We start from the raw sequence: 249,833 nt of genomic DNA on the forward strand, positions 1-249,833 counted from the left end.
TAAAGCAGGTGATTATTTTTTCTTCTGCTCCAGAGCCTTGATTCACTTCCTGCAGGTGTCCTGCTGCTTCTTGGGGGGGATTTCACTAATGCAGGAAGACATTTGCCAGAAAACATCTGTTGGAGAAGGATATTGAACACCGAAGCTGCAGTCAGAGGGTTATTTTGGATAACAGGAGGATGTTGTTCACACAGCACAGGATGTCTAAGGGCTTATGAAGTGTCTCAGCACACAATGATGTGACTCCAGCAAAATGCTCAGGAATCTGTGTGTATTTTACAGGATAACACCAGGACTGTGTCCCTTACTGCACACACAGCTGGAGCAGTAAACTCCAGCTTTCCACCAGATTCATTTCATCAGGTTGTATTTTCTGGTTTGCACTCATTATTCCCCTCCTAATTTTCTAAAAATTATCCCCGCTCTGAAATAAAAATAATCCTTCAGAGTGCCCTTTGCATCATGCCCTGAAGAGGAAATCTCATCTAAGGACAATAATACACTAAAAATCCAAGTCTTTTGTGGTTTCTTCACTCAGGATTCAGGATTAAAGATTTATTTTCAGAGGAAGTATCACAGCTGAAATATTTATGAATTATTCTGGACATTTATCTCAGCATATCTGAAAGTGCTTTTTGAAAATGCTCTAAAATGAAACATAAGTAAGAATTTAAACACTCCACCTCCACAAGCAAGGAGTGAAGACAGGTCTCTAAAACTGTAATTTCAAATTTCAAACATAGGAAAAGTCTATGCAAAAAGAAACCACAGAGTTCCTTTAGGAAATAAAAAAATAAAGTTTTGGTAAAGGAGCAAAAACATTTTTTTTTAATTGTTCAGTCAGACAAAACACAGAGATAAAGCTGACTTTAAATGCTCACATTCTGTGACCATAAACTGGGGGAAATGAACCCTCTGGTGACTCAGCAGGAATCTGGGAGGACATTACAGATCCTGAGGAGGTCACAAACCAGAACTTTGTTAACCAGAACTGAAACACGTGAAGAAATTGGCTGAACTATTTTTACACACTATCACCAGAGGAAAGCAGTGCACAAAGGCTGCTCTGTGCTGCAGGTTCTCCTCACAGCCTGGAAATGAAGCAGAATCGTGGGCAATTTGCAGTTTCTAATAAAAGGGAAGTGCATTTGGAAACCCAAGGCTCGGTTTTCAAATCTCAACAGTTTAATGACCCCCAATTTAAAGCTGGGGTTGGTTTGGTTTCTTTGACTGTCCCAGCTGCAATTGCCTCTCTGGGGAAATGGAGTGTTATTATGATATTTCTAAAGGGAGCATCGTGTTGCATTCCCCAGCTGGGAAGCAACCTATTCCAGGATTTCCTTCCCCTCGGGGAGGGACAGTTAATGCCAGGCCATTATCTGCTGTGAGCAGGAAATTATGCTACAAGGCTTCAGCTACTTAAGCCTCCTCCTTTAAAGCCCCATTAAGGCAGCCAGGCTGAGGTTCAGCACTGAAGCAAAAGACTCCCAGGCACTCAGGTTTCTGCAAGATGCTCAGGCAGGACAGCTCAGGGTCTGAGGAGAGCAAAGGTGTGCAAGGGAGGGTCTGAGGAGAGCAAAGGTGTGCAAGGGTGTCACTTCTTCAGGAACCTGGCAGCAATTTCAAACTGCACAATTCAGACAAATGGCTCGTTCTGGGACAAAAGCCAAAGGCCCTCTGACAACGTTTTGTGACCTCTCCTCGGGTTTGGGACACACCACGTGTTTCAGGCGTGTGATTTGTTCTCAAAGACACATTTGCCAAATTCTCAGCAGTACCAAGGGGCAGGGGGTTTGTTCTCACAGTATCTAGTCAGGGAATCAAATGAATGTACAATTCATCACAACAAAAACTCAGGGAGGGATGTCCAGTGTTCCTCTGCCTCCCATCAGGTCAGTCTGGGCTCTGCAGGCTCAGGAGATGGGTAGGGGGTACCAAGAAACAATCTCCCTGCTTCCTTGAGTTCTAAAAATATTCAAGCAATGGGAAGTGTAGCCTAGAAAAGTCACTAAATAGAGTTAAAATCAAAGCAGAACAAACTCAGGAAAGCAGAAAATTTACCTTCAGTAAATAAAGAGAACTCTGGTTCTGGGAAGAGTGGAAAACGTATCTGGCATCTTCCTAACCTTTGCATAATTAATAAATCCTCGGAGAAACAGCAGAAAACCTGCAGGGGAGAGAGACATTTGTCCAGTTAACACAGGTGTTGTTTCTTCAAGGAGAGGGAGCAGCTGAACTCTGCCACCACTACAGAGGGATCTCATCACTGGGATGCACAGCAGCTGATCACACACAGGAATTATTTCTGGGAGCAATAACACCTCATCTTTCCATTTCAGGTAACTTCAAAAACAAACTTTCCTTGGGCAATCACAAAACTTTTGACTCCAAACAAGATCCAGTCACTCCCAAAGCAGGAAAAAGAAAATAAAATGACGAAGGGAACAAACCACTCCTCCATTTAAGATGCAAGAGCAGACACTACATCAGTTACTAACATTATTCTCTTCTTAACTTCTGGATGATGTCAGGATGCTGCCACCAAGAACTGGCAGGACAGTGTTTACATGTGCCTTTAAAACCTGCATGTGCTCAGTCACAGGAGTATGAGGGTCACATTTCATCTGGACATGTACACATACATATTTACCAGCCATGAATGCTCACAAAATCCTAACTGACTTTACAGTTTTTAAGCATCTTTTCCCCCACAGACACTCACCTAGTACAAGGAAGACCCACCAAAGCCAGTACTGGCCATCAAAGTAACCAGGAAAATAGGTGGAAAACTGAAAAACAGCAAAAAAAAATACAGTTTAGGGCACATGGAAGTTTGTGAACTGAAGTCTATCCCCACCAATTTTAGCAGTAACCAGATCAGGGCTGCACACAAGAGATCTCATGGGATGCTGCATTTCACCAGCTGCAGGGATGAGTTACCTCCACAAACTCATATTTATAGTTTTTCTGCACCAGCTCCAACAAGGGGAATGGGACAGACTCAACACCCAGCTATGAATTCTGGCAATCAGTGGGGCACAAGGACACTGCTGGGCAAATATTCCTGTTTTAAATTGTGTCCTGGATGCAGCCCAGCTGCAGTTTCTGAGAGGGCAGAGCAGGCTTGCAGCAGTGCAGCACATCCATTACTCTGTCAGGCTGGATGGTGTAAGAGCTGGAAAAGAAATCCCACATCTGTGGAGCCCACTGACAAGATTCCCAGTTAGGCAAATTACTGCTATTAAATGAAAGGCACCAACACTATGAGAGCACTGAAGTTCACAGTTTCAGTATAAACACAGTACCATTCTTCTGGGTTTGTTCTATTCAAACTTCAAACCTAACCAAAGATAAACTTGTTACTGATGTTTAAATCAAATCCACAGAAAATGTCACCTCCTACTGTCACGCCTCTTAATCCAGCAAACAGTCCTTAACACCTCTGAACCAAGATGACCACAACAACTGTCTACAGAAAAGTGAAGAGATGTTGTATTTCCAAATTAGGATTCCCAGAAGACAGGGTAGGAAGTAACAGCTCTGACATGAATGCTCTCAACTTCTACTTACAGCCAGTGAGCTGCTTTGCTTCAAATTCAACTTTCAGCCTGGAACGCCATCACTTCACAGGCTCCAAATAAAGATTTCCTGATGGAAATATTTTCTCCCAATCCCTCAAAAAAAAATATAAGAGCTAAAGATGCTAGAGCAGGATGGCAGCCTGCTCCTGGTCCTGCTCCTGTGCCGCAGGGAGGCTGCACCAGAGGGCAGCCACGGCCTTCTCCCACTGCTGTGCAAACCTCACTCCTCCCACAGCCGTTTCCCTCTCCTCATCAGCCATCCTGCATTTTAGAGAGTTTCCTCATTTCCAGAGGAGAGCCCAGGGCACAGCAGGCTGCAGAGGCTGAAGCAGGGTTTCTTTGACTGGGTGAATGTTTTCCCAGGATCAGAGTTGCTGCTGCTCAGCACAAAACCACACTCTGATCAGGCCAGTGCCTCTGGCAGACACACAGAATGAACCCCAGAATGCCAGAGTGGGTTGGGCTGGGAAGGATCCTATAGCAGCTCCTCTCTTTTGCCACAGACAGGGACACCTTCCACTCCCCCAGGAATCCCTGTCCAGCTTAAACTTGGATACTTCCAGAGATGGAGCATCCCCAAAGAACATCTGGGTGTGCAATCTTTCTTTTCTTTTACTACAGTTGTAATTCCAGCATATAAACAGGATACAATTATGAAAAAGCCCTGTTCTTAGTGAGTAAGTAGCTCAAAAATTATTTCATTATTAAAAAAATCCCCTAAATTTATCACTAACTCCAGTATGAGATAAAAACCTGCTGGGGAAAAAGAGCATCAGTGTCTGTGTACATGGATTTGCACCACACAACTCACCCTGACAATAAGGATCCACTTAATAAGAGACAGACCAAAGCCAGAAATGGCCCCATATCGTCCTGCAGCTGAAGTAGTCAGACAGAAAGACAGGAAAAATCCAATCCAGTTGAAGAGGAATGCCACTGAGAAAGCAGGAGAAAAGCAGCAGGTCAAGACACCTTTATATTCCAAGGAAAAAAACCATACACCCCTTGCACACAGGTTTTTCCTGGTGCTACATAAACATAAATGTGACCCAAACTATTTTGGGTCACTGCTTGGAAAAAAGTTCATTCCATCAGGTACTTACTGAAGAAAGTCAGCATGAAAATGCCATCATTTCCTATCCTCAGCTGGTCAGTGTCATCAAAGTCATCCCGTGTCACAAAGTCATCATCCTGCAATGCAGAGGGAGGCAGCACATGGGGGATTTAGGTCAGTCCAGTCCACACAGCAGCCCCACTTCTGGGTGTGACTCTTCAAAAAAAGGGCTGGAATCCTAAATCTCAAAAGGCTACAAATGCAAGCACGACAAAATTCCTGATTCTCATCCTGAAATGGTGCAGGGCATGAAATGTTATCTATATAATAGGAAATGTATCTTTATTTTTAACATAGTCAAGATCCAGCATGTTCTTGTTCTCACTGTGAAGAATTCTTCAACTCATCAAAAAATTATCATCTCAGCAAGGAATTTGGCTTCTGTGAAGAAGTGTAATGAGCAGTGGACTTCTAATGCTAGCAGGGGTGGAGGGAATGGCTGAACAAGAGATAATGCTGAAAAAACCAAAAATATATCATTCTGACAGAATGGTTTTATCGTCCTTGTATCAGCTACACTGACCTTCAGAAAATTCAACTAAGTAAGCAGCAGGAGTATCAAGGGTAGATATGCCAGACAGCTGAAGAATTAATCTTAAATCTTTTTTAAAAATGAAAAAAAAACAACAAAAACCCCAGTGTCAGTGCACAGGGATACAGCACAGTCCCTCTGTCAGCCTGCCAAGCTAATCTGGCTAGCACATGCTGGCATTACTGAGATGTCTGACATCATCACAGTGCTCAGAGGAAAACTAAAAAAAAAAAAAAATAGCCACAGGACTCAGAAGTGTGGAATATCACCAGCCCAGAAAGCTTCAGAAACACAAAAAGCCCGTCCCAAATGTGAAGAGTCACGAGGGGCAGGAGCTCAAGCTGAAATGGCAGGCAGCAGGGCAGGGACAGGGACACTCACCCTGCCAGGAACCAGGGGAATGGTGGCCTCAGCCTTGGTCCTCTCGGCCTCGTCGTAGCTGGGCAGAGTGGTGGCCACGTTGTAGGACGGCGGCTTCGGGAACCCTGACTCATCCTTGTAGTCAAAGTAAGCTGCACAAAAGCAGTGACACAGGAGGGAGCTCAGCACTTCCCCAGGAACACCACGCTGTGCTCCAGGTGACTTCAACGAGCCCCATGCCTGTTAAAGCCTGTCCCCTCCCCACCCTTCCCTCCATCCCAGCCTCCTGCCATCCCAAAGCAGAGAGGGAAAGGCACAGGAGCACCTTGTCTGATAGCCAGCAACCAGCAGAACACTCACTGAACACGTCTGGCTGTACTTCTGCTTAAAACAACACCACATGCTGTGCCTCTGCTGACTTGGATACTCAGAAATAGTCACGTTTCCAGATCCAAGTGGTTATTAAAGTGATTAGTGACAGGACAGGAGGATGAGTCAAAGTCCCATCCTTATGACCAAGTGCTTAGTTATTGGAAAGTGCAGGAAAAGTGAATTCTTTAAACCCTTTTAAGTAACAAATCATTTAAGGAAGGGGCACAGCATCATCCAAATGCCAGATAATGAGAGGGGAACCACAAATCCTCCCAGCTTTGATTTTTTAACCGTCTCCAATTTACTGAGAACACTGTGAACTGTAACCTGAACACCCCTTGATGGGATGACATCAGACGAGCGCAGCCAAATTGCATCTCCTAAACCACAAGGCTGTGTGGACCAGTCCTGATCCTTGCAGCTTGGGAAGGTGCTGCAGAGCCAGCCGTGGATGAGGAGAGCAGCCAGTGGCAGCAGGGCAATGCCAGCCCTGTCCCCAGGTGACAGTACCTGTGTTCTCTGCAGAAATGCTGCTGTAGGGCGGAGGGGCGTCGTTCACCGCCGGCACGGCCTCGCCCGGCTCCTCTTCATTCTGCAGCTGAACAGAACCAACACCAGGGCTCAGGGGGGTCCTCAGTGCTCTGACAGCACCCCTGCAGCCTTAACTGCACACAACGGACTCTTCTGGAAGGAGAGTGCTCTGCAGCACCACGGGACACAGAGCAGCTGCTCAGCCTCCCTCCGAAGCGCTCCCACTTGAAATGATCAATCTTCCATCTCGGTTTTAATGTTTTCAAATCCTCTCCTCGCACACCTGGACTCCAGCAAAGCACAGCACACAGCTTTCCAGTACCTTTCCATTTCCCTGGCACTTCCTCAGCTCACGCTGCTTAGAAGCTGCAGTTGCATCTGTTTTAGTCAAAGAAATACAGTGAGACACCCAACAAAAGGCTCCATTGCTGCCTGTGGCTTTGCTAAGGAAGGGTTTTTTCCATGGATACATTACATAATGATGCACAGAAGTACAAATGTTGCCATTTCCCTTCAACCTTTCACACTGCATGACTGAAAAGGAGCCGGTTTATTTTGTGCACTGTGCTTCCCACAGCTCTGTATAAATAACCAGGAGCTATCACAGATCCAGCATCACCCGCACGAGGCAGGTGTGCCGTGGCAGCTTTGATCAGGGAAGCAGCAGTACCAGGCCACAAAGGAGGTTACAGCTGCCATCTCATGTTTCCCTTCCATTTCTCACCACCTCAGCAGCAAAAGCACTGAGGTTTTCTGCAGAATAACTCACCTCAAACAAGCACCTCCAGACTGAAGCACTGGGCTGAGCAGGAGGCACTGCCCTCGTTTGAACCACCGCTAAACAATGTCTCCTCCAGCTCTCCCTCCACACATTTGCTCCTGAAGCCATCCAGGATATTTTGCTTTATTTTCTTTGGAGAGACACACTGCCATTCTCCATGAGCATTTAACACAGGGGTGGGGGCGTAGGGGGATGTTCTTATCTTATTTGTATCAGGGGAAAATAAATCAGCTTGCACTCCTAAATACGGATCTTGGATATCCAAGTGTTCTGTGCTTTGGAGTTTTATTCATTTTGCTGCTTAACATAACAGATCACAGAATGGTTTGGGTTGGGCCATTCGTTAAAGCCCATCCAGTGCCACCCCTGCCATGGCAGGAACACCTTCCACTATCCCAGGCTGCTCCAAGCCCAGTGTCTAACCTGGCCTTGGGCACTGCCAGGGATCCAGGGACAGCCAGAGCTGCTCTGTGCCAGGGGAAGTCTATGATCTATAGTCTGCTCCAGGTCACAATACATCCACACCCTCTGTGAAAGCCTTGACTGTGCTTAGCAGATGACAACAAGGGTTCTGCTGGCAGGTCCGAGAGATCAGCTGAGAGGGGGAAAAGGGAGGAAATTACACTGGAAAGCACCAGAACAAAATCAGGAGCACTGTCTGCCAGTCCAGGTGCAGCGAAACAGCAGAGCACCACAGTCCTGCACTCCAGTTCCACGCCAGCTGAAGCTCACTCTGCTCCCCAGCAACATTTCCTAAACAGAACAGGTGGGGAAGAAAAAAAGGGTGCTTGGGTCAGCCCCAAGCTTTGTGGACAAGCAGTCCTCACACGACAACGCCGAACCATTTCCTTGAAGAAGGAGGAATCAGCGATCCGGATGAAAATTTAATCCGTGCTCCAGGGAGCGGCTCCCAGCACAGCTGTCAGCAGGACACAGCCCCAGATGTGAGGCACAGCAAACCAGCCCAGCTGTGAGGCCCTGGGGCTGGAGGTGGCAGGACCTGCCTCACCTGCAGCTTTACGGAGCCCCAGGGCAGGGAGCAGGGACAGGAGGAGCTGCAGCAGCTCCCAGCACAGCGAGGCACCTTCCCAAAGCCTTTCCAAGGAACAAAAACGCCTCATTTATAAACCCCACGGAGCTCAGCACTAGAAATAAATGCAAACTAACTTGAGAAGTATTTGCCTGTTAGAATATGCTTTAATTTTTTTTATAAAAAACAGCATTACTCCAGAAATCCCAAACCACTCTGCACAGAGCACGAGGGGCAATGGAAGGGATGGGAAAACACTGAGTCAAACTCTGCCCAGAGAGGCTGCCCCTGGATCCCTGGACATGGCAGGGGTAAAAAAATATTAAAAATATGATCTTTAAGGTCATCCCAAACAAACCATTCTGTGATTCCATGATTCCCCCAGCTCTGTAGTTTATGAATTCTCAGAAAATGCTCCACCATGCTTATTATCAGTCTATCCATGGAAATTCAGCACTTCTTTTCTCCCTCTGCCTGTGCAGGACCTGGTCTATTAACAGGAGGAAAGGCTCTGTCACAGCTGGGACACTCTGGATTCCATGTGCCCTTTGTTACCTGCTCTCCAGGTGAGGGGGTGGCAGAAATTCAACCCCCCATGTAAGAAAGAAGGCAGGTACAGCCTGAGAGCACAGTCACCAAGGAGGGGGGAGGAAAGCACCACATGTGACAAGACTGGAAGAAATAAAACAAAAGAGGACACAGATATTGAGTGGAATATTAACTCCTACCACTGGTGGTTCTTTCAATAGTAAAAAGAAATACATGTTCTTCCACCAATGTCAGGTGGGAGAAAGCAGCTGAATTCACTGCTGCCTTCAAACATCCCAATTCAGGTAATGGATAATGACACAAAAAATGCAGCTCCTTTGTGAAGTTGAGCTTGAGGCTGTAGGAGGTTGCAGTTATAGAAAACATATTTTTCTTCTAATGGACAAGGTACACAAATGCCTTCCAGCCTTTTTAATGATTCCAGGCATCTAAAATTCAACTAAGTGCCTATTAGCAGAGCAGGGAGGGTTCATGTGACAGGAAGAATGACTCATCAGGCCTCGCTGCCCTGGCCTGGCCCCGCTCCCCCCTGCCCTGCACAGCCCCAGGTATGGACCCCCAGAGAATCCCCCCGAGGCCTCCGAGCCCAGAGAGCCTGCCTAAAAGCAGGGTCTGACTTCAGTCTGTCCTGCTGAGGCTGTGGGATAATTCTTTCCTAGATTCACTGATGGATTTTAGCTTTTCAGGCAAGGTTCTGGTATTCGTGGCATAAAAAAACAAGACAGTCCTTACAGCCACATGTGTAGTTATTGAAACAACAGCTTGGCTGGGATTTTCTCACCAGACTGCTAAACCAACAGAAAGTTAACTGACAGAACACCTAGGGATAATAATTTTTTTTTAAAAAACCCCATCATCAGAAGCCTGGCACTGAGCAGGACATCACCTCTGGCTGCCACCTGCCCTGACTGAGACCCATCCCATGTAAATACACAGCACAGCAACATAAAAGTTGAAATCTGCCAAGCTGTTTGGAAATATTTTCATGTAAACTTGGGGAAAAAAAGCGTTTCCAATAAATATATTGGTTAATTCTTCCAAATTTCTTAAACTCAGCATATGGGCTGCTCACATAGTTTTGAATCTTTATTTTTTAACTCCCCTTTGCCAATTTCTGAGGCTGCATGTAAATACTCTTTACACCAACTGAGCATCACTACACTAAACCAGCATTCCTACAAGCTTGGCCTCAGCAATAGATCACATATCATTACATATCTTCAGCCTTTTGGAAGTAAATTGAAGTCACTGCCAACTCTAAAAAGGAGAGTCATTTTTACTGACTTTTGCTTTACTTAATTAAACACACCCTGATTTAAAATCCTGACTTTTTCCTCGATGTTGTTGCAAATTTCTGTAACTTAATATCAGCTTATTAATCAGCAGGAATAATGATAAGCTACCAGACAAGCCAACCCACACCCTTCAGCCCTCTCCATGATGAGCAAATAACTGTTTTCTCCTGTAGGCTCCTCCAGCCCATTTCCCTGGAGCAGTGACAGCCCCGAGTGTCTGGCCCAGCCCCTGCACTGGCACAGGTGTGCTGAGCACCTCTCAGGTGGCACATGTGGCACCTGTGCCAGGCAAACCCTCCCTGGAGAGATGCTGATGCTCCAGCCCCGAGCAGATCCCAGCCTTGGGAGTGACCTCCCTACACGTGCCAACCCCAGAATTCTCCATGGAAAGGGGGCTCAGGCCTTGGCAGGGGCTGCCCAGGCGGGTCTGGAGTGCCCATCCCTGGAGGTGTCACCTGGAGGTGGCACTCAGTGCTCTGGGCTGGGGATAAGGTGGGGATGGGGCAGAGCTTGGACTCGGTTTTTCCAAACTGAGCGACTTTGAGATTCTGAGATACTCGTGTGACTTTGAGATTCTGAGATACTTGAGTGACTTTGAGATTTAACACAGGCCTGGAAACTGTGCCCCCACTGCCCAAAGCCACTTGTTTCTCCCCAGCTGGAGCAGCTCCCTGGCACCCAGTGGGCACACACGGAGCAGGAGCCAGCAGCAGCATCCACCGAGGGGGGCGACGGCAACGACCCCGCGAGCCACCAAAAGGCAAAAACACCAATCAAAACCCATTTGATGTCCATAAAATACAACCTGTGCTCATGAGGGTGCTGTCCTCTGACTCACTGCAGCCGAGGGCCTGACACCACAGAAGTGCTCCCCAGTCCTGGGAAACAAGCTGGTCTAATTCCCTCGTTTCTGCTCAAACAGGGAGTCAGACTGGTCTGGACAGACTGGAAACAAGCACTTAGGCCAGCACAAACCTGTGCCACACACACTGGCCTCAGACTTGAGAGATCAAGGTCTTAATATGGAAAAATTAGGTTTTAATCTTGGACAGATGTAATTAAATTTCCCACAGTTTAAGCATAAGGCCTTCTCACGATATTTAGAATCCGATTCATATTTTTCTGGACATCAGGGTATTTCAGTAAGATTTCTAAACATTTTAAAATATCACAGTTCTTAAATGGTCATATGAGGAAGGTTAAGTATCTTCCATGGAGAAAAATCCCATTGTACCACCACAGATCAAATTTGGATATTTCACAACAGGCAGGAACAGAATGATTGGACAGCCCTTGATACTGAATTTTGCTCACTCGTCCCCATGACAAAGGATCAGAATTCAGACACATACAGACCTTCTGACCCTTGCATTCTGTATGGTTACTTCTAAGTTATGATGCCAAACCCACAGAAAAAGGTTGCTCATCTCCTGGGACCACTTAACAACCCAAAGCCCTCAGGGATTGTTCCTACAGCTGCTTCCCAATGGGGTTACTGAGCCCCACTGAAATTTAGTTATGAGAGAAAAGTTCCTAAAAAAGCCCAGCTCAGAGCTCAACACCATCCTGATGCCTGAGATAATATTGTATTTTAAAGTTTGTATGCAAAGCTATTTTCTCCTGCTACACAAGCTGTGAGATGACACTGGACTGCTGCTGATTCCCTGCCTTTCCCACATCCTTTGATGTTTAGGGACAGAATGTACTTAAATTCTATAATAACTTTTGCACACAGAATCACTAAACCCTTGCCAACTCACCTGACAGGTACTGTTGCCTGCAGAGGTGGATGTTTCAGAGGAAAATAACCAGATTTTAGTCACCTGAGCACAGCTGAGGCTGGACATGGGGCAGCTTCAGCACAACCTCAGAGCAGAGGCTGCACAAACAATTATACTCTGCAATTTTTCTAATTTTAGTCGGTTTATGTCAATGGCATCTCCTATTCTGTTTACAAATAAAATAAAAAAATACCTACCCTACAACTTTTCTTAGCATTCTTATCCTTAGCCAGCACCTCTTGCACACTGAAAGGACCTCACTGAGGAAACAGTCACTGACATTTCTGATTCTAATGCTGACGTGAAAAGATTTGGGATGTTCTCATTTTTTAGTTTCAAGCTGTGTGCCCATTTCAGCTGCAAAATTAAACACAAGCTCAAGGTACACACAAGGTAGCAACTGATATCTGCCTCCCTGTTCCACTCCAGCCTCCCCAGATATTAAAGAAGCATTGTAGTCCTTCATGGATTTAAGCTCTATTCCCATTCTATTTCCAGCAATGTATTTCTTCTACAGTTTTCACAGAACAAAAAACAAACAAATGGAAAGATCTTTCTTCCTTATTTTCCCCACTGACACCTCCCTCCATGGAATGATTCATGATCCATGTAAACCTTCAACAAGTGGAACAGGAAGACACAGCACTTAAAAAGGAATACATCTTCATTATTTAACACTCCCACCATTTCCTAGGTGGGTTTACATTACTCATACACCTCACATGTATTTTCGAACGCTCCAAGTGCAAAGCATGCCTGGAAAACACAGAGTGTAAATAAACTTGTTAAAGCTGGGCTATTTTTCCCAGAATGGAGGGTAATTTCTATTCCAAGGACGAAATACCGTTCTGCCAACTGAACTCTCAATCCAGGGTTATGCTGGAAAGGCTTTAAACCCACTAATCCCAACAACATCCCTGTATAACTTTCCCAAAGGCAGACTGAAATGACAGCAGCCTCTCAGTGTCCCTTTTTGGGGACACAGCAGTGCCCGGAATAACAGTAGCAGGGCGGGCTGCAGCTCTCTCTCCTTCTTCCCGAACTTCTCCATTCCCACCTCCACAAGCACAGCCCCAGCACCTGGCCTGCAGAGGAGGATCCAAATCCAGCCTGAGCCTGTCCCAGCCCTGCTCCCCGTGGAAGGGCTGGGGGAGGCTGAAAGCCCTTCTCCAGAGTTTCAGTTTTATCTTACACAAAGCTGCACCTCCTCAGTACTGAGCTCAGGCTCACATCGCCCAAAGGCATCACTGCAGGCTACTTTTTATCAGACTATTTAATGCCTGAACAAAGCCATGGGCTGGGAAGTTGGCTTTGGAAATTAAATCAGTGCATGGCCCTCGCACAATGCCCACGATGATGCACAGACCTGGGCTGGGAGTCTGCAGGGAAGGAAGAGGTTGCTGATGGAGCACAGCCCACATTCCCACATCCCACATCCCACCTGCACGGCTGAGGAAGGGCTGGCAGAGGAGAGGGAACACACAGGTCTCAAACTCGGCTATCCGGTTCTCTTGTGCTCAGATCATGGTCACTAACTCTCACCTTTTTTTCCTGAAAATACACACACTTGAGGAGTCCTACAAATATGGTACAGGGTGCCCACACCTCAGTGCTGCTCCCACACACACACGGATACATCAGGAACCCATCCCAGAGTGAAGGCCACACGTCCCTGGCACGCTTGGACAGTCAATCACATTTACCAGCACAGGAACCACCTGCCTGCATAACCAACTCCATTAATGCATCACCCCACCACCCAAAAACATCGAGCTTTTAAAATTCATCCACCCACTCATAATCCAGTAATTTGAAGGATTAAATGAGCTTGTTATGATCTTCTCCAGGCTACCTCCACTGACTGGGTCCTGTATTCACTCTAGCCCTTGCAGTTATCACTTCACTATCACTCTCTCTTCCTTGGCACATGGTGCATTCATTATTGTACATTCCCACACACATTAAGTTTCAAAATATGAGAGAATTGACACATTCAATGCTACAGAGACTCTCCCACTCTCTCATCCTCTCTTTCTCTAAATCCCAACTGCATCTCCACAGCTTGCAGGGTTTTGAAGCAACACAAGCTTTGGGAGCCAGTTCAGTGATAACACAACACCTGGGTTCCGGCAGAGGGCAAGGAAAAGAAGCAATTTCTAAACAGCTACTCAAAAGTAAATACATTTACATGTGAGAATCTGCCTCTAACTCCAGTTAAACCAGTGGCTCCACAGGCCTCCATTACATATTTGTCTTTAGCAGTGCAAATCCTCTGGCACAGCCTGGCTCCCTAATCTCCGCAGGGCTCGCAGATGAGTCTGCCCTGGCTCTGCCCGAGGTGTGAGCAGACACAGCACCGAGCAGGGAAACACCAGCTTCACACACCCCTCCTGGGGGAAACCAGGAGTGTGTGCACAGCCGGGTAACACCACAGCAGGCAGCGGAGTCCTTCAGAGATTGTGTCACCCATCCCCACTGCTCCGGGTGATGGCACACCTGCACGTCCCTTGGGAAGTGGCATTTGGGAAAATACTCATCCCTTGGGAAGAGACATTTGTGAAGACACTCATTAGGGTCAACACCACCAGCAGGACTCTGCCAGGAAAGGCGATTATTGCAGAGACCTGGTTATCTGTCCCTAGCACGTCCCAGAACAACACAAAGAGGTTTGTCATTGTAAGTCAGCGCATCTGTTTAGCACTGAACAGAAAAAGAAAAAAAAAAAAAAAAGCCTAAGTTTTACTTAACTTCTACATTTCCAGTATGTAAAAACACGGAGACCTGCAGCTGTCAGACGAGACAAGTGCTCCATCCCATGGGAGGGTGTATCTCGAACTCTGCCGAGCGCCAGCCTACCCACGCTGGGAATGCTACCCAGGAAAAGTCACAACACAGCGATTTCTTGGGAGAGCCTCGGTTCAGCAGGAGCGAGCTGTCTGCTGCTTTGAGGGATTTCTCCATTACTCTTAAGTAAAGAATTCTCCATGTCTGGTGTCAGAAAGGCGCCTGCCAGAAGTGGGTCACACCGGGGAGCCCTTGCCGTGGGGCCGCTACTGCAGACAAACGGGAGGCAGGAAGAGAAGAACGACCCGAATTCCCCAGGGAGCTCTTTAAGGCCAGCCCCTGGCCTAGAGGGAGTCCACACGTAAAAGATGGAAGAAAACTAACGGTGACCTCGGGACGATGCGGAACGAGACCGTTCCCCGGCCCGTGGGGGGAAATGACCGGCGGGGTCAGCGCCCTGCGCCAAGGTCGCCCCGGGACTGGGCAAACACCGGCCCCGGACACACCCGGCCCCAGCGCTGGGCAAACACCCGGCCCCAGGACAGAGCAAACACCAGCCCCAGGCCTGGGCAAACACCGGCCGCGGGCACACCCAGCCCCGAGCCGGCGGGGAGCGGCTCCGCGGCCGAGCCCGGCCCGCTCCCGCCCTCCCCGTCACGCTCGGCCGCGCCGCCTCCCGCCCCGCCCGCCGCCGGAGCCGCCCCGGGCCGCGAGCAGCGCTCCTGGAACGGCTGCGGAATGACAGAACCACCGAGGCTGGGGGAGAGCTGCAACACCGGCGGGTCCAGGCTGTGACTGATCCCCACCCTGTCCCCAGAGCCCCGAGTGCCACCTCCAGCCCTTCCTGGGACACTCCAGGGATGGGCACTCCAAAGCTCCCTGGGCAGTTCCAGTGCCTGAGCACCCTTTCCATGGGGAAATTCCTGCTGTGCCCACCCTGAGCCAGGGACATTCCCTGCCCTGCTCCTGCTGCCACACTATTGCTGAGACAGCCCAGGTGCCTCTTGCCCACCTGGGCTCATGTTCAGCTGCTATCAACCAGCAGCCCCAGGTCCTTCTCTGGGCTGGTTCCCAGCTCCAGTGGGGCTGGAGGGTGACCGAGCCAGCCCGGCTGTGTGTGGGGACCCGGTGTGCCGCTGCCTGAGGGAATGCCAAGAGCCAGCAGCATGTCCCCGGCGCCGCCACAGCTGCAGGAGTGACCCCACAAGCTCGGTGCACTACATATAACGTACATTGTGGAACTCAGGTATAATTTTCAGCGTGGAAGCTGCCACAGGAGGTGTTAGTGAAACCTTGGGAGTCAGGAAATTGATGTAAAGCCACGCTGCCTCAGCAGGGACACAGCAGGGCCAGCACCGAGGAAGGAGCCCTGTGTGAGCCACAGTGACAAGCCTGGGTCACAGCTGAGCCCAGCCATCCCTGTCCCACCACGCGGGCAGGGAGCAGGGCAGCTGCACCAAACACGAGGTGTTGGCCGTCAGCTCCTCCACATCCACAGGGAGCAGATGGTGTTGAGCTCCTTCCTTCCAAAAGGAGCACGTGTAGGAAACCACGCAGCGAGAGAAGTTGGTTTATTCTGAGTTCTTCAGTGTTACATTGGCCAAAACACTTCTCAGCTTGTGTAACATTTGTTTTCTGCAGGAGCGGTTCAGCTCTAGTCAGGCTTGCACAAAATTACCCACATCAATCCCTAAGGTGGATGAGATTTAAATATATCAGCTTTAGGATGAGGAAGGCTGAATCAGCCCCGCTGGGATTCCAAACTGCAAATTCAGAGAGTTGCAAGCATTGAAGCCCTAGGACATGGTTTTGAACTGCACACTCAGTCATAAATACAGGCCTCAGTGCTCATTATTCCCTACCATAATCAGCCTGGACTCTTTTCTGCCTGTATTTTGCCTTTGAGGGGTAGGGAGTTCATCGATGCCTTAGTGAGATGAATGAACATCCCAGTTCTCATGCTGAAGGAGAGGCAGGAACCGTGAAGGATTTTAGCTGTGAATAACCTCAAAGAGTGACTCCTGAGAAATGCTGGAGACACAAGGACGAGGCAGGCTTCTTGCAACACAGGTGCCTTTGAAGGAGCTGGAACAAGAGCTGCAGGCACTGACAGACTCTGGTTTCACCTTTCCACGAGACTCTCGGTTTGCACTGAGAATTTCCCTGCAGTGAGGAGCTGTCCTGATGACATGCACGGATTTACTCGCTGCTGAGGTGGGATTACACGCCTAAGTAAGGCTGTAGCAGCAGTGGTAATTAGCTGCACAGTGATTGACTTGGACAACACTGAGATAAAAATAAGATGCAACCTGTGCATGCCCTCAGAGAAGATGCTGGAACGTATCCTGGAGAAATGGTGAAACCATTTGTGTCAAAGCCATTTTGGGGCCAGTGGAGGCAAATCACAGCCTAATTAGTCCATCTAGTCTGAGCATGACTGACTCCGGAGAGGTAAGGGCAATTTCTTCCAGTTTCTCTCCCTGTATTTATTTTTATTTTCTAAGGTGGGGAAGCTCAGTAGAAAGATGATGCTGTGGTTACAGCACATGACTGGTTCTGCTTTCATTTCCCAAGTGGTTTGAGGCAAATCACTTCATGCCTCTGTGTTTTTGGTCTTTTTCTCCAGTACAAAATGTCTTTTCTCCCAAGAGACACTTGAAGCTTGAAGTCATTGATTTTAGTGACTTCCGTACGGGATGTGCTGTGAAAGTATTTGAAAGCAATTGGAAGTATGACAAGGAGTGGAGTGAGTCCTCTGAAATCTTGGAGCTGTACATGTGTTCCTTTAATTATTGTGTACAACTGAGCAATAAAGAGAACACTTTTAACCTGCACTTTGTAATAAATATTGAGCACTAAAAGCTAAATAATAAACCTCAAAAGCAGGGCGTGTAAACTAAACTAGTAACAACTGAGCAGGACATTAGAGCTAGATCTTTCTTCTAACCTTTTAGTGCTAAATTACCCAATTAAAAAAAAATCAAAATGTTCACATGACAAAAACCTTTTTGTCATCAATTCCAAAGTACTCCTGTGTCCCTGGAGGCAGAAACACTCCATGTGCAAGAATTGGACCCACAGGATTTGAATATCCATAGATGTCATTCCCCACTGTGGAATAACATCCTGAATTAGAGCTGTATAATTAAGCTGGAGAGATTTGTTAAGGATTAGTAAATGCTGTCTAACAGATGCTCCTCCCCAAAATATCACTTGGCCACAAAGACATTTTGTGCTTGGGATGTTCTTGTATTTGAATCATCTTTGATCTCTTTGCCCAAAAAAACCAAACTGTGGCTGGCCCATCCCTGGAAGTGTCTAAGGCCAGGTTGGATCAGGCTTGGAGCCACCAGGGATGGTGGAATGCTCTTGGCAGGGGGTGAAACTGGACCATCTTAAAGTCCCTTCCCACCAAACCATCGTGTGGCTCTGCGACAGCCCCTGCCCAGGGCAGCTGCCCACTGCCTCAGGAGCAGCAGGTTCTGCAGATGTGGGCTCCCTGCGGGGTTTTGGACACTCAGGCAGCTGCAATTTTAGCGTTTGTTGCAACAACAAAAGCCACTGGGTCGCATGGGGTCTGCTGGAAGGAGGAGAGCCCCGGCGAGCACAGCCACACGTCCCACAGCCGGGCGCAAGCAGTGCCTTGTTCACTGCTGGGGAAAATTGTGAGGAGGAGGAAGGAAAACAACGGTGGCATTGAATTGGAAGAATTTCCCAATGGGAGTTCTCTTCCTCTGAAAGCCAGCAGCAGAACCGAGGGGCAGATATGGAGGGATGCAGTGAGTTGTGCTGGATGGTGCAGGGGCAAGCAGAGCTGAGCTCCAAATCGCCTCCACGCAGCGCGGCCAGCTCAGCCCAGCCTGACTTCAGGGGCCCCAGCTCACTGATTTCACCAATGCCCTTTGTCGCTCTGTTATTTCTTCATCCTACTGCAGAAATCACGATTAACCAATGGTTAATTTAACCTTGCTGTCCAGATTAAATCCCTTACTGCTTAGGCTGGCAGTTTTGAACCTGGTGAGGAGTGAGGTCCTGACAGCTTTGTCATGGGAACATCGCCTGCAAAATGGGAAGGGACTGGCAGGGGTGCTCTCCAGAGCTGCCTGTTCATGCACTGCTCTACCCACAGGCTTGTTTTGACCTCAAAAATATCCTAACTAGGATTTGGGTGCTGCTGGGAGAGCTAAGATGTGAGCGGGGCTTGCAGGAAAGAGCAGCTCCCCTCCAGATCTGTTATTTCTCCTTTTCTTATAAATTGGGGTCAGAAGGTAAATGGAACATGCTGGAGCAGGAAGAGGTGACTGATGGTGGGTATTAAAAAGACTTTAATTACAGGATTTGGAGAGAGGATTCTTCATGGAGATAATTTTTTAATTGTTGCTGTTTCAGGAAAAGAACCCCAGTGCTCCCAAGCAGGTCCCAATAGCAAAATGCTTGTCTCTGAGCACTGCTGACTCTGATCCCTTCAAGATGGGGCAAAAGAAAACGCTGCGTTTGTTAGAGCTCCCCCATTAAACATCAACTCCTCCCGTGGAGAAGTGTTTGTTTCCTTCCATCTGCTGCTTTTGCAAGGAAGGAAAATCAGCCTGTTCAGACACCAGGAAGTTCTTCAGCATGGGAACAGCTCGCTGTAAATGCAGGAACAATAACGGGCAGAAATTATCATACCTAAAAATACCCATGATGCGAGTGACACGCACAGCCCGGCCCCGGAGCAGCTCGGGGGGGAAGGAGCGTGAGGCTGCCCAGGATGTGCTGGGTGTGGGCAGCGCGGGGGCTCCTGCCTGCCTCCGCTGCGCTTCTTGCTTTCACCAACACATGTTTTGCTGTCGGCTCCTCCCGCATCTTTGTGCCAAGCCACTGGCAGGGGAGGTGAAAGGCGCGCCTGTGCAGTCAGAGCCCTGCAGCGCTTGGATTTCACCGACCCCATCCCCACCAGGGCGCTGTGTGAGCAGCTGGGGGCTGCAGGGCCGGCCCAAGGGCAGCAGCTCTACACTCGCCCCAGGAGAGTCGGGCCAGGTGAGGCGGAGGCAGGGGATGAGGTGACGCTGTCCAAGGCCGCTCCGAGGGCAGGCAAAGCCCAGAACCCACAGCTCACCCCGGCTGTCACCGCCGAGGGAAGTCCGTGGTGTCCCTGCCGTCAATTCCTATGCGGGCTGTGCCTCCAGTATTCGCTTTTTCGGAAATTTCCGAGCGCTGGCCGCGTTTCCAGGGTAACGCCGAGCGTTGTGCTCAGGGATCTTTGGGGATCCTCGGTGCTCCCTCCCTGCCGAGCCCCGCTGCAGTTTTGGCTTTGCACGCCAGAAGCTGCAGTTGTGCCACAAGAGGGGTGATGTGGGAGCTCCCGGGTGTGTGTGCAGCTCGGGTGTGCGCTCACCAGGTGTCCTTGGTGCCGGCACATCCTGGAGAAAGGACTGCAGCAGCTCCGGGATGGGAAGGGTCAGACCTCAGCCGGCTCCCCGTCCCCTCCGACCCAGCGGGGCACAGCCCCCGGCCAGCCCAGCACCTCGGTCCTGTGCCTCTGAACCCTCCGCTGCCGAGATTCCTGCCGGTGTCCGGGCAAGCCGTGGGTCTGTCGCACCGAAATGGCCCCGATGGCACAAGTGAAGAGCCGTGTCCCCCCGAGCCAGAGCGCAGGCTGCCCTGCCCTGCGGGAGAGCCGGGAATGCCGCTGCTGCCAGCTCCTCACCCCGCACCGGCCACCGGGAGACCTGCCCGTGGGCTGACGGTCATGCAAACACACGGCCATGGAATTTATTTAGCTCTGTGGCCTAAAACTCTTCCCGTGTGTGCCCAGAGCCCGCCACACCCATCATTCCCACGGGCAACCCAAGGGCTCTCCAGGATGAGACAGTACCGGGAGCACTGGTTCTAGCCAGGTCATTTAAATTATTAAAATGAAGAGTAACTGCATGGGCTGGATCCCAGCAGAGCAATTTGTAGCTCATTCTTCCTTCTGATGAAATTGAATATCGGTCTAACTTTGAAGTAAGAGCTTTGTATTCCAACAATGAACCAAGCCTCTGCAAGGGGAGGTCGGGCACATTTTCATGAGAGTTTGAACTCTGGAGCAAGAGCAGGAAGGTGTTTTGGGGATACCACTGTGCCAGGAGCTAGGACAGACAGAGATCGTGGTCTCTCCATCTCCCAGAACGACCCCAACATGCCCCAAAGTGAGTCCCTACAGAGCAGCTCAACCGTGAGAGCAGCTCACACCGTGAGGTTTGGTGGGACAAGGCTGGGAGCTTCGCTTTAGGGCTGCAAAGCTGAAGGACAGAGTCGGGTGGATCCCTGCTGGGATGGTGACACTCCAGCAGAACCACATCGAGATATTTAGGGCCGTTTTAACGTATCTGGAGGAAGCATTGCTTCCCGCAGCTTCGCCTGGACGACAGGACTTGCAGCGCGGTGACATTGACGGAGCGGCTGCTCGGCAGCCGCAGCGCCGCGCTCCCTCCCGGCGCGTTCAGCCGCTCCGCTCCGCTCCAGCCGCTCCGCTCCAGCTGCTCCGCCCTGCTCCAGCCCCGCGCTCCGCTCCAGCTGCTCCGCTCTGCTCCAGCCCCGCGCTCCGCTCCAGCTGCTCCGCTCCAACCCCACGCTCCGCTCCAGCCCCACGCCCCGTTCCAGCCCCGCGCTCCGCTCCAGCCCCGCGCTCCGCTCCAGCCGCTCCGCTCCAGCCGCTCCGCTCCGCTCCAACCCCACGCTCCGTTCCAGCCCCACGCTCCGCTCCAGCCCCACGCTCCAGCCCCGCGCCCTGCTCCAGCCCCACGCTCCAGCCCCACGCTCCGCTCCAGCCCCACGCTCCAGCCCCGCGCCCTGCTCCAGCCCCACGCTCCAGCCCCACGCTCCGCTCCAGCCCCACGCCCTGCTCCAGCCCCACGCTCCAGCCCCACGCCCTGCTCCAGCCCCGCGCTCCAGCCCCACGCCCCGTCCGCGGGGCCGGGCCCGCCGCTCCCCGCCCACCCTCGGGGCGGCCCGGGCGGCGCCTCCCGGCCCGCGGAAGTGATCCCGGGCAGGGCGAGCCGGGAGGAAGCGGAGGTTCCGGACAGGGGTGATCCGCGGAGGCGGCGGCGATCGCGGGCACAGGCGATCTGGGAGGCGGCGGCGGCGATCCCCGGCGGCCCCACCATGAAGCTCATCATCCTGGAGAATTACTCGCAGGCCAGCGAGTGGGCGGCCAAGTACATCCGCAACCGCATCGTGCAGTTCGGGCCGGGCCCCGGGCGCTTCTTCACGCTGGGGCTGCCCACAGGTGGGTGCCGGGGGGCGGCCGGGCCGGGGCCGAGCGCGGGCCCTGCCCCGGCTGAGGCGGCCGCTCCCCGCAGGCAGCACCCCGCTGGGCTGCTACAGCAAGCTGGTGGAGTATTACCGCAACGGGGACCTCTCCTTCAAGTACGTGAAGACCTTCAACATGGACGAGTACGTGGGTGAGTGCCGCAGCCACCTGTCCTGTCGCCTTTGGCCCTGCCCGGGAGCTGCTGGGCTCTTATCCCGGCAGAGCCTGGCGGTGCCCGAAATCCACCTGTGCAGGTAAGAGGGACAGCAGTCACAGAGTTACAGCATCAATATTCACAGAGTTACAGCACCAACATTTCACAGAGTTACAGCATCAATATTCACAGAGTTACAGCATCAATATTCACAGAGTTACAGCATCAACAGTCACAGAGTTAGAGCAGCAATATTCACAGAGTTAGAGCATCAATACTCACAGAGTTACAGCATCAACAGTCACAGAGTTACAGCATCAATATTCACAGAATTACAGCATCAGTATTCACAGAGTTACAGCACCAACATTTCACGGAGTTACAGCATCAGTTAGAATGGAAAAAACCTCTGAGATTGTGGCGTCCTGTGACCCCACACCACGGTGTCAGCTGAACCATGGCTCTGGGTGCCACGTCCAGTCTTTCCTTAAACACCTCCAGGGAATTAGCAAAGGGGGACAATTTGAAAACCTCTGGAAGAAATTTGAAATTTTTCATAGGTTTGAAAACGTATGGACAAAGCTGGATGCTGGGTGGTGCCCAGTATTGCACACACTGTTACAGACACTGCTGTGGCTGCACTCAGGCACTGAGCAGGCAAGAACAGCTTATCACTGCAGGCTCAGCGTGCAGCTTTACTTCCACCTTTGCTCTGGGGTTATAAAGGTCCCTTACAAAGACCACTGTGTCCCCTGAGTGCCCTCTGGTATCTTCTGCTGAGTTAGCAAAGCACTGCCATTGCTGAAGTCACGGTGAAACAGTCTCCTCAGAAGAAATAGATCCAAAGGTGAAAAACATACAAGCTAAATATTTGCTAATGCTAATTTTATCCTGGTCAAGAGGGGTTTTTATTCAGTGAATAATCCCAATCAAGAAGCATCAGGGAATAAGCAGTCCAGTGTGGGTTTACAGCATTCAAGGGAGGTAAATATGCAATAATTATACAATAATTATTATTTCCCAGGCTTCTGCAAAGCTTTTTAATAATTCTTACTAACATGAAATAGAAAAAGGGTTGAAAAGGTACTGACAGATGAGGCACGGCACACACCTGCTTTTTGAACATCTGTTGTGTATTAATATGGGCATGTGTCTTACAGGAGCTGATTTTATTTCTGGTATTTAGGGAAATAGAAACAACTCTGAAAGCTGAGGGCATGACAAAGCACAGCAGTGCTCTGTCACCAAAGCCACTGCAGGGCTGTGGAAGTGCTCTGTTATGGGTGATGCTGTTCCAGCTGGCCTCAGTGCTGTGTGTTCTGTTTGTTACCAGGTCTCCCGAGGGATCACCCAGAAAGTTACCATTCCTTCATGTGGAATAACTTCTTCAAGCACATTGACATCTCACCAGAGAACGTCCACATCTTGGATGGAAACGCCCCTGATCTCCAGGCAGAGTGTGATGCATTTGAGGAGAAAATCAAAGCAGCTGGAGGCATCGAGCTCTTTGTTGGAGGTGAGAACCCAAGAGCAGCAGCCTCTAAACCCTGTCCCAAAGCTGTGCCCGTCCTCCCCAGCTCTCATTTATTGCCAAAATTGCTCACTTTCAGTGCATGTGCAGTGAAATCCGCCCCACAGTCCGTGGCCCTGGGCACTGCAGTGTCCTGGCAGCCTTGTCTCCCCACCTCCCACTCCCAGCTTTAGGTCCTTCAGTGCTGTCAGTGACCTGTTCAGGAAGTGTTGGCAGGAGAAATGGGAAGGGCTAGAGCTGTAAAAATATGAGGTATTTATCAATTGTCAGTGGCAACAGGAAACTGCTGGGAGTAGCTTTTCCCATCCATTTGTCATATGATTCTGCCACCGACTTTGTCATTGTCCCAGCGCAATCAGGGCATTGCCTGGTGGCTCCTGAGGGGGCTTTGCTGTTGTTCCTAGCAGACACAAATCTGAGCTGGAGCAGAGGAACTGCAGGGGTTTTCCTCAGCTCTGTTCCCAGGAGCACTGCTTCTCCTGGGAGAGCTGCTGGCTCTGCTGTCACAGCTGACCCTGTGCTGCCACTGTCCCTGTGCAGGTATCGGCCCCGACGGCCACATCGCCTTCAACGAGCCGGGATCCAGTTTGGTGTCCAGGACACGAGTCAAGACCTTGGCCATGGACACCATCCTGGCCAATGCCAGATTCTTTGACGGTGACCTCTCCAAAGTGCCCACCATGGCTTTGACAGTTGGAGTAGGCACTGTCATGGATGCCAGAGAGGTGAGGAAATAAGAAATGGCTTCCTGCAGTTCCTCTGGAGCAGCCAAAGGTTATCCTGTTACGGAGCAGCCATGTGTCCTCTGGTGTAGGGTATTCCTGCCACAGAATGCCTGACCCTCCTGTCCTCTGGCATCCTGCAACACCACAGAGAGGCTCTTGCTCCATCTCTGCTGGCACTTGTGTTTGTGTAACCCTGCAGCAGCTGTTCCCCCCAGGGAGCCAGGAAGGTTTGGGAGGGTGTCTTTGGTTAGCAATCTCACCTGGAAAGTAACTGCAGAAATCAGGCTGAGTTGATGTCACACCAGCAGGTCATGAAAACTGTGGGACCACTTTTACTGCAGTCTGTTCTTGATCTACGCTTGTCAAATCTCAGCGTACAGGTGCCCAAAGGATCATGGCAGTGACCCACCAGGCTGTGGTTTCGCTGGGAGCTGAAGCAGCCAGAGCAGCAGCAGCAGCACAGAGAAGTGGCTGTGGGGAGGGTGACAGGGGTGTCCCCATTCTCAGCTTGGCAGGGTGTGCTTGGGCTCTCCCTGGCCCCGCTGCCAGGCCCTGACTGCCCTCTCTGTCTGGGGGTGCAGGTGATGATCCTGATCACGGGAGCCCACAAAGCCTTTGCTCTGTACAAAGCCATCGAGGACGGTGTCAACCACATGTGGACGGTGTCGGCCTTCCAGCAGCACCCCAACACCGTGTTCGTGTGCGACGAGGACGCCACGCTGGAGCTCAAAGTCAAAACAGTGAAATACTTCAAAGGTGAGTGTTTGACCAGGCCAGGCAGCTGCTCTGTTACATTTTTAGGAGCCACGAGCCACGCTTTGCAGAGGTGTTGCTGAATAAGTAACTGCCAAAGGAGTATATTCCTTAAATATACCACAGCAGTATGTGTGGAGGTAAACGCTTAATGCTTGGTGTGGGAGCAAAGGCACAAGGACAACAGTAATGTCTAATTGCATTAGCATCCAATGAAGGAGAACTTGCCTTTATTATGTCTACTTAAATTGCCTTTTGACTCTCTCCATCAGGTTTAATGCTGGTTCACAACAAGCTTGTGGAGCCCTTGTACAGCATGAAGGAGATGGGAGCAGAGAGGAGCCAGTCCAAGAAGCCATACAGTGATTAATGTGCTGGGGCAGTGCTGAACCAGCTGCTGAAAACAGCTGGGACAAAAGGGAATTGCTGCAGAAACTGATCTCATGTTTGTTTTTAAATTAGCAGAATGATCTTGTGGTTCCTTTTATCCATTAAAGAGACAGATGCCAAACACCTGCCTTAATTAACCAAAGGAGGATGGGATCCAGTGTTCTGTGTTCCACAAACTTCTGCCACCAACTCATTCTCTGAAGGAAGTGAAGAATGAATTGTTTGATCTGTGAACTGGCTGTAATCACAGACTGAAGGCTGCAGAACTGAAATGTGAGGATAAAAAGAAAGCACAATGTTTCAGAAACAAGTGGGTGATAACTCTGGGGTGTATTCCTTGCAATTAGCACAAGTATCTCCTGTTATTGCTTCGTCCTCCATGAGACATTCTTACATTAGAATCCTGGAAAAGAGGATTGTCCAGCTGGAGAAGGGAAAGCTCAGAGCTGCACCCACAGCCAGGAGAGGGCAGCAAGAAGATTATGGAGCCAGGGGGAAAAGAAGGGACAGTGGGGTGGGAATGGAGACACAATGCCCACGTTGCAGAGGACAAAACCCCACTGTGGGAGCAGCCAGGCAGTGGGACAGGGTCCCCACGGGGCAGGTTCCCTCCTGAGGAGGCTGCCACGACCTGACTGCACAAAGCCCTGGCTGAGCCCTGCTTTGAGCCACATGTTGGACTTGAGACCCCTGAGCAGAAGAGGCTCCAGCAGCATCCCCCACTGGGGTCCAGGGTGCAGCTCAGGCACCCGAGGCTGTCACTGTTCTCAGGCCCAGGTATGATTTGCTGTGCCTGGTGCTCTCTCTTCTCCAGAATTTTCCATTTCTCTGAGGAAAAGCCAAACCAGCCCCAAAGGAAACACTCTTGTTCCCACTGGCTTCAGCCTCTGTTTAATTACAGACACCCCACACAGGTGGACAACAGCCAAGACCCCACCAATTCTTAAATGTGACTCCTGGGACTTCTGTCCAATGCTCTCACACAAGGGGCAAGAAAACTGGGCAACATTTATTTTCTTTATACAGAAGTTTTGTAAGTTGTTGATCTGTACTGTAACTTTCTTCAGTAAATGTTTAATTTTTTAAAGGGTGACATTTGACTGTATCTGGTGCTCGGTCTCAGTGTGCTCATGGTAGCAAAGCTGTGCTGGAGGCAGTTTGCTGGGAAGAGCTCCTGCTGCTCCCCCCTTCCTTGCCCAGTGTTTGCTGGCAGGTTTTCCTCAGAGGGAAAAGCAGGGCCCTTGGGGTGGCAGGGCACTCTGCACGCATTAAATGGCACGAGAGAACACGTCCCTGCCAGCTCCAGGTGGGAGCTCTGGGCTGTCCCATTCCCAGGAGCACCTGGGGACACTGTGCTGCCAAATCCATGCCACAAGGAAGACAAACAGGGACACTGTTTACCATCTTAAAGTGAATTTAGTGCATGTGAAAGGTGCAAGAAAACAACTCAGACCATACACAATGTACACTTCTCCTAGACACTGACCTAGAGATTCAGCTGAGGTGAGACCTGCTCTTCCATCTTTTTAATCTCTGTGCCAGTTCCTCCTGTGCACAGGGAACTGCAGCACCACTCCTTTTGGCCACACATCCCAGGATAAATTCAATCTCTGTGCCAGTTCCAACAGTGCAGGCTCCTCCTGTGCACAGGGAACTGCAGCACCACTCCTTTTGGCCACACATCCCAGGATAAATTTATTAACTCTCAGTCAGAACTGAGTGAGCTGTGATCACCTCGAGTTCCTGAGGAGGCTCAGCTCCAGAGCTTTCCATCCAGGCCCAACTGCTCTTGAGCACAGCACATGCAGCTTTAACTTCCAAATAAACTTTTAGACTGTTCTGCAAGTGGAAAAACTTGTAAAAAATCGGTGTTTGCCTCCAGTAATCACCTTCATACTCTCCAAACCACTTGCTGAGATTTTAGGGGGAAAAATTTGGTTTCTGAAATAATTTGAAGTGCAAAACCAGTGGAAATAAAGGATCTAGTCCAGAAGGAAAAGTATCAACCATCAAATTTCTTATATGAAGAGTTAATAAAGAATAAATTACTTCATCAACTGAGAACACAAGGTAATTGTCAGTGTCTTGAAGAATTCAAGTTCATCTCTTCCTGATACTTTTCACCCTCTCACTGGTCACATCCTCAGCTCACTGCCTTGGCACTCATCCCTGCCAAAACAAGGACAGGCAACGTGAGGGGATCCAGCAGCAGCACAGGGAGTCACCAAGCTCACAGAGATCCCTGGGAATGGCTGTTGGTCATTCTCTGCCCAAGCTCTCAGGGATGCAAAGGCTCAGGCACAGCAGCCAACGAGAAGGGTTGGGGATAATCAGCTTTAATGTCATTAGAAAGTAGCAGGGACAGAGCCAGGAGCTGCTTTTCAGAGAAGCACATCAGGAAATTCATAAAAGCAACAAACTTTGTTGCTGAATACAGAAGAAATTTTCTGTATTGTATCAGAAAACTCCCCCAGTCCAAGCAGCTCCACCAAACCACCCCAAACCCCACAATATTCACGATCCAAGGGTCACTGTCCCTACAGGAAACCCCCAAAATACTTCCAGGATTTGAGGCTTCAGTTTTGTCTGTTGGCTTTTAAAAAATGGGCACCTCTTGGTATATATTTTTTCCAATGGTTTTCCAATTTCTGACTTTAATAATGGACATGTTTGTGTGGGCATTCCATGATGATCCTGATCCCAGGATGGGGAAAGGTCTCCTTTGGTTTTGGCAACAGGCTCTGAGGTGTGAATGTCCTGCAGTGCAGTTACCACTCTTCTGTCACACAGTGGAAGTGAAAAGCAAACACAGGACACACAAAAAGCATCTGTTTCTGGTTTATCACCTTTTGGTGCTGGAGGAAGTTACTAATCATCATCTTCCTCTTCCCAGAACTCCCCACTGTCGATGTTAACGTCTTGAAACAATCTGCAAGACAGAAAATCAGTGATACCAGGGCATAAAAAAGTCAAATATGTTTAAAAAAGTATCACCCTAAATGCAACAACGGTACAGCAAGTTCCCCTGGTTTTTTCAGTATCACCATCTGTGCCCCATGGAAGGGACAAGAGAGGCTGCCACTGTCCCCCTGGTGTGACCTGCCTGTCACCTGTCCCCAGCAGCACTTCTGACCCTTGGCTCTTCCCCAAGGGAATGTCAGGCAATCCTGCAGCTCCTTAAAGCAGCTCTTCCCCAGTCCTCGAGCTGCTCCTGAGCATTGCCAGGGAAACCCTCAGGGAAACTCAGCACAGAAAGGGTGAGGTCATGACCTGACCAACAAAAATCAGGAATAGGCTCAGAAAACTCCTCCAGAATTAAACTAATAAAACCAAAGTTCTCAAAAAAGCAAAACCAATCCTGAATCACTCCTGACTTTTACTGTTAGTGCCAATTATTTGAGAGGAGAAACCGTGCCTTTAGCTGTATCTACACATTTCAGGTAAGAATCTGGGAGAGACTGTGAGGAGAAGCAGCAAGCTGCAGCAGTGCAGGGGTCCCTGAAGCACCGACCTGTTGAAGCAGGGCAAGGAGCGGTTCTCAAAGTGCTGGTAGGGGCTGTCCTGGGACAGGGAGCCCATGCAGAGCCAGCAGAAGTACTGCATGCACACTGTGCACGTCATCTTGTTACAGCCATCCAGTTTCTGGGGGGAAAAAAACCAAGAAATGGTGGTGACAGAAACCCACTGTGGCAGCCCTGAGTCCCTCTCTGCCAACAGCCCCCAGCAGCAGAGCAGTCAGTGAGCACATCCCCCACACACTGACATTTCCACTGGGAGCTGGGATCCCAGCACTGGAAAATGGTTAGAACACTAAAAATACCAGAAATCAGTATCTTTCTGAAGCTGGATCGATTTCCTAGCTCTAGGGTAAACCAGAGGTGGCCTGAAACACCAGGAAAACAAAAGAAATGCAGGATCTGTTCAGTGGGGGAGCCTGACCACCAGTCACTGTTTGCACTCCAGTCCTTGGGATCCACGAGTATCACCTCACCTCCTTTTCCATGCCACACAAAAATGGAACTTCTCTTAGTATTTCCTAGAGATTTCCTCTCCCTAGAGGCTCCAACACACCCAGAACTGCCTCCTTGTGGGTTATTTTCTGTTCCATGACTCCCAGCCTTTCCCTCCTCACTCACCTGAATGGGGGTCCCACAGCAAGGACAAGCCTTGGAGTTCTTTTTCAGCCATTTCTTACTCTGCATCTCCTCCAGGGCTCTCTGAATCACTCTCTTGCCATAGCGTTGTTCCAAAAATCTTTTAGTTGCCTCATCTGCTTTTAAATATTCATTCCTCACATCGATTAATTTCTCTGGGGGGCAAAATCAAACAAAACCAGACAGCTTTTGTAAGATACTAGATTTAAAAGTCCTGCTAATTGCAGCACAAAGATTCTCAAAGAACAATAATGTCATGAATTAAAAAGCAAGAAAACTATTAAAATACATGATAATATTAAAACTACTCTGCCCCAACATTCAGCAGTTTTACACTGTTTTATTATAAAAGAGGTCTATTGATGGAATTAGAACAATGTAAAATAAACTGAAAAAGATGATAATATTAAAACCACTCTGCCCCAACATTCAGCAGTTTTACACTGTTTTATTATAAAAGAGGTCTATTGATGGAATTAGAACAATGTAAAATAAACTGAAAATAGATTTTTTTTTTTTTCAGACTACATATTTAATGAAATTCTGTCACAGGATTTAAAGGCCAGAGAGGGAAGCCTCCATCTGATTCCAGTATTAACTCTGACAATACAAAGCAGTGAAAATATGAAGGAATTCTTCCCCTGCTACAGCCTCTCAGCATCTTGACAACCAGCAGCTTAGGGAGCTCCTGAGCTGAGGAGTCTCACCAAAGGAATATTTAATTGCCAGCAGCAGCCCTCCTCCAAACGACTGCACCTTCCACAAAGCTCAGGGCGAGGAGCTGCCTCGCCCAACCCCGGACTTTGCCAGGCAGGATCCAGCTGGGTGTGGAGCCCAGGGGGAGGTGACTGACCTGCAGTGACCTTGCAGGGGGACACCCCGTGGTAAGTCATCTTGCAGAAGGTGCAGAAGGCGTAGTTGCAGCAGGAGCAGATGCCCATGGTGCAGCCTGGCTCCTGCATCACGGGGGTCTGGCAGCCAGGCCGGGGGCAATACACCACGTCAGCCATCAGGTCCAGGCTGGACTGCAGCAGCAGGCGGTCGTAGCGGGCAAACAGCTCCTCCCCAACCAGCTCCTTCACCTGCCAACACAGCCCAGGCAGGCAGCACGTCACCAACACAGCCAGGCCCTGGCACAGCCTGCCCAGAGCAGCTCTGGCTGCCCCTGGATCCCTGGCAGTGCCCAAGGCCAGGCTGGACAGGGCTGGGAGCAGCCTGGGACAGCGGGAGGTGTCCCTGGGACAGTGGAAGGTGTCCCTGGGACAGGGGGAGGTGTCCCTGCCCTGGCACTGGATGGGCTTTAAGGTCCCTTCCAACCCAAACCAGTCTGGGATTCCCTGATTCCTTGCAACTGTAATTCTGAGCCTGTCAGTCTGAATTACAGTCAGTGAAAAGGTACCAAGAGCTGGGATGAATCCACTTTAGATTCTCCAACAGGTCACAGGGGGTCAAGGATCTGCTCCCAGGGAGAACAGGGACAGGACAAGAGGGAACAGCCTCAGGCTGGGCCAGGGCAGGCTCAGATTGAACATCAGCAGGAATTTCCCCATGGAAAGGGTGCTCAGGCACTGGAACTGCCCAGGGAGCTTTGGAGAGCCCATCCCTGGAGTGCCCAAGGATGTGGCACTTCATGACACAGTTTAGTGGCATGGTGGGACTGGGTCAAAGGTGATCTTGGGAGGACTTTTCTGACCCAAATGACTCTGTGACTGACAGTGTAGAGCATACAGAGCCACGCCCTGCACTCGGGCTGAGTTCCAGAGCTGCACAGAATTACCTGGACAGGAATTACCTGGTCTGGAGTGGCGACAGAAGAACACTTGGGCTCGGGGCAGTTGAGGCAGTGCACCTGCCCATCCCTGATCTGGATCTCAAAGTAGTCCTTGAGGCAGGCCTTGCAGTACACGTGGCTGCACCCCACGAAGCGCATGCACTCGCTGCCCAGCTTCTCACAGAAGCAGATCCCGCACGAGTACATCTTACTGTTAAAGCACTTCCTCCTCTGCGCCTGGTCGAAGTCCAAGATCTCCCTGATCAGACTGGACAAGGACTCCACATCCTGCACAGCCCTGGCATCCATGATTTCCTCCTCAGCTGTGGCAGAGCATGTGGCACCCCCACAGTCCTCCCCAGCCTCGAGGGGTCCCGCTGGTGTCCGGCCCTGCCCCTTCCCCTGAGGGCACACTTGCAGCTCATAGGGTGATGAAATATTCAGGTAATTCAGTGTTTCCTCCTTCAGAAACTGCATCCAGGCAAACAGCACCACGCAGCCTCTGTTCTCTTCCCACATACCGTCCAAGTGCTTGCAAAGAGCGCTGAGCTGGGAAAGACAAAGAATTCCTGATTTCAGGAAGTTTGTAACTCCTCCCTGGGCTCCTCCCCTCACGCAGTCGTTAGTGCAAACTTGCTTTCAGATTCAGCAGTTTTTATGCTGAACAAAATACTTCTCACAGATGCAACTTTTCATTCCTCAGAACAGTAATCAAACGAAAACCAGCAAGAGACAAAAGAAGAGCCAACTGAGGAGCAATGTCATTGTTTTTTTTCACTTTGCTTAGCTGTTAATTATTAACTTACTCAGCAGCCAAAATGTAAAAAATCCCCTGCAAACCTGGGCCCGGGAGAGCCATTTCCCACTGAGGGTGAACACGGGCGGGGAGGTCGATGGGTAGTCAGGTGGGAGCTCAAAATTCAGCACCAGGGGAGGCAGGAAGCACACGGAGTACTCGAAGCCACTGCTCTGGAGGCTCTCTGTGGAACTGCCTGAGCCAGGCCACCGAGGCACAGGGAGAAATAACAGAAAAATTAAAATGAACCAACTGCTGCTGCTTCTGACAGCACCCAGTGTCTGTTAATTTGATGTGTTGCTGGGGTTAAAACTATTTGTTCCGCCCTAAATAACAAAACTCTCAGTGCGGTAAAATGTCAAGGGTTGAAGGTCAAGGTTGTGATTAAAGCAGTTAAACAGCAGCACTGTGAAATGTCAGATTCTGCACAAACCAGGAGCCTGGAAGCACACATCCTCGGGGGAATAAAAACCCAGTAAATGAACTTGATTATTCTGAAGAAGAGCTATTACTCATCTGTGATTTTAGTGTTTACCGAGGGCGTTCTGTGGATCAGGATTAAACTTGTCAAGCACAATCCCCAACAAGCAGAGCAGAGGGTGAGCCACAGCCTTGTCCATTCACTGTTCCCTCAAGTCACTCCCCAACAACCACCTGAGCCTGGCAAAGCCTCCCTTGGGATAAACACAAAACATCTCAACTCACCCCTCACAAAAACTTTAAAGTCTTGAGGCAACTCCACACAAATCCTTGTTTCTCCTCCTTGGGCAGACTCTCCTCTCTTAAACTCATCCTCATCGTAGATGCTGGCCAGAGCCAGCAGCTCGTCCTCCTGAGCCTCCTTGTCCTCTGAAGACATTTAACTTTTCTGTAGAGTTGCCACCACCCTGCAACATCAACCAAGTTAATGCATCCAATTCAAATGATCAATTCGAGGCAGCTGTTTTATAGCATACTAAGCTTTAGAAAAACCCAGGTAACCAACCTAAAACAATGTGAAATATAATTAAGGTATTTTACAGGTTGAAAATAATATTGGTAGCTTTATAAAATTGTTAAAAATCCCCAAGAGAATATTGAAAAGTCAGAAAGCAAACTGTGTGTTATTAGGTAAAGACAGCTTTAAAGCAGGAAATAATGAAATACGGAGACAGGGGACACAGGGACATTTCACTGGTATTTGGAAGAAAACAGATCCCCAAAAAACACAGCAGAAATGAATCAGTAACAATAGCTCTTGTGCAGTGCTCTAACGCAAACAGGGAAACAGTCGCATTTGTGATTGAAAATATCAGAGAAAGCTTCAAACCCCGCACAGACATCTTGTAGATGCACTCGTGGAGCATCTCGGCTCCACATCTGGGGAAATAAAGCCAGTTTGAGGCTCTCTATAATTGCAGCCAGTTTGCTGAGTTACCTTTCGAGCGAGAGCAGCGCGGAGGCAGAGCCGAGGAGCCGCTCCCTGCGCATCCCTCCAGGGCCGGACGCTTCTCCTCCCTCACGGCAGGGGCACGGCGCTGCTGAGGGACACACCCGCCTGGGGCTGCTGCGGACAAACAAACACCACCGGCACCGTCAGCACGGGCCCGGGGCAGAGTCCCCTCGCTGCCCCGTGCCCGACGGCTCGCCCAGGGCTTGGGGTTCGTTTCCAGCCGGGACCGAGCCGCGGGGCCCAGGCCCAGCTCCGGGGCTATGGCGGCTCCGGCCGCTGCCACCGCCGCGCCCCGGCCTGGCCCCGCGGGGACAGCCCGGCCGGGCCCGCCTCACCCGCTCCTCACCCGCTCCTCACCCGCTCCTCACCGGGGCAGCCGCGGCCGGGCCGGGGACAGCGAGGGGGGCCCGGCGCTGCCCCTCGCGGAGCGGCGGCGGGGAGGGAAGGGAAGGAACGGGAAGGGACGGGAAGGGACGGGAAGCGGCGGCGGGCGGAGGCGGTGCCGGCCCGGCCCCGCAGCTCCCCCGGCGGCTGGGAGGGCCCGGCCGGCCCAGCCCGCGGTGCTCGGGGCCGCTCCGGGCCCCGCCGGCCGCCCCTTCCCCGGCAGGCACGGAGCGGGCACCGAGCGGCCGCCTCCAGAGCGGTGCCCGGGCACGGGATGGGCTGCCCGGGAAGGGGCACGGTGGGAGCGCTGGGTGCAGGAGCAGGAGCTGGACTCACTGAGCTCTGAGTCGCTTCTAACGCGGCGCATTCCATGGCCGTGATTCATTACAGGGAGCTTAAACACACCCACCGCCCCACCCCACGAAGCCGCAAAGCCCCGGAGCAGCCCGGCAGAGCTCCTTGCACACCCCAAGAACCAGGGACACAGCCCTTCCCTCCACCCCGCTCTCCCTGCATTGCAATCAACAGCTGCAGCAGGAGGTCCAGTAGAATCCAGTGCATTTATTTCTTGCAATAACTGAACGGGTGTTTTTCAGCTTTGGATTTTAACACATACAAATTAAATTTGCAAGTTTAATGACAATCGGTACTAGAAGCAATTCATTGTATAAAGCTCATAGAAAAAAAAAACAAAACAAAACAAAACAAACCAACCAGCCCGTCAGTTCTTGGTTTTCCTGGAAAAAAAGAAACCAAAACAAAAAACCAAGCATTCCAAATGAAGGCCTCGTGGAAGCAAGCATACCCCTGCCAGAAAAAGTTAGGAACAAGTCAGAATCAACTATCAGCATAGGCAGCTGAAATACAAGTATTCACTCTTTCTACAAGCAGCTAATTTAACTAAAGACAAGGAGTTTACAGGGCCTAATTAGCTGGGGAGTTCGTGAGAAACCCACTCCCCTGTCCAGGAGCACATTCTGAGTCTGATCTGCAGTCTGGGCTAAGGAATAAAGGTGCTGATGCGCCACCCCCTGCTCTGCAAACCTCCTGTAACCATCAACTGTTCCAGTGCAAATCAGAGTGAGTCCAGAGCAGGCATTCACACTAAACCAAGAGCAATGGAAGACTCTGCCTCGGCTGTCCCCTGCCCTCCCTGGAGTGCCAGTGCTGCAATCCACAGGGAAAGGGAAGAGCAGGGTGCACATCAGACTTAGATGTTGCTGTCTCCCTCCTTCAAGGGAGAACTGACTCAGCCTGGACATTAAAAATGGAGAAGCAGCTTATGGCTGTTCCTAGAGGTCTAGTTAGACTACCAAAACTTCTAAATACAATCAATAAAGGCAAACACTGCTGAGCTGAGTGAGTCCTTCGCCACCTCCCCGTTCTGACCTGCTGCCCTGCCCAAACCTCTCCAAGAGTTACCAAGAGTGCTGCGGGATTCACTTGCTTCAGTTTGTATTCAGAACGTACAAAGTCGACAACTTAAAGCTTTATTGTAGTTTGCAATAATATAAACAAGTGCTGAAACTCAGTCAATGTCCATTTCTGGAAGCTTCTTGTCGGCGGCTGTGGGGGCAGAGCCCTGCTCGGGGGGCTGGGTCCCGCTCCCGGCGTCCCCCTGCCCGTCCAATGGTCCGTTGGCTTCCGTCGCCTTCTGCTCCTCCTTGGGCAGCTCCACCTTGGGTTTGGGTTTGTTCACGATGGGATTACACATACTTGCCAATTCCTAAAGGACACAGAAATGACACATGCTTAGAAATGGTTTTATCTCCCGCAGCTGAACTTCAGCTTTTGAAACCACCCTTGGGAATACTCCAGTTGAGGGCTGACGTTCCCTGGTGCTTTTGGGATTTCTCACCTCAGAGTTTTCTGATGGAGTAATAAACACAAAAACTCATGGAAATACAGTGAGTTATGTAGAAAAACTTACTTTTGCTTTAGACTGTATGTCTTTTGCTTTTATAACTGGGTCCAAAGTAAGACTCCTCTTGTTCTGAAGGTTGAGGTTGTTGTTCATCCACTCCATGGCTTCATTGGTGCTCTTCTCCACCTTTGCCACGTCTGCTTCATCAAGATGATCATACAGTTCATCCTGCCACACACAAACAGGAGCAGCTGTGTCAGTGTTTGAGCACAAACTGCATCCTGATTTCCTCAAAACTTAGCTTCAAAAAGACCATTTAGCCAAGAGCTGTTGTGGTTAGCAAATCAACAGAACTGATCACCTACACACAGCTCAGTAACCAGAGACTGAAGATCTCCTGCTGCTGGCATTTTGCCTCCATGAGGAAATCAACACCTGATTAAAAAGGGACTGAGATGTGCAAGGCCCAAAAGCCACTTCTGAAAATCTATTAAACATCAAGAACTCCTAAGCTCACTGGAAGGTTGCAAGGTTTTTGTCTGAAGCGGGTTACCTAAAATTCAGAAAATATTTGTACAATTTGCTTGCGTTTTTCAGAAATTATGTGTGAAAATACCTTTGCTTTGAATGCATGAACAGCTTTCATGTACTGCTGGATTTGCTTCCCCAAGTCCTCAAATGCTTTTGGTCTTTCCTCTGATTCTTGGAATCTTGCCTGAATAGGCTGACCCAGGGTCTGAAAGAAAACACAACAGGTATCAAAACTCATGGAGCATCACTGAGGGATCCCCAAGGTTTCACAGGATACATCAACTTTCCTGAACTCCTGGGAACTCTGACTCTTCCCTCAACTTACAGGAAAGACTGAGCCTCCCTCAGCCCTTTGTTACAGGTCTGTTGGAGACCTACTCCCCACACACAATCCAAAGCAGGCTGTTGTTACCTCAGAATCAGCAAACCCCAGACAGCTCCTCGCTGGAACAAAGTTCTCCAGCTTTGGTAAATTCCCATGGGAATGTAAAAACCACTCACCTTCAGCTCTGCCAGTTTATCAATGTATATTTGTTTGGGCTGGTCTTCACCATCCTCATAAAGCCAATTTTCTGTATCTTCTAGCTTCAGTGTGAAGCTATTGCGATCCTGCGGCAACACACACAAAACAGGCAGGTGACATCATTTATTGGGTGACAAATGGCATTAAATGGTACCTGGAACCTTTCTGGAAGGGTTGTATTTTTAGAATATAAGGAAGTCTGTCTGGAACTCTTTATCCTATTTTAGTGAAAAATAAGAAATAAAATATTCTTCTGTAGAGCTCTGTGGTGGATTCCGGGCCCAAGGAAGAACCATGTGTGACAGCCACATTTCAGATCAAATACTGTCACATCAAAGGCCTTTTTGTCCCCTGCAAGTTTTCACTGTCACTACATGAGCAAGCCTGAGAACAGAGGGAAACTTTTCTTTAGCAAAGGTGCCATAAATGTCACCTGGCACGTCCCAGTTTGGGCTCTGCAGACACCTGGCTGGCAAAGCTCCATTGCAGTCAATGGAGATGCAGTCAGGTGCTCAAAGATTCATCCCTAGAAGCAGAGTTAAATTCATTACACAGCAAGCTCCTTCAGTACAACAGGGAAAGCTGATTAATAATGCCAAGAGATTTTTAGGCAACCAGTTCAGATACAGGTGCCCACATTTAGTAAATTATCATCAGAGCCAGAAAAGTTACAATTATTTCTTCAAATTTCAAGTCTGAATATGTAACTTATATAAATACAGTATGTGATACAAGTCAAGAGTTATAAACCCAAGTGCTGATTGTACCACAGTGTATCAGGACAGTCAAGCAGCAATACTCACATCCTCACTGACGAATTTCTCATAAACACCGCAGAGTTTGTCTCTCATTTCATACACGTACTCCTCCACTGCATTCTTGGCATCATTCCTCTCCTTCTCCAGCTTATCCTGCATTATCATCTTACCCTGTGAATACAGTGTCAAATTAATTGGCTAAAAAGCTTATTATTTAACATTTATTTCCAGGACACCTTGCTAGCAAAGGCTCAAACCAGATCAAGATTTGGCAAAACTGTGATTTACAGAACTGTTCTAACACAGCACGCGACTGAAAACTGATTTCAGTTTTGGTGTGATGTCCAATACAGCACAGAACAATCCTCCTCCAGCTGAGGGTCACCTTCACCTTGTACCTGCAGGTGATTGTGGAGCTTTTCTGCAGCACAGCCCTTTGAGAGGACAGCTGCCCTGACCAGGAGCAATGAATGCATTCTGCCTCCACGGGGCACTGTAGTTCACCTCAGACTTTTAACTGCTTGTTTTATTCCTTTTAATCCTTTCCTTGACCTTCCTTAACCATTTTAATGAAAAACAGCATTTCTGGAGACCAACAGGTGACATTTTTAGCTCGGGCAGGAAGAGTTTACCTCGTTCTCAATGAACAAGTTGAGCATGTCCTTGCCTATCTGCCACACCAGCTGGTTCTCAATGGGAAGGTCCACTGTGGTTGTCTTCACTTTGGCCTTCTTGGCCTGAGGTGGCTGATCCACTTTCTTGTCCTTTGAGTCAGCCTGAGAAGTCTGCATTAAAATATAATTACATTCACAGTAAAAACAGCATCACCACTCAATTCAAGGGGAGCAGTCAAGGTTTACATCAGAAAAACTGAGTTAGCACCTCAACAACAGAATCAAGCACTCCCATCAAGCCATTCTGACAGTTGCTGAAGCCTGAGACAATCAATGCAGCCACTGACCTTTTCTGGGCACTTCACATTCATGGGGGAGGGTGCTCATGGCAGAACACTGTTCTAGTATTCAAGTTATTGAAAACTAGATGATTATTTCTTCCCTGAGCAGGAGAGTTCCCCCATTTTGTCAGTACCAGGTCACCTGACAGGTCTGCAGTTATCAGTGCCATTTGTGTCCTTTCTAAAGCTCTAATCACAATAGACCACCAGTGCACTGAAATAAAAGTTCAGCTTCCAGAACTATGACAAAGGCAGCAGATATGCTCACACTCCTCATATTCTCACGAATCTCATGAAAATAAAGTCTCAAATGCTCCTCTTACCTCCATTTCTTCAGACTCTGCCTTATTTTCAGGCTGGGTTTGCTGTTGCTCTTCAGTCTTTTGTTGCTCCTCGTCTACTTGCATCTTCTGAAATTCAGAGAGATCCAATTTCACACATTAAACAAATGCAGATCACTGCTTCAGTTCCTAGGCTGATCCCTTAACACTCCTAATGCTCTTTAGGCAAAACAAACAGAATGCAAGCTGCAGGAATAAATTATGAGCTCCCAGTCTTTGCTCCAGCAATCCACGGCTCCATTAGTAAGAATTTGATCTACACCTCAAGTCCTGGTTTCAAGACATCTAGCACTGGTGTAACATACTACACTGAGTACTCAGTCTCATATTTCAGTTGTGGGCATGTCTAGTAAATCCTTACACAAGCCTGAGCCCCTGGGCAGCTGTGCTCCAGTGATTCTGAGCAGCTGGGAGCAGTGAGTCTGTTACCTCTTCCTCCTTCGCGTGCTGATCCGTCTCCATTGGCTCCTCGTTCTCATCAGATTTATGAACCTCCACCAGAGATGCACTTGAAACACTGAAGATGCCATGGATATTTATTCTGACTTTGACTTTCACTTTGGAACTGGATCCATCTGTTTGAGGAGTGACCTTCTGAACCAAGAAGTGAGCTAAACAGAGAGAAAAAACCCAAACACTTTTGATTAAACTCAGGTCTGAATGCAAAGCAAACCCCAACTGCTGCTGACACAGCTCACTGCAATGTGCTCAGGGAATGTTAAAACTACTCAAGTTGGACAACTCAGATTTTTTACTCAGCAATGCTGGGGCACAGCTATTGGGAATTCTTAATGTCAAACCTCGTGTCACTTTTATCAGAGCAAAAGACTGCACAACTCTCAGTGTGGCTCTTCCACATTTGCTCCAGTATTAGGATGCTCTTTTTGCCCATAAACTTCATGCTACTTCAACTATTTTACTGAAAATTAATTTGAAATGTTGTCCTGAGAGCATTTGCAGTAGGCTGCATGTCCAGACTACATAATGAGACAGAAAAGGCTTGAAACACAGAAAGGATTCTTAGTTAAAGGTACAAAATGGTGCTAACCTATAGCAGGGTCTGGGTAAGGCAGCTCCTTGGGGGCACTGTAGTAGGCCTCCAGAGTGAAGGGCTCCTTCCTGTAGAAAGTGAGGACCTTGGAAAAGGGAGCAGGGTGGTTCTTGGGGAAGACCTCACAGTCACTGCAAAAGAAAACACAGCCTGTGTTCAGTGTTAACACAGCTGGTAAGGTAACAAAACATTTCTAGATACTCTTAGGGAAAAAGCTTCCTTAAGAAGTGATAAGACTGTCCTGATCTTTCAGGTTAAGTAACACAACAGCCACGCAGGAAGTGCCAAACCGCCGCTCAACCTTGGTTTTGTTTTCTGCCATCATTAACTTCAGAAGTATCAAAACTGGAAGTGTTAAATGGGCATTTAACCCTGGAAATACCTGTTCTAAGGGTATTTACTGATGCTTGTTATTTACTCTAACCACCACCAGCCATTTTAAGCTGTAACATGCAAGAAGACTGTACTGGTTTTACCTCAGGTCTTCCCCTGCTGGTGAATTCCATCGCAAAGAGATGGGGTATGGTATCAAATCGGTGATAGAAAACTCTCTCACTTTGAAAGCCGGGGACAAAATTGCACACTGCAAGAGCACAAAAGCCACATTACAAGTGTTCAGACTTTAGGTAACAAGCATTTCATTCAGCAAGCAGCTACTGATGCTGATTAATATTCTCACAGCAAGAGCTAACAGCAGTTTTTACCTGCAGTGCACAGCCTCGTGCCACAGCCTCATCTGCATTCAGGGTCGTACTGACTTCTTTGCCAAAAAATTTACTGATCTTCTCTTTGACAGCAGGGATTCTTGTGGTACCACCAACTATCTCTACTGCATAAATATCCTCCTTCTTCAACCCTAGAAAGGAGTCAGACAATAGATGAAATGTTTCTCTCTCACATTAATACACCGACATCATAAACCAGAAGTTTTAATAGACCAACTTTAGGCTAAGTTTCTAAGCAGTAAAAATTTCAGCTCCTAGCTTGAGTGAGAAAGTTTTTTAATCTTACAGCTCCTAAGCAAGAGACTGTTGTTTGTGATAAACCCTTGTGTCCAACATACAAAGGCAGCCTGCACTCTGGCTGGCTCCTGTCTGCATGCAGAGCACCCCCCCCACATCCCCACTTACTGGCTTGCTCCAGCACGCTGCGAAGGGGCGGCTCCACTCTTGCCAGGAGTCCTTCACACATCTCTAAAAACTTGCCTCTGTTGGAAGAATCCAAAAACAAAGATCTAGCACACCATAATCAACACTGCAAACAGGATGCCCAAACTGAAGGAACGCCACTTTCACTATGTTCTGCAGGGTCTTCTCTCCCCCAGTCCTTGCTTTATACTTTCTTATGTTCTCCCAGACAAAACCTGGTTCCAGTAACCTTGGCATCCTTTCAACATTCCCAGCCCTCCCTCCTAACTCAAGGCCACTGACCAGGCTCTAAACATTTTCATTTCCAGCAGCATTCCTGCACGTGTTGTTCTTTGATTTCTCACCTCCCTGCAGCCCTAAGAGCTGACACTTCATACCAAGTTTTTAACTGCCTGAAGGGCACTCTGAAGTTTTCCCCTTGCAGAGCAGCCAAGGTTACCTGTTCATGGTTCCAGACACATCTATGTCATTCATGAAGCACTCTATGTTCATGGGCAGGTCAGAGGCATTGGCACTCATCAGCTTCTTCAGCCTCTCACACTCCTGGTACAGCCTCAGCAGCGCTCGGATCTTGGACTTGATGTCAAGTTTGTATTTCTTCCCAAACTCCTCACAAAAGTATTCCACCAACACCTCATCAAACTTCCTGCCTCCAAGGGTTGTGTCAAACGCTGTAGCAAGAACCTTAAAGGAAGGGCACCCTTCAGTAACAGTACAATGTGCCATTACCCAATGAAAGCAATCAGCAGTTCACATCAAAGCAGTGCTTTGTTTCAAATATAGTTCAACTCTAAGTGAAAGAAATCGACCTTCCAGGAATGAGGTGACAACTGCTTTAAAAGGAATTTAGGGAGATTGGGCAGGACTTAGCAACACAATCTGTTCCACAGCTTTTGCTGGGAGCAGATCTCTGTTCCAAATTCTGCTTAGCCACTGTCAGTTTGAGTCATACCCCAGTTTAATATTTGATGCCTCCTAAGGGTGGAACATGCTTACATAAGCTAAAAACAAAACAGGAAGAAAATAAATGATATTAACTCTTAAAACAGGTGCTCCTTTTTGATGAAGGAATTATTGCAAAGAACACCTGTAGCCCACCCACCTCTGCTCACTCTGCTCTGTAAACACACCAGGAATTAATTTTTTTAGGAACAGAAATCATTACCCTCAATACCCCATCAGATGGCTTTGGCCTCTACACTGGCTAACAGCCCTGCACTCTGGACCCCAAAGCATCCTTTCCACACTGCCATGGCTTCCAAGTTTAAAAAACAAATCCAAGAGAAACACAAAGATTACATTTCCTCACATAAATAAAACTATGAGAAAACAAATGGTGACAGAACATTTTTCTGCATTTCACTGCCTCATGCTTTAAATTCTGCATCTGTTTCTCCAGCCAATCATGAGAACTATTGTATTGTATTGTAACTACAAAGTCCAGATTGTAATCATTAATAATAATAATAAAATGTCAGTAAGAAATGTTAGTGTTTGCTGCAAAACAGCAATGCCTTGGCAGTGTACACTCACAAATACACTGTCATCTGCTGAGCTTCCACTGGCAGCTTAAAGCAATCAGGAATGTTTCTTCATTGCACATGAGCACCACAGTGAGGGTTCAGAAACAATGTCTGTCACTTACACCACTGCAGGAATTCCTGCTTCAACACCAGATCTCATGATTGAACTGGAGTATTTTAATGAAGGCAGCACAGTCAGATAGGATAATTTCTGAATAAACCACTTAATCCAGGTTTTTTATTCTTTGGCAGAGTCTGTTGATTAAGGCATGTTTGCTTCCTCCACACACTGCTCAAAAGCTCTCTAGTCCCCTGCCCTACTTTTTGCTCCAGACAAAGTGCAATTTTAAGAACAAGAACTGAGCTGTGTGGATGCCCCTCTGTGAAGCCAGGCAGGCTTGCCTGCCACAGTCCATGGGTGTGCTGATGAATGCTCTACAGATAATCAAAATGGATGTGTAACAGCTTGTTTACTTTCAGTTTGCCTTTGTTGAATGCACAAACAGAAACTTGATATGCAGAATGCCCCATGTCCACAAAAACAACGTTCCGTGGCTTTTCTTCCAAGGCAGGCAGGTCTGGCTTATAGATCCCATATGCCAGTGCAACTACAGAAATAAAAGTATAGTTAGCACATAGAGGTTTGCAATTATCAAGAAATAAGTGGTAATCAGGAATCAGCATTAGCATTTCATTGTGCTCCTCAAGCTACAGACATTGAATAAACAGAATTCTCAGTGCTAAAGAAACACAGAAGAACAGTGAACAGTACCACCCTCCCACAGCTGCATTAAAACAGATATTCACCAAATGTTGTTATGTCTTTGTAAAGTAGACCCAAATTTAAGAAACTTTCTGATCAAATCATCTATCCCAAGTGTGTAAAACCAGCTGTAATTCCAGAAAGCAAAGCTCAATGGCAGAATGAAAGCCTTTTCATGTAGTAAAACTGCAGCACTGAGTGAGGGACAGGAAGGAATTACCTGCAGTTGTTTCATTGATTAGTCTCAGACAGTTGAGACCAGCAATCTGGGTAGCATCCATCACAGATCTCCTTTCTGCATCTGTGTAGAAACAAGGAACCTGCAAGGAGGTCAGAGAGCCAACATTAACATTTCCAGGAGCCACCTTCAGGAAACACTTACAAGGGTGGACAGGACAGTGAGCTCGTGGAACACAAGCCTCCTTCAAAAGCAGTGCTCATTTCAGTTGCAATAGAAGAAAAGCAAAAAAAAAAAAAAAAAAAAGACATAAAGACAAAGTTCCTTTTTCTATTCCATATCACAAACCACTAATTTCTGGAGCACGTAATCAGAAAATAGGAATAAAATATTATTTATGCTGCTAATTAGCAGCATTTTAAGACCATTAATGACATAAGTCTAGTTTCCAAGAGGTGTAAGATTCAGTTTAAACAGAAAAGAAAGATACCTTGACATTCAAGTTTACTGGCCAATTTAATCAGATTTAATTTAATGCTGCAGCCATTTCAGGTCAGACAGTAACTAAGTTCTGTGTGTTTTGCTGGATTCTGTACTTACAGAAATAACACAGTCAACCACAGGCTTCTTAAGAGCATTCTCAGCAGTCTCCTTTAATTTGGTCAGAAGCATTCCTGTCACCTGCTCAATTGTAAAGTTTCTTTCTTCTTCCATATACATGGCCTTCAAATAAAAATTGTGCACAGTCATTACACTGCAGTGGTCCCCATGCACCATCCCCATTATCAGCCTTTTATTCCCTTCCCTATTAAGGCTTTCCATTCAAAAGAGAACACAAACTACAGTGAGCAGATTCAAAACAGAGAAATAAAAGGAAACTTTATCAGTTTCCTCCTCTGGCTCCTCAAACATGCCAGACTTACCCTGATGCCAGTTGAGCCTGTTGGCAGCTGGACAAGTTCATAGGCAAGGCTTGCTTTTTCAGCTTGAACAAAGGGATCTGAGAATGCACGACCATGAAATCTTTTAAAACTTTGTACTGTATTCTTTGCATTTGAAATAACCTAGAGGAAAAGAAATCTTTAATACAACGTGGCAGGGGAACATCTGAATTTCAAACAGAAGACAGAGTTTTGTTCTCATGCTTCTCCCACCGGATCATTTTTGTCATTTGTATCTTAACAGCATCTGGGCAGGTGCTGGGAGGCAACTTCCCTCTGGTTGCTCAGGGAACCTACAGCAATTTGAGATGGAAAATAAAATGTACACTAAAAACCGAGCCAAGTCTGTAAAATATTGATTACAACCACACTCAAATTTCATAGTGCACGTGTAGGAAACTCTTTAGAACTGTTAGCAAAAATCTCTTTCCCACTTACCTGTTCTCTACCCCCTACCTTTCTACAATCAGTGATTGCCCAAACATAACAAGCACATGGATGTAAACTCCAGCTCAGGTTCATCACATGCACATGACACTCAACACAGATATTCTCACAAAAGAGCTCAAGGACCTGCTCATGAAGCTTTAGGAGGTCAGGAGGTCCCCTAAAATGATGCTGTCACCTTGATTTAACTGACAAAAGGTAGACTGACTTTCATTAGCAGCAGAGATCAGCACAGAGAAGTGAAAGCCCAGGGCTCAGCCAGGTGTCTGCTTCCTAAGTAACTTGGGCTGGATGCTCTCTAAGTTTAGTCTGTGCAGGACATACTCATCTCTACAGGGCTCTGCACCAAGAGCTCTGCACCAAGCTAAGCAGACTCAACTCCAGAAAAAACAGCTGTGTTTGGTTCTAGTACAGTTGTGCTGTTCTTGAATAACATGGCTGTGTCCAGGGATTTTTGTATTTTAGGTAAAAAAATCTTCACACATCTCTAGGCTTTTTAGGCTAAGGAAAAACAACTGTTTGACTAGTCACTTGCTGTAGAAGACTTGAAAAAAATAAATCATCTTTTATAGGAGTTACTTACACAGCAACATAAAATCTGATACAGCAAGACCCAAATACCACAAGTAGGACAAATCACCTGAACTTCTTCCCAGTCCTTAAATCACATTTACCTGCCTACAGCAACAGAAACTCAAGACTATGGGCAAGAACACCCAAGAGAGATATTTAGGTTGCAATTCAGCCACAAAGGGTCAAGAAAGCTCTATCTATTTACACTCAAACATGCCTTCTTTCTGCAAAATCATGCACTTAATGGAATTCTATAGAACAGAGTCACATAATTAAAAGTCATCATAAAGCACAGGGACTGGAACAAACTAGGGCAGGGCGAAGCACCACTTGAGAATTTAGGTTCACAATTTGAAAACAAACAATTAGTAGTTCTCAGAATTTCTTAAGAGGCACAGCTTTATTCTGTACACTTCATCATGTGCAAGGATCGACCCTGAGATTTCTCTGCCAGATGACAAAGCAGCAGCCCATGGTGCACAGCTGAGAGCAGCTCAGCTGTGCCTTGGTTAGGGAGGCAGCAGGAGCAGCTCAGGGACATCTGTTATCTGCAGTGACAAACCCCACACTGCTGCTCTGAAGTTGTTCAGCCAAACCCCACTCACCTGGCTTTTGGCTGCAGCACCAATGGAGCGATTCTTGGGCCCAAAGGATATACAGGCTCTGCAAGGAAGAGTGAGTTCAGTCAGTGACTCTACAGCTGCACTGCACTTCTCCTGGGTAAGAAGTACTGATACTGTCTAGAGGACCACCTTAATTAATATGATTTACTCCATTAAAAGCGTTGGTCACTCGCTGCAATCTGTGCATGGAATGTTCTGGGGATTCTGGGAAAAACAGGCACTATAATTGCATTTAAAACAGCAACAGTGCTCCCTGCAGAACAGACTGACCCCAGACTCAGCCATGCTCCTCCAAGCTTCCCACCCAAGGCCTGACTGGGCAGAGCCTTATCTCAGTCAGGGCCCGTGTATGTGATGCACTCAAGGACAAGCTGGCAGTTAACAACAGGAAACGTTCGACTGTTCAGCAGACAAACACGAGGTCAATCAGGCAGGCAGGACATCCACGTCTGCAGCAGATGCTAACTAAGCTTTCCAGGTTTAAGGCAAACCCTTCGGAAACGTTCGACTGTTCAGGTCAATCAGGCAGTCAGGACATCGTTCCTACACGTCTGCAGCAGATGCTAACTAAGCTTTCCAGGTTTAAGGCAAACCCTTCAAGGGCAGAAAGAAACCACCTGCAGAGAAAGATTGCTCTTTCAGGGTTTCCTCGTGGAGCACTAAAAGAGAAATTACATTTTACTCTCCCTGCTTTGTGACAGCCTGCAGTTCTGAACAGAGAAATCCTCCTTTTAGGAGAAATTCCTCGGCAGATTAAGACTCTTGATTTACATATTTAACAAACTGTAGGAGCCCTAACAAAACAAAATCCAGCCCTCTAATCCAAGTTGTTCATACCAACGAGGTAAACTTGGTGGGGGGAACCCTGCCATTAGGTAAGCAGATCTTTGCTGCTCACACAACATGCCAACTAAGTCTAATTAAGCTGCTCTCCGTGCAGCAGGTTAAGAATCTGCTTTACAGCAGGGTGATGCCACAGGGCTGCTACAGAAAACATTCCAGCTCAGCCTGAGGTTTGGAATTGGGAGTTCCGAGCAGAGACTGACCAAAACCAACCCAAAGGCTGGGGTGACAGAATTGCATTGGGTTTGTATCTTCTTCCAATTTATTAACAATCTCACAAATGTAACAAGGCCTACCCTAAAGTATGTGCTGCAACAGAATTAACATTCCTGAATAAATCTGCAGTTGTTTGAAACAACTATTCATGACATTAGTTAAAAAAAACCAACTCAGTTTGTGCTCTGCAGACCCTCAGGCCCACACCAATGGAACAAGAGGTAAAAACCTAATGAGCCCAGGGCAAGGAGCTGGTTATTAATTTACTCTGGTCTCCTGAAAGGAATTAAGACATGAATTGTGCCCTTCTCTTGGAAAAAAAAAAAAATAAAGCTACTTCACTGCTGAATTCACAAATCAAGATCCCCTCACCAACACAAAATGCACAAATTCAGATGAGAGCCCTGGCAGGGACCCAGCATAGAGTGCAACTAGGAAGGAGGGAGAGAAGGAAGAATTTTCAACCAGTCTCATTCCCCAAATCAGTTCACAAGAACCAGTAACTCATGAAATACAAATTACACTATTACACAATTTCTGGGAGCTGAAAAACCAACCAGTGCACTTTAAGTAGAAACATTCACAGCGAAGGTCATCAGAGGTCTAATGAAACAACTGCAGAAAGTTAAAATCTCTGCTTCACATCCCTAGAGGCACCTCCTCACCCTCCCACCCACTGCCAGTCCTGGGAAGATCCCCTGTCCCCTGCCAGCTCATGTCCTCTGCACTGACCGTCAGCACCAGCTCCAGAACATCAGTCACAATGATTTCATTTAATCAAGGCCCTTCATCCCTACAGACATACTTAAACTGTCTTATTTTTATCTCTCAGTTTCCAGTACCTTTCTCTCTAGCACTTTTCCACGTCCAAGGCAAACACAGTTTGCACAGCTTTGGGATGTACAAGTTCACATTTTACAGCGCCCCAGAAGGATCCGAGTACCAGAGCTGAAGGCAGATTTTGGGAGTGTCATCTGTGCCACTGAACTCAGTCCAATGCACTCAGTGGGGTTTATTTTAATGATAGAAATTACTACAATAACACACACAAAGCACAGTGTTTAACCCTGAGCCTGAGGAAACCTGTCACTACACCTTGCACGACTTCCCCACTGTAACAAGTGCTCAGCACCAGGCTTCTGATCCCAGCTCACTTAAAAACCACGCAGAAGTTCTTTTAATAGAAGGGTCTGCTTGCAGAATGCTTTTCTGCATTCCCTCAGAACAGCACCTGGAGATTAAGCCCTGCTAAAACCCTCTCATTTGCATTATGCTCATTTTTTCCAATTTCACTTCAGGCTCCCATAACTGAGTTATTTCCCAAGAGATTCACAATGTCAGATATTTTATTTAGCTCATCTCCTTCAACGAGGGAGATTTGTGTTCACATCTCAAATATACAAATATATTTATCAGCAGAACTTCAACTCCCTGAGGGCCAAATACCTACAGCTATTAGAACCCAGCTCTGATCCTCTCTAAATTCAGTATTTTCCCAGTACATCTAACCTTTACATTTCCACGTTATTGAGAACACTTGAGAGATCTCCAGATACTTGGGCACACACGCTGAATTCAAAATTTCCTTCTCCATTTATTCACTGCTCAGAGACAGGAAAAGCAAACAGTGATGTATTGTCTAATGAGAAGCAAGGTCACTCTGGGCTTTCTGGATCTAAAGCAGCCCAAACACTGAAGATGATCCAACTGTCTCACCAAGACAGCCACTTCAGGATCTGCTTAGATAAAGCCATACTGCAACAGAGGGGAAGCTCCAGAAACACTTTTAGCACAGCTTTCCCCACAGCTCCTCTCCAGGTCTGATGCTCAATTCTTGATGCAAATTTTTCTTCCACTTTCATTTTGCAAGTCATTCATAGAGTTTTATAGCAGTTCTTTCCTTAATGAACGGAGGGAATGCACACTCCTGTAGAGAATGTGGTAGGAGGGATGATTACACAAGCAGGGCTAGAATATACTGACCACATTGTATCATGGAACCACGGAGGGACCTCAAAGCTCACCCAGTCCCCCTGCCATGGCAGGGACACCCCCCACTATCTGGTTGTTCCAGGCTTCATGCATGGCCTTGGACACTCCCAGGGATCCAGGGGCAGCCACAGCTTCTCTGGGCACCCTGTGCCAGGGCCTCCCCCTCCTCACAAGGAACAATTTCTCCCCAATATCCAATCCAGACCTCCCCTCTGTCAGTTTTGAAGTCATTCCCCTTGTCCTGGCACTGCAGGCTGCTCAGCAGCTTTCCAAACTCTGATCCCAGGACAAGGCACGGCTCACACCAAGCCCGGCACCAGCCCAGCTCAGCCCTCCCCTGCTGTGCTGGGACGGCAGGGGAATGACAGCCGTGCTACCAGAACACACAGGGAATTAAGGTCTGCCACTTCCAGCAGCCAGGGATGCTTTTCTCTCCACTCACAGCTCCCGTCCTTGTGATCCCAAGGGCACAGCCCAGCCTCGGGGGGGACAAACCGGCCGTACTGCCCCGAAAGGCCGGGGAGCTGGGGCTGCTCAGCCTGGAAATGAGAAGGGTGTGCGGACGCCTCGGAGCGTCCTGCAGCGTCTCAAGGAAGCCGGAGAGGGACTGCATCAGGAACTGGACTGACAGCACAAGGGGCTTCAGACTGAAAGAAGGGAAATTTAAATTAGATGTAGGGTAAAAATTCTTTCTTGTGAGGATGAAGAGCCACAGGCACAGATTGCCCACAGAAACTGTATCTGCTCCATCCCTGGAAGTGTTCCAGGCCAGGCTGGAGCAACCTGGTGGAAGCTGTTCCTACCCATTGCGGCTACAAGGAAGCCGGAGAGGCATCAGGAACTGGACTGACAGCACAAGGGGCTTCAGACTGAAAGAAGGGAAATTTAAATTAGATGTAGGGTAAAAATTCTTTCTTGTGAGGATGAAGAGCCACAGGCACAGATTGCCCACAGAAACTGTATCTGCTCCATCCCTGGAAGTGTTCCAGGCCAGGCTGGAGCAACCTGGTGGAAGCTGTTCCTACCCATTGCAGAGGGGTAGAACTGGATGAGCTTTAAGGTCCCTTCCAACCCCTTAGCATCCTATAACTCTGTGATTCTACGAAAGGCAGCTGAGCGGGTCTCCAGAAGCCCCCTCCGCGTCTGCCGGGAAGCTGTTCCTGCCCATTGCAGAGGGGTAGAACTGGATGAGCTTTAAGGTCCCTTCCAACCCCTTAGCATCCTATAACTCTGTGATTCTACGAAAGGCAGCTGAGCGGGTCTCCCGAAGCCCCCTCCGCGTCTGCCGCGCTTTACCGCATCTCTGTAAGCACTTTATAACACCGCTCCTCCCGGCCCCGCCGCTTCCCTCCCTCCCCGGCCCCGCCACGCCGGGCCCCGCGGGCGCCTCGCCGCCGCCTCAGCGCGGCTCCCCGGTTCACTCACGGCGTGCTGCGGTCGCTGTACTCGTTGGCGACAGTCTCGATGCCGCCGGCGCGGGCCACAGCCACGTAGCAGCTCTGGAAGCCCAGGTCGATGCCCACCACGGACATGGCGGCGGCGCTGAGGGGGGAGCGCGGTACCGGCAATTCTCGAAAGATCCCGTCGGGCCGCGGCCGCGCCGGCGCTGAGGGCGGCCGAGATCTCGCGAGAGCGCGGGGCTGAGGGCGGGCGCTCCGGGCGGGCTCTGAGGGCGCTCGGCGCCTTCTCCCTTTGCCAAAGTTCTTTCCTTGCGTTAGGAATGGCAGAAAAAGGCGATAAAGGCACAGCTTGGCAGCACTGCAGAGGTCGCCGAGTTGTTGCCCTCAGTGCGAAGCGGTCGGTGCCACAGAAAAGTTGTTTAGTGAAACTTTTTCCTTGCCCGTGATGTAAGGACCTGAGGGTGACAGGTGTGGTGGATGGGAACAGCGCGCACCATGAGATGTGATGATAATACAAGTACAGTCTCTGGAAACACGGTTTTTTCAGAAAAGGACTTAAACGCCTCCTTAAAATTTTTCTTTTGAGATTCAGACATTCCTGGAGATGTCCAAGGCCAGGCTGGACAGGACTTGGAGCACCCTGGGATGGCAGAAGGAGTCTGCCTATGGCAGGGGTGCCGTGAGGTGAGCTTTAGGGTCCTTCCAACCCAAACCATTCTGGAATTCAGTGTTGTGATTATTGCTGAATTACAGCAGAAAGTGCGAGGCTGGTTTTGATGATCCCAGGTTGAAAATCCAAGGTGTCATAATTTGAAATTGTGTTAAAAGATAATTTGATACCAACCGTGCTCCCAATAAAATTCAGCATTTGACTGCTCTATGCCCAGTAGGATTTACAGTACACTTGGTCTATAATCATCACAGAATATTTTAATATTATTATATCTCACTGGAGCCCTGTGCTGCAGTTTGGATGAGTACAGATACATTGTGTTTTCCAGGGCAGTGTTTGGCCACCAAGTGCTTTGTGGGCGTGTGGGAGAAAAGTCCTTTAAAGGATCAGGAATCCCTAAAGAGCTAAACAACTTACTTTATTTTTTAAATCCCTAGGAGTTCCTGGGACATTCCATGGTCCCAGCAGTGGAGGGGGCAGTGGGCATGGAGCTGCTCCCCTGGGCAGTGTGAAAGGTTCCATTTTGGGATTCATCCTAACACAAACCCAACCTTGATACTTACATCTGTGAGTTTCGTGAAACTGAATGTTTACAAATACTTTTAATTCCAGGATGAAACATGATGAAAACTTTGTGGCGGTGCAGCGTGCCACAAACAGAGCGTTACCAAGGGCCCAGGGCTGTATTTGCACGGCTGCTCCTTGTTGTAGTGACACAGAAAATACACCCAGAGACACTCACTAGTGCAGGCAGGAGGGACTCCTGCCCCAGAGCCATTGCCTGGCTCAGCCATTCTGCTCTGGCAGCTGCAGGGGACTGGGAATTGCCTCGGGAATTGCATCACCGTGCTAATGACGTGATCTTAATGAAGTGTTTGACCTCGAGCATCCTTGTGATGCCTTCAGTTGGAGCTTTGATATTTCCCAGACTCTGCACTGCCCTGGTGCAGAACTCTGAACTCCACATCAAGTGTCAGCAGCTCTCCTCACAGCTCAGGCACACAGAACAATCCTTTTCCAGCCCAGAACCAAGGACACCGCTGCAGCTTCAGCCCAGAAAGTGCCACCAACAGGGAATGGAGGAGAGCAATCTGGGAGGATGGGACTGCATCAGCTGGAGCTGGAATGGGACACTGAACCCCAGTATGGAATGGACCAAAACTGATCAAAGAGTGAGAAAAACCAAAACTGATCAAAGAGTGAGAAAAACCAAAACTGATCAAAGAGTGAGAAAAACCAAAACTGATCAAAGAGTGAGAAAAACCAAAACTGATCAAAGAGTGAGAACTCGTGGCCAGGAGTCCACCTGGGGTGGAGCCACGGCCGGGCTCCTGCACTGCCCCAGGTGTGTCCTGGGAAGGTTTTTAATAAATCCCTGCTTTATTCCTGAACTCTGCCCAGCCTCTGTGCCCTGCAGCCCCTCAGGCATCCCCTGAGCGCAGCACAGGCTGCCAAGGTCCTGCCCTGGCTGCTGCCCCGCCTGGGGAATGTGCAGCCCAGCTCCCTGTTGGGTTTTTCACCCGGCTTTTCCAGAGGGAGCCAGGGAGCAGAGCCCGGTGCCAGAGGGGATCTGGGTGCCCCGGGGTGACCCTGGGCTGGCAGGGAGCTGGGGGAGAGGGCCGCTCTGCGTTCCTCAGAGATCCAGCCCGGGCTTCACTCAGGGCAGGGGGCTCTCCTGACCCCAGCCTGCAGCCCCCAGATATTAAGTTGTTTGTCCTAGAGCAGTCCCAGCTCAGTCTGGGAATCCATTAACGCCGGCCAAACACCACCGCGAATGTGGGCTTGAAATAACCCCCGGCTGCTGCCTGTCACCGGCTCTTCCTCGGGCTGCTGGGAATAGCCCTCACACGTCAGCCCACCTGAGGTTCACCAGACTATTCTGGGATAGCCAAACACGAGAGGGGTTGTGATCCGCTGAGGGACCTGCAGCCAAGCTCTGAACCACAGCTCTCCAAAATCCCACCTCCCTGTGCTGCCAGCAGTTCCCAGCAGCCGTTTCCATCGCTTCCCTCAGGTCAGCAATTTGCAGGGAAATCAACATTAAAATGACACATTTCCTTTTCTTCTGGTTTCATAGCATTCCATCAAACCTGAGAGAGAATTAGATAACACGGCTTTCCAAATTAAACCATCAGAGCTGGATGACTGCCCACTGAACAAACCTCAAAGTATCCGGGACGGGACAGGGACAGGGACACGAAAAGGGACCGGGACAGGGCGCTGCAATGACATTGTGGGAGCGGCAGGGGCGAGAGAGAGTGTGCAGGCCGGCGGGCGCTGCCGCTCTGGCCGCCGGAGGACTCTCTCTATGGTCCAGGAGGTCTTACTCTCTATGTCCCTGGAGGTCTAATTCTCTATGACCCCGGAGGACTCTCTCTATGGCGGCCGTGCTCTGCCCACAGGGCCGCATGTCCCGGCATGCCCCGCGGCAGACTCACTTCCGGCCAGGCCGTTAAGATGGCGACGCCCATGCACCGGCTGATTGCCCGCCGACAAGCGTGAGTGGGACCGGGGGCGCCGCGCGGGGCGGGCTCGGGCTGAGGAGCGGCGGGCGCTGCTGGGGCCGCGGCGCCAGGCGTTTTCCCGGCGCTCTGCGGCCTCCGCGCCGTGTCCCGGGAGGGGGCGCAGCTCGGCCGCGGGGAAACCGCCCCAAAACACGGCGGGGGCGAAACGGTGGCGGCCTCGGGTGTCCTGCACCGCCGGGGCTCGTCCCGCGAGAGCGGCGTGTAGAGGCTGAGGGAGCTGTTGGCCGGGGGAGCGTTGGGAGCGGCGCCCGGGGTCATTTCCCTGCTCTCACCGCAGACCCAGCGGTACAGACGTGGAACAGAAACCTCCAGGTTGATGCTGTCGTGAGGAGTTTGCGGAGCTGTCGGGAAGGCAGGGAAAAGCCGAGCGCTCTTGCTCAGCCGGGGGTGTTGCAGTCCAGGAATTCCCTCAGCGCCGGGGGGATCCGATTGCAGAGCCCTGGAGCGAGGAAACCACGCTTTTGGGGGTTTTTTTGTGCAGGAAATGTGTGTCCCAGCCCCCTGGGGTGCTGGCATTGGTTTTTCAGCTCTTTGTTGGTTTGGGTGTTGTTTTTTTTCCTTAAATTAGTTTATTTGTTTCAGTTTTTGGGCTGTGGGGTTTTTGAAAACCACGTTTTTGGTTTTTTTTTTTGTGCAGGAAATGTGTGTCCCAGCCCCCTGGGGTGCTGGCATTGGTTTTTCAGCTCTTTGTTGGTTTGGGTGTTGGTTTTTTTTTCCTTAAATTAGTTTATTTGTTTCAGTTTTTGGGCTGTGGGTGTTTTGCCCAACCACAGTGTGCAGAATGTGGTCGATTTCTTTGTGATCTAGCAATAATTTCTTTTCTATTTTCCAGTGAAAAGTAACTCGGGGTTCCAAAGTGCTCCTGGAACACTTGTTCTTTTTGCTGTTTTATTGGAGTTGAGGACTCGTTTTTAGCTTTGATGTCTTTGTGCTTGCTGGGTCTGTGCTGAGCTGTCCCTCTGCTCCAGGCCTGGGGTCGCTGACCCCTGCCCAGAGTTTCCTCCAGTTCTGTGCCCTTCATTAGTGCCAGGCTCGTCAGTGCTCTGTGCTTTTGTGATGTGCAGCTGCTGAGCAGGGCTGCTGTTCCCCTCTCAGCTCTCTTGGCTTTGGGGTTTTCTCCTGACCCCTTTATCTCCACGGAGCTGCCTGCTGGGGGGCGCAGTTCTGCAGCCCCAGCTCTGGGGCTGCTCCTGGGGAGGGGCTGAGGGGACAAACACGGCTTTGTGTTTGTGCTGAGGAGGAGGAGGGGGAGCCATCACTGCTGATTTACCTGCTGAGGCCAGGGGGCAGAGGCAGAGCCTTTCCTGCTCATTCCCAGATGTTCTGGTTCCTGCCCAAGGCCAGGTTCATTGTGCTCTGCAGGTGGGAGTTTAATCAGGTTTTTGTGCTGCTTTAGCTGAGTCTAAGGCCTGAGGATGGAGCCCAGTGCTCTGCATTGAGACAGGGAGGAATGCTCAGCACAAGGCTCCCTGCAGGAACTGGCACAGAGTGGTGGCTCAAGCTGAGGGAGAAGCAATTCCCAGCCTGGCTGGCAGAGGGGAAATGCTCCCTGCTGGACTGTCACCTCGTCCTCACATGGGCCTGGGGGCTTCCTAGAGCAGCCCCCTGCACTTTCAGAGAGTTCAGATGGGCTGGCCTTGAAAAATTCATGTTTTAGTGCTTGGAGCAAGAACTGCAGGTGGCAGGAAGGGACAGCAGTGGCAGGGAGCCCTGAGCTCAGGACTAATTTTGGCTGTGACCTTGGGCAGCTCCTGGGCTGGGTGAGTTCCCTCCTTTGTGAAGGAGGAGAGCAGCTGGGACAGGAGGCAGAACAGCTTTGCAGAGCTTCAGCATGAAACATTCCAGGAGTTTTTCCCTTCCCTGATGTCTAAAAACGCCCGTGGGATTTTAGCAGAGCCCTGGAATGGAGGGTGAAGTGTCCCTGCTGCTGCAGGTGTTTGGGATGGGGCAGCCAGGGAGGTCTGCCTGGAGTCACTCTGCACAGGAGGAGCAGGAATCTGATTGTCCCAAAGATAAACTTTGTGCCAGGCTTTACCAGCTCCCAGTGGAGCTTTTTGGGGAGCCTGGGAGCCTCTCAGAGAGTCCTGGGCTCTGGGTGAGAGTTGGGCAGTTTGGGACTTGGGTGTTACATTTCAGGAACTGCAGGAACTGGAAATGCTCTGTGTTCTAAACCAGAACTTCAGTGATTTCTCTGAAGCCAGAACCACCTGCAGCTGTTGGATAGCACAAAGTGAGCAGTGTGATAGTGTTTTAATTAATGAAGATCTGTGTGCCTGAATTCTGTGTTTACTTGGGGTTACTGCCCATGTCCTGATGCAAAAGAAAACCTGTGAACATCTGGTTTAATCATAGCTTGATTAAAGCTGCATGATAAAAAACTAACTGTTTTTTAGTAGAGGGTAGAGCAGACCTGGAATGAGTTACTTAAGCAATTCTGCATTTTTCTAGGGAGGCAAACAAGCAGCATGTGAGGTGTCAGAAGTGTTTAGAGTTTGGCCACTGGACCTATGAATGTAAAGGGAAGAGAAAATACCTGCACAGGCCTTCAAGGACAGCTCAGCTGGCCAAAATCCTTAAGGAGAAAGAAAAGCAGCTCCTGCTGCAACAGAGGTAAGACTGGCAAGATGAAATGTCTGGTTTGTGATTGAAATAAAAGATGTTGTCCCAGAACATCTTCTGTGATCTTTCCCTCCAGACTGTGGAATGTGTGCTTGATTTAATGTTAGAGCTGATCTGTGTGTTGGGTGAAATATGTCCACTCAGGTCCAGAGAATTCAAATCAATGTTTTAATTTCATCAACACCTGCTCATCTGAAATACATTTAAAACTCTTTTGGCCTGTCTGAAACAAAAGCTGTGCACTGACCCAAAGTTCAGTCAGTTGGAGCCCTTTTGGTAGTGGAGCAGTTTCCTGAATTCCTTGGTTGCTTGGTTTGTTGTTTCTGTGCTGCCCAGGCAGTGAGAGCTGTGGATTTATTTCCAGCAAAGCAGCAATTCTTCCCTGTGTCCAGATCTGCTGCTCAGAGCTGCAGTTAAACCTGGCCCAGCTGCTCCTGCTGCCCCTGGGAGCTGCAGGGCTCAGACAGCTGAGGGAGAGCTGGGTTATCAGCTTAAACTCAAGCATCAAGTGAAAACAGCTCCCTGAATTGCACAATTATTTCCTCTTGTGACAGCCCAGAAGGGGGAAGGAGCAGAGAAACCTGAACAGAGCTTGCCTGTGGCACCTGATTTCCTTTCCCCTTTGCCCTGGGAGTACTTTACTGCTTCCCCCCAGGTTAATAATTGCTTTAACAAGCAAAAGTAATGCAGCACCTCAGTTTCCATGCAGTTCCATGAGCCAGGGTCTTTTCTGCCACTCCAGTTGGGTTTTGGGAGCTGCAGAGGGACAGGGTCACTCCCAGTGCCACTCCTTGCACCTGGAATCCCTGAGGCTCTGGCCCCGTGTCCTCAGGCACTGCCCCTGCCGGGATGGGAGGTGGGGACAGCATTCCCAGCTTTTGTCCCTGCTGGTGGCACAGGCAGGGCTCCTTGGGCTCCAGCCCTGCAGCAGTTCTGAGTCACAGCTGAAACCCTGCCTGCAGTGGAGACTCATCAGATTGAGTGATGTAAAGTGATTGATTTTGAAATTAATTCTCATCCAGTGAGTAATTGTGAAGTAATTAGAGTCACCCAGTGTTGTAGATAGAGCAGCAGTGCTTGGACTCTGACACTTGGCTCCATTTGGAGGCAGTCTCTTCAGAGACTCAAGATTTTTAGGCTAAGTTTGAGGCTCAGATTATTTCCTTGTTGCTTTTCTGCCCCTTTTCTTGGGGGTTCTGCAGGTTACCACTGGAGGATGGTGAATTGAAGGTGAAATTCCTTGTCCTGTCCTTGGGCTTGAGCCTAAGTGTGGGATCACTGTGTGGGAGTTACAGGACTGGCCAGTCTGGCACACAAGGAGGTTTGGGGCAGGTGCTGGGAAAAATCCTCTTGAGAAAGGAAGGCTGAGCCATCCCCAGGTGGGAGCAGTGTTTAATCTGCACTTAAACCTGGGGCTGCATTCCCAGGGCTTCTGGCACCAGGAGCTCCTCAGCTGTGCCAGGAGGATCCTGTCCCTCAGCTGCCAGGGCTGCACTTCCAAGGATGAAGCTTTTCCTTCATGGAAAAACAACTTCCTGAGTCACACTTGTGCTTTTTGTGGCACTTGCTTTGGGAGGTTCTCCTTGCTGTTGGAGAAGTTGGGTCTCCCAGAGTTCTGCTTTGGACAGCCTGTGTCACCACCTTTAAAAAGCCACACAGGAATCATTAACCAGAAGGCAAAACCCAGCCTAAAAAGGTCAATATTTACCTCTGATAACTTCATCCAGGCTTTTCCAGCATGAATGCCTTTTCCAGTTGTTCCAGCTCCCTGTGCTTGCCTGGTGTTGGCCCCACGATTCTGGTGGTCCCTCTGGAGGTGTCAGTGAGCCCCCAGTGCCTGCCAGCCTCGAGCAGGGAGCTGAGGGAATGCTCATTCCTGGGGGTGTTGGAGCTCTGAGCCCAGCCCTGAGCTGGGTTTATGCCTCAGTTTAGGGAGGGAGTGTCCAGAGCAGGTCTGGCCTGAGCACAGTAGGAGCTCCTGGATAACTGTTGAGTAACCCTCACCTCACACATGAGGGGGAGGCACTCCCTGAGCTAGGTCCTGTCTCCTCAGAGGTGATTTGGGGTTGAATTCTGTTCTCACAGTGACTCCTCCTACCTGGGAACCCCCTGCTTACCTGCAGAGGGTCTGAGGCCTTAGGAATGTAAATATGGATGGCAGGGGTTGGAATCTGAATGTCAGAGTCTTCCCCTTGCCCACAGGAGAGCGTGGGGAGTGGGGAGAACCCCTGTGTGCTGATAATGTTTGCATGCCTTGTGTGTGAAAATAAAAAATTGCAGAAATCTCATTTTTCTGGTGGCACACAAAGAACTTTCTTGTGTGGCACCACTAAAACTGTGTGAGGGGATGAACACTTGGGAATCTGACAGACACACAGCTGGAAAGCATCAATATAAATGGACTTTTCTGTTTCTTTTTGTACTTGAAAGAAATGTGAAAGCTGCAGGCTAAGTCAAGCTTTTACCCTTGATTTCAATCAATTCACTTATTGCTAAGTAGAGTTACACACAACTTCTTTGTATCCTTTTCTCCTGTGCCTTTCACATCCCAGCTCCTGCTGTCCATACAGAATGATCCAAAGGGGAGAGCAGAGCACAAATAGCACAGAAAATTAGGGGTGAACTGCTGGGTTTTCCTCCCCTGGCTGTGGGTTTTGCTCTGCTTTGCAAAGGACTGAGCTGCCCAGTGCCCTTTGAACATTAAACTCAGCCTCAGTGTGCTGCTATTTATTTCATTTTCCTATTGCATTAATCAAAGCCATTATTTTTCCTCCCTTAATTAGCACTGCAGAAAGTGCTGCAGAAAAGAAGACCAAGAAAAAAAGGTATGTGGGGACTGGTGGGGCTGGCCCTGCCCTGGCTGTTCAGCAGGACTTTGGGAAGGGGCTTTGCAATAAGTTTTGGTTGTACTGCTTTGAGGCTGTTACAGCTTTTGTCTGACAGGCATCTGGAGAATTTCTACTCCTCCCTGTCCAAAATATCTCAATTTTATTCTCTGTTTTTCTCCCTGCTGGTTTTCCTCCCCCTGCATGATCTTGCTGTAGGAATAAAATTCTTCCCATTTCTGCCTCAGAGTCCCTCAGGAGTCTCTGAAACAAGACTGGCACAGGGGGTTCTGGTCTCTCATTGCTTCTGCTCTTTTCATTCCCTTCTCCTGCCAGTTCTCTCTCTCAAGCTTTGTCTAGAGGATGAAATAAAACATCTTAAAAAACTCAACCCCAAAACCAAACAAAACCCCCTTGATCCCCAGCTGAAGCAAAATCCAGGCAATGACCCTGGCCCTCTCCACGTCCTGGCTGGAGCCAGGAACTCTTTTGACTTTGTTTGTACTTTACCTTGCATTAATGTTTACCTGGGAATTTGCTTTCTTAGCAGATGGAAAGGAGGAACAGCCAGAACTGTGGCTGTAACACTCCTGGAATGGGTGTTTTACACCAGGGAATGTCTGTGCAGTACCAGCCCAGCTTCTCTTCCCCTTTAGTGTCACTCCTGTGTCCCTCAGTGTGACCTAAGCCAGTTTTCAGGAGGTGTTTAAAGGCCAGGCCTTTGCTGTGTGTGGCAGGCAGTAAATAAGGCAGAGCAGATCTTTAAAGTGTTCTTTATTCCAGGCTGTCCTGTGGAATGGGCTTTATTGCAATGCTGGGCTGCCTCAGTGTGTTCTAGCAAAGGCTGCTTTCCCAGAAGTGCCAATTTATTGCTGGACTTGCTCAGGACTGGTGAGATCATGAATTTACTGGTTTTGAGCTGGGCAGCTCAGGCCTCTTCCTGCCTCAGCTTCCTCAGACACTGCAGCCTTTGCTGGCATAATTATTTACAGAGTGTTTGAGCTCCAAACCAGTGCAAGAATGGACAGAGCTAAAGGGTTCATGGGGAAGGGGGTGGTTTGGGCACTTTTTCCTTGAGATTTTAAAAGTCTTGTAGATTTGAGTTATTCTCCTGCTTCTATGCAAGCCCAGAATAATCCATCAATATAAATTCCTTTCCAGTCAGTTTGCTATTTAGATTTTTATTATAACATGGGAAGAATTAAATGTGGACAGTGCAGCATATTTATAAGTTCAGATTTAAAATAAAGCTGTAAAAATTTGGGTTCTGGCAGAAGGAGCACGAACCTTTTCCACAGAGTGTGTTTGTTTTGATATAAACACTAATAAGGGAGCTCAGGCCTAACCAGAAAAACAGGCTGAGGCAGAGCAGCTGCTGCAGAGCCCTGTGACCTCAGGTGACAGAGCCACCTTCCAGGTGCTCCTTGGCCTGTGTCCCACCCAGAATGCCTGAATTCCCTGCTCCTTCCTTCCCTGCTCCTTCCCTGCTCTCCTCAGGCCCCAGCTGTGCCCACAGTTGTGGCTTTTGGATGTCAGTGGCACTGGAAAGCCCTGGGGTGTCAGAGCAGGGTGCCAGCCTGGGGGCACAGCCTGGGCTCCAACAGCACTTGGCCCTCACAGGGGCACAGAACCAGAGATGAGCTCTTGGAAACTTGTCCTGAGGAGGATGAATGGTACCTGCTTTTAAAATTCTGTGCTTTCCAGAGGTGTGATAGACCCCACAATCTGAGACCACCAGCCTGCAGGCTCTGCACTGTCACTCTCCCAGATGGTATTTTGAGTTTTACCTGTCCCCATCTCCATCCTCCTGCTGTCAGCACCAGCAGCCCACGTGTTGCCTCCCCTCAGAACAAGTTCCTGCCTGTTTCCCCTGGGAGAGGCAGCTTTAAGTGCAATATCCTGATGTTTCTGGGAGTGGGTTTTGGAATAAACCTAAACACTGGATGTCCATGGGTTGCTGCTATGGATTCTGTGAAAGGTGATCAGGAAAAGCAAGTTCAGAGTCAGTCAGGAGATCCTCTCATTCCTGCCCATCTCATGGAACTGCTCAGATTGAAAGTGCTACTCCCATATTTTGTATTTTGCTCATCTTAGTGCTGTTTTATTCCCCAGACAAGTCAGTGTTTGAGCAGCCCTTATGGATTTATCAGTAGTGAACAGTCGTTGTGTCTGCACACAGAGACTGCAGATTACAGATGTATTATAAAAACTTCAGTGCTTTGTGGCTTAATCCACACCCACATTTGTCAGCTGACAGGGCTGATATGATGAAAAAGCCTCACACTCTTCAATAACCTTAACACAGGCACTTCCTGAGCTGTTACATTGCACCAAACCCTCTGATAAAAAATACTGCATTCATTTTCTAATGGAAACAAGATTCTGCATTATCATAATTTATATTTTTGGATGCTCTTTGATTGACTTTGGTGGGAAGGAGGTGAATCAGTGTCTTGTACTTCAGGAAAAGATCTCTGGGAGAATTGAATTGTACTTTCTTGGAATTTATATCACCCCCTTAAATCAGAGACATTGGTCTTGAGAACAATGGCCCCAGGAAGGGCTGAGCATGAAAAAAAAGTGCAGAGCATACAGAAATCCTCTGCTGTGTTCATCATTCTGTCTTAACCTTGGATTGTTTCCACCCTTCTCCTCCACCTGGAAAACACGAGCATCCTGTAGTGGCAGGTACTTTGGGTTCCTCTGCCAAGAGTAATCTAAGAACAGTTTTTGCTGGGAACAGCTCTGGCCTCGGTGAAATCTCTGCTGGAACCTCCCCTGGCTCTTGCAGTGGCAGAATTTCCCCGTTGCAGTGGTGAGGCAGGGACTGAGCCTGGCTCATTTTCCCCAGGGCTTGGCTGCTTCAGGGCAGCCAGGCCAGCAAAGCCCCTGCTCAGGGCCAGGAATCCTGGGCAGCTTTCCCTCCCTGCTGTCCTGTGGGCTGTGTCACACCCTGGGGCCACTCTGCCGTGGCTCAAATGGCCAAAATCCACTGACCCAGGGGAGGGCACAGGGATTCATCCTAGGTGGTGAGGCCTGGAAATTTCCGTGGTGAGGTGTGGAAATTTTCAAGGCAAATAATTGATCTTTGGATTATTGCGACAGAGCAGAGGGAGCACTCTGTGTGTGAGGGGCTTGGCAGGGCTGTGCTCAGCTCTTTGTTCTCTCTCAGGTCCAAGAGTGTGACCAGTTCCAGCAGCAGCAGCAGTGACAGCTCAGCCAGCGACTCCTCCTCCGACAGCGAGGACTCCTCTTCCTCCTCCTCCTCCTCCTCGGACAGTGACAGTGAGGACAGCAACTCCTCCTCCTCCTCCCCCTCCTCCAGCAGCTCTTCCTCCTCCTCCGACTTCGAGTCGGATTCCAGCTCCTCCAGCAGCAGCAGCAGCAGCAGCACAGACAGCAGCTCTGAGGATGAGCCCCCAAAGAAGAAGAAGAAGAAATAGCTGGGGAGGTGCAGGACTGGTGTGGAGTGAGTGACACTGCCCTGCCAGGGCTGGAGCACACGGCTGCCAAGCACTCAGTGGTCAACATTTCTCCTGCTCCCATTTCTTAGTGTTCTGCATAGTTGTTCATAGGACATGGAAGGGATTAAATGGCACGTGAGACTTAATGAGAGAGTATTTTTGTGGTTTATCCTTTTACGGAAGATTTTACTTTTTTAGCTCCCAAAAAAAAAAAAATTCTATCATCAGATTTGTTTATAAGAGCTAAAGTCCTGTAGCAGCTAAACCTGGATGTTCACATGCTGGAAAGCAAAAGCTTTTTTTTTTTTTTTTTGTTGCAGATTATGCTGTGCATCATGTACTGTTCCTCTGTTAATGACAGCTTCACTTCCATTGAGAAAAATCCTCTAAACTGTTAAAAGCAGAAGTTTTTCAGTGCTGCTGTGGAGCTGTGGCATTGTTGAACCTGAATGCACAACGTGTCCCACCCAGATCCTCCCACCTCGCTGGTGACAATCGGGTTCTGTGCTGCTGAGCTTGTGTTCCAGTGGCTTTTCCTGATGCTTCCAGGTGCAGTCCTCACTGCAGCACCCAGCTGAGCTGTGTTGGTTTGTCCCTGTGCTTGTGCTGCCCCGTGTGCTTGGCTGTGTGTTGGAGGTGTTTGCTGAGACACAGGGCTGGTTTGGAGGGCAGCAGCTCGGGGAATCGGGGCTGCTGCTGCTTCAGGAGTTTCATCTTTGTGCCTTTTTTTTGTAAATTCAGTGTACCCCAGAGACAAGGGCTGGAGTGGGTGTTCTGCAGGGCTCCAGCAGAATATTCCCATCTGTTAAATGGGCAGCAAAACCAGAGAATTAATTACAAACACAACTGGGCACTGCTCTCTCTGGATGCTCAGTAAAACAGAGACTCCCTGAAGTGAAGGTCTCAAAGGAAAGTGTTCCCCTCTGGATGTGTTTCCCAAGGAATGTGTGAATGCAGGATGGCCAGGCTGTGCTGAGTGGCAATCTGCAGGAATCCAGTCATTCTTTGACTCCAGTCTGCAGGAATCCAGTCATTCTTTGACTCCAATCTGCAGGAATCCAGTCATTTTTTGACTCCAGTCTGAAGGAATCCAGTCCTTCTTTGACTCCAATCTGCAGGAATCCAGTCATTTTTTGACTCCAATCTGCAGGAATCCAGTCATTCTTTGACTCCAATCTGCAGGAATCCAGTCATTCTTTGATTGTGGGAATGGTCCTGGAGAAGCAAGTGAGTGCAAACCCCACAAAAGCAGATCCAAACTCGCTGCAGAACAGGGATTGCTGGATGCAGAGTGGGAATTGTTTGGTTTTCTGGTGGATTGAAGCAGTTGCTGTTAGTGTTCTATTTGGTGATGCATTCTCCTGAATTTCTTATTGTTGGAGTGCCCTTTTGGGGAGGGGGCATCACTTGTGGAAGAATTCTCAAGTATCTTGGTTTAGGTTAAATACAGTTACTAAACTATTTTTTATATTTTTTATGGAAAGAGTAGTGTGTAGACTTACTTTGGAATAAACTGTACTTATTTAAATGTTTGAAAATCCCCATGATGTGTGTCTGTCTGACCACTCCTGTGTTTTACAGAACACGCTGCAGGCTGTAAATAAAACTACCAGAAAGGTGTTCAAGTCTTGTGGAGTGAATGTGCCATTCAACGGGAAAGTGAATCGATTATTAAACACTAGTTGCTACCTTGAGGCTTACTGCAAATATCTGAAATATTTGTGGTGTTTGTGAGCAGGTTTCAGCCGGAGCTGCCCTGGCATTCCCTCACAGAGGGGCAGGACTGCTCCCCAGGAAGTTCTCCGGCCGGAAGGCCTTCTGTATCAAGATTTTTTTGTTTAATTTAGTTTCAAATACAATGTTTGTACTGGTTTTTTTTTTTTTTCCCTTCCTGCCTTTTCTGGCTACTTTGTCTCTGTGTTGGCATTTTACAGAGTATTCCCCGAGCCTGGCCGGAGCTGTCCATCTGCCGGTGCCTCCCACGAGCCGTGCTGGCGGATGAGGAGTGTTTGGTTTTGTAAAAGCCCCGTTAACCGTGCCGCTTCCCGGGCTGCCCTCGTTAACCCCTTCGGCTCCGGGCCCGGGGCTCCGCGTCCCGCTCGCCGCCGCCAGGGGGCGCCGCGCGACTCTCCCGCCGCCGCCGCGCGAGGGAGGCGGGGCCGGGCCCTGGCCACGCCCCCTGCGCGCTCGCGCTCCGCCGGGGTCACGTGGTTTTCTCCCCGCGCGTCACGTGATCGGGGCGGCGGCGGCGCGCGGGGGGCGCCGGGAAGCGCCAGGCAGCACCGGGGCCGCGCCGCCCCCGCCCCGGGACATCCCGGGACATCCCGGGACATCCCGGCCCCCCCGCGGGCGGCATCGGCCGCTGCGGGCGCATCTCCCGGCGGGAAGCGCGGGTTCGGCCGCGTCGCGCCCCGCGGTGACAGCGTGCGGAGGGCGGGGGTCGCTCCCGGGGGCACGGCCCGGGCTCGCACCGGCACCGGCACCGGGCTCGGGGCCGGCGGGGCCGCTGCGCTGCCCGGCCCGGGGATGGATTTAATCCTGGTCCGGTAATTGACGTCAGGGCTTTGTTCCTTCCCCTTCGCTCTCCGCACGGGCTCGGGGCCGGAGCCGCTCCGGGACGGGCCGGGGGGCTCGGGGGGCCCGGGCGGGGCTCGCCGGCGGAACCGGCTTCGGGCAGGTGCTGCCCAAGGGCCGGGGAGGCAGAGCCGGCCTTCGGACACAGCCCGGCCCAGAGGCGGCTGTTATGTAAAGGCTCCTGGCCGGTGCCGTGGAGAAGGAGCCCTCGCTCAGCAGTCCCGCGCGGAGCTTTTCCCTTTTTTCCTTTTGCAATGAGCGAAACAAAGCGAGCGAGCGTTGCGGTGTGTAGCCCGGTACCTGCGCTCCCTGCCGGGTCCGTGCTTCTGTTCTGGACTCGGGCGGGTGTTGCGCTGGATTTTGGGGGGAGCTGCGTGCCAAAGCTCGCTCGCAGCCTGGGAGGTGCTGCGCTGTGCAGAAGGAGCCCGAGAAGGGGCGGCCGTGGGGCCTGCTGTGCCCCCGGCTCACCTCTCACCTCATCACAGCCTTGTTTGATCATTTTCTCAGCAATGCCGGTGGTTTTAAACGTCCCCGTGTTCACAGCCGTGCCCCTGTGTCCCTGAGCTGCTTCTGCTCAGCTCGGTGTGTTTGTTTGTCACCTGGGCTCCCTTCCAGCTGCTGAACTCTCAGGTGTATTTCTGGTTCCTGGCGTTCCTTTAGAACTGCTGAATTCTTCTCTCGGGTCCCTGGCGAATGGGGATTTGCAGCCTGGGGGGGTCATTGCAAAACAGGGTCTGGGGGAGTGCTTTGCAGGAGTGGTTGTGCACCTGATGGGTCATTTCATGGCTCCTCTAATGAGGGGAACGTGATTAAACTGCCAGCCTCCAGGTGTGGGACAGTCCCAGTGTCACACTGGAGTTACTCAGTGGTTGGACTGGGACTGGGGCAGGTCTTGTTGGTCAGGAGCAAAAGGGAAAATTTATCTTTTGGCAGTATTAATACCTTGGCTTTATTAACGTGTCAATGTTGATTTTTGGCATTTGCTGCCTCCTGCACGGGGTGTTTGCAGCTCTGTGTGAGAGCAGACTCTCCTGTGTTCAGGAATGAGACAAGCCTGGAATATCCTGAGCTGGAAGGGACCCACAGGATCATCCAGCTCAGCTGCTGGCCCTGCACAGCCCCAAAATCCCACCCTGGGATCCCTGGAGCTCTGCCCAAACCCTCCTGGAGCTCTGGCAGCCTCAGGCTGTGCCCATCCCTGGGGAGCCTGGGCAGTGCCCAGCACCTCTGGGGGAAGAACCTTTCCCAAAATCCACCCTGACCCTGCCCTGGCCCAGCTCCAGCCCTTCCCTGGGCCCTGTTCCTGCCACAGGAGCAGAGATTGGAGCTGTAGCCTCAATGAGCTCTAACCTCGGGCTCCTCTTCTCCAGCAGAGCAATCCCAGTGCCCTCAGCAGCTCCTTCTTGGTCCTTCCACACCCTTCCCCATCCCTGTGTCCCTTCTTTGGATCAGCTTTTTATTTTTTTGTATTGTGGCACCCAAAAGTGCCCCCAGGACTCCAGTACACTTTAACAGCAATGAGGGAAAAGAGTAGGTTTCAACTCTGCTCAAAATCTGTCTCAGGTCCCTGATATTTCCTCTAAACATCTCTGCAGTTCTTGTTTTATGACTTTTCTCCTTGTCTCAAACATTGAGCGAGTGAGGCTGAGCCCCTGGGTCAGCTTTTGTGTGAGAAGCCACACAGCAACCCAGAAAAATAATTCATATTTATGTGTTTAGCATTCTTGCCAGTTCTAGTGACCTGGGCTTGATAATCCACGATAAAACCCCAGTGAAATATGGCTTGCATGTCTGGGATGTTTTTTTAGGAAGCTGGAATGTGCAGATGCTTTTGCACGCTTACGACCCAGTTCTTTAATGAGAAGATGCCACGTTTCTGTCTGCACAAACCATGGAGTTTGCTTCTTGGGGGCCTTGTGGATAAAGAGCTGCAGCAGAAATGTGTCCTGAGGCTGCAGCTGGCCCATGACAGGGTGGCATTTGCCACCACTCGCTCCTGTGGCTGCTGGCAGGTGCGTGCTGCCCCGGTGTTTTCCAGCGTGGGTGCTCCCGTGTCGGATGTGACTAAGGACATGCGTGACCTTACTGCCTGAGACAGCCCTGGCATCTTCTGCCTGGCAGCAGGGACTCTGTGACCAGGTGATGGTGGAACTGCTGTCATCGTGTCCCTCGCTGCGTTTCCAGCGCTTGGCACAGGTGCCAAAGCTGCTGGTGACTGCTCTGATGCCTCCCTCCCTTCCCTTCCTGCTCATCCTCTCGGTCTGGGGCTGCTGTCATCATCGCTGCTCTTACTCTTTGCTCCAGATCATCAGAAATTTGCAGTGTTGAGGGAGGAAGTACTGAGAGTTGAGTCTTGAGGGCTGAGCCAGGAAAGCAGCACCTCTGCCATGGGCAGATTTGGGCACGTGGAGAGAGCTCGAGCAGCTTCCAAGAGGCCACAGCAACGTGTGTGCTGAGCTGGGAGGAGTATGAGTTGCAGAGTCGTGTTTGGAGTCCCCCTGTGTGAGGATGTAGGAATAGTCTGGAGTTTTTGGTGACTGAGGTTTCTTTTCTGTGGCAATAATTGTTCTTGGCCACATAATTTCAGTTTGTTACTCACCTGTGGTTTGCTGTACAGGCCTATTTCCTTTCTCTCGTTACTATGTCACAGTTATCTTCAGCAGAGGCTCAGAAATAACTGAGTTTGAGATTAGATACCTGAACTTCAGTTTGGATTAGATCCACAGGAGGAATCCCTCCTTGTGAAGGTGGGCAGGCCCTGGCACAGCTGTGGCTGCCCCTGGATCCCTGGCAGTGCCCAAGGCCAGGCTGGACAGGGCTGGGAGCAGCCTGGCAAATGTGGGAGGTGTCCCTGCCCTGGCAGGGGTGGCACTTGGTGGGCTTTGAGGTCTCCTCCCACCAAGACCCCCTGTGTCCTCCTTCACCTTCAATCTCTACCTCAGAGTACGTGCCAAAACCAAAATGAGGTTGGTGTCACCTCTGAACTGGGAGAACAGAACACCCCGAGCTGTGGAGAGATGGAGAGGCTGTAGGATGAAGAGGGAGTGTCTGGAAACGAGTCAAGAAACTTTAACAGATTACATTTAGCTAGAGCAGGGTTAGATGTCTGTAAAATATCTTGCTAACTGTGTTAAACTAAGAAAATAAGCAATCAAGTTCATAGAATTGCAAAAGTCAAGACGAAAGAACTTGTGTGGCAGTTACTCTTCTGTGGCAGGATGGTCCCTTCTCTGCAGTCACTAATGACTAAGGAGATGCTCTGCAGCTTGTGAAATGACAGGGCTGCTGTCACTGCTTGGGAAATCCAGTGCTCCTTCCTGTCACCGAGTCACCCTGAGCGCAGCCAGCCCCGAGCGCTGCAGCTGGGCTGCTCTCCCTGTGCCTCTCTCCTGCAGGAATCCGCTTGATTCTCTTTGGAGCTGCTTGCACTAGGTGCCAGCTGGGTGAACCCTTTGCAGCGTGGAGCAGGGCTGGTGCTCTCTGGGGTGAGCTGTGCTCAGAGCTCGGCGTGGCACGGCTCCCTGGGGCTGGGCCAGCCACAATTCCCTGTTCCCTGGAGCTGGGAGCTGTCTCCTCTGGGGTCTGCCACCTCCCCAGGCTCTCAGCCTTTTGCTGCTTCCTGAGTTGCTTTCTTCAGCTCTGTGTTTCATACCCCCTTTTCCCTCACTCTGTCTTTTCTCCACGGTGCTTGGAGTTTTCCTCGGGTTGTCTTGTCTCTTGTCCTTTCTTGGGTCATTAATTCCTGCTGATGATTGTAAAACCTGGGTTATGAACTGCCAGTAGCACCAGGTACCAGCAGGAAGAAAAATCTCCTTATACTCCATGCTGTACAAACCTGGAATAAGGAAGTTCTTGCCCTGAAGTCTTGAACTAATTTTCTTCTGTTAACAGCTCATTAAGAGAAATCTTCCTGCTCATCTTTTTATGGAAAACAACACCTCATGAGGCAGCTCACAGCCCCCTTTTACTGCCCTTTTTTTTTTTTTTACAGTTCATCTTAGTTTTTATTCATGTCACATTTATTGATAAATGACTTGAACGTGCTGCTTTCATGTTTTATAATTAAACAAGTAGAGTGTACATTTACTAATGTGTAGTCCTGTAGTGATGATGTTTTCCAGGAGAGGCTGTTCTATCATTCCATGTCTCTCCCTGTGGCTAGGTGTGCTCCCCTGCAGCCCCACAGCAGTTTCTCACTGTTCCCAGTACTACACTGGGAACACGAAGAGCTAGCAGAGCAGAGGCAGGATGATGGTGTGCTCCCCTTCCATTTCTGAAGGGTTGATATTCCCACATGATGCAGCTTTAAGCTGTTTGTCCTTTGGGTTAGAAACTTCCCTTCAGCTCGGTGTGTTCCTCGAGGAGGGGCAGAAACCAGCCCTGGGGTGGTTGTGCTCCTCCTGCAGCTTCCTGAGGGTTGGGAATGCCAGAAAAGCTCCCAAAGCAAAGCAGATCCCAAACCTTCGAGCTTTTCTGGCTCTGTAACCTTTGGTGGTAAAATGAGAGGGCAGCCAGGTTTTGGTGTCACTTTGTCATCTCCTGGAAGTGGGGGCAGGCCTTGGTGCCTCGCTGCAGTTGGGTCATACTTCACTTGAATGACAGGCATTTTCCAGTTTAAAAAGAAAAATAAAGGATGTTTAATTTGCAGAACCAGACACTGGGAAAACAGTGTTTGTGATCAGTGACAAGTTAAACTCCTGAGACAGAGGGAACTGTTTCCACTTGTCCTTAGCTGGGATTCTAAGATTTCACAGAGGTAAATTGTTCCAGAGTAGATATTTCCCTCAACAGTTGGTTCCTGTGGAAATTTCATGCCATTGAACAGTCATTCAGTTTTTCACTTCATTTTCCTTTGAAATTCCTAATGTTCACTTTCCTTGCTGTGATCCTGTTGAAGGTGTCTGATTTTAAATGAGTACTGGATATTTATATTGGTTGTCTGCTATATTTTTATATAAATTAGGTTTCCAAAACTGTGTACTCCCATGTGTTTCCCCATTCCTGCTGACATGGCTATAAAAGCTCAAACCTGACCATAATTGTCCAGCTTCGTGCATTCAAAGAGATTTTTTGTTTCTGCTTTTAATTTAATTTCCAAAAGACGTTAAAGAGATTTCAGTGATGGAAGTGCTTAAATGGTTTTAATCAGGCTTTGATGTGCACAAATCATTAAAGCGAGGAGGATGAAGAGATCAGAGTCCCCAGCTCCCTTTGTGTGCCTGGGCTGCAGAGGAACTCGGGGAGGAGGAAATGTTCAGGAAATCCCAAAGGCACAGGACAGGGGAAAACAGCCTCAAGCTGTGCCAGGAGAGCTTCAGCCTGGATCTTGGGAAAATTCCTCCATGGAAAGGGCTGTCCAGCCTCCCAGAGGCTGCCCAGGGCAGGGCTGGGTCCCACCCCTGGTGGCTTTAAATCTGCAGGTGGCACTTGGGGGACAGCGGGAATGGTTGGACTCGAGGAACCTGGAGGGCTTTTCCAGCCTAAACAATTCTATAATTCTGTTTTTCCCGTAGGGAAGGGGAACAGCAAACCAAAAAAAAAGCTACATCAAAATGGGAATTCGGTTTGTGTGGTGTCGTGCATTTCGTGGGCAGAGGAATAACCAGAGTTTCTGTGGAAAAAAACGATAATTTGAGAGATCTGCCAGTGTAACTTTCCAGTGTTGTGTTACAATTAACATAAGCATTTCCTTGTTTAAAGATAATTTTAAAATTGTTTGGTCAAAATCCAGACTTGAAAACATTAGGATGGAAATTTCAGAAAATTGAATATGGGAAACAGGTTGAAGAACTTAAAGGAACATGTTGTAACTTCAGCAAGTTGTCCTGTGCTTTGGCATAAATAAAATGAACCTAATGGGAATTGCTGCGTGAAAAATGCTTGGTTTTACAAAGATCTCCTAATATTACCGTATTTTTGTAACTTCAGGAGGCCTTGAAGCACAAAGATTGGCCAAGAGGAGGTTAAATGGATTCCTGTACCGATATTTTTCCTTTCTCATGGGTTTTTTTTTTATGTTCTGAGTTGTCCTCTGCGGAACAGAGCTTCCTGAGAGTTTGTTTGTGTGTTTTGAGGAGGTTTTTATGTTTTGGAGTGAGGTGCTGTGTTTGTTTGACATTTCCCATTGAGCCTTCCAGTTCACCTCTGACTCTTACTGGTGTGGAGCTGCTGGAATCCCCCTGGCTGGGGCTGAAAAGCACTGTGGCCACATGGAATATTGGTTTAAATTGCCTGCTGAAGTTTGGGATTTCTAGTTAATTAATTTCTTTTAAAAACAATTCATTTAGATTTAATTTAGCCTTCTGATGCTGATAGGTTAAATTAGCATCATATTGTAGCATTGATTTGCCATGGTGGAAAGTGGTGTTTGGTGTAAAGCAGCCTCTAAAAGATAAAGGGTGAAAAGGTTTTTCCTGGAGCAATTGCTCTTGCTGAAAGAGTGCCACTAATTATATTTAATGAGCAAAAAACACAAGTAAGGACTTTGCACTGTGACACATTCTTAGCCAATAATTACCAGAAATATGTTTTAATAGGAGTGTTTTAACAAGTAGTCTTCAGCTTAAATTTGTTAATCACTAATAACCTCCTAAAAATCTACTTTCTTCAGGTTTTTTCTTCCGTTTTTTTTCTTCAGCTTTCTCTTTTTTTTTAGTGGAAAAAGTTGCATTATCTCCTGGCCACGTGAAGCTAGGTCCATGTTGAATTGGCATTCAGAAATGTTTTTGTTTGTTTTTTCTTCTTTATTCAGAGGAAGGTTTAAATCCATCCAGTCATGGTTTGCTGACAGACTTGAAGCTCAGAAATGGGTGTGGTTTAATCTTCATTGCTATTTACAGTATGAGATTTGGATCTCATTAGCTGCTCTAATGGGCTGATTCCTTGCTATACAATTTATTCCAATGCATTATTCAATTTTTTAAAAATTATTTGTGACTCTCACTATGAATAGTGAATCATACCTTAAAAAAAATGTAATTTGAACTTGTGCTTAGAAGAATTCCATTAATTGAGCCCCTGGCTGGGGGTTCCATCAGTGCTGGTGCCTGCTGAGCTGCAGCTGGTTTGCCCAGCACAGCCTGGAGCTGCAGCAGTTCCCACCATGGAATTTCTGTGGCACTTGAGGCAGTTTTGGCTCTTCCAGAGACATTTCCAGGCTCCATCTCTGACCCAGCTCAGTGTGAAGTGGCCTCTTGCATGAAGGGTTTTGAAACCCAACTGAATTTTGACTCAGCTTTTGCAGTGGTTCTTGTGTTTGTCTTTAACTTGGTGCCACAAAAAGCTGAATTTCTCTTTCTGGTGGCAAAACTCACCGAGTCTCCCTGGCTGGAAGTGAAATGTGTTGGTAGAATTCTGTATTTTGTAGTTTATTGTCTTTTGGTTCAGGACCACATCCAGAAAAGTGCAAAAAGTTGTAAGAACTTTGGGGGAAAAAAACCCAAACATCATTATTTTGGGAAAATAATATGTCATCATTCGGGAAAATATGATGTCATTTATATTAAAAGAGTTTGTACAGCTAAATTAACATTTATCAGTTGTTTTCTTGAGGTAAAATATACCTCACTAAATGCCCTGTTACTCAGTGGGGGCAGAAATGTGAATGTTTTTCTGAATCTGCTCAGGGGGATTATAAAGTACAGGTGGCATTTAGTAGGCAGGATGAAAAGTGAAAACTTTCCAACGTTTTAAGCAGTGTTTGTTTGGAAGCACAGCACATCAAAGCTGTGGCTTTCCTGCTGCATTTCAGCTTCCCTCTGTAGATACTTCTGGGCCCTTCCAAATTTTTTTGCTCTGCCTGCAAATTTTAAGTGCTCCTCTTCCTTAGGTTTTTCCAGAGTTTTAACTACTCGTTAAAACTGTGTGCTCTCACATTTAAACTACTGTGCTCTCATCTTCAGCATGTTGAAATTTAAAAAGAAAGTTTGAAGGCAGCAGGAAGCATCCCAGGTCTCAAAGCACTCGTGTTCTGACAGCAGATTTTAGACAAGTAGGAAATGATGCTGAGTTTGGTGAACCCTTTGGATACGAGTTAGGGCTGGAAACTGGGAGGGAAAACTTGTGTTCTCTCTTCTCTGGCACTCAGAACTGTGGATTCTGTGAAATCTGTAAAGCAATCCTCGAGCTGCTGCCCGTGGGGAGCACTGCCCTGTGAGAGTTCAAGCCACCACTTTTGGGAAGGTACTGGTAATAATGAGTTGATGATAATGCAGCAAATGCATTGCTGCTGACCTGGATGCACCCCGGTGGTTGTGGGCCTTCCCCTGCAGTTGTGCTGGGAGCAGCCTGGACACACATTTCCCTCTCAGTTGTTCTGGGCTCACCCCGAGTGGTTTCCCATGGTTCTGGGGACAGTTAAATCATGGAACAATGCAGATTTTAATTCTGGTTGCCCTGCTGAGCTGCTCCCCAGCATCCTCCTGCTCTTCCTCCATCCCTCACAAGCACGTTGCAGAATTATTATCTCAAACCCTGGTGTTCAGCTGAGTGGGGGATGCAGCACAGTGGGTGAACCTTGGTCACCATGGGAAGTCCAAGATAAATGTCTTGTGAGACAGTGCAGACATGATCTTACAGCAAGGCTGGAGGAAGTGACAGTTAAACCAGGGTAAAGTGTCTGATAAAATTCTCTCTCCTTTCTTTTTCTCTGGTTGAGGTGGGAGAAGGATGTGAACCTTGAATATGATTTTTCCCTTTTGCCTTTTCACTCCTGGTTTAGATGGCACCTCATTAAATTCTTGTCTGCTGTTTCAAATCTTACACAGAGCAGATTTATCTGAGAATTTCTGTCAAGTGAATACTTTCCTAATTCTACTGCCACAGAGTTCATAGCACTCAAATGTAATGATGTCTTTTATGAAAGTAAATTATTGGGAGGAAGTCAGAATGATAATAGCCAGATTAATGTTAGATGTCTGAATAACTATTGCTTAATAAAATCTAAATGCCAATTGTCTTGGCTTCAAAGTTTAAGCAGATGAGCATGTAGGCACAGGAATTGGGTTATTAAGTTTCTGCCCAATTAAAGGGCAGAAATTTGTTGGGAAACTGTGTTAGAATATGCTTTGGTTAGCCTGTGTGGACATGAAAGGATTGCATGTAAAAATGCTGAATTTGTGATGGTCCATCTTTGCACTGGGGGAATTAAAGACTCTCCCAGCGATGGAGAGTGGAAAAGATGGGGAGGATGTCCTTGGTTGAGTGGGAGGTGGAATTGGGCTGAAGTTGGCTGGGGAGAGATTTAACTGAGAAAGAAAAGAGTGCTCCTGGTGGATGGCTGAGCTGGAGGTCAGTGTGCACTGCTGGTGAGGTGATCTCCTCAGCTGTGGCACCTCAGGGTAAGGAATTCCACTGCCTGCTTAGGAAAGCCCCCTGTTCCTCAGAGCAGATATTGCAGGATGAGCAGACAGAGGTGCAGAGGCTCAGGAAGGCAAAGTTGAAATTCAGCTTTGCTGAGCAGCAGCTTCACTTCCCTCTCCTGGCTGGGGCTGGTTCTTGTGGCTGCAGTTCATTGAGGTTCCCCTGCCTTTTCTGACCTGCAATCCTGACCTGGCCTTGGGCTGGGGGCAGAAAATGACAATTTTAGTGGCTTTGTGGTCTCAGGGTGTCAGTCCCCGAGGTTCCTCTCTGAGTCAGGGTGGCCTGTGGGATCTGGGGTGTCTCCCAGGATGGAGCCTGGGGACAAGGGACAGTGGCTGGGGCAGTGACCCTCCCTCTGCTCCTGGCCATGCAGAGAGGGGGAGGCAGCAGGGCTCTGTGCTCTCACTTGCTGGGCTTTCCTGTTCCTCTCCCCTTCCTGAAGAGACAGGACAGAAAGGAGGCACTGATGTCCTTTGAGCAGCTCTGCTCCCTGTGAAGGAAAAGAGTTGGGAATTAATTTCTGTGTTCATCAGGGAGGGGGGACCAGACGTGTTCCCTCCTGGGTAGTACTTCTGCACAAAAATGAGACATTAAGATGTGTGGTTGTGCATTTTTAAGGTCCCTTGAGTGAATTACATCAAACCAGTCTTGCAAATTCTCGGATATAAACAATTTTAAGGTGTTTTAGTAGTATGATTTTAAAATGGACTTAAAAATTGTTTTAAATGAGCTGCACTGCAAGTGCTGAATTTAGAAATGTCCTCTGTGACTTGGCTTATAAAATCCAGTTGCTGGGGGCTCACTTTTGCCTTAGTTCTTTTACCTTACCTTGGCTGGAGGTGTGGACCTGGATGATTTTTAAAGTCTCTTCCAACCCAAACTCCATTTCTCCCTTGCTTCCGTGTGCTGAATCTCATGTATGATGAATGATGCACCCAGTTCTCATCTGGACTTGTTAAATGAAATATTACACTTACAGAGCCTCTTTCTAAAGGATCCCCAAGTCCTTTTCCAGTGGTTAGTGTTGAGTTACAAATGATCACTGTAATTCTTTTATCCACCATCGCTGTGTGTTGGCTTCTCAGGTGGAAGATGCTGACTGATCCTCAGGTAACCTGATATTTGGGGGATGAAGGGGACTCTGGCAGCTAAAACTCAAAAGCAGGATGTAATTACTTGCACCATCACTTGTCTGAGGCGCTGGAATGAAGGCAGTGCTCCCACAGAAGGTGCTGTGGAATTCTCTCAGCTAACGGTGGTGAAGGATTTGTGCTGCTTTGTCTGGGGAGCAGCACAAGTCCAGGCACATCGTGCTTGGTGGGGATTTCTGGGTGCTCCAGAGCTGAGTGGGAAGGAGAAGTGCCTGCAGCAAACTGCTGGCTCTGCCCTCCCTGGGAGTTCTTGTCAAACATTAACCAGACCTGGGCCAACTCACTTTTTTGTTATTTTTATTTAAAGCTCTTCCATCCTCAGTATGCACAAAGGTGTTCCCAGACAGCTCTTGGGGCACTTTATGTTCTCCCTGTTGAATGTGCAGCAGGAACTCCTGATGTGAAGGGTGGGAGAGAAGGTTTGTGTTTGTATTGTAGGAATGAGAAACGTTTTGTTTCAGTTAGTGGTGAATCTGATTTATATTTGTATCATATTACCAGTGCAATTGTATTTGAACTGTAATCCCAAGAGCTCAAATGAAACCTTGGAAAGAGGGAAGTGGAGCTGTGGAAAAGTTCATTCTCATCAAAATAGCTGAGCAGGATGGTGGCTGTGGTTTCCTGCATTCACCTGTGCAGTCAGCCCCTGTGATCCCGAGCTCCTGGGATAGAATTTTGGGGTCCTGGAGGTATCACAGCCTTTCCTTTGGCAGAGCAAGTCCCAAGTGCACCAGGAGCCATCCCAAAGCAAATCCCCTCCCTTGGCATGGAGCCTTTGTGTCAGAAGGTGAGGGGCAGAAACAGAAAACTTCATGCTTTTGGGTTTTTCTCTGGACACATTCAAAAACTGCTCGAATTCTGTGTAAACTCTTGTTTTTAATTGCATTCCTTATTTCAGTTATAAAACTCTGAAGGTGACTCTGCTGCTTCTGTATTTGCACCATCACAGTTATCCTCTAAACCTGTCCTGGATGATCATCCTGTTTGTGCTTTTTTGGGCAAAGCTGTATTGTTTTACTGGGAAATGTTATAATTTTTTCTGTGTTTTTCTTCTTCACCATCACATAGAACGTGGAAGTTAAGATTTTATGTACACTTCTATAAGTAGCTCTTGGTGACACCAAGGCATGTTCCTCTTCGTGTGTCAGTGTTTTCGTGTTAATTTTGTTGTTGCAGGACAGTTATTTTTCAATATCTCCCTTTTTAAACAGCTCCTCTGGGAGTGTGTTTTATTAAAAGCTGACAGAGCAGCGTTTTAGGCTGATGGACATGATTTCAGGGCAGGATTTGTGGTGATGCCCTACTTGATACACGAGCTGGGAGAAGTGTCCTGTGCCAGCTCCTGAGATGCCCTTTGCCCGTGGTAAAAAGAATATTTAAAATAATCAACAGACATCTTTGGATGCACCATTAAGGCAGCTTCAGGTATTCTGAAATGCCTTCTGAAAACATCATTCCTTGTTACAGGCAGGCTCTCCAGCTCTTTTTCCCCTTCCTTTTAAGAAAAAAGGATGAAATCATGGGAGCTGGGTGTGCCCCCGCAGCTGGGTGTGCCCCACACGGAGCTGGGATCCTGCACGTTCCCTCTCAGCCTGTTTATCCTTCACATCCTTCGCCAAAAGTTGTCAAACAAAATTGGGGTTTCATCGCAGCCAATTAACCAATTAACTGTTTGATTCCTCTTGCTCACGAAGCCAATTGAGACTGAGGAAGCTGGAGTTAAACGAGGGTGTCTTGCAGGAAGCGGAGGTGTCGCGGCAGGCTTCGGAGGTGTGCTGCTGGCTGGCTGGGGCGTGCTGGGGTCGGGTCCCCTTGCCTGGGCTGCCTGTGCAGCGTTCCCTGGGCAGCCCTGCCTTTGATGGTTTTGCCTCACGGAGTCTGGGAGGATGAGGAGATGCTGCTGGTGCTGAGCTGGAGCTGAGGACTTGGGTGCCTGGTGTGGTTCAGGGGGGTGAGAAGGGTTTGGCCAAGGTCTTCTTTCCTTTAACAGCTCTGCCAGGAAATCTCAGGCAGCGTGGGAGTGCTGGTTGGGGTTTATCTTTAGGCTGGAGTTGTGCTCCAAAAGCCCCAGAGCTGGGATGTGCCCCCTGCCCCGAGCTGAGGGAGGGGAGGAGAAGGCAGCACCAACACTGCCATTGCATTGCGCAGGTTACACACCCGAGGTGATGGTCTCTCAAGCCAAAGGCATGCCCTTGTTGGGTTAGGGATGAGCAGAAATACCAGATGGGATTTAGGAAGAGGCTGGAAGGAGAAAGGAAAGCTGTGTCTGGTCTGGGGGTGTGGTGGGGCTGGTGTTGATGTGCTCGGTGTGCCTGGAGCAGCCTGGAATGGTGCTCCAGGAATACACGCAGGGGAGGCTGGGTCAGGAGTTTCTGGGAATTCCCTGCTGGGTTTCCTGCTCGCTTTCAGCTCTTCCTGTTGAGCTGGAGCAGAGGCATGAGATGTGAAGGGTTGGTTGTGCAGGGATGTCTCAGACACAGGGACTGTTCCAAGTACAGTGGGACACACTGCAGGAGGAGTGACTCAAACCATGTGGAGTTCAACTTCCTAAAAATGGAAATACTCTGCTGTGCTTGAGGGCTGTTCTCTGATTTTTTTCAAAAATTCTGAACTTCTCTTTTCCCAGATGTGGAAACTAAGATGACTTTGGCCCTTGCTGCAGGGACATTGTTCTGGCTCTCTCATCCTGGCTCTGCTCCTCCTTCACTGTTTAGCTCAGGCCACCTGGGAAAGGGGAATTTTAGCAAGATTATCTTGGTAGCACCGGGTACAAGGCAGCAAGTTCTTCATCTTCCACTTCCAGGCCCATGCAGGGAGGAGCAGAGGTGCTGTCCTTGTTCCCAGAGGATGGGGTAGGAGTGGTGAGAGCAGTGCATTTTAGTGGATATTAAAGGTTTGTTACGACTTCAGGTGGTCTGAAAACTGAACTGCAGTTTCCTGCCTGCTGGAGCTAAATGCCAGCAGTGCTGATCAGCAGACAGGCTTGGTCATCTGCCTTTCAAAACACCTCTCCTTGCTTTTCCTGAGCATGGGAACATTTCCCTTCTGCGGGCTCGTGGCTGTGGAAATGTGGGTTTGAGTGGGAAGCTGTCTGAAGTACAGAGCTAAGGAAGCCCCACGAACTTCCTCTATTTCCACATTTCATGCTGGTGTGATTTTAATGGCCTGGTACACATTATAGGCACTTAAAATAGCTCTGTGTGGAGATTGGATGATTAGATACCAACAAGTCTAACTTGTATCACAGTCAAACTATTTGCTCTAATAAAAAATGTAAAAGAGTTAAAGAAAGCTAACTAAATCCCCATACAGTCAAGGTGACTCCCCATGAGGGTGTTTATCCTTTACTTGTTACAAAAGGCTGGGGAGGGGTGGTTAGAAGTGTCATTAACTGGTGTCTTTCTGATGACTAATTTTACATTGACCTGGGCAGGTACAGCCAGATCAGCTCTGGGTTTGCACCAGCTCACACCTCGAGTGAATCTTTGTTGTAATGTTGCTTTTGGTGACAGTGTTGGTACAAATTGATGGGTTTTTCTTCAGCTCTGAGAGTTACAGGAAATGTTGATGCAGTTTTAAAAGGTGATGCTTATCTCTGTAAAAAATAATGAAGGTCTTTGTAAATATTTAACCCTCTATTTGGAAAACAGATATAAAATTCTTTGTTAAGATTATAATATTCTGGATATATGGCTGTATGTAATTCCTGATCTTAGTGTATTGGTGGGAATGAACCACCCAGAGCCAGAGCATTCCTATTCCCTGCCTCAAAATTTGCCTTTAATACTAAATGCCATGGACTCAAACTGTTCCAGTTGGCTTTAACTGATCAGTGTCTATAATTAAATCTGATATTTATCTGTGTTGAAATCCTACATATGTAACAAATTGGGCTACAGTCTCAAGAATGAGCTTTTCAAGCCTCAGACTTCTAAAACAAGTTTGTCATCAGTGCCAGAGTGACCCCAGGAGTTTGCTGGCCACATTCCAGTGCCAGGTCCCTCTCTCAGCCCTGGTGGCCACCTGTGGTTGCATGAGTTCAGCAGGTTACAGGAGAACTGGAGAAAAAAGTGATTTTTCATGTAAAATGTAAGTTGTATTCATGGGTTTGGTATCAGAGTTGGGCGATGCCAGTGCTTGTACCTTGTGTGCAAGGCAGGGAAATAAAACAAACCTGGTGCCTTAGAAAGCATCAAAGATCTCAGCTTACAGCCTGGGTTTGGTCTGCTTTGGGCAGCCTCTGAGATTTCACTGCTTTCAGAGTAACGTGAAGCCAAATGGGGAAGAAATGTAAGAGGCAAAAATGTTACTGAGGTGAGAAGACTGATGTTTTAAAAGCTGACTGATGGGTTGAAGTTTTCTTGTTGAGAATGCAATAGCTGGGTTTGCACAGTTTCAGAGACATGCTCTAGCAAGTCATTTATTATTTTTAATAATCAGCTGTCCAAAGACATGAAATAATGATTTTCTAAGCAGCCAACATTTTCATTTTAGACTGCAAATTATGTGATGGAACATCGCTTTCTTTTCCAGATGCACCTACTGTACTTTGTGCAGATCAGGAAAGAACATTTCTAAATCCCTTGATGCAGAGTGCAGCAGATATTGTGGCTGTCCCTGATCCCTGGCAGTGCCAAGGCCAGGCTGGACAGGGCTGGGAGCACCTGGGACAGTGGAAGGTGTCCCTGGGACAGTGGGAGGTGTCCCTGCCATGGCAGGGGTGGCACTGGGTGGGCTTTGAGGTCCCTCCCAACCCAAACCATTCTGGGCTTTGATGTTAAAGGAGTTACTGGAACTTATCATCTCGTTTTGTTTACTCCTTTATGTCCCAATGCTGTGTCAAACTCAGAGGGAATCTTTTCCAGCTTTTGTGTGTGTTTTGCAAGAATTTGATGTGTTTCTGTTAACACAAGGAGCAAGACCAAACTGCAAAGGAAAGTTTGTTGAGAAGGGGGATTGGCAGGTTTTTAATCTGCATTTTTGCAGTAGGAGGATATGGTCCAAGGCAAAAGGTGCATTATTGCCAGAACTTCCCTGCAATTACTGCTTTGAGTTGAAGTGCCTTTGGGAATCAGGGAGGGAGAGAGACCTGGAAACCACATCAAAGCTTGAGGTTAGAATATGTTGGAGAATGGGTGCCAAAAAAAGGTATGTCAGCACCAAAAATAACCCTAATCTACCGGAGAAGTCAGGCACTGATTCGTGGGGGGGCTGGCAGAACATCTGGGGGATGTGGGGGAGAAAAGGTATTTTAGAAATGAATGGGAGATGTTTGGCGTGGGCTGGAGCCGAGATGATTCGAGCGGGTGAAGTGGTTTGAAATAGCTACTTGGCTGAGGACCTGGTAGGATTTTTTTTTCCATTTTATTTTTTTTATTGCTGCATAAAGTTTCCCTGTTAGAAACCAGCTGTGGGTTGGGGGTTACAGCCCTTAGGAGGGGGCTGAAATTGGGCAGTTCTGAGGAATTGTGGCCCTCAGTGGCTTCTTAACAGAGATCATTCCGTGGCCAAGGCTGCTTGGGGACACTTAGATCCCTCCTTTGGGCACTCTCATCCCTCCCCTGGGCCCTCACATCCCTCCTGCTTCCCTGTGTGATCAGCTCTGATGTTTTTGCTCGTAGCAACATGAACCGTGAAGACCGGAATGTGCTGCGAATGAAAGAAAGGGAAAGGCGAAATCAAGAAATTCAGCAGGGTGACGAAGCCTTCCCACCCAACTCTCCTCTCTTTGCTGAACCCTACAAAGTGGTGAGTTCCTGCACCTCAGAAGAATGCAGGCTTTGTGACAGAAATCCTGTTATTCATATTTGATTTTTGTCTGCATTCTTGTTAGATTGAAAGCTCTTTGGGCAGCCAGGTGTTTAAGCAGGGCTTTGAAGTAAAGCTGGACAGTCACAGCTCCTCTGGCAGATTTATAATGCTTGGGAAGGGGAGGAGCCATTATAGGGAGTGAGAAAAAGGAAAATAAAACCATCACAATTTTTATTTCCTTCACTTTCTATACAGTGACTCAAAACAATTAAACTGTCCATTGTGTGATGCCAAATTGCCATTTTTGGGGTGCTCTACCTGTTGCTAAACTTTCTAACCTTTCATCAACGTAATCCAGACCTGGATAAGTTCAGGAAGAGAATGTTTAAATAGGAGCTTTAAAATGTTAATTTAAATATTTGATATGACTATGTTTGATATGAATTATCAGCTTTAATTAGTGCTCCAGTAGTTTGTATCTGATGTTTTAGTTTGTTTTGAAGAAGCTGATTCTATCTGTGGTCCTACACAGCTTTCAGCCTGTGCTGGGTTTCCTTCCAGGTTGCTTTGCTGAACAGTACTGGAAAAAATAACCTAATTCTGGAATAACTAATAAAATATTATTTAATAGGTTAATTACGTAGTTCAAGACTCACTTTGAAAGCAAACCCTTCCCTTGCTGCAATTTCAGCTGGTTTGCTAGAAGTAAAACATGACTGAAAACTCTCTTCCTGCAGGAGGAAAGTTGAGAAATATCTGATGGTTTTTTTGTTCCTGTGCTTGATAACCAAATTCCACATGTGTGAAGTTAACTGGAGCTGGTTGGGATGCATGGGGGAATGATCCAGGATCCCAGATTTGGAAAACAAAATGGTTATAGAACAAAGAACCCTTTTAACTGTGTGCAACAAACATCGTGCCAATATAAATACCAATTAAAAATGACTTACGGGGGTGAGGTTAAGTTGATTTTATTTTACTGTTAATTAAAACCTTTTAGGACTGATGCATTCTGTATTACAGGAATTACAGTCTGTAAGGTGACAGGAGGCATCTGCAGCTTTGGACCTGGCATCCAGCTCAGCAGTGCACTATTTGATTATTGCTGGTTCAGCTCTCCCCGCTGCTGAATTTTTAGTACGTTTTAGGGAGTTAAACATGTATTGTTACATACTTTTAATACGTTTTAAGGAGTCAAATTGCTGTTTTAAGAACTAAAATTCAGAACAGGAAACTGGCAAAGAAAGAGGTGTACTCTAGCTGAAGTTCAGGTCGAGTGCTGTAGCCGTCAGATCGTTTCACCTCCTGTGAGGTCGCGATCGGTTCTAAATCCCGATTTTGGTGCCTTGTCGTCCCAGACCAGCAAGGAGGACAAGCTGTCGAGCCGCATCCAGAGCATGCTCGGTAACTATGATGAGATGACGGATCTCATCGGGGACCGGCCGCTCCAGAAGATCGTCGCCATCCCCAAGCCCTCGGTTCCCGCGGCGCCCGATGACAAACCCGCGCCCGGCTTCTTCGGCGAGCAGCGGCACGGCGCGGGCTCTCACCAGAGCAGCAAATGGACCCCGGTGGGGCCGGCCCCCAGCACCTCGGCCCAGTCCCAGAAACGCTCCCAGGGGCTGGGGGGCCACGGGCAGCGCTCGGGGGGCGGCGCGGCCGGCGCGGGGAGCCGGCACGAGCGCGACTCGTACGGCGGAGCCGGCCGCAAGAAGGGCCAGCACGGCTCGGAGCACTCCAAGGGCCGCTCCGGCAGCCCCGGGAAGCCGCCGGCCGTGTCCTCGCTGACCTCCGGCCACTCCAGAGCCCACGGCAGCGAGCACCACGGCAAGGACCATCAGCGCTCCAAGTCGCCCCGGGACCCCGAGCCCAGCTGGGACTCTCCCTCCCGCGTGCCCTCGTTCGCCAGCGGGCAGCACTCGAACCAGTCCTTCCCCCCCTCGCTGATGTCCAAGTCCAGTTCGATGTTACAGAAACCCACTGCCTACGTCAGGCCGATGGATGGGCAGGAGTCCATGGAACCAAAGCTATCCTCGGAACACTACGGCGGCCAGAGCCACGGCAGCGGCGTCAACGAGCTGAAGCCCAGCAGCAAGGCGCACCTGACCAAGCTGAAGATTCCTTCTCAGCCGCTGGATGTAAGTTGCTGGCTGTGTCCTGCCTTCTGAAATGTAAATCCACCTGGGCTGGGATTTTCCAGCGTCTCCAAAATCCCAATTTGCCTAACCCGAATGGAGTTTTTAGTAAACATTGTGTTTTTGTTACTCAAAGCACTTTCACCTAAGCTGTGTTTTCAGTGGGGGAGCGTTTTGTCTTCTGCTTCTTCAGCGTGGATAGTGGGTTTTTTATTAAATAAAGGCTGAGACATTCAGAAAGGCTTACTTAACCCCAAGAGGCCAATTTTCACAGAGTATTTCTCTAGTCTGGAGTTAGAGAAATTGTAGGATATCCACAAATATTTTGACAAGCTGGGTAAATACATTGTTGTTCCTGGGAGCTGAATTGACTTAGAGTTGTTGATACAATACACCTGTATCAGATTTTCTTTTGAAGTGAGTAGCAATTACTAGATGTGATTATTATACCTTCACACAAAATTGAACAGGGTGCAGAACTTTTATCAGTTGTGCTGGATATAAAACGCTATTGAGTTAACAACTTGGAGGAGTTTGGTAATTCCCAAATCATTAGGACACAGACTCTGACTCCAGCTCACTTACTGGGAGAGTGCCTTTGCTAGTGATAAAGTCTCATTTCATCTCCTGTCTAACTGCTGGAATCATGGTAGCCAGAGAAAAGCCCTTGTTCCTGGGATTGCAACAGATAGCAAAGTAAGATCCAGCACCCAGGTAAGGAAATGAGAAATTACTTTGTTTGTGAAGACCTGCCACATCAGTGCTGATGCAGTGAATCCTTAAATAGCTTTGCTTCTTTCTGCTTGTGGCAGCCAGGGATGCAGAGGATTCATAGTTTGGTAATTATTGCTGTTTCTGGGATCTCTGTGTGATGAGTGTTTTAGTTGGGAATGCAGTTTGTCATTCCTGTGCATTCACAGTCCTGCACTTGAATTCAGATATTATCCTGGGGCTGCTTCCAGGAAATTACTGAAAGCTGTGATTCTCTTTCCCCTCTCTACAAGTTTTTAATATCACTGCCTGCCTGTGATCACTTCAACTGTCAAGTGAAAAGTGAGAGATTATTATCACAGTTTTATGGATGTCATGTATTTGCTTTTCATAACTGTGACTCATGCCATAAAAACATGGATCTATCTGATGTTAAAATTGATGAAAAGAGTTAGCAAGGGCTGTTTGTGTCTATGTAGAGTCCATATGAGTCACAATAAGGATTGAAGTTTGTTTTTAACTGTTTCTAGTCCCTGGAAAATTTGAGAGATGTTAATTTTGAGTTTTGATTTGTAGGCATCAGCTTCTGGTGAGGTGAGCTGCGTGGATGAAATCCTCAAAGTAAGTTCTTGGTGTTCTTGTTCCCTGCTTTGTTGAAAGTACAGCCATTCCCAAGGAGGGGAAGGACTCTGCAGTGTCACAGCCTGTCCTGGTACAGCTTGGCACAGGAGGGCTCTCGTGGTACAGCTTGGCACAGGAGAGCTCTCCTGGTACAGCTTGGCACAGGAGGGCTCTCCTGGTGCTCCTCCAGCTCAGGGGCACTGGGCCAAACTGGGAGCAGAGCTGGCCACTGGCTGTTGTGGTGTGCACATCATCTCCTGGAGATCCTCACTGCATTCCTCCTCCCTGACAACCAGAACTGCATTTCTTCCACCCGATTACAGGTTTTAATCCTGGTATTTTAGATGAAATGCTTTTCTGCCCCATGGCAGCACTTTCCCTCTCTCATACCTGGGTTATTTTCCTGAGTCCTTTTTCCCCTCCTGTGGTGCCCTGTCCCATGGCTGCTCTCACAAAAGGATCATCAGGTGCCTCTGGAGCATTTCCATGGCTTATTATTTCCTGTGACCTTCAGTCCTCCAGGGGCCTTGGGGATGCTGTGGGAGAACAGGAGGCACTTTCCAGCTGCAGGCATTTGATTCCCCCCATTTCCTCAAACTCTCCAGGCTTCCCTTTCCTAGGATTCTTCTTCCCTCACACTCTGACTTGCACTGCAGTTTATCTTCAGGCCAGCCCAGCTGATTGATTTATGCCTTGCTGCTTGCTATTATGTCATAACTCTCTCTTCTCCTGGGTAGCAATTTAACATTCAGGTTTACATGCAAAATCTTTGTTGCACATTTGGGAAATTAAGGTTTGAATATAAAGCTTAGTGAAGGGTGAACAGTGAACTGAAAATTGAGAGAATCCAGATTGCAAGTTGAAATCTGATTTATTTTGTTAATAACTTTTGTTTATGTTGTTTTTTAGGAGATGACCCACTCCTGGCCTCCTCCACTGACTGCCATCCACACCCCCTGCAAAACTGAACCCTCCAAATTCCCCTTTCCAACAAAGGTCAGTGCTGAATCCAACAGTGGATGCTGTTGAAAAAGTAACTCCAGTTAAAGATCAGGGTTTTGGAGCTCCTGCATTCAGCTCTGTGTAATCTGGGTTTGTTTCAGTGCTTTGGCTCTCTTTATTTATCTTCACCTTACCTGTCAGCAGTGGCCTTATGAAAAATGTCCTTGGTTTTCCTCTGCTTTGCACAGACAGTCTGCAAAGTGTGATGCAACTTATCTTTTTAATTTTTGTTGGATAAATTCAAACTTTCAAACTTCTGAAGCTTGGAAATGCCTTTGAGCCCTTTCCCTAACAGGGAAATGCTCTTCACCATTTTGTGTTTCCCTCCATGTAGAAAAACAGAGGCTGAATGGTAAATGCTGAGAAATTTAAATGGACTTCTCTGCATAAACTGAATTTTCTTCTTAGTTTGAAGTCCACTAATAGTCGTGTGAGATTTTTTTGCCTTTTCAATTACAAAACATTAAGACAGTTTAAGAATCACATGTTTTGCTGAAGAAATCAGTTGTTCCAAGAGGATCCTCTTCCCACCCTCCTGTGTTCTTAAGAAGTTCTGAAGGGCTTAAGCAGTTAATTCCAGAGAGAAATCCACCTCTGCTCCTGCTGAGAGCACAGGGCACGTGTCCAGGGGAGCTGCTGGAGCTGACACCTCTGAGGAAGGAATTCTGCTGCTGCCTCCCCTGGGGCTGGGGCTGGCAGCTCCAGGGCACACGCAGGGCACTGGGAGTTGTTTGCCTGGAAGAGCAGCTCTGCAGGATCCTGGAAGCCCAGGGCAGGCAGCTGTGGGTAAAACCCAGCATGGGGAGCTGACTCACCCAGGAATTCATGGTCTGCTTCCTGGGTCTGCTGAATACCAGTGAAAGATTCAACTCCACAACGTGATTTTTCTCCAGACTCAACATCTCTCTGGGATGAATTGGGGTGCTCCACCCCTAACTTGGCAGAGCTTCAGAGTGAAAAAATTGCTGTTTGTCTTTTAAAAGTTACCTATGTAATAGTTCAGACCATGCTCTCTCTGACCAGCTGCTGTTCTAGGCACCACTTAATTGCTCTTAATTTCCTGTTTGATCCAAATTGCACCCCAAAACAGAACATCTGAGGGAATAATTTTGAGAGGACTTTCTCACTGAGGGTTCTAGTGTCATGTCTCTAATCCCATCCTTTTATGTGAGTGCTTTGACATGGCCTTCCTTCAGCCAAAGGTTCCAGTCCCTGTTGGAAGGGCACATCCACAAACCTCCCCCAGACTGGTCCAGGTTCAGGTTCTCATCCTTGCTGGGTGTCCCAGACCAGGGGCAGTCCTGCTGTCACCACCTCTGTGTGACCTGTCCCTGGTCACTGCATTTTGCTTCTCTTCAGTATCAAAAAAATGCAGAATTTACCATTCAGTTCTCAGCTTTACTTTGGAAGGCATACCTAGAAATAAATCCTCTTTTCTGTTTTCCTAGCATTAGATCAATATTAATCTTGCAAATATTGCTTTTAGTCAGGGTTTATTTGTGTGCTATGTAAAACTGTCAGCCTGGAAATAATTCATACCTTTTCTTACAAGGAAATTCCACACCTTTCCTCATCAACAAAGGTCCTTATTCCTCTGCTTTGAGTACTCACTCCTGAACCTTTGGGGAGATATTTTCCCTTTGCATTTTGGGCACCCTTGGCTCTGGGGCTGCTTGGTTTTAGTTTCCCTGGCATTTGACTGAGTTTGGGAAGGGGAAGGTGTGCAGAAATCCCTGTGGCTGTGACACAGAGGCCATGTAACACTGCACAGCTCTGGCAGTGCCTGAACAAAAAGGAGCCTTTTTGAACCTCTCAACCTGGATTGTGTCTCTTCACCCAGTTTGCAAAAAATTCCATTTATGGCAGCTCTGAGTCTTTTTGACTTTTTGCCAGCTTTTTTATTTTGTGGCTGCACATCTTAGCCATGGAACTCTGTCAAATTCTCTCTCTGCATCCAAAGCCTATAATTTCCTCTGCCTTCTCCCCTCTGTCATTCTTGGCAGCAGCAGCTCTGCAGAATTCCAGGGAGTTAGTGAGCCATGGGCCTGTGCAGTCTGGGCCCAGAGCAGAATCCACCAAACAAAACACAACAGTGGTTTGCTTTAATCAAGCAGTTCTGTTGGAGGAAGGCTCCTTCTCTTTAATACTGTGCTCCATTTATTGCTGGAGTGTTTCACAGCATTGCCCCTGTGGGCAGAGCCTGGTGTGTTCTTCCTGCTCACATCAAATGGAGCTGCCCTTGGTGGACCACTTGATTTTATTTGCCAGGCTCTTGGGATGGGATCACTTTCCCTGTGTGTAGGGAGTGAGTAACTCGAAGGAACCCAACCTCCTGACTGGGGCCTCTCTGATTACTGTAAATATAGCTAATAGTTCCCAGGAAGTCTTGGATCAGAAGAGAAAACTCCGTGAAAATAGGTCAGGGAAAGTTTTATGGATGCTATGGAAAAATGCACATTGCTGTGTCTTGATAAAAAATGTTCTCCTGTGACCTAACACTCTATAATTTTATCCATGGGCTCACAGTCAGACACTCCAGAAATGCTGGCAGTGTTTATGAAATGCATTGAGCAGCCCAGCTGCTGGCTGGGAGGGAGGCTTGGCTCCCAGGGGGATGGCTGTGCCTGTCCCTCTGCAGAGCAGGAGCCCTCCTGCCATCCCTTCCTCCTGGGAAGCAGAAAGGAGATGTGAGCTGAGCTGTCAGGTGTCACTGGGAATGTTCCCCTCAGCCAGGGCTGTGGGATGGGAGCCCAGCCCTGCTGCCTCCTGTCCAGCTGCAGAATTCCTCTCTCCAGGTGTTTTTGTCAGAGTTTTTGTTTCCTGCTCCAGTGCCTTCCCTGTGTAACCTCAGTGCATTCTACTTTGCTTTAAAGGGTTTCCTTCCTTTCAGTTGCAATTTCTTTCTGAAGCAGGCTTTTAGAAGCTGCTGCTCTCAATAACTGGGAGTTGAAAGTACAGCTTTTTTTTTAGTCTCTGTGTTTCTTGAAGAAGTATGTATCCAGTAGATGGCAAGGGAGTTGGAAAAAGTTGCACATTGAACCATAACACCTCATTAAAGTGCACTTAGCTGAGAGCCAGTGCTTTGCCTCTGAAATAGGAAGTTGACTCAAGTGGGGAATTAGGCAGGTGTGTTCTGCAGAATTCCCAGTCCGTGTGCTGCTGGAAGGGGTGCCAGTTCCCCATCCCATGCTCTCCCAGTGCTGTGGCTTTGGAAATGCAGAGTTTGAGGTCTTTATTTCTTTTTTTTACTCTATTTGTTGGCTTGGCTGAGCTGACAGTGGCAAAAGAGAACCAGGGATTCCCACCTGCCTCCTCCTACCTGTGCAAATGATAAGAAATGGATTTATTTTGAAGGGAGTGTGGCTGTTCACAAGGCTTCTCTCCATCTTCGCTTTGCTCTTGAATTCTTTCTTAATTTATTATTGTTTTTATTGTCCCTTCCTTTCAGTTAGTAAAGATCAGAGGTATTTGAAACACTTCCCAAGGAAAGCTCCTTAGGAACTTCTCCAGCCACAAAATCCTTGTTCAATGCATTGTTCTATTTTTGAAATACAAAGCAGAGGGAAATTGAAAACATCTCAAGGGTGCTTTGCTGTGTAAAGCTTTTGTGTGTTTAAAAACTTCATTCTGTAAATTGCCTCTGGAACCACTGCCTGGCACTGGCTTGGTGTGAGGGAAAACCAGGTCACAGGTGGACCAGGAAAAATGGAATTCATTGTTGAATTGTAGTTCTGGTTTGCCATTGCCAGGGCATGTAAGTAAAATGTGTGTATACAACTAGAAATTGCAAATATTGGACTCAATTTATTTTTCTGGGGCCATCAGTTGTCCTCATTTTGAAATGAGGTCAGGAAGGTCCTATTTTAAAAAGGCACTCGAGCCTGGGAGGGAGTTTGCAGTGGCTCAGTAGCCTCTGTGTATTTGTTAAAACAAGGGTTTGGGATTTCAAAAAAGTTCATAATCAGCTGTGTCTTGGGAGTCAGAATTGGGGTTTCTGAAATGGGAATACTGAGGATGATAAAAGTGCTGAAATCTGCAAGGCTCCTGTTTCCTGGCTGGTTTTATAGGACATTGGGCAGGAATTGTTCCCTGGCAGGGTGGGCAGGCCCTGGCACAGGTGCCCAGAGCAGCTGGGGCCGCCCCTGATCCCTGGCAGTGCCCAAGGCCAGGCTGGACACTGGGTTTGGGACAGGGGAAGGTGTCCCTGCCACTCAGGGTGGCACTGGGTGGGCTGTGAGATCCCTTCCAGCCCATCCTGTGAATCTGAAATACATTTCAGTGGCTTTTCTCCCTGACCTGCTGTTCTGTGCTGCCCACCCAGGCTGGGTTTGCCAGGGACCCACGTGGAGCCTTTGGGGCAGAGTGTGCACAGCTGGTCCCATGTGAAACCTCACCTTGTACCTAAGGCTCCTTTGTGGCTGAGGAATGGTTTTTTCTTGAGATATTTTGTTCCAATTGCTGTGTGTGCCTGGAGAAGGAAAATGAGGAGGAAAGGGTTGGAAGGAAAGCACTTCAAACAGCAGCAAAGTTTGTGTGTGTGTCAGGAGCATAAACAAACATCCTGAGCAGTTCCTCTCCATCCTAAACACAGAGGAGGAGGGGATTTGGGAAGTTCAGCCCTGATGTGCCCTTGGGAACAGCAGGAATTGAGTGAGGAAGAGGAGTGTGAAGGTCTCACCTGTGGTGCCCCAGGGCCTAGCGAAAGAATCCCTTTTTTTGCTTGCTGTTGTTTCCCCTTTTCCAGAGGCTGTCATCCACTAGGTAGAAAGAATATCTTCCTTAGAGCCTGGCTTTTAGCACCTTGAATTCCCACTGCAAAAAAACCCACTTGTGATGTTTTATTCCCCCAGGAGTCTCAGCAGTCCAGTTTTGGCACTGGAGAACAGAGTGAGTACATGAAACTTCCTGGAATGTGTTGAATGTTTTTGTTGTCTTTGTGCTCTCAGCATCTCCCAAGATCTCAGGGCTTTTAGGAAATGAGGTTTTCCAGACTGCTCACAGGATGGAGGCTGACTTCAGATTTTCTCTGCTTTCTCAAGTTTTAAGCTGTTAAACAGTTGCTTGATTTTCTTCTGCATTTCTTGTTCAGATCTTGGAGGTTATCACTGAGTGGAAGGGTGGTGTGTTTGAGGGAAAAGATGTATTTTAATTGATCCAGTTCTTTACAAAATGCCTCTGTGGTTGATTGATTTGAAAATAACTGAGTACTAAACCAAAACACCTTAAAAAACCCAACCCCCTGCTTAGGGACATATGAGAAACTGGAAGAGTGCTTTTGCTCTTATTTCAGTAGAAAAAGCATGTGGCAGTTTCACCATTTATTTTTTCTTTGGCATTTTAAAGTCAAGAGAGAGAACTGGTCAAGAACTTAAATCACATGCTGTTGTCCTTGAGTTTCTTGCACTTTTGGACTTTGGAAAAAAGTAGCTTTTATTTCTTTAAACTGTCATTATTTTGAATATTACTGAAATGAACATAAAACTCCATAAATATTGGGTAAAATTGAATTAAATTAGTGCTGTTACCTTCCAAAAGTCCTTCCACTCCCTCTTGAAGTGATTAAACAGCTTAAATAGTAAAAGAAGAATGGTTTATTCTTAGATATTCACAAGCAGCTTATCTGAACATCTGATACAGTGGGGACTTAAGGAAACAAATTCAACTTAATTCCATAATGCTGAACCCTGGGCCCACGTTATGGGAGCAGCTGATCTTCAGGTGTGGAAAAGAAGAGCCAAGGTTAATTAAACACAGAGCCAGTTTCCTGGGCCTGTGTGGATTTTCTGGAAAGCTTTTAACAGCCTCAGTTCTTGTTTTTTGTTGAGCTGCACCCAGTTATTTACCAGAATGAAAGAATAGGGAAGGAAAGAAGCCCCAAATGAAGAAGCAGATTTTTTCAGGGTGTATTCCTGCTGCCAGGATTAGTGTGTGATTTGGATTTTGGGGTGTGGGGTTCTCATCCATCAGAGGCTGTGTGGGGATGCTGGAGCAGTCAGAGCTCAGCAGGTGGATCTGTGTCCCAGATCCTGCCTGTGTAAGGCAAGAATTCCATCTTGCTAGGAGCAGAACAGTTTTCCACACCATTAATAACAAATTGTTGTGGATTGGTTTCCACAGCAATGATTTACATGATTTTCTTCATTTCCTTGGTTAAATCATTTGCTGTATTTGGTGTTTTGCCTCTGCACTGCTCCCTCCCTCAGCCTGGGGCAGGTGGTACCTGGTGTCACCTGGGTGCTGCTCCCTCCTGTCCCCTCACATGGCCTTGCTTTATCCATCCTTGTGGCAGCTTTTTGGGGGGACTTCTTCTGCTGTGCCTGATTTTTCAGCTGTGCTTTTCTTCTTTTCTTCTCCTAGAACGATACAATCCCTCATCCAAAACATCCAATGGTCATCAATCCAAATCGTAAGTGCCTGCTGAGAAAACATTTCACAAATTAAAGTTGTGTTTTAAGAGATTTAGGAAAAGGTGTGTAGTGACACTCGAGCATCCTTCTCCTTGGCTGGCAGGAAAAAGGTTTTTTGGGACAATAAACCAAGTATTGCTCACTGGAGTGAGCAAAAATACCCTGAGCTGCCTTTCTGCTCCTTTGCTTTCCTGTCAGCTGCCAGGAGAGGAGCAGGAGTTTGGACCTTGGAATTGGCTTGGGAATCAGAAAAGGCATCAGCATGGGATGGGACCTAACAGAGCTGGCAGCTGGAGGTTGCACAAATTCGGGGTGAGGAAAGATTTTGGATTGGAGGAGACAGAAAACTGGGTCTGGGATCCTGTGAGGTTTGTTCTGCTCTCCCTTTAAGTCCCTGACAAATGTTTTGATCACAGAAAAACTCAGAGGCAAGTGTTCTGCATGGCTGTAGTCCACCTTTCTCAGACTTAAAAATCTGTGATATGCAGTTAAAAGATGGTTTCCAAATAAATCTGCCCATAGAAATAAATATTTACCAGCTGATTGTGTGTTAATGAAGACTCTGAAAGGTGACTCTGGGTTAGTGACATTCCCCAGTTAACTTTTGTTGGGATGCACTCCCAGGATGCAGGCAGAAGCCTGCTGCTTCTGCCACAGAATTGGTAAGATGGACAAAGCACCTGACCTATGGGAAAGAAATAAAAGAAAAGAAACCCCCTTCAATTCATCCAAACCTGGAGTCAGTGTCCCAAAATCAGGCAGTTCAGGAAGGGGCTGAGAGGGAACTGTGCCATTGCCAAGGCTGGGAATGGGAGAACCCCTGAGAGCAAGAGGCAGCATTGGACATTGCTGAGCTGGGATGCAGAAGGAAGTTTAAATGATGTTTACTGTGACAAAACTAAATATATATTTTTAAGTGGTTATGATCTGGTAAAGAAAACCCTTGAAAAGGAGATAAATGCATCGTTTGTAAAATGGTAGCAATGAGGAGTAGTTCAGGAGTGAGCTCCTAGAGGTTGATGTTGCTGTTCAGATCAGCAGAGCAGCTCACTGGGAAACTGAGGAGAGTCAGGCTTTTAATTCTTTCTCATTTTCCCTCCACAGATGTGAATCGAACCAGACAGAGTAAGATGTTTTATTTTTATAATCAAATGTTTCCAATAATCACGGAGGCCCTGCTGTGTGTTTTCATTGTGCTCATGCATTCTCACTTTGTGTGACTACCAGCAGTAATTATGGCTTTGGATAACAGTAATTAATGATGGTTTAGGACAGTTGCACCGTGCCACGAGACAGGAAGCAGCCACTGGGGCTGGCTTGCTTTCCTCCTTTCCAAACACAATTCTTGCCCATTGTGTGTGAGAAGTTGAACATAGCACAAGTTACCTCCTCCCACACCAGTAAATTGTGTCAGATTTCCTTTCTAAGTTTAACAGAATGGACTCAGGAGCCAGAGTACCTGAATCCTCATTCTTCTCTAAGAATGACTCAACTCACCATTCTTAACCATGAAGTGTGTGAGTGCAGTCTGGTGCCTCTCACCCACGCAGCCTCTGCAGGATAAACAGTGCCATGTTGAAATCTGGCTTTGCAAGCAATTAAAGTACTTGGAAAAACTTGTCTCACTTTCTCCCTTTTCCCCTTAGTATGTTGAAAGATGACTTAAAACTCAGCAGTAGTGAAGACAGCGATGGAGAGCAGGTATGTTCCTCAGATGGCTTCCCAAAAAGCACTGCACTCATCCATGGGGCAGCCCTGGCAGGGAGCAGTGGCCCAGCAGCAACCTGGGCAGCTCAGCAGGAGATCTGTGGCACTAAAGCCTCATGGAAAGTTTTTAGACAAACCTCAGGCATTCCTAAATGTAATTCTGAGGGAAATTTAGTGCAAACAAATTGAAATGTTGTGGTTTTGTGGAAACGGTTTGCTTTTATCTAGAAATTCTTATTAACTTATTTCACATGGGCCTTCTCTGAACATCAAATTGCAGTAGTGCACTTTAAAACTGATATCATGGCTCCTTAATTAAAGATAAACTCCTTTGTGTTCTGCCATCCCAGCTACAGAGCTCATGGTGGGAACATCTGTGTGCATTGGTGCCCTGGGGTGTTTGGGGTGACAGGGAGTCCCTGGGAGTACAGCTGCACCTAAATATTTATCAAAAAGTCTCTTTTTACTCGTTTCAGGATTAACTTTGTGCAGCTTCTGCCAGACTGGCACTTAACGTGCTAAATAAAAATAAAATATGTGTCTGTGCTGCCCAAAACCCCCACTGCTCTGGGGTTTCTTCTCAGTTCTGGTACTTGATTTTCTTCAAGTGGAAAACTTGGAGTTGGTGAACTCCACTTACCCTGGGCATCTCAGGAAAATCACTGTGAAATGCTGAATCATCTGATTCAAAAAGGTGGAAATGGGATGGTAATTAGTGGTAGAAATGGGAGCTATCACAAATGGAGTCAGAACATAGATTTGTGCTGAAAACTTGGAGAAAATAACGCTGCTTCTCCTTTCTATATAAGGAAAATGTAAATAAATTTAAACTACTGCAAATAATGTATTTTTAAAAAATTAAAGGCTATAAACCAGTGTTTTCCAACTTAATTGTGTATACAAGCCTAAAATAGCTTCTAGAAGCTTCATGCTCTTTTTTTGAATTGCAGGACTGCGATAAGACCGTGCCAAGGAGCACACCTGGAAGGTAGGAATTCCTGGGGGATTGCAGCCCAGGCAGCACCGTGGGGAAGCTCAGCCCAGTCAGCACTCCTGGCTTGGTCTCGTTTCCAGAAATTCATCTTTGGCTTGTAATAAAGCAAAAGTGATGAGAATTTAATCACTGATTAAATAGTTATAAATATAATATTAAATATTTCCACTTTGAGAGGGGCAGCACCTTCAGGTGTTGCCTGAGCTGTGAACAGGCTGAAGTGGGTTCTCTTGGGCTGAATTTTCTCCTGACCATTGATTAAAATGTTACGTTTTGTTACTTGTAACGGCAGGATTTGAAGGACGTACCTGTGCCTCGGGTAACTGTTGCTGTCCCTCCTTTCTGTTGCAGTAATTCTGAGCCTTCCCAGCACAACAGTGAAGGAGCAGATAACTCCAGGGATGACTCGAGCAGCCACAGCGGCTCCGAGAGCAGCTCCGGCTCCGACTCGGAGAGCGAGAGCAGCTCCAGTGACAGCGAGGCCAACGAGCCCTCCCAGAGTGCATCCCCCGAGGTAGGGCAGCCATGGGCCTGCCTTCAGCAGCTGGGCTCCAGTGCTGGCACTTAACAGCACAAAAGTTCAGTCAATTCCCACTGCTGGAGACAAAACTCCCAGCAACGTGGGCTCGCTGTCAGGCTGGGCTGCTCTGCTGCAGGTCCTGTGCTGCGTGTGACAGTTCTCTAGACAAGTCCACACTTATGTTTGATTTGAGGTGGTTTTTACCACCAGTTGTCTGTTGGAGAGCAGAGTTAGATGTGGTGTCAGAACCCTAAAAAACCGTGGCATCAAATATTGCCTGTTGGTAGCAGACAAAGGGAAAATTTGTGTTATTTGGGCCTGGTTTAAATTTATTTGTTTCAGGTTTTGGGTGTACCTCGTGCTTTGGTGTGCAGCTGCCACGTGGAAAAGATGGAAGAAATGGGAAATATTTTATCTAACTCTGTTTTTCACTTTGTTTTTAGCCAGAGCCACCACCCACAAACAAGTGGCAGCTGGATAACTGGTTGAACAAAGTTAATTCCCATAAAGTGTCACCAGCTTCTTCCGTGGACAGCAATATCCCTTCTTCCCAAGGCTACAAGAAAGAGGGACGGGATCAGGGTACAGGGAGTGGGTACACTGATCAAGGTGGATCCAAGGACTCCATTTCTTCTACACCAGGGAGAGATTCCAAACCCACCCAGAAGGGCTCGGAGAGCAGTCGTGGCAGGCAGAAATCACCTGCCCAGAGCGACAGCTCGACTCAGAGGAGGACTGTAGGGAAAAAACAGCCCAAGAAAGCAGAAAAGACATCTGTGGAAGAGCCCAGAGGAGGTCTTAAAATAGAAAGCGAAACCCCAGTAGACATGGCAACAAATATCCCTTCAAACAGGCACAAGGCAGCCACCAAAGGCTCCAGGAAACCCAATATAAAGAAGGAGCCCAAGTCTTCCCCTCGACCTACAACAGAGAAAAAGAAATACAAGGCTTCAAGCAAATCTGCCCAGAAATCCAGGGAATTCATCGAAACAGATACCTCATCCTCTGATTCAGATGAAAATGAGAGTCTGCCTCCTTCCTCACAAACACCCAAATACTCTGAGAGCAATAGGACTCCTGTTAAATCTTCCATGGAGGAGGATGACAGCTTTTTCCGGCAAAGAATGTTCTCTCCTATGGAAGAGAAAGAGCTTCTGTCCCCACTGAGTGATCCTGATGAAAGGTACCCACTCATTGTGAAGATTGACCTGAGCCTCTTATCCAGGATACCAGGGAAGCCTTACAAGGACGCCGAGGGAGCCAAGGCGGAGAAGAAGAGCGCTCCGGAGAAACACGCCCGCGAGGCCCAGAAGCTGCCCTCGGACAAGAGCTCCACCAAAGGCAAGAGGAAACACAAACAGGTGAGCCCTGTGGGCACATCCCCCTGTTCTGTCAGCCCTCAGAGCCCAGAATGCAGGTGACACCTCAGAGCTGTGCTCTGAGGAGGGGCTTTGCTGTGTAGAACCCCTGGATCATCCCTGTGCTGGTGCAGGAGGCTGTTGGGATTTTCATGCAGAAACACCTGTGGGAGTGTCAGCCCTGCAGCCAGAGCTCAGGGAGATCCTGTGCCTCTGAGCTCTGCAATGCAGCCCTCTCCTGCCTCCCTGGAGCCAGCCCCTGGTGCTCTGCAGGCCAGCTCAGGCAGCTGATCTAATGGGAAATCCACCTGGGAAAAAAACCCCAAAAGTCAGTTTGCATCAGCTCCCTGAGCCATGGAAATACCCATTGCCAGGATAAGGGATGGGGCAGGACTGGGCCTGGGGCATGGCAGCAGCATCAAACATCTCAGGTGCTGCTCTACTGGGAGCAGGGTCGTCTCTCTGTAATAATACTGAGTATTTCCCAAAAGCATTCCATTTTTTCAGCTAGAAGTAAGAAACAGGAATGGCTGGGGGACAGTAAAATGGGCAGGAGTCAGTGGACAACTGACCAGAAGGGATACTCCTGGAGGGGGGAATGTGAGAAGTCAATGCTGGTGTAATTTTAAACTGCTTTTTGAAAGCTCAGCACTGGGACCCTGTATAAAGGGCAAAGCTGGGGCAGTCAGCTGGGCTCAGTGATCCAGGGAGTCTGGTTTCCAAGAGTGTAGGGCTATGAGGCCCTGGGGCAGGGATTCAGGAATCCCTGTGCTGCTCTGGGTGTCCCTCTGAAAATTTCATTTTACCACGTCCAAGGGATCTGACAGGGGCTGGAGGCTTTGTTGACATCTGCAGTCCCAGGATTGTGGCAGATCATTCCCAGAGTCACCTGAGGAGATGGATCATTCCAGTTACACCAGTTTGCTACTGAGCAACCAAAGTAAACTGGATCACTGGCTGAAGTCAGAGTCGTGCAGGAGCCCTGACATGCAACTGCAAACAGATTTAGCCTGTTCCTAACTGAGATTCCTGTTCTCTCTGGCATGAGAAAATGAAGTGAGAAATGAACTTCTGTAAAAAGGGAATAACTCTGCCCACTACAGTGAGCAATTACTTTTGCAGGTGTTGCTGTATAAGTCCTGATGTTCCTGGGAGTGCACTCACACATGACTTCTCTCTCTTTGGCCAGTTTTGCCTTTAAGCACACATTTGGAATTACAGTATTAAAGATCTGTTCTCTCAAATCCCAACCACAAAGCTTTGGTTAAGTTAAGTTTGGACCAGTTAAATTCAGACTTTATCCCAGGAAACAGTGGTGGTTCAATGTTGTGAAGCCTCAGATCCCTCTGCTGCTTCCTGAGAGGATGGAAACCTGGGTGATGCAAGGACAGGACCCCTTTCCCCACCCCTGCAGTTTTAAGTTTGTGCTCCAAACACAAGTGGCACCATTTGATTTCCTGGATTTTCTTGATCACAGTTCTCAGCTTGCAGCATCAGTAACAGAACTGGGGTTTGTTACCAGAAGATTTGTTCTGTAAGCCCCCTTTTCCCTCTTATTCACTGGATTGATCCCTCCAGTGCTCAGTGAAGACATCTTAGAAATTTACCTTCAAGACCCTGTGACCTGAGGGTTAAATTCATACCAATACTTAGTCTTCAGCATCTCTGAGCTGACTAATAGATTAATTAGAGTTTTACCCTTTCCTGGCATTCATCAGACACCTCTTTAGACCCCACAACATCAAATCTGTCTCCCAGTCTTGCCAAAACCTTTGGCAGATTTTCCTGAGATTTCATGGTTGTAATGTATCTGTGCTGAAATGAGCAGCTTGGCTGTTGCTGCTTTTATCAGGCTGTGATTTAGCAGCCAGGCTGGGCTTTCATTTTGTTCCAGTACCAGGGTCTGGTGGGGATTTGTGAGGATGAGGACAGGCCATGGTTTTTTTGGGGTCTGTAGTAACTGTGAAACACCTGCTCAGAGCTGTCTGTGTGAAATGCTCCACTCTCAGTGATGTTTTTCTCATTTGCTTTGCTCAGAACGAGGATGAAAACAGAGCCAGTGAAAGCAAGAAAACGAAACTGGAAGAAAAAGCTCCCTCAGGACACAAGAATTCCAGCAGCAGGGAGTGAGTATCTCTGCTCTTCCTGCTCTGAGGGTCAGGGTGGCCCTGGAGAGAATGGTGCTCATCTTCCCCCTCTTCTGCTCTCTCCCACCCCAAGATTTCCTCAAATAATTGGTAATATTTCATTTTTTCTTGCCCTTCAAACAAATTTACTTCAAAGCTTCTACCAGCAATTGGAGGAAATGAATTTCCATCCCCAAAAGCACTTGCCAAGGACAATTGTGCTCCTTAACAAAATGAGGTGACCCCTCCTGTGAAGGGAATATTTCCTTCCTGGCTTTCTGTGATACCCAGTGGGGCTTGGGTTTGGTCTAGAAATCCAAATCTGTGCTTTTAAATTAACTCCATCTGGTAATTCTCTGTTTAGTAAGTTTTAAACTGAGAATAAGCTCCTGAACTGGCATTCTTTGGGAAGCTTTGGATCCATGGATTTACCTCCCATCTCCTTGGTTTGTTAGTGCAAGAAAAGTGTGAGTGGTACCAAAGCAAGGCAGTACAGAATGAGCAGATCAGTCCCATTGTTTAATGTGTTCTTTCTGGATTCCCCACGCTTTTTGCAACACCTGTTATGCCTTTCTTTGGTTGATTTCTTTGTCAGTATTAACCCACAGGGAGAGATGAAGTTTTTGCCATTAGATTTTGAAACTTCTGTTTCATTTCAAGCAATGAAAACTGGTATAATTGTGTCATGGAAAATATTCCTGTCCAGTAAGCAGTTGCCAAATCACAAAGGTGTGAGAAACTGCAGCAGTTTGGATGCTACAACTTTTGTTTGCCCCTTCTGAATTAAACAATGTCTTCCTGTTTGTAAGGAAACAGCTGTAGAATTAATGGATAGTTTGGTTTTTACCTGATATTTGATTTTTTCTGTTGTTTGCCTGATTGCTGGCACAGTTCTCTGAAGGACATTTAATTAAACAAAATACGATTTTTCCAGAAATAATGTAGAAAAATATTAATGGTGGGAGGGCAGGAAGAGCCAACAGCATCCCTCAGCAGCCAAGGGAGAGTGTCCTGAAAGGCTGTGCTGGGGAACTTTCCCATTCCCTGGGTTCCAGAGCTTTATCTGGAGCATCTCTCCCTGGAGCTGTTGGCTGGCTGGTGCACAGACAGCCTGGCGCTGGCATTGGCTCCCACTGCTGAAATTGGGAGGCTTTGGGCTGCTTTTTGTACAGAACTGGTGCAGGGGTGTGGTTTTATGGTTAGAACTTGTCTGGCTTTGCCCGTGCTTTCAGGTCAGAACAAATAAAATGGTGAAAACAAGTTCAGTCTGGCTTTGGAGAAACCTACTCACTGAGAGGATTATTCTGCTTTTCTCCAAAGCTGGGTCTGACAGTAAAAATCTTGGGGGGAAAAAAGATGTTCAGTTAGAGATTTAAAAATCAGACTTCTGTGCATTGTTTTTTTGGGGTTGTTTTTGGGTTTGGTTTGGTTTGGTTTGGTTTGGTTTGGTTTGGTTTGATTTGCTTTGTTAAGGAAGAAACCCAAACCCTGAATTTGTTCCTCTTTTCCAGGTCTTCAAAGCCAAGTGCTGTTAAAGAGAAGGATTTGCTGCCCTCCCCTGCTGCCCCAGCCCTGCAGAAGGATGCCAAGCAGGAGCACAGCTCCAGGAAGAGAACAGTCAGTCAGTCCTCATCCCTAAAATCCAGCAGCAACCCAGGCAAGGAGAGCAGCAGTGGCAGCAAGAGCAGCTCCTCTTCCAAGCAGAAGAAGACAGAGGGGAAGGGGTCCAGCAGTGCCAAGGAAGCCAAGGTAAAGGTCCCTGCCTCCTGTATTTTATTTAGGTGGATCTAAACAGCCATTTCCAGTTCAGTTTAAAACATCATCAATTTGGGATGTGCATTGTCTGCTGTCATAGAGCTCAAGTGCCTTGGAAGGCCATAAATGAGAAGACACCTTGGAGAGGTCATGGAATACAAATGCTTATCCTGCCAAATCCCTCTGTTAGTAGAGGAGTGGGTTTAGTCAGCCCTGGTGACTGGTGCTGCCTGTTCATTGTTTAGGTGGTCAACAAGAACATCACTAGAAAGCTGGAAATGGAACTGTGAGGCTGCTCTTGGCTCCTCAGAGCAGATACAGAACTTGTCCTGGTGTCAGAGGACAGCAGGAGCCCAGTCCATGCTCAGTGCTGGGATGGGAAGCTCTGGCTCTCATTTTATGACATTGTAGAAAGATTATTTCAACTCCAGCTCAGCAATTTACAGAGCTCTCCATGCTTGGAGGGGAGAAAACACAGTTCTGGAGATGGTGCAGAAAATGGTTTGTAAGAGATTTAGGTTGGGAAGAGCTATGTGATAGATTTAAAAATATAAATGTCCCCCAGCCAGCTGTTAATTTGTGATGTGTTTGTTGTTTTATACTTCAGGTGTGCTTTTACTCATGTCTTTCTCAGAGGAGTAGCTACTCTGTGTGAGTTTTTCAAGGCAAAGGCAGTCAGAGAGAGAGTTGTTGATAGAAGTCCTCCAAATCCTCCTCATCTCTGTTAGAGTAGACAAACAGGATTTAGAAACAGTGACAGGTGAGAGGGAGGGAGGGATTTCCTGACCCTGGTGTACCTGGAAAGCCTTGGCTGCACCCTGTGGGAGCATCCTGGGAGCTGAGTTGTTCCCAGAGCTCCTGCAGGCTGTCCTTCTGGTGGAATGGGGGAAGCCATGGGGGAATTTATACAACAAATGCTCTCCTTGTAATCATGGCATGGATTTCCCTTCCAGGAAAAGATCCTGAACAATTCCTCCAGCTGCCCTCCTGCCTCTGCTCAGGCCACAGAAAGTGTGAAGTCGAGGAGAGCAAAGCTTGTTTTTGATGATAGGTAAGGACAGAATATTCCTTTTCCCTCTGGGGGCTCTGGATCTTGAGCACAGGCAGCTCCCACGGAGCAGAGCTGGCATTTTGCTCCACAGAAGATGTTACACACAAGCTCTTTGTCAAAGCAAATACCTTGAAAAGAAAGTAAAACAAATATTTCACCATCTTGTGCAGACTTGAGGTTTTGGTTGGGCCAATTCAGGTGGCAGCTTGCTCTGAAAGCACTTCTTTAAATTCACTTTACAGACAAAATTATGTTTGCACCAAATGTAAAATAACTTTCTGCTTAAGAACTTGCTTGAAATACTGTTGGAATTACCTGAAACCACAGGATTAACTTGAAACTACTTTTAACAATTTTTAGTTAAGTAAATTAACAGATCCCTTTCAACAGTTTTAGTGCAGTGCAGTTTGAGTTAGGGCAGAAAAAGCCCTGAAATGTGGCAGTATTCAGGAGCTGCAGTCACAGAAGGCAGTGGCAGTGGGTGGCTCCTGTCCCTCAGTCCGTGTCCTCTCTTGCAGGACTTACTCAGCTGATCACTACCTGCAGGAGGCAAAGAAGCTGAAACACAATGCAGATGCTTTGGTGAGTGGCTCTCCCGTGCCCCCCCAGTGCATGCCCCTGATCCTGGGGTTGCTGTGCCTTTGCCATTCCCCTGGGCTGGCATTCCCTGGCCCCTGCCTGCTCTGTGTTGTGAGCTGTTCTCCCTCTGCAGTCGGACAGGTTCGAGAAGGCCGTGTACTACCTGGATGCTGTCGTGTCCTTCATTGAGTGTGGGAATGCATTGGAGAAAAATGCTCAGGAATCCAAGTCCCCGTTCCCTATGTATTCAGAAACTGTGGAATTAATCAAGTAAGCTTTGCAGAGCTCCTGCTGGGGCGGGTGGGTGGGGGGAGCTCTGGGAATCAGAGCTTTGAGGTGTGCAGAGGTTTTGCCCCCAGTTTTTGAGATCTGTTGTCATTCCCAGTAACGCTGGAGCAGTGACCAGTTCATTCCAGTTGCTGGGGTTTAAAGCATTTCCAGGAAGGGTGAGGTGATTTCTGCTGAGGCTTTAAGTGACCCACAGGAGCAGAATTATTCTGGTTACTGCTGAGTCGCTGCTTTATTTGGGGCTGAGAGATGTTCCTAAAACAGTGGGGACAGCTGAAACTGGAAATTCATGAGAACATGAGTGTTTTGTGAATGATAACTGAAGGTGGGTTTTGCTTTGGGGCTGGTCTGCCTTTCTCTGCAGGTACACTATGAAACTGAAGAATTACTTGGCCCCGGATGCGACGGCTGCAGACAAAAGGCTGGCAGTGCTTTGGTGAGTGTGCTGCCACTTCCTGCAGTGCATTTCACACCTGTAACCTACACAAAATGCTGGTTTGCACTGAGCTCTTGGCTGTTCCTGAGCCAGACACAGGAGATTTCCACTTGGCTGTGCACAAGCATGAATCTGTGTCTGATGCTGCCAGCGAGGGCCAAGGCTTTGCAGCATGGAAGGGTGAGAGCAGGAGGTGCCTCCTGAGCTCTGAGCCAGGATAAATCACACTTGGGCTGGCTGTGGGGGCTGCCAGGAGCCCTGAGGCCGAGGGAGTGGCTGCAGAAGGAGCAGAGGACCAGAGGTTCAGGGGAGAGCAGGGGGCAGGCCCTGGCAGGGGCTCAGGTGAGCAATAACTGAACCCCTTGCCTAGGAACTCACTGGGTGGTGTCCCCCAAGCCCAGCAGCAGCACTCAGAGTTCCAGTTCCAGCTGGAGGAACACAGAGCTGTTCCAGTTCTGAATTCCCCTCAGAATTTCAAGGTGGTTGTGGATTTTCTGGTTGAGTTACAACTTGAGAGCTGAGTTGGCAGAGAGGACATCAAGACCACAGCTATTAGATTTTTGAAGTTCACTGAGTTGAGATAAACCTGACTTTAATTGTGACTGATTTGTCCTGTCTTTGGGCAGCCTTCGGTGCCAAGCTCTGCTGTACCTGAGGCTTTTCAAACTGAAAAAGGAAAGTGCATTGAAATATTCAAAAACTCTGACTGAACATCTGAAGGTAATTGCATCTGTATTTTCTGAACATTAAAACCTAATGGTTTGGAAGCTCTGCATCACTTCAAGTTCCCAAACCCAATTTCAGAGTGCTGCATGTGAACACTTGTTTAGAACTGGACTTGAAGGTGTATTAAAGCTGGGCAGAGCTCTGATCACCATAACCCTGCTGGTCCTGGCATGGCAACTCTGTTAATTTGATCTTCTTTAATAAATGCAGTAGGCTTCAAGGAGAAGGTTGTTTGCAGTGGGATGTTGGCTGGGTTTAGGGAAATTACCCATGAATTGATCTAAATTTCTGTGCAGCTGATTCTGAAGTTTCCAGCTCTCAATATTGGGAGCAGACAGGCTCATCACATACCCAGTTTCTCAGATTTGGGATTTCTTTAATTGTTCACTGCCAGTGATAACAGATTCTGTTAAAGGGCTGAAAAAATCTCAAATATTCCCGTAATGGACAATGGAATAATATTTGTTTGTTTTGCTAAAATAACCCCTTAATTTGTGTCTTGGCCATCAGAAAAAAAAAAAGAATATTTTCCTAAATTACAGTTTACTGTGATATTATTGAGAACATAACTTGAAAGTACAACTATGAAAAAAATCTTGGTTAAAAGAACCAATTAAACAAGCAGATAAAATGTAACTAGTGAAAGTATAAGGACAAATCAGGTGAAATGTGTCTTTTTCCCCACACAGAATTGCTACAATAATTCTCAAGCACCATCACCTGGTATGGGAAGGTGAGTGGTAAAAGCTATTGCTTCTATTTCTCAACTTCAAGGACATTTTCTCCATTTCCTGTGTGCCAGGGGGCTCGGGGAGCAGCTTTTGGGGTGATGATTTGAAGGGTGTGGATTTTGATCCATTTTTTGTGTAATTGTCGTGGTGGAGGGAGGTGCTGCAGCTCTGCAGGGTTTGTCAGGCTAAAAAAGGAGCAGTGTGCCACTAACCCACAAACCATTGATTTAATTTAATGCTTCTCCCCCCAAACAAAAACTTTGTTAGTGCTGCAAGGCCAGAGGTTACAAGCACTGGCAGGATTCTCTGTTCCATAGTTTAGCAATTACTTCTGCTCTTTTAAACCCAATAATGGACCTTTGATAAACCATTCCATGAGTTTAAGGGTGGGGGCACTTCAGCTTTCCATTGTGTTATCTGCAGTAATGTTAGACAATGCAATATTCTGGCAGTGGAGTTACCAGGTAGCTGCAGGTTTTTCATTTTTACTCTTTACAATTCATTTAAACGACGAATTTAAGAATTCATTGAATTCTGAGATGCTGAGGTTTGGTGATGAGGTTTTGTATGCTATAAATAATTATTGGAGGATCCTCAGAAGTTCCCAGCTTGAGATTTCCATTTGTTGTAGGGCAAATCCTGATTTTTGGTGTGTAAAGTGGGAGTGTTCTCCCATCCCACTCCCCGAGTGCGGGCAGAGGGATCTTAGGGGACATCTCGGAGCATGGTGTGTCTAAAGCTGGTGCATTTCTGCCTTTCCAATTCCATCTTCCCCTCTGTGTGAGCAGCAAACCTGTTGGGATGCCATCTCCAGTCTCTCCAAAGCTGTCTCCAGGGAATTCAGGAAATTACTCTTCCGGGGCAGCCAACCCTTCAGGGAGCGGGTCCTCGGTGACGATCCCGCAGCGCATCCACCAGATGGCTGCCAGCTACGTCCAGGTCACCTCCAACTTCCTCTATGCCACTGAAATCTGGGAACAAGCAGAACAGCTCTCGAGAGAGCAGAAAGGTAAGGGCTGCCTCGGGGGGATGGAAACCTCCAGAGGGGGCTGGGACACTCCCAGGCTTTGATTCTGTTGATGGTGCCCTGGGTGCTGAACTTGTGCAAAGTCAGGGGGAAAGTGACAGCTTGGGTTGCAGGGATAGCCCAGGCTGGGTGTTGTGGTTGTCAAGGTGGTGTTGGAGCTGTGACAGAAAATTCTTTGTTGTGTTTCCTGTAAAATGTTCAGTGTAGGAAGAGGAACTTGGTGCATTTCCCTTTCTGAAATTCTTTAGCGAAGAAACTTCTTAAGGAAGTTTGGCAGTAGTTTTAATTATTTTCAACTAGTGAAATGTAACTTTTAGGGGAAAACCAAGAAGTTTGTTTAGTTGTTTCCAAGCAGTCTTGTGCAGAAGAGTGAGGACGTGGGTTAGGAGTGACCTTCCTCCTTGACTCCCCCACCTCTCCTCATTCCCTTTCTCTCCACCCCAGCTCCTGGGAGCTGGCCTTGGCTGTGCTTTCCAAACGTGCTCCTTTAACGTGTGTTTGTGCTGTTGCAGAGTTCTTTGCAGAACTGGACAAGGTGATGGGGCCCCTGGTGTTCAACACGAGCATCATGACGGAGCTGGTGCGCTACACGCGGCAGGGCCTGCACTGGCTGCGCCTGGACGCCAAGTGAGGAGCCAGCCCAGCCCAGCCCAGCCCCTCCTTCAGCTGCCTCTGATTCCTCTCCACAACACTGTGTCATGTCAATAAGGAAGACTGCCATAACACATTGCTTAGTTGACACTAAGAGCAAGGAATGCTTTCCCGTGTCTCCCATCGTCGTTTGTGTTTTGTGTTTAACCCCAAATCAGCTGGTTCACGGACTTCTCCAGTGTTCCCGGTTTAAGTTATTTAAATATTTGAAAATTTGCTACGTAAAAATGGTAGTTTTGCTGATCTGTCGTGGATAGATCATTGGGATTCCAGTCACAATACATGAATAGTCAGTTGAAATCCTATTTATTTTAATTTTTTTAATTTTAATTTTGAAAAGCCCCCTTTGGGGCTGGTTTTAGCTATTTCTTCTTCCCTACATTTCCCCTTTTGAGTACTTAGAAATTAAACCTAGACACTTTATTTAAGTACTTTGTGAGCTTTGTTACTCTGTAATGTCTTGTGGTGGTAGAGCCTGTAAAAGGAACTAGGGTTGATAGGTTCTAACGAGTAGGGACACCGTACTTCTCATGCCTAATGCCTATGAGTCGACTAATAAATGACAACTACAGATTTATTATTGCAGAATTTGTACTAAATAGAAAAGTTCCAGATATTCTTCTACGTATTGAGATACTTCATTTAAATGAATTATAAAGAAATTTATATGGAAAAATATTTAGCTGGATCTGCCTTGGATTGTTTCCAAGGCAGCTTCAAGCCATCGATTAACACTATAACAATCACAAAACATTACAGTAATTTGCATTTGATGTAACGTCCAGGCAATGGTGTAGGAATGACCTTCAGTCCGATGGGTGCGATGCAAACAGGAAAGGCTTTGGAAAAGGACAATCTCGTGCTTTTTTGCATCTCTTCATTTCAAGTACCTTTTGTTTCCGTGCTTGTCACTTTTTGACAGTTAGGAAATTGGGGAACTTTGTGGTTCCAAACCCAAGAGTAGCTCAGTTCCTACCAGAACGGTCATTTGCATCTTTTCCATTGACTGAGAAACCAGGAATCTTTAGTAGAACTCTAGGTCCATTTTGTCCTCTTAGGGTCTGCTGGGTGATGGACACTACAGGCTGGCAGTGCAGCAGCCGCCGTGGGGTGGGAGCAGAGCTGCTCCTGCAGGAAGCACTGTCCTGTGCAGGATGGATGGCAAACTTGGCTTGACCCCGTGCTAATGAAGGTCCCGTTCATGTCACGTAACGTCCGCTCCCGAGGGGGCTGCTGGGTGCCACGGAGGGGTGCTGGAGCTGCAGGTGGCCCCTCTCTGAGTGCAAACCAAAGTACCTTTCTACGTGAGGTGCTTGTCTGAGTTAAAGGTTTCAAATGCTACTGCTTTCAGTATTGCTTAGTGCCCCCAACATGTCTGGTGTGCCTTATGCCTTACTTTTAGATGAAGATTTTATGAACTGTTTACAAGATGTTTTACAGCAGGACCAGGTATACTGTATGCAGTGGTCTTCTGCAGTACTTGGGTAAAATTCCATTTCCTTTTTCAAAGTCCCGGTGTCTGTCACACAAACTGACTCATCGTGGTGGTCTCCTTCCCCAGAGTCCAACTCTGAATCCTTTGGAGTGAGATTGTGGAATGCTGCTTTGTTTTCTCTCCCATTGAACCCTTTATTCTGTACCAGATATGAACGTGCATGTTCAGGAAAATTATTGCACTAAATTTTTTGTGTAGGTGTAGTTAAGTGCCAAAATCACGGCAACCTCGAGAGAAGGAATAGAATTCTACGCTCCTTAGTACTGCAGTATGTCCTATGGGCTTTAAGAGTTTAGAAGTTTTGCAAATTAGTAACCTACTACAAGGTAGCTGCATCTTCGTAGAGCTTCCTTTGCGTCCCAGCGTGTTTTGTACTTCCAGAAAAGCTTTGCTACGTCCGGATTGATAAACGGGGAACGGACCTGGGGCTCTCCCTGACTCGACTCTTCAGGTCTGTCGGAGCATCCTTTTTATGGAATCACTGTGCAAGGTCACCTTTCTGTTAGTCTTTGCTGTTGGAGACAGAACTCTGTACCCTCAAACTCCCCGCCGTGGGCATGGGACACTGTCAGCTGTGTTTCCTTTCCTCCTCTGAAGTGCCTCGCACACCTCTGACGCTGAGAAATCCCTTGGTAGAAGTTGCATTGTGGGTGGGTTTGTGTGTAGTGCTGCACTAGCCAGCGTGGCTGTTCTTGGCTTGCTCCTTTTTGTGCACAGTCACCATTGCTGTCAGCAGGAATGGTGTCATCTCGGGGAATTTTTTTTCCTTAACTAGAGTCCCACAAATACCTTTTGGTGTCACGCGAAATCGGCCCCTTGAAAACGCATCGCTTATCCCTAGAGCAGTGGATCTCAGAAATTGGCTTCAAACAACCAGAAGGCTTTTTTAGCATCGTGTCAAAATGTGGACCTGAGCTGGTTGGAAGTGTCCCAGCTGAAGGGTGAGCTCCATGGTGGCACATCCTCTGGAGTGCTGTCCCAGGCGTTGTGTCCGTGCGGGGGATCCGCAGGGGGCTTGGGCATGGGTGGGAAATGCCTTGTGCAGCTGGGGCTGGTGCAAACAGATCAGTTCAAACCTCACAATTCCAAAAGCGTGTCTTAATTTGGGATTGACTCTTGTTTCCAAGAGGAGAGTTCTGGACTTGATCAGATTTTATAGCCAAAAAAAAAAAAAAGCAAATAAGTCCTAGGCTTCCATCCCTCTGCCAAAGCAGGAGGGCTCTGTCCCTGTCCTGGGCAGCTCCCAGCACCACAGGGGGAGTGCAGGTCACAGGAGTGACTAAGGAGAGACTCCCCAATCCTGGCTTCCCAAATGATTCCCTGGACAGGGAATATGGATCAATACATATCAATGCTGTAATTTAATTCCCTTGCTGATCATGGCCCCAGTTGGTGAATCTTAAAAATGGCTCAATCAGACTAGGCTTGCTCAGCTATCTGTGCTGTTTGACTTTGCTCTCAGACTTGCAGGTTCCAGGTGATAAAGGTGCAAACCATTTGTAATTCCAAACAAATCTTCAGGACCCCAGAGTAAACCAGCCCAAGAGTTTTGTTTTGATTTGAATCTCAGCCATAAAGCAGAGCAGACGGATGGCTCTCCTTGGCTTCGATGGCAGTATGCAATTTGTATTGTATGTGTCTTTTAATATATATGTATATATATATGACTCAGTCTGTCCAAAGTATATGTTATACTTGTTTTTAGATTATGGTGCAACTGACTATATTGATATATTATTTATTGAGTGCTGAGTCACCATCTTATTGGTGATAAATATTGCATATTATCCAGGAGTGCAATGTATATTCCTTTAGATTGCTGAGGCTTGATTGCTGTGGTAACAAAAAATGCCCTGAAATGTATTTATGAATGGCCCCAAGACACAGAGAGTCAGAATTTATGGGAATGATGTAGCACTTGCCTGGGGCAAGTAAAATAAAGCCGTAGGCAGAGAATTATGGAGTTTGCCCAAAAGGCAAACTGCTGGAGAGAGAGAGAAACTACCTTTGCTGTATTTAATGTCATTTTCTGAACAGATCTTTGCTGTCACTGCAGTGTTTCCATTGAGGCAGATCCACAAGGGCCTGAGCAAGTCAAGTTTGAATTACCCATTGGGGAGTAAACAACTTCCAAATTCTTACCTTCACGACAAATCCTTGGGTCAGGGTTGAACCTTCTCCCTGCGCTGTGTCAGTGTTCTGGAAAACTCCTGTTCCCGAGCAGTGAGGTCAGTGCTGGGCATCCTGAGGGACAGAGAGGAGCCAGAGCTTTGCTCACCAACTCACCCAGCTGCAGAGCTGTTCAGAGGGGCCTTCCCGAGCAGGGGGTGCCAGTGGCTCCTGCTGTGTCCGAGGCTCTGGGGCTGGGCTGCCCCTGGGGAGGGAAGGGGTCCCGGGCTGGGCTCCCCTGGCTGCAGGGGAGCAGCTCCAGCTGCCGAGGCAGCTCGCAGGGAGCTGGGCTCTGCTGTGGCCCTGGTTCATCCCACCTGGAGCTGAATTCCTGGGGCTGTGTGAGCTGGGCTCTGCTGTGGCCCTGGCTTCATCCCACCTGGAGCTGAATTCCTGGGCTGTGTGAGCTGGGCTCTGCTGTGGCCATGCTTCCCCTGGTTCATCCCACTGGGAGCTGAGTTCCTGGGGCTGTGTGAGCTGGGATCTGCTGTGGCCCTGGCTTCATCCCCCCTGGAGCTGAATTCCTGGGGCTGTGTGAGCTGGGCTCTGCTGTGGCCCTGGCTTCATCCCACCTGGAGCTGAATTCCTGGGGCTGTGTGAGCTGGGCTCTGCTGTGGCCCTGGCTTCATCCCACCTGGAGCTGAATTCCTGGGGCTGTGTGATCTGGGCTCTGCTGTGGCCATGCTTCCCCTGGTCTCCCCCCACCTGGAGCTGAATTCCTGGGCTGTGTGCCCCTTCCTGGGGCAGCCTGGCTCCAGTCCCCAGCCCTGTCCCAGCACCGGCTCCTGGCACTGCCTTGGCATTCCACATCCCAAACTCTACTCCAAGGACCAGGCATGACTTTCCAAGCACAGTTCCTGACATTTGTATCTGGTCCCCCTTTTAAATTGTTTTAAAAAAATTTTGTATATGGAGGATAAAGTGCTTATATATTTATTAAAAATCCTTTATCTTATTTGAAATTATTATTTGGTGAAGAAGGGGTTTTTCTTTTGGGGGAGGGCTGGGGAGGGGAGGTAACTTTTAACCTGTCACTTATAAATGAAGCCCTGATTAATCCTACAGAAAGGTACTATTAGTAACTAATGGGATGTCTCTGTTTTATGCTTTGTACATGACAAGTCCATGTGTTACATTTTGTTTTCTATCAAAAGATTTGGGCATCTGTCTTCAACCAAAACCAGAAAAAATAGAAACAAACTGTGATTTTATTTGTTGCAATACATTTGAAATTTCAAAGGGTACTTTGGGGCTCAAAATTAGGATTTCTAAGTCAGTATGTGCATTTCACGTAATAAAGCTGTTAATGGTGAGCAAAGTATTATATACTAACTAGATTTTTTCCACATCTGTATAGTATATTCTATGTATTTTGTGGTATTGAGATTATAGAAAGTTTAGTGTCTGAAACATGCGTTTAATGTGTATTTTTAAACAAATTTATGGCAATTAAAATATTTGGAGAAAAGGGTATCACATTTCAATTTGTAAAGATCTTTTTAACTACTGTGTCATTAAAATGCTTTGTACAATGCAAAACTGTAACTGGAGAAACTAAGTTTAATAAATATCAAATAGATTTTCTGTATTAAACTTCCAACCCCCTGTGCTTGTATCTGTTTTGTGGGGCCTTTTCCTCCCTGGAAGTGCATTTTTAGGCAGAATTTTCTTTCCTTGTTCCTATTGCTCTGTGAGACAAAAGAAAAGTAGCATCCAGTGTGTGTGTCCAGACTTGTTGATATTTTTTTTTGTCTTTCAGCCTCCAAGTCGACATCCAACACATCAAAACAGCGTTTTGATCAATTCATTTTAAGACAGGAGGGAAGGTCAGTGTCAAAAGTCAGTCTAGGACATGTATTTAAGTAAATTTGATTAGAAATAATTAAAAGTAAATAGCTCTCATTCCACTTATTGCTGGATATATTTGGGATATTGGAATTGCTATCAGGATTATCAGTTTGGCTCTCTCTTTCCAACAGGCCTTTATCAGAGGGCTGATAAGAGCTAGATTGGGAGGGGATGGGGCCTGATCTACTTTGTGCTCTTGCCAGGGGGAAGGATAAATGTCCAAAGTCTGGCTGGAACTGAGCCCCAGCCCTGTGCTCACCATCCACTTTGCTCAAGATACAAGGAAAACCAAGCTGCTTTGCAGAATACATATTTTAATTCACACCTTCAAATAAATAATAGGAAACATTACAAAAAAACCAAACGAGGAGGAGATGCAGAGCCCTTTTATTGAGCTTGGCCAGAGCCTCCAGAGGCGTGGCTGGGGAGGAGATGCTCTGGAGCTCCTTGAAGTCCTTTCATCAGCACATGTGACAGAAATATTAAATACTCCGCTCGCTGGAGGCCCTTGCAGCTCCCGAGCAGTCAATAAATACATCCCAAGCGTGTGGAGCATGGGCAGCAGTAACAGTGCAGGCTGTGCTTGGTGCCGCTCACGCTGAGGCAGTGGAGAGGAGGCAGCGGTTCTTCCTGGGGAGCAAAACCCATGGTGAGGCACTGAGGGCTGGGGCTGCCCTGCCAGGCTCAGCCAGGGCTGCCAGGTACATCTCTGTGCCAGCACTGCTGCCTTCAGGCACTCTGTGCTCCCCTCTCAGGCACTCTGTGCTCCCCTCAGCTACTCAGTCTTAATTCATTTTGTGGTCTTTGCTTTCCATCAGAATTCCAAACACAGCATAGTACCCCTCCCTGTCCTATTTACTTACTTATCCTGATAATTTATAATACAAAATAAGCTTATTTGTAATAATATTTGTTGATAATGGGATATACATCTAGTATATTATCTCTATTATTATATATACTATACTATGTATAGTAGATAATATTCATTAACAATAGGATGTACTTATCTGTTACTGCTGTTTACCTATAGTAGAAAATGACTATTTTCTATCTTGTCTCTGAGTCTGGTGTGTGTGTACAGCAGGTGCCATACAAAATCACCTTTCAGTCATTAAGTAATAATTTTACTAATCAATTTATATGTAATTGGACAATTTGCTCATGCCTAATGAGAACAAAATAGCTTTTGATGTTGTAGTTACTTTTTAAACTATGAGCTTAAGTAATCACCTTAAAGTGGTTAATTTAGGGTAAGATATCAATACAGGCTTTTTCACTTTTCCTTAGTACATGCTTTAGAAGGGAGGATTAAAGGGAAGGTCTATAAATTGCCTAAAAGGTCTATAAATTGCCTAAAAGCTGTCTGGAGCCCTCTGTTCTCTTTGCCCAGCCAGGTTATTTGGGGTTGCAGTGAAAGGACTGGGGCTGGCGCTCGGGAGACCTGGACTCTGCTCTGTTTGTTCTGCTTACTAAAGAGTCTGACTCTGTTTCCCCATCCCTGTTCCTGGTATCTTTTTTTATGCAGAGTGACCTCTGGATCCCACGTGGAGGAGCCCAGGTGGGAAGTTCCAGCGTGCTTACCTGCAGAGCATGGTGAGGCACTCGCTGTTGTCCCTGCACGAGGCTCCGATGGGTCTCAGGGACACTCCTCTCCAGAAGGGCGTCATCCGCCGCTGCCGGGGGCTGCGGGGCTGGGCCTGGGGCTGCCGCGGGGACAGGGACACGCCGCGGCTCTGAAACAGAGCAGGGGGACCGTCAGCACACGTGGCAGCTGCAGCGCTCCCTCGTTCTGCTGCTGAGCTCCACGGGCTTCATTTTAAGTGAAGCGCTTGAAATCTTTCTGGTTTTCAGATCGCAGACCCTCTGGGTAAAGCACGGTTTGCAGCCTGAGCCCAGAGAAATATCTACCCAAATTAATGATGGTTTTCATCTTCTTGGGAGTGAAGGCAGAATCACTGGCCGAGCTGTGGCTCAGAGCAGCCCAGTATTCACTAGGCAGTAACTACATTTCTATGATGTTGAATCCTCTAAAAAGCCCTGCTGTCACGTCTTAGCTCCTGCCAGTTTTCCATCCAAATCATAACAGCTTTTGTGGACTGCCTGTCCTTTGAATTAGCCCTTTAAATAGTTTATTTCAGTACGGTCTCAGTTTACCTGGCTGAGCAGCAGTGAGCAGAGCAGAAGGGCTGCCATCACTTTCCACCAGTGCATCTTCCTAGCGGGAGCTGTCCCTTGGAGCAGCCGTGGGCAGAGGAGGCACAAAGAGCTCCAGTCAGGACTCCCCAGGCTGTCAGCTACATTTTTATAGACTTCATTCTCTTATCGTTGCATCAGCTGCCCGTTATTACAGGAGCAAAGTTCGCTTTGGAGCAAGAGGGAATTGCTAAGTCTACATCTGCTGCACTGATCTGGTTCAAGGCCTGACTCGAGCTAATGATTTACTCCCCTTCCACTTGTACTTTGTCTGGTCAGTTGTGCTGACCCCTTGTGCCAGCTGTTCCTTTTTTTAAAACCCTCCTAAGATGTTACCAGAACTCCATGGTCTATTTGTAAGCAAAAGGGGGGGTGGCCCAAATTATTGTGGTCAAAATCAAAAGCCTAATTTAACTTCTGTAGCTCTGAGTTGGCCAACCAGGGGTAAGGGTTGTCTTGCCAAGCTGATTTGGAGCAGAGAAGTGTGCATTTGTTTCTCACTGTTGGTACATGAAAGAACCATAAGGAAGTTGCTTGACCTTTATTTCCAGGCACACAGTGCTCAAAAAGCAGGTGTAACATTTTCCAGTTGGGCTTGGGAATGCAAAATGTGTGATAACTCACAGAGCTCTTCCCCCAGGAATCCCAAGGTGTCAGAGATAATCATCTCTGGGTAGATAATGGAAGAGGCTGCTCAGGGCTTGTCTGGAGCTGAGGAGCTCCCTGTGCAGACTGTGGTTTCATGGATGAGCCATCTCTGCCCCGAGCTGTGTCACTCACCATCAGGCTTCCAAAAGTGCCAGCAGCTCCCATGGGGGTGGAGGGGCTCATTGGCATGGAGAGGAAAAGTCAGTTTTTCCATTGTGGAGTGAGGTTGCAGCAGCAGACTCAGGTGTGAGCACAGCTGGTACCTCTCATCTCCTCTCCCCTCTGCCTACACACTTGTGCTTGTCCCAGTGTCTCGTGGCTCCTCACCTGTGGGATCTTGTGGATCTTGCTGGATGGGGCTTGGTGAGGGTGGGGAAACTGCAAGAGCTTTAACCCAAAGCACGCTCTGGTTCTGTCTGGCACCCACGTCTGTCAGGTCAAGACATCTGAGGTTGCAGAGTGATGTAGAGAATTCCAGCCTGTGTCACTGTGTGCAGGTTTTGGAACGCACTGTTTGAGTTCAAGTAAATATGATTACTTTATTAAATTACTATATAATTACTAAATTACTTTATAAAGTAGTGAGTGTATAATGAACTGTTTTAGCTAAATTGTAAATACAGATCTGGATGTCACAGGCTCTGTTTCTCTGATTGCTTAATGTGAAGGCACAAGTGCCAGCGTGGAGGGCAAGTGACTTAGATTAAGATAATGCAGCGATGTCAGATGATTTCCCCTTAGCCCAAATTTCCCTGGGATGAAAAGAAAAACCTTCCCAGCACAGTGTACAACACTATTTCATCATTCCCATCATAGGATGGTTCTTACACACCTTCCTCTGCCCTACTTGTTTTGCTTCTCTGGGAGAAGGAAGCAAAATTTTCCTTATTTCACTTTCTTGGATCTTAAGAAGGGAAGGAAATGGGACAGTAAATCATGGCAGACAAGTAGCTGAATGTAAAAAGTTTATTTTATATTTGGGTGGGAATTTCTCAGTTGTTTTTCCCATGGAGTCCTTCCTTTTCATGTAACTGAGTTCTAATTTCTGCTGTTTCCATCAGGCACGAGTGTAGAACACAAAGGAGGACAAGCAGCAGGAGCAGGAGCCCTGATTACTTCCATGAAGCACAGGGACTGGAAGAGCAGCAGAGCTCTCTGTAAGTCATCATCTCTCAGCTTTTTTGGCTGGGGAAGGCTGGTACTTTGTGATGATGATAGATCAGAATTGTTGTCTGTCCCTCTGGGTCACTAATAGCATCAGACTGTCCCTGTCAGGCAGCAAACTGCTCTGTGCAAGAAACTGGGGGGAAAAAAGAGTATAACTGAGCTGGTCCTTTCCATGCCCTCAATTCCCACAGGCCAGCAAGACACCACAGCAGAGATGTGAGAAAAGAAACATTAAAGTGTTGCTCTGTTGCCACTTCTAATAATTGCCCAAAGGAGAACAGAAATAAATGAGCGAAAACTTCTCAAGCGCCTCGTTCAGACTCTGAAATGCCCACGGGCAGAGTCACAGGGTGGCTGGGAAAGTTTGGGATGGCTGGGCAAGGTCAGGATGGGGCAGGGGAGGCTGGGCAGGGTAGCAAGGGGCTGGAGCAGCTCGGTGCTGACCCCGTCCCTCGGCGCTGACCGTGGCCGCGGTGCCGCTGCCCCTCTGTTTGCGTTAGTCTGGCCCCTGGGCCAGGCGCGGTCTGCGAGCAGGGGCCTCGTGAGAGCCCCGGGCAGCGGCTGGGACAGCGCTCGGTGACAGAGCTGCTGAACGGGGGCTGCCACTGAGGACACCGCCTTCTGAATGAAGCCTCTCAGGGACGGGGACTGTTACACCGGCACACAGCGACATTCAAACTGCCAGGGGCAGGGTGAGATGGGATGTTGGGAATGGTTCCCTCTGAGGCCCTGACACACATTCCCAGAGGAGCTGTGGCTGCCCCTGGATCCCTGGCAGTGTCCAAGGCCAGGCTGGACAGGGCTTGGAGCAGCCTGGGACAGTGGAAGGTGTCCCTGCCATGGCAGGGGTGGCACTGGATGGGCTTTGAGGTCTCTTCTGAGATGAATCTGCCTCTGTACATCTCTGCCAGCTCACAGCCACAGCAGCCACTTTGTTGTCCCCCGCTTGCTTAAGCTGCCTAGAAAATACCAGTGACCCAAAATGCAGCTAAGCACGGAATATTTTGGGGACAACTTGGGAGCACTGGCTGATTGATTTTATTGCTACTTTTGCCAGCCTCAGGCAGTGCTTGGAGGAAACACGAGGCTGAGCTCAGTCTCACGTGCTCTGATCCCCAAAATACTCCAGCACTGAGCTATAAAAATTGCATCGCCCCAGCTTCCTGAAGTGAGAGCCTGAGCATCATTGTCTTCCTGACAGCTCAGCCCTGAGCACACAGGGAAACGTCATTCCTGCCCTGCAGATAAGATAAACTCCCAGGACAGCTCCAGGAATAGCACGGCAGGAACACCAACGTGTTGCTGTGCATGGGGTGGGAGCTTGAGGCAAGTCAGAGGAACATTGGGAGGGAAAAATTAGGATAAAGGAACCAGCCAGGTGTTCTGAGCTTCCAACAGTGAAGGTGTTTCTATACTCAGAGACACAAGGTGAATTTGTCACCCTGTGTCAACTTTATTACCAGCAGCTGATTTTTTTAATCATCTTCAGGCACTAAACAGTCTTGCTTCTCCTGGCAGTTTTCAAGAAGGTTCTGATGCAGCCTCTTACCACTGATCAGATATAGGTGTAGTTAATTACCCAATTAACATTAGCATAACTAGGTAATTAGAATCACAGGATCAGAGAACAGCCCAGGTTGGAAGGGACCTTGGCAGATCAGCTGGTACAGGCATTTGTGGGAAGGGAGCCCAGAGGAGGTTACCTGGCACCCCGTCCAGTCACCTCCTGAAACCCCCAGGCTGTTCCAGGGACAGATTGTTCTCACTGGAAAAAATTCCTTTGTAACACAGAGATGAAACCTCTCCTGGTGCAGCCTGTACCTGTTCCCCTTCATCTTTTGCCCGGGGCTCCCGTGAAGAGCGAGCCTCCAGCCAGAGGTCAGGGTCCATCCCAAATCCCAAGCCACCAGCCAGCCCATCCAGCTTTAATCAATACCAAACCAGGGAGTGTTTGTTTTTCACAGATCTCAAGGCTGAAGGAAAAGCAGCAGCCAGCCAGTGATGGGAAAAATAAAGGGGACAAGGAACAATTCCAAACCAGCCCTCGCTGCACTTTATACTGAGGAATATTTCAAAGAAACGGGAATTACGAAGGCTGGAAGTGCTCTAAGATAAAACATCCGAGCACATGGAACTTCAGCCTGATTATCTGCCTGTACAGAGAGAACCAGACAAGGGATTTGATGCTCCTCACCTCAAACAGCTCAAGACACGGATTTCACACAGAGTCATGGGGCAAAGTTACAGTTTATTAGCCAAGGCTTATCTCTGTTAATCCCCTCCGGCCATGGGAACAAGCACAGCAGGTCCCCGGGGAGCTCCGGAGCCACGTGGGCACTGCTCGTGGGCACTGGTCACTGCTCCTGGTCACTGGTCGTGCTCGTAGTCAGCCGGGTTCTTCCTCTTGAGCCGCTCAAACTCCTGCGTGCCCCAGGAATAAATGAGGTAACCGAGGGCTAGAGCTGGCAGGGACAGAGGACAGCCACGGTCAGGGGACACCACAATGAGGGGACACTGCTAGAAAGGGACGCTCTCCATGGAGGGACAGTGGAATGAGGGAACGCTGCTCTAAGGGAATAATGCAGTGAGGGGACACTGCACTAAGGGGGCACTCACATTAAAGTGGCATACGATGCAGTGACTGGACACCTACAAAAGGACACCGCAGGGAAGGGACACTGGAATAAGGGGGTTTCACCACAAGGGGACACTGGAATAAGGGGGTTTCACCACAAGGGGACACTGGAATAAGGGGGTTTCACCACAAGGGGACACTGGAATAAGGGGGTTTCACCACAAGGGGACACTGGAATAAGGGGGTTTCACCACAAGGGTACACTGGAATGAGGGAATGCTGCTCTAAGGGAATAATGCAGTGAGGGGACACTGCACTAAGGGGGCACTCACATTAAAGTGGCATACGATGCAGTGACTGGACACCTACAAAAGGACACCGCAGGGAAGGGACACTGGAACAAGGGGGTTTCACCACACGGGGACACTGGAATAAGGGGGGTTCACCACACGGGGACACTGGAATAAGGGGGGTTCACCACACGGGGACACTGGAATAAGGGGGGTTCACCACACGGGGACACTGGAATAAGTGCGTTTCACCACACGGGGACACTGGAATAAGGGGATTTCACAACACGAGGACGCTGGGAGAATGGAATATTCACAATATGGGGACACCGTAGTGAGGGGACACCGCACCGCGCTCGGCACCTCCCTCCTGCGACACAACAACATCCCACAACCCTCACTCTGCCCCAGTGCTTCCCCCTGCCCAAACTTACACTACGAAAGGGGTACAAAAAAGAGGAAACCCCCTGTACTCACGGGGCACCACCTTCAACACCTGGGAGGCGAAGCGGCGGCCCACGTTGGGGACGCTGTGGGACAAGACATTGGGGAAGGCTTGCTGCTCGAAGGGCGACAGGCTGTAGGAGATGACATGGCGCACTCGCGCCAGGTTCCCGAAGTGCTTCCCCATGGCCGCGGTGTCCCCTCGGTCACCGCGCAATGGCCGCCGGCCGCCCCGGAACTGCCTCGGCGAGGCCTTCCGGGGCACCGCGAGCTGCGCTTTCCGTTTGTAATGAACGGCAGAGGCGATGAAATATGCGTGTGATAAATCAAAGTTATACTAAAGTGTGTTTTTAACAGGCGATTTGTAATAAATGATGTGCGCCATGAACGGGTCCTGTCCTGAGGGAAGGGGGGGAGAGGCGGTGCCTCAGAGCGGAAAAGCCGCCAAAAATAAATAACGGGGGAAAAAACACTTTTGTGTGGCGATTGTGGAGCTCCCATGGAAAATAAATCATGGTCTGAGGAAAATCCCACTTTTGTGTGGCGATTGTGGAGCTCCGATGAAAAATAAATCATGGTCTGAGGAAAAACCCCACTTTTGCGTGGCGTTTGTGGAGCTCCGATGAAAAATAAATAATGGTCTGAGGAAAAACCCACTTTTGTGTGGCGATTGTGGAGCTCCGATGAAAAATAAATCATGGTCTGAGGAAAAACCCACTTTTCCTGTGGCGATTGTGGAGCTCCCATGGAAAATAAATCATGGTCTGAGGAAAATCCCACTTTTGTGTGGCGATTTTGGAGTTCCGCCAAAGTGTCTGAAGCAGAAAATCATGGAATTATGGAAGAGTTAGCGCTGGAAAATGCTTTTAAAGGTTAAATATTCCACCACACCCCTCCTCTCTCCCCGCCCCGCAATGAGCGTCGTAAACAATATTGGAATTATTATTAGAATGTATGAGACACCTACCACATAGCTGAAATTACTATTAGATTATATTAGATAGCTTCAATATTACTGAAATTATTAATAGAGTCTATAATTGTTAGACTATATTAGACATATTCCATATTATTCGAATTATAGAATATATTCAACATCAAACTTATTTAAATTATTATTAGAATATATTAGAGATCTTCAACATTATTGCAATTATAATTAGAATCTATTAGAATTATGATAGTACATCAGCTTCCACATTAATGGATAATTGTTAGGATTACTAGAATATAATAAATAATCTTCCACATTGTTGAAATTATTAGAAGATACTAGAATTGTTAGGCATATTTAACATTATTGGAATTATTATTAAACTAGATGAGCATGGTTAGAATATTATACATTTTCACCATGATTTGAATTATAGTAGAATTATTAGACTGCATTAGACATTTTCAACTTTATTTGCATCATTATGCTATATTAGACATATTTGCCATTATTTAAACTAATATTACACTACATTAGATTTGTTAGAATATGTTGAACATTTTCAACATTGTTGGAATCATTATTAGAATATATCAGGTCCAACATTATTGGAATTATTACAATATATTACACATATGTAATATATTATTATTGGAATTATTATACTATATGAAAGATTATACCCATTAATGGACTACTAGAATATATTAGGATTATTGGACTACATTAGACATTTCACCATAATTAGAAGGATTTGTCTCAGGAAACAATTCCATTTATTTTTCTTTTCTGGCAGGTGAGCAAAGCCAAATTCCCAGGGTTTGAAGGAAAAAGCAGGAGTGATACAATCCAAACCGACCCAGCTGCCCACAGTGCTGGCACCAGGATGGTTTTATGTGACACCAGGATTCCGTTTTGAGCTTTTGGTGTCAACCACTTTGATTTCAGCAGTCAGAGACTGAAAGCTGGAGCAGGATCCTCACTTTTAGGGCAGATTAGCACTCCAGGAGCTCTCCAGACACCCCACCATCCGTGTGTTCAGTGACCAGGTGAACCAGACTGACACCACTCAGCAGCCCCTGCCCTGCCAGGCTGAATTCCCGGCCTCTGGAAGTGCTCAGGATCTCAGGTAGGGGCTGGTTGGGTGGCTGAGTGCACAAAGTTACAGCATTTATTCATTAATCCATTAGCAATTCAAGGTTAAAGGATGTTCTGAACAAGTTTTACAAGACAGTGCTGCTCCACAGCCTTTAATTAACAAACAAGAAAAATCCCCACTAAAGCTGAGAGGTTTTGTGTATGAACCCCAAGTCCAGGAGGAGAAAATAAATAATAATAAATCAATTACAGTAAAAATTTGATGTGAAAGCATCTAGAGTTGAGGCACTTGTTACCTACAGTTTCATTGTGAAATAAAGCTGTGGCCCCACATTTCAGAACATTAAACCCATTGAACAGTATTTTCATCAACACATTTAAGGCTTTTAGAAGCCATTTTGGGGGATTAAGCTTTTTTAAACAATTCTTCCTACTTCAGAAGCCAGTGGCAGTGTGGCTCCAGTGGACAATCCTCTGCCCTCACCCCATGGACAGCTGCTCCCTATTCTTTAATCAAAGGAAGCCTCACCTGATGCCAATTGTTACCAAAGAAGTGCCTTGATTTAAGTGTTCACAAATTACCCACAGCTGCTTTTAAATTCTTACCCTTTTTTTACCTGAGAAAGCCCAAAAAGTGCAACAGAAGAAAAGCAAAAAACAACACGTTAACGATAGAACTGTGAGGAAGGGTTTTGTCACCCTGCTTGGAAGAGCTGGAACGTGGCAGGGGAAGAGAATGAAAAACTGAAGAAATAATCCTGACATTAAAGACTTTCTCCCCTCCCTAGTCCTTGCTGGAGATGCCGCACACAAGGTTTATGTAGAGGCAGAGTAGCAGGCACTGCATGTCAGGGTATGTTTGATAGCCATTTATTTCTCTCTTTTCTTTTTTTAAATCTGTAATAAAGCAGCTTAAAAATAGACATTTAGTACTTGAAACCTTTCCCCCGTTTTAAATGCAAAATCCTCCCGATAAAAAGACACTATTTACATTTAACTGCACATTCTAGAAAGGCTGAGTGAGTACAAAAACCAGTGCTCTGATGTGAACCCCCTTCTGCTATGTCGGTGCTGCCTCCCAGCTCCCGCAGTCACAGCGGCGCTGCTCGGCCGGCCGTAGCTGCAGGACCCCGAGAGTGCAAAACTAAAAGCTGCGTCTGGGAGTGCGAACGCGGCCCGAAGCAGAGTGCCGCTAGCGGCAGGTGCACTTGGTGGCGATCATGTCCTCGTACTCCTTGTAGGCGATGGAGCCGTCGGGCTCGACGGTCAGCACGCTGAGCGGGCTGTAGGCGGCCGGCACGCACGAGGGCCTGGGCACCGAGGGGTCCAGGCGCTCGTAGATGAGGGTCTGCACCATGGTGTGCACCGGGGAGCCGTAGCGGTGGCCCAGGGCGCGGGGACAGTCCCCGCGGCAGAACTGCGGGCTGTAGCGGTGCGGGGCGATGATCCAGCGGTCCCAGCGCAGCTGGCTGAAGCTCAGGCGGAAGTTGTGCAGCTCGCACTCGTGCTGAGGGAACACGAACTGCTTCAGGTACTCGCTCAGGTTATGAGGCGAGGTGGCTGGGGCCGCTTTGGGGTTCTCGTTCCTTCGCTGGCGAGAGGCCCTTTTACCCTGGGGGTTGCCTTGGTCACCCTGCGGAGGATCCGCCAGCGGGCTGCTGCTTTTCCCCCCGTGCCCCAGTGAGCTGCCCCGGTGATAAGCTTGCTCGCTGGTGTCATTCAGATACAGCAGAAGGGAAGGGGGAGCCAGTGTCACATTAACAGCGTTTTCCAGTTTCGTGCTCCCTTGTGGGTCACCCGTCAGACAAGTGAAGTTCAGAGCCATGTGCACGTTCCTCCTGTTCATAGCAATCAGAGGCTGGAGGAAAGAAGTCACATCCATCTCCACCCATTTGCGTTTCCTAACGTCAAAGTGCAGGCTAAAAGCTAAAGTGTGGGAAATGCTGGGACAAACTTGGCTGGAAAAATCATGTTCCTTAAGGGATAAATGGCATATGCAGGTAATGGAAGAGGAAATGGGAACAGATGTGTCAAAGGAATAGAGCAAGACAGACTTGAGTAAGTGCTCCAGAGCAGTAACACGATCCAAGCTGAAGAGTAAATCCACCGAGTGAACATCTCCTGGGAAGGGAAACAGATTCCTGTAATGTTAGTATGTCTTATTTTTCCATCTAGACATAAATACTGTTGTAGTGGATAAATAAAAAGTATTCAGCAGCGTAAGAAGAATTTCAATGCCCTCCCTTATATTTACTATGTGAAATTTCTACTTTGGACAGGGACATATGAGTTAAAAATTAAGAAATCTTAAAAAAAAAAAAAAAAAAAAAAAAAAAAAAAAAAAAAAAACCAAAAGAAACCCCCTGATTTGAACAGTTATTAGGATTCATTTCTTTAAAAGAACCAGCAGAGGAGGAAGTCAGCTGTTGTCTCTTTAGTGCTGGTGTGGGGTAACAGGAACTAAACACTCCAGATGGTACAAACCATGAACCCATCCTCAAAGGGCTGTTCCTGCGCAGCAGCACAATGCTTGTATTGATCTGTCTTTCTAGTGAAAAACCCAGGTCAGGAGAACTCAGGTCACCTCAGCAGGATTAACAGCCAACGATTTCTGGGTGCTGTTGTTGTGAGCAGCCCACGTGTAAGAAAGCCATGGAAGCACCATAAGTTACAGTGTGCCCAGCCATCCCAGCTCTGAGCCTGATTTACAGTAATTCTACTCTTCCCTTCAGGCTTTGGTCATGATTCTTCTCTAGCAAACGTACCAGGCAAGGAGAGGAGCCTCTGGCAGTGGGTTCTGGCAGCTTGGTACAAGTCTCATACCAGTGCTGTAGCTCTTTGAAAAAAGCAAAGCCAAGATGGGCTGTAGAAGGAAATCTCCTGCCCATTATATCTCAATATTTTTCCACTTTTCTTACTTCACTTAGATCTGCTTGTGCCTTTTTCTGACTCATGAGGAGATGAGTCAGCCTGAAACATCAGCATGCCTCGTACATACCACTTGTGTGGTGTTCCCCAGCCTACAAAGTCTGTACCTAATGCCACTCAGGGAGAAGTAGGCTACGAAAAACTCCCCCAGTTCAGGAGAAGAGCCTCCAGGACTAAAATAGCAGCAGCTCAGAAGGAAGGAGGTATTTTTATCTGGTGCTGCCTGCACAGAACACACAGAAACCCGCGCACCTACCTACCTACCTTTCCCCAGGTGCGCGGGGCTGTGCTCGCATTCCCAGCACGGGGTGAAGAGCCGCACCGTGTTATAGAGGCGGCCTCGCTGCGCCTTGGGGATGCCGTCCCTGGTGGCAGACATCCTGTACAGCCTCTTCATGTACCGAAGGGCCCTGGAGTCCGGCTGCAGCCGCGGCGCCTCGCTGTGCCAGCCGCGGGGGCCGCGGTCGTGCAGCACCTTGAGCAGCGGGGGCAGGAGGGCAAGGGCTGGTGCCCCACCTTGGGGCAGCTGCAGCCCCGCGCTGAGCTGGCTGGCAGCATCCTCAGGAGCTGCCAAAAACCCAGGGGCCTCCCCAGAGCCCCCCCGGCCCCTGGAGCGGGGCGAGCACTGGGTGCCAGCAGAGAGCCAGGGCAAGCAGCAGTACAAACAAACACAAATCCTCCAAGTGCTCTCCATGCTCTCGAGGGCTGCAGATGAAAAATTACCTCCCCTCAAGTATTCGGGGAAAACCAGGAGTGCCTGAGCCCCATCCCTTATATAGGTTGCAGCTGTGGAATGTGAGGGAGGTTTCCTTCTGATTAGGAAGCAAAGAGAAAGGTCTGCAGCTGGCCCCTGAAACCACAGGTTCAGTGCAGTTGGGCTAAGCCTTGGCCCTAGAAGCTTATTATAAAGAGATACTAATTCTGAGTTAACCTTTTTCACATGGGAAATGACAGGCTGGGAGTGAGTGCCAGCCCGCAGAGGGAGCTGGGGAGGCGTTAGTGTTTGCCTGCTCTAATTAATCCTGGTTTATTTGCAGGAATATAAAAAGCTAAATATTACTGCTCTTAGCCTTTGGCCTCTTTCCATGTGCTGGTGGAGTAGTTTTACCAGCTCTGAGCAGAACAATCCAGCCCCCAGCTGCTCACTGGGTATAAAGTTGTGGGTTTTGTTAAGGAAGAAGGTTTGAGGCTGCTTTGAGAGCATCTTACAGGTAGCTTAAATTAGGAGTTCTGTCAGATGTTCTCCCTCTTGCCTTGGTGTGCTGCAGTGGAAAGCTGAGTTTGCCAAGCTTGTTGCTATCTCTTTCAGCTTCCCTGGTGTATTTTCTTGCCTGAGAAGCTCTTGTTTACAAGCTGGAAAGCAAAGAAATCCCTGAAGAATCAAAAATTGTGAAAATGGAGTCTGCTGGTGTTACCTGCCTTGTTTGCTGCCTGAGGTGAGGTTTGAGGTCACCTGCTGTACACCAGATTTGAGTTGTTTTTTCAGAAATTTTTTATACTGGTCCTTCTTGCAGGATCTTCGTCACAGGGTTTCAGTTGTGGCTTTAAGGTAGGAGTAGGGAAATTGTTTCTCATTTTGTTGGTGTCTTGTTTAATTTACATTATTGTTGGATGTGGTTAAGGTGCAAGTCTGGTGCTGCAAACTCCAGAGCAGGGGGGCTGGAGGATTTTTGTGATTGGGAAACACAAGGTGTTTTCAGAAATCCCTTCTTATCTAACTATATTACTTGGAATCAAGGCCGAGGCCAATTGTGGCGAGTCAAAAAGGTTGCTGAATTTACTTTGAATTACAGAATTTCCTGAATTTACTTTGAATTATTAATAGAAGGTATGTGGAACAAAAAGCATCAACCCCAAGATTTACACAGCATCTGCTCAGTGCTGGCAGTGGCTCACTGGTGATTGGGCTGGTTCCCACTTCTGTCTTCCCAAAATAAGCTCTATTTATTTTTATCTTAATGGGTCAGGGCTGCAGCTCCTAAGCACAGCTAATGGTCTCAAGGGCATCCTTTAAGTTTAAACAGGGTTTTGACTCATTTTTATGGGGGCTTTTGGAGAGGGACAATCACTCTCTGTAGGCTGCTTACAGACTTCCAAACTGCTTTTATGCAGGGCAATAAAAATTACTCAAATCACCATCCCACAATAAGACTGAAGCCTGTTGGGTGGAAAAATGCTTCTTCCTTCCCATTAGTATGTCCCCAAAACCCCAAAGCACTGACACTCATCTGTGGTGAGGCACACTCCCATTGTTACTGCTGGGTTTTAAGCTGCCTCCAGCCTTGGTGTGAATTTCAGCTCTTCTGGCATTTGCTGAATCATTTTATTTGGTTACAAAGTCGTGGCTGCAAGGTCAGTGCCTAACAATGAAAGCAGTGAGTTCTCAGAAGGTAAACAAGGGGAAATCCTTCCAGGCTGGGACACAGCCCTGTCCTGGGCTGGGAACTGATGGTTACCCACATTTAGGCACTCCCACTTCTCCCCCACAGCACGTGCACAGCAACAGTAAAGGGTGAATGAACCTTTAGGTGACTTTGTCCTGCAGGATTAAGGATGACAAACCAGATATATTTATACAGAAATAAATGATTTATCATGCTAGTGATAAGACTAAAAAGGCCTTAAACAGAATTATTTGCTAGCCAGTATGGGTAGCCAGAACTACTAGTATAGTACAGTGCACTAGTTTCGAAGCAAAATTGAAGCATTTATATTAAAGCAGTTATATTGAGGCAATTATACTAAAGATAGCAAAAAGCATTAGCTAGAGAATTGTGTTACTCATCCAGACCAACGACAGTGGGCAAATCTCTGGCTCAGCCCTGAGGAGTGGCCTTGAGGAGTGTCCCCACTCCAGGGAGGAATCTCCACACACTCTCCAGGAGGGGTGTGCTGGAAAACCCTCTATTAAACAGTGGGCCTGGGCTGTCAGGCAGATGTGTCTGGGCCAGCTGTGCCAGCTCAGCAGCTTTGGGTGAGGTGTCAGTAGCATCACTTTTTTTATTCCTTTATCAGGCACTTCATCATCTGCCATGTTTTCACCTTGCTCTCAGGATGTTTAACTTTGGGATCCAAGGGTCAGGCTGGTTTTAGCATTATTCTCCCCAAAAGCAGTGTGAACCACTTCTCCACTCACTGACAGCTTTTCAAGCAGGGCATTGTTTGAGTTGTTCCCCTCTCCCCACTCCAGGCAGAGCATCCTGAGCAGGGACTGCACCCCCAGCCCCCCTTCCCTGGGGACACCACGGGAGTCACAGCACAGAGGCTTCTGCTAAAAAGCAGCACAGAGGGGATGAGATCTACTGAATGTCCCCTGCAGTGTCTCACTGACACAAAAAGCTCTGAGCACGAGTCTCAGGCTGCTCTGATTCTCTGTGCAGTTTGTTTATTTAACAAATTGTGCTGCCAAGTGTTCTCAGCAGAGCTGTCTGGGACCCCGGTGGAGCCTGGCCTGGCCATGCAGCACAGATTTTCCATCTGCCCAGCAGGAGCTTCCCAGCAGTTTCTCCCCATGCTGCTGAACTAGGTCAGGCTCTCACTGCCTTCCCCATGCTGCAGACCTGGGCACAAAACCACCCTGAACTGTGAATTCCCTGCTCCTGCATGGAGCTGCCTGTCAGGATTGCTGTGTGTCCAAGCATCCTCTGTCCCTGGCCCATGTCACACCCATCCCAAAGCACAGGTGCCATGGGGTAGGAGCAGGAGCAGCAGAGGAGCTGTTCCTTTTCCACACCATCAGGAAACCACGGTGGCTTCCCAGAGCCATCCCACTGGCATGGCAGCAAAGCCCAGGGAAGCTTTCACCTGGTTTCCTATTTCACATGCAATGCCTTGAGCCTTTTGGCCCACACCCAGGCAGAGGGGCCCAGCACGAGGTCTGGGCTCTTACAAATTCATAGAAACCGGCAAAAAGTGAGACTTTCTCTGACCAATTTCAGAGCAGCCCTCACAGCAGTGTCTGGGTCTGTCCCAGCTGTGCTCACCCCAGTGCCAGAGGTGAGCCATCTTTTCTAGAACAGCCCTTTTCCCAGGGAAATGCAAAGCTGAAGATTGCAGGGGTTTGGGAAGGGGGGCTGTTCCCCTGGAGGTTGCTCAGTGCCAGGGGGCCGGGGCGCTGGCTCTGCAGGGGCTCTGTGGGACTGTCAGCACAGCACGAAAACAGCCCTGTGCTTCCTCAGCCAAATGTTCCCAGTCCTCCCAGGAGCATCTCAACTGGCCCCAGCTCACAAAGCCAACTGCATACAGACTTCGTTTTTATGTCAGATCTGTTCCCACCAAGTGCCAAAAGCAAGCACAGGGGAAAACTTAAAAATAAACCACGACAGCTCTGAGCAGGGTGAATTTGGGCAGAGCAAGGAATGACAATTCCAGCATTCTCCTGATCAGCTGATGTTCTGCACTGAGCAGAAAGGATTTACTGGCTGCAGGGCTGGGTTTGGAGCCCTGCCACCAGGCACACGCCTGTCCCACGCCCATGAGGGATCCTGGTGGGGCCAGAGCAGGAACCCACCACCAAAGATGACTCTGGTCAATACCAGCCCTGGCAAAATCCCAGAGCATCCTGCTCCAGCCTCAGCTGCTGCTCCTGCTGTTCCTGCCTTACCTGAAGCAATTGTTGGGAGGTTGTAATTATTTTCCAAGCTTAAAACAAAATCCCAATCCTTTCCCAAGACAGAAGCATTCCTGCCCTGCCATCGCTAAGACAAAGTTGTATTTTGTAGTGCACATCAACCTGAAGAAGTGCTGAGGTACAAATTTGCCTTTGCAGAGCTGCTGCTGCTTCATGGCTTTGTCCTTAATTTCAAGCCTGGAGTGATTCAAGTGAGTTTCCACTCCTGGGATAAGATTTTCTTCCCTTTAATGCTCCAGGATAAAGTGTGAAAGTTGTTCCCTGTTGGATCAGCGTTACCCATTCCCTGCTTGTGCGGGCAGTGACTACAGCAGAGAGGGGCAGCATCAATCAGAAAGGATCCAGGCAGCCCCTGAGTCTTTCCTGCAGGACTGTGAGGGAGAGGGAGAAAGGAAAAAGCTCCCCAAGCATCAAGAGCCTTCCAGCCACATGTGCATAAAAATCCTTTCCCGCGCCACGTGACCGAGGAAGAGGCACAGATCCATTACACAATAATAAAAATATGCCTTTGGCAACGTGGAGCCAAAGAGGAGCTGCTGCAGGGAGCTCAAACTACGCACAAGAAGGAGTAAAACAGGAATAAAAGGGACAAAGTTAATCCTGCACAGCCCTCCCAGGCCCTGCTGTGGCAGGACGGGGCTGTGGATCTGCAGCAAAACATCTGCCTGAAGCCCTGGGGGCTGCCAGCGCCTGTCAGGATCTCACTGAGGAGATCAGGCTGGTGAGTAGATCCACTTTTCCTTTCTCTGCCTCTCCCTCCTCTTAACCTTAACTCTGAAAACTTCCCAAATAAGGTCTAAGTCACTGAGCACTCAGGTTTCCAAAGCTTGCACAGGAATCCATAAAGCCAACAGTTGCCAGTTAAAGAAATAACACCAAGAGGGAAACATTCCTCTGCTTTTGCTGGGAGCTCCCACCTCCTTCAGCCTGTCCCGCACTGGGCAGCTGCCGAGACGGGTTTGAGCTCGGGGTTAGGAAGGGTTTGGCACAGGAATTCCTGGTGTTTCTGCTCCAGGCTAGGGAAGGTTTGGCACAGGAATTCCCGGTGCCTGCAGCCAAGGACAGAAGGTGCATCCTCTGCTTTCCCTCCCTTGCTTTGTGCAGCAGCGGGGAACACCTCAAACCGCTGTTGGTGTAAGTGCTTCCCTGGCTCCTATCAGTTAAATCCTAATCCATTTCCTGTGTTCTGTCACTGCTGTCACACCTGATTTCACCCAAATCAGCCTCACACCCAAGGGCTCCTTTTGCTTCCACCCCGGGGACGCTGCAGGGCAACCTCCAGAGCTGAGAATTAGGCTCATGGGGATAATTATTATCTTAAAGATTAATTAAGACACCTTGAGGTACACTAGGAAATTATGAGGTACAAAGATGGATGTTTTATTTGAGAAACCCTCGAATACTGAAAGGAAATAGAGAAGAAAGTCACGGTGCTCGCTCACTGCTGGGTCCCTGCTCCTGCTCCTGCCTCCCTCCCTCCAAGCAGCAATTCCCTCAGTTTCCTATTCCCACCACCACATGGCACAGGGTGGCTTCACTGGCCAAAAAATCATCGTCACTGCACGTGCCACCAAACCCTGCATCTGGCAACCCTCAGGGATTTTCCTCTGGGATTTCAGCCCAGCTGCCCTGGAAGCAGCAGAAAGTACAGCTGATCCTGACTCTTCCAGGCAGGATCTTTTCTCACAGAAACACTTCTTTAATGCACAACAGGCATTGGTCACGGCCCAAAGGTCTCTAACCCTGGTGACAAAGCCATTGGTTAAAATGTCATTGGAAAATCAGCCCTGCTGCTGCACAGCCTCCTGTGCTGGGCTGGCTGCCCACACCACGGAGAGGGGAAATGCTGATCTGCTTCCAATTTGCTTTTTGGAGCTCATGGACCTTCTATATTGAGGAACAACTTTCCTTTTAAGGTGGAACAGCATGAGGTTTGCTCTCTTTCAAAAAGATTTCTTGAGGAGGTTATTTATAGATGCTCTTGTGGAAGTGGTGGTGCTTTGCATCCCACACACATTGCTGGGATATGGGATGAAGTGTTCTTGTGGTGCTGTTAATTAGCACCAGCTCTGGAGCTGTGCCAGAGCACAGCCCCAGCTACTTGGACACTCCCCACTTATCCAAGAACTGGTCCCATAGACCTCCCAACCTTGGGGGATTTTGTTTGCCACTTTTTATCCCATCAGGTCAAGGACCTGGGCTGTCTCAAGGTAACAGAAGTGATTATGGGGAGAAACAGGAGGAGCTGCCCTCCCATGCTTCTCACACCTTTCTTCTCCACATGAGGCATTCCCAGCTTTTCTCCATGTTGTGCTCCACAATGACATTTTCCCCTGCCACAGCTTGTGAGTCACATCTACCTCCAGACACCTCTCACTGCTCTGTCCCTTTGGAGGGCTTCCTGGGAAGCAGGGATGCAGCTTGCCTTGTGATCTCCCACTCCACAGGCATTTTGTTTCCCTTCCCATTAACTCAGAAGCCTTCATTCAACTTTCCACATGAACACTGGGTGGTGTTTTCCATCTCACATTAAACCAACCAGCAGCAAATCAGATCTGAAGAACCAAAGGGCTTAAGCAGCCACATCCAGCCCTGGATCTGGTTTGCATTTCCCTCTCCTCTGCATGTTCTTAATTATAATATCACAGAACTGGGGGCTCCCACTGAGCATAAATATGTAGGATCAGCTGGCTGGATTTGGAGCATCTAAATATGCATTTCCACCCCTCAGGAGCTGAGAGCAGGATGAGAGCTAAGGCCAACATGGAATTTACCCAGTGCTTTGAGCATCTTATTTCCAGGGCAGGAGTTGCACATAGCAGTACTGGGGAGCTGCTAAAGCTGAGCTGCAGTGGGGAAGGGGATGAGGCTCAGTTCATCTGACAGGCAAAAGGCACTAAGGCCTGGCCCAAAGCCTGCCCAGCCTCTCTTCTGAGTCCTGCCCTCACCACATGATGGGCTTTGTGCTTTGAAGGAACCCTAGTGACCCAGCCACGGGCAGGTCATGCTGGGGATGTTCACACCAAACCCCTTCTCCTTCTTCCACTCCCCTGCTTGGTTTCTGCACCCCTCTGCCATTGCTCCTGGTGTTTTGGGAGAAAAGAGGCTCAGGGAGCAAAACGAAATGAGGAATGGCCACAGATACAGACTTGGAGAAGAGTAAATTTAATAAAAATATTGGTCTGACCTAGAAAACTCCGTGAGCCAAGTCCTTGGAATCACATCACACCAAAGCAAAGAGCTCCCCCACCCTGCCAGGACAAGCCAAATAATCTCTCATTTTCGTGCAAGTTTCTACACCACCCGTGCCAGCGGTGCCCACAGGCTGCTCCCTGATCCCGTCTGCCCCCCACAGGCTGCTCCCTGATCCCGTCTGCCCCCCACAGGCTGCTCCCTGATCCCGTCTGCCCCCCACAGGCTGCTCCCTGATCCCGTCTGCCCCCCACAGGCTGCTCCCTGATCCCGTCTGCCCCCCACAGGCTGCTCCCTGATCCCGTCTGCCCCCCACAGGCTGCTCCCTGATCCCGTCTGCCCCCCACAGGCTGCTCCCTGATCCCGTCTGCCCCCCACAGGCTGCTCCCTGATCCCGTCTGCCCCCCACAGGCTGCTCCCTGATCCCGTCTGCCCCCCACAGGCTGCTCCCTGATCCCGTCTGCTCCCCACAGGCTGTGCCATGATCCCGTCTGCTCATCACAGGCTGCTCCCTGATCCCGTCTGCTCCCCACAGGCTGCTCCCTGATCCCGTCTGCTCCCCACAGGCTGTGCCATGATCCCGTCTGCTCCCCACAGGCTGCTCCCTGATCCCGTCTGCTCCCCCCAGGCTGCGCCCTGATCCCGTCTGCTCCCCACAGGCTGCTCCCTGATCCCGTCTGCTCCCCACAGGCTGTGCCATGATCTCTGCTGCGCTGCTCCTCTGGACCGTGCCCTGCGTGGCAAACCACATCCTGGGGGGCTTTGCCAAGCGGGAGCTGCAGGAGGGTGCCCAGCTGGCCTGCAGCCTGCCAGGGCCCCCCGGGCCCCCCGGGCCCCCCGGCGTGCCCGGCACTCCCGGCACCGTGGGCAGGATGGGCTTCCCGGGCAAGGACGGCAAGGACGGCCAGGACGGGGACAAAGGCGAGCACGGCGATGAAGGTAAGAGAGAGGCGCTCGACATGGCCATGAAGGGTGGAAGCTGTGGGGCAACAGCCCCTCCTCAGCTCCACCTGATGGGAGCCTCCTCCGAACGATGCCGCTGGTCCGAGGGGCTCCAGGCTCCCACCGCGTCCTCCCAGCTGCAGTTTGTGTTGGCTCCGTTTTGTGACACAGTGAGGCTGGCCCTGCGCTGCTCTGGGCTCTCTAGGAATGACAAGGATCTGTCTCAGGTTCCTGCTCCCAGGAAAACCAGAGCCACGTGGGAAAAGGCAGCGCCGGCAGCCCCGAGCGCTGTAACGGGAGCGGCGCTGGCCGTGCCGGACCCGGCGCGGAGCAAGGAGCCGAGGCGGGGCTGTGCCCGAGGGAGGCACCGGCAGCAGGAGCAGCCCTGCGCGCAGCAGAGATTTCCCTCTGCCACACTAGAGAGCACTCCTGCCTCAGCAACGCCAGCGAGCCCAGCCTGCGGCTGCTCCCTCCTCCCTCCCCAAACCGGGAATCTGGAGAGCAGATTTCCACCACAGCTGCATTTCGATCTGCTCTTGCTAGCAGCACGTCAAGAGGCGCTGCATAAATCCTCATGGTTTTGCTCAAATCAGATACCACCAGCCAGAATCACTGCCAGCCCAACTGCCTTCCCATCTCAAGGCAGCCCCTGCCCCCCTGGTTCATCCCCCAGCTGGGCTGGGCTGGGCTTGGCTTTTTTACCACATCTAGGCTTACGGGCAGCCCCTGCCCCCCTGTGTTTGCTGGTTCATCCCCCAGCTGGGCTGGGCTGGGCTTGGCTTTTTTACCACATCTAGGCTTACTTTTACCTTGCTTTTATACAGTCACATGCTAAATGTAAAAAAAAAAAAAAAAAAAAAGCAAAGAAAAATGAAAGACATGAGATCAAAAGTATTCACCTGCTCAAACTGAGGCTCTGAAAGCTTCACAAACCTGCCCCACTCTATAAAACCCAAGCATTTAAATCTTGTTCTGCAATTCCTCCTTTTTCTCAAGTGAACCAGATAATGGAATCAGCCTTTTGTCCTTAAAAAGGACAGAATTCCCCTGTCACCACACCAGCTCCCTGCCTACCCTGGCTGGTCAGTCAGTCCAGCCCCCGGTGGGATTTCATTGGGATTCTCACACCAGCAATGGCTTCCTGCTAAATGAAATCCCTGCTGCAATGCTCTAACCCCTTTCCACCCTCCGTATCAGCTCTTTCCCTCAAGAGTGATAAGAACTGATAAGATCATTTCTCTTCCAGGTCCCCAGGGCAGAACAGGAAACCCTGGCAAGCCAGGCCCGAAGGGGAAAGCTGGAGCCATTGGCAAGGGAGGGCCCCGGGGGCCCAAGGGTTTAAAGGGCAATCCCGGGAAAATCGGGGCCCCGGGCAAGAAAGGGCCCAAAGGGAGCCAGGGGGAGCCCGGGCTGCCGGGGCCCTGCAGCTGCAGCGCCAGCAAGGCCAGGTCTGCCTTCTCGGTGGCCGTGTCCACCAGCTACCCCAGGGAGAGGCTGCCCATCAAGTTCGACAGGATCCTGATGAACGAGGGGGGACATTATAATGCTTCCAGTGGGAAGTTCATCTGCAGCATCCCAGGGATTTACTACTTCACCTACGACATCACTTTGGCCAACAAGCACCTGGCCATCGGCCTGGTGCACAACGGCCAGTACAGGATCAAGACTTTTGATGCCAACACTGGGAACCACGACGTGGCCTCTGGATCCACCATCCTGGAGCTGAAGCAGGAGGATGAGGTGTGGCTGCAAATCTTTTACTCGGAGCAAAATGGGCTCTTTTATGATCCCTACTGGACAGACAGCTTATTTACTGGATTCTTGATTTATCCCGACCAAGATTATCTCAATGAAGTGTAGGAGGAGGAACTATGGGGAAAAATTAGGAAATGGGCCTCAATCCAACAAAGTGTGGCCTTACATGGGACATGCCTGGGATTATCAGATGATTCCACATTTGCCTATGGGATTATCAGCTGACTGCACCCTGTATGGGCTATTTAGACTTTTCCACAGGGTACCAGGCTTTCAGCAGCCTCATGAATGTCTTCATCCCAAAGCCACCCATTATGTATTCCATGATTATTCCAACATGCCATGGACGTGTAACTCAAATACTGGTGCAGAATGCTTTGGTTATTGCATTGCTATAATAAAGCATGGAAACCAACAGTCATTTCCTAAAGCTGGGCTGGGAAGTGCCACTGATGCTGGAGATTGTGTCACTGGGCCTCCTCCCCCACAGCCCAGCACACTCCTTGTTAATGGAATTGGGCTTTGCCAGCCAAAAAGAGTCAGGAATTTGTCAGCTGGAGTTGTAAAAGTCCCTCCCAGCCCCATCAAGGCAGCTCTAACACCAAAGGCATCTGGTCTGCACAGGAAGTGATTAAAAGGTCTTGTTTTAAGGCTCAGGGCTCCTCTCAGGGCACAAAGTGGTGCTCTGAGCACCACTGGTGTCCCTCAGAGCAGAGAATCAGAGTCAAAGAAGGGTTTGGTTGGGAGGGACCTTAAAACTCATCTGGTTCCACACCTATCAGATATTTAGGAATGGGGTCAGCATTAACATGATGATGTTTGTAAAGTCAAGAAAGAGATGAAGACAGAACTTAATTTCATTTATTTTATTGTTGGCTTTCAACACAGTGCAAGAGACTGGCCTTGCTGCCTTAGGCAATCTTCTTGCTGGTCCTTTTGTAGACTACACCAGAAGAAGTAGAAATCTGGAAAAAAGAACAACCCAAAACTTTGGTTGAGCAGGGTAATTAGAGTCCCAGGGGAACAGCCCTGGGGTTGGCTCAGGACCTCTCCTTTGCTTAAGATTTTTTCCTAAATTTCTTTGTTTTTTATGAACTACCCTGGATCTTTGAGCACTCACCTCTACCAGCTTCCCCCCACAGATCTCTGCAGTGTGGCGGTAGTTGGGGAAATCAGCTACAAGTTTCCCATCTTCCATTTTGACAGTTGCCTGTGAGAGAGAAAGGGTTCATGTTGCTGGGCTTGCTGGAATTTCTGTTGCCAGATTCTGTAAACACCTGCACACCTGGTGCTGGAAGTTTATGAGACAGAGGTTGTGTGCTGCACAGGGCTGGAATCCGTGGCCTTTAGTTCTTGAATGTTCTCAGGTTAAACAGACACTTGTTCATTTTCCAATTCCTGCAGGTTCCAGATCTGCACATCACTCATTAACAGCTCTGAAAATGGTCCTGGCAGCAGCCCAGGAATCAGTGATGATGGGCTCAGGGAACACCAGGATGGTCTGGGTTGGAAAGAGCCTTAGAGCCCCTCATGTTCCACCCCATGCCATGGACAGGGACACCTTCACTAGGCCTGACTCAGGTTTGTTTTTCACCCTAAATCCAAATCCACCTGAGGCTGGGGACCTGAAGAGCTCCATGAATTTACCTTGAACTTCTTCCCTCCCATGGTCTCCATGTCTGCCTCCTTGCCCACGGTGAAGGTGTTGGTGGTGGTGCGGCCTCCCGGGAAGTGCTGTGTCCACGTGAAGTCATTCCCGTTCTGCACCACCTCGGTCACAATCTTGCAGTTCCTTCCCATTTCAACCTTGTCACTGGGGAGACCTTAAACAACAAAAACACAGAGATTGTCAAATCTAAGCTGAATTTAACTGAAGGATGGTAGTGGTGTATTTGTCCTCAGAGCATCTGATATGTTGTTCATTTCTTATTTTTAATTTTTTTACAATACCAAAGCTCTGAGTTGAAATTACTGATGTAAAGAAAGATATTGGTACATTAATACGTGTGCTAAAACAAATCTTGCATTCTTTTCCTTAAGAAACAATACATAGGAAAAATGTACAAAGTACATAAAATATCCCCTTCTTCTTAACCTACACAAGCAATGCTTGGAGTTTCATCTGTGGGACCTTGGGCCTTTGCTATTTAACTGCACATACTTATTTGTATCTTTGCTCTTGCTCTTTAACTAGAGGCACATGGAATCTTTGGACAGTTTGGGTTGGGAGGGAGCTTAAAGACCATCCAACCCCCTCCCATGGCAGGGACACCTTCCACTGTCCCAGGCTGCTCCAAGCCCTGTCCAGCCTGGCCTGGGACAATTCCAGGGATCCAGGGGCAGCCCCAGCTGCTCTGGGCACCCTGTGCCAGGGCCTGCCCACCCTCACAGGGAAGAATTTCTTCCTAATATCCCATCTAAACCTACACCCTGCAAATTTGAATCCATTCCCCCTTGTCCTGTCCCTCCATTCCTATAAAGTCTCTCTCCCTCTTTCCTGGAGCCCCTTCAGGCACTGGGAGGCCACAGCTGGGTCACCCCGAAGTTCCTCCTCTCCAGGCTGAACAATCTCATCTCTCCCAGCCTTTCCCCAGTATTTTCTCCAATCCCTGCCCCGTGCCTGACCCCAGCCAGACTCACCAATCTTCTGCACAAAGGCATCGTAGTTCTCATCACCCTCGAACTCGTATTTGCCTGAGAATGCCATTGTTCCCCTGGGATGAGCCTGGGAAGCAGAACAGCAGCTGGCCAGAGCAGGATGGACCAGCGGGGCTGAGCCCTGCCTTTATAGACCAGCCCCAGCTCTCAGCCCACCTGGCCCACACCCCTCGGGAATGGAGCTTTATGGCCCCTGAGTCACAGCAGTGCCATCGACCTGTGTGACAATCAAGGTTATCAGGCAATTGTGCATCCTTGCCAATAACCTGGAGATCAGCAGGAATCAAGGCCAAAGGCTCAGCTTTCCTTTAGTGCAGACTTTAACAAAATTATGTATTTTTGCTTTTAAGATTTCACTGGTTTTGCATTCAGGATGGAATAAAAGTAAAATAAAACCGGACTATGCACCAGTTCTCAGCTCTGCAGAGAAGGACCTGGGGAAACTCATGTCACCACCTTTGCACTTTTGATATAAAAGTGGCTGTACAATGACTCTGAACTATCCTGAAAACATATTTGACACTTTTTAAATTAAAACTCCTTCAGCTTAATCCCAAGATTGCTAAACCCAAGGAAAGGAAACTTCCTTTCCCATCTGGACCCCAGTGCTGAGGCCCCAGCTGTAGAGAGCAAAGCAGCACTGGCACAGGGAGCAGGGCAGGGTGGCACAGCCATGGAAGCCTCAGTGCTCACTGCTCTGCTCCACAGGGACCTGCACAACCTTGGGGAGGAGGTCCATGAACTCAAGCCATAAACTCTCCTGCTCACATTAAACTTGCAGGGGACAATTCCACCGGCAGAGTAACACTACAGGGACCTTGGGACAGAGATCAAACTGGATAAGGAAAGCAGCCCAGTCCTGGGTAAAAGGAAGGAGATAATCAGATTATATGAATGGTACTTGAGCTTTTATGCTCCCTGTCCATAAAGATCAGATTATATTGATAGCTGGCCCATGATGAGATACAAAAAAACGCTGACAGCTCCACACAGACATGGACAGGAGGGTCCATAATGCCATGATTTGATTCTGCTGGTTACAAGAGCAGCTATGCAGAAGAGCTCCTTGCTGTATTTGATGTACCAGGATGATGTAAATTCAAAGTGTGCGGTATTTGGAGACAGCGGACAGGAGTAAGTTGTCAGAGAAGTAAAACTCTTGTGGAAGCTCATCCCCAAAGGAAAAGGTCATCCAAAGTGAGCAGTGAATTCCCTGTGCCTCCAAGTCAGCTGCCTCTGATATGTAAAACAGCCGAGTCTTCAAATGCTGCTGGGAACAGAGGGAGCTTTAAGGAGCCAAATCAAAGCCTTGGATATCTTTACTTTGAGAATTTGCTTGCACAAAATAATAACACAGCGTTTTTGCATTCCTTTTGTGTGTGGAGTCCCCTTGCCCTTGGGTGGCTCCCAGCAGCCTCCCAGGTTTATTAACCTCTCAGAAGAGTTGCAGAAAGCCAGGGAGATTCACTCGGAGACAAAACGAGGATAAGGGAGGTAATTCCAGCAGCGACTGAGCCAGGCAGTGCCGGGCTTTGAAGTGCTTTTAGAGCTGGATTGCAACTGAACTGGGAGTGGGGATTGAAAATATCAGAGGGAACTGTGCAGTGCCCACAGAGCTGCAGTTAATGACTCCCTCGAATGCAACTGGCTGGGGAAGCCTGTGGAGCCCCAAGCAGCCAGACCTGGCAGCCCTCCTTAGGAAATGCTAATGGTTATTAATTCCTCTGGCACCCAGAGTAATCATTGCTAATGAATTCAGGATGAGCTCATTTGGCCTTAACGTGCTGGGTAATTCCAGGGGAGCCCTGTTACACTCGGCCTCGTTAAGTGCCCGTTTAGTCTGGGCCGAGGTGTTGCTGCTCTCCAGCCCTAAAGAGCAGAGAATTCATCACCAGAGCGGGGCTGAACTGTTACACAGCTCGGGCAGAGCTCAAAGACTGCACGGAAATGCACCTGCCAAGCTCCAGAGGTGGCACAGCCCAGAGCCTGTCCCTGCTCCAGCGGGGACCTGGACCTGCCTGACAAAACCAGGAAAATCTGGAGCTCACAGACATTCAGAGACAGGAACACCTGCAGGGCAGGAAGGCACAGATCCCCCAAAAATCCCGTATTTTGGGGACTCACTAAAAGAAAATTCAATTATTTTGTGTGATAACACTCCATCAGGAGAACCTTCAGTGTGTCTGGGCCTCCAGAAAAGAAATTTCCAGAAAAACAAGACAACCAAAGGATTCATCCAGGCTGCACGGGCTGGCAGAGTCTCTGTAGGAAGGGCTGGGATCTCTCTGGTGTTCCTGATGTCCAGGTGGAACCTCAGGGGACTGCTGGGGTCTGGGCTGGGAATTACACAGACAGCAAACTAAACCTGGGGGAAATGTACCTGGTACCACAACTTCTTGGGAATTTAATGCCCTCCTTTCTCCAGGATTCTTCCCTTTAATGAGTTATCCTGTAGTAAATGTTACCAGTGGTTAAATTCACTGATAGCCAGTTAAATGGGATGGGGATGGACAGCAGGAATGGAAAGCTACCTTGATTTTTAACAACTAAAACAGAAGACTTGAATTTTGTTAAGCCAGTTTGGATTTGTGTATCCTGAAGAGGCACAGGAAGACTGATTTTGGCTGCTCTCAATTTGGCTCCCACAAAACTGCTCAGATGCCTTTGAAGTATCATCCTTGGATTAAAAGCCACTGTGGAATATTTTGAACTCCAACGGTTTTAGTCTAATATAGACAATAGTTCAAAGGTTGCTAAAAAGGAAGATAAAATTCAGCTTTATCTGCAGTCTTCTGGTCAAAAATCAGAGTTAAAGCTGCTCTTTCTATGGATTTCTTATACAGAAATATATAAAGTCCTAATGAAGTGAATAACTGACAGCCCTGAAGTCAGGAATCATTGCAACTCTTCTGGACTTTTCTGAGCAAACCCCAAAGCCACCCCTTTATCTACACAGTTCATGGGCTGGGTTGTAAAGGAATTATTACTTGATAATATCTGTGTGCTTGTCCTTGCTGACACATCAGATAACACAGCTCCAAATGGAGCTTATCCTCCAGGGAATCTAATTGGGATTTCCTCACAGCCTGTGGCTTCCCACCCAGAGAAATCCTGCTGTTCCAGAGCATTCCCTCAGCTCTGCTTCCCCAAGCTCTGTCAAAGGGAACATTCAATTCAAACACTGCTCTTTTCTTTCTCTCAGGGCACATCTGCTTTGCAGTTGACCTTTTGGCGTCCCCAAGTCCCCTCCTCTCTGTGTCACCCTCTGAAGCCTTTCCTGCTCTCCCTTGCCCTGCAGCTCACCCTGGAGAGGGCTCAGGTGGAGCAGCACCTGCCTGGAGCAGGGGACAAACCACCCCAGGAGCCAGCCAGAGAGGGATTAGATCTGGAATAATCTCCAAGGCACAAAGGAGAAACCAATATTTGAGTGAATTTTTCTTATGCCAGTGCAGTGTTTAGTAAGTGCCCCACTGAAAATGTTGATCCAAGACAAGTGTGCAGGGACAGAGAGAGTGTGAGAAGCAGAGAAGGATTTCTTTCCTTGAAATACAAGAAAAGCCAGTTTTCTTTGCACAGAAAGCCTCTTCTGGGCCTCAGCTCTGCTTTGATGTGTGTGATCCACAGCAACATTTCACTGCATACTTTCAGCTCTTTGAAATTGTTTATATTGCCTTGGATACATTTATCAGGAGAAGAAAATATACTTCTGTGGCAGAGAAAATACACACATTTCACGTGCTAGTCCTTCCCCACCTCCACACCAAGCAGATCTTTGCATCTCCTTGTTCCAGGAGCTGCTTTTATTACATCTGGTGTCCCTCTTCTACAGCTTGATTTATTCCTGAGTTGCTCAGCACTACACTGGCTCTTATTAATCAAACAACATTGATGGAAAAGTGGGAAAATGAGGCTGGGTTGGTAACAGCTGTGATTTTCTCAGACCCTGGAATAAGCCACATTTCTCTTAAAGATTCCTTCCAGAATCAGAAGAAAAATCTGGAAAACACTTCAAAATCTGAACTTCTACTTAAGTGTTGCTTTACTCCAGAGTACCAAACAACAGCTGTTTCCCTCTCAAACAATGGAAAAGCATCAGGGGCCCAAAAGCCCCTAAAAAGTGTCAGATTGGTTCAGCTGATCAGAGCAGGGTGCTGAGAACACCAGGTTTGTGGGTTCAGTCCCTGTATGGGCTTAAGAGTTGATGATCCTTGTGGGTCCCTTCCAACTCAGAACCTTCTGTGATCTGAAATTGGTTTATTTTTTAAAACTTGATTTTTAACCTAAACTTACCTTTTCCAGTGGCTCAGACTGGTAACATGCACAGGTCACTCTCAGGGTGCTTAAAAACTCAGAGACTGGGTAGGAGCCACTCCCCCAAAATTCTGCTTCCTTGGGCACAAAATGCTCTTGCAAAATCTGCTTTTGAAAAGAATTTGCAGCCAGGAGTAACGCAGGATCCTGGCTGTCCCTGTGGCTCCCCTGGTGGTTCCAGCAGCAGCAGGATTTGTCTGGCAGCCAGGTGAGCTCACCTGTGCTGGGCCACAGCACCATCCAGTGCCAGCTCCGTGCTGCTGAGCCCTGCCCTGGGAATTCCAGGCAAAGCTGCAGCTCTGTCCTAAAAGGCAGGAGAGGTAAAGAAACCAAAATACCTCAGCTCTGTCTGCGTCAGAACTGGGGGTTTTGTCACATTTACAAAATTCAGGATCACAGACTGGTTTGGGTTGGAAGGACCCTGAAGATCCTCCATTTGCAACCCCCTGATGCAAAGTTTCGGGGCACAGCATGGATTTTGAAGCTGAAGGGAGATCTGTTGTGTTTTAATCTGCATTTCTACAGAGCTTTTCTATCTGTGATCTGTACTCAGGGCCTGTTTAGATCTGTGTTTTGGGGGATTTTTATCTGCACTGTTGGCACCCAGCATTGTTTGCAAGCCAGGGCTCACTAAGACTCAAAGAGCATTTGAACTTCCTGAGCACCAACCTTTGGCTTCCTCCCCCTGCTCTCCCAAAACAAAACCTTGCAGGTTATTGGTCCTCCCTGCTGTTCTGTGCTGGCACCAGGCTGAGCCAGGGCCAAACCCAGGATCTGTTCTCCCTCCCCTCCCCAAAGCTGGAGAGCAGCTCAGGGAAGGTGTTTGGGCTCTGTGTCACTGCAAGAGCAGCTCAGGGAAGGTGTTTGGGCTGTGTGTCCCTGCAAGAGCAGCTCAGGGAAGGTGTTTGGGCTCTGTGTCCCTGCAAGAGCAGCTCAGGGAAGGTGTTTGGGCTCTGTGTCCCTGCAAGAGCAGCTCAGGGAAGGTGTTTGGGCTGTGTGTCCCGGCAGGAAGGAGGAATTCCCCCAGGGAAGCAGGGAATGAATCCCTGCAGTGGCACTGGCCATGGAGTGATGCTCACAGGGGTGGGAGCTGCAGGGAGAGGCTGCCATCCCTCCTGTGCTCCTGAGGCAGGGGGCCCAGCCAGGATGGATTCCGTGGGTCAGCCCAGCACCAGGCCCAGGGAGCAGCTCCAGCCCTCCCCTGCAGAGCACACGGGGCTGCAGCTCTGCCCATGCTGGGAGTGGCAATCCCAGGGAATTTGCAATCCTTCAGTGCTGATTTAGGGTCTTGTCTGAGAAAAAATCCTCCTCCTGCAACAATGGCTTTGTTCTGAGAGGTTTGGTTTTGTCTGGTCAGTGCCTGCTCTTTTAAGTCATTGTGACCTACATACAGAGAGGATCCAAATAAAAAATTAAAGAGAAAGAGCTCTCTGTGACACTGCCTGCCTGAACCAGCCCTGCAGTTCTGTGGCCTCTGGAATACTTTTTCACACAGGGCCAGAAATGAGTTTATATAAATTTTGTATGGTTGGGTTCTTTTCTTCATTATCATATGAATGTTTAAATATCCCTCCTCAAGGAAAACTGTAAAGTTTGCCCACTGAGGGTGAAGGGATGGACACACCCTTTCTAGTGCTGTTATCCTGATAATACAAAGAAAAGCCCAGCCTGGAGCTGTGCCTCTGAATAAAGCCCAGGACTGAGCACAGGGGGATGTTGTGGGAGCTCACACCTCAGTCACCCTGAGCCCTGGGTTCCTGTGCCAACACACAGCACAACAGCTGGGTTAAAATCATTTTCCCCAGGACACTTTGATGAGGTCTGGATGGCACAAGGAATCGCTCTGGAGATGTGGAATCCAAGGCCTGCTCTGACTCCCATTTAAAACAGGATTAGTGGCACCACGACTCCTGCTGACTGCTCCTTAAGCTGGGTCAGATCAGTCTGGGATCAGCTCAAATCCCAGGGGCTGCAAACCTGCTGCAAACTGATTTCATGGCCCAGAGGTCTGTTCCACCTGGAGTAACCCAGGCTCTGAGCTGGAGGAGGGCTGTGCTGCTGCTCCAGCCCTGCAACCCCTGCCCCAGCTGGCACCTCCTGCAGAAACAAGAACATCCCGGGGCTGGGGTGCCCTGCAGGGTGCTGTGCCCGGTGCCCTGTCCCTGCAGGGCAGGGCTGGAGCTCCTGCAGCAGGGTCTGCACAAAGAAGGGCAGCTCCCCCAGCCTGGCACCTTTCCCTGCTCCCAGACAACAACTGGCATTTCAGCCCAGCCGAGGGAAGCAGCTGGCTGGGGGTGAAGGAAGAAACAAATCAGAGTTTATGGGGATCAAACAGGCCCCCATCACTCCTTGTGCTTGGGGCTGCAAGGCCAGCTCGCATCCACCTCTGCTGCTGATTGTTTTTTTGACAGGAATTGCTCCCCAAACAGCCATGTTCAGTGATTATTTGTCCCCTTCCCTCTTCCCCTGATTACAGCCAGACTGGGACATCCCTGATCCGCATAGAAATGAATATTTGAAAAGGCAGGGCTGTCCTCCAAGGGCCCTGTGCACCATTAGGCCTCCAGATTTACTGCCCCACCAGAGGCCAGGGGGGTAATGAGGCAGCAGCAATGGAGAGAGCAGCTCAAAGAAAGGGATTTGCCTTGGCACATTCCTGGCTGTAAATTAAAATTATCACTGAGGTCCTGCCTTTATAAGAGGATTTTTCACCTGGTTTTGTAGCCCCAGCCCCAGAGCCTGCTCTGCACTGTAGCAGCTCCTCTGGACTCTGCAATGTGCTTTGCCTGTGCTGATGCACAGCAAGCACCACCATCCAAAACCCAGGCACATTTAAACAGGACTTCTGCTGTGTCACTGTGGTGGATGAAGCCCTGCAGGAGAGCTTTTCCCTCGGTGCTGGGCAGTGAGTGCTCCCTGCCAGGAGCACAGATTTCCCAGGACTCTGGGGGAAGCACTGGCATTAATTGCAATCTGTGCCCCCAGCTGCTCCAGCTGCAGCAGGAGCGCTCACGAGTGCCAGGAATTGTGTCCTCCCTGTGGAAAACACATCCACAGCTCTCAGTCCTGCAGCCAGCAGAGCCCTGCAACCCAACAGCTCCAGCCTGGGCTCCTTCTCTCCCCCTGAACCTGGAAGATCCGCAGTGCTTTGTATCCCAGCCTGCTGAGCCCTCGGAACTGACTCATGTTTTCCCTCGTTTGGGAATGATTCAAGAACTTCCTCTGGCCTGACCACAGCTGACTCACCCCGGGTGACTTCAGAAATTCAAACCAAATTGAGATTGGTGGAGAAAAAGCAAAACTCAAGTCAAATTGTAACTACTGATGTGACAAAGTGTTCCTGCCTCCAGTCTGCAGGCAGAAGGGGATTCATCTGCTCTGTCGCTGGTCCAAGCCTGCATCCACCAGCCAGTTTCATTTCATTCTGAGGGCAAAATATCATGAGTATCAGGAATCCCTTTTATATTAAATTTATCCCCTAGAGGAAAACCCTTTGCAATGACAAAAAGTTCCCTGTACCACAGAGAAAAACATTTCCAAACCCCACTCACACAGGGCTAGAAACCCCCGGTGAACACCCAGAGAAACTGTTCCACATTTCCCAGATACAATGTCCTAGAGAACAGTGCTTTAACTGCAGAGAGCTGTTTTGTTTGAAGAGCTTACACAGGCATTTAAACCTTTCCTATTTCATGCAGGAGACAGTTGCCAAGTCTGTTCTGTGCCTGCAAGCACAGATGAGCACAGAGGATGCTTTGTGAGGACTGATTATATTCTATTTACCAAATTTTAAACAGCACTGGTTTTTACATCTTTCCTCCTTCATCTCAGAGAGGACAAGAGGTTTTCTCCTTCCTCCCCTGTTCCTTCCTGCACTGGGGATGTGTTTGGCTGCTTTTATGCAGAATCCTGACTGAGACTTCTCCATTCTCATTAAGGGATAACTTGATTTAATCCTGGTAATTATTTTGGGCCCAGTCCCTCACCTTGCATTATGTGATTCACCAAGAGAATTTCCTACAGAATTGTGTCCTTTGAAGGGTGCAGCATGAAATTCCAGATCTCAGAACAAACAGAGCACCCCAGACATGCCCTAGTCTGAGGCTCAGCAAAGCCCAGGTGCCAGGGCAGCAGGGCAATGCCCGTGCCAGGGGCTCTGCTGTGGCTTATCCAGAGTGCAGAACTCCAAACACAAGGGAGGAGCCCTGGGTGAAGGGCAGATGGCTTGCAAACAGCGGCTGTAATCCTCAGTCTTTTCCTCAGAACAAATACAATGACATGGGTACAGTTAATTTTTTTTTCCCTTACGGTTTTCCATCCCCTTTTATTCCAGGAGTTAGGCTGAGCCTAAACAGAGGAAGCCTACAATCTTGCAGCAGAGCAGCCATTACTGGGTGCTTCCTTTTCAGCATCCAGTACCTCTGTTGTGGTTTCATTTCTGTATTTTCTAAACTAGTATGAACTGTGCCTGAAAAATGCATTCTTTAGAGCATTTCTCAGGGTTTTGGAAGCCTAACTTTGCCTACACCCAAGAGAAACAACCACACACTTCCAGCCCAGTTGTTCCAGTGAACAGAAATAAATGTAAGCTGGCAAAGGTACCTTTTGCCAGCAGAGTTTGTGCTGCTCAGCACGGTGGTTTCAGCAGCAGTGGGGAAAGAACTGTTAAGAATAAAGTATTATCCAGCTGCAGCAGCACATCCTGGGCACAGCAGCTCGGGCCCTGCTCTGTGATAAGCCCCACATGGAGGATTAGATTAGGGCAATAGAGAGAAATATTGGCTACACCAACACATTTCCTCAGAGGGTGGTGACACAGTTGTTGAAGGCTTGCATTTTTCTTTTTGTTATTTGCTGAAGGGTGAGTGGGGACAGTTTCACTGGGCCAGCTCTAGAAAGAGGGTCAAAGGCAAGACCAGCCCCTGGTCCCAGGGAATGCAGTGAAAAGCACAAACAATGCTCTGCAAATCATCAAAATTTGTTCTAATTGCATTCATCTTCTGCCTTTGGAGCTGCTAACAGACAGATGTACAAGGGTCACAGCTGAATGACCCCTGACAGAGATGTTCCCATTGCTGGCATTTGTCATTTTGTAGGCTTGTCTGTGACAGGACCAAGGAAAAGGATTTTTGAGAGTTCCCATTCTGATTGCATCAGTCCAGCTCTACACTCCCCAGAACTCTTGGACAAACAACATTTACTGTCTTTTTGCACGGATCACCACGTGTCCTTATCAAATCTCTCATGTCAATCATCTCTGCTGGGGCTTTGTGGAGCAGCTGCCAATCACCCACCCTGCCACCACAAATCCCAGTGCTTCATTGATCCAGTATCAGAGCCACAGCCTCTTTTGTTCTGGAGGTGATGGGATGTTTTTTCCCTGGCCTGAGTTAAAGAGAATCTCTGAATGAGGCCAACACAATTTCCAACCATTGACAATCCTGGAAAGGCAACAGAGCAAGCTCTTGGTGTGAAGAATTCTTTCTCTTGATGTGCAAGCCCCTTGCAAATGGTGTTGCTCAAAGTCAGAATGTACAGGATTACCTGGGAGGAGAAATTAAAAATTGACCTGACTTTACCAAAGGAAGTGACTTGCAAAGGACCAAGCTGGGATTTGCAGGTGAGTTCTGACTGAATTCAGGCTGAGCCTGGGCACTCCAAGAATTGATCCTACTTGGAATTGGATGAGGAAAGGGTGAGAGGATATCCATAAAATACAGGGAGACATCTATTGCTTGAAATACACTTGGTACAAGAGGTTCCAAGCCCACAAGAAACCAGAAGATGAGACAAAGACAAGAAGAAAGGTCTGTAAGAGAACACAAGCTAAAACACTGACTGAGAGCAGTCTGGGAGAGAATTTCCTTACATATTCCCCCTCAACCCCTGTGATATTTAAAGCAATAACAAACCTGTAATTTTTATTCATCACCAGGGCCCCTTCGTTATTTCTATCCAGAATGCAAAAATACACAAAGCAGACAGGGACACACAGTCCAAGGTCTACTTTCAAAATCAGAAAGCTGAAAATCCTTGCCTGTGATGACAGCACTTTGCTCCCACCCCACTTAAGAGAGCTGCAGACCCCAGTAAGAGGTGGGACTTATTTTTTGGGTTGGTTTCTTTGTGTTTTGACTGAAAGACAAACTGCATGGCAAAGCTGAGCTTTCAATACTTTTGATTTTTAAGCACGATTTAAGAAAACTTGACTGCATTGTCATTTATGCCCCGCCCCTGCCTTTGGAAGGGCTTTGAAAGTGCCACAAGAGAGGCAGAGGGACCAGGGGAGTGTGGAACCCTGCAGTGCCTCCATCACAGACTGAGCTCCCAGCAAGACCCAGGTACAACACCTACAAGTTCTGAGTGACATGGAAAAGCAGACAAGGATGTGAGACAAGAGTTACTTGCTTTTACTCAGGTAAACCATGAAGGCAAGCTGCCCTCAGGAGGGACAGCCTGGTACAGGCCCTTTTGAAATCTCCCTAGCAAATCCCAGCACAAATTTGCTCTCTTTTGGGGACCACCTGCAGTGCTGGGCTCTGCTCTGCAGCCAGTCCATTTCCAGTTGTTGGATGTCACACAATGTCGAGCTGGAAAACACATTTGTCTCCACCAGTCAATTTACTGAAATCCATGCAATTGTTGAAGTCAAACAATTAGCAAGAAAGCTGAATGTCTCAGTAACTCTTCATTTAAGGAGAGAAATTAGTTTGTAATTTATGGAATAACTTGATGCATCTGAAAGACCAATTTTCTGGTCCCTGTGTCATTGTCAAGGGTAACATTCAGCACTTACACAGCACTTCATCCTCAAGTTGTTTTTAAACCTTCACTATAATTAAACCACATCACTCTTGTGTGAATGAAATGTTATTGTCCATTTTTCACAGCCAGCAGAGCTGAGGCTCCACGTAAGTGCCAAAGAGAAGGACACAGTGACACAGGCAGTTGGCAGCCGCTCCTCCAGCTCAGAAGTACAAAGGATCCAAATGATTCCCAGTCAATTCCATTTCCTCCATTGTCCTGTCCCCTTGAGCTCTGTCAGCAACCAACCCAGATGAGAACAGACCGTGGAGGATTCCCACTCCTCTAATTAAGGTGTTCTACCCTTCCTGCTATTCCTACTTGAAACAGGATGCATCTCCAGGGACCACAGTGAGGAAAGGTCACACCTCACCAGTTGGGCACTCTTGGTGTGAACAGGGCTTGGCTGCAGACACAGAATAACCTCAGAAACACCACCAGGAACAAAAAAAAGTTGCTCTGACATATTTATGGCTAAAGAGACTTCTGTAATTTCTCAGAAGACTTTAATGAGAAATTCCCTATTAATTACCAAGCAGCCTTGCCCACAGCTGAGTTTGGCCTCCCCATCTGTCCTGGCTGCAGTGATGATGCCCATTTTCTCTGAATGGGGAAATCCTCGGAGATACAGTGTGGCTGCCAGCAGCACCTGCAGCTGCAGGGGCTGCAGAAGAAGGCAGGAACCAGCCAGAGGAGGAGGCAAGGCAGGAAGTGCCTTCAGACTCCATTTCCTCACAATTACCAAGTGAGATCTCAGCAGGGAGACAGTGCCAGTCCTTCACCCCAAGGGCTCACAATTACCATCGTTAAAACAACCCCAACTCTGGAAATCTCTTTCAATCAATTCTCCATATGGCCATTAGATTAAGCCCCACTCATTGACTTCATCTCTTGCTCACAAGAAATGCAGCACATAATTGACTTTTCAGATTGCAGGGCAGAATTCTGGGGCACGTGAGAGCGCAGTGAGGTTTCCCAAATCCTTTAATGCTCATCCCTAAACCCAACAAAATGAGCTCCGTGTTCATAGGGCCACAGAAATCAGTCAGGAAGGACTGATGATTTTCTCACCCCAAACTAACTTTCTGTAATAATTCACTAACAAATTTCAATCCAGCTTAAATATAATTAACAATTGTTGGAAGAGCATTACTTTCCCAATCTGTTAGAGGAGCAGTAAGTTTGCAGCACACAACCGAGACCCAGATTTACATTTAGTTTATTTTCCTGTATCCCTCTGCATTGCTCACGTACAGTGGTTTTCACTGGTTACACTTTTTGACTTAGAAAGCCTTGAACATTCCCCACCAGCAGATCATGCCTAGAGAACGCTGACTGGTGGATTTATTAGCACTGTGTGAAGCTGTGAACGCTAAACCTGACTCGGGGAGGGTTTGGTGGCCCTGCCCAGGGTCACAGGAAGCCACTGTCACTGTGGCAGGCTCAGGAAGCCACCGTGACTGCAGCTGGGATTGAGCAGGGCAGCAGAGCTGTGTGTCCCTGAGCAGAGCCTGCAAAGGCTGCAGTGAGGATATAGGATATAAACCTCATCCTGGAACGAGGGGAGCTTCCCCTGCTGCCCATCCCAACAATTTACTGCAACACATCTTTATGAGGCTCGGCATCTTTCCTGCCTTCATTTTAATTGTTTTATTCCCTCTGATTGTCTTCGTTCCTCTCTGTAATTTATAGTTTCTTCTCTCCATTTCTGTCCTTCCTGCCACTTGCTGAACACAGAGAGACTTGTTTTAATCTACAGAGAGTGTGGTAGTGCAATCTGTTTCATTAACTTAATTAGTTTTATTTTGGCAGTTTCTAAAGGTTCCGGGATAGGAAAAAAAGACTCCAACTATGCAATCACTCTGCAGACCAGTCTCTGTACGGCAAATCCTGTCTTAAGGAGATTACAGGTTAGATTTGAAATAAATAGAAATTAAATGATGACCAAAGGTATTTGGGATGGAAAAAAAATATATAGTGAGGGCTTTGTTGTTAAATTTACGAGTTCCATCCTGCATCCACATGCCTGTGTTGGTGAGGTTGAATTTTAGAGTTACCTACGGTACAGTATTTCTGCATGGCATTATTCTGGGATATAAATGTCCTGATTTACCTCTTTTTAAAAGCACACGCAGCACCTTTCAACATTCAAAGGAGCCATTTATGTTTTATTTTGATCCCTCAGTAGGGTCAAGCACATAATCTGCTCTTACTGCAGTGAAGCAGAGAACAAGCCATACACCCACTCTGTTCCCTGTGGAGCACAGGAATTGCTGGCGACTCCAGGGGATCTAAACCACAACAATTTGCGTTCGAATGTCTTCCACGAGCAACACCTGCTGAAAAGGTGCGCTCCAGCAGAAGACTTGCAGGGAGAAATCTTCCATTTGATGCCCATCCTTTACATAAACCCGAGCTTAACATAACAAAGAGCCTGCTGGGCTGAGCTGCTGGATCCGAGCATCCCATCAGCACCAGGGCTGAGCAGTTTTAGTTTCTTTCTGTGTTAGTCGGGAATTTCTTGTAGGCTCAGGATTTACGGCCCCGTTCCCTGCTCAGCATCCACAGGGAAGGGACTGAGCGTCCTGGGCGCACCGAATGGAAATACCCCCACAGGATAAACCCCTCTGCTCTGTAGCCAAGGCCAGGGCCCCTCTGGCCTCCCCCGTGCCTGAAGGTGCCTGGGGCCGGCTCTGGTGAATCCCGGCTGGGTCCGAAGGCCCTGAGGGCAGAGCCGGAGCGCCGGCCCGGAGCGCCCAGGGCTGAAATCACTGAAATCACCCACTGCTGTTCTCCCTCCCGAGCCTGCATTGCCGCCTGATGTGCCTAATGCGTGGTGCTTAACACTTTAAAATGCCGATTTAGCTCACAAAAGGCAGCAGTTCCTCTGCCTTCCCCGCATCAGGTGAGGGCAGCAGGAGGGGCAGACACCGATCTGTGTGACCGGGGGCAGGAGCCAGGGAAGGGCTGGGGCTGTGCCAGGGAAGTTCAGGGTGGATTTTGGGAAAGGTTCTTCCCCACAGGGGGCTGGGCACTGCCCAGGCTCCCCAGGGATGGGCACAGCCTGAGGCTGCCAGAGCTCCAGGAGGGTTCGGACAGCGCTCAGAGATCCCAGGGTGGGTTTGCTGGGGTGTCTGTGCAGGGCCAGGGGTTGAACTGGATGATGCTGTGGGTCACTTCCAACCCGATCTCCCCTCTCCTCAGTGTCACCCCTCGGGGAGCACGGGGTCCAGCGGATCTCCTGCCCGCACTGCACAACGTAGCGTCAGCGCCGGCCTGCGCCCCGGGGGAGAGCCGCACCAGGGCGATCCCACGGGAGGTGACCTGACCACGCTGAGGAGCGACGTGATGCCCCTGAGGGGCGACCCGTCCCCCATGGCCTCCCTCCCGCCTTCGCCATCTTCCCCCGCGCTCTCCCCTCGGCCCCCCTTCCCGCCCCGCGACAGACACTTGGCGCCGCCAATCACCGGCCTCCCTCGGAAGCGACGCCTCCCTCCACCAATCAGATGGCGGAGTAGCCCCACCCGCCCCACCCACCCCCTCCCCTGTGGCCTATAAAGCATTAAGCCACGCCCCCTCTTCCCCTTCCCGGCTCTGCACTGAATGAAGCCCCCGCTGGCCAACGAGAAGTTCCCGCGGGGCTGGATGGACAGGTGCGCTATCCAATAGAAGTGCAGCATTGCGGCGCGCCCGCCAATAGCACGCCATCTGCGGGCGCGGGGGGCGGGCTCTCCCTCCCCGCGGGCCGTGGCCGTCGCTCCCGCTGCTGGAGGGAGGCGGCGGAGAAAATGGCGGCCATGGCTGCGGAGGCGGCGGCGACTGCGGCGGTGCCGGGGGACGGCGGGGCCGGCGAGGCCGAGCCCGAGATGGAGCCGATCCCGGGTAGCGAGGCCGGCGCGGACCCTCTACCCGCCGTCAGCGAGGCCGTGGAGTCGGCGGTGCCGGATGGCGAGGAGGCCGACGGCGGCAAGGCCGAGGAGCCGCCGCCGGTGCAGCGCGCCCGGAGCCCCGGCGGGACTCGCGAGCCGGACGCGGGAAGGACGGAGGAGCCGCCGCGCAGCCCGGGGGTGGAATCGCCGCGGGCCGAGCCCCGCGCAGCGCCCAGCCCGGGCTGGGGCTCCGCGGGGCCCGGGGAGGAGCCGCCCCGGCCGGAGGAGGAGGAGCCGGATGCTGCCGCCGCCGCCGCGGTGGAGCCCGAGCCGGCCGTGCCCGCGGCCCCGGGCGCAGGGGAGGCGGAGGTGCCGGCGCTGCTGCCCGGCTCCGAGGTGCGGGTCACCCTGGACCACATCATCGAGGACGCCCTGGTGGTCTCGTTCCGGCTGGGAGAGAAGCTTTTTTCCGGGGTCCTCATGGACCTCTCGAAAAGGTGAGAGAGCTCGGGGGGAGCCGAGCCCGAGCCCCCACCCAGCGCCGAGCCCGGGAGCGCTCCCGGAGCCGCCGGGGGCGGGATGGGGGCGGCCCCGCCGGGAGCCTCGTGGGCTCGGCAGCTTCCCTTCCCTCCCGTCCCATCGCTCCCCGAACCGTCCCAGCCCTGCTCGGGCCACGCAGCTCCTCCTGCCCCCCGTCCTCCCCGGGCATCCTCTTCCTCCTCTTCCTCCTCCTCGACCCTTCCAGCCGGGGGTGGGCAGGGTCCCTCCCGCCCGGGGAATGGCAAACGGGAGAGCCGGGAGAGGGGCGAGCACATGGGCACAGCCTCTGGGCTTGGCCGGGGCTCCAGCAGCATCGCCGTGTGCCGGGAGCGGCCCCCGAGCCCTGGGCTTGGCGGTGTTCCCCTCTTTGTACAGTCGGAGCTCTGATTGCCCTGTTCCTTCGGGCTGACATTGCCTAGGTAACCTTCTTTTTCAGTACATGCTCTTTTCCAGAATAATGGTTTTCCAGCTAGGCTGTTGCAGTTGTTAATTAGTACTGATTGCAATGAACGGGGTGAAGTTTCATGGTTCTTAAATATCCTTGTGTACGGGAGGATTTTTATGTATCTCTGAATAACTTATCAGACAACGGGATTTGGGGTTTGCTTTTTTTCACTGCCTTTCAATAGTGAGAAGCTCTTGGGAGACCAGAAATCATGGTATCTTACAAACAATCTAGGTTCTATCAGCAGGTGAAAATACTTCTTCGTCATAGTGGGTTTTTTTCCTAGACGTGTAAGGACTTTGCAAGTTCATGAGAGAAAAGTGATATTTAAGCAAGGTTATTATTTAAAATAATCGGTATGCAAAGTATGCAGCACTTTTCTCCCCCAGATTTAAGCTGTGTGTGGACATATGTCTTTTATCACTCCTTTTATGTTGTTAGTAGCTGTTCAGCAACTTCCTGGAATATTAATATTGTTGGTGCTCCCTAAAAGGGAGATCGTGGCTCTTCTGGCTTGGGCCTCAGTGCGTGGTTGGGTTTGACTCAAAAGGCAAACTTGTGTGACCCCCAGGTTTTGGATAATGCCATGGAGTGACGTTTTCAGTCTGTCACTTGATGAGGTGTGAAATGCTGAGCAAAACTGCAGCCACTTGTGGGGTGAAACAGCATCTCAGATCTGGGCAGGAGGTGGCACAAACGCGGTGTAATCCTGGGTGACACGAATTCTTTTGTAGGTTTGAAGTTGTCCCAGCAGAATGCCATGCCTGAGCAGGAGGGTGGCAAAGCCTCTGCTGCCAAGAGTGCAGGAAAATACCAACTTCTCCTTTTCTCCTGAAGGGGATCCTGTCCTCCTGAACACCCCCTGGCCACGAACATCCCTCGTTTCCCAGGCTCTTGTGCACTGAGGAGCCTCTGGCAGGCAGCAGGTCTGCAGCCCTTTGCAGCAGAAGTCACTTTGCAGGCTGGCTGCTGTGCTTTGCTGGGAGCATCCCTGGGGCAAGCCCAGCTTTGTCCTGGGACAAAGCTTTGCGGTGGGAATTGTGCAGGAGCCATCCAGGGAGGCTGGGGCTGGCCCTCCCAGCTTCTCTTGGCAGTGGAGCCATTTCTTCCTTCAGAGGTGCTTCTCCATGGGAATGCAGGAGGGGAGGGTTAAATTCTCAAGGCCAAGCTCTGCAGAGGGCCTGGACAAGAACTGAGTTTTGAGACATAAAGTCTGTAATATTGGGCTGGTGACAGCAAAACGTTGGGAGATAACAGGAGTCTCTTATCAGATGTCTCAGAGCAGGAAATGCAGTGGGAAACAAGCTCTAGAAATAGTCCAAGAAATTCCTACCTCTAGGAAATCGAAGCATTATTTAAAAAAAATGTGTTGTCTGTATGTCAAACAGTTCCATTTTATCACTTCTGTGATGACTAACAGGTGGTATTGTCTAGGTGTCAGATTTTCCTTGTATCTTTTTATTTCTGTTTGGTGTAGCAGTACCTGGACTTGCAGAACATGAATATTTTCCATGAACTTCCTTCTGTGTCTGTGGCAGGCCCTGGAATTCTTGTCATAAGTTTTTCCACTGGACCAAAAAGAAAAGAGAAGGGCAGGGTTAAATGAAAACCACCAAAATTCCAGGCATTTACATGACAACACTGGGATTTCCAGCATGGGAGATGGGTGGTTGCTGAAATCTGGCTCATTCAAATGCATGGGAGTAATCTCAATTTTCCTAATGCCAGAGGGATCAATATTTTAAGACTGACAGTTCTTACTAAGTAAAAGTGACAATTTGTATTAGAATTTACTCATTCAGTAGCTTCCAAAAGTGGCTGTGTTCACTGCACATGCTAATGCTGTGTTCACTGTATGGTCAGAGGGAAATAATTCCTTTTCCTGTTTGGATCTTGATTTCTCTTTCCCCTCTGCACCCTCCAGAGCAGTGAAGGTGCTACTTCCATACAGTACTAAGAAGTGTAAGTTTAAGTGACTGTTTTAAAAACCTGTTCACTGTGTTCTTTTTTGTCCTCACAAGTCATGTTCTGAATTACTTGCACTCCACAATGAAAGAAAAGCAAAACCATCCCTATATATTGTTATTTTAAAGACTTTTTTGGTTGTTTTATCTCTTTTTCCATTGTTGAGATGGTGCCCTGACTTTGCATTTTACTCTTGGTGATTTCCATGTTGGTATTTGTGTGAAGGGGCTGATTCCCTCTCCCACCCCCTGGAAATGGGATCTCCCTTGAGGAGTTTGTACCCCAAGCCCCTGGGTGTTGAGTGGGCTTTATTCCTGCATTTACTGGGGGTGAGGAAGCCCTTCCCTGCCTGCCCCAATGGCAGTCTCCTGTAAGTTTTGCAAACCAGCAGAAAGCAGGAGCCTGCATGTCCTGAGTGCCAGATCCATTTGCTGTGCAGTAAATCCTCATCTGGAGAGGAGCCTGTGCCCACTTTGCTTCCTCTGAAGGCTCATTGCACAAATTAGGGATGTGTTCCTGCTGTTAAACTTCATTAGTGCTGCTGCCATTACCTTTTAAGTGCTTTCCTGCTGCAAGGGTGAGGTTCTGCTGGGGTTCCTGGGGTGGGTGTGCCTGATGGAGTCCTGAGGGGACGGACGGGGAATGGAGCAGAAGTGGTTGGGGAAAAACTCAACATATCCAGGGCTGATCCCAAAACCTGGGGATCCTTCCCTGCTCAGGTGAGACCCCAGCTGCAGAGCTGCTCCAGCCCTGGGCCCAGCCCAGCAAGGAGCTGGAGAGATCCAGAGGAGGCACCAGGCTGCTGAGGGGATGGAGGAGCATCCTCCCTGTGGAGAGGGGCTGGCAGAGCTGGGAATGCTCATTCTGCAGGGGAGAAGGTTGTGTGGAGACCTCACAGCACCTTCCAGAGTCTGGAGGGGGAACTTCATCAGGAGTTGAAGTGGCAGGACAAGAGGAATGGCTTCCCACTGCCAGAGGGCAGGGCTGGATGGGATATTGGGCAGGAATTGTTCACAGGGTGCCCAGAGCAGCTGGGGCTGCCCCTGGATCCCTGGCAGTGCCAAGGCCAGGCTGGACATGGGCTGGGAGCACCTGGGACAGTGGGAAGTGTCCCTGCCATGGCAGGGGTGGCACTGGGTGGGATTTAAGGTCCCTTCCAGCCCATCCTGCCTCTGTGGGGTTTAAAGTCCCTGTAGCTGGCATTGCTCACTCCCAGTTTGTTCAGGGGACAGGAGATGTCCATCCCACCTGCTGGCTCAGGGTAAATCCTGCTCTGCACCTGGAGGAAGTAGGTGGGAGGGAAATACCTGTGGAGTGTAGCATTTGTAAATGTTAAAATGCAGGATTAAGAAGTTGTGGTTTTAGTTTGATCTTCTGGAAAAAGGATAATTATTTCTGTGTGTATTTTTTTTTTACCTCTCTAAAGATTAGGGGAGGAGGGAGGATTACATTTATGTTCTGTTGTTTTGCCAACAGTCAAGACTTGGCCTTTTTATTGCTTTATCATTTAACTGAAATTGTCCTTCTAGCCCTGCAGATGTGAAGGACGTGTGTCTTGTCTTCTTCTCTAAACCAGTTCCCTTCTGACTTGTGTGTGTTCATAATAGTTCTTGAGAGAGAGAGAGAGAGCAAAAAGATGTTTTGTGACCTAAGAGCCTTGGTTAGATATCCAGAAGATGTGCAGTGTGTTCCTAGTAACATATGTTTGAAATTATCTCTTTGTTGGGCTTTAGTTATGGAAGATAAGGAAGGAGCTCCTGCACCAAGGTGTGCATGAGCTGTATGATGAAAATAAACTTTTATAGGCAATTTGCAATTCTTACAATCCCAGAAGCAGTTTTCAGGTACAGCGCTGACTCTTGAATCCTGTGCTTTTCCCAGTTTGTTAATTCAGCTTCTGCTGCAAAGGAATGATGTGAGAAGCAAACAGCAGAAGCCTCACTTGAAAAACGTGGTACATTTCCCCCTGTTCTTTCATGAATAACCAGGGACAGCAGGTGCTCATGCTTGCCTGGGGAAGGACTGGGCTTTGGAGGAGGCCTGATGTTCTGGGATGTTCTGTGATCCTCAGCAGTAAAGAAATGTCTGTGGCTCAGGCTTGTGTGTTTTGGTTTATTTTATTTTAAAACCTGCACTCAGTCCCCAAGGTGTCCCCACACCCCATCACCTGCCCTCTTTGAGTTTCTCAGGGGCCCAGAGGAGCTTGGTGAAATTCTGGCATTGAGGGAGCAGCTCCAACACTTGTTTGACGTTTGTTCCTGTTATCCCCAGAATGTGGGGAGCTCAGGTGTGATGGGAGTGTGGTTCAGAGAGTAACTCAGGTGTCTTTAGCTTGTGACTTGAGGGAGGTTTTGTTGAAGGTGTCAAGTGTAGCCTCACTTAGAGGGTAGGGTTGGTGTTGGGGTCTGGGTTGAGCCTCGAGCTCTCCTTTCCTGAGGGAATCTGTGGTCTCCAGCTGTTCTTCGTTGGTCTGGGATGTGACAGATGATGGCTGACCTGTCATTCCTTGTGGAATTCTCTGTGTTCCAGCAGCATGGTCTGTCCTGGCTTTCTGAGGGCTGCTTGGTTTGGTTCAAGGTGTTGAGGCAGGGCAGGGATGAAATTTTCAGCCTGCATTCAGTTTATTTTCTGCTATGGGACTGATGAATCTTGGCCATCTTGACACTTCAGTTTATCCATTATTTAATGGTGTCATTCTCTTCCATATGTCCTGGCTCTGGCATATGGGTGTTTCTGAAGAGTGTATTCAAGGTAAAATCCTTCAAAATAGATCACAACAAATGTAGCAGCAAAGTGTCTGCTTCAAATGCAGCTGACAGCTAATAATGGCAAGAGATGTAAAAATTAAAAGATATTGCAGTTTAAACAGGCCTTCAGCTTTATGGATGTGCCAGTAAAATTATGGTAATGGTAATTATTAATGGAAAGCCTAAACTCAGAGCATCCTGTCTTTTCTCCATGCTGGGCTGTTCCAAAGAGTCACTCACACTGCAGTCCTTTGCCCTGGCTTCAGAGCTCTCAGTGAAATGTGCATTTTCTAGCAATTTAGCCTGGTGTACGTTGCTCAGGAGGTGAATAAACCACGGAGTTGTTTTTTTGGCTTCTGGGAATGCTTTTTTCAGGAAGGCACCCGCACTTAAAGCAATATATTCCATCTTGTGCTTTATCACACCAAGTAAATCCCTCATTAAAAATAGGTTGTTGTATAATCTGTGTTTTCAGTGCAGGTTATTTTGAGGAGTTCTACAAAACTTTGTGTTCAAATAGCTGTGATCTAACTGTGTATTACATGGAATGTTATAATTTAAAGCCTCGGTTTAGATGCATGAAATACATATCCATAGTTCTTTCAGCATATTATTATACTTCTGGAACTTCCATCCATGCAGTAAAAATGGCTTCAGCTGTTGCTTGTCCTGGCTTTTGCAGAACACCAAGGTTGATCTTGGGTACAAGAGCAGAAAAGGTAACAGGAGATTTCTGCAGTGCCTCGGTGGTGAAGATGGGTTTTGATCAGTCCTTTACCACAGACTGAACACCTGAACACAAGTTTCTGCTTTGTTGATGTCAGTTCCATGTCCAGAGACAAATGGGAAATAGTTCTGAACCTGTCAGTGGCTTCACTCCTTTGGCAGAGCAAGGGCCTTTTCATTTCTCTCCCTTTTAGTAGAGAAGTCAGACATTGGAGGCTAAAGATGAGAGCTTAAAACTTTAGGTACTAATGTAAAAGGCTTTCCCCCAGGGTGTGTTGTTTATGTACTTTGTTTATGTACAAACAGTCATGAGTTAAAATGGGATTTGTTCTGTATCTCTCATGGTTATTTCTGAAAAAATACCCTCTAACTGTTCTGTTTTGCATATAAATGGAACAGTAATATGCATTCATTGTAGTAATTCTGCTGCAGGATTTAGATTTGAAAAAAAGTGGCTTTACTTTCCTTAAGTACTTAAGTTTATATGTCTGTAATAGAAAACTCTCTGGCTTTAAATGACAGAGTTTTGGGTTTGGTACCCAAACTGGCTTTTGGATGCCATGGCTGCCTATTAATTAACTTGCAGCTGGCAAACTGGAAATGAAGCCTCCCTGTTTTTATCCTGTTTCTGTCTCTGCACGCCCTGGTCAATTAAAGCTCCTCTCAGTGTAAATATCATTGCAGTGCCAGAATTGATCAGGCTCTCAGGTCAGTGCAGGTCCTGATGTCCTGTTGCTATTTCTGTCTCCAGTGAAAATGCACATTTTGCAGTGTATCCACAGCAGAGGTGCCATCAGATCCTGCTGATTGCCCTGGTTACTTGAAAAACCTCAGAGAAGTGAGTTTTGTACATCACACCCATCCTCTCTTAGAGATGCATTCTCAAGGCAAATCAGAGCTGGCACCATGGAGAGCTGGCTCTGATTTCCATAGGTAGGAAGCAGCAGGGCTCTGCTTCCCAGCACTGCCTTGGACTGAGGGTGAAATACCTGTTTCTGAGTTTGGTTTTTCTACCACTTCCCTTTCAGATCCCTGGCAGTGTCTGGTGCCATTCCTGGGTGTGATGGTCTGAGGTGGGAGTGTTCCACGAGTCAGGAGTGGGCTGGGCAGGGAGCAGCTGGAACTTGGGCACCAGGGATTTTTGTTTTAAGCAAACAGTAATTGCAGTATATCTCTGTTTTCATCCATACTTGAAGTCTTGTGGGGTAAGGTGATATTTGGGATCAGTATATTTAAAAAATTATTTTGTTGTTGGAATAAAGGCAATTCCTTGTAGAACTTAAACATCTGGAATAAAGACAAGGCAATTCCTTGTAGAACTTAAACATGGAACGTGTGATGAGAGGAGCCTGTTGGGAGTCTCACTGTGGGTGACTGAAATTCTGTTCAGGGCTGATCTAGTGCCAGCCAGGACTGACTGGGGGATCAGTAAATGTCATGATACAACTGAGCTCTGTGCCTTAGAGTTTTTAAATTTTATTTTTTGTAGATGCCTTTTGGTCCTCCTTCATCTCTGTGGCAGATGAACCAAATGTTTTTGCAGCTTTTCTGTCTAACTACTAACACAACTAACTAGTTCAGCCTTGTAGTTGGTGTGACAAAAATTACTGTGGGTGTATGAGAAGTATTTTTCTTCAAGGTCCACCAACCAGGTGTGTGAAAATAGGCCTTGAAATTCTGGTACATGCAATAAACACTTGTGCTTGCTGCAGAGCTAATTAGATGCTGTGTCATCCCTTGTCCTGAAGAGGTTTAAGCTCAAGTCTTCATTCTGCTGCTTCTCTTAGGAAAAATAAATCCCTCTTTTCTTACCTTGTTCTTTGTCTTTATTCTTTCCTGTAACCTTTACTGTTTCATTTGCACATTTTTTTGCCATTGTTTTCTCTTCTTTGTTTTCCTGCTGGAGACCTTGGTTAGCCAGGGAGAAAACAGATAATCAGAAATTGTTTCTAGATACAGTCTGCTGTTGGGTGAGGCCAAGAGAAAACACAGTACACTGAGCTGTTGGAGATAATGGTCAGTGTCTTGGTTTACCAAATATATTTTGTCCTGCAGGTGGTCCTGACTAATTATATGTTCTGTATTAACACATCATTTACAGGAGTAGTGCTGTACAGAACTGGCACAATATCCATGAATATTCTTTACTTCCTCAGTTCATTCATTTGTAGGTGGACAGGGCTGGTTTATTTTTTAAGCAGTACCTTTGGTGAGGGATTCTCTGTCTTCAGGGCTTCACTCTGGATTGGTTTTGTGTCTTACTAAAGCAGGTTTGCATCTTGGATAAAAATTACCTTCTTCAGTTCTGGCCTGGGTTTTGTGCTTGAAGGAAGGGAGAGTGGAAGGTGCAGAATGAATCTTTGATTTCCTGGTGTCAGGCATGTGCTGAACTTTCCATCAGCTTCTTTGTGCCTTTGGAGTGCAGATCGTGCACACCTTGCTGGGGAGGCAATAGAATGAAAACCTGGGAAAAGAGAGATGAAGTGCTTGAGTGGGATCCTTCTGGGAACCCTTGCAGTCCTCTTCATCCACCTCTTCCCAGTGACAGCTAATTATGCTGATTTCCTGACACAGAGTCCCATAAATCCCTCTGGGAGAAGGGCTTGGTCAGGGAATGGCCTGGGAGGGCTGGAAATGCAGTTCCTGAGAGCAGGGTGAGGGATGTTTGTCTGTGTGGGCTTTGGTATCCCACCCCTGTCTAGAGCTCTTGTGCTCTTTGGGATTGGAATTTGCACAGCAGAGATCTTGCCCTGTCTTGTTTCCAGCTCTTAGCATAGATTAACTTTTTACCAAATCCTCTTAATCTTTATCAGGTGGTGAATGATAGAATCTGGATCTTATTTTCTTTTAGGAGCTGCAGTTCTTGATGCCAGTAACACTGAAAATATTGCTAATTTAGTTACTGTCAGCTGATAGTTTCTTTTAAAGCCCTACTTGGAATTGAGTGACTTGCTTACAGTCCTTTGTGGAGGGAAAAGTATTTGTGGAAAAGCAACTTCTTTACCCTTGATGGACTTGTGGGGCTTTAGGGAATGTAAAACTTGGTTGTGAGCAAGTCCCTTGTGGTTTAATGCCAGACCATAGGCTGGAAAAATGTCTGTACGAGCTGCTGAAATGCAGACTGGGTGGATGATTTAATCTTGGGTGGGTCGTTTGCTTCAATTACAACTTTAGATGTAGAAAGAAGCTTGTGATAAGCAAAAGGACAAACAGGGGGTGGCTTTTGTTGGGGACACTGTAAAGAACCTTCTAACACACCATGGCTTTTTCAAATCCAATCTTGAGGAAATAAAAGCAACATGTAGGCACTTAGACAAATAAAAGTAAATAAAATTCAGTTCAATCAGCTGAGGGGATGCTGCTGTGGAGCAGCCAGAGTGCAACACAAACCTGAGGACAGATCTTGGGGGGGTTGCTCCTAGTCCTGATCTAAAGCAATTCCAGTCTGGAGAAAAGGAGTGAAAGGTTTAAAATCTTGTTTGCTCGTGGAACAGTGAGGGTCAGTTTCCACTGAGTTGAAATAAAGGGTGTTTTGCTGGGAGAAATTCAGACTTGCCTGGGGAGTTTTGGGCTGTAAAGCATCAGGTGCTGAGCTTTTGTGGATGGAGGCACTCCCTGTTCACTGCAAGGATTTAGGCAGCCCAGATTTTCTCTGTTAAATCTGGACTGTTCATCCTTTTCTGCTGTGCTAAAAATGGAAGGAAAGTTCCTGAAGATACCTTTTCATGAAGTTGACTTAGTATGGAAAATGAGCTTGGGTACATTGGGAGTTGTTGGGGTGAGTTTGGGTGTTTATAAGCATTTTCCAGAAGCATAAAGGTAATTCTTATGCTGCTATGCTGCTGTCTTGGGGATATTTTTGTTGCATTTTCTGTGTATCTTGTTGATACAAGAGAAACTGATAATAAGTGAAGTTGTGGTTTTTTTGTTCTCCACTGACTTCATTTTGGTGTCTTGCATTTTCAAAGCTTCCCATTAGGCTGGATGTGAAGCTTTAATTTCTCTAGGATTGGTTTTCAAATGCTGGCTACCTAACGCAGACAAGTTTTCAAATGCTTTGTGATAAACGCCGCAAAAATTCCCTCCAAACACTGACATTTCTTTTCCCTCTCTCTTGAAGGTTTGGCCCCCACGGAATCCCAGTGACCATATTTCCTAAAAGGGAGTACAAGGACAAACCTGAAGCCATGCAGCTCCAAAGCAAACCATTCCAAGAGGAGGCGCAGGTGAAGTGCGAGGCCGACGCCGCGGTCCCTGACGACGCCTCCCTCACGCAGCCCTCAGAGCCCAGCATAGCTAAAAGCCTTTGGACTTCTAAACCACCTCCCCTCTTTCACGAGGGAGCTCCATACCCTCCTCCTTTGTTTATCAGGGACACCTACAACCAGTCAATACCTCAGCCTCCGCCTCGGAAAATCAAGCGGCCCAAGCGGAAAATGTACAGGGAGGAACCAACTTCCATCATGAACGCCATCAAGCTACGGCCCCGGCAGGTCCTGTGTGACAAGTGCAAAAACAGCGTGGTGGCAGAGAAAAAGGAGATCAAGAAAGGTGGCAATGCAAGTGACTCTTCCAAATATGAGGATAGTAAAAAGCGAAGAAACGAGAGCGTGACTACTGTGAATAAAAAACTTAAGACTGACCATAAGGTGGATGGAAAAAGCCAAAACGAAAGCCAGAAAAGGAACGCTGTGGTCAAGGTTTCAAATATTGCCCACAGCAGAAGCAGAGTAGTTAAAGTTTCCGCACAAGCAAATACTTCAAAAGCGCAGTTAAACACAAAAAAAGTTCTCCAGAGCAAAAACATGGATCATGCAAAAGCTCGGGAAGTCTTGAAAATGGCCAAAGAAAAGGCACAAAAGAAGCAGAGTGCAACCTCCTCTTCCAAAAATGCACATTCAAAGGTCCACTTCACGCGGCGTCTTCAGAACACCAGCTCAGGGTCCCTCCCGCCCCGATTGCGCCTAAAGCCGCAGCGGTACCGCAACGAAGAGAATGACTCTTCCCTCAAGACAGGACTTGAGAAAATTCGGAGCGGCAAGATGGCAACTAAGCCCCAGTCTCGCTGCTCCTCCACCCGCTCAGCAGGTGAGGCCCCTTCAGAAACCCAGAGCCCCTCAGAAGGCCCCGAAGAGGCCAGCAGTGAGGTTCAGGACACGAGTGAAGTGCATGTAACTGTTGAGCAGGATGAACAGCAGACACTGGGCAAGAGAGGCAGCAAAAGCAATATAACGGTTTACATGACCCTTAATCAAAAGAAATCTGACTCTTCCAGTGCATCAGTTTGTAGTAGTGATAGCACAGATGATTTGAAATCCACCAACTCTGAGTGTAGCTCTACTGAAAGCTTTGATTTTCCTCCAGGCAGCATGCATGCACCTTCCTCCTCCTCCTCCTCTTCCTCCTCCTCCTCTTCGAAGGAAGAGAAAAAGCTCAGTAATTCCTTGAAAACAGAAGTCTTTTCCAAAAACGTCTCTAAATGTGTCACACCAGATGGCAGGACCGTATGTGTAGGGGACATTGTCTGGGCCAAGATTTATGGCTTCCCTTGGTGGCCGGCCCGTATCCTTACCATAACCGTGAGCCGCAAGGATAGCGGGCTGCTGGTGCGCCAGGAGGCTCGGATCTCGTGGTTCGGCTCCACCACCACGTCCTTCCTTGCTCTTGCACAGCTCTCCCCCTTTTTAGAAAGCTTCCAGTTGCGCTTTAATAAGAAGAGAAAGGGTCTGTACCGCAAGGCCGTCACTGAGGCAGCCAAGGCTGCCAAGCAGCTCACGCCCGAGGTGCGGGCCCTGCTGACGCAGTTTGAGACGTGAACGTGGAGAGTAAGGTAGGCAAGAAACCTGGAGGCTCCACCAAACCCTAGCCAGGTTAGAGAGAAGTGCCAGGAAGAGGTGGCAGAGGCAGGAGTTGCCCTCGGTTGACTGACTGCTCTTTTCACACGGGACTCGGGTCGCGACGGTTAAAACCAATTGAACGCGCGATCAAAATTAGCCTGAAAGTCAGGACTGAGGTATTTTTCAAGCGAGAATTTTTTTTTAAAGAGAAAGAGAAAAAAAAAAAAAACCCACAAAAAACAAAACCAAACCACCCGATGCATAGGAGCCATAGCCTCAGCTGGAAGGCAGCTGATTTGCAGGGAATTTTTTTAGTAGTTTCTACCCAGTATATAACTAGTTCTGTGTGGCCAAGGGTTGACACGAGGGATGAAAGTAGTAGCTGTGACTTTTTTTGTTTTATTAGGTGGCCCATCAGGGAAGTGTAGAAATGTAAGCCTTGTCTAAATGGTCTTTAAAGATTATTTTTAACCAGTCTCTAATGGATTTAGTCTGGCCGGGCCCGGTGGGCCGGTTTAAATGGCATTGGAGACGTGCTCCAGGTTGTAAGGAAGAAGGAATTTTAGTGACTTAAAGACCAGATTAAATGGGGTTTTATCGTAGTGACCACTTAAACACTCAACCTTTCTATGCACATGGGGCACAACTAAATCACTTCAGGGTCGGAGAAGTCGAGGGATGCCTGTAGCTCTAAGACAAAGCTGAGGAGGCCTCAGTGTTTGGGATCAAGGGCTGTTAATGCTGCATAGGTGTGAATCATTCTGGTCTTTCTTCCTGAAGAAATCTTTCAGGCCGTTTGCCTGGAGGTTTAGCTTAAGAGAGGCTTTGTTTTGAATGTGTAAATAATCAATTGCTGAAATTGGTCAGATTTTCTCCTGACTGGTTGTTCCTAAATTCTTAGGATACGTCCTAGTAAATTACACTTTGTGAATTGTCAGATGTGTAATTGTTGCATTTTGGATGTATCTAACTTTTTTTTTTCCTTTTTTTTTTTTTTTTTTTTTTTTTAAACTATTTCCGTTTAAGGTATCCGTTTGCAGGTCAGAAAAATGAGATATGTAATTGTGTAATGCTCTGAAATGTAAAAAAACAAACTGTAAATAAAATTGACTAAATCTGAATTATTTGTGTGTGTTTCTCAAAAAGCTTTGAAACAAATCCAGGATGTCAGAGTATTTATCTGTATGCCGGATTTAGAGGACACCCTTAAAAAGTAAATTGTCCTTTTCCATGCATTCTTAAAGATGAAGTGCTTGATGTAAATACTATTGGTATACTTCAGTCTTAATTTGGAGATGATTAATTCTCTGTCCCTTTTGTTTCAGAACCAGCTCTGTAGAGGGCTTTCTGGAAAGTTGATTAAATTTCTCCCTAAATTAGCTTTTGGGCCATATATTTGAGTAGAGACTGTGGATAATGTCATTTGTGCAGTGGGGAATGTTTCAGTTTCCATCTCAGAGCTGCTCTCTGCTGCCATTGCAGCTTTTCTTGCCTGGTTTTTGCTCACTATTGGGGCATTTTTGTGCAATGCACTTGACTTTTTTTTTTAATGTGAGTTTTGGTCCTTACCTGACCATTTGAATTCCTGTGTCCTCCAACCCATTCCCTCTTCAGCCTTGCAATGCCTTGTGAAGAGTCTCCTGGTGCTCGTCCCAAAGCAGTTTTCATCCTGGTTTTTCCAGGATTGCCCGCGTAGGCAATCGTGACAGATGTAGAAATTGCATCTCAGACTGAAATTAAACAGATGTGAAAAAGGGGGCAAGGATTTAATCGTTGAACCCTGAAAATGTTTTTATTTTAAGATTTAATTTCATATGTTTATGATGCTGCCTGGTCTTGCCAAAGCATTCAGTTTCTTTTTACCTTTTTTAGTTGTTCTGTCATGCCCACAGACCTATTGGAAGTCTAAAGTGTCAAAGCCATGGCTGTTCAAATTTTCCTCAAGATGACAGTCATTAACTGCTAATTAAGCTTCCAAATATACCAGCTTTACCTTAGCATTCTAACAGTTCCCAAAAAGCCCCACTGGTCAATGCTTTTTGAATGTGATAAACACACAATAGATTTTGTAAAAAAAAAAAAAAAAAAATTGGAAAAAAAATCAGTTTCACTTCTCTGTATTCTCTCCTGCAAACAGAAACAGTTTCTTTAAGTCAATAAGCTGTGTTTTGTTATTAAGGCAAACTGCTTTTTTGGAGTCAGGAACCCGTGTGAGGTGGGTCAGATGTCTACACCACTTCCTTGAGGTTTAGAAGCTCAAGCGAACTGGCTTTAAGTTAGTTGTTGTAAGCCAACTAGTGGCAAGATCAATATTGACCTTGTTATTTTTTCTTTAGAAGATCTGGAAGCTTTGTTCTCTTAATTGATATAAAATTAGAATAGCACTGCAGCTTACCTAGGCAGAGTTTGCTCAGGTGTTCACAGGGGGAGCAGCAGGTATGGGGGGGCTTTCTTTAGGTGGTTTTATGTTCAGAAGAGCTGTTTATGGAAGGCATTTAAAGTCAGTTTTGATTTGTAGCAGATAAGTTTTAAGTCTTTCCTCAGTTTCACAGTGAATGTTCTGTATGGCTGCAGACTGAACAGGTCTCAAAACAAGTAATTTGATTTGTTAAATTAATTTTTTACAGTACCGTGTTGCAGTAAGTTGGAAATCTCCTCGTCATGCTTGTCCCTGACTTTCCTTTGAGTCCAAAGGAGCTGCTCCTGTGCATGCAGCAGTTTCCAGGGCTGGGCTGGGGCAGAGCCAGGTTCAGGCAGGCACAGGGAGAGGAGCCTTGGAGGCTGGGCTGAGGCTTAGGGCTGGTTTAGCTGAGCTGTAAACCCCACCTTGTGTGCCTGTGCTCCCAGGGCTGGCACTTCCATGACCTGGCCATGGTTTATCCTTGGTTCCAAGCAGGAACACCCCTGTGGGTACCAACGGGCTCAGGGGGTGCCAGGAAGAATTTCTCCTTGGAAAGGGTGGTTGGGATTGGAAATGCCCAGGGAGGTTTGGAGTGCCCACCCCTGGAGGCGCCCAGGGGAGTCCTGGAGGCGGCACTTGGGGCTCTGGGCTGGGGACAAGGACCTGGCACAGAATGGACTTGGTGACCTTGGAGGTCTTTTCCAACCTAAATCCTTCTGTGACTCTGCCTTCAGAAGGCAAACAGCAGCACAGAGGGTGACTGCTATTTTCCCATCAGTTTAGTGGCATAAATGGTGAGTGATGCCTTGTTTTAGTTGGTGAAGTGCCTCTGTGTGCTCGTGGGGTATTTCTGGCCTGTCAGTTTAGGGGACAATGGGACAGGATGAGTTTCAGTGTTCTGTTCCTCTGAAGATCTTCAGGTAAAATGCCTTGGGAGAGAGAACAGTTATTCCAAAGCTCAGAGCTCCTTCCCCAGAGGTGTTTGAAGGTGTGAGGCTTCAGGAGCAGAGCTGGAAGCGACAGGAAATGCTTGTGTGTGTCTGAAGTGGAGTCATGCAGGAAATTGAACAGATATTTGTTGCTGTTCTAATTAGAGTTGGAACTTTGTGTCAACACTTCAGTGAGATAATTATCTCTCATGATTTGGTTTCTCTTTCAGACACTGCTGTGTTCAGTTTGGAGCCTACAGAACTGCCCTGGGGTGGGGTTCCTGGGGTGGTTTAGGTCTGTGCAAGGCTGAAAAGACTTCTTTTGTTTCAGCATGGTGTAAAATTCCTTTGGGTTTTTAAAACATAGTTTCTAACTGTGATTAGAATTGAGAGTAGCACAAGTGGGGAAAGGTAAGAGTTGCTTTGTGCGTTGCTAGCCCTTAGGTCTGGTTCTATTTAACTCTCTTAAGTCCTGATATTTTCTTTCATGTCTGCTAAAACTGTCAAGAGTAGAATAGGAATGTGGATTTTGGAAAATGTCAGTAGCTCATTCTCAGCATCATCATCTGTCCTTCTGCCTGTTCTGTGGAGTCCAGTGAGAAAACAGGGCAGCTTTCTTGGCTGAGGAGCTGTGGAAAGGAGCAGGGAAATAATCAGGGAAAGGCTATTTCAGTCCATCCTTGGCTTTATAATTGTGTTCCAATGAATGCCTGCAGGAACAGCAAATTCAGGCAGAGCAGGGGGTCCCTCACTGACCTGTGGCTGAAGACTGAGTGGGAGGGAAGTGCAGTGAGCTCGAGCCCAAAGGGATGGCTGGCACTGTGTGGTGGCATAATCCATTGGGTACAATGACTAGAACTGTTTAAAAAAGGGAATTTTTCCATAACTGACAAATCTCCTGACCGTGGAGTGATCAGGGATCACCCACATTTAACACTGAGAACTTGTGCAGCTGCCTGAAGATCCATTAGATCAGGTTTGAGAGATGGGGATGGCAGTATCCAGTGTCAAATTCTCCTTAATCCCTGCTGGAAAGAGCCAGTGTGTGATCCCTGGCCTTGCAGTGGCCATGGCAGTTCCCAGGCAGCATTTAACCACCCAGCTGCTCCCTGGGACACTCTGGATTTTGGTTTAAGCCACAGGTGACCCTGGCAGTGTGTTCATGGTGTGGCTGTGAGGTGAATAACATCCCCCTGCACCGTGGCTTTTCCTTCTCTTCCCTGCTCACCCTCCTGGCATTTTCAGGCACCTGCTCTAGTCTGACCCCAGCTACCTCTGACCTCTGCGGTGATTTGGATGGGTTTTACCAAGCAGCAGCAATTCCTCCCAGGTCAGAAATGCCTCTGATTATTGGGGTTTAGTTGTTGGATCCTAATAGCAGCTTATGATTCCCTATGGTTTACTCACACATTTCAATCTTCTGTGTTACCTGGGATGTGGATACAATCCAGACTGTCATTTAAATTAATTAATGATTTTTTCCCCTTAAATTTAACAGTGACATGAGTGCCCTTGTGTGAGCACAAGGCAGAGCAGGGGTTCCCAGGCATGTGCCAGGGAGTTGGTAACTGGTTTGCCATCCTGCTTTTTCCCTGCACAGCTTTGCTGTTGCTCCCAGATGTGGCAATTTGGGATAATTCTCTTGAGCAGCACCTTAGTGCCAGGCACCATGGATCCATGTCCAGCTCCATGTTTTCCTCAGGAAAATGCAGTTGGTGTTGCTGGCAGGAGGAGGGAACAGCAGGAGCTGGGAAGTGGGTGGTGCTGACAGAGCAGGGCTTCAGAAAACCTGAGCCACCTTGCACGTCCAAGAGGGACACACGTGGGAGCAAAAGCAAAAAAAACCCAAACAACCAGGTGGAATAACCTGGAAAAGGCGACTCCCTGTGCTTGTGCCCTGGGATGTGGTGTCTGATCTCCTCTTCCTGCCTGCCCATGGCCTGAGGGGAGAATTTAGCAGCAGCCTGCAGGTAGGGACTGGCTCAGGGAACACATCAGGGTCCCCTGGAGCAAGTTTGAATCCCAGCTTTGCTCCTTCAGTGTGAAGAAATGGATCTGTGGGGTTTCTTTGGGCTGTGTTTGACAAGTTACTTCCCAAAGCAGGACCAGGCACATTTTGAGCAGCTGTGATTGCATTTCTGTGCCGGTGACTCCATTCCCAGTGCAGAGGAGGAAGGGAGGACTGTGGGAACTGAGGCTGTTCCAGGTGTGTGAATCCCTGTGGCATGGGGCAGAGGCACAGGGGAAGCAGCTGGGACAGGAAATAACACTAAAACTGAGGCAGGGAGTTGGAATCAAGCACTGGAATATTGATTGCATTTGTGACAGTGAAACCCTGGGTGCTGTTTGGGTAATGGCAGGGTTTGGAAATCAGTGGATCAGGCTGAGCTCCTGGGCTCAGTGTAGAGGACAGGGATGGATCTGTCCTGTCACTTTGTCATTAGCAAGGCTGATTTTGGAAAACCAGAATATTTGTAAAAGTATGTCTGTAACAGAGGATTCTGCCCTCTGTGTCCTGCTCACATCCTGCAGGAATCACACTTGGAGTAAGGCAGGTTTGAGCTGAGGAAAGCTGCACTGCCCTCCTGCCAGGGCCTCGGGGTGCAGCCTCCTGCTTGGCTGATGCCACTTATGGAACAGCAGCTTGAAATCAGGCTGTTCTTCAGGAACAAAACAGATCTAGGTCAGTTTTCGTGTTTGTTTACAGCTGGTTTGGATGTCAAATATGCAATATGGGTAAGGAATATTCCTCTACGTGCCAGGCATGTGCTGGGTGTCTGTGCTTTGTGAGGCAAGTGCTTGTTGCCAGCACTGAGATTCTGCAACAGAACCACAGCAAATTCAGGTGGCAGAATTGTCCTTGCTGTCCTTTAACAGGTGCACAAAGGGGGAGAAGGGATCTTGCTTTGTCAGTAAAATAAGCAGATACAATTCCAAGCAAATATTTGTTTAAATGATAATTTAGCATAATTTTTTATTTAGTAATGCGTAGGATTTTTGTTTGGCTTTAGGAAACTCTGGGATTTAATTGCACCTCTGCAGTGCTTCAGGATTTTAAAGCACGTGGTGCCAGTTTGGGGTCTTAGTAGCTCTGGTGAAAGAGAACTAAAGCCACAAAAATGATTTTAAAAAGTATTGTAGTCAGTTTAGTTAATGCAAAAAAAAAAAAAAAAAAAAGTCTTGAGGTATTTCAAGTGTTGAAGGATTTAGGAATAATCTCTTCTGGTACATTTACATGGAAAAAACTGGGTTGGACCACGTTTCAGGAATTCTTGATACTGTGTTGTATATTTCAGGGAATTAGGCACACAAAGGGAAGAATGTGTTGCTGTTCTTTGTTTTCCTGGTGGCTGAGGTCCTGCTGCTGGAGGCTCTAAAGGAAGGAAATGGTTCTTGCTTTTAGTAGTTCATCATCTGGAAGAGCAGCCTGGTTTCCCTCTTCTCCACTATCTACAAATGGAATCTCTAGCAGGAAAATAGGAGTTTTGTGCCTTCTGTTCTATAGTTTTACACAGACACAGCATTATTCCCCAGGAAGGTGCATAAATGTTACTGTAACTATTTAAATTTGGACTCCTGGCCTTGAGTTTTATTCCTGATGGGATGTGCTGCTATTTTTGCTTCCCTTGTCCTTCTGGGGTGCCTTTTCTCCCCCTCCATGGCTGCCTGGTGTCCTTCTCTTTTCCTTTGGAGATAAAAGCCAGGAGTTTCAAAGGCAGCACTTCTCTTTGGACAGCAGTGAATAAAGGGATTGAGAAAATGTTCACACTGAAGAATCGGAATCCCCGTGGCAGAGCTGGCTGCCAGGAAAGGGCCGTGTGAGCTGGGTTCAGTGGGACAGGCAGGAAGGGCCTGAGTCGTGTCACTGCCTGTCCTGACACACATCTGGGCCTTGTTCTGGGGCAGCCCTTAGCATGGCTCCATAGGGAAGGGGCTGGAGCCCCAGGAGAGGCTGAGGGAGCTGGGAAGGGGCTCAGCCTGGAGAAAAGGAGGCTCAGGGGGCCCTTGTGGCTCTGCACAGCTCCTGCCAGGAGGGGACAGCCGGGGGGTCGGGCTGTGCTCCAGGGAACAGGGACAGGAGCAGAGGGAACGGCCTCAGGCTGGGCCAGGGCAGCTCAGGGTGGGCACAGCAGGAATTTCCCCATGGAAAGGGTGCTCAGGCACTGGAACTGCCCAGGGAGGTTTGGATCCCCATCCCTGGAGTGTCCCAGGAAGGGCTGGAGGTGGCACTCGGGGCTCTGGGCTGGGGACAGGGTGGGGATCAGGCACAGCCTGGACTCAGTGCTCTGGGAGGGCTTTTCGAGTGTGGGATCTGTGTGTTCCTGGGATTCTGTGTGATTCTGCTTCCAGCACTTGAAGCTGCTCCAAAGCAGAGTCCAGCCTGTGAGCTCACGGGAGATCCTGGGGGAGCCGTGCCCTCAGCCAGGCTGAGCTGTCACTGTGCCACAAACCACAGATCCCACCTGGAGTGAGTGGCCCCCAGATCCACAGGGAGTGAGTGGCCCCATGGAATGAGTGGTAAACAGGCAGTGGGCTGCACTCAGGGAATTCAGCGGCACAGACACTGAGCTGACACAGGCAGTCAGGTTTTCAGTCACAGTATCTGAGGAGCACAATCTCCATAGAATTCCAGAATCCCAGACTGGTTTGGGTTGGCAGGGACCTTAAAGCTCACCCAGTGCCACCCCTGCTATGGGCAGGGACACCTTCCACTGTCCCAGGTTGCCCCAAACCCTGTCCAGCTTGGCCTTGGGGCAGCCACAGCTTCCCTGGACACTGTGCCAGGGCCTCCCCCTCCTCCCAGTAAGAACTGGTGGCTGACTGGTGGTGGTTCGTGCAGCACTTGGGCTGTTCCTGTCTGCTTTATCATAATTTATTCCTGTTCTCTGGAGTAAATGGGAAAGCACAGGCAGCCATGGGAAACAAACACCATTAGCAGTTTACAGTTCCTGCTCCCTCAGGCTCTCGGCCCCGTGTGTGGAAGGGCTCTGCAGGGTCACTTTAGCTTTGTGTTGGGAACTGCCATCAATGTATAGATTTTGTGAATTAATCTCCCTGCTTCCTGAGCTGTCTTTAAATGTCTTTCCAATTGGAATTCTCTCTGGATGCTGAAATGGGGTGAGATGTAACAGATTGGTTCTGTGGCTCCTCCTCAAGCCCCAGCCCCGGAGGAGTTTGCTCACTTGTGTCTGTCTTGTGATAATGTCAATCTATTTTTTGTCTTCTGCACACGATGCACAAAGCAGGTGAGCCAGTAACTTTTCTGGCCACCTCAGCTTTTGCTTTACCTACTTTTGCAGTATGTACTGGAAGACATTTAACCATGTTCCCTTTCTCTCCCCTTTTCAGCTCAGAGACACTAATGACCCGCTGTTTTTATGGAACCTCACTACACTGCCACGAAGAGCACCAGCTCATCAGGACTGAGAGAAATCTGAGACTGACTTGTCCTATTTTTCCTCTGAAATCTTCACCAAGTAGTAAACATTTTTTTTGAAGGGGAAAGGGGGTAAAAGATGTTAAAGCTCCCCCTCGCACCGTTAGGGCATCTGTACCTAATGTACATTTTCCTTAAAATTTCAAAAGATGTTAGGAAATATTTTATAAAACTTTTTTGCAATAAATGACGCATGAAATTACGAAAGACTCTATGACACTTACATGCAAGGAACCACTTGAATTATTAGGATGAAGACTCACTGCAGATAACTGGGGTTTTTGTAATGTGACAGTCACGTTTGTATGTTTTGAGAGGTGCCAGTGACGGAGCCAATTTGCCTGGGAAGTTGACTGTAACTTTTGAACTTTTCTTTTAATTCTTGACTTTAGCATTGCAATTTTCCATTCTCTGAGGCTTAGTTAGTATTTAGTGCAGGTGTTAGCAGAGCTGTGATCTGTGATCAAAGCATGTCCAAACCCAGTTGTATTGTGAAATATGAACAGTCCTGCTATTGAGACCAACATTTCCCATAGAGGGATGGAAAGGACAGTGACCACAAACTCCATGGATTTTATGGGAAAGCTCCTTCTGTGTGAATATGGTTGCATTTTATTTATGCTATTGTAACACTTAGGGAATTGAGGGTTGTGAAATAACCTTGAGAGGGGCTACAAGGCAGAGAGCAGCTTGTAATCCTATGACAGGATGGGAATCATGAATGGAGAGTGATTCAATGGGATGGCATTTCTATTTCAAATCATGGCTTATTTTTTCCTTTTGACATGAATATTTTTCAGATAGGTAACTAGTAGAGAGCAAAGGTTTTATTAGAGTTTCTGATGGTTGTTGATCTGAGTTGCGTTGACTTCTTTGAAAAGCTGTAAATCAAAAAAAAAGAAACCTACTGGGTTTTATCCATTTTATTCCCCTCCCAGAAAGGTCTTGGGTAAGACTGACTTCAGTGGAGCTTGGGAATGCTGGACACGCTGCTGAAATCTTGAGTTATTAAATATTAATTTATTTGTCACTAATTATTTCCATTGTGTGCACACTGTCTCGGCAGAACCATTTCTTTAAAGTTCCTAGCAGGGGATTTATTGTGTAACCTGAGAAAATAAATATTTGTTTTGAAGATATGAAAATGTGCACATAATCTACTAAAAGTCAAATTTCTGTTTCTATAGAGATGAAAGGACTTGTAGGAAACTCTTTTCCTCCTTACTGAGATCGTGATTCAATTGGAGAAAATAGAATGTCTTTGTCTGGATCGTTTAAAACCAGAGGGACTTTTTCAAGGGGCCTCTGGGTCAGCACAAAGACAATTTCTTCGTGTCTGGAGCCTGAATGAACCACATAAAATTTGAAGTTAGGACAACTCTGTCATTGGCAACAGGTTTATACTTGTTAAACAATCGGAGAGGGGGAAGTGACAGGCTGGGACAGGCCCCCAAACCCAGCCAGGCCCATCAGGGATTCACACACTGAGTGTGTGGCAGCTCGTGCTTTGTGCTGCTTCAGTGTCTGCTTTTCAGAGCTAAATTCTTTATTTATAAATGCAGAAATTGAATATTCACTACCTACTTTTTAAAAACAGGCTGTACAGTGCTGTGCAGTGCATTCAAATTGTACCGTTTGCCATAACGATTTCACCATGACGTACAATTTTTTTTTTTTTTTTTTAATTTGGATGAATATTTGTTCTACAGTGCTTTTCCTTTTCACCAGTGGAAGAGGCCCAGCAGTCTGGTCCTGCTCAGGGCCTGGGAAGTGACTAGAACTGAAAGCTTGAGACATGTGAATGAGGAAAGGGGTGCCTTGGTGCCGGGTCCGTGCCAGCCTTTCACCTCCGCTTGGATTGACCGTGGATGGGGGCTTGGCCTAATCAGGTACATTGTCCCCCACCCCCCCAAAAAACCAAACAGAAAAGCCACCAAACCACATGGCACAAACCAGTTTCTGCTCAGGAAAAAGGCCCGGGACTGTGGTGGCAGGGTTGTTGCACATGGCATTGAGGAGTGCCTGCTGTTGTTTTGGAAGCCGGTAGTGCCTGGCTGTGCCCCCGGATCCCCAGGGCTCTCCTCCCCTCCCTCCCTCCCTCCCTCCCTTCCTCCCCTCCCTGAGCACAGCAGCTGAACCAGGAGGGATTAACCCAAGGGATGCAGGTGTGCACTGGAGAATATGGGTATAGAGCAAATAGCATCCAAGGGAGCTCATGTCTGCCTTGCTTTTCCCAGCATTGCGTTGGAAACCACGTTTTCATTTGGAAATGAAATTGTCAGGGATATTCTAATGAGAGAGAGTGACAGTAATGTATTGCTTTTCACTTTTTTGCTTTAGTTGCTTAATATTTAAGCTTTGCTCCGTGCTACCTTCTTGTCTGTATATTGAATGGTCACTATGCCTCTTTCATTTTGTAGACTTGAATGAGGAAAATCTGATTCACCCTTTAAGGTTTGCTGAGAAGTAAAAATGATAAAGAATGTTGTGTAACATTTATTCAAATAAAGCCTTGATTTTTTTCAGTGCTCTTTTAAAGGGAAATAATGTTTTGATGTCTTTAACTTTCTTGCTTTATTAGTCCTTGACCTCAAAGTCTTTGATTTGTGTCAGAAGTGGTTTTTCTGGATTAAACAAAGATTAAACTCAGGTTGGTCCACTGCTGGAATTCCATCATGTGGACAAGTCTCTACCTAACCTCACCTTTCACCACAGTGGCTGAAGGATCCCAAGCCATGCTCAGCCAGCTGGATGCTTTCCAAAGCAATAGAAAAAATTGTAATTGGCAAGAAAAGATGGTGTGGTAGAGACAGATCCAAGGAAGCCCTGGTGGCTCTGCCACAGTCCCAGGAGGAGGGAAGGGGCTCCTGCCCTGGCACATGCTGTTCTTGGGCTGGTTTTTATGGAGTTCTCACAGTTTCAGACAAGGCTTGCCCTCACAGGTAAGTACAGGGGGATTTCTCCATCCAGGGAGGAGTTGCCTTGTCCTCTGCTGTGTTTCCTTGCCCTGGAGCAGGGATCAGGTGGTGCTGGAGAGGTAATTTCTGTTCCAGGGCTGCCTCCCACTGCGCTCAAAGGAGGGCCATGCCAGCAAGTGTTTTTCCAAAATACCTGGTGGTGTTGGGTTGGTGCTTGGACTTGATGATCTGAAAGGTTCTTTTTCAATCTTTGTGGTTCCATGATTCTATGGAGTGGCAGACTCTGGAACTGCACTTTCCCATCAAATAGAAGGCAGCATTTATACACGTCTTTTGCACTTGCATTTTGGTCCTGTAAAGAAAGATTCCCTAAGTTGAGTTGAGCCTCTGGGCTACACAAAAAATATGCTGCTTGAGTTACCTTTATTTCTAGGAAGTTCTGATTTCCAGGACGCAGTGGTGGTTTTATGGCACAGGGTGTTTTTATGGCACAGAGGATGCCAGGAGCTGGTGGGTACCCAAAGGTACTAACCCTGCTGGGAAGGGGTTGTTGAGCGACCTGCTGTGGATAATGAGGAGTTTTTCCCAAAATCGAATTTCCTGTGAAGTGCTGCTGTGGGCTCAGCCCGCGGTGCTTTGGGAGCGCCGTGACAAACACCCACATCTGGCTGTGGCCCGAGCACAGCTCCAGCAGATGGTTTTCTTTTCCTTCGCGGTTGTTTCTCATTCTGTCGGGATTACAGGAACTCCCATCCCCTTTCTCTCATTATTCCCTCAGCCTTGCAGCAGTTCCTCCTGAGCCGGCCATCCTCATTAGGCGGGGAAATCCTGCTGAAGTGTAATTGCTCGCTAATGGCTTCTCCTTTGTGACACGGAGTTGGCAGCAGCGCTGTGGGGACGGAGCCACGAGAGAGGTTGGCCGGGCAGATTTCAGAGCTCTGCAATTACTCCGTGGATTAATCCTCACTCCAGTGGTTGGCAAAGGGATAAAGGTGACACACAAGGCCCCTCTAATGGCGTTTGCTGCTGCCCCCGGGCATCGAAAGGGCGACGCTTAATGTGGGCAAAAGTGCAGCTCTGGCACGAGGGCTTCGGAGAGATTCCGGTCCAAAGTGTGAGGGGTCAGAAGTTAGATCTTGCAGGGTGAGACCAACAGGGCCACTGCTGAAGGGAATGGTGGCTCGGTGACAGTGGCACTGGGAACTCACACTGTCACACTTGGGGATTTGGGAGCGTTTTGGGTGAGGCCCGGCTGGGCTTGAGGGGCTCCCGGTTCCCTCGGGGCTCCCGGTTCCCTCGGGGTGCCTGGGCTCATCTGCCTCACGGAGTGCCAGGTTGGCATGGAGGGGCCCTTCTGTGCTTGAGGGCTTTGTGGGAAGCTGGGGATGGGCCGGGCTGGGAGGATTCCGTGCAGGGGAGGTGTGCAGGGTGCTGAGCCTGCAGCCCTGGGGAAGGGCTCGCCCCTCTGCCCCAAGGGAAGCAGCGCCAGCGCCGAGCCCCTCGGGCAGAACCCAGGCCTGGCACCCACCCCCTCACTGCCATGGCTGCGTGTCCTCCTCCCTGTCCTTGCTTCAGTTGTTTTGGGATTTGTTCTCCCTGTCGTGTTCCGCAGGCAGAGCGGGGAGCCAGGAAAAGGCTCCTGTTGTTTGCTGGGTCGTACTGTGGGGTTTATTCACATTCCATATCCGGCTTTTATGGTTCTGCTCCTGCTTTTCCCTTGAGTGTCTCTGTGCTCTTTGTTTTGCCTTCCTTGCTGGGTTTGCAGCACAAGCCTTGGGTGCTCCGTGAAGACTGGGCACCCCTGCAGAGGTTTTTGGCATGTTCTGTATTTGGGGTAAATATTCCAAGCCCAGGAGGGGTAGTTCTGATTTTGAAATCCAGATTTTCAGCTGAGCTCCGCATCTTAAGATCTTGGGGACTGGAATTTCTGACTGTGGTTGTCTTGGTCATTAAATATTAAGTGAGGCTGCTCCTGCTGGAGGGCTCATCCAAGCACTGAAGGCTCTGAGCTGTCAGGGGAAGGGGCTGGGGGCCCCAGAGTGTTCAGGGATGGATTCTGGGCCATGCTAAGGATAAGACCCCAGGAACACTGGCACTGCTCAGATGGATGGGGATGATGCTGCTGTGATTCACTCACTTGGCTGTGGTTGCAGCATTGGGCGTGAGCTGTGAGAGCAGAGCTGGGGGGGTTGGACTTCACACCCTCTGCATTAACACTGCAGGATCCTGTCAGGAGCCATCAGCTGCATCTTGCCTTGGAAAACCTGCTGCTGGCTCCAGCTTCCAAGGCCTCAGCTGCATTCCAGCTGGGAGCAGGGACACAAATGTGTTGGGGCACAGCGAGAGCTGACGCTTCAAGGGCAGCTCAGGGCTGGAGCCACGGGCAGGGAATCTGTGAGCTCCCAGCCTCCTCCTTTCCCTCAGTTCCAAATACTGCAATTCTCCCTCCCTCAGACAGAGAAGCGCCCCAGGATGGAGGGTCACAGCCAAAGGAGCTCGTGGAAATAGGACAAACGCCATTAGCAAAGCCCTGGCCCCGCTGATCTCCAGGGACCTGCTGGGCACTCGCCAGCACCGCTCAGGAATACACTTAGGAAGCTCTGCCAGCAGCCACCGCCCAGACGAGATAGCAGCATTTCCCCCTCTTCCTGCCATCCCTGCTCCCTGGAGTGTCTGCAGGGAGGGGGTGCTGCCCTTCACTGGCCAGAGACAGGAACAAAAGCCCCCCTGGCCAGCTTATCCCAGAGCAGGCACGGCTCCTCCCGGACCCTCCGGGGCTCCCGGGGGTCGGTCCTGCTCAGCAGCTGCTCCTGCAGCCTGACACCCTCCTGGACACTGCCTGGAGCCCATGGACAGCAGACAGGGAGTCCTGGGAAGCACGAGCAGAGCACTGGGCCCAGCCAGGCCAGGAAAGGCAAACCTAATCCTTCTGCATCCATTTAGGGAATGCAGGATTTGTAAATTGTCTCTTTGAGAAACAATGGGGGAGAAATATGCAGTTCTGGGGACTCCAGGCTGCAGCTGCAGATGGTTTCCAATTGGGAGATTCCCACTGAACGTGCAGAATCAGGAAAAAGGGGTTTTATTTTAATTTTCAGTTGATTTAGAGCCTTTAATCTTTGTCAGGGTAGGCAGTGATGCCTCTGGCTCAGTGCCACAATTCCTGTGCCAGGCGCTGCCCAGAGCCCCCCCAGCAGTCACAGCCCTGCCTGGGGTGGGAAAAAGTTGCTGAGCAAGAAAATGTTGGGATTCATCCAAACAGGGAAAGCTTGTGAATGAGCAATGTATGAATGCTGCACATTAAATGTGCCCCAGCACATCTTTGCCCGTGCTGGGGGGAGGCACTGGGGTGTAATTGGCTCTTGGCTGCAGCAGTAATCCCTTGGGAATAACACAGCTAATTAAAGCCTAGGAGCTGGTGACCAGCAGCTTCTCCTCTCTCCCAGGCTGGGGCTGTGCTAATCAGAGGCAGGTAGATCTCAGGAAGTTTTGTGTTAATCAAGGAGGGAAGGACTGGGCTTCAAAGCTTGGTGCTTTGTCAAATCCTCAATGTCCCAAGGGATAAACTGGGGGAGATTTTGGATCCTGCTGGGCAGGAGGGATTGGCTGTGCTGGGCCTGTGTCACTCCCACTGACTGGCTGCCTCCCTTGGGGCTGGGGTTTTGGGAGAAAGAGCTGAAGATGTGAACTGGGGAGCTGCTTTTTCTATCTTTTAAGAGATGTTAGATGCTCCAAATCTTTGGTGGAATGGAGGGAAGTGCAGGTGCTCGGCTCCTCTGAGGGTCAGGACTCACAAGCAGGATCTGGAATGAGGCCAGGTTGGATAGGGCTTGGAGCAAGCTGGTCTGTGGAAGGTGTCCCTGGCCTCAGGAAGGTGTCCCTGGCCTGTGGAAGGTGTCCCTGGTCTCAGGAAGGTGTCCCTGGTCTCAGGAAGGTGTCCCTGGTCTGTGGAAGGTGTCCCTGGTCTCAGGAAGGTGTCCCTGGTCTCAGGAAGGTGTTCCTGGTCTCTGGAAGGTGTTCCTGGTCTCAGGAAGGTGTTCCTGGTCTCTGGAAGGTGTCTCTGCCCATGGCAGGGAGTGGGACTGGGTGAGCTCCAATCTCCCTTCCACCCCAAACCATCCTGACAATCTGTGATTCCAAACCTCAGCCCGTCTGCAGCCACAAGGATGAAAGTCTCTGAGGGGCCGGAGAAGCGAGTGAGAGCCTCTGCATAAAGCAGAGCCAAATCCCACTGTCAGTTCTGGTGTCAAATAATGGAAGGTCCGAGCCACAAATGTTATGGAAATCCTGGAGAAAGTTCTCTGTAGGGAGAGACCTAACCCAGCTCATGGACAAGACCAACACTGCCTTTATTTCTGTGCAAACACCTCAGGGGAAAGGCCAGCTACTGAAAGGTTTTGTGTTTGGCAGGCAAAGGAAGGAGGAACAAAGGCAGGAGCTGAGGATGGACAACTGCAGCTGGAAAAGAGGCACGTGCTGCTTACCAGGAGGGTGAGTAACTGTTGGAATACTTGAGCAAGGAACTGTTTGGTTTAGCAGCACTTTTATATTTAAAAGATTGTGTTTCATAAAACAGTTTTTTCCTAGTAGAAGTTGTAAATGCCACAAGTGTGACTCAAAACTCCCCTGGCATTCCCTGAGTGGTGGCCAGGAGGAGGCACCAGGTATTTTACTGGTTTAGATGTGAGGACTAGTTTAGACATAAAAAACCACTTTAAAAAATCAAAAGCAAGACACATGCACTTGTTCAGGATTTGGACAATGCAAAAGGACTTTCAGGTAATTAATTGGAATTTTGCCTAGAGGAGAACTTGCTGTGCTGGCAGATAACACCTGCCAGAGGTTTCTGGTCCAGCTGGAGAGTGGCACTGAGGAGGGAGGGATGACCTGGAGGTTTGAGTTCTCAGTACCAGCGTGCCCAACTCCCAGTGACTTTCACACAATCCAATTAAATTACAAACACTAATCAGCTGCAGTCCTGCTTCCTTTGCCCTTGCCTTCATTGGAAACTCCAGGTGCACATCAGGCATCCTGCAGGGGAGTTGCACAATGATTTGATGATGTGTTTGCACAGCAGGTAGGAAATTCAAAAGCTTTGTTGTGCTTCTCTTTCCCAGAAATTCCCCAGTCTCCAGCTGAGAAGGAATATTTGCAGCTCCCCAGGCTTTCAAAGGGATGAAGCAGGATCAGAGTGGAAGGAACAGAAATCCAGTCCCTGAAGCAGCAGGTTGGAAAAGGCCACTGGTAACTGGGCACAAGAGCCACCCACGGGTGAGTGACACTGCACACAATGTGGGCAGGGACAGAAACCCACTGGTCAGAGCAAGGAAATGTTAAAGAATTTAAAAAATATTAAAATTTAAAGCATCCAGGTTAGTTCCAAAGTTCAATTTTTGTCCCTGCAGGGTTGTGCTGGGATGCTGCAGGTGAGTGGAACCCAGCCCAGCCCTGCCCAGGGCTCCCTGCAGCAGCCTGGGCACCTCTGCTCTGCACTGCTCCAGGTTTTAGGGAAGATTATTCACATTTCTTTAGGGAAGATTATTCACATTTCTACTAATCCCAAGCCACTGAGGCTTCCCTGCAGAGCTCAGCCCAGGCAGCAGAGGTTTCACAGCTGATCTAAGCCCAGGCCCAGCTCTAAACTAAAACTAAACTAAAAATGGAGTAGGAAAGAGTTTAACAATCAAAACAACTCTGCACAGCTGCAAAGACAACAATGACATTAAAGCACCAAACCTGCTGTGCCTGGAAAGGCTGGAGCTCCTGAATTTCAGACACAGAGACTTCCTGAAATGAATTGGAGATGACACCCAATAGCCAAGGCAGCCACTGCTAATTATTTAATTAAATCATGTACTGAATGAAATCTGCATGGAGACAACTGCAGAATCTGCCTCCAGTGTAAGCACTCCAGCTCTGACAAACCCCAGGAAAGCAGGAATTACAAAAGGCACCTTCTCCAAAACCTGAATGAACCACCACAACAGAACATACAAACATATATACATATATTTATATTTATATCATGGCCTGGTTTGGGCTGGAAGGGACCTCAGAGGTCATCTCATTCTAGAAACATTTCCAAGTCCTCAAGGTCCAGTTACTGTGGAGACCTTCTGCAATCAGCTCCTGTGCATCCCTGCAACATGAATAGATCTGAGACAAGCACATTTCATTTGGAGGTACCTTTACAAGGTGTGCAGATGGACAGGGAGGCACAAAATGTCTTTGCTGCCTTCAGAAAAATGAATACCCAGTAAACAAACTGCTGGAAGGGTAGCATGAACTTAAATGACAGCATTGCTGCAAGCAGGGCCAAAACCCCCCTGCTTCCTATGGATGTCCTGCCAGGTGTTATCTGTGGGGCCTTCAACACCAACCCCCCCTTGGGGAGGGCTCAGCCCAGGCAAGAACCTCACAAGCCCAAGAGCAGAAGTACCAAGCCTTTATTAGAAGATCCATGATTGCAGGGCAGAGCTGTGGCCAGGGGTGCCAGTCCCACCCAGCTGAGGGTGGGGCAGTGCTGCTGCTGGATCTCCCCATTCCCAGGACACCACCAGCCTTTGTCCCAGCCTTTGGATTCCCCTGAGCTGCTGCTGCCAGCACTGAGTGGGCCAAACCAAGGAACTGCCTCTTGGAAAAGCCAAACACCGCGAGGGAAGGGGAAAAAGAAATAAATAAAAAATTAATAAATCACACACTGGACACAGCTATCACTATGAGAAGTTGAATGAGTTGCTTTACATCCACATTGCAAATAATTTCACAAGCTGGGAAATGAGTTTGCTGAGTCTCCTCTTGCCCTGGGGGTGGAGGGTGTTGGTTTGCTGGATCCTGGCACGGGATGAGCAGAGCCACACTGAATCCATGTTATCTGTTGTTGTTGGGGTTTTGAACAAAGTTGATGGAGTAGGAGCCAGTAGATGAATCCTGTTTGATCTGGAAGTTCTCTGTTGACAGGCCAAAGGGGCGCAGCACCAAATTACCCAGATCCTTCAGTTTGCCTGCAGAGACATTCCAAGAGAACACAGTGAGAGCTGAGCAGAGGAAAATCCCGTGGAATTACACCCACCTGCAGCCCAGCCCTGCTGATTTATCCAGCACAGGTAAATGCTGAGGAAATCTCTGTATTTTGGTAATATTTAGGCTCTTAGCAGGAATTAAATAATCACTGTTAAATATCCACAGAGTATGAGAGTTAATAAAGTCCTGTCAGTATATGGATCACACAGATTCCTGACTCTGGAAAATGGATCTTGCTACAGCTGTAAGAGGGGAAGGACAACAAAAGGACATCCCTTTAAAAAATCCTAAATAGAAATTACAGATGAGATAAAGTGAAACAGGAAGCAGAGGTAACAACTTCACTGCTGGCTGCACACAAACCCCTGGCATGACAACACAAAGGAAGAAGATGGCCAGTTTTCAAATAAAAACATTCTTTTCCTCCTGGTTTCAATGTAGAACTGTAGATTTCCCAAAGGAAAAGCAGAAGTTTGGACAAGTTGAAGCCTTCTCAAGGTTTGCCTCCCCAGGCAAGCCCCATCTTTCCAAAAGCTCCCACCTGCACTGATCCTCAGGGAATGGGTTTTGTTTTGCTGGGAGCTGAGTGTGACAACAGAAATTGCTGCCATGGAAAATCCACTGAGCAGCTGCAGCAGCCAAGGGCCTGGAACAACACCTGGGAATGCCACAGCTATTCCTGCCTGGAGGGGCTTGGAGTCCTGAGAACACCCTGGCACTGTGCTCACCTCACCTGGGCCTCTGGGGCAGGGACACACTGGAAATCCTGGAAAGGTTTGGGCTGGAAGGGACCTTAAAATCATCTATTTTACCCCTGCCATGGCAGGGACACCTTCCCCTGTCCCAGGTGCTCCCAGCCCTGTCCAGCCTGGCCTTGGGCACTGCCAGGGATCCAGGGGCAGCCACAGCTGCTCTGGGCACCCTGTGCCAGGGCCTGCCCATCCTCACAGGGAAGGATTTCTTCCCAGTATCTGGAAAAAGACAACCCTACCCCGGAGCCCACCAAAGCAAATGGGTGGGGAGACACAAGTTTCCTTCCTTGATTTTTTTAATGGGAATTCACAGATGAGGTGGTTCAGGGATGTGGCCAAAGTCAGTCCAGCAGCAGCTCAGGTAGGATTCACCTCTTTGTACTTTTTTTTTTTAAGCTACACTTGTTGAAGATAAATTAACTATGACATTCATCCCTTCATGCAGCATCCTGAAGGCATTTTGGCTATAAAAGCATTTCGGTAGCATGAAGATAAATTAACTATGGCATTCATCCCTTCATGCAGCATCCTGAAGGCATTTTGGCTATAAAAGCATTTCGGTAGCATCTGAGTGACATGAAGAGGTTTTTTTGTACTTCTGGACAAACATAGCATTTTGGCTATAAAAGCATTTTGGCCATAAAAGCATTTTGGTAGCATCTGAGTGACATGAAGAGGTTTTTTTGTACTTCTGGACAAACATTTGGCCAAGGCTGAGCTTCAGGTGTGGGGTGAGCAGTGTCTCAGTGGAGAATCCTGAGGAATCTGGCATGGCTGGAGCCCCCCAGCCCTGCAGCTGGGCAGGAGAGCAGAGCTGGCCTGGCAGGACACTGGAGAGGTTTTTCCCACTTGCAGGGAGCTGGATGCTCATTTCCAAACCCATAAACACCCCTGACTGCCTCGGGACCCACCCTGCAGCTGGAGCAGCTCCCCAGCACAGCACAGATTTGGGCTTTATGATAATTCCAGCAGCACATCCCAGCTCACCTTCCTGCTCTGTCCCTCCCCAGGCAGGCTGTGGGGCAGCCACACTGAATTAATTGTTAATGAGGCAGAAGAAAGCCTTGGCTTTTCCGGGCACTGCAGCCCGGAGCTGCTGCTGCTCTCCTGGCACACACAGAGCCAGCATTGTAGGGGAGCTCTGTCTCCTCCTCCCACAGCTCCTTTCAGCCCTAAATTAAGGGCTGTAGTGAACTGCAACCCCCTCCTAAAGAAAAGCTCCCTCACAGCCTGTGCTGGGAGGAAGGAAAAGGCACCATGTGGAGCTGGGACTCAGCTGCAGAGGCTGCCCAGCCTCCAGCACTCCCTGTCCCCAGGCAGGGTCACCCTCTCCTCCCTCTGCCCTTATTCTCACACATTTTGCTCTTTTTCTTTCAAACACGCTCTGTTTATGTTCCACCTGCAACTCCAGCACATTCAGGTTTTTTCACCAAAGCAAATATTCAGAGGTTAACAAGAAAACAGAACTGTAAAAATCAATTTAGGGCTCAGAAGTCTGAGATTCATCACTCACCTAAACTGCAATTCAACACCCTATTGAATGAGGCAGATGCAGGAAAAGATTACTCACAATTTACATTAAGATGTAACAGCCAAAATTAATTGCTATTCAGTCTTTCTGGCAATAATTCTGGCTTAGTTGCTGGTGCTAATGTGGGGTTTGGAAGTTGAAAAGCTCCATCTTGCTTGTGTAAAGAATTCTTTTGGAGAAAAGACAAATTTCCTGATGAGGTCTCTTCTCTGTGTAACTTCTTGTATTACCAACATTTTTAAGCAATTAAAAGAGCAAGGGCAAATCCTTCTCCCTTCCCTAAATGGTAAATGAGGATTGAACTGTAACTGTAATTTGGCTCTGATTTAACTACTGAAAATCACCTTGTGCAGGGTTGGGGTTTAGCAGCTCAGCTGCAAACACAACAGAACTGTCAATAGAAAAAAAAACCCAAACAAACCCCATAATTCTTTAGGCACAAAGCCTGATAAATGTCTCTGCTGATCTCAGGTAGCTGGATAAATCTCTTTTGGGCAGCAAGGCCCAGGTGAGGAGCTCTGGCCCCCAAACTGCTAAAACCATTCCAAAGCTCCCCTCTCCTCACACCCTCTCCCCAAAGGAGTGGTCCCAGATATCACCATCATTATAAAAGTCTCAAAACAAGACTGCAAATCTCTGCTTTAAGGAGAGAAACACAAACCCTTCAGAAAATGATCACTGTTCACATCCTCAGTCACTGGGGCAGAGGATGCTCAGGGAAGCACAGAGGGAAAAGCCACTTGGATTTCAAATGTCCCTTCATCCTGAGCAAACTTCATGGCAAGAACTGAAATCCAAATGTCAGCCTTGCAAAAGGGACACACAGCACCAGTGGGCTTGGCCTGGCCACAAACCAGGACGTTTCTGGTGACATCAACCTCAGCAGTCACATGGGCCACAAGGAAAATCCAGCAGGAATGTGTGCTCTGAGTTATTTACACACAAGCACTGCACAGGGGGTTCAGCCTCTGACAGAAATGAGCTGCAGCCCTGGGAAACAGGAAACACACTTGGGAAGGAGGAGGATGCACTGCATTTATCTGGCTTTGTTTGTACACAGCTCCAGTTTCAGGACACTGGGAGATGGTTGGGCAACCCAGGCCTTGCTTGAGTTGGAAGAATAAAAGCTCAACAAAACCAGGAGAGGCCAATTCACTGACTGAGGATCAGCTCAATATCCAGAGGAGCCAAAGCACAAACTGGACACTGTTCCTAATTTCAGTTTAGAGTCAGTGCTCCTGCAGCAGGCCTGGCCTGGAACTATCAGGATGCCTCAGACTTGCTGTGCTGGAGTCCAAAAGTCTGGAATACAGCCCAGGCACCTGAGCTGCCCCCTGGGAAGGCAGGAATGTCCCCCTGGCACTGCCCAAGCCCAGTCACCCAGCTCCAGCCACAGTGCCACGAGCCAGGTCCACCCTGGCAGTGGGAAATGCCATCAGAAAGGATGGGAAAGTGGGAACAGCTTCAAACAAATTCACTGTACAACAAAACAACCCAAAGGAATCTCAGAACCACCACATTCCATTGATTTTCTCTTCTCCCACTCCTTCCAGAACTCCCATCCAGGCCCCCCTCCAGGGCTTTCCTGACCTCAGACAGAGCTGCAGCACTCTGCAAACCTTGGAAGTGTTTCCTTCCTCCATGGCATCACCACTGCCTCCCCTAACAACAGCACACAGGGAACCTTGGAACACTCAGGAGAAGGAGCTGCCCACATTCCTGACTTCATTTCAGGAGAATGTTTTGTAGAAACCCCTCAGAGTGTGTGACAGCCACCACTGCCACCATCATTGTCACTTAACCAGAGCTGTGACAACCCTGCCACACACGAGGCTGGGGGTGAACACAGGTGCTGTGTTGTCCTACCCTGCTCTCAGTCTGGCTCTCCAGCTGTTTGAACTCCTTGTGTGACATCACTGAGAAGGGATTTCTCTCTCCAGAATCCCAACAGAAACAGTCTGAAGTGGTTCCCAAAAGCCCAGCTCACTTTTGAAATCTCAACTGCCACTTTTAATGTATTAGCACTGTTAAAAGAGATCCCACCTAGTCTGACACCCAGGAAAAAAGCAGCAGTGCAGGGGCTGCATTTACTGTTCCAGTCAAATCCCTTGTGATTAGTGAGGCCCTTTGGAGTTCAGCAAAGATCAGGAATTATTTTCATATTACTTTGTGCTGAAACCCATCCCATGTCCTAGCAATGGGCCTGATCCTTCTGGAGATTTTCTGCATTTGTCATTTATTTATAGCCCCATCACCCTTAACCTGCTTTATTTGGGGCTTGTTCTCAGCACAATGGGGGAAGCAGACTCTGATCCTGTAAAGCTCTGCAAAGCCTCACTGACACTCTGCTAGGTCAGAGCAGAACAAAGCCAGAGCAAATCAGAGGCTGCAGAAAAGAAATTACAGAAAAACATCAGCATAAGCTGAAAGAGTCTCTTCTTCCCAAATATACCAAGATCAGTGTGAAAGACAGGCTGGGTTTGTTTAACCTGATTTTCTGCAGAGCAGCCAAACACTGCCTTAGGAATGGTAATTCCACTCCTGGTGCTAACCCTGGCTAGGTCCAATTCAGCCTCCAACCAAACAGCAATGAGATGCTGAATAAATCAAGGCAATGAAATGCTGAATAAATCAAGGCAAACACGAACACTTTAGGTCTCTGGGCTGGAAGTGCTACAGAAAGAATCACATTTATTTCTTCAGCCCCCAGATCAAACATGCCCAGTTATTCCAGCTGGGGGAGTTCCTTTAGGCACAGGTTTAGTGAAAGCCCTGGTTTATCCCTTTCATGGGAATGTTTGCTTTGAGGGTTTATTTGCAGGGAGAAAGGGCTGAGCAGTTGGGCTGTGTCAAACCATCTTCCCCAGCTCTTGCACACACCAATATGAAATTGTTTTAGAGGGTTTTAAGTTTCCTTTCTTTAAATGGAACTCATGGCCTTTTCTGCATGGGAGAATTCCTTGTCTCCACTTTACTGAAGGTGAAACCAAGCAATTGAGAACTACAAATGTTAGTTTAACACTGAACAAATACTTCCTTTCAGATTTACCTCCTTTAAATTTTATATAAGAGATTATATTAATGCATTTTTTTGAAATCAGGGGTTTAGTTTAACACTGAACAAATACTTCCTTTCAGATTTACCTCCTTTAAATTTTATATAAGAGATATATTAATGCATTTTTTTTTCTAGTAGACGGTGAAGGTTTTTATGGAAGTACATGCTACTCACCCAACATTTCTTTCTTTAATTTTTCATTCCTCTCCTCAATTTGCTGTGGTAATCTCTGTGGAGAGAGAGAAAATCTGGAATCAGATCCCTTCTTTCACTAATGCTCCCCTTTTGGACACGAGCAGTGACAGACACAAATCCTGGTGTGCAGTTCCAGACTCTGAACACTGCTAATGCAGAGCCCCAGCACCTCCCACTCCAGGAATGCCCTTATGGACACCCATTTTTATCTGGTGTCTGTGATACTTATCCCAAAGTACAGCTGCTTCTGGCAAATCTCTTCATTTGCCCTAAAACCCCTCAAAAACTGTGTGGAGGCTGAAATTCTCCCAACAGTTACACACCTGTGAAACCCAAACCTAACCACTGCTTCCATACAATGAAACTTTCTGGAAAAGCAGCAATAAGGATGATTTGAGCACAATTTGATAATTCCAAACTGCTAAGTCTGGCATTGAAAAAGTCAGAAATAACTGAGGATTGAAATCAGAACTCCAGCTCTGCACTCCTGAAATACAAACAGTGCTCAAGTATTGGAGCAGGTACCAAATCAGGAATCAAAGAATGACTGTGCATTTCATATTTTAATCTGTCATTTAACAGGGTCATGACATTCCCTAGAGCAGTGTGAGATCATTCCTGGGGGCAGGGAGGAGGAAGATTTGCCTAACTGTGAATGAAGCCCATTTGCAGATTTTCTTGAGGCATTGTTTTCATTGCCAGTGAGGGGGAAAAGATCCTGTGATATTCCTGCAAGGCAGAGACACTTTCACCTGACAACAGAGCAAAGCTTCTCAGCCTCCTCCAGGTCAGAGATGTAACCAGGTATGTGGAGTCAACAGCTGAAACTTGGGGGGTTTCATTATGAAATGTAGAGATTTATGATGAATATTTGAAAAGTGTAAAATTATAGCTGTCAGGATTTCCTTAACAGGTTTTCAAGAAGTAAGCTTTAGGCTCAATAGTTTGCTTCTCCCCTCAAATCTGACAAGGACCAGCTGAAGGCAGAACACACCAAATGCCAGGGCAGGGGAATTTGAGGGCATTTTGTCCAAAGGGTTCTGCAGCCAAAGGCTCTGCCTGGCCAAGGGAGCTCAGGGAGCAGGAGGGGTGAACCCCACCCTCTGCACTGCCCAGGCACAGAAATCAGGAATAAACTCTGAGCATTCTGAACTGGGCCTGAAGGAGCAGCAGCACTGCTGGGGGCTCTGCTGTGGGATCATCAGGGCACAGCCACTGGGAGAAAATCCTGGCTTTGCAGGGCTCCAAGGACAGTGCTGGGGTCCAACCAGCCTGGACAGAACCAGCCTCCCCTGAGGGTCTGACTCAGACTCCTGGATTATCCAGCCCAGCTCCTGGCCCTGCACAGACCCAACAGCCCCAGCCTGGGCATCCCTGGAGCAGAGTCCAAGCCCTGCTGGAGCTCTGGCTGTGCCCATTCCCTGGGGAGCTGTTCCTGGCTCAGGGGAAGCCCCAGCCCAGCTCCAGAGGCAGCAGGTCCTTTGTGGGAGCTCAGCTGTTTTATGGGGTCACCCCTCACCACCAACAGCACTCACAGAGTTAAGCAGAATATTTTCTGCCATCAGTGCAACTGATCAGTCCCCCAGGAAATCATTCCAGGCAAGGTTTCTTGCCTAATATGCCATAAAAGCTGTTCCTAATCTGTCACTTACAACACCACAGTGTGGGAAAAGGGGGGCACAATCACTGCTAATGATTTATTTTCCCAAATGGAGACTTAAAACAATTAAGCCTTTCAAGAAGATTTTTGTAACAACGTATTCAGAGTGGGTTTAGAGACAAATTTGCAGGTGATGCACGTGAGGTTTTTTTCCCTTCTGAGGCAGAATCCATTGCAGGTTCACTGGTGTGAAGCTGAACTAAAATAATGATAAGTAAGTTAGGCCAAAGTTCACTGAAAGGCTTAAGCTTACCATGCAAGCTTCTCTGGCTTGATGAACTGAGGGGTCTTTTTCTAGGACTGCCTTATAATCTTCCAGAGCTTCATCTAATTTTTCTGTTTTTTCATAGAGTTCTGCTCTCCTCAGCAATGCTCTGACATAGTGAGGGTCTAATTCCACAGCTGCAAAACAAAAGCAAAGCCCAGGATTGTACTTGAAACATTTCTCCTTTCCTCAAATGAATTCTCAAGTGTGTATTACATTTGTGAGTTGTCCTTAGAATGTAACTCAGGATCAAGCAGAGGCACAGCTTAAAGCTAAGCTGGAATTCAGAAGCAGCTGCCTGGGACAGTCTCATGATCATATTTCATTTCATGTCCACAACCTCTCACAGATGGAAGTGATTTATGATCACAAAGCTTTAAATGTGCAATCCTATCCATGCAGGGATTCTAAGTGATGCTACAGAAACTGTAAGGACCTGCAAGATATTTCAGTTTTTGTGTGTTTAGCAAGTGGCTATTATTAGATTGCAGCTAAAGTTAAACATCCCTCCAGACACACACAGCAGGGAAAATGAGCCTTGCCACGCTTATCTCAGTTCAAGTGGAGACAAACTCCAGGAGAATTTCTGGAGCTCTTCTGAATTTAATATCAAACAGTTCAGGCTGTGTTGGGAATGCACAAACAGTGATTTCAGCCCTGGGAGCTGGCAGAGGGGCATCCTGACTGAATCTCAGCTCTTCCTCCCCTCCTTCCCTTGGCAGCCAGGGCTCTTTGCAGTGGCAGCTCAGACTGAATGCAAAACTCAGCAGTCACCTCCACATGGTAATTCCTCAAGAATTCCTTCATTCATTTTTCATCACAGAAACAGGGAATGTGAAAGATTTCACCACAGAAATAGGGAATGTGAAAGATTTCACCTCAGAAAGAGGATTTTTCATCACAGAAAGAGGTCTGTCCTTTTTATAATTCCCAGCTCATTAAAATGGTTCTGGGGACAATTAAATCTCAGATTATCCAGGTAAATATTCCAGTTTATCTTCTGGCAAGGACAAAGGCAATGGCACAGTCAGCAAGCTGCAGGTGACTGAATTGCTCTGCTGTGCTGCTGTCCCTGGGGAGTGTCAGGCCCTGGCAGCTGAAGGCTCCCTGCTCAAAGCACACTGATTCCCTCTGAGGCACTGCAAAATTCAAGGTGTTTTTCAGAAAGCAGCAATTCCAAAACCAGGCAAAGCCCCAGTGAGAGAGGCCAGGGAGGATTTGGTACCTCCAGGAGCCCTTTCAGCAAGCACAGCTCCCATTTCTGTGCAGGCAGTGCTGGCACACAGCCACTGGATTAGTTCTCTGATTGGTAATTTGGATTTTTTCCCCAGCTGTCACAGGGAGTTTAACAAACACTCGAGGGTGGGTGAGTGGGTGGAAGCAATAAAGCAAAGCACAGCTGAACTGATTCCACCAGAAGGTGCAGAGACAGAACTGTGCAGGGCAGGAACAGGGGAACATAAGCCCTGGTGACAAAGCAAAAGCTGTGCAGGAAAGGGACTTGATAATGCTGTTAACTCTATAAAGCCTCAGAGTTCTTTGGAACCTGGGATTAAACCAGGATTTGGGCAGGTGGAAGTGGGTTTGAAATCACAGGTGTGGGAAACAGTCCCCACAGAAAACACTTTCCTATTAAAAACAAGTACAAACTGCAGCCTTATGGTACAGGAGAACAGAAAGTAAATTACTGCAGATAGGAAAGGTTTGACAGACATTTTACAAAATAAGTGATACAAATCAGGTATTGTCTGTTCAGTTCTTTAAAGACTCTTATGCCCAAAATTACAGCTCTGCAGTAAAGGCACTAAATGACACAATTTATGTATAAAAATCTGGCACAAGAGCAGCACAGAGAGGAAAAAGTACCTTTGGTGCAGTCACTCAGGGCAGCCTCTGTCTTGTCCTAGAACACAAAACACTTTTGTTACATTGAAGGCATATTTCTTCATGTCCCCAGCCCTGGAGGTGGCACTCTGGGCTGGGGACAAGGTGGGGATGAGGCTCAGCCTGGTCCTGGAGGGCTCTGCTCACTTCACAATTGCATTTGTGCACTTTGTGCCAGACCCAGTCCAGCATGACACAGGATGAAGCCAGCACTGACCTGTTTCATTTTTGCAGCAGCTCTGTTTGAGAACAGAACAGCCCTGTCCTTCTGGAAGCAGGCTGGGCAGATCTGCAGAGCCTTGGTGTAGGATTCTTCTGCCTCTCCATAATCTGCAGAGCAACAAAACCCAAACCAAACCATTCATTTCCAACACTGAACACCATGGCTGAGGCTCCTTTGGGAACAGTTCTCAATATCTGGTGATGTGACACCAGAACCAGTAGCTGCTCTCAAAGAACATTACTGAGTTCATAAATACAATTGATTGTTTTAGGATTTACTTAATTTTGCTAATAAAAGCAGGAATATACTCCTGAGCTGAATGCAACAAGTGCAGCAGGAGTGGATATAATTCTCATCCCTGACATTGTTTCCTCTTTGGGCAGAGGTGGAATCCCTCTGGATGAAGTGCTGAAGGCTGCAGGGAGCTTTTATGGCCACATCAACTTCACCTGGAAAGATCAAGGAGAGGCCAGGGGTGAGACTCCAGCAACACTCCAGGCCTGTGGCTCTCCTGGGCTCAGCCCTTCCCTCCTGCCCTCTCTGATGCCTTCCAGGGCTGGGGATCATCCCCAGGACTGTTCCCTTAGGATCCATGAGGCATCTCCAGGCTCTGCTGCTCCTCAGGGCACACAGATTCCCTGCCTGTGTCCTGCTGACTGAGGGAAGCAGGAACCTGCAATTTCTGCTTTCTCTGGGAATCCTCCACCCACAGCAGGTTCAATCAAAGGCAGGTGCCAAAACCACTTCCCCCCTTCTGTTTGTTCATTAAAATCAATTTATAAAGGCACAAGACAGCTACAGAGCCCCAGATCTTGCACCAATTCTAAGCACAACCATCGGCCCAACTCAGAGCCCCAAGGAAGCCTTTTTTGATCAGTAAAAGAAAGGCTGGCTCTTGGAAGGCAGTCCAAAATCCATGGTTTTGTATGTACACACTCAGCTTTCACGGGAATCCTGCTTTAGTATCCAAACCTTTGGATTTAAACAACTCTAAAGGAGGTCTGATAGCTCTGTCTCTCCCTGGATGAAAAATGCAAGAGGTGATGAAATTCAACAAGAACTGTGTGAGGTCTTCCTCAGAGCTTCCTGCAGCACCACCACGATGGCTCAGTGCTAATGTGGGGTTCTCTGCCATGCACAGGGTGTTCAGAGATGTCCAACCCACCTCCTTTCTTGAAGTGCTCATTTCCTTTCTCCTTCAGCCCCGTGCTCTCCTTTCTTCTTTTCTACAAAAGGAAAGACAATGTCTCAGAGTATTTCACTGAAATGAGCAACTAGGTCAGCTGCAGTTCCAAATGAAGTAAGGAAGGGAAGCAGAATAAAACAGAACCTGAAGAGTTTTAACTCTGCCAAGATCTGCTTGTAGACCCTGTGACATGAAATACTTTCTATACCCATGAAACACTGGAGTGTAACAGCAAGGCAATTAAAAAGCTCCACTCCACAGCCACCAGGATGAGGGAGAGCATCCATGGAGAATTCCATGCTTTAACCCAACACATCAGCTTTTACTGGCTGTTTGCTTCTCCTTTCCAGCTCCATTTAATTCACTCACTGCAGGTCAACTGTGCACAATATATTTTAAATGTAAAGTCTCACAAGTTTTGCTTGAAATAATTCCACCTCAGCAATTCCGGTTATTTTCAGAGATGCACAAGGAAAAAGTCCAGGCTGAGAAAGATTTCTGCCCTGAAAGATTTCTTAGGGGGAGTAAGTGAACCCCCAGATGCAGGTTCTTTGTGCAGTGAGAACTGCACGTGTGAGCAGAGCTGTGTTCTCAACCATGAACACCCTGGCACAAGGGGAGGCCAGGCTCAGGCTCAGCCTGTGACACAGAAAACTCAGGATGTCCCCAAGCCATCCCTGCCACCCCCTGCCACTGCAGACCCTCCTGAAACAAAGCAGGCAAGGGCAGGAACAGCACAGAGCTCAGGAGGGCTACAGAAAACGTGCTTGGAGCACTGGATTTTCTCCAGCACACAAAGGACTTCAATGGAGGTGTCTGTAAATGACAGATCACTGAGCAATTAAAAAGCCAACAGTAGGAAAAGGAGCAGTTTCCTTTCCTGCAGATTGTGTGAATCAAGGATTAATGCAATTATCAATATCACACAGAACATCTCCTTGGAAACAGCTAAATATAGTACAGAGTGTGGAGCACTGCAGCAGCTCCCAGCTATGCCAAGGAGCTGACAAACAGCTCCAAATCCCAGGTTCTCCCTCCTGCTTTTGTGGCTTTGGGGATTGATTCCCCTGACCACTGGCACACCTCGAGAACAGGTCAGCCTCAGGGGAAGGACACTGAGTCATGGCATGAAATTCCACAGCAGAATCTCATCTGACCCCTTTGATGCCTGCCCAGACCATCACATTTGTTCCTATTGCCTATTAACTGGCTTTTCCAGCAGCCATCACTGCTCACACTTTGAAGAAACCCCACAAAACACAGGGCACACAAACTCTAGTGTTCTTGCTCAGGGAGGGCTGACAAACCCCCAGGCCCTTCCACAACAGCCCAAGGGACACACCTGGTGCTTTCTAAACATGAACATACAAATCCCACACTTCAGGCTGCATGAAAACCCCAAATCTCTGTGTGATGCAGAACTCTGCCTGCTCAGCACAGGCACTGTGGAACTGCTACACCTCCATTTTCCAGGGAGCAGACACAAATTCCTGCCTGGACCTCACAAAAAGGCATTTTTAAATATTCTGCAGTGCACAAAGGCTGACAATGACCCCAACCTCTCGTGGCACTGAACAAAGCAGCCCCATCTCAGCACAGGGCAGGCTGAGATGAGGATCCTGCTGCAAAGATCTCCACAGATGCCCTCAGAGAGGGGAAGGGCTGCCTGAAACACAAACCCCACTGACTTCATTGCTCATGACCTATTTAGAAGTGGCCTTTCAGTGCCACGAGCACTCTCTGCTGCACAGGGTTCAGTTACAGCTCCACAAGAATGAAAGGATTTTTATTATCAACACAACTACAGCATGCTCACAGCAGTCCTGAGGCAGAAACCCTGGAATCAAGGGATGCTGGATGAAAAGTTTCACCTGTATTATCAATATTTTGTTTCATTTTATCCAAATTATTTTAAAATATTACACGTTTACCCTAATTATACATCAAATGCTAACATAAAAAGTGATTTGCAGCAAGAAAGCTTTAGAAGAATAAGCTTTATATTAAAAAAGGCTAAAAGGAAAAACAACAAAGCAACAAAGCAGCACTTTTAAAAGCTCTTTGTATGATTTTGTAATTTATTCTGCTCCCTGCAAAGCAGTAATGGGTCAAAGCTTGCATTTCTGTGAGAGCCTGATCAACATTTTCAACATATCCCTGGTTTATGGCTTTCACTTCCAAACTGAGTGGCCAAAGTATTTTTAAAAAGGTGAAGTCTATAGGGAACTTCCTGCACATGGATGGAATTGCATTTCAGGTATCACTGACCAAGAAGCAACATCTCAAAGCCAATTCCTCTGGCTTTTCCACAAAATGTGAGAGCATGAAAAATGGATGAGCCCCTCACATGCTGAAGGCAGTGCCCTGCAAAGCAGGTTGGCTGTGAGATAAATGCATTATTTATTCCTCCATCCAGACACTCCTGGAACAGAAATTCCTAGCACTGAACAACTCTTAGGATTTCTGTTTCAGCTGCACTGCTGCAGGGAGGCTGGGAAAACTTATTGAGATCCAGGGAAAACCCCAAAGCACTCCAGCAGCCCCTCAGTGTCCCCCCAAACACCCCAGGAGCTGCCCTCCCTCCCTGGCAGGGAATGAGGTCAGCCTGAACCCCAAATCCCAGGAAAAGCCATCCTGGCCTGCTCCTGCCCCAGGGCTGCTCACACACAGCCCTGCAGGCAGCCACAGCTCCCCAGTGCAGGATTTCCTGCTCTTCACTGGCAGCAAAATCTGAAGGTTTGGGGTTTTTTTGTGAATTTTAGTAATGCAAAGATGACAAATTGCACGGCAGGCACTGACTGTGATGTGGTTTAAATATTTTTTGAAGTTCAGAACTGAATAGAAGTGGTGATGATTCTTACAGGGTCTGATTAGAAATGTTTTAATTTGGTACTGAATTCCAATCCCATACCCAGAAAAAAATCAGTATTTAACCCAAACCTGCCTGGCAAAGCCAGGACTGCTGGAGATGATCTCAAGTCATGACAAGGGACAGCCTGGCCCTGTGAAAATAAAGTACAAACTTAAATCCCACACAGCCCCTGCACCTCAGCTGCTCTGCCAGAACACTCAGGGTTAACAAGAAAAACATTATATAAAATAGAATTTTCTAGAATTGATTTATAACTATATAATTGTAAATACACTTCATTTGGATATGAAATGTATTTTTTTAATAATAACAGCATTTATCTGCTATTAGAGAAGACAGCAACCTACATATTCCCTGTTTCCTGGGGAAGTGAGCAATGCAACAGAAGTGCTGGAAGTGAAATCCTTGAGCAGCCAGTGGGAGCTGAAGGAACAACAGCCTCAAGTTTGTGACACTGCCCAACATTTCCTCTGGCTGTTGCTGTGCTGGGACTGATCCCTGGATTTCCCTTTGCTGGGAACTGCTCCTGGCTCCAGTTCTGGAGACATTCTACTTCCAGTGAGCCTGCCCCTTGGAAGGTCACCAAAACCAGGGGCATCCAAATCCCTGCAGTTCAGAGGGGGCGCAGAAACTGGGATTTTAAGCAGATCAGGAATGCATTTTTCAGCTGCCAGTCCCACTTCTCAGTCACTCATTAGCAGCTGTCTGCTTCCCCCTGCAGTTTTGGGAAGCTACTGCTCTCTCCTGCATCCCAGGCTTTGGATTTCAGTTTAAGGTTGGAGTCAGCCCCAAACCCCTTTTTAAATCTTGAAAACACCCAAAGCTGCACCTGGGAGGTTCCAGGGCAATGGCAGGGATGGACCTGGCCTGTCCCTGCTCCCTGGGATTCCACGGAAAAGAACTTTACTCTTTCTACCACCAAATTCCACAGAACTGGAAGCAGCACTGGCAGTGCAGGGAAGGAGGTCACAGCCCTCCCTGACAGCTCCAGTTAAGCCCAGCCTAAGTGTGTGCCTCTTCCTGAGAGGCAGGAGTGCCACTCATCCCTGGTGCTGCAGAGGAACAGCCCGGGGCAGGAGAGGAGCTGCCCACAAATCCATCAGCACCAGGGGAAAGGCCTGGATGTGACAGCAGCACTGTCTGCCACAGAAATGCACAGCTGAACACAGGACTCACATCAGACAGCAGCACTCAGAGGGACATGAAGGGAGAATTTTCCCTCTTCCTATTAAATTGCCACTCAGCAAAAGAGTTTTGTTTGTTTAAAACTCAAAGAATTATAAATTACACAGGGAGAGTCTAATTCCAGCTTTTATTCAAATTTTTCTCACCAGCTCTTGCAATTAATGACTCCAGCAGATACAGATTTACTGCTCAAATGTTCTTCTCCAGGCTTTAACCCAGACCATGGAACAGGATGTTTTATTCTATACAGAAGCTTCCCCTTATGGAAACAATGGGATCAACCCAAAGGCACAGGGAGGAAAGAAGGGTGAGGAGGGGGCAGCTTAAAGGAAATGTCTTCACTAAGCCAATGTTCTCTAACAATCCTAGAGCCTGCAGAAAACAGGGGGGTTAAAAAAAGGAAATTTTACTGTTTAGCCCAGCAAGAATCTCAGGCATCACTGAAAAATCCTATTTCTTAAATTCAGTTCTATCACATTCTTACAGAGCTGCTCACAAGACACTCCTCAAGAATCTCCTCTTGCTTGTGTTGCTGACCCATTTCCTGCTGCCAGGACAGGAATTGTGATCCAGGCAGCTGCAGGCCCAGGGCACAGGGAGAGACAGGCCAAAGGAACTGCTCAGGAGGAATATTGGGTATTTATTGAGTGTCTCACAGAACACAGGCTTCCACATCCAAAATTAGAGGCCAGGTGCTGAAGTCCTTGCCACAGGACAGGACAGCATCTGCCACAAGGGAGGAGCTGAGGGCCTGGGAGTCCTGCACTGCATCAGCTCCTCAGTGTCCCTCAGACAGGGCTGGCCAGGCTGAACAATGACCCTGCAACAGCTGCTGGGTGTCCTCAGATTAATTCTGCAGAGCTGCCCCACGTCAAAGCCATCACTGTCACTGACAAGCAGCCAGAAAAATCTGCTTGGAATGCATCAAAAGCAATTTGCTGCTCAGTGCCTCTGCTGAGGCAGCAGCAGCAGCCTTGTGAAACAACAACCAGACCCTGCAAAGGTGAACTGCAATCCTTAAAAAGCTCAGAGGTGCAACCCCAGGCAAGGAACCAGGCTCTGGCTTTGAGAACACTTCTTACAGGTTTGTGTCTTAATATCCCTGCAAGTTCTTGTTTTGCTTCTCTGTGCACAGAAGATTTCTTAGGGTATCCCTGCTGTCTCCCTGAAAGGAATCCTGCTGCTAAACCTTAGAAATCTCCCTGTATGGGGCTCTTGAAATGTAATTAGAGAAAACACACAATCCCTCCCTGGCTCCTTCCCTCTGAGCTCTGCAGCAGCCTCTGCACAGGTGAGTGTTTTACTCTGAGCTGCTGGAATCTGAACCACCCAGAGCCAGGCCCAGGACCTGCCTTTGCACCTCCAGAATAAATCCGAGGCTTTTCCTACAGCCCAACACTGAACACCACTCCACAGAGCCCGTTTATTCCAGCTGCTCAACACAGCAGTGGGTTTGCTAACAAAAACCCCAACCTGAGGAGCAGAAGCTCCATCAGCTCGACTGGAGCAGGGCTCTCATCCAGCTCTCCTTGTGCCCTGAGCCCACAGCTCATGGCTGGTGCTGCAGCACCAGCTCCTGGGGAGGTTTTGTGCTTTAGGCAAGCAGCCAAATCAAATCCATCTCCCCGGGTGCCAGCACCAGGCTGCTGTTTGATGTCTGCTTCAACCAGCACTGGATCTGAAAATCCAGCTTGATGTCCCTGTGACCCACCACCCTGAGAGCTCCACTGCCCCTGAGGTGTGCCAGCACGGGCTCACGAGAGCCCAGCAAGGACTGCTGAGAGGCTGCTCCCACCTCAGCAGCCAAAAACCACTTCTGACTATTTCTGTCTCATTTGCTGCAGCTGCAATAAAAAATAAATTAAAAAAAAATCACGTTGCCCTTCCCAAAAAGCGCCAACCTTTTGAGTCATTGGAAGGAGGCTTTAAAGGTTTAAAAAAGTTCTGAGTAAATGAATGTACAGCACTGTTTTCAGACTGGGACTGCAGGACTTTTCCTTAAAAGCTGCAGCATTTAACAGAATCTTTTATAATCAGAATATAAAGAATGTTTCACTTTGAAAAATAAATTCATCAGCAGCAAGTACAAGGAGCAGAGGTGGAGCAGCAACTGAGGAGTGACCTGTCCAGGGGAGATCATGGAAGGGGCCACTCCAGTGGCTGTCACAACTGTCTGAGCTCCTGATTCTGCTCTGCATTCAGAGTTCTGCAGCTCTGCTTGCATCACACACCAGCAATATTTCACTAGAGAAAAAAACTACAATTGAAAATCTGCAAGATTTATAAATCTCTCAGTGGAACATAAAAACTGTGTGTTTTTGCAGTACTTGTGGTGCTGGTGAGACAGAATCCCTCAGTTTGGGTAGCTGAAATCACAAACCACCCTGAAGGGCAGAGTTGCTCAACACCACTGGAAATAAACCTGCAGAAAGATGAGAGCTGCAGCTGCCTCCAGCCTTTCTCTGAGGAAACCTTCCCAGTTTGAAGCAGTTGTTGTTTTGCACTCCCATAGCCCCTTTCAGAGGAGTTCCACAAAGCTGAGTGCCAACATTCAGCATTCCCAATTATTTTGGTCATTTGACAGCAGGCAAAGATCCATGTGCAAAATGAGATGATTATCTAAAAATACACCCAAACCAGGAACAGCAGGAAAATGAACACAGCCAATTGCCAGGCTTGCTGCTCTTTTCAGAGTTCAGCTCCAGAACAATTTCCCCCCAGTTTTCAGCAGTTTTTCTCTGAAGCTCTCCAGTCCCAGGCTGCTGCTGCAGCCCCAGTGTGACTCATGATGACAGTGCTCCTCACTGGACAGGAATAAACACAAGGAGAAAAAAGGGACTGTTCACTCACACTGCAAAAACCCAAGGGCAATGAAATGATTTTTGTGTGTGAGGTCAAGGAAGGATTTTTGCCCTCTGCTCAGCACCTGAGAGATGCATTTGGAGGATGCCCTGTTTTGGGCAAAAACCCCCAAATCAAACAAACTCCTTCCTACAACAGCAACAACAAGACCCTGACTTCCCAGGGGGACTCCAGGATGCTCAGGGCTCTGCAATAAAGAAAATTCTAATTAAACATAGGACAAAAGTTTCCAGGCTAGTTGAACAGCAGCACAGGGAGCCAGAGGGGCTGTGCCAGAGATGCCCCTGGCTCTGGGCAGGGGCTTGCACTAAAATCCTCCAAAGATGCAGCAGAACCTCCTGACACTGCCATTCTTCACTATTGAATCTCACCTGGCAGCACCATTCAGAGCCCAGCCTGAGGCACAGAGATCCAAAGGGATTCCCACCAGCTCCAGCAGAAACCAGAAGTACTTTTAGTGTCACTCCTACTCCAAGGAGACTCTACCCCATGTTGTGCTTCCCCAGTATTGCTGCTCCCCCTCAGGGAACTTCTACATCTACACAAAGATTGGTTCTACAGATGAAAAACTGCATTTGTCTCTTCCCTGCTGCAGGATGAGTTTGTCCAGTGTGACAGCAGTGAAAGCCAACAACCCCACACATTTATTGTGGTTTTGTTTGACTGAAGCCCCAATAATCCACAGGGATCTATTCCAGTGGAACCCCTGCTCCCTGGATTCCCATAACCAACCTTTAGGAAAGCCATCCTGAAATCTGCTGGGTTTGGAGAGGCACCTTGCAGCACTCAGGGGAAACCAAGGGATGCACAGACAGTCACAGCAGCAACAGGGAGAGCTTTGTTGCTGAAATTACAAATTTCTGAGTCACAGCCACCCCACCCACTGCTCGAGGCACACAAAGCCTGCCCTGGAATAAGAGCAGCAAGGAGAGCCACAAACATTTGTTACTAAAAGAGGGAATTTAGAACAGTAAATCCAGACACTCAAGGGCTTTAAATGTGCCTCTGTGTCAGAGAACTCCAAACACCAACACTGACTGCACAGAGATCATTTCATACCTGCACAGAGATCATTGCACACCTGCAGAGATCACTGCACAACTGCACACAGATCACTGCACACCTGCACTGACTGCAGAGATCATTGCACACCAACACTGACTGCACAGAGATCACTGCACACCTGCACTGCCTGCAGAGATCACTGCACACCTGCACTGACTGCACAGAGATCACTGCATACCTGCACTGGCTGCAGAGATCACTGCACACAGATCATTTCATGCCTGCACACAGATCATCCCACACTGCTCAGGGCTGGCACTGCCACAGATAATTTCATACCTGCACTGACTGCAGAGATCACTGCACACAGATCATCCCACACAGATCACTGCACACAGATCATTTCATGCCTGCACACAGATCATCCCACACCAGCACTGTGCTCTGCATTACCTGTTTCTCCTCCTCTGGCATATCTTTCTCTAGTTCTAGCAAGTATTCTTCCTCTAGCTCTGTCTGCTTCCTGGAGCTACTGCCGTCATCCTGAGCGTTCCCTTCATCATCCAGCACAGCTGCTTTGGCCTCAAAGGAGTCCTGACAGTCATGGAAACACTCCTCTGTGGGGTCCTGGCCTGGGGAGGGGGCACAGCCACTGCCCAGCCTCTGGGGGTGCTGGGCATCTCTGGGGCCAGTCTCTGGAGCCTTCTGATCTGACAGCTTCAGGTGGTTCAGTGACTCCTCAAGTGGGCTTGCAGCTTTAAATTCTTCCATGCTGGGCTCCTGGGAGGGGGTTGTGGAAATGAGAAAGGAGTGACACTCAATAATCGTCATTAACAGATTCATCAGCAAACGAATCCCAGCACCCCGGGGATGGAGGGGACCACAGGGGGCACTGGGGCCACCCCCTGCATTCCCAAACACAGGGCGCAGGGGGGTGGCTCTGGAACACCCCCGGGAGGAGACTCCAGCCCCTCTGGGCTCTGCTCAGGGCTGGCACTGCCTCCTGTGAGGGGAACTGCTGGGCTCAGCCCTGCCCGGGGCTCTGGGGCCACTGCTGGGTCTGGAGCAGAGCCCGGCCCTGCTCTGCCCCCTCCCTTTGCATATTTATACAAATCTACGTGTACTTAATGATTTAATTGCTCTTATCCACATTTACAAATCTTTACAGCGCTCTTGACATCCCTAAGGGAAACCCGGATCTCTCGGGGCGGGAGCAACTTCCCCGGATCCCATGTCCCGTGCAGAGACACGGGGCCGGGACACTGCGCCCGTGAGTGCGGGAACTGCCGAGCTCGGATCCCGGGCCCGGCCCGGCCCGGCCCAGCCCCCGGGCGCAGTGAGGGCCTCCAGCCCGCGGCTGCCCCTTGCCAAGGCTCGCACCCTGCCCCCTCTGGCTCGCCCCGCGCTGCCCGGAGCCGAGGGGCCGGTGCAGATCACGGCCATCGCCCCCGGCCCCACCGGGTCCCGCCGTGTCCCCCCCGGCCGGCCCGCAGCCCCGGGCCCGCACTCACCTGCGCCAGCCGCACTTCCGGCTTCCGGCTTCCGCCACGCCCCCGGCACGAGGGGACCGCTTCCGGCAGCGACAGCCAATGGGCGAGGGAGCGCGCGCGGGGCATGTCGGGGACTGTAGTTCTCTGGTGTGAGGGCAGGGAGGCCAGGTGAGACCAAGTGAGGGAGAGCAGAGCAAGGGCAGGTGCCTCATCCCTCCGGTGCCCCATTCTTTCTCCCCAGGGCCGCACTGGTGTAAATCATCTCACTCCATGTTTCCTGTGGCTCCCTCAGACACTGTGAGGCCACAGGGAGGTCACCCCAAAGCCTCTCCTCTGCAGGTGACCGATCCCAGCTGTGCCAGCCGTTCCTCCCAGCAGGGCTGTTCCATGCTCTGCTCGTCCCGGCCTGGCTCCAGCAGCTCCAGCTCCTCGCTGTGCTGGGCAGCTCTGCAGGTGGGGTCTCACCTGAGGGGCAGAGGGGCACAATCCCCACCCTTCCTGCTGCCCACTGGGGATCAGCCCAGGGCACAGGGGTTCATTTTCCATGTCCAGCTCTCCCCCACCACCTCACTGTCCACCTGTGCCTCGCCAGCCTGGACTGATCCCAGGAACTTCCCTGACCCAGGTGCAGCTCCAGCTCTTGGCCGTGTCCAACCCCATGAGATCCCCAGGACCTGCTTCTCCCCATGAACATTTCATGTTTGTACAGCTCAGGAATATTTGGGTGTTCCCCTGGAACTTTGGGATGATGCTCCTCTTGCTCAGCCTCACACCCCATTCTGGTTTTGTACAACATTAAAGTGTTAAGGTATTCCAAATCTGAGCCCAAAAGGAGGCTTAAACGGGGATGGAACAACAGCCTTGGATAAAACCAGCTACAGACTCGGGAGGTTTTGTACAACATTAAAGTGTTAAGGTATTCCAAATCTGAGCCCAAAAGGAGGCTTAAACGGGGATGGAACAACAGCCTTGGATAAAACCAGCTACAGACTCGGGAGGTTTTGTACAACATTAAAGTGTTAAGGTATTCCAAATCTGAGCCCAAAAGGAGGCTTGCAGTGCCAGGGGATGGAAGAACACCCCTGGATAAAACCAGCCACAGACTCGGGAGGTTTTGCACTTGAGTGGTTCTTTAGACATTCCTGAATGCTGCTGCCTACAGCAGAAAATTCAACATGAGCCAGGTGACAATTCGAGTTGATAAACCCAGAACTGGGAAAATACCTCCTCATTATTTATTATAATTATTGAACGCAGGACATCCAAGTCCCCCCCTGCCCTTAGGGGAAGCCTTGTGTTGGAAAGGCTGGATTGGAGCCGTGTAGAACCCGGGGACTGCAGGGGATCGGGATTTGTGCCTCTCCCCGCACAGCAATCCCGTAGGTGGCGATGTTGGATTTTCCAAGCCGGGTCCCCGCTCCGTTGGTGCCAACCCGGTCCCGCTCGGTGCCAGCAGGGCTGGGGCTCCCCGGTGTCCGGCGGAGCAGGGCAGCACTCTCAGCCCCTCAGGAGAGGGACAAATGTTGCACAAGTACCCCAGGCTCCAGGCCAGAAGTTAAATTTACTTCTCTGGACAGCTTTTTTTTTGGATCTTCACAGGGAAGAAACCAAAGCTCGACAAATCAAGGAAAGGGAAAAATAATTTCCATTTTCTGGAGGTCACAGAAAGTTCAGGTTCTTCACCAGAATGAAACGTTTGCACACAAGTCTCAGTGGAATCAAATGATTGTGCTTCCCAAAGAACATTTTGAAAGGAAATTGTGAAATAGGCAATTAAAGGCTTTTTAATCACTGCTATAAATTAAAGTTTTACTACATCCGCTTTTTAGGCTGACTTATTAGAGAAACAGTGATGGATTCTTATTCATTTTGAATATCCATTCTCATTTTCTCTGTGTCTTGGCTGGAGTGCTATAAAGATTATGGGAATTGCTAGACAGGGGGCATGTTCTCCACAGCTCAAGCCAATGGGTTTTGTCGTAAGAAATGCCCAGTTACAGCCCCAGGTTTCCTTTCCCTGTCTCCTTCCACTTATGTGGCAGTGGAATTTTGGCTGTTTTGGGAAAAAGCCAGGTCATGGATTAGACCTGAGTAAGAATGTAATGTAATTTTCTGCTTTAACCCAGGCAGGAGAGCAGAGGGGTGCAGGGGGAGCTCTCCCTGTCACAGTGACATAAACTGGCATCACAGCCCTGTTTGCTCCCCAGGGACACTGGGTTTATCCCCTCGGGTTAGTTCCAAGGAGACAAACCTGGTTTATCCTCAATTTAATTCAAACCCAAGCAGACAATCCTGGTTTATCCCCTCAGTTCAGTTCCAACCTAAGCAGACCAACCTGTTGTCCTGGGATTGTTAAATCTGATGGTAGAACTGCAACCTTCCAGTCCCCAAAAAAATCACAGTGGGTGCAAACATTTCACAAACCCAGGGTGATGTGTGTCCATATTCTGAGGTGTTTCTTCTGCCTCCCCAGGTGCAGGTGGTGTTTGTGTGGTGCACCAGCCCTGAGCTCCATGTCCTGCCCTCTGGAATGTGGGAGCCAGAGAGGAGCTGGGAGAAGGTGAGCAGCTCCTGTGGAGTGAATCCAGCCAGAATCCTGTGTATTCCCTGGGGATGAGCTGCTCAGTGTGTGGGATAAGGAACACGGGATGTGAGCACACCCATAATTCCATCCCATAACTGCTGTGATTATCTCCTGTGCTGGGCAATTTTCTGCTCATTTGTCTGAGGTAAAAGTCAAGCACACAGACGCAGAGCACAGAGCTCAGCTGCTGAATAGACAGTTGCTATTTTGACATTTTCCAGACTGGAACTGTACTTTGTAATACCAATGTCCTCTCTCTCCTCTCCCCATCACATTTGTAAAGATAATGGGAAGCTGCATTTCCAAAGAGCAAAGGATGCAGGATGCTCTCCAGCTCCAGCCTCATTCAGCTGGATTGATTTTAGCATAACTCTTCTCACACATAAGCAGCACATTGAGAGCTGAGTGCACTGAAGCCTAATGGGTTTAATTTCTGTACAGCTGGGCTGTGACAAAGCTCCCTGAGCCATTCCAGCTGTGCCTCTCCACTGAGTGGCTCTGGAGCAGCCCCTCCTCAGGGATGAAGCTCCACACAGCAGCTTAACCTGGGGAAATTCAGGGTTTTATGAACACCTTGGGCAGCGATTCATTTAGAAAAGCAAATCTGTTTGCCCTCAGAGTGGGTTCATCAGAAAGTGTGTGAATGAGCATAAAAAGACACCATGTGCCACTGCCACTGCATGTTCTGCTTGGCAAATTCTGTTTGGCTGTAACAAAAAATGGGTTTGTCCCACAAGGCCTTATGATTGTGCCCTGGCCCAAATAGTTTTTCCTTTAAAGGAAAACATTGCATCAAAAGAGGGACTAACATAAGGAAGAGGGTGATTTGTACAGCCTCGTTTGGGCTGGCTTTGCCTGGTGGAGGTTGTGAAAGGTTCCAGTGGGAAAAATGAAGATATTCAGAATAGATCTCATCTGGACAAGTCAGGTGGCCTTGCTAAAGTTTCATATTTTAAGGTGGCATATCAGGCTTTGTCCTCTGTAATCTTTGCAGTCGCTCCTTCAGATCCATTTGGAGTTTTTCCCAATTTTCAAACTGTCAAAGAGTTCCTGGTGAAGGAACTCCTGTAACTAATTCCTGTTGTGTTGGTGATGAGGGAAGCAACGGCATCCCACGAGCCACAATGGCAAATTTAGTGGCCGTGAGTGTTTTATTCTGTAGTGAGAATCCTGATGAGGGATCGTGGCTGAAGTGCAGCCTACAGTAACAGCAGCAAGTGTTTCAATTGCTGAGAAATTACTTTAATCATTGTTTTCCATCTCTAAAGTGCAAGTGTACAGCGATGTACGGAACAATCGGGAATTATGGGCAGAGCCAGGGACAGCCTGGAGAGGAATGACCTCAGTGCATTCCTCATTGCTTCATCCATCCATCCCTCCCTCCCCCCCCTGGCACAGCTGGTCTCCCCCACCCTGCCCACCCCATTTCCCCCTCTCTCCTCACAGGTGTGTCTGCCTGTTCAGCTCTCCCAGGCCACCTGAGGAGTCCCTTGTGCCCTTCCCTGCCCATTGCACCCTCCCTGCCCTCAGTAGGTTCTCCGGGAATTATCGGGAATCTGGGCAGTCCCTGTTCTGGGCACTGCTGTGACACGAATCCTCCTGTCCCTGCTGTCCCTCCCTGCTCCTTCCCGAGCTCTCCTGAGCACCAGCAGGGTCCATTGCCTCCCCTGGGCCTGGGGCGAGGCAGGGCAGTGTCCGGAGGGCGCGGAGCGCTCGGAGCCGCTCGTTCCGCGGGACTCGCCCCGCGGCGGTGCCGAGTTCAGGGCGTGCCCGGGGGCTGATGGCCGGAGCCGCGGCCGGCGGCGGGGCCGTGCCCGTTGCGCTCGGGCAGGAGCTGGAAGGTGAAGAACTGGCAGTGGCCCTGCTGCCCGCCGCCCTCCCGGGCCGGGCTGAGCAGGGAGCTGCAGTTCCGGCACTCGTGCAGCGTGCACAGCTCCAGCTGCGGCTGGCTGATCCTGCTCACGTAGCCGGGGCTGGGCGATGCCGAGGATAAAGTCCTCTGGCTGCCGCTCAGGAAGCTGCCGCTGTCTTCCAGGGAATCCCTGCGGGCGTGCTCCAGGGAGCAGCGGTTCCAGGTTCTGTAGCTGTAGGGCCACCAGCCCAGCTGCTTGCGCCGGTGGCACTGGCACCTCAGGATCTGGATGAAAGCCCTCTTGAACTCCTTGCTGGAGCAGGGGTAGATGATGGGATTCAAGCAGCTGTTGAAGTAGCCAAGCCAAAAAATCACCTTGAAGATCGTTTCAGGGGGCTTCAGAGCTGAAAACAGGGATCCTGTCCAGGGGAAACAAGCAGAGAATATCTGAGATAAGGGGTTGGCCTGCCTTTAGGAAGAAACATGTTCGTCAGATCACTGTTACAATCTGTGTCTTAAAACACTTTTATGCATGTTGCTTTCAGTGTTGGTCTTCTGTTATTTTTAAAATGTTATTTTTAAAGCTAATAAGGAAATGTTTCCCATCTGAAAGCTAAAGGAGCACATTACTGATGAAGGGTAAAAAATAAGAAGCAGTCCTTGTGTTTATAGGTCCACACCTGCTGCAGGAACATCTCCTGATCCCAGGGACAGATCAAACCTCCCTTGTCCAGGCTGTTGCACAAGGCACACAAGGAATAAGGCTGTGTCTTCTTCAAAGAGCTTTCAAAGGTCACTTTTAAAGAAAAGTGTTCCCAGGCCCCTCAAAAAGAGCACTTCCAGACACACCTTAAAACTTCTAATACATCCTCTGGCAGCTCCTGAATGCCCTCCATTTATCCAGATTACTGTGAGAGTTCAAACCTCCCGAAACCTGAAGTTAATTGGGGAACTTCCCACATCTCAGACATTCATAAAAATGGTGTAACCCAAATCAAGAGGTCATTCTGTGGACACTTCCCCTTCCCTTCACAACCAAACAATTTCCCTAATGTGGCTGCCCAAATGAAAATCTCACACTGGGGAATCCACTTCCTCTACTTTCAGTGGTAATTGATCAGCTAAATTTAGCAAATGGAGCTGCAGAAAAGAATGTATGAGATTTTTATGGCAAACAGAGCTGGATCTGTTACCCATCTGGGAAAACACCTCTGTGTCTGCCTCAAGTGACCAAGAGTGGGAATCCAGGAGAGAATTCCTCTGTCAAGGATTGGAGTTAGGTTTGCAGAGCCTTTTAAATGGAAGCTGACAGCCCAGCCTGGCTGGGAAGGAACCTTTTCCTCTGGAGTGGTTTCACAGCCCAGATTAGCTGGGCTGTGAAAGGAGCTGAGTCAGTGGTGGCTGTCAGGAGGGGAGGGATGTGATTCTGGGCACTGTTCCCATCTCACAGCAACGCAGAGGTCGAGCCTGGGGCCTCAGAACTATGCAAGAGCACTTCCTCTGCTCCTGGGCAACAGCTCAGGGGTGCCAGCACAGCCAGCACTGCGTGTGTGGGGCCTGGGCTGGGCTGCACGCCCTGCACGGAGGGTCCTGTGCAGCCAGATCCCAGATTTATCCTGGCAGAGTTGGGAATGGGGCCAGGGCTGGGCTGCACTCCCTGCATGAAGGGTCCTATGGCTCCAGATCCCAGATTTTATCCTGGCAGAGTTGGGAATGGGGCCAGGGCTGGGCTGCACTCCCTGCATGAAGGGTCCTATGGCTCCAGATCCCAGATTTTATCCTGGCAGAGTTGGGAATGGGGCCAGGGCTGGGCTGCACTCCCTGCATGAAGGGTCCTATGGCTCCAGATCCCAGATTTTATCCTGGCAGAGTTGGGAATGGGGCCAGGGCTGGGCTGCACTCCCTGCATGAAGGGTCCTATGGCTCCAGATCCCAGATTTTATCCTGGCAGAGTTGGGAATGGGGCCAGGGCTGGGCTGCACTCCCTGCATGAAGGGTCCTATGGCTCCAGATCCCAGATTTTATCCTGGCAGAGTTGGGAATGGTGCCAGGGCTGGACTGCACTCCCTGCATGAAGGGTCCTATGGCTCCAGATCCCAGATTTTATCCTGGCAGAGTTGGGAATGGTGCAGCCAGATCCCAGATTTATCCTGGCAGAGTTGGGAATGGTGCAGCCAGATCCCAGATTTTATCCTGGCAGAGTTGGGAATGGTGCCAGGGCTGGCTCTGCCCTGGAGCTGAGGAACTCAGGGTTAAAAGGAGAGTTTAAAGGGATTTCCTCACTCAGGGTTAAAAGGAGAGTTTAAAGGGATTTCCTCAGGGCTCTGCATTTCAGGGTTTTCCAGGACTCCTGTAGGGTGAGCCCCTGTCCCTCAGGGCCGTGCTGCTGGCAGTGATCTGCAGGGTTTGGCCAGAGCCTTTTCTGTGCAGCTGCTGCAGATCCTGCAGGTCCTGCAGGTCCTGCCTCCATCCTGATGGATGCTGCAGGAACTGCAGAGCACAACGTGTCAGAGAAACCATAAAATGCATTTGAAAAATTTCCAGCATGCACCAAATCAGTGCAGCCCCAAAACTGTGTCTCCTGAATGTCTCGGGTGAAGGATTCAGTGACAATTCCTGGGATTCCATGGAATGAGCCATTACATTCTTATAAAGCTTTAGGAAAAGCTCATCTAAGTTTAGAACTGCAGCCAAGAGGAGGAGGATGCTGCTGAATCTTCCCCATGCTCAGCTGCAGAACCTTTGCAGGGTTTGTTTTGTAATTGCTAATATTTCAGTTTAGGGAAAGGAGAAGCTCTGTGGCTTTACAAAACAGCTAAAAAGCACCATAATGTACAAGGAACGTTTTGGAGTTCACACTGATAAATTTCTTTAATTGTTTTCTGGAATTCCTTTAAACTCTAAATGATTTTTAGCTCTTAAAGTCTAGCAAACTTCATGAAGTGGCTCAGGAGCCTCTATTTTTTCTCGGGTGTAAATTGGAATCCACAGAGGTGGATTGCCTTTGGTTGATACTACAACAGCTGAAAAGCTGTAAGACATTCCTCTACGAAATTTTAGTCAGATTAAATGTGGACAGAGAAAATGCTATAAATAAAATAAATAAACAAATGAGGAATTTTACAGGCCAGATAAAATGAGTGAAAATCTAGAGATGAAAACTGGGAACCAATGCAGATAAACAAGCCATGCTTCTTTCATCTATATCACACAAGAATTTACTCCTGGATTTCTCAGCTTCAAAACCCTTCTATTATTGTAGCTAAATGCTGATCTTTAATTTTATTTATTTATTTTAATTAACTACAATACCTTCTATTTAGCTGCATTAACCTGTCAGGAGCAAACAAGTGTGGGCTGTTTTGATGCCTTGATAAAATGCTAATGTAGAGTCTGCTGGACACACTTGAACACCAGACTGATATTTCCTGTTCTAATCTCCAATCACTTCCCCACTGCAGCCTGATAAGGAGATTAAATATTGCCCTGTGCTGATTTAAATTGCTCTTTAAAATGCCTGGAAAATTTGCACGTGCTTCTCTCCTCAGTGATTTATTCCCTGTGGGGTGGCCAGAGGGATTTCCCTGCTCCAAGTGATTGCTCTCCTGGTGTTCCACGTTTAACAGCCTCACTCCAAGGGATGTGTATTTTCTGCACACTTTTATTTCTTGGCACTAACCCTGTGATTCATTAATCACAGCACCACAATCTCCCTCCCACTGCACCACTGACACCAACGAGATTTTGCAAAGCACAAGTGGAGAACAGGAAACATTTCAGAAAATCAGCTGGATCAGTTTGCAGGGATCTGTTTTTTGCCCACAGTCCCCAGGCTTGATGGAGCTGTTGAGCTTGGAGATATACACTGAGCAAGTATCATAAAAAGGAATTAAGAAGTATTTTATTTAGGAAGAACTAATTTCATTTAGGCTCTGACTGGTTCTTTATAATGAATGCATTATTACAGAGAAGTCAGTCAAGTCTCCTCAATGAAATTAGGGAACACTGTGGGAAACAATTTGCCATATCAATTCTGCTCACATATTCTGAATATGGAGGCAGAGCACCACTGAGACATTAAAATTCAGAGTCCACTGCAGTCAGGGAAGTCCTTGAAACCCTTTGAAAAGACTCATAAGGATTTCAGTGGACCTGGGAAGAGTCCTTAAAATATCAGGGTGGCCAGCAGGAAAATCTTCTGGAATGCCTTAATTGTTGCACTCTTAATTAAGGAAAACTCTTCACTGAAGGAGGTTTTAATTAAACATTAATTTTTAATGCATTGTGGGTTTGATGTCAATTAAGTATAATAAATCACTCATAGAATGATCAGTTCTGCTCTGAATTTGATACTTAGATTAGATAATAACTGGGGAGGAGTACTGTGGATTCCCTGGATTTAAGGACAAGTCACTAGGGATGAATTTGGGGCTGTCAGGTGCTATTTTCTGTGCCTTACAAAGGAATTGCATTTCAAAATCTTCTAAATTCAGTTTTGCTGAGATGAAAATACACTCAGGGGGGAGTGTGTTGAGCTCCTTTCCAGTTTCCTGGAACAAATACAACATCTGGATTCATTGCAATACAATGGTGCAACAGAGTCATGCAAGGGCTTTGCTGTGTGCCACTGGATATTCCAGCTGGGAAACTGGAGATCCTGTATGCCTTTGTCATTGTTTGAAGGTTAAAGAGCCACAAAACACGAAACTCCTTCTGTCTATTAACAACAGGTTGAAAATGAAGTGTTTCAAAACCTCCTTGTTTGCACACCATAAAATAGAAAGGGAGAATTGGTAATTAGTGATGGGGTATAGGTACCCTTGGAAGGCAACCCAAGGCCAATCTTATTTCAGACATTCCATTTTGGTGCAGATTGGAGGCATTCTGACTGGAGTTAAATGTGAGCTTTTCAAGAGAAAATTCCAAGGTTTTAAAAATTGCTCTGGTGAGGGAAAGCGTTGCAAAACACCAAATGGTAACAGCTGAGTCCTGAGACAGGGAACACAGGAAACTTCACCAACATCAACCCCCATCTCCATCTGTCCCCCAGGAGTCAGCTTGTGCAGAAATGAGCCTTGCAGTGCAAGGAATCTGCTTTATCATGGAGCTTTCCCTGGGAAAAGTGATTGATCAGATCTGTGCTGTGACCAGCACGAGACTTTCCAGGCTGGGAACCTCCGTGTTGGCCTGGGATTCCTGCAGGAGCCACAACTCCTGGAAGCTGCTGACGGCTGAGTTACATGCCCTGTGTGCACAACCAGCAGAATCCTCCCTGCAGGAGCAATAATCTGCCCCTGAGCAGAGCTGTTGTGAGTTTAGAATGTGCTGAAAGGATGTGGCTGCCTTTTGTTTAAGCTTCCTGCAGCCCTTCGCACCCTGGGCTCAGCCAAGCCAGCGTGCCAAGGTTTTAGAGCTAATTGGATTCCTAAAGCTCCTGATTTCTTCCCTTCCAGCATCCAGTGTTTGTTTACATTCCCCTGGACTTATTTAATATAGGGAAAAAAACCCAAACAGTAAATGTTTACAAACAGTAGATGATGAAGTGGAGAGGATGGTTATAAAACTAAGGCTGGTCAAGCTGGGAGGCTGCAACAGGAGGGAATTAGGATAACAGGGAAAACAGCTAGAAAACAGTGAAAAATGATCTTAAGAAACACAGAGAGCATCCAAAATAAGCAGAATCAAATTCAATAAGGAAAATGAAAGGGAAACTGGGTAAATGATGAGTAACAATGGGTAGCATACAAATGTGATGGGGCTCCAAGTCTGGCAGCTGTCATTCTCAGAGTAGTGATAGGTACATCGTGAATATCCTGGAATTATGGAATGATTTGGTTTTAAGGGATCTTAAAGCTCATCCAGTTCCACCACCTGCCATGGACAGGGACACCTTGCACCATCCCAGGTTGCTGAGAGCTCCAAAGTGTCCTGGTTGTGAGGAATTTATATCCTAGGACTGACAACCTGTAGCAGATGCCTCATATTTCAGATGAACAAATCACTGCAGTGAGAACAGCATGAACTTCATTCACAATGACTCAAATTTGAGAGCTTTTGAAAGGCTCTGAAAATAGAAGCTTATCTGGAGTGGCCAAAATAAAGCCAGGGCTTCAAGGAGTACAGATAGGCATGAGATGTTTTCCTAAGCCCCAGAGCTGCTACACCTCCTTGCATTAGAAGCAGTTGCAAGGCACAGCAGCTACATTTGATTCCTGAAGGGACAGTGCCTTGGATTTAAACACAGAATTACTGCCCTGGGCACCACCTCTCAGCCCAGCCCAGCTTTGTGATTTACACCACTGAGAGAACTCACCTGTGTTCAAACTGGCTGCCCTCAGACAAATACGATAAACCAAGATCAGTTTTGGTCAGAACCTTGTTCACTCTCTAAAGCTGGCAGTGCACAGGGACACAAACACAGCATTATTGTTATTAGTTAGTCCAAAAGAATTACAGACTCCAGCAGCCCCTGACTAGACAGCTCACGAGCCAAGATTATCCTTGTTTTGCAAGGGATTAGCTGATTGAGGGAGTCTAGAAAAGCTAATCTGAGTCTGCTGACATTTCATTTATTGTACTTAAATATCTGCAATTACTGGACATGCTCTGGTGTTTTCTCTCCTCCTTGCTTCTGCTTGACAGCTGAGCCAATCTGTCCTGGCCATGGCTGGCAGGAATAGCTCCAGCATGGAGCTGAGCACTGGATGAATCTCCAGGACAGAGGTGCTGGATGAATCTCCAGGACAGGTTTTGTCTCTGGTCCCTCAGAGATGGATGGTTCTTGCTTTCCAGTTCTTAGGGATCACCTGGAAGCCCATCAGAACAGCTCCAAACCTTGCAGTGGGTTGTGCAGGATTGTTTTAGGAAAGATGTGGAAAACCTCCTGGCTCTTTGGTCCTGGCAGTGTTCAACTTGAAGCACCTGAGAGCCTGAGCTCTGGCCTCGGGTGCTTTAGGATTTGTGGATTTGTGTCCCTTTCCTCAGTTCTGCTCCAGACCTGAGCTGCTCCAGACCCTGAGCTCTGGCCTCGGGTGCTTTGGGATTTGTGGATTTGTGTCCCTCTCCTCAGTGCTGCTCCTGACCTGAGCTGCTCCAGACCCTGAGCTCTGGCCTCGGGTGCTTTGGGATTTGTGGATTTGTGTCCCTCTCCTCAGTGCTGCTCCTGTGCCCTCCAGCCTGAGCAGCTCCTCAGGCGTTTGCAAACCCCTCATGTCCAACTGTCCTGCAAAAATCAACATTTCCTGAGACTCCCTTCCCTCCTGCCTTTGATTTCAAGAGTTGGGACATTTCCTCTCACTGCCCAGTGGCTCACTCCTGATTTTTTTTCCCCTTGGATCTCTCTGACCTCCTGACCCAGGAGCTGCTGCCATCCCTGGGGCTGAAGAGTCAGCGCTGGGTGATTTCTCTGTATTTTTTTCTGCATTGCTCTGTATATTTCTTTCTGTGACACTGACCACTGTAGGATTTCCCTTTGTTCCTCTGACAAACAAATCCAAAGCCTACAGAGGAATTACCCAGGAATTTGTGCAGTTTCCCCTCCTTTGATAAGAACTTTGTCCTAAACCCCAGATGTCTGTAAGTGACTGGTAATTGATACCCTTTGCAAAGCAAAGGCTTAAACCAGGGCTTAAGGGAGGTTATTTCAGTAGGAAAAGAAATCATCCTAAAGCAATCTGGTGCTCCCCACGTGCCAAAACACTCTGTGCTGCTCACAGCAGATGTTTGATTGTCCAGTTCCTGCTGTCTCCTGTCAACTGAACTTTGCACCAGCATTGACCTGCCAGATTGCCACATCTCATTAATTTATCTGATTCTGTAACTATTAACTCGAGGTCATCGATTCCAGAGAGCTGGACTGCTCAGGGAGGGGAAGAGGAGGCAAATGAGGTGAAGATAAGCCAGGCCTAAAGCCCTGCAGAGACAGAGCCCAGTGGCACTGCCAGCACCAGACCTAAAGCCTGGAAGGGTTTCCCATGGAAACCAAGGGGCCTAATTTGGTATTTCAGAGGCTGACCTGACATAACATAAATCTACATTCTGTACTTAAACAACATTTTATTTTAGGAATAATTTTGTGTTGGCTGAGCTTCAACATGCAGAACATTTTATGTTATTTTTTATTACTTACAGAGAGGTTCCAAAAGCCTGATCCATAGTGACAGTCCCACCAGGTGTATCTTCATCCTGGGGCTCCTGGGACCTCTCCCATGTCAGTTCAGTTCCAAGAGTTTTATTTTTCTCTGCAGGATCTGTGGGAGCAGGCTCTGAACTGGGCAGTGGATCCTGCTCTGATCTCCACTGGAATGATGCAGCAGGCTGGGGAAGTGCCCTGGTTAAGTGCCTGGTGAGTTTTCCCTCTGGGAATGTCTGGGAGAAGACTGGGAAATCTGCTCTGATATCTCAATTTACAGCAGTGACACTAAACCCTCTCCTTATACAATCCTTCATTTTGTATTAATCTTTTAAACAAAGGTATTGACGTAAAATTGGGCATTCCATTGTTTAAAGGAGGGAGTTTTAATGAGTGTTACCTTAGTTCTGCAGGGCTCTAGCCTTTAAATAAAAATAATATCTTTTACTCATCATTTATCAGCAATGAATATTTAATGTGGTCCTGCTGCCTAAGGAAGAATTTGTATGAAAGGGATGAAAAGAAACATTTATTTTAAAAAACCAAGATATTTACTCCTCAAAGCTGAGTCACTGAATTTATGGTCCAAGGAGTTGTCTCAAAGACACAAATGTCTTTAGTTTATTTTTTATGTTGAATCACAAACAATTTTGAGTCGCAGGGTGACTGTTTGCACAGGCAGGGAGCTTTTATAAATGTGCAGCCAGGATGTTCTGCAGCTCCACTGCTGCCTGGAAAGAATATCCAATGGAGGAATAACCCAAATTTCTCACACAGCTCTCTCTGACCCCAGCTCTGCGTCCCCAGGTGCTGAAGGCAGCACAGCTCAGCACCCCAGACCTAACTGGGGGTAATTCAGTGCTGAGAATTTATTGTTGCTCAGTGCCTGTGCTGTCAAGGCTGCAATTCCAATCTGCACTGGATGCAGAGATTTCCTTGGGATTTTTGCTTGAAAAACGCTCTGGAAGCATTGATATAATTTCTTCTCATTTTTCCAAGCAATCTGCCTGCTTTCAGCACCACAGCTGTTCCCAGGCATAGCTGCCACCTGATGGAGTAACTCTGGGCTGGAATATCAAAGGGGGAGCTGTGGAATAAATTGAAATGCCAGGCTGGAAGAAGAATCATTTTGCCTTGGAAACTCAAGGAATTGCTAAGAATACCGAGGAAACTCTGCTACATCTGAGTAGATTTGTTCAGACCTGGGGCTGTGGTGCTGCAGAAACAACATTTACCAGCTTGGCAAATGTTCTGTGGTTGGATCCACAGAAATCCAGCTTTGCCAACACCCTCCTGCAGAGCCATGGATTTACTGAGGGGAACAGGGAGCAGAGAAATAGAAACAGAAATAGCAAGGATGCAGATGTGAGGGTGTGCTTTGGGTCACTGGGGCAAACTGGAGGTGTGAGAAGGAGAAGCTGAGGAAGAAGCTTGTCCTGCAGGAAGGGGAGCTGTCTCAGCTGGACAGCCCAGGGACCAGTGGAGAACCTGGAAAACATCAGCACCTTTTGGAGTCTACAGTTTGCCTATCCCAGGAATTGATTTCACACCACTGGGTGCTCTCTAAAGGGTTTTTAAGAGCATTTCACTGAATTTTGTGTCTTCAAGACACAAAGCAAAAGATTCCTGCTGTGAGGAGTGCAGCTCACAGCTCCTTAGGAATTCTTTCCCCTCTGCTGCAGTTGAGAGCAGCTGCATTGTGCACGTCAGGAAAGGGACTTTTCCCACCTGTCCTAGTGAGCAATGCTTGAATCATGCCTGCCATCCTCAACTGGCTCTGCACTGATACACAGAGATAAAAATACAGGGGTTGGACAGTGCTGCATCATAAATTTAGAAAGGAAAATCAGGGGCAAGGGATAAACCCAGCCTATTCCTAGTCAGCAAAACCAAGGGAAAACACCCACTGTGGAAATGCATTTGGATCCTGTATGGGCTGCTGTGGACCCCCACTGTCCCCTTTTCCTGACAGAAAGGGGATTCCAGCAGTTTTATGGCACTGCCAAGAGCTCACCCCTGCAGATCTTCCTGCCCTCAGCTCTGGGGTGCCAGTGCCCCCACCTGGGGGTGTTGGGGTCGCAGCCTTGGGCTGGGCTGGGGTCCCCAGCTCTGGTTTGATCCCCAGACTGGGTTTGTCCCAGCTCTGGGTTTGTCCCCAGCATTGGATTTGTCCCCCAGCCCCTGTGCCAGCCCTGGGTGCTGTGCTGGAGCCTCCAGCCTGTCACCCACTGCTGCCTTGTCACAGTTTACACAGGAGATAAAATCATGTCCTGGCAAGCAATCAATTCTCCTCAGGTGGTTTAACAGCCTCTCACTAAACTCCCAGAGAGACCAGGAGATTTGAAGGGCTCACAGGGAAGGCTGGCACTTTAATGGGGGCTGTTGGTGGCTCCCAGGAGATCTGAAGTAACTCCTCACAGGGAAGGCTGGCACTTTAATGGGGGCTGTTGGTGGCTCCCTTTGCTCCTGCCCCGTGTCCCTGTTTTTGCTGGGCTGCTCCACACCTGGGCTGGCTGAGGGATGTCAGTCCTGGCTCCTGCCACCCACCCACACGAGCTGCTGTGGTCACAGCTGCTTTTTTTCCTTAAATAATTCAAAATCAAGGAGGGCATCTGCTTTATCAGGGGATCATGACCTACTGCTACAAATCTCATACTGCTACATATGGTGAAATACATTTCTATCCACAGCTGGGTATTTCTGCTTGTTTTGTGTTATAAACTTCCTCTAAGAGCCAGCACAAGGACTTAAACTTCAGTAGCCAAAGAGAACTTTACTCATAGTTTTCCTTCTGTCTGGAATTTTTCACATCCTTATCGTGACCTTTATGCAAGTGTTGAGTCATAAAGATTTTAAAATTCAGTATAATAAGCTAAAGATGACAAAGTTGCCCTGCCATAGCTGAAGCAGTAAAGATTCTTAATGATATACAGAAATTATAGTTTTATAATACTCCATCAGTACCAGGCTGCTGAACTCAGTTTAGTTTTCTACAACAAACTCTAAAAATATTCGCTTAGCACTCAATCAGCAATGTTTTGGTTGGGTAACTAAGTAAACACAAATACAGAACATTAATAAAGGCTTTTTCTCCCCTTTCTTTATCCACCTCTTTCCATAATTAGGCTGCCAGATTGTCTCAGAGAAATTAATTTTGGACAGATATTTCTGAGAGCTCAGTAATTGACTATTTTGAGATACTCTCCTTCAGAGGCAGTGCTAATATTAAAAACAATACAAGAACATTTCACAGCTTTGGGCACACTGAGCAATGTGTTAAGGCTATGTCAATGCTTGAACAGTATTTTAAGGTTGAAAGTGAACAAAGTGGTTGCCAAAAGCTCCCATGGCAGTGTCCAAAACGAGAACAACTGACACCAAGGAGCACCTTCCTGGGCATCTGGGGGATCTCCTTTGCTTTTGGGATTTGATCAGTAATGTTTGAACTCACAGCTAGAACTTTTCGGCTTCCCAAGCTCATGGAGCTTTGCCTCTCACAATAAACTGAGTTCATTTCCAGTGAGGGCACCTTAAAATGCCAAAATCCTACTGTTACATCCCAAACCTGGGGCAGTGGCCCCCAACATTGCAGGGCTGCAGCTCTCTTGTCTCATCTAGGATTTGGGGTAAAGCATTTTGGTAATGTTTCTGACACCTAATTCAATTCAACAAAGGGGGATTTAAGATATGAACTCTGGAGAAATTGTCCCCCGGGGTGACACGGGCCCTGAGGACTGTGGGTGAGCAGCTTTGTGCAGCTGCACAATTCCCAAAGTTCCAGCATGACTGCACATCGGGACTTCCCTTCCTTTCATTCCCTTCCTTTCATCTGCTCACTGCAGCTCTCCCAACAGAATCTCCTTCTCATCCATGTGAGTCCTTTCCAAGATAATTCTGTGGGATCCAGCAAACCCACCCCAACCCCTGCCCTCGCATCCCCAACTCACCCAGTGGCAGGACAATGAAGAAGGGGAGCCAGCACAGGATAAACATGCCAACCACAATTCCCAACGTCTTGGCCGCCTTCTTTTCTCTGGAGAATTTTAAAAGTTTGAAAGCTAAGGAGTTCCTGGGGTTGTGACCCTTGGATTTGGTGTTGTTCAAGGAGTCCTCGTGAACGTGCTTGTAGTGAATCCGTAAGGTCAGCTCCTTGGAGTTGGACATCTCCTTCATCACCCCAGCTTCCAGGTTCCTGGTAGTCCTTTTGGCCACGATGTAGACCCGGCAGTACATGACGAGGATGACGATTAAAGGGATGTAAAAGGAGCCCAGGGAGGAGAAGAGGGCATAGAAGGGCTCCTCGGTGATCCGGCACTCCCTGTCGTCCTGCGGGGCCGGCTCCTTCCAGCCCAGCAGAGGCCCGATGGAAATCACCATGGACAGGACCCAGACACCCAGGAGAGCTAAAATCGCCCTTCTCCTGGTGACCAGCGTGGGGTACTGCAGGGAGTACCGGACCCCGATGTACCTGTCGATGGAAATGGCACACAGGCTCAAAATAGAGGCTGTGCAGCACAGCACATCCACTGCTGCCCAGATGTCACAGAATATCCTCCCCAAAACCCAGTAGCCAAGCACTTCCAGCGTGGCAGAGAACGGCAGGACAGTGAAACTCAGCAGCAGGTCTGCTATGGCCAGGTTAATGATGAAATAGTTCGTAGGGATTCTTAAATGTCTGTTGCAAGCCACTGAGAGAATGACCAGGATATTACCTATGATAGCAAAGAGAATAAAGGCACCGAGGATCAGCCCCACAATGATCGCCCTGCTGGTGGCCAAGGCAGGTGAATTCAGGTCGCTTCCCGTCTCGTTGGAGTTGTTTGCAGAAAAATTGCCATAATTTAGTGCAGAGCCTTTGAAATATCCCGGTATTGATGTATTGGATGTATCGCCAAGGTAGGTATTCATCTTAAAATTCATCCTCCATAGCAAGCTGGGGTCGTGTCCCTCGGCGAGTCAGCTCAAAGTCATCTCTGGACCCGCGAAGTGGCTGCAGAGCCGCGGGCAGTGCGAGCGGGGGAATTCATGGTCCCGGGGAGCCGCAGCCCCGGCCCGGGCAGCCCGGGGCAGCCGAGCCACCGCACGGGGCTGCTCCGCACCCCGGCACTGCCCGCCGAGCCGCTGCAGCGGCGGCAGAGCGGCAGAGCAGCAGCAGAGCGGCAGCAGAGCAGCAGCAGAGCAGCAGCAGAGCGGCAGCAGAGCAGCAGCAGAGCAGCAGCAGAGCGGCAATCCTGCCCGGAGCCCGGGGAGCTGCGCTGCTGCCGTGCCTGACACGGGGCGGGCTCTGCGCTGGCCCCGGAGCGGCCGCGCCGGAGGCGGAGGGACCGAGGGACAGAGGGACCGGGGACAGAGACAGAGGGACAGAGGGACAGAGGGACCGGGGACAGAGACAGAGGGACCGGGGACAGGGGGACAGAGGGACAGAGGGACAGAGGGACAGAGGGATGGCCCCAGGTCCCTGCGCGGCTCCGCCGTGCGGGGCCAGTGCGGTGACCCTGCGGTGGCTGGGCTGTGACAGTGCGGGGACAGTGCGGTGGCGGTGGCGGTGCGGGGACAGCGCGGTGACTGCCAGTGGCTGTTGGTGACTCTGTGGTGGCGGTGCAGGGACTGTCTGTGACAGTGCCCTGCCAGTGCGGGGACCCTGCTGTGGCCGTGCGGGGACAGTGAGGGGACAGCAGCGAGGGGACAGCAGTGAGCGAAGGGACAGCAGTGGGGACAGCAGGGGACAGCAGGGACGGGACAGCACTAGACAGCAATGCTGGCCGGGTGACACCGAGGGAACATCAGGATCTTTAACTCGTTGGCCACAGCACCCTGCAGTGCAAACCTGTAAAAAACCAACTGCATTGTCTGAGAAAGAATTTCCTTGGTAGGACGTGGTGAAAAAAGCAGTTTCGGGACAAAATGCTCTGTTACCCTTTTGCCGGTTAAGGAAATATATTGGAGTTTATTTTGTGAGTCACATATCATTTTAGAGAGCTAATCATCTCCTAAGGACAAATAGCTTGGTTCCAAAAATCCCTGGGTTATTTGTCCTATTCATTATTCAGTACTGCTATTCAATATTCAATGATGGCATAAAGTTTGTTTCTAATTAAGAATCTGATAATAAAATAAAATTGTAGCAGATCAGCAAAATCTTGATGCTGTTCTGTACTCCTGTACCGGGCACATCTCTGGCTCCATCTCCTCTTTTCCACCTCTGTAACTCTTCCAGGCAGAGTTTATTGTGAACCCCAGCCCTGAGCAGAGCTGAGCACCCCCACCCACAGCCCAAGGGAAGGCAGAGACAAGCATTTACTTTAGGAAATACTTTACCTTTAGTCCTCTGATGCTGAAGTATCTTCCTGACTCTTAGCTCAGGGCTCTGAGGTCCGTGATGTTGTTAACTCATCGTAGCTCTGGGAAGAGTCATCCTCTTACAGTAGCCTATAAAGCAAAATATAAGGAATGATTTATTCTGTAGATAATGGCCTTTAATGTCAAAAGTGGTTTCTTGGTTTCTTCGTCTTGTGACGCTTTGGGGAGAAATCTCAGATCTTTAGAACTCAGTGCCATGAAAAACAACAAGTGAGAGATTTGCTGAATATAAAACTGCCAAAATCCTGTTCTCAACTTTCTGCCATCACATTACATCCCCCAGCTGTTGTCTGCTGTACTCTGGGTTACTCGATATTGATTTTCTTGTTACAAAGTGTACTGTGTTTAAAATAAAAACTTCATATTTAATAAGGCAGCTATGGCTGAGAGTTGCAGCTGACTGCTGGTTTTGAGGACAAACCTTGTAAACAGAAGTTGAATTTTAGTCAGGGAGTGCATGGCAGATGGTGTGGCCCTTGCCAGCAGCAGGGCTGTGGCAAAGCTTTGTTGTTCAGAAACTTCCCTTTGAAACTCTCACAAGAATGACAGGATAATGCCGTGGAGTCACTGGAGGGAGGAGGAATAAACACTGGATTTATGAGCTTCACCTCAGCTTTTCTGCCCTGCCCTGTCCAGGGCAGAGTTCTCAGTGCTGAAGAGGCAGGCAGCAGCTGGACTAGGGGCATTCATCCTTCACACTTCCAGCTCCTCTGGGCTCCACTCTCAGCTCTGTCTGTGATTTCTGACGTGCTTCTCTGCCTTGTCTGTGAATTCCTCAGGCTGGGAATTCCTCATTCCTGTCCTGGGGCCACAGCTCTGCCCTGGTGCAGTCCTGGTGGCACAGAGGGCTCGGAGTCACTGCAGCCTTCCTCTGCTGGGGGCTGAGCTACACCCATTTAAAATAGTTTGATGAGATCGTTAGGTCAGACATAACCCTGTTACAGCCTTTGGCACGTGAGAAAATCAGTGATCAGTCAGAATGTGAGAGGTTGGGTAAGAAAAGCTCTGTGAGGGTGTGAATTGTCAGCTGGCATCGTGTGGGACATGCCCGGCCTGCCAAGGGGGACAGAGTGCCCTGAAAGTGCTGCCTGGCTTTGGGCACACTCCAACAGGCTTTGTAGTCCCAAGGAACCAGATCTTTCAGCAGCCTTTCAGCAGCCACTTCCAGGAGCCAGCTGGTTCCAGGACACAGTGCCCAGAGCAGAGGAGAGGGCAGGGGAAGGGAACGAGCCCTGACTGCTCATGGCTGGACTAAAACATTTGCTCAGCACTGGGACCAGTCTGCTTTCCCTTCCTGGAGCTGCCTTCTGTGCCCTCTGGAGGAAAGAACAGACAGAAAAATCCCATTCCAGGGGCCAAAGGAAGACAAAGCTGTGGCTCATCTCCCACAGCCCCTGGAGGAGCCAGATGTGCTCTCACAGCCCTGCTCACCTGCATGCAAAAACAAACCCTGGATGATCATGAGCCTGAGCTGGTGAATGCTCACAGATTGCTCTGAGATCTTCAGCAGCAGGTGCTGTAAGAGAACCAAATGTGTTGAAATTCAGACAGCAGCATTAACTCTACCTGCCTGGGGGGAGGGATGGAATAGGCACTGTGAGAAAAGGGGACTTTTTCTGCCACAGGTTTGAGGTGGCACTTGGAGCCAGTCAAAGACACCTGCTCAGAGAAGTGCAGATAGGATCCGTGGAAAAGTTCCTTTCATCCAGATGAATCACAGTGTTCAATGAAAAAGTGAATTTAATAACCCAAAAATCCTAGTCAATTATATTTCAATAATGCTCCCAGAGTCGTTTTTCAAGGGCTCCTTCATTGAAAGCTGAGCCCTTTAGCAGGGCTCAGCTTTGTAAGGGGCTGTGCTCCTTTCCCTCATTTGCAAATGTTAAAACATGTGCTGGCATTTGGATCTGAGTCTGAGACACAGCAGAGACACTCCCAGAGCCCTTTTGCAGCACTGCTAACTGGGCATGGGGGATGAGCTGATGCAGGAGTTAAATGGGAATGTCTCCTTACAGTGTTATACAACCCCTCCTGAGCCTTTCATCTCACTGCTCTGCTCTTTTCCCTTTAATATTCAAAAATTAAAATTTCTTTTAATTTTTGGATATTAAAGCATTACCAAGAAGTGGAGGGAGGAGCTGGGCTTGGGGAAGGTTTCTGGTGTGATTGTGGGCAGGTGTTTAGGTTCCTGTGATGAAGAATTGGATCTGTGGCTCTGAGAACGTGTGAATGTTTGCATCTAGATTGTGTTCAAAACAGAACTTCTCTATAGGGAGAACTTAAAACTATATTGATAAAAAGATGAAACTTGTCTGCTTTTGATAGAAATGTCAGTGTTAGCTACAGAGCTGCACTTAATTATTGCTTGTTTTATTAATTACAGTGGATAAGGTGCTGTACCTTTGCAGGGCTGGTACAAGGCTCCTTCCTCAAGTCTTTCTTCTGCAAACCACAAAAAATCACACAGTGTCATCCACAAAATGTATTTCCTTCATTTCCATTCTTTCTGAGGGGCAGAACTTTGTCCTTCATGGAAAACCGCTTTGTCTCAGCCAGAATTATAAAAACTTCCCACAGACATTGGAAATACACCGAATTATGGTTTTCTTACCTTTTGTGATTAACAAGGAACACATTTCCTTGGCACACACAAACCCTGAAACCCAGGAAAGGGAATTTCCATGAGGAGAAGTGAAAAAATACATTTAAAATGCTAATTTGCAGTTGTCCAATGGTGATATTTAGAGCCTTGTGGGTTTATTTTCAGACTAAGAGAAATATCTCTGAGGTTTGTATTAACAGCCAAGGTTATTAGCTGGAACTTGCCAAAACAGGATTGCACACACTTGCAATTTGGAATAATCTTTTTTTTTTGTAGTTATTCAGTGCTTGTCATTTTAATGTAAATAGGATTTCAAGAGCAGTTTTTGGGTAGAATTAACTAAAATACAATTATTTTCATGCTGCCACTGGCTCTTAAATCCCCTCCCAGCCTTAGGTTTTGCAGGCTCATTTCTCACACTAAACCATGTTTTTTTCTCACTGTGCATTCCTGCCAGAACTGTGCTGGAGACTCTCAAAATTATCAGTAATTTCTGTTATTGATGCAGGCCTTATCTCAGAGGGTGATGCCAGCAATGGACTGTGCATTGGGGTGGGGTGGGAAAATCAGGGTTTGGGAAAAGCGAGTCCCTGCCTGGAGGAGAGAGGGAGGAGCAGGAGAGGGCAGGTCCCGCCTGTGCCAGTGGCACCTCCTGGCCAAAGGAACTGCAAATCCCCCCCAAAGCTCTGCCCAACTGCCCTGAGGAAAGAGGATTTCTGCCTGATCCCACCTGGAGAGGATCCAAACCCAGGGAACTCTCTGACTCCGCAATCTGTCAGAGTTTAAATTCAAATTTCAGGGAATTTGAGGGAAGCAGGAGAGGGGAAACAGCTGAATTCTGGTGGAGGGGTCACCAGGCTCTCCTGGAAGGATCCTTTCCTTTGCTCCACATTTCAGCTGTTTCAGAACTTGCCTCTTTTGGGGTAGAATTATAATGAAATAAATTTGAGGTTTTAATCTCTCTGTTCTACAGCTGAGAAATTCAAATTAATACAGACTGCCCAGCCTTTTTTAAAAAAGGCTGGCTATATTTCGTTACATTAAATAAATTAAACTTCATTGAAAATATTTAATCTGAGATTAAAAGGGCAGGAATTAAATGCTGGAAAAAGAAAACCATTTTAAACACAGCACAAAGCTCCTGTGGCATAAACCAGTGTGCCAAGGGCTGAGCAAGATCAGGAGCAGCTCTGAGGTGTTTGTGGCTCATGAAACAAGCCCTGATAAAGTGGCTGAGGTGACCACAGTGCTATAAATCTCCACACCTCAGGAAATAAACCTGGAGGTGAATTGAGGCTGGATAAAGCTCCTCCTGCTGTCACAAGTAATTAATCTCATTTCTGTGCCTCCTTCTCAGTGATTTCTTCACTCTAAGAATGAGGTACCCAGCCCAGAGGAATATTGGTAACACAACAGAAATGTGGCTGGCAAAGGGATTTTCAAAGATATCTGGGCTGAGTGGCAATTTTGCTGTCTTGAGAGTTTTCACCTTCATCTTTAAGCGCCACAAGACCTCAGAAATTTCTGGAAACTCCTTCTGATCTGTGCACCAGGATTATTTCTGTACCAATGACAGCCCCTCCTTTGTTTTTAAATACCCAGGTGGTTTATTCTGCCCGTAAGAGGTCACAGCAATTTGGTGCCCAAAGTCCTGAGACTTTTAAATTTCAACTTTCATTTTCCAGGTTAGACGTTTGTATGAAAGATCAATATTTCCTTAAAAAAAACCCAACCCAACATAAACTTATTTTCCACGTCTCTCCACATCACTAAGCTCTGATCATGGTGTGCACAGTACTTAATTTCAGCTTTATGACATTTAGAACTTGCAATTGCAGCATAAATGTCTTCTAGCCGGTGAGTGGCTGAGCACCACTGCTGCTGAGCACTGAAATTCATCTTCCAGGCATGATGTACACCCCATTCTGATGTTTTGCCTTGATGAAAATGCCTGGGAGAGGCAGGGAATGACTTTTATATTTGCAATAATACAGGCCTTAAAATATGGGCCGAGATGTTAGTTCAGTGAGATTGATATCAATCTATCATCTAATTTAACTATTCCTTTAATAAATCTGTATTTAGATCTATTTCAGGGTATCTTTATTGGAGTTAAGCAGTTTTTCTAACCTTGAAGCATTTTGGACATCTAGTTTTGTTAAATTATGGGTTTCTCTGAGGAGAAGGAAGTCTAAACTCCCTGTCTTGCTACTTCCCTGAGAAGCTGGAAATTTGTATTCTTCCTCCCTAGCTCAATAATTACCCAGCCATTCCTTTGCTGAACTCATTGCAGCAAAAATAATAATGCTAAAGGGCAGAATTCCTTGGAGAAGGATTGCAAATGGACAGAAAGCTGCTTTTGGTGCAGGGTTGAAAACATCAGGATAATAAGGAAGCAAAGGACAAAGAGGAGCTCTTTGCTCTACAGGAAGGGAATGAAAGGAAGAACTTCTGGGAAAATAAAGGAAAAAAGAACCAGGACAGTGACTTCTGTCAGATCTTCAAATGTGCCAGTCCTTAAAGCTGTACATCCAACTGGAGAGGGAATTTTGCACAATCCCAGAGTCTGGAACTTGCTGAGAAAAAATGTCTCATTTGTGTCTTCTCTTCTAAGGGAATCTGGACCCTCCTGTTAAGGAGTGAACCAAAATATTCCCTTTTCTCATTATTAACACTCAGCTTGTGAGCCAGGCCTTGAAGTGCTGCTGCTTCTCCTCCTTCACAGCAGAGTTTGAATGCACAAACACCTCATCACACTTTAAATTATGCATTAGTGCTTTCACACTCCTCAGAGCAAATTAAAGAAGCATGTGCTACTCCATCTTTTAGAGATGAGTGTAAGAGACAAATCAAGGGATTTTTCCTTTTAAATTCAAAGTTTCTATGTATTTTTCAGTGGTACCCAGTGCATCAGTTGAACTCTCAGTAGCCAGAACACAAACTATAGGTGGAACTGTGAGAGCTTTGAAGAAAAGAATTAGAGTTTGGCTTGCATTTTCTGTTAAATGAACACTGAACTCATCTTTGAATTAATGTTAAATATTCATGAATCTGTAATTTTTCCCATATTTTGTTCTTGTGAGAAGCCATAAAAATCTATAAGCAGTCTTTATTTCTCCAGAGAAAAATTAGGTGAGAGAAAACATCTGTTTCTCTCTTTTTCCCGTCAAGATTTGAAATAATTATATCAATGGTTTAAGCAACTAGGAAAGACCTAATTCTATTTAATTCTGATTAAATGTGCATTAGGTATGAAAGCAAACTGCATTGTGCATTGTGTGATAGCAGAGGGCAGCAGGGGAGCAATGGGAACGTTTATTTGGTGGAACTGAACTGATCCCTGAGCTGATGTGGCTGCTGGGGAGCACGAGAGGGTCTGGAATCACAGGGGGCTCATCCGGGGAAATCCTGGAGTTAGAAAACACAGAGCACTTTGCAGGTCTGGCTGGGATGATTTGCCTGCTCTGGGAGCTCATTTGGGCTCTGGAATTTGGGAGCTGGGAGCAGGTGGCTGAGGTGGCCCCTGAGCTGCAGGCACTGCCTGGAGCAGGAGCACCTCTGAGCACCCCAAGCACAGCTCTGGATTTGGCATTTCCCACAGACACCATGGGAATCCAGGCACACCAGGGCAGAGCCTTGTCCTGAAAAGGTTCCCTGTAACCTCCCGAGGGTCCCCTCTGGAAGTGTTTTCCAAGAACAAAACCCAGCGGTGCTGCAGCTGCTCCAGGCCTTTGCCTAACTGAGAGAATGAGGAGGATTTTATTGGAATTTACTTTTTTTTTTTTTTTTTACACTGCAAGAGATATTCCTGAAAGTGTCAGAAGTCACCATGAGTCAGAAATGGAAGTGAGCTGAAGGCAGCAGCTCTGATCCATCAGGGATAACGGATTCCTTTCAGGGAGTGTTTGCAGCATCATTCCAGAGCTGCTCCCCACCAGCACGATCCATGCTCAGCCAAGAGCACCTGTCCTGGATGAAATCCCATCATCTTCCTCATCTGGGGTGCAAAGAGTTAATGATGAGTAACTGTGGCCAGGAAATAGCAGAGGACTCGCTGAGAGGAGCAGCTGTGCATGGATCTGCTGGGAGCACTGAGGACAATCCCTGGGAGCCTTTGGAAAAGCTGGAAGCACCCATGGATGTGGTGCTCTGCAGTCTGTAAAGGCTGAGGCACCAGCAGCACCCTCCTGCTTTCAGACATTCCCAATGATTTCTGATCCCTGTGTTTTATTTATATAAAATACACCTTTTCAAACAAACAGGAGGTTGTCCTGTCTGTGGAAGAGCTGAGCTGTGGGGCGTTGTTTGGGTAGTTTGTGTCCCCACCAGGCAGTGCTTGCACAGACCTCGTCCATTCCAAGCCCACTAATTGGTATTTGCTGTAATTAGGAGTGACACTGGTGACTCCAGCACCACACATTTCCTTCAGGAGCAGCAAGCCAGGCAGGCAGTGCCTGCTCCAAGTCAGTGATGCCAGATGAAGTCATTGCACTTGTCAGTCACTCTGGCACCACTCTCCTGGTTAGAAACTTGCCCTTTTTGGGCAGGAACCACCCAACAGCTCTGGGCCTTAAGGATGTTTGGTTGTAAGCAGAAACTGCTCCAGCACTTGGGTAAAAAAGACCTCACCTTCAAGGGCATCTGAGGAAAGAGCTCCCTGACCTACATCTGCCAAGAACCCAGTCCCAGCTCCGCTCCTCCCAAGCCTCTGCAAGGAGGGAGAACATTTCCCCGTGATGAAGATAATGGCAGAAAATATGTATGAGAATGAGTCACTGAAATTTTTGTTCAGAGTGCAATATCCAGCATCCCCAGAGACCTTTATTTATAGCCTGAGCATACTCCACAGAGTTGCAGGAGGACAAATGAAAGTGTAGGAGAAGCTGAAGTCATGAGTAATGATAAGTCCAACAGGCTCTTTCCATCACAAATTAAGTGAGCACATCATGGCAGTAAATCTCCAAAAGAGCTCAGACAGTTTTATCTCTGTGGAGCCTTGAAAGACTTTCTGGAATACACATTGGAGTAAAGGTTTCATTTCATGGTTGCCTCTAGTAGATGTCTAGAATAGAAGCAACTGCAGATCTGGAGAATATTCAGAATAATTACCATGGTCTGCATCTCATCCTTGTGTCTGTCCTCAGTGCTGCCCCCCAGGGTGTGGTATTGCCATCAATTAAATATGCTCATATATGAAATCTAATAATTAGATTTCATAATGAAATCTAACTGAGATTTCTTTTCACTGTTTCTTGCTGGATTGTACCATAAGAAATTTCCCAATGCCTGAAATGTAAACTGTTCCTCTGGCAAGCAAGTAATTTCAAAGTGATTTAGAGAATTTTTCAGCAGAACAGATTTTCATCAATTTCTTTGAAGTATTTCCAAGTTCTTTAAAATTTTCTGTAACCCACACTTTCCACTGGAACCTGGAGAATTTGCCAAACTTTCTCTTGCAGTTCCGTGGCAGGAAGGAAGCTGTGATTAGAATCAGGGAGGTAAAGGCCCATCAGAGACAGCTCAGAGCAAAATCATTCCTTGGAATCCTGGGTCAGCCCTCAGATTCCTCCTTCCCCTGTCTCAACACCCCACTGCTCACCCAAATGGCCCTCATATTTCACTCCTTTCCCATGGTTTTGCAGAGATTCATCCATCTGTTTTCTCCTTTCCCTGTTCCCTGCTCTGTTCTGGGAATGCTTTCAAGCAGGTTCCCAGCTGTAGATGCACCCTCCAGCAGGAACATCAGACAAATGCTGGAATCACGAGCTGATATGGAAGAATTCAACATTTAGGGATGAAAATTAGGGCTTCCTCCCTTGCCTTTTTAGACTGAAGAGATTGTAGAAAAATGTTTTTTGGAATTTAAACAATATTGTGACTATGGCATTGACCTCACTTGGCTTGATAAAAACAAATTATGAACTGGACACTTCCAAACTGCTCCTTTTCCTTTGTGGGCACCCAGAGGGTACAACAGAGACTGCTCTGGGCTGGTTTGGTGGCTGAGCCATCCCTCATGCCAAGGGTTTTGCCAAGCTGGGGCTGCAGCTGGTTGACCCCTCGAGCTGCAGGGAAAGGTCAGCCAAAAATGAGAAGAATTCTCACAAGCTTGGCCAGTGCTGCTGGGAGAGGTCCCTGCAGAAAGGCTTTTGGATTTCTGGTTCACAGGGCCGTGAGAGGGAGATGTTCTCGTACAGAACACTGGGATGGAGAGGGCTTTGTCCTGCATGGATCAGGATGGGATCCTCTGAAGGTGCCACCTCTGAGCTGCGCCCACGGCCATGCTCTGTAGGGCCAGGCCACACCAGGGGGGAGCTCCTGGGGAAAAACCCCAGCCCTGGGCCCCTCTGGGGGTCTGGAGATCACTGCTGTGGCAGCCAAAAAAACCACATGCACTTGGGTTGAAAGCATCAGGGACATCCACATCCTGGAGCAGGAGCTGGTGCCCCAGGGAGGAGCTGCGGGGCCAGGGAAAGTCAGCACAAACTGGGGTCATTTAGGGCTGCTGCCAGAGCCCCCCAGGAATGGCCAGTGCCACCCCACCCTCTGTCCTTGTCACCGATCAGCTGTGACAAGTGGGGCTCTTGCTTCCTCTCAGCTTAATGAATGAGTCCAGGTCCATGACCCCCCAGGCTGGAGCTCTCCAGACATTGTTTCACTGGCTGTTTTACTCCTGGCTTCTCCCTGGGACCGCAGTCAAGTCCTGCCTGCTTTAACCCAGCTGTGATTTACGTTTGATGAGGACACTGAGGCTGCAGCTCTCAGCTTGAGCACAGCTCTTCCTGCAGATTTCTGCTCCTGATTCATCGCTCTCCTCACTGATTATCCCAACATTTATGGATTGAGTAATGGCCACGATGGGCTTTTACTGAGAGGAGCTCTCAGCAGACTTACAGCACGTATTTTGACAGGGGGATGGATGTTCTGGGTTACATCTAATAGCAATTTAATGAATATTTTATTAAAATAAACTTAGTTAATGCTTTGTGGCTGCGTGGAGCAGTAACTGCCTACAAATCTGTGGTTAGGAAAGCTTCAAGCTCATGGCAGATTTCCTGTTCTTAGAGCAGGATCTTCTTTCTCAGCACCATAAGGCCAGAGGGACACATATGCTGCTAAACGCTTGTTCTGCAAGTGAGAATGAGTGCATGATTGTGAGGGAAAACATTTGGTTTCTACTGTTGAGCAGTGAAATTTCAGCACGATGAAATTCTGTGCTGGTGCCAAGACAGTGTCTGAGACAAGTGAAAAAAGTTTCCAAGCTTTGAGACTTTGAGAAAATTCCACAAATAAAACCCCACATCCCAGTTTATTTGGGATGCAGACTGCACTTTGGGGAGAGGGGTTTTTTCTTTCTGAGCAAGGGCTTGGCATTGAAGTGACTCCAGCCTGGATTAGAGAAGTTTCTTGGAAATCAGTGTATTTTTAAAGGTTTTCTCACACCTCCCTGGTTTGCACTAACAGGATGAAAAGCCCTGCACCTTTCCACCTCGCAGGCAGCTCTGGTCTGGCTGTGTTACTATCAATAAAACCCCCACAAATTCCTTCAAAGTGACACTTAAAATTAACAGGAGAATACTGGCAGGGTGATAAACACAGACAAAAGAAGAGGTTCCAAGGAAGAAGGAATTAAGGAGGGTGAGGTGGGATGAGTTTTCCCTTTGATGGATCTGTGTCTCATCTGCAGTTCCAGCAGTCACAGTGGGAGTTCTCACTCTGTCATAATTATGTGGCAGCAATCACATTTTCTTTTAGAATAAACCTTCATCTCCTTCAATTTTCAAGTATTCTATGCTAAACTGAGGAAAACCAGGTTACTAATTAAGACTTGGAGTCAGCCCTGGGATAAAATCTGCAGCCCAAAGAAGTTGTTTGCAGCTGTGATGAAAATCTCCACATTTCTCCCTACTCCACTTTAGTGGGTGTCAGGATTTTCAGTCACAGCATCTCAGTCAGAAGGAGTGGAGTGAAGCTCTGAGGTGTGAGAACCTCCTCGTGTTCTGTGCTCACTGCAGTGCAGAGAGAGAGAAGGGCCAGGAGGGACAGCAGGAATGGGATTCTCCTCCCAGGGAACAAGAGCCCGAGGAGATGATGCCTTCAGTTGGAGCTTTGATATTTCCCAGACTCTGCACTGCCCTGGTGCAGAACTCTGAACTCCACATCAAGTGTCAGCAGCTCTCCTCACAGCTCAGGCACACAGAACAATCCTTTTCCAGCCCAGAACCAAGGACACCGCTGCAGCTTCAGCCCAAAAAGTGCCACCAACAGGGAATGGAGGAGAGCAATCTGGGAGGATGGGACTGCATCAGCTGGAGCTGGAATTGGACACTGAACCCCAGTATGGAATGGACCAAAACTGATCAAAGAGTGAGAACTCGTGGCCAGGAGTCCACCTGGGGTGGAGCCACGGCCGGGCTCCTGCACTGCCCAAGGTGTGTCCTGTGAAGGGTTTTTAATAAAAACCTATTTATTCCTGAACTCTGCCCAGCCTCTGAAGGCATCAGAGAGGGCTCAGAGCAGCCACACCTGCCCTTCCCACCTGCAGCTGCACATCTTCCAAAGAGGGAGGGGATTTCAGCCAATGTTTGCACAAGGAAAATAGGAAATGAGTATGTGGTGGCAAACCCTGGAAGGGAAAAGCAGAGCTTTGGAAGGCTCCAAACCCTCCTGGCTCACCCCCCAGCCCAGCAGGTGGGGATTAGGAAGGATTTTCCTCAAGTTCACCCCACCTGAGGAGCCACCTGAGAGTCTGGCACCTGAGATTGTGGTGGGGCTGCATTTGGGGCAGGGTGGATGAGTCTCCTCAGGGGGAAGGGTAAGTCTTGATTCCTTTTGATTTAAGCAGGAAGATCATCCTAGCAGAACTTCACTATCTAAAGATTTTCGAGTATTTTTATTGAAGAAGTCTTACCATAAAAATTACCTTTAATTTTGTCTAGCATAAGGAAAAAAAAAACTCCACCACATCCCCCTTTCTGGAGGAGCCATCCATTGTATTTAATTTCAGAGCAGTTTTACATGCCAGCAACAGGAATTTAATTACTATCTCCTTTCCTAATTAATTTCAATGACTTTAATTATAATTTTCTGCAATGGTCAATGCTTTGGACACTTCATATAATTATAAGGGATTGCTGTGTGATTTTGCATTAATGAATATTCACTGGTTATAGGAATCTCAATATCTCTTATTATGAATGTTCCAGAATCAAATTCAGTGATAGCCTACAGCTGGCTTGCAGAGCCATCATTTTTCAGGTGACTGAAGAAATGAGAAGTTCCTGTTGTTTTCCAGCTCCATCTCTGTTGCAGCAGGAGATGGACAGCTCAGGAGTTTGTTTTGCTCAGTGAAATGGAAAACATGAAAACACTAACCCAGAAATTAATTACAAACGGGCTGAGACACAAGAATGAGCCTTGAATTTTAAACACATTCAGTTGGAGGGAACGAGTAGTTCCTCTTCATCTTCTGGGCTCAGATAAAGAGGGGAGGGAAGAGGGCAGGGAGGAGCTGGAGTCTGAGCAGCTCTGGGCAGGAGGAGCTTGGCTCAGGCCCCCAGTGTTTATTTGTGAACAGGAGCAATAATTGATGTTTCTCCAGCTGCACAACTGCTCTGCATCTGTTATACAATCAGGGCAGCACAGCAAAGATTTTGGTATTTACAGGTCTATAAATCCACTTAGGATAATTCCTGAGGTACCTTTTGCTGCTTTGCTCTTGGTGCTCTGAAGCGATTTAAAAATAAATTTACATAGAGCTCTGAAATGGCAAAGTGAGGCTGTGACAGCCTCTGGAAGTTGCTGGGGTTTGTTTTGGGATGCTTTGTTTGTTTTGTTTTAATGGAATGATCCATTGGGTAGATTTTTTAACCTCAGTCCCCAGGCTCAGTTCTGTCTCATGGTTTTGCACCATGGTGGGTGAAGCCTGGGTTGCTTAAAAGCCAGAAATGAGGAAAAAGAGGTTAAATTTGTCAAACTGCAAAAAGAAGGAGGAACAAGGCTGGGAAGGGCAGTGAACACTGAGGCTCTCAGAGATTCCTCCTTAGGGTTTTATTTGGGAATGGTGCAAAAGGTGCTCCTCATGCTGACCTCCAGAAGCAGGGCTGGATAAGCAGAGCTGCAGTTTTCTTTTGGGAAATCACGAGGGAGCTTTGACCCCCCTCTCCCAAAGCACTTTGGTGTTTAATCGTGGTTCCATGAACAAAGAGCTGCTCTGACTGATGCCAATTACGACTGCAAATAGACCTGGCCTAAGTTAGACCTGGTTTTCTAAAAAACAAAGGTCTGTGCTACAAGAAAATGCTTATAAATCTGAATTTATTTCCTTGTCTAACAGTGAAGACTTTCTAACAACAGTAAATATCCGCTGTGTGGCTCTGAAGAGTTTCCCCTGTGGTTGTTTTTCAATCACTCAGGAGCTCAGCTGGCTGTACCAGATCCCACAGAGAACTTGTTGGCATCTTGTGCTCGAGTTTATGGCTCCCTCACGTCAGTCAGTCTCCAGTTTTTCCAAGTTTTAGTGGAATACCAACAAAATATGTCTGAAACCATTTGGCACATGCAGTGAAAGGATGTGAGAACAAGGTTATGTTTTCATGAGAACAAGTGTTCTGTTATGAAGTGGAGATAAATAATGAGGACAAACATTGCATTAAAAAAAAAAGAATTTAATGAGCTGGAATTGTGGTCAGTCTCAGGAAAAGCTAATTTTTTTCCTCTAGTTCTTTTTATATTTTATTAATTGCTGGTAAATGACTACTTGAAAGCATTGCCCAAATTTATATCTGATTTCTTGCATGCAAGTATTGATTCAACAGTTGTTGAGTCACATTCTGCACTTTGCTTAAAATAGATTTCAGGTTGGTATGGAAATTTACAGCCAATTTCCAGCCAGAATGGTTATTCTTTCTTATAAAACATGCTGATTATAATTACAGACATGTATTTGTACATGATCCACATTCTTCCTGATGAGCAGGGAGGTGAACATTCCATTCATGGCAACTCAGTCACAGCAACTTCTCCCATTCCATTCTCAAGTGCTTGGTCACAAGAGTTTTCAGGGAGGAGAAATTCCCCCGTCCCTGCTTGGATCCCACTTTCTGGGACAGGGAATGTTGGACCTGCAGCTCATCCAGCCCTCCAGGGGGAAATGCTGGGGCTTGCTGCATTTCCAATTCTAGGGACAGCAAATGCTGTTCTTATGCTCTGGTTTAGAGCAAAAATGGAGCAAATGAGAGCCCAGTTGTGCTGTCCCTGAAATGGGAGGGGGATTCTCCTCAGAGAGGCTGGCTCTGGGTTCTGTCACCTCAGGAGGTGTTTGGGGTGCAGCCCCCAGGGTGTCCTGCTGTCCCTCCTGTTTGATCCCTGCCCAGGATCTGAGCACAGCCCTCAGCTGTTCCAGAGAATCCTGCAATCTCCTGAGCTGAAAGGGACCCCAGGGATCATTGATCCAGCTCCTGGCCCTGCCCAGCCCCAAAATCCCACCCTGGCATCCCTGGAGCTCTGTCCAAGCCCTCCTGGAGCTCTGGCAGCCTCGGGCTGTGCCCATCCCTGGGGAGCCTGGGCAGTGTCCAGCACCCTCTGGGGAAGAACCTTTCCCAAAGTCCAGCTGGAAAGTTGGGATGGATTTCAGGGAAATTTGCTCCATTTTTGCTCTAAACCAGAGCATAAGAACAGCATTTGCTGTCCCTAGAATTGGAAATGCAGCAAGCCCCAGCATTTCCCCCTGGAGGGCTGGATGAGCTGCAGGTCCAACATTCCCTGTCCCAGAAAGTGGGATCCAAGCAGGGACGGGGGAATTTCTCCTCCCTGAAAACTCCAACACTCCAAGCACAGCTCCAGCTCCTCCCTGGGCCCTGTGCTGTCCTGGGGAGAGGCAGGAGCTGCCCCTGGGGAGATGCTGTTCCCTGTCTCTGTAAACATCTCGTGCTCAGAGATTTGCAGCTCCACTGGGCAGATGCACAACTGGACCCTGGAATGCGACCTCCAGCCCTGCCCTGGCCAGGCAAACTCCTCCTGCTCCAGCTCATCCCCTGAACAATAAAAGCCCTGATTTACAGCCCTGAGGAGCAAACAGAGCACACTCTGGGTCAGGGAAAGCATCTGGGGGACTGGTTTGTTTGAGGGAAGGGTTTATGGAGCCTGCTCAAGCTTCTGCCCCCTCCCAGCCACCCTGTGGCTCGTGGAGAGGCAGAAATTGGGCACAAATTTCCCTCCTGGTGCACTGCAAAACCAGCAGTGTGGGCAGGAGATTCCCTTCAGCTCAGAGGGTGATGGGTTTTAGCTCCAGCTCTCCCTGCAGGAGGAAAGGAACAGTTCTCAAAACCTGGGGATGGAACACCAGGAGAGAAATTTGAGGAAGAAAATCTGTTCCAGCCACAGTGAAATCCTGTGCTGAACTCAGAGTTTGCTCCACATCAGAGCCCTGGCACGGGGGGAGTGCTGTAATTGCACTCTGCAGTCAGTGAAAGGCCATCTCAGCATTCAGGCAAGCTGATCATTTGCTTTTTCAGATAAATATAGACATTTTGGCCAAATTAAGATTTTCCTCATCATTCATGAATTTACAGTATTTGAGCAAAGGGATGGAATGTCCTGCAGTCCTGACAAGGATACAGTTTCATAAATAACCCTCTTGACGTGGATGAAGTGAACATTTTTTGAGGTTTGGGGTAGCAGGGAATTTATTTGCTTGTTTTAAGGAAACCAGGTCTTTTATTTTTCCTCTTACCAACGGGTAGAATATTTCTGTTGGCTTCTCTGCTCTTCCCCCCTTCCAAGCAAGCATACCACAAAGCTTTTCCACACTTTTGGCTGTAGGTGAGGGCTTCCAAAATCCTGTAGGATTTAATTGCAGTAAGGCAGATAATGAATTGAAATGGAATGAAACAGGGAATACACCACGAGCTGGAATTATGATTTATAACAACTCAGTATCTTTGTGCAGTAAATCTCTATTTGCAATAGACACAGAAATTTGCCATGGATGAAGGAGGCTGAGAGGGTTCTTTAGCACAGGGAGATTTTTTTCCCTGTTAAAGCAGTGACAGTCTCAAAGGCACAGAGACAAGACAAAGATTTGCAGTGGAGGAGCTGCACTGAACTGAAATTCCTCTGTTCTGTTCATGTTGTTGTGCTCTCCTGCCTTCCCCATCCCTCCCAGCTGTCTCCAGTGACACTTTGCAATCCTTCTTTCCACTCTGATTGGTTTTCTGCATTGTCTGAGGCGATTGCTTGAATACTTTTTTGGCATGTGTTATTTTGCTTCTCAGTTAGGTTTATCTGACTTTTTTGGCTGGTAAGACACTTCTGTTTTCTCCCCAGCTATTTTTACAATGTCTGCTTCAAAAGAAATACTCTGGGTCTCTGTACCAGGAGCTTTCTCAGCTCCTTTTAGTGACAGAATGGTGCAAAGCAACAGTTTTTGAATGGCCATGTGACCATCCCAGGAGAACTAAAGAGAACAAAATGTCTTAGTGAAAAGTATTTTTTGGAATTTAATCACCAGCTGCACACTGCAGATCAGTGAGGGGCATATTCCTTTAAGCCACAGAAGTTAATTACAGACAAAGAGGGGCTCTGCTGCTCTGCAGATCTGGGATTAGTGGGCAGGGGCTCTGAGCCTGGAGTCCCACTGGCTTTTCCAGAGGGAATGTTCATCAGGAGGCAAAGCACAGCTCAGGGACGGAGCACCAAACTGCCACAAACAGGAAACGAAACTGTAAATTCAAACCACCAAAAACCAACGAGATGAAAGAATCAAAGAGCCCAAGCAAGCATAAAAAAAAGCGTGTGCACAGATTGTCTGGGACAGGCAGAGGTTTCAGAGAGCATTTCACATTTACTGAACAATGCAAACTGCAAAAAGAGAATCCTGCAGCCAGGGACCACAGGGAGCTGGTCAGTATTGGCAGGGGCAGGAAGGCTTTGCTGAGGATGTCTTTGGGTGGGAGCTGAGCAGGGACTGCTGAGAGCAGCAAACCTCCCCAGGTTTGTTTTTTCAAACAGAGCCAGAGGGATCTGTCCCTGCTCCTCTCCACGTGCACCATCCCCATCATCCCTCCCAGCTGCCTCCAGGGACACTTTGCAATTCTTCTTCCCAGTCTTTGGGTTTTTTGATTGTTTGAGGGGATTATTTTGATTTTTTTTTTCAGATTAGTGTCATGGAAAGTTACCCTCTCGCTATTTGCTTTGGTCCAACTTGCACTAGGAATTTGTGGAAATAAGGAACTGTGGATTAAGCAAAAGTGTATGAAATCTCACAACTTCTTCAGATAAATCCTGACCTCTTAGAGTCTGTATTTAAAGTCATGAGGTCACCACTTATATGCAGTTCCAAGAACACATAACATATTTTTTCCAACCTAAATCCCTTTTTTGGTATTGCCCTTGTAAATCCTTGACAACTGCAATAACAGCAGTGTCATTTGGAGTGAGTGACAGCTGGACATGAGGAAAAGGGAGGGAATATTTTGGTGTCACTGGCAGAGAGCAGAGACAAGATGTACTTGAATGAAGCAACTTCAGAGTCCCAACACCTCCTGCAAGGCAGGGCCGGGCTCTGTTTACAACACAAATTGGTTTTTAAGTGATGCAAATTGCTTTGGAAGCGCTGTTACCTCACACTGTGCAAAAACCTCCAGCCCTGGCAGCCTCTCCTTTTCCCTCCCACAAACTCCTCGTGCCCTGGGGTTCCCTGCTCTGCCCTCTGTGCTTTGGGAGCTCTCAGGCTCCCTGAGGAGCAGAGCACAGCCAGGGCATTTCTGTTCTTGCAGAAGGGGGATCAGCATCTGGGGGGGTTTTGTCCTGGGTGCTGTGTGGGAATTCTGGGGACAAATGAGTTTATGCAGTGCCTGGTGGTGCCTGGGTGTCCCATCTGCTGATTTGGGGACCTCCCTGGGCTCTGTGCCTGCACAGATGTGGGATTCAAGCAGGTGCAGACATGAATTTTTCATGGAACTCAGCAGGTCATTGGGATCTCTCCTGTGGCTCCCTGTCCTGCCTGCCCCAGGAGCTCCATGTCCAGCTCTCCCAGCTCCCTGTCCAGGGCTGGTGGCTGCACAGGAGCTGATCTGAGCCAGCTCAACAAAACTGAGCCAGACTTGGAACCTGCTGCATTCCCAGTGCCCCCCAGATGGAACCTGCCAGACCCAAAGATGCACAGAGGGTTGACTTTTTTTTTTTTGCTCAAATATACAGAATTATGTAGCCAGTGCCAAAAGGCAGCTTGGAAATTTTGATTTATTATGCATTTTCCAGATGAAATCCAGAAGGGATGGTGCTGGTTGATGCCAGATAATGTGGGATATAAGTGGGGAGGTTTCTCTCCTTTGCTATCAGTGAGCAGCAGTTTTCACCCTACCAGGCACAGGAGATAAAGTAAAAAACCACCACTTCCAGCCTGCAAAAGCCCAGCCTATGTGGAATCAGCTCAATTATTTCAGCTCAGTCTGCAAGGAAAAGCAGTTCCTATCTCAGAATTACAATTACATGGGAACGTGAACTGCAATTTCTCTCCTTATTAATGCAATATAACAACAAAATATGGACAATGACAATGCACCAGTTCCTGGGGATTTCAAATAACTCTTGGCATGATGGATCTTTAAATATTGTCTGGCTTTATTTCATTATTTTAATACCATGCCTTGAACTGGAAATTTGTGAGACTGATCTTGCTTGAGAGTACTGATGCAGCATTTAGAGTGATAATACAGAAATTTCACAGGGGAAATGCTTCTCATAACTTGTGACTAACTGGGTCCCAAAATCCAGGGACACTCTGTGCTAATTACTGAGCATTGGCATCCCATTTTCTTTTTTTCCCAATCACCTCCATGGTCCATTATGGACCAGAAGCCCTTTAAATATCCAGATTTCCTCAGTGGGAAGGCTCTGCCCTGGCCTGGGGTCAGTGTCCCCCTGGGCACCAGAGCAAACCCAAAAAATGATCTGCAGACATGGATCAAAGGTGGAGGCATAAATCAACTCTAGTTGTGCTTATTGGCAAAGCAGGACTGAGAATATGCCAGATTTTCCAGATTGTTGCCCCAAAACAATCAATGAAGGGAAAGAACACTCATTTTGGAGGTTAAAAAAAGCTGCTGTGTGAGCTCAAAGTGAGCTGCAGAAATTCTATTGATCTGCTTGGACCTTGAACTGTTTGCAGAAGTGCAGGGTAAGGACCTCAAATATGAGCACTTTCCATGGAAATGCCTGTGCAAATTGAGCATTTTGAAATATTTACTGGGATTTGTATTGATTTTTAAAGATGCTAAGTGGTGCCAGAAGGTGGCATGGAAAGCTCTGCCACCTCATTAGGCTGTTTCTAATTAAAACAAAACAGTCCAAGAAATCTCCACCTGTTTTTCCCCACCTGCCTCAGGCCTGAGGAGCTCTCTGGGGTCCCTGGGTTGGGATTTTGGGTTCTGCTGAGGAGGAATGGATGTGTCACTGAAAGTCCAGACCCCAAATCCCTTCCTGGCACATCCAAAGCTGCAGCTCCAAAAATTTCCAGGTTAAATCTGAACGCCAGGAGCTGCCAAGGCTAAATTTCAGCTGAGCCTGAGTGACTCTCATTTAGGGCAGCCTGGGGGAGCTTTTCCAGGGCAGGAAAAGCAGGAGAATCTCTCCAGCACAATCTGTGTGCTGGGGATGTGGGGAGGGCTGGGGATGTTCATCCCCCATGGAATCACTCAGATCCCAGCTCACCAAGGGGAATGAGAAGGGTTCCCCATCTGTCCTTTGCTGTGAGCCCACATCTGGCTCAGAATTAAACCCAGCACTAAAAACAAGCTCCTGGTGTCACTGGTTTTGATCAAGGAAGAGTGCTGTGCACATTTTATTCTGGTTATCTCATGGAGAAGGGTTGGATGGGTTATTAAATTCCCCACAGCTGCCTCCCAGTTTTAGCACATTCAGCTCCAACATCCAAGATTTGATTTATATGAATGCATCTGATATTAAGAATGATATCATCAGACTAAACAAATTGATACAGGCTTGAAGAAGCAGTTGCCCCTTGTGCTTTATGGTATAAATTACCTTGGGAAGAAGGAAGTTGTTCATATTAAGATTTCTTGCACCTTTCTCTGTTGTAGCAGGAGAGTTTTATCAGCTCATGGCTCATTAAAAACCTATTTTTAGAACCAAGTGTTCTCCCTCCCCACCCTCTGGGCTGCTCTGTCAGACTGAGAGTGTTCTCTGGGAAATAAATCCAACTGAGCTGATTCACTCTGCACAAGTGTGGCAGAAATCTGAGCTCAGGCTCTGCCTCTGAGGCCAGCACAACTCGCGTGACCTTTGGCTCACATAAAATATTGTTTTTCCCTCCTCAATTGTGTAATAAATAAAGGATCAAGGAGTGAGGAAGTGCAAATAATGTTATCAGGGAGCGTTATGGGATCCTGAAGCAGCTTCTGAGGGATCTGCTGTTTCTTCATCAAAGGCTGTTAATTAGGAGCTGGTGTTTGTAGCCTTGAATGCCCTCCAGTCTGGGCAGTTTGCTCAGGATAAAATCCAGTGAAGTGCTCAGGGCTGGCACAGGAGGGTCAGCTCTGCCTCATGTTCCTCATTTCCAGCATTCCTGAGGGAATCTGTACCCAGGGAGTTCGTGCAGAGCCCCCAGTGGAGCTCCCACAGCTCTCAGGGGTACAGGAGGAATCTGGCCCCGGAAAAAGGAGTCACCAGAAACTGTGAGCAGAAAAAGCTCCCCCTCCTTCATCCTCCCTCTGCTGCCTCCTTATTTTCTGCTGACTTCAGGCCCAAAGAGAAGTGCCAAGGCTTTATCATTTCCATCAGCTGCACGTGAGCTCCTTCTTCGTTTGATAGGAAGTACTGGGATGGGAAGTCACCAGAAATCTCGACTTTGAAATGTTCACTCGCCACAAGAGAGGCACAAATCTGGCCTAAGGAAAGCCCCCAGGAAAATTCCCGGGCCAAAAGCCAAAATCTCTCCATTCTTCCTGACACATTTGTTCACAGTCTTAATTTAATGAAATCTAAGGGGATTCATTAATGATTCCAGTGCTTTTGTCTCCTCTGTCTCCATCAGATAATCCTCCACCTACCCCTAGTCCCATTTGAAAGCCATTTTTTGTAATTAATTTTCTAAAATAAATTTATTTAATTTACACACCATTTACTCTGCTTCCCTACTGTCTAATGAAGTTAAAAAAAAAACAACAAAACAAACCTGGGGTTGAAATGAGCTTGCCAGACACTGGAACTGCTCTTCTGACAGGAGTTTATTTGGCTTGTCTTCATGAATCTTTGCCTTTGTTCTTTGGGTTAACCTGGGGATTTTCAGCACAGGAAAATAAAGTAAAATAAAATAAAATAAAAGTCTGCATAAAATAAAAGTGGGTCTGTTGTAGCTGGGGCTGGAATCCCCCTCAGTTTGGGAATACTGCACAGATCTCTCCCCTTTTTAAATTTCAACCTTCAAGGACCGGGCAGGCTGTAAAATGTTTACATTTATTATTTATATTTACAATGTTATTTACATGCACTGTATTTATATGTATTGTATATATACAATATCATTTATAAGCACAAGCCCATCAGGCTTCATTTGGACTTCCTTCTGCAAAGCAGGTTGCTGTTTTTCCTATTAATATTACATTATTAAAGACTATTAAGATAATTAATATTACATTAATTAAAAGATGCTGCACACTAATTGCTGTTCAGCTGATGGATGTCCGTTTTTTCCAGGTCTCCTGACATGGACAGACCTGGGTCACTCCAGGGCTGGACCAAGCAGGGCCTCCTGCCCCAGGTGAGCCACAATCCAGCCATGGCACTGTGACTCCCTGTTCCTGGCATGTGCAGATGGAAAAACCCCTCAAACCTCCCTGTAAATCAGAAGTGTTTGCCCAGAGAGGAAGGAGAATCCCCCTGAGCAGGCACAGCCCTGGGAGCTGCTCTGCCCAGGGATCCAGGGATGGGATGGGATGGGATGGATGAGATGGGATCCATGGGATTGATGGGATGGGATGGGATGGGAGGGATCAATGGGATGGGTTGGATGGGATGGGATCCATGGGGTTGATGGGATGGGATGGGACGGGATGGGATGGGATTGATGGGTTGGGATGGGGTGGGATGGGATGGGAGTGATGGGATGGGATCGATGGGAGGGGATTGATGGGATGGGATCCATGGGGTTGATGGGATGGGATGGGACGGGATGGGATGGGATTGATGGGATGGAACAGGACAGGCTGAGCTTCTTCCCAGCCCCAGTGGGCTGGATCCCCCAGCAGAGGCACCCCAGGTGTGCTGGGCACAGGGATGGCACTGCTGGGGCTTGGATTGCTGCTCCAAACACGGTGATTCCTCCTGGGCAGCCTCATCTCTCTGATTTGTGGCTGAGAGAAAGGCCTTGTAGCAAAAAGGTTTGGATAAACCTCAGTGTTTTGGTGATGATTATTGTCCTGGATCCACTGCCAGCAGTTTTAGGAAAACTTCCCTGGCACCAAATTCCCGCTGGGAATGGAGGGAATTGTGTTTGCAGAACCTCAGCTGAGCTCTGTGTGAACCCCCAGGGTTTTCCTGCTCTCCCAGCTCCACTGGTGCCTTTGGACACACCAGAAATTGTTTCTGGGTGCTGTTTTCTAGGAAATGCTGAGCCCCAAACCCCCCTGTGTCCCTGCCCTGTCCACAGCTGCCTCCCTTCATTTGGAACAATTTCCTTTGCCCTGGAGCAGGGAGGTTTTTCACCCTCTGTTACAGCAGGGAAAGAATTCCCCCCTCCAGCTCTCAGAGTGACTTTTTTGAGTACTTGCCCCAATAGTTATAAAGTGTTTTGGATAAAGGCAAAGTGTGTCCTGCTGTTCTTTACATGCCTTAAATATTTCTGGGAAAATTCTGTATTAATCTGGATATTGGGACAGGCTGGAAATAAACTTTATGCTGGAATTTTGTGCATGATGGGCATTTAACTTCAAATAACCCACTGGGACAGACCCACCCCTGCATTAATTTGATGAAGGCAATCTGTGCTAATTAATTAATTGCTGTCAAAATAATTTTTAGAAGTACTTCTTAGAAATACTGCATTTTTTCTTAATTGATGTTGTCAAAACTGAAATACTCAACAATAATTTAGTTCTTTCATTTGACCTGATAGTTAATCAATTAGGAGCATTATTAATGACATCTTTTAAATAGAAACAAGTTGCATTGTCAAAGCATGCAAGCATGTTTTCCAGCTATTTTCAGAGACTTCTCAGGGTTAAGTAGTTCAAGCTTGTTTTAAGGGACTAAGAAATAAATTAATTCTGTGGATATTACAGGGATTTAACTCCACTTTTCTGTTTCTGTCTCTGAGGCAACAGGAAAATGCTTTGGCCAGTGTCCCACCCCAATGGGATGAGTGTTATAAATATAAGCAATGTTTCAAAAGTAAAACTTTTTTCCCATTCTGTTTTTGAAGCTCAGATCTGACTCAAATCCTGCACTGAATTTCACATCTCAGAACACTGATATTTTTAAATTTCATTTTGGTGGTGCTGCTCCAGACCTGATTAGGGTACAAATGTCACCACTCAAAGATTCCCTGTGGAAAACTTCCTTTCCTCTTCCCAGCAGTGAGAGGAAATCAAACGTGACCAGAGCATGTCCTTGGCTCAGGACAATGTGGAATTGCTGCTGCTTGGCCAGAGCCACACAATCCTCTGGGCTGGAAGGGAAACCCAAGAGCCTGGAGCCCAACCCCTCTGAGCAGGTGTAAAATGACCTTTCTGGAACAGACAGCCTGAGAAAAGGTTCCTTCTCCCTCCAGATTGTTTCAAAATCCACTATTTGGGTATTTTCTGTGCCTCCTTTATTGCTTTTTCAGCCAAGAGTGTGCTGCAGACACAAAGGTTGTGACAGGGGGACGTGTGCCACACTCACCCCTGGGACTGCAGCTGAGCTTTCCCAGCTCTCCCCAGGGAAATCCAACATTTCCTGAGCACTTTGTGGAGCACTTCAGTCCCTCTCCTGAGTGCAGGGAGGTGGCCACGTGTCTGCAGGGACACTTTACTCTGGGTTAGTGCTCCCTGCAGCCCAAATTTGCACTCAGGAGCAGCTGGCTCATGCCACAACTATGTGAGGCAAAGTTGAGGACGAGACGTGGGACCTCCCTCTTCCCCAGCCTGATCTGTCACCCTTGTTCTAAATTTAAATCTGTGTTTACAGGAGGCAAAAGGGAAGAGGCAGGCGGTTAAATTAAGCAGCAAAACATCTCGTGTTTATTTTGAGGGTCAGACAAGTGGATTTTCTTGAGCAGATGTGAATTGAGAGCCTGGTGGGTGATGTGCACGTTTGTGGGAGCTTTGTGAAGAAGTGAGCCTGGCTCAGCCTCTGACCCTTTTTGGGTTATTTTGGGCAGCAAAATTCCATAGAATAATAAAGAGTGGGGCAGGAGCAGGGAGCTGGTGCAGCTTTCTCAGGAGGCTTTTTCAAGGGACACTTTGCTCTCCTTAGGCTGCACTTCCCTGTCTGTCCCTGCTCTAAGCCAGGCCCAGGAGGCTCAGCCTGGGAATTAAAGTTCAGCCTAAACCAGCAGGTCCTTTCATTTCCTTCCTGGGATTCCAGGGGCAGGGATGAGCTGCTCCCAGCCAAAGCCTGGCTTTGCTCAGTCCCAGGTTCTGCTCCCTGCACACATTCCAGCCCCAAACAAGGACCCAGACCTTGGAGGGAATGTTCTGGAATGTCAGATGGGCATGGCCCAGCCCAGGGAACTGCACTGAGCTGAGCTTTGCTCTCCTCTCCCTGTGTCTGCACATCCAGCTGAATTTGTGACATGAGCTGCTCCCCTTCAAGGGAATTCATCAACTCCTGGAGCTGATAAATAATATAAATATAAAACCCCGATGGACAACTTTAGGTCTTTGCTGTCATCAGGAGGGGAAGCTGCCCATTTTCACTCTTTCAGTGCCAGAGATGTTTATAAACTGATTATGAGAGCCTCCCAACCACAGAGAAACCCAACTGAAGCTGTTGAGAATGTGATTGAATGTGATTAAAGGAAATTAATTCTGGATAAAATTCAGGTGGAAGTTCTGAGACCTGAAGTTCTTATCTGGCCCAGCATTGTGCTCACAGCAATCACTGTCTGCATCATTTCATATCTTGGGATTTAATCACATTTGTGTTGTAATTTTATTAGAAAAGGCTGATGTCCAGGTCTTGACAAGGGAACTAAGGGGATAAATATTCATCCTGTTTATTGCATCTGCTTCTGACGCTTTTGTAGTGGAGGTGAAAGGAGAATAAAGGCACCCAGATAAAATTTTAATAATGATTTTATGGTTCTACAACAGCAACTCTATTGTGAAATAGTCTGTGTTGTGTTCCCAGCCTGCAACTCCCCAGTGCTGCAGGTTTGTGCCCATTTTTACCACTTCAAAACTTATTTATTGTCAGCTCCTGCAATTTATTAAGCAGGATCCAAAGGCAGGGACAGTTCAGTGGATTCCAGCAGAGTAACCTCTGTTGTGGGGTGGCTGAGATGATTAAGGAAGGTCTTGTACAGCCAATTGGTCCCAATAATTTCGTTAGAAAAGAGAAAGGCAGCATGAACTTTGTGTAATTCCCACTCTAATACTGTGAGCCATCATTTCCATTAATGGCAATTTACAGATGATGAAGTTAAAATGTTCAGTGGGAGCTGCAGTCCCTTCCAAAAGGAATCCCAGCCCCAGGGCAGGGTTTGTGCAGGGTGGATGTTGAGGAGCAGGAGCACCTGGAACAGGGCACATTTCCATGGAAAACCTTTGTTTTGCCCTTCCCAGACCACCCCTCCAATGATCAGCAGCACCTCCCTCCCAGCACTTGTTTGATTCTATTCCTGCTGTTCATCCAACCAATTCCCTGAATAAATCAGCAATGCCACCCCAGCTCCCATGGGGACCCCTCCCTGCCCGTGACAGTGCTTTGAGAAGCTCTCATTAGTCAGCATCTCCCATTTTCCCAGTATTGGCTCCCCAAATCCTTTCTCCTGGTTTGTTTCACATCCAGATGTCCCTTTAAATCAGAGTTACTCAGAGCAAGGCAGGAGAATTCCCATATTAAAAACATAAACAAAAGGGCATTGTTTTATCTTTAAAGCTCTTTTCTTCTCCCCTCCATCCTCTCTCCTGGACTTAAAATACCCAGCTATAATTAAATATCCTCTTTGGAGGGGAGGGAGCTCTCAGGGCTGAGGCCAGGCCAGGGTGGGAGAGCAGGGCTTTGCCCCAGCCCTGCTGGGAACCAGGGCAGTGCCTCTGCTCCAGGCTCTGCAGGCAGGTTCCCAGCAGGATCCTGAGCTATTTGTGCTCACCCCGAGGCCCAGCTGAAGTCCATAAGCTGAACTAACCTCAGTGGTTTCTATAAACTTAATTTAAAAGCACATCTGTGTAATTAAGGGAGTGTTCACCATCCTGGACCTTCCTTTATGATCCATATCCATTGTCCACCTCGTTCTTGGTTCTCCCTCCACTCCTGAGCATGCAGCCACAGAGAAATGGGATGGGCAAAACTCAACCTGAAAAACCAGAAAAGAAAATTAATTTGACTTGCACAAGACAACTGATAGATTTTTTTTTTTTCCTTCAAAGAGGGTTTTTGTAGAGGAAGAGGTTGAGAAACATTCCTTTTTGTCAGGCTGTGAGGAATTCCAGCTCCAGCACCTCAGGCAGACTCAGGGGTCCTGTTAATACTTGGTTGTTCAGCCTTTGCTTGAGAAAGTATCCCAATTTCAGAGCACTCCAAGACAATGGGATCATTAATAAGATAAATCAGGGCATCTATTCTTGGGGCACTCAGCCAGGGTAGTAAAGTTGTCCTGAAAGGAAACAAACACCAGGCTGGAAAAGAAAACCTGCTGCTATTTTTTATTAATTCTGAATCTCCTGTATTTTCCCTTTTTATTTGTAGCTGGTAATTTGAGGGCAGTGACATCAATTAACAGTTTAATTGGAGTTGCAGGGATGTGTAATTGGGAAGGCAGGGGTGTGCCAGGTGATGAATTCCATTTCCAATGAACTCCAAGCAGCAGAAGTGTTGTGGAAGAGAATTCTCAGCATGACCCAAACTCTGAACAGGAAATGTTTGACTGGTGGGAGAGGAAAATGAGGAGCCAGGGGCTGGGGCAGAAACCAGAGGCATGGCAGGAAAAGCAGAAGAATTTTCAGGCTGGAGCCCAGAGCAGAAATGCTTTTCTCTCCGGGCATTTATCAGCTCCTTCGAAGTAATTTGGTGGAATTTGGAGTGGTTTTTCCAAAAATAGATGGGGTGGGAAGCTGGAATTGGGGCAGGAAGTTGTGGAGAGCTGCATGGACCTGATGTGGAGAGAGAAATCACCTTCCAAGGAGGCCTCTGTGGAGAAGAGCAGGGGCTCAAAAGCCCTGAAATCAACCCTGACCCTGCAACTTGAGCATGGGAGAGGCTTTGGTATATTGATATTTGATATTCCAGATTCACCTGTTTGTTATGGAATTGGGATTATTCTCCAACATCCAGATCCTGACAAGTCCTGGGGAATGCTGAGGGCTCTTATCTCAAATAAGTGGCTCTTATTTTGTGGTTGTTATTTTGTGGTTGTTTTTTTGTGGTTGTTATTTCATGTTTCATGTCATTTGTAAGATGCAAATGCTGCCAAGCCACAAACTCAAGACAGTTCCCACATTTTTCCACGGGAAGGAAAGGGGCAGCTGGGGACAATCCGAG

General features: G+C 48.1%; 14 protein-coding genes and 1 long non-coding RNA gene across 27 annotated transcripts in view; 5 read left to right on the plus strand and 10 right to left on the minus strand.

Moving 5' to 3' along the window:
- Window positions 1-7,189, minus strand: part of NDFIP1 (Nedd4 family interacting protein 1) — a 7,527-nt gene extending 338 nt beyond the window's left edge. The window contains exons 1-8 of the mRNA XM_041397832.1: window positions 7,161-7,189; window positions 6,470-6,612; window positions 5,609-5,739; window positions 4,685-4,772; window positions 4,393-4,517; window positions 2,723-2,789; window positions 2,062-2,167; window positions 1-116 (exon numbers count right to left, since the gene is read on the minus strand). The exon at window positions 1-116 is cut by the window's left edge and continues 338 nt beyond it. Coding sequence (XP_041253766.1) covers window positions 2,064-2,167; window positions 2,723-2,789; window positions 4,393-4,517; window positions 4,685-4,772; window positions 5,609-5,739; window positions 6,470-6,612; window positions 7,161-7,189 — 687 coding nt within the window. The 3' untranslated portion in view covers window positions 1-116; window positions 2,062-2,063. The remainder of the gene's footprint in view (window positions 117-2,061; window positions 2,168-2,722; window positions 2,790-4,392; window positions 4,518-4,684; window positions 4,773-5,608; window positions 5,740-6,469; window positions 6,613-7,160) is intronic.
- A 14,524-nt stretch (window positions 7,190-21,713) lies between these two features.
- Window positions 21,714-26,630, plus strand: GNPDA1 (glucosamine-6-phosphate deaminase 1). Its single transcript, XM_041398065.1, has 6 exons — window positions 21,714-21,962; window positions 22,036-22,137; window positions 23,474-23,656; window positions 24,212-24,396; window positions 24,978-25,152; window positions 25,422-26,630. Exons 1-6 carry the CDS (start codon window positions 21,839-21,841, stop codon window positions 25,517-25,519), a joined length of 867 nt encoding a protein of 288 aa, XP_041253999.1. The 5' UTR covers window positions 21,714-21,838; the 3' UTR covers window positions 25,520-26,630.
- An 890-nt stretch (window positions 26,631-27,520) lies between these two features.
- RNF14 (ring finger protein 14) lies at window positions 27,521-34,195 on the minus strand. Of its 4 annotated transcripts, XM_041398062.1 has the most exons (10): window positions 34,050-34,195; window positions 33,678-33,806; window positions 32,966-33,147; window positions 32,305-32,456; window positions 31,486-32,013; window positions 30,547-30,775; window positions 29,676-29,848; window positions 29,051-29,181; window positions 28,386-28,468; window positions 27,521-27,708 (listed from the first exon to the last, which is right to left on the minus strand). In XM_041398062.1, the coding sequence occupies exons 3-9, from the start codon at window positions 33,117-33,119 to the stop codon at window positions 28,408-28,410; spliced, it is 1,428 nt and encodes a 475-aa protein (XP_041253996.1). In that variant the 5' UTR covers window positions 33,120-33,147; window positions 33,678-33,806; window positions 34,050-34,195; the 3' UTR covers window positions 27,521-27,708; window positions 28,386-28,407. The 4 variants fall into 4 exon arrangements, with proteins under 4 accessions (XP_041253996.1, XP_041253994.1, XP_041253997.1 ...); XM_041398060.1 differs by lacking the exon at window positions 27,521-27,708 and having other exon boundaries at window positions 27,860-28,468; XM_041398063.1 differs by lacking the exon at window positions 27,521-27,708 and having other exon boundaries at window positions 27,860-28,468; window positions 34,061-34,121.
- A 422-nt stretch (window positions 34,196-34,617) lies between these two features.
- HSPA4 (heat shock protein family A (Hsp70) member 4) lies at window positions 34,618-50,947 on the minus strand. The gene is made up of 19 exons (XM_041398059.1): window positions 50,772-50,947; window positions 46,278-46,335; window positions 44,635-44,775; window positions 44,312-44,434; window positions 43,754-43,853; window positions 43,245-43,378; window positions 41,687-41,931; window positions 41,230-41,306; window positions 40,804-40,955; window positions 40,576-40,682; window positions 40,097-40,230; window positions 39,478-39,659; window positions 39,031-39,117; window positions 38,385-38,537; window positions 37,798-37,923; window positions 36,973-37,080; window positions 36,557-36,676; window positions 36,007-36,168; window positions 34,618-35,802 (listed from the first exon to the last, which is right to left on the minus strand). Exons 1-19 carry the CDS (start codon window positions 50,876-50,878, stop codon window positions 35,605-35,607), a joined length of 2,514 nt encoding a protein of 837 aa, XP_041253993.1. The 5' UTR covers window positions 50,879-50,947; the 3' UTR covers window positions 34,618-35,604.
- Window positions 50,948-53,845: 2,898 nt separating this feature from the next.
- On the plus strand, window positions 53,846-64,664 carry ZCCHC10 (zinc finger CCHC-type containing 10). Of its 2 annotated transcripts, XM_041397995.1 has the most exons (4): window positions 53,846-53,917; window positions 56,393-56,554; window positions 59,347-59,388; window positions 62,561-64,662. In XM_041397995.1, exons 1-4 carry the CDS (start codon window positions 53,877-53,879, stop codon window positions 62,829-62,831), a joined length of 516 nt encoding a protein of 171 aa, XP_041253929.1. In that variant the 5' UTR covers window positions 53,846-53,876; the 3' UTR covers window positions 62,832-64,662. The 2 variants fall into 2 exon arrangements, with proteins under 2 accessions (XP_041253929.1, XP_041253930.1); XM_041397996.1 differs by lacking the exon at window positions 59,347-59,388 and having other exon boundaries at window positions 62,561-64,664.
- Window positions 64,665-65,335: 671 nt separating this feature from the next.
- On the plus strand, window positions 65,336-118,134 carry AFF4 (AF4/FMR2 family member 4). 4 transcript variants are annotated; one of them, XR_005952150.1, is made up of 26 exons: window positions 65,336-65,398; window positions 81,559-81,685; window positions 83,047-83,826; window positions 85,111-85,155; window positions 86,065-86,151; window positions 91,008-91,044; window positions 92,515-92,563; window positions 93,669-93,689; window positions 94,211-94,265; window positions 95,222-95,259; window positions 95,617-95,779; window positions 96,229-97,146; window positions 99,181-99,269; window positions 100,781-101,018; window positions 101,978-102,075; window positions 102,594-102,657; window positions 102,788-102,924; window positions 103,307-103,378; window positions 104,005-104,098; window positions 104,794-104,837; window positions 105,624-105,844; window positions 106,375-110,236; window positions 111,937-112,003; window positions 113,554-113,621; window positions 115,931-116,026; window positions 118,001-118,134. XR_005952150.1 is itself a non-coding variant. In XM_041397993.1 (22 exons), exons 1-22 carry the CDS (start codon window positions 65,379-65,381, stop codon window positions 106,491-106,493), a joined length of 3,516 nt encoding a protein of 1,171 aa, XP_041253927.1. In that variant the 5' UTR covers window positions 65,336-65,378; the 3' UTR covers window positions 106,494-110,625. The 4 variants fall into 4 exon arrangements, 1 of the variants encoding a protein (XP_041253927.1); XR_005952149.1 differs by lacking the exon at window positions 118,001-118,134 and adding an exon at window positions 116,228-116,332; XR_005952151.1 differs by lacking the exon at window positions 118,001-118,134 and having other exon boundaries at window positions 106,375-108,949; window positions 115,931-116,324.
- LOC121332498 lies at window positions 109,165-111,929 on the minus strand. Its single transcript, XR_005952152.1, has 2 exons — window positions 110,750-111,929; window positions 109,165-110,494 (listed from the first exon to the last, which is right to left on the minus strand). It is a non-coding gene; the product is annotated as an uncharacterized LOC121332498 (long non-coding RNA).
- Window positions 112,460-117,926, minus strand: LEAP2 (liver enriched antimicrobial peptide 2). The gene is made up of 4 exons (XM_041397838.1): window positions 117,858-117,926; window positions 115,197-115,298; window positions 113,610-113,761; window positions 112,460-112,655 (listed from the first exon to the last, which is right to left on the minus strand). Exons 1-4 carry the CDS (start codon window positions 117,924-117,926, stop codon window positions 112,619-112,621), a joined length of 360 nt encoding a protein of 119 aa, XP_041253772.1. The 3' UTR covers window positions 112,460-112,618.
- A 130-nt stretch (window positions 118,135-118,264) lies between the features above and the next one.
- On the minus strand, window positions 118,265-119,710 carry LOC121332497 (cytochrome b-c1 complex subunit 8). Its single transcript, XM_041397994.1, has 2 exons — window positions 119,379-119,710; window positions 118,265-118,498 (listed from the first exon to the last, which is right to left on the minus strand). The coding sequence occupies exons 1-2, from the start codon at window positions 119,530-119,532 to the stop codon at window positions 118,404-118,406; spliced, it is 249 nt and encodes an 82-aa protein (XP_041253928.1). The 5' UTR covers window positions 119,533-119,710; the 3' UTR covers window positions 118,265-118,403.
- A 2,859-nt stretch (window positions 119,711-122,569) lies between these two features.
- GDF9 (growth differentiation factor 9) lies at window positions 122,570-124,999 on the minus strand. Its single transcript, XM_041397814.1, has 2 exons — window positions 124,570-124,999; window positions 122,570-123,498 (listed from the first exon to the last, which is right to left on the minus strand). Exons 1-2 carry the CDS (start codon window positions 124,997-124,999, stop codon window positions 122,570-122,572), a joined length of 1,359 nt encoding a protein of 452 aa, XP_041253748.1.
- A 4,437-nt stretch (window positions 125,000-129,436) lies between these two features.
- C1QTNF2 (C1q and TNF related 2) lies at window positions 129,437-135,246 on the plus strand. Its single transcript, XM_041398045.1, has 3 exons — window positions 129,437-129,656; window positions 132,818-133,066; window positions 134,316-135,246. Exons 2-3 carry the CDS (start codon window positions 132,826-132,828, stop codon window positions 134,927-134,929), a joined length of 855 nt encoding a protein of 284 aa, XP_041253979.1. The 5' UTR covers window positions 129,437-129,656; window positions 132,818-132,825; the 3' UTR covers window positions 134,930-135,246.
- A 484-nt stretch (window positions 135,247-135,730) lies between these two features.
- FABP6 (fatty acid binding protein 6) lies at window positions 135,731-137,534 on the minus strand. Its single transcript, XM_041398046.1, has 4 exons — window positions 137,465-137,534; window positions 136,472-136,647; window positions 135,945-136,034; window positions 135,731-135,789 (listed from the first exon to the last, which is right to left on the minus strand). Exons 1-4 carry the CDS (start codon window positions 137,529-137,531, stop codon window positions 135,736-135,738), a joined length of 387 nt encoding a protein of 128 aa, XP_041253980.1. The 5' UTR covers window positions 137,532-137,534; the 3' UTR covers window positions 135,731-135,735.
- Window positions 137,535-152,269: 14,735 nt separating this feature from the next.
- Window positions 152,270-181,725, plus strand: PWWP2A (PWWP domain containing 2A). 6 transcript variants are annotated; one of them, XR_005952136.1, is made up of 5 exons: window positions 152,305-152,963; window positions 163,010-163,977; window positions 173,406-175,382; window positions 180,822-180,902; window positions 181,529-181,725. XR_005952136.1 is itself a non-coding variant. In XM_041397857.1 (4 exons), exons 1-3 carry the CDS (start codon window positions 152,386-152,388, stop codon window positions 180,851-180,853), a joined length of 1,578 nt encoding a protein of 525 aa, XP_041253791.1. In that variant the 5' UTR covers window positions 152,304-152,385; the 3' UTR covers window positions 180,854-180,902; window positions 181,529-181,710. The 6 variants fall into 6 exon arrangements, 4 of the variants coding, with proteins under 4 accessions (XP_041253789.1, XP_041253790.1, XP_041253791.1 ...); XR_005952135.1 differs by lacking the exon at window positions 173,406-175,382 and having other exon boundaries at window positions 152,270-152,963; window positions 163,010-164,719; window positions 181,529-181,724; XM_041397857.1 differs by lacking the exon at window positions 173,406-175,382 and having other exon boundaries at window positions 152,304-152,963; window positions 181,529-181,710.
- Window positions 181,726-182,841: 1,116 nt separating this feature from the next.
- Window positions 182,842-203,662, minus strand: TTC1 (tetratricopeptide repeat domain 1). Its single transcript, XM_041397762.1, has 8 exons — window positions 203,624-203,662; window positions 202,566-202,892; window positions 194,168-194,228; window positions 192,997-193,109; window positions 192,762-192,798; window positions 190,884-191,032; window positions 188,950-189,004; window positions 182,842-183,415 (listed from the first exon to the last, which is right to left on the minus strand). Exons 2-8 carry the CDS (start codon window positions 202,881-202,883, stop codon window positions 183,282-183,284), a joined length of 867 nt encoding a protein of 288 aa, XP_041253696.1. The 5' UTR covers window positions 202,884-202,892; window positions 203,624-203,662; the 3' UTR covers window positions 182,842-183,281.
- A 3,961-nt stretch (window positions 203,663-207,623) lies between these two features.
- ADRA1B (adrenoceptor alpha 1B) lies at window positions 207,624-221,400 on the minus strand. The gene is made up of 2 exons (XM_041397761.1): window positions 220,117-221,400; window positions 207,624-208,457 (listed from the first exon to the last, which is right to left on the minus strand). The coding sequence occupies exons 1-2, from the start codon at window positions 221,087-221,089 to the stop codon at window positions 207,946-207,948; spliced, it is 1,485 nt and encodes a 494-aa protein (XP_041253695.1). The 5' UTR covers window positions 221,090-221,400; the 3' UTR covers window positions 207,624-207,945.
- Between the last annotated feature and the right edge of the window lie 28,433 nt (window positions 221,401-249,833).

The sequence above is a fragment of the Onychostruthus taczanowskii genome, unplaced genomic scaffold, assembly GCF_017590055.1.
Source record: "Onychostruthus taczanowskii isolate IOZ18803 unplaced genomic scaffold, ASM1759005v1 scaffold14, whole genome shotgun sequence".
NCBI classification, from domain to species: domain Eukaryota; kingdom Metazoa; phylum Chordata; class Aves; order Passeriformes; family Passeridae; genus Onychostruthus; species Onychostruthus taczanowskii.

Bases quoted from the DNA above. Each gene is read 5' to 3' on its own strand.
- AFF4 (XM_041397993.1), top strand. From the start codon at position 65,379: ATGGATTTAATCCTGGTCCG. The intron at 97,147-99,180 runs GTGAGCCCTGTG...TGCTTTGCTCAG, and splicing joins GCAAGAGGAAACACAAACAG to AACGAGGATGAAAACAGAGC. The intron at 104,099-104,793 runs GTAATTGCATCT...TTCCCCACACAG, and splicing joins CTCTGACTGAACATCTGAAG to AATTGCTACAATAATTCTCA.
- GDF9 (XM_041397814.1), bottom strand. From the start codon at position 124,999: ATGGAGAGCACTTGGAGGATTTGTGTTTGTTTGTACTGCTGCTTGCCC. The intron at 123,499-124,569 runs GTAGGTAGGTAG...TTCCCTTCCCAG, and splicing joins CCCCGCGCACCTGGGGAAAG to GAGATGTTCACTCGGTGGAT.
- C1QTNF2 (XM_041398045.1), top strand. From the start codon at position 132,826: ATGATCTCTGCTGCGCTGCTCCTCTGGACCGTGCCCTGCGTGGCAAAC. The intron at 133,067-134,315 runs GTAAGAGAGAGG...TTTCTCTTCCAG, and splicing joins AGGCGAGCACGGCGATGAAG to GTCCCCAGGGCAGAACAGGA.
- HSPA4 (XM_041398059.1), bottom strand. From the start codon at position 50,878: ATGTCCGTGGTGGGCATCGACCTGGGCTTCCAGAGCTGCTACGTGGCT. The intron at 43,854-44,311 runs GTAAGTACAGAA...ACCTCCTTGCAG, and splicing joins TGGTTGACTGTGTTATTTCT to GTTCCTTGTTTCTACACAGA. The intron at 39,660-40,096 runs GTTAGCACCATT...CTCTCTGTTTAG, and splicing joins TTACCCAGACCCTGCTATAG to CTCACTTCTTGGTTCAGAAG.
- TTC1 (XM_041397762.1), bottom strand. From the start codon at position 202,883: ATGGAAGAATTTAAAGCTGCAAGCCCACTTGAGGAGTCACTGAACCAC. The intron at 193,110-194,167 runs GTGGGTTGGACA...GTTGCTCTGCAG, and splicing joins TGAGCACTTCAAGAAAGGAG to ATTATGGAGAGGCAGAAGAA. The intron at 189,005-190,883 runs GTAAGCTTAAGC...CTCTCTCCACAG, and splicing joins AAGCCAGAGAAGCTTGCATG to AGATTACCACAGCAAATTGA.
- GNPDA1 (XM_041398065.1), top strand. From the start codon at position 21,839: ATGAAGCTCATCATCCTGGAGAATTACTCGCAGGCCAGCGAGTGGGCG. The intron at 22,138-23,473 runs GTGAGTGCCGCA...GTTTGTTACCAG, and splicing joins CAACATGGACGAGTACGTGG to GTCTCCCGAGGGATCACCCA. The intron at 23,657-24,211 runs GTGAGAACCCAA...GTCCCTGTGCAG, and splicing joins CATCGAGCTCTTTGTTGGAG to GTATCGGCCCCGACGGCCAC.
- ZCCHC10 (XM_041397995.1), top strand. From the start codon at position 53,877: ATGGCGACGCCCATGCACCGGCTGATTGCCCGCCGACAAGC. The intron at 53,918-56,392 runs GTGAGTGGGACC...GCATTTTTCTAG, and splicing joins CTGATTGCCCGCCGACAAGC to GGAGGCAAACAAGCAGCATG. The intron at 59,389-62,560 runs GTATGTGGGGAC...GTTCTCTCTCAG, and splicing joins AAGAAGACCAAGAAAAAAAG to GTCCAAGAGTGTGACCAGTT.
- LEAP2 (XM_041397838.1), bottom strand. From the start codon at position 117,926: ATGGACCCTGACCTCTGGCTGGAGGCTCGCTCTTCACGGGAGCCCCGG. The intron at 115,299-117,857 runs GTACAGGCTGCA...TTGACCTGACAG, and splicing joins CAAAAGATGAAGGGGAACAG to ACGTGGGTGCCAGACAGAAC. The intron at 113,762-115,196 runs GTGAGGAGCCAC...GCTCTGTTTCAG, and splicing joins AGATCCACAAGATCCCACAG to AGCCGCGGCGTGTCCCTGTC.
- PWWP2A (XM_041397855.1), top strand. From the start codon at position 152,386: ATGGCGGCCATGGCTGCGGAGGCGGCGGCGACTGCGGCGGTGCCGGGG. The intron at 152,964-163,009 runs GTGAGAGAGCTC...TCTCTCTTGAAG, and splicing joins CTCATGGACCTCTCGAAAAG to GTTTGGCCCCCACGGAATCC.
- FABP6 (XM_041398046.1), bottom strand. From the start codon at position 137,531: ATGGCATTCTCAGGCAAATACGAGTTCGAGGGTGATGAGAACTACGAT. The intron at 136,648-137,464 runs GTGAGTCTGGCT...TTGTTGTTTAAG, and splicing joins TGCCTTTGTGCAGAAGATTG to GTCTCCCCAGTGACAAGGTT. The intron at 135,790-135,944 runs GTGAGTGCTCAA...TCTTTTTTCCAG, and splicing joins GTGGGGGGAAGCTGGTAGAG to ATTTCTACTTCTTCTGGTGT.
- RNF14 (XM_041398062.1), bottom strand. From the start codon at position 33,119: ATGTCTTCAGAGGACAAGGAGGCTCAGGAGGACGAGCTGCTGGCTCTG. The intron at 29,849-30,546 runs GTCAGTCACCTC...TTTGCCCCCCAG, and splicing joins CCCCTGCAAGGTCACTGCAG to AGAAATTAATCGATGTGAGG. The intron at 29,182-29,675 runs GTGAGTGAGGAG...TTTTCCCCCCAG, and splicing joins GCTGTGGGACCCCCATTCAG to AAACTGGATGGCTGTAACAA.
- LOC121332497 (XM_041397994.1), bottom strand. From the start codon at position 119,532: ATGGGGAAGCACTTCGGGAACCTGGCGCGAGTGCGCCATGTCATCTCC. The intron at 118,499-119,378 runs GTGAGTACAGGG...TGTCCCTGCCAG, and splicing joins GGTGTTGAAGGTGGTGCCCC to CTCTAGCCCTCGGTTACCTC.
- ADRA1B (XM_041397761.1), bottom strand. From the start codon at position 221,089: ATGAATTTTAAGATGAATACCTACCTTGGCGATACATCCAATACATCA. The intron at 208,458-220,116 runs GTGAGTTGGGGA...TCCCCTGGACAG, and splicing joins CTTCATTGTCCTGCCACTGG to GATCCCTGTTTTCAGCTCTG.